This window comes from Lycorma delicatula, chromosome 7 (assembly GCF_047948215.1).
Source record: "Lycorma delicatula isolate Av1 chromosome 7, ASM4794821v1, whole genome shotgun sequence".
Classification (NCBI taxonomy): Eukaryota; Metazoa; Arthropoda; class Insecta; order Hemiptera; family Fulgoridae; genus Lycorma; species Lycorma delicatula.
In genome coordinates this window covers 85,784,596-85,990,729 of record NC_134461.1, presented here as the reverse complement: position 1 = coordinate 85,990,729, position 206,134 = coordinate 85,784,596, and the positions used below count along the sequence as shown (strand labels likewise).

General features: G+C 29.0%; 1 protein-coding gene across 1 annotated transcript; it reads left to right on the top strand.

Annotated features, from left to right (window-relative positions):
- Positions 1 to 75,775: 75,775 nt before the first annotated feature.
- Positions 75,776 to 205,160, top strand: LOC142327547 (uncharacterized). Its single transcript, XM_075370698.1, has 4 exons — positions 75,776 to 76,038; positions 194,970 to 195,527; positions 197,872 to 198,081; positions 203,732 to 205,160. Exons 1-4 carry the CDS (start codon positions 76,015 to 76,017, stop codon positions 204,071 to 204,073), a joined length of 1,134 nt encoding a protein of 377 aa, XP_075226813.1. The 5' UTR covers positions 75,776 to 76,014; the 3' UTR covers positions 204,074 to 205,160.
- Positions 205,161 to 206,134: the final 974 nt, after the last annotated feature.

The following is a 206,134-nucleotide window of genomic DNA, read 5'->3' as shown; positions in this document are numbered from 1 at the left end:
TATCACAGTTAGCAGGAGCTTGCTGACTCTCAAATATCCTGTTATCAAAGTGTATGTTGAAAACAATAATAATCATTAAACTGAGTAACCTAAGAAATAACATGATGCCATGTAGGGCAGGCTGCTATTTCTGATCAGTGATCTGGGCAGTTTATTCAAAACATTTACAAGAAATAAATTTTATATTTTTCCTCCCTTGCTTTATCTTTAAACAAAATTAAAAGGATCATTCTCAACGATATTTTATTAAAAAATGGCCAGTACATAAGTGATATTAAGAGAAGTGTAGAATTAGTTGTTCACAGCACCTTGAAGTTCTATGGCTAAGTAATACAAAAAAATTAAAATTTTTTTATAATGAATGCCATTACAATAATGGAAGTTTATAAAAAGTGATTTAAGGTATGACTATCAAGATAAAAAAAAATGTTTTACTAACTTGTTTATTTATTTATTATTTTTGTTTTATAGCCTAATGGTGGTACTTAGTTGGCAAATCACCTTTCATAATGTATAAGTTATAATGATGAAGTGTAAAGATGGTGTAAGGATTAAAAGATGTCTGTCTCCCATTTGGTGAGTTCTGTTAAATTATTTTGTTTCAGTGATTTTTTATTATACTAATTTTAATAATCGTTAACATAAAATGTGTGCTATGCACAAATTATTTTTTTTAAATATATAACAAATAATTCAGTAATAAAAAATAATTGCATATTTTCAAAAAGTAAATATAACATTAATAACACTTCATTGTAATGGAACCTACATTTGGATACATGCAATAATGAAAAAAAATAACATAAAATTCAACAAACATTATTATCATCAGTACAATGTCTTAATCATTTCCATGACTGTATTTTATTGTCTTTTTTAGAAGTTCTATCCCTAATTCTGAACTTACTAAAAATATTAATTTATTTCTCTCTTTTAATCAGATCATTATTGGCTTTACATAATTGTTTTGAAATGGTTTACGCAATGGTTTTACACCAAGAAATATTGTAAAACTTGACTTTGTTAGTATTGAATATTACAAAAATAATTTGACTGGTTTTGTCGGGATGAATCTGTGAAAATTTTCAAGTTACAAGTCACTATAAAAAGTCAGTGAGAGAAAAAATCCATTTAAAAAATCTAATAATTTGGTTATTTTGACTAACAGAAATTGTTGTTCTTAAAGTTCATAAATCAAGTTGTATTTCTTGTATTAGGTGTGTTGTAACAGTGTTAAATCCAAATATTGGCTTTAAAATCACCCTTTTTTGTTTCAGTTTAAATATCTACTTTGCTCTAATTTTTAGTAATTTGTGTTTTTTTAATGGTGAATAATTTATCGTGAATTACATTAAAACCAATGAAAGCAATCAGTAAGAATGATTTTATTTGGTTATCTACAACTATTTTGTTAATATTGATAAATAATAATTATAACTGATGTAATAAAAAATTATTAACAAAACCTAAGTAATCAAGTAATAGATCAACTGACATTTTTATTTAAAAAATTAATATTTTTGCATTATCTTGATATCAAAAGTGTTTCTTTTTTTTAATGAGTATAAATCAACTAATTCATTTTAATTATGATTTTAAACTGTTACAATCAATTGTATAAAATTGTATTTTGATATAAAATACAATTATTTGCTTGTGTATATTTCTATATGCTTGAAAGCTGGTTGTTTTCTATTGTAAAAACTCAGTACATATAAGATTACAAAAGATAAATTTTGTTAGCTGGTAGCTATAAATCATTCAAAGAAAAACATTCATTTGGAATTATAAATTTGTTATTACAAGTTGTTTTATTTGTTGAAACAAATCTCATATATATATATATACAAATAAATATAATATACATATAATGTATATAAATAAATTTAAAGAGATTAATCATCAGTCTTATTAAAATAAAAGTTCTGTTAAAAAATTTGGTCTTATGGTAACTTTAATAAAAAGTAAGTCTCTACGTAATTTCATATAGAAGAATTAGATCATTGAATCAGGGATCCAGGGTAAAAAATTTTATAGTGGTAGGAAAATCAGGATGAAACATTTAGGCGAACAAAATTAGGTTGATATTTCAGATCGTAGGATATAACAAATAGTTCTTTTGTCCAATTAAAGTCCTTAGAGAAAATAGGCCTTCCCAATTAATACCTAATTTCTTCTTTTCTTCAAAGTTAAAAGTCTGTTCTGTCACTCCAAGCTTTCTTCTCATTCTCTAACAAACCTTTTTGCATCATCTCCATTTTCTTTCCTTTATCCCAGCTTCTTAAAAAAAATCTTGTTATTGTTTGGCTGTCAATCATTCTTTGAACATCAACTATTCATTAACCTCCTTGTTTGATGTCACTTCATACAATACATAGAAGCGTACTGATCAGAAGGAGTAAAAACATATATACAAAGAAGCAAAGAAATACATCTAATTTGCTAAATCAATAACATGGAAAATTGATTGAATAATGAATAAAATCTTCATACATTGTAAAGTGATTTACAATAAACTTCTTTTCTTAATGAAACCATTTTTCTAAGCAAATATTAATAAAAATAAAAATGAATGAAGTAAACAAATTTATTTTTATGTAGAAATTGGTAAACTCAACATTACTAAATAAAGTATATCAGATTGGATCAACATAATGCAAAAATAATAAAAAAACTATATTAATTTGATAAAACTACAAGTTATGGGCACACACTCTTTTAAATATTTTTTTATTGTCACATATTAATTTTTTAGATCTGCATTTGCTATTACAAAACAAGTAAGAGCTTATCCTAACAATATTTTATACTATTTCCAAAAAGTAAATATAAACATAAATAATATTCTGTAAAAAGAAATGAAAGCAAAAACATATAAGACTTACACTTTTGTCACATGAAGACATAAACATAAAAAATATAGTGTTAAAAATTAAATTAAATATAAAAAATGTTAGACCCTGCAGGCAGTGTCTAATATCAATATTTTATTTATTATAAAATTAATATTAACTTATTTGTAAATAATTTTAATTATTCAGTTAATAAATTTAATGATTTAAATTGGAAAAATTGAGTAAAAGGTAAATTTACTTTAAGATTTGAAAATAAAATGAATTTGTTATTAATTTTTGGTGTTACAGGCATCCTAAAAAATAATAATAATTAAAATCTATATTCATTCATTAAATAAAAGTGGAAGAAAAACTAAGCTTATTTTAAAAATTATTTTTATATTTGTATAATAAGAAATTTTAAATGTTTTACTTTATCCGATCTTATTTTTTATAATTTATTTTTCTGTGAAACGAGTCATTGTCAGAGTTGGTATATATGTTTTTCTAGTAGCTTAAATTTACACTTTGTTAAACAGTAACCTAATCAGTTAATGTAACCTTAAACAGTATCCTGATACTGTTACAGTAATAATTAGTCTATGTCAATATTAATTAACAATTTATTATTCCTGAAAAAAAAAACTGTTATATAATTTATTAATATTATTGTACATTATATCATGATCAATCAACAAAAAAAAATTAATAATGGACTTGAACTATTTTAATTTGCTTAAAAATGAATTTTCTAAACAATTATAATTTTACATACAATTTTTTTTTTCAAAGTGGCTTTCACTGTTTGATGGCAGAATTGTAAACAAAAAAATCAAATTTAAATCTTACCATTAATCTCTTGAATGTATCTTGTAACAAAAGTTACTGGGATTAGTGGATTAACTTTACCAAATAAATTTTATTCCTGATTTTACTATAAGTGTTGTGAATATAAACCGTAAAGTTTATGACATTAAATGACAAAAAAATCTCAACAAAGGTTACAGAGGTTACTGTTATCAAAAATTTCCCAGATGAATTTTATTCTTGGTTTAGCTTTAAGTGTCATGGACATAGACCACAAAATTTCTGTTTCATAATTAATATAAAAATTTGTTAGTTTACCATTTATATATTTTTTTAAATCTTTTTCTGCATTAATTATTATGTTATTGTAATTTGATATTTCTTTCAAACAATTAATTGTGTATGTTATTTAAAACATGCATAAATCTGTACATATAAATCTAAGGATGCCTGTATTTTAATTTTTTTAACTAACATTTTTCATATTTATAAAAGAAAAAAACTATTTGTATACAAATTTTATAATATAAAAATAACAAAAATAAAAACATATACAATATATAACATGAATATTATTATATAGAATAATGTAAATCTATAAACAAATGATAATTATCTACATATAATATAATTATAAATAATAATAAAATATGAATAACTCATTAAATAATTATAAGACAATACTAATAAATATTGTTTGCTAATTACTGTACAGTAATTAAGTAATTATTTAATTTGTAACAAAAGAAATAGGGCCTAGTTTGTATAATTTTATACAGTGTAATATAAAATTAATAATAATAAATATAATAAATTTGTTAAATACTAAATACTAACATACTGAGTGTATGTATTAGAAAAATAATACAATGTAACATCTCATTACAGGGTTCATATTAAGATAACACAATTTCTTTTGTTGCAGCAAAATAATGTCTATTCTAATTTATTAAACCCTTTAATATACTGGCTTCTATAATACAAGGGTGTGTAAACACTAGATGTTTATTTATTTATTTTATTTTTTAAAATTGAATCCTTGATACTTCAAATAAATTTATGAAAGCCACAAAAATCTAAAAACATTATGAAGTGATATTAAAATAATATAAAATTGTATGATTTAAAATTTTTTTTTAGATTAAAAAAACATTTAGAAGTAAAAATTTGTATAATCTATTAAACATGTTATGGAAATAATTGATGTAATTTAGTTATAATGAACAGTTATGCTATTGTTTTATTTTTTTTTTTTTTTTAGATCAGTTAAATTATCTTTTTCTAATTGTTTTATTCGTGTACCATTTATTATACCAGTTATATGACCTGCAAACAAAAGAAAATACTCCAGCAGCCAAATATCAGAGAAGTGTTTTATATATATATATATATATTGTATTATATATAAACCACCAAAACACAGTAATGAGATAAGTTAAACTAACTAACTTCCAATAACCGGTTTTCACAGTATCTCTCATCTTCAGTTGGTATTAAATTCTATATTTATTACATTAAAACTTATCTTTTTAATGATTATCTTCTTTTTTTTTCAAAATTATGATTTTTTTTGTCAAATTTAAAATAATATTGTATTGTAAGTGTACATGTAATTTTCTGTATACACACACACACACACACACACACACATATATATATATATATATATACTATTATGTATATCCTTATACATAAATAAGGATACATAAGTAATTAATATTTAAAATTTAAAAAAAATTAAGTGACGTGAATAGAAATGTTCACAAATACTGCAGAGTAATAAATACCTAAACTTCAGTGATGTATGAGAGGTTCATAAATGTGGTTTTGTACATTGACATTTATCCTTACTTTACATCCTTCGATTTCCAGGATATTAATCCTTGTATGGTCTAATTGTTGCATAAGCATCAATTTACCATTGGACACAGGATCTGTTGAAGTATTTATTAAACAAGAAAAAAGTGAATACCCTAACTTACATGTTTTGGAGTAGGTTTGGGATAGAAAAAAAATTGTTGAAATTATATAGATTAAAATAATTTAAACATTGTCATCCTCAACTATAATTCAAATTAGTGTCACCTTATCAATTATTACTTTGTAAGCATTTCTTAATAATTGACATTTTAAATTTTATTTGATTTTTGCTTTTGTTTGATTGTAAAACTAGAACTTCCAGTGATGTATTAATAACACTAATGGTGTTGATAAGTTATTTTGTCTCTGATTACAGTATTGATACCAAAGTAAATTAAATTTGCAGGTTTTGTATAAATAAAGTATTCAAATTAAAAAGGTATTTTATTTATAAATTTTATTATTATGTGTGTATGTTGCTATCTGTTCAACATGTCAACATTAAGCATCCCCTACATGGCCCATTGAGATGAGGGTAATATATATGAAATGTAAATGAGGTGTTGTCTTGTACAGACTTGGGTAACCATTCCTGAAATGTGTGATTAATTGAACCCCAACCACCAAAGTATATCAGTATCCAATGTTTAGTATTCACATTCATATAAAAGTAACTAACATTTAAACATTTATTAGGATTTAAATCTCAGAACCTTCAACTTCGAAAATCAGCTGTTAAACAAGTGATTTGTAAATGAGTTTATCACTAGACCAGCTTGGTGGACTATTAATAAATTTTGAAATAGAAAATTTAATTTAGCAATATTTCATTAAAAAAAAAAACTGGGACAAATTATTTTCTGAATTAATGGCATTTTGAATTAACAAGATTGTTTATGTTTGATATTTAATGGATGTATATAAATTTTTAATATTATTTCATTTTTTACACTGTTTAATTTTCATTTAATATAATTATTTATAATCATTTTTTTACTTAGTAATATTACTAAAGATTTTCATAACCGAAGTGAAGATTAAAAAGACGTACATCTTTAATTATATAATTAAAGAAAAAATAATTATACACAGTTACATAATATTAATAAAAAATTTAGTCTGTTATTGAGAAGTTACATTGCATTAATAAATATTTGTAAAACATAAGAATTAAATTAAAATTAATAAATTACCACAAAGCACAAATCTATGTTGTTATTTATGCTATTACATATTTATATAATTATATGTACTATATGTAATTATTAGAACGTTATAATAATAACGGTATGTAAATGCATTAACTCTTCCAGATTTTTTCATAAGTGTTGTGACCTGTGCTCAAAATAATTAAAAAACTAAATGAATACATTAAAAAAATATTGTATAATATATTATATAAAAACAATTTTATAAAATAAGATTGACAATATAAATTAAATAAATATGAAAATAAATAAAAAAATTATTACATTACATTTATGTGTATTAAATGTAATTTATACAAACATTTTTAAAAAAATAAAATAAATATAAAAAAAAATAATACGTGGTTTAGTGTAATAATGTGTAATTATATTATGTGTTGTCAAATAATTGTACGTTGTGTAATTGGTGTCTTTAAATATATATTTATTACATAAATGTTATAATTGTTATAATATAAAAAATAAATTGTCTGAAAAAATGTGTTTTTTAATATATATGTAGATAAAACTTTACTATATGATTGTAACATAATGTAGATAGATTTTTGTACTCGTATTATGTTGTATATTAATTATTGTTAGTGGATATTTGATATAAAGCTTAATCAGTTATGGTGTAAAATGTTAGAAACATTGTTAATATTTAAAATCATTTAGAAATTTATAATTAATGATAAAAAAAATTAATTGCCAATATTCATGGAGTGTAGCATCTCTTTCTTTCATCTGAAAGGTGTACTAGGTTCTAATGCATATCTTATTTGGCATTTTTTATATATACAAATTACATACTTAATACTTGGTTACACAACTCCTTAGACTTTTGACAGTGAATACTCTTTAAAAACAAGATAAAAAATCATAACAAATAAGTCTTTCTGGTTTCTAATCTCAATGGATTATTTAAAAAGAAAATGATAATATTAATACAGAAGGTGTTGGATCTTCTTTATTTTTTCCAATTTAAAAGAAATGAAAGTTTTTCCCTCTTATTTCCCTCAAATCATTTAATTATTTTATAAATTACTGAAGCATTCTACCATCACAAAATGGTGTTCTGTCTGGCAGAACACCAAATGCCTCTTATTCTACTGCTTAAGCTTTCTCCTTCACCCCCTTGTAGTTTTTAATCTCCACCTCCATCTATAAACTTCATCCTTATTCTTCCTTGATTCCTTTCTCCTTCTACCAACCCTTCCAATGCACTTTTCAAGATTTTATTTCCTCTAACATGTCCTAACCAATTTTTTTTTTCTTTTGTGGACTTGAATCTACAAAACAAACAAAAACAACATTTAAATAAACAAGCATACTTATAATGTACTATTTGACTTACTAAACAGGTTTTGTACTATTCTAAGATGTGAAGCCATTATCCACATCACAGCTGAAGAAGACGTATCATAGTAAAAAAAATGATATGTTGATCGCATGTTTGAAATACGTAGTAAATGTGTATTAATTTTTTTTTAATAAACTTAAATTAACTTTTTCATGCTGATGCACAAATAAGTTTAAAGATTTCAGTGAAAAAATATGCAAATATTACAGCTTATGAAATCACTTTTTTATGAAATCATTTTTCCGTTTAACGCTGGTATAGGGACTTGTTTTCCTTAAGAATGGCTGTCACTTTTGGGCATGACTTTTGGTTTTTGTTGGGTCCCCTTCAGTGATTATGGTTATGCCTAGAAGTAATATTAGTTGATTTAACCAAGGAATCTATCTATCTGTTAAATAAATTTCATTATCATTTTGCAAAAAGCAAAAATATAAATTTTTATTATATAATTAAAAAGCATTCCTTGAATGATGGAAGTTTTCACCAGCTGAAACAATGAAAGGAATTGATTATTACCTTAGGATTAGGCTGAAGTATTCAATTAGTTTATTTTTTCTCATAAACAAAATGCATAAATAACTAATAATTTTTTTTTTGTTACTGTTCATACTTTTACCAAGTTAGGTGGAACGATTCTTCTACTGGTCAATATACATTTGGTATATTTCCAGGTGTTAGGGAGTTGCATGCTGTTAGGTGGGTCTCCCCCAATCAGTTACAACACAATTTCTTTCAGGATATGGTACCTTTAGGGTGAGTTTGGCTGACTCGGGCTTATGCCCAGACTGTAGAGTCAATGACACTATGGACCATGTCCTTAATGTTTGTCCCCGGTATGAGGTTGAATGTACCAGAGTTGTTAGGGAGCTCGAGAGAGTAAATTCCTTTCTTGATCTGCAGGTCAAGTGGAAGACTCGCAGAAAATGGGCTATAGTGGCTAGCTTCCTCCAATTCCTTGCACTGAGCAGAACGGCTGAGGGGCTATAAGTAGAGTAGTACCCCAGGTGGCTAGGGACCACCTGGATAGTTGATTGGCCGGAGGTAGGAATGTTGGCATCGAGCTACGGTTAGTAGAAAAAGTATGGTTATTATTATTATGTTTGTTATCAGCGGAACGACGACTGAACTGCTGAGGGTATGGTTATCCATGCAGCCGTGAGCTGTAGTGTCGTTTTGACAAAGGCAGTTAATGAATGAACAAGCTTCACTGAGCAGGATATGACTGCACTGCCAAGGGCATGGATTCCCATGCACCCATGGGGTGTAGCACCATCTCGACGATAGTAGTTTATGTGATAAGTAAATGTCATGCGGGACTCTGCAATGGAGCTGAGTGGGAGTAGAGGTGTGTCCTCTGCTCCCTGGTAGACCAGACCAAAGTCCATAGTTGTAATCAAATCAGGGGTTTGAACTAAAATTGAATTCATTAAGGAAACTAGGAATAAATTCTGTTGTTGCGAACAACATTTCTTGTGATGTGTTATTTACGAATTGCCTCGTATATTATAGACATTCACTCACAATAGCTCAATTAAATGTAGAACTAGGCGTGGGGTTTGTGCTTCCGTGAACTTGGTTAGTTAGTTCAAAGGGCAACAAAGTAGGACAGTCAAGATGTTCAAAAGAAGCCTATAGCATAGGTAAAGGCTGAGTCATAAATTCACTGATGTAAATGTCTACTGAGGCATTTATATCGCTGGCATTCCTACGAGGCCTGGCTTATTACTTTGAGATGTAAAAAGTAAAAAAAACCAAAAGACGACCACCATTAAAGCCCATCAGGGCTAGGAATGAGGAGGGTGGCCAGAATCATCACAAGGCGGGTGTCTTCTCCTATGGGGGTTAGGATGTCACTGTTCTTGACATAAAGTCAGGAAATCAGATTCTTGTAGTATTATTTCATTTTTACATGCTTCCTTAAAAAACAGTATACAATAGACCTTAAATCTAAAATATAAAAAAACTACCATTTTTGTCATTTTAATGAAAAAAATTATAATCCCTTTTTTATTTTTTTATTATTTATGATGTAAGTAAATTCACAAGTCACCATTCATAAGAAAATATAAAATAAATTATAATCTTTAAAAGTTTCTACAAATTAAAAAAAATTACTTTCTGAAAGACCCATAAGTTTATCAATCCTGGACCCATAAGGATCCTGGATAAATCAGTAAACTACATACATCTTGTTTTGTAACATCTGAAAAGAGAAGAAAAATGCCAACATTACATTTTAATAAACCGTTTCCAGTAGGTTCAAAATCAAACAATTTTGGATGCAGTTTCAATAATTACTGTGGCCATTATGAATGACCATACCAATCGATGAATAAAATTATGAAAAAATTATTATTATTTTTTTGTAAAATCTCAAAACGGATTTTTTCATAAAAGGTGCACTTTTTTTGTAAAGAAATCTATTTATATGAAAGTAATATTAAAGATTTTTAAATAAATTTAAAATAATAAAACTTATTATTTCTACAAACATATTAAACAGTAATACTGTTTTAGTACTGTGTCAATTACTTAATTTTGATTTTTTGAATTTAAGAAGTTCATATCTGCATGAATTCAATTTGATACCAACTTCAAAAAAAATTTTAATTTAAAGAACTGAATTTTGTCATATTTTAATGCTGTTCTTTTTTATTTACATTTTTTATTTTATTATATTCTCTTTCATTATTTTTTTAAATATTTTTATTAGTAATTTCATAAATGCCTCGGACCTGTTCAGATTAATCTAAAGTCTGGGTGGACAAATTTTTGGTATATTTCCAAATAAAAGTACTGTTTTGGTGTTATGAAAGAGCTGGTATCAACAGCTATGGTCATTAGCCCTGTGATAATTGATAGCATTTGAAAAGATGCCATGTCTGAATGGGATTTGAACCAGAACCTTCGCATGAAATGCCAAAGTAAAAAAATTATTTTTTGTCGAGCTAACACTTTATTACTTGTTTTATTAAAACTATTGTTGTCACTTAGTTATGACATTAAATAACATCATTGAAATTTTTATTTTGGTATTTTTACGTAATTTAAATTATAATTATTTTTTTAAAAAAATTATTCTATACTGTTTAATTTATTGTGTGATCTGTAACATTTTAACATAACCTGGAATAAAGAAATTACCTTGTTGAACATATTACAGAGAGATGTGTCACTCCATTTATAGTAAAGAAAAGAAACAAAATTGATGATAATTAAGGTTAAAGGTACTCGTACTTATATAATTTATATATATTAAATACAACAATCTGGTCGTCTGAATAGAAATGTTCTCAAATAATACACAGCAGTCAATGTGTTAAACAGACCAGATTGTTTGAAAATAAACAAATATTACAGTCAAAATAAGCAGTGAGAATATTGTGTTTAAAATTAATCTCTAACTGATCATGTGTATGAGAGAAACAATTGATCTAAAGCCCAACGGCAAGTGTAATTAACTACTACAATTTGTACGTAATCATTTTAAATGGAGTAAATCTGAACAGTTGGATCAAGTAAAATGGAACATGAAGTTATACATTGTTGTAACCAACATTATTGATCTATCTGCTTTTGCCATAGTTTTATCCTAAACCCATGACTTATTTTTTTAAGAAACTATAATGATGGTATTTTAGTGGTTTTGACTACATGACAGGCAAATACCTATTATTAAAAAATATTAACAAAAATTCATTTTACAATAAACTGATAAACATTTTAAATAGATAAGGTTATTATTATATTGTGTGTTTATATTATAAGATATGTATAAAAAATAATTAATTAAAAACAAAAAAAATTCATAAAAAAATTTAAATGAGAAATAAAATGATTTTTAAAAAATACATTAGATGTCCATGGGACCAAACTTTCTCCAACATTTGTACTATAATAATGAGTTGTTTATTTGTTAATGTGTAAATTGATGTTAATAATGTATGATAACTCATATTTATAAAATTTCTGGTGATATGATTTTTTAATATCACCTGATTTAAATTGATATATTTATATCAGAAGATGTATTTTACTATTTTAATACTATTGAAATTACATCGATATTTAATAAATTTATTTCTTAGAGTTAATTGTTGTTTATAATAAATTATACTTATTTATTATTTATACTTTTATTTCTAAACATTGGCTCAAAGAATACAGAATTATTTTTAATCTTCTGGTTTGATGAAATTCTTCTTTTTTTTGTTTTAAATCCATTGATTAAATCTTAGTTCATTTTTCTAGTTGTAGAAGCAACGATATGATAATTGTAAAATTATAATATAGTAGAGGATCCTCTTACTAGGTGTTAGTTTTACCTATTTGATTTAATCATTAAGATGTTTAGGAACATTAATTAATATTAGAATTTCAAGAAATCATCTGTGTAAGAATTACTTGTAATGAATTTTTTTAATGAGGGAGTAAATCATTCATTCCAAATATTGATATTTCATATCCACTATTAAAATATTTTATAATTCAGTTGATCATTTGTTAAATAATTTATTTTCATACAAAGATGTAAACTGTGTGACAAATAAGGGTTTTAATCACTGAACCTCTTTACGAAATCAAAATTTTGTTTATTATTAGTGTAAAATAGAAATTCTATAATTGACTCATCTATCATAAAGTATTTAACATGTTTGAAATATATTTTCAAACAATCTTAATTTGTTCTTTTTCTTAGCAATTTCTCTGTTCTTTTCTTAGCATTTTTTCCTTTATTATAGGTATATTGTGTTAATTATTGTTTTATTAAGGAATAGATTATTTTACATTTCTTTGATACCAATGTTACCTTCAAATTAAAAATAGTTTGTTAAGAAAAGGTGACAAATCATTCAAATCTCTTTTAATTCATTATCAGGTAAAGTCCTCAATTATGACAATGAATGTGTAAACCTTATCAGAATTAACAATCATTTAATTGAAATTATATCATTACGTATTGTATATTTGATGTCATGATATAATAATAAAAACTGATTTTGTTGTACAAACAGTTCCATTTATCTGTTATTACATGATTGGTATGTAGATATCAAAGTAACAGATCTACATGCAATCCATGAAGAAATTGTTCTTTCTGTGATAAAATTATGCACAGATATGTAATGAACTAATTTTATTAATTTTTAAAATGCTTAATAATATTAGATTACTTCCAATTTCATTTTCTACCTTCTGGTTTAAATTACCCAAAAGTTGGCCCCATTTTTGACCGATTAAAAAATAGTCTACTCCTGACATGATTATCTTAAACTAGCCAGTACAGTCTTACTCATTTTGAAGTACTTTTAATACTATAAGTATAGCCATTCCTTAAAGTACTGAACATATAGCCAAACATTTTTTACAAGATATTTAAATAGAAATGATGAGAATTGTTTGACTGTCCAGATTTGAGATTAAATTATTTATAGTAAGTTTTAATAACATCTCTTTGTTTAAATGCAATAACTTATTAAATTATTATTAATAAATAGAAACTATTAATAATAATAATAATAGTTTATTAATTATTATTAATAAATAGATTATTATTTATTACACAAATAAAAACATGTTTTTCCTTCAGTGAAACCTTTGAATTCAATTGCTACTGACTGTATTAGGTTATGTTATTTTTCTGTCACAAAAATATGACATTTTAACTTATAGAATGATTTTTAAATTAAAAAATATAATAAATAAAGAATACATAAATTTAAAAATGAGTGATATTAATTATAACAAAAAATGAAAACCAATAACCCATTCTTTAAAATAAAAATATTACAAAAAATACATATTTCTAAATTTAAAATTTTGTCTGTATGTTGTTCAGAATACAGTTATTTCCAGTTTAATCATGTATCTATTTGTTATGTACAGATTATGAATATTTTTAGGAAGCTTGGTTTCTTCAACAACTCCAACACTTCAGAGTTGGACTTTTTATACTCTATGTTATTTCTGTTCTTAGCATAGATTCAATGAGCATCCAGTTTAAAACCACTAAACATCACTAGGGAGGAAGAAATCAAAGTTAAGAGAAAATATTAGGTAATAAAAAGAATGATATCACTAGGTAGGCAGTATAAAACAAGGCAAATAAACTCTAATCAAAGAGGTATTTTAAGGCCCTCTGCAGGTCTTCATCATGTGGTCAGCATATATCAGTTAAGGTAGCAGTTAAGAATTGATACCAGGATAACAATTTGGTAGTTTTTTATCTAAATTATATAAAGCCTATAATTAGACGAGGCTTTGGTCCAACCTTACCTGTTCCTTTAATGATGTTTTAAAGAAGCAAAAAATAAGACTTCTTTGGAATTAAGTTTAAAGCAAGCTAGAGCAAAATAATATGTAGTAAAATTCTAACATTTTAATACTTTATTTAAGAATATCTAAGTTAGATTCTGAGTTTGAATTCCGGTCAGGCCTACCATTTTATTTTTACTCTATACACAAGTTACAAAGTCATGAGGCATATTCCTACATATAAGTTACAAAGTTTCTCGTGTGGATTAATTCATTAAGCAACAAAAATTCTAGCAAATTTTAGATACTTTGAAGTGTCATAGGTAGAATAAAAAACAAATTTCCCATGCAGTCATGAGAGATTCTGTATAAAGTTTTTGTATGAAGTGGGCTTCTGAAAAAAAACATTTTTTAAGTAAATTATGTTTGTTAATCAGTATGATTAAGTGTTATTCTTTTAAAAACTGTAAAAAAATAAACATTCAGAAGATTTTTTTTATGAACCACTAAATTGTTCCAGTTCAGTGGATCATAAAAGATTAGCTGTGAAACAATTTTCTGTAAAAACAATTTTTTTTAAGTTGAACATAATTTATTTTTATGTTGCTTTCAATATTTTTATTAAGCATCCCTCATAACTTTTACTTTGTCTAAAGAAATAAGATCGATTAACAATTTCATTAAAAGAAAACAAGTATTGTATTTAATAATGAACTATATTATAATGCATTAACTACCCAGTCTGACACTTTGTTGCTGTTTTCAGTTTATTATTCTTGCTTCTGCAACTGACATGCTGTCAGAGGTAACTGATTTATGCACCTAGATACATGTAAATTTCTTATTTATTAAATTAAAAATGTTGTTGTTTTTTCTTTAGTAGTTTTCAACAATTATTTAGACACTCTAAGATCTCTTGGTAATGAATTTTTAATTTATATTACTTATTGTAATCTGAATGTTATTACAGATAATTTTTCGATATTTTGATAAGTAAAAACTGTGTTTAAAAAATAGAATTAAATTATATTTTATAATACTAATTTGCTATTTTCTCATTAATGGTTTTTTTTTATTCTTCAGACATGAAGAATTTAAATAAATTTAAACAGTAAACTAATTGTACAATTAAAAAAAAAACTTCAGTTTTTAAATATAATCACATATTTATGTTTCTATTGTAAAATAAAACGTAAAAACAAAAATTGCATAGTTTAATATTGTTGAAAGAATTTACGGATTAAATGTTAATCTGACTAAAGAAAATAAAAAAATATTGAATATTATGTATAAAAATATTTCTATAAAAATATATTAATCTACATGTTTGTTAAGTGTGTTTATGTACTTTTAATATGAAATAATTGATTATTCGCATATTTTAATAAAAAGTAAAAAATGATTTGTAAAACAGACAAACACAAGTGTGTTCAGAAAATAAATAATGGGATTTTTTTTATTAATTCAGTACATAAACATAAAAAGAGCCACAACTTTATCAAAAAATTTATGTTATAAATATTATTTTACTAATACAAGTAAAGGGATAAAAAATTAAATATTAAAGGGATAAAGTAAGTAAAAAAAAGTAAATATATAATATTAAAAAAAATTGAATTGTGTATTTTATATTAAATTTTTTGTCATTATGTTTTCTTTTATGATTTTTATCGCATTTTTTCTCATTTTTTTTCTCATTACAAGGATTGCTACTTTACAACTTAACAGCTGATGTGTAGTTTAAATAAAGTCTTTACTATTGGAAAGAGTAAAAATCAAAAGGAAATGCAGTTACATGAAACTTCAAAAATATACTTGGGGCAGTACTGTACTTTTAGTCAAACACAGGTTTCTATCATTTTTATTCTCCTACTATAGTAATGTGAATATTATTTATTTATTCTTTCTCTAATGACGTTCCCAATTGCAATTTCAATATCTATTACTTTATAAAAAGGGAATGTTAAAATTGGTCAAAATTTTGTATACCTTATATTTTTATATTTTCCCCTCAGTGAAAAAAAAAAAACAGGATGAAGTTCTGTATGCATGGATGTGTCGCATGTTTTGGTACATATTTTACTTATCTCTGAAATAGGTGAAAAAATGAAATTTGTTATAGTGATTAATATAAAAGAGACATTGAAGCTATTTTAAAGTAAAGTAAACAAGCCCCACATTGATGGTAAAAATAATTAAAATTATTAAAAGATATTTGAGTTAATTTCATTCTTAATAAAGTTGTGGCTTTGTTTATAAATTGTAAGGCACACATTATATTCAGTAGAGTTTTTATAGTTCAATAAAGAACAAATATGACTGAATCTACTTTGAACAACTTTAAACTATGAGAATAAAAATTATTAATATGTTAGAGATTATGAAATATTAAAACATTGCCTCTGTATACAATATTAAGTGAAACAATTATTATTTTAGTTTCCAGTGGAAAATCACTATAACTGATGGAAGTTTCTACCAAAAAGGGGGCATCTGAATCTTTATTATTTAGCTTTCTCTTTATATTCTTTTTTTCCTAAGATTTTTCCTATATTATACTATCTATTTTTTTTACCATGTTAATTTTTTTATTTATATTAAGTAGTTATACACTTGAAAAATTTCATTTCTTATTTCACATTGTTTTACAACAAGTTATAACCACAATTAGTTCAGTACATGATCTTTTCTAACTTCATATCAAACATTCCTGGCACAATATCATCTCAACTGAACCCATTGATTAAGGCTGTTTGAAATGATAAGACAGAGAAAAAAAGATGTACTTTGGTACACTTGAGAATTCAAGTTGAATAAAATCTGTGTTTGAATCTGGGTCGTCAGTCAGTCAAAAATATCTATAATAATAACTGATCATTGATAATGATAACTATTCCAAGTTCACATACTTGCATGGTTAACACTCAAGGTTAAAACATGTGTGTGGGAGTATGATACAATAATCTTGTACTATGTGAATCATACTATGCCTGATTCTAAAATTCAAACCTAGAAACTTTCAGATGAACGTATGTTTTATGAGGTCTAGATTAATCTATTAAGCAGTATTCTATTTATTAAGTTATTATACTATTTATTTAAGTTTTACACTATTAAGTTATCCTTCTTGTTCCTACCACAGAACAGGAACTGTTCTGTGGTAGGAACAAGAGGAGTCTTGCAATTGGTCTAGACGCAGAGCCGACCTCACCAAATTGCACAAATACTGAGGACACATTATCTTGAGGTTCCTTTGTTTTTAGTACAAATTCATAACCCATAAAATACCACTAGAGCGGAAGGGATCAGGGAAAAGGGTGGATAATGAAAAACGGACATGTACCCATAAAGGAACAACAAAACAAACTATGCCAGCCAAAAGCTACTTCAATACCTATTCCAAGTAGTGGTCACCCATCTTACTCACCATTCTTTGAGTAATCTGGGTGTTTCTACCCAGGATGGGTGTAACAAATTACTGGTGAACTATTTTGAATTGATCAATTAAAATGTATTATGTATCAAATAGTTTTCCTTCAGATATTAAAGAACCGTTCGGGAACACTTTCACCCTTCGCTAAGGAAAACCCTCATTTGTTTGCAGAATTGTGTGGCATGTGGAACTGAACTATAAACTGTTCATCCAGACTGTGTCTGTAGATTTTACCAGGTGACAGGTGATGATATTATTTCTCTGCCATAAAGGTCAATGGAGTATATAGTTGTGATTTTAAATAAAATTAGATATATTTATTAACTATATCTTCTTAAAACAAGTATCATATTAGATTTATTAATTGCTGTTTAACAGATTCTTGATTTTATCAATATTAGAAGAAGGGATTTATAAATCTTGGTAGTATAACAGTTAAAATGAATAAAACAGTTATCACATATTTTAACTCAAAAATATTTAGTTTCAAATTCTTAGATTATTAATAAGAAGGAAAGAGAATAGTTACATAATACTATATTTCTTACTTTATTACAGAGTAGGCAAGGAACCTTTGACAATCCTTTTTTTCCTTTTTCCACATGAAATGATAAACAACAGCTGCAATGTTGTCCTAGTTATTCTACTATACATTATCTGTTTACACATGTCATTTTAAAACTGAAGCAACAGTTGCAAGTATGAGAAGAAAATTTCATATCACTAATGAAAAATAATTTATAATGAAACAAGCTATATTGCTATTAAGGCTCTACTGTTTGTTCACACACATGCACACACACACACACACACACACACACACACACACACACACACACACACACACACACACACACACACACACATACATACACTCACACTCACACACATACTTACACATACATATACACACATATATGTACACATACACACATACGAATACTAAACCCAGTCTGTACATAAAAGAAAGTGTTTGAGTAATATTAAAATATATTTATTTTGTATTGTAGCACTCGATGTGTCTTATTAAAAATTAAGCATATATTATTATAATAATGATGATGATGATAATTAAAAAAAAAAAATATTGTAAAAATTCCGAAACAATATTTGACACTTATCTTTGAATAGTAACCACAGCAATTAGCTATATTGGATACGTGAACTTTATCCAATGACCAGTTACTTCTTTTTCCACTTGCTTCTTCTAGTATCCATAATTAATTTACTTGATGGAGAAGTTAGTCAGTCAATGAATGACAAAAAAATTTTTCCCACCATGTAAATTATTTATTTGTTATAGTTACTTGCCCAGAGTTAAGATGTCACATAATATCATTTTCAATTACGTTCAATTACTAAATTTATTATCATCATTACAGTAATAATGTAATACTTTTTTATTTAAATTAAATGAATGGAATGTTTATATAAAAATAATAGTGACTGTGTAATTAGATGAAGTACTATATAATAATAACTTAAATATTAAAAATAAATTTGTTGTATTTGTATCCTAAATAAATAAAATAATTAATTAATGTGGTTTATTAAAGTAAAAAAGAAACAAGCTCAAAGCTGGATTTCTTAATTAATTATTCATAAATGTTTTAGAATATTATATTTATATTTATAATTATTGTTAGCTTTTATTACTTACTAATGTTATTATAATTATTTAATGTAATTTACAATCCTCCCCTCACAGTTAAATAAAATAAATATGTAATAATAATAGTAATAATTTATAATTTTTATTTTTTTTCAATATAGTTCTTAAAAAATAACATTGAGATAAGTTTTTTTTTAATTTTTGTACATTAACTCTTATAATTGTTTAACTGATTTTAAGTTTTTTATTTTAGACCAGTATTATATATTTTTTCATTCTAAATCATGAAAATAAATCAGAATAGTTTAATTTATTTTTATTTACTTTAAAAAAATCTTTTACCCCAAATTACAAATAGACAGTTATTCTTGTTAAACTCAAACTGACAAATCATGAGAATGTATTGTTGATTGAATCCCAAATAGCAAACAGCACCAGTCATCTGGACATTCATATATTATACTTTAGATTAGTTTACTGGTATGTAAAGGCTGGGAATAAGGATAGAATATCTGGTACAAACCTTTAAAAAACCTATAGTCTGATTAACCTCAGGATCCTAACACAAGAGAAAAGTCGCTTCAATGATTTTTACTTAAAATCATTGAAGCGACTTTTCTCAAAGTATCTATGAACAAAGTATCTATGAATTACTTATTCATAGATACTTTGTTCAGCAGTACAATATGAATTGAAATCAAAAAAAAAAACTTTTGCTCCTCTACTAACTGCTTTATAATAAAATAGTATAATATTGCACAGTTTTCACTTACAATTTTGTTTATTTTCCTCTTTGTATACCATAAACTAGTCGGCATTTGAAACAAAGTCAATTCATTACCTCATTCTTCAGCTAACTCCATCTTCTCATTGACTCCCGGTATTTGGTAGAATCCTCTTTCCTAATGTATCCTCTTTGTACATTCCTAAGTTTAGTTCTTCCTAATGTTCATTCATCTTTCCTCTGATTTCACAATGTAAAATTTTTACAATACATGCCCCAATCATTGAAAGTTTTTTTGCTTATTATCTTTTTGCTTTTATTTACATCTCGCTTCTTTGAAAATTCATTCATTTCCTCTTTTTGTTCTGTCCATTTTTTAACAGTGCACCTAGAACTATTCTCAAAACTTTATTTTTAAAATCAATCAACTTTTTTCTGCCCAATAAAAAGGCATTTGTCTCACAATTATTTTATTCATTCTTAATTTGATCTTTCCTGAATGAATTCTGGAACTGAATTTTTTTATTTGAAGTGTAAAGCAATTCTCAGCAGACCTTTTCAATCAAATATTTCATATTTTTATTTTGTTATTCCTTTCTTACATAATTATATCGTTAAACACAATACTCTGTTACGATTTATTTTTTCTCTACTACATGAAAGTTGTGTAACTATATTAATATTTTCATTGAATTTTAAAATCCGAGCTCCTGTATTATCATTGAAAACAGTAACATGCGATAAGAGATTATGGTTATCAATAAAATTAAGTCTTTTATTTGATGCAATTAATGTATATTGTTCAAGTAATCAGCTTGAAGTTGGTTTAATATTTACATAACAGCTGTTATGCAAAAATTAACCAGCAATTGTGTAGTGTATTCAGTCCACCGTGCTGGTCTAATGGGTTAACTCATCACTGCAAATCAGCTGATTTTGAAGTTGAGAATTCTAAGGTTCAAATCCTAGTAAAAGCAGTTAATTTTATACAGATTTTGAATACTAGATTGTGGATACAGTGTTTGGTGATTGGGTTTCAATTAACCACACATCTCAGGAATGGACGATCTGAGACTGTACAAGACTACACTTCATTTACATTCATACATATCATCCTCATTCATCCTCTGAAGTAATACCTTACGGTGGTTCCAAAGGCTAAACAGAAAAAAGAAAAAGAGAGTGTATTAATTCAATGGTTGAGATAGGTGGCTAGTTCCTTTTAAACATTATATTACTATATTTTATTATGGACAAGATTATTTATAACTAATGTATTATAATGATAATATTCTTTTATTTAAATCATTATTAAAGTATTAAATATTTTTTATTTTTATAAAATTACTACTTATTACTATTATTGTTACTATTATTAGTAATTATTATTATATAACTGTTATTAAAATTATTTGTTATATTTATGTATTTATTTAATATTATTATTCAATTAATTATTATTTTATTATGATGTTTAAAAAGTATATAAAAAAAAACAAAAAATAATTTTTATTAAATGAGTGTATATTGGCAATACAATACAACAAAATAATATTTGTAATTTACTGATATGTATATTATTTACTAATAAAGTATTGTAATGTACATAATAATTATACACAGCATATACTTATATATATTATATGTGTTTCAAAAAACGATCCAGACAATCTACAATATTGTGTACTGTAATAATATTTAAAATATGTGTTATTACTAACTTAACTACTTATACATGTATTGTTCACAATTTATATTACAAATCTAATATTATTAAAATATAAACTGAAAAGTTTTTTGTGTTTTTTTTTTTTTTTAGTTTTATCTAAATACATGGATGTTTTTAATTAGTAAAATTAATAATAATAATTACTATTATTAAATAAAAATTTTTATTTTAAATTTTATATAAAGAATAAAATGTGTTTGATAATAATAAAAAGCAAAATATAAAAAAAAAAATACTAATAAAATAATAAAACTTGAATTAAAACAAAAATTATTTTGCTTAAAAATAAAAATAAATTGTCGAAAATGAAATTAAATTAACAGTATAATATAAAGAATTTTTCTTTTTTTTTAAGAAATAATGAATTATGTTATTACATAATCATATTAGTGGATTTACATGATTATATAACATTTTTATTTAGCTTGTCTTTCATTATTTATTTAATTCTCATTTGTTAATTAATAATTTCTGTTGTGAAATAAAATTATAATCTTTTACTTTCATTGACCAACTATTTACGTTTAGTTATGTCTTATTTATTTACTTATCAAAAATTGATGTATGTATATTGTTTTATATACATTAGTTATATATACTATATTTCATTTATGTGTGGGTGTATATGTGTCTAATATTTGACAAAAACTTTTTTTAATTAAAAATTTATTTTAATATATAAATATTTTATGTTTTTAACAGACTTAGTTAAACACATACATAAGACATAGTTGTATTAGTACATTGTTTTCAGTTGAACACCAAAGTTATGTAATTTTAAACTTGTAACCAATCATATACATTATATGGGATCAGTATACTCTCATAATTTGGTGTTAGAATGAGTATCCAAGTATAATACTACGTCCATATACCTTCTTCGTATGTACAAAAAACTGGGAAATATTGATAAATTATTCCTTTTTTTAATGCAGTTTGAACAAGACATGACTTTTCCGTATAAAATACTTTTTTATTAATTTTTTCCATTATGTTTTAATTCAAATTTTGTAATTTAGGTGAATGATATATTTTATATTCTTGAAATGGTGTTACATCATTCTGTTTGTTCATTGTGCTACATCCATCCCTCTCTTCACATTTTTTAATTCTATCACTTATCACAGCATTCCTCATTTGGCCCACTTACTTCACCTTGAACACATCACATGGAAATTCATATCCACTACCTAATTCTGTAACTTAATATTTTACAACTATGAAGATTTTATAGATACACACTCTTTTATTAATTTTTTTCATTTTCCATTTTGATAATAAAGGATATATTTCTAAATTATGTTGACTTTGTTTTCTACCTTACATTATATCATTACTGTTACTTGATAACTTATACAACTCCTAGGTAATTTTTTCACCATTAACAATAAATTCAAGATTTATAAAAATGAAAATATTAGATTTAATCTTCTTGTAATTTGTATTACTGGTTTTATCAGCTATGCTCAAAGTCTAGTTACAAATTATCTTTACCAATCTTCATTCATATTGGTTCTTGAGTCAATACTGGATTCTGTTAACTGAATTTGTTTATCCATCTGTCTGTGTGTGCATCTATAATGTTTATAAGAATAGTATTATATATAAATAAATAAAAAAATGTTTAATGAGTAATCCATTTATTACAAGTTCGTCATACTATCAGTATAATTCTTCAGGTACGGAAAGAAGATTTATTGTTAAATAATGAATTATTCAAAAACTTATTTTTGAAAATATGTTTTTCCTTTAACAACAAATAAAAAACTTCAAATACTAAAGAATTTTATCACTTGTTGTTCCCCAGATACTCTAGCTTCCATATCTCTCTTCAGTTGATAAAAATTTACATATTGTGATATTCAAACTGTTCTTTTTTTTCAGAAAGTGTTCTGTTCTGGGAATCAGTGAAAATCTTAATGATATTAAAAAGATTTAGGCTTTCTTGAGCTTCCAGGTCATCGTATTCCTCTTTAATTGATTAAAACTGAAATATTTTAGTACTCAACAATTTTTAGGGTTAAAAACTGTGGTAGTATCAAAGAACTTCAAACATCTTCCATTTAAATGTCATAATATTGTAATATTTATCTAAACGTTTGTTGGTTTAGAAAGCAAAGCAAAACATTTTTAGACATTTCAAATAATCTTCCATCTCTTTCTGTAGTAAAACTTTTATTTCTTTTTTTTTTAATTCGCTTACTGTCTATGCATTTTAGCAAAACTTTCAAAATAAAAAATTAAACGACAAAATTTGAAACAACTGGGAAGAATTTTTTAACTTTGATCTTCAGTTTTTCTCCATATGAGTAATCTAGGTTTTTTCTAGTGATACAGAAACTGTATCATTTTTATAAGAAGTATTTAAAGATTGTGATCATCAGGATTTAACCAGATAATAAGATTCCATGTTGTCACTATTAAACATACATTTTTTACAATAGATTTTATTAATACATATTTCAAAAATCTAATTTATATTTATTCTGCAATGCTTAACAACAGAGTTCATTTAAAAAGTCAGCTGTAAAAATTTTAATTGTGAAATTTAATTCTGTTTCAGGCTGAGCTTTATTTGTTTTGTTTCTCATATAAAGAGGAAAATGAAGTACCGTCAGCTTAATAAGTGCATTATTGTACTGATTATTTAGATCATGGACTGTAAATTTCACTTTCTGTAGTTTATCATTAAAAACATCTGCTATGAACATCTAACATACTTCTCTGTAAGGTACCATAATAAAGTGGAGTAAATTCTGTCATAAGAAAAAATTAAAGAAAACTTTTTTTAAATAAAAAGAGCATAAACATAAGAGAAGATTCTATTTCTTATTTTTTTCAAAATGGCCAATATTTTTAATTATTATTCTAATCTGACAAAAATGTTTGTCGATAATAATTGCTCTAACAAAGAATGATTGAGCAACGAATGCTTTCAAACACCAATTGTCAGTTTAAAATATGAAAAGAAACTAAGAAATTTGAACAGAAGTTGTAGTATTATCTCTTTGAGGATTTCATTTCATTTGGAAAATTAAAATAGTACTATCAAGGATTTTAAATAATTATGAAATAAGAATATTCTGTACACTTAGTTTTTAGGAATTTTGATATTTGATTTTATAATTTCATAATTGCCTTTCTTTTTCTCCAAATGTGATTTCTTATTTAACTTGAAAAGTATATTACTGTATTCTGTATTTAAATAATTTAATAAATCTTAGTGGAGTGTATATTTAAGAATAAGCTGAATTTTAAAGAAGATAGATATTTTCATTCATCTTTCCGGTTCATCTTATCTCTTTTTTTGGATATGATTCCTTACTTGAATATTAGACATTTAGTATTTACTGTGAGAATTTAAATCATTGAAAAGTGAAATTAGATTTTATTTTGAAGATTACTGTTTTGATCATCTATCAGAAATTTCCACATTTTTCTTGATGGTCTGTAGAAATAACGTAAGTATATAAAAAAGAAAATAAGTTTCAAAATTTTCTGTCCAAACTAAATTATTGTCAAGTTCAAAATGAAAATACATACATTGCTTTTATTTTATTAATAGAACAAATATTACAGAAAATGGATGCGTGATTTTTGTTAAATATAAAAATGAAAATGCTTCTATTGCTATAAGAACGATTAAAATTAGTGGTTCTTATAATAATGGAAATCTTTAAAAAAATTGCTGTGGTATAATTCAGAAATGCATCTTATGAAAAATTCACAGTTTGATTGATGAATATAGATAACCATGAGAGAACTTTAGATTGACACAGATTCAACCACACATAGAATTAAATTCATACTGAAAACATGAAAAAAGGTATTTATTTTATGTCTAATTAAAATGTTGCAGCCACTAAAAGTAATTTTTTTTAAACATAATGTTGTAAAAATACTTATAATATAAATAATAATGAATAAATATAATATTGTAAATAATATATATGTATAAAAACTTTATAACAATGTTTAGTTTTATCTGTATACAGTTTTGTGTAATTGTAAAAGAATTTGTTGTTGAATTTTATACGATAAAAAAACAATTTTAAAAGCAGGTATAAATAAATGATGTATGATTTTATTATAATAATTATTATTATTACTATTATTATTAAATAGTTGGCATAATGTGATTTTAGATTAACCATGTTCATACGGGTAAAAATAAAGAAAAAATGTTTATGACTGAAATAAATTAAAAAAAAAAAGATTGTGCTTTAGTATTATTAAAAAGAATATGTAGTGATTATCATCCATTACCCATGCAATTTTAGCAAACATATTTTTATATAAAAATGCCACTTTTTTTTAAAGAAAAACCAAACAGCATATTATAGATTTAAAAAAGTACAGCTTTAAGTATAAAACTGCTTTGATATAGTATTCATTAACATGGACACAGATATCAATTATGCCTTATTGGCTAGAGGGCTCAGTGAGTGAAATTTTATTACAAGTTTTCAAAGATTTTGTACCAGTGTTAAGATTGCCACTTGTGACTTCATACACATATTATTATGGTTGTAAACAAATTATATTATATTTATTATTCTTCATCTTTTTTTAGCCTAAAATTTTCCTTTCATTTACTGGAACTAAGAAACAAGCAATTCAGGTAGCTGAGTACCGGCAGTTTGTAGAAGTTTATTTACTTGTTGTGGCATTTGGATTTTTGATTAACTTTGTTCTCATGCTTATATAGTGTATATAGTCTTATTTTCATTATAACGTATAATGAAATTAAACTAATTAATTATCTAATAACATAGAAGTGGATTTTTTGTTGAGTGAGGGATAATATGTAATCAAGACTTGTTCTGCTAAAAACGTATGAAAATTAAAGTACGTGGATGTGATTAATGTAACACTTTGTACATTTTTATATACTTTAATAAATATCCCTTAATATTGTTACTTGTCATCGCAGTGCAATGTAATACAGTGTTATTAACTTCCCCATTATGATTTGCTTTCCATATCTGGAAATACCCTTCTTCAAGACAAGAAGTATATTTTGGATATGCTTCTATTTCTTAGATATGCTCCTTCAAGACAGATCAAGTTTCTTCAACAGTGTTCCACAGAGGAATTATGTTATTTTATAAAATTACAACAAACACCATTTCATCATGTTGATCTACAAATTACCAGACTGGTTATATCTTTCATTGTTTTTAAATCGATTGTATCAAGTACAAAAATTGAAATTTTTGTGCTGAAAATATTATTGTTCTATAGCCTACCATTATAAAAAAATAATCGCACTGGCCTACAGTTTTTGTTGACCATATATTATTGTAATATTGTACATTACTACAGTTAATGATGTACCAAGCGATGCTATCATATGGTTTCAAAATGAAATACTAATGCGGGGTTCAAGTTCAGCAGGTGTTGCACATTACAATATTTTAATTTTACAACAGTCGTAATAGTTATGAAAGAACTCCGAGGCATATTTTTAAAGTAAGTACCGTTTTGAAATTCCGCCGCTGCTACGCTGCGGTCGGCATTCCATACATGCGCACTGTGTTCCTGCTCTGTTGGCAAGCAACAGACGGCATTATATTATATTCGATTGTGTTTACGATTGTTTGTGATTATTTAAAATGCCTCCGCTGATCGAGAATCCCGCCGACTGTGAAGTATCGTGGTGCGATTCGTTTTCTTATTGCTAAAAGCGCGTGAAATTTATCGTCAGATTAGTGAAGTGTATGTTGAAATTTAGGAGCAATGGAAAGGTTCGAAAATGGGTTAGAGCTTTTAAAGATGGCCGCCAGAGTGTTAATAAGGAACGGAATGGACAATCTTCTATCATTACTGAAGATTTGTGGAGAAAGTTGACGAAATAGTGAGAGAGAACTGACGCCTTACGATTTCTTCGCTATCTGAAGAGTTTCCTTAAATTTCAAGAAGTGTTGTCTATGAAATTGTGACCGAACGCTTAAATTATCGATGATGATGCCAAAGCGACCGTGTTGCAGTGGTTATTAAATCAGGCGGCAGACTTCTATGAACGATGGTGTTCAAAAGCTGATTACACGATACTACAAGTGGCTTAATATAGGTGGCAATTATGTAGAAAAGAGATTAAAGTACAGGCTATCACGTAAAAATTAAATTAAGAATAGTGTGGTTATTTTTTTTTTTTCAAAACTGTACTTACTTTAAAAACATGCCTCGTATTTTCAAAAATGTAGAAAATTTATAAGAATTATGTTCTAAAGGTAAGTAAACAAAGATATTTACATAAGTATATTATGGCTAGATTGTCCCTTTGCCACACTCCCCCTCGTTTGATAATTCATGGTTCCTTCTTTCCTTTGACTTCTGGTTTTGTGTGTAGTAGGTGGATGCTAAAGATGTAGGACTGTAGAATTTCTGCATCCTTTTTATTTTTGTGGTGGGAGTAGTTTTGTATGGAGACTTGTCCTGGACTCGTGATGTCCTACTAAGGGTCTATTCCAAAAAAAACGTACAAATTACATGTTACTGGTTGTACAATTTCCAGGCTGCAGGTATGTCTTAAATGGTTAGAATACTTTAGAGTACAATTTTACGAATTGTACTCTCGCTGTAATTGTAATTGAAATACAAGTTACAGTTAATTAAACTATTTTAACTCCTAATAGTCTCTTTAACATGTTAATCTTAATTCACCTGTGTTAATTAATTAAATCCTGATAATTACCTGATTCAATCTGTTCACCTACAATATCGAGAAGGTACCATTATTTCACATTATTAACCATTATTTCATTATCATGAACATTTTCTTATAAGCTGATTTCAAAGTTATTGTCCTTTTCACTTCTAGTAACATTACCCAAAATAAAAGTCTGCCATGCAAATGCGAGCTTTACCTGCAAATAATTTAAATGTGGGAAATTTTCTTTCAGAATTCCTACAATATTTTCCATTAGTCTTCTTAATAGACTTATTGGCTTATGATTTAAATCATTTGTCGTCTAGATCATTTGTTGTAAGAGGAAGCAGCCACTCTTATGGAATAACCTGATTCCACAAATATTACAGAAACTGGGTTAGTTTTCCACCCTGCTTCCATTCACTCATACAGTGTGTTATTTCTTAATACTCTTGCATCATGCATACTTCCAGATTGTTTTAACATGATAAAATGAATAACCCAAACTACCATAAATTTATTGAATATCTTTCTGTGATATACTTAATAAGTTCCATCAGTAACAAGTGGTATGTGGGAAATACCTCACTATGACGACTACATTCTCTGGCCGATCTACTACTTGAGAACATTTTATATCATTAACTTGTATTGACAATCTATAATACTGTATGGCACTAATTAGACATTACTATGCTGTGCATATCACATACAGAATGATACTGTCCACACCACTTTCAAACTAGTCTTACAGATAAAGGTTTGTTCTGTTAATAGGATGATGCAGTCTATATTCTACATCACTGAGTTCTAATTCCATTTTAATAAAACTCATTCTAAACCTTTCATTAAACTCAAAGAAACTTATAAAATTATAATTTACTCTCCCTATTTTCTTATAAGGAAAAAATTGTGTAGGCAGGCCACGTTTGGAATATGTAAAACAAATTGTTAGGGATGTAGGATGTAGAGGGTATACTGAAATGAAACGACTAGCACTAGATTGGGAATCTTGGAGAGCTGCATCAAACCAGTCAAATGAATGAAGACAAAAAAAAAATATATTTTCTTGGGCTTGGACCGTACTGTCTTCATCTTTTAATGAACCAATAATTTTTTATTTGACAAATCAAAACACTAAACCACATAATAAAATTTAATAATAAAACCTTTGATGACCTGTAAATTTGTACAATTATCTTACAGGGATTAATTTCAAAGTTGAACTTTTAAAATGTTTTGGTTATATTAACAATTAACTTGTATAATTGTACTAGGATGTAAAAATTTCTGCGTATACTTTTCTAGAAAACAATTTCATTTTACTTACTGGAACACTACCGCTAACTTGTATTTTACCCCCTTTGTGTTATACACTCTTGGACATGCTTTTGGGGACATATTTTTTAAAAAAACAAAAAAAAAACGAGATAATGAATAATGATACGTGAAGAAATGGGTCCTTGCCAGGAATTCAAGTGGAAAAATGCCAGATCCTTACCAGGAATTTCAAGCCCAAGACCAAATGATGTAGAAACCAGCACACTATTCAGCCGATGGAAATGGTTGAGAAAGCCACAGATGGTTATACAAAAACTCAGTTGGGGTCTAGTGGTAATTGAATATTGCCTAATACATTCATACTTTTATAAAAATACATATAGTGTAGAATGAAATATAAAGCTTGTTTTGAGAAGGTCGAGACTGCATTGCTACCACACCTGCAAATATTTACACCAATCTAATAGGACAACAATAATAATTGTGCATGTTTAATTTATTACCATTTTCATGTTTTATTATTTATAATTCATTATTATGTAATTAGTATTAATAATTCAAAAAATAATGATTGAAAAAACAAGAATTTTAATGCAGGTGTATTTTTAAAGAAAAAAAATCTTAACTAGTGCTTGAATGTATATTATATCCATAATTACACCAAATTAGAAGTACAATTATTATTGTACAATATTAAGAATTTTTTATTATTTAGAATTTGAAATTTTTTTTTGAATGATTGTTTTCATTGTTGATTATACTATTATAATTATTAACACTTGAAATTTGTATTACATGTCCAGTTCCTGTACAAGTTCACCATTTTCTCTGTCTTCATTGGAACAGTCACTTTTGCTACCACTGTCAAAATATTTAATTTATTCATCATTTCATCGATTAGCAGTTGAATTTCTATGCGATTTAATTATGTCATACAATTGCGGTTTTAACATTTTTTTATTAAACAGAATATCATTCTTTTCTAAACAGTTAATTATGCCACTTTTCCTATCATGTGAATTCAGTGGCTTCTCTAGAAATTAATTGTGATATGGCCAATTATCAATAACAACCACTGATTCAGGGGGAAGACCAGGAATTAATTTTTCAAATGCCCCCGATTTTGTCATCGAATGGGATGTTAAAATTTACGATTCATCCAAATAAACAATCGAAGTTTTTTTTTCTCCAATTGACTATTTTTCTTAAATATTCTATCCTCTTCCACCGAATGTCTTCTCAATCAAAAGTTTCCTATTATTATAAATTTTACACCACTTAAAACCTAATTCTTTTAAGATAAACTACTAGTTTTAAGATAACTACTCAGTTTAAAAGTTCTAGAACTTTTAAACTGAATACTTATTTGAAGTTCTTCGCGTAACTTTTTTTAAATGTAGGCTCGCTATAAAAATTGTCATTCATCTCATCCTTTGAAGCAGTACCAACGTTGATCCCGGAGGTTAGAAAAAATAAATAAAAAAAGACAGTATGTTTTGCATGAAATTCATTAACTGTTCGTCTTACAACGCCTTAATCAAAATCATCTAATCCATTAATGTTGTATATACTTTTTTGGTGTGTAGAATGAGGACGACTGCGATTTAGATTTAAGAAGGTCTTTTTTGAGAAGAAGGTCTTAAGAAGATTTCTTGATTTTCTTTCTGGAGTTTTTGAACTAGTGATCATGAAATCCCACAAGCTACAGCTGCAGTGGTTCTTTAGAATTCGTATTAAATGTTTGCCATCTTCTAAATTTTGTAACATTAAAGGTTTTTTATAAAATGGTATACATTGTTAACTTTTTCACGAGCTATGGAGCTTTTTCATTTTATCCATAAACAACGCATGCGATAAATCTTAAATTTGTTCAGAGCTTCCACCCACCCTCTACCGAAAACTACACTCAACGTCCACCTACCCTACTCTCCTTATCCAACCAATATCCACCCAACCTCCGCCCATCATCCACACCCACTAACTGCCCATCACCCACGCATCCTTATTTATTTAAAATTAACATTTTATTGGATATGTTAACGTATCAAAATCAACAGGTAATTGGATTCACTTTAAAAAAATTAAATTAACTTAAACAATCTCATTGCAGATTAAATTGGATTTTTTATTCTTACATCATTCTTATTCTTTAAGAGTAAGATAAGAATATATATAAAAATAAACACAGATTAATTACAGATCTGTTTTTTCTTCATACAGATGTAAGAGGTATCCATTCATGTGAAAGAATACTTTACGAATGTATGTAATAAGAAAATAATTAGTATAGATTACTTAGACCAGTTTAGTATATTTCCAGTTTAGTATATTTATCATTAAAATGTGTAAATACAGAGTTTAACTTCATTTTTGCATTATAGTTCTCAGTACTTTGGAACAACATGCTTAAATTAGTAAAAAAAAAGGTACTTGTTTGTGATCGCCCGCCACTTTTAAAAAATTTTTTTATGCAACTTCATTGTCAAAACACAACGTATTAAACGTATTATTACTATGTATTAAACAAAAATATGTGTTAGTGAGCGTACGTTGTTTGTTTATATTATGTTGACTCCATGTACTGACAAATCATACGTATATCAACATAACCTTTCTTTCTTTTTCCTGTTTAGCCTCCGGTAACTACCGTTTAGATAATACTTCAGAGGATGATATGTATGAGTGTGAATGAAGTGTAGTCTTGTACATTCTCAGTTCGACCATACCTGAGATGTGTGGTTAATTGAAACCCAACCACCAAAGAACGCCGGTATCCACGATCTAGTATTCAAGTCCGTGTAAAAATAGCTGGCTTTACTAGGACTTGAACGCTGGAACTCTCCACTTCCAAATCAGCTGATTTGGGAAGATTCGTTCACCACTAGACCAACCCGGTGGGTAAATCAACATAATTCTAACCAAATGTAACCTACTATCGCTAACCTCGTCTAAGTAACATTAGGTATGCATATTATACGCTATTTAACGTTAATTAGGAGAGGTTAGCGAGCAAAACGAGCTTAGGTTATGTTGATATACGTACGATTCGCCAGTACACAGAGTCAACATAGTCTAAAGTATTTTGTAATTTTTATTTTCCACCTTAAATAAACGTTATTATTCAATTTCTCATAAAATATGAAGAAGTTGCATAAAAAAAATGGCGATGCGATAACAAGTACAAAAAAAACTTGAATTAGATCAAAATGTAAAAGCAGAAGCTATATTTAATAAACTTGTTTTGTAAATATTTAAGTTAGTATGTATTGCATAATTTATAGGCTGATTGCAGTTAACCTTTTATGGATGACTTCATGCTGTTAAGATTGGCACATAATGTTTAATGGCAATATCAGTTATCCAACTTTAAAAAAAATTAATATTAATATATAATAGCACCAAAATATTTACTTATACCTCATTCGATTATATTTATCCTACAACGGTTTTAAAATGTTTCTTTAATTTAAAAAGTATGCGTAAAAAAATGTTAGAGTAGAGTAAAACCAACTGACACAATTTATTTATTCAAGGTGATTAACTCATGGCCAGTGGGTTAAATTTCACCTGAATTTCAGTGGGCTTGACATGCTCTGATGTGCAACAGTACATTCAGACCGCTGAATAAGGCAACAGGAAGCCATTTTATATATTTCTTAGCCAATTTTTAGTTTATACTTATAACATACTCATAAAAAGAGATCAATGTACTGTATTAAGGAATTAATTCAAAACGACTGTATTAACCACATAATTAATTCTAAACCAGAATAAATATAATATGAAATGTTAATTTCCTTTAAATATAAATTAAAGAGAAATAAACCTTTGTTGTAACCAGTTAATTATTTAAGCAGTTGTGGCTATTGAAAGTCAAAATATCTTTAGCGACTTTGTTAGGATTATCTTATAAATAAATGTTTTATTCTGATTAGTACACAATAATAAACGAGTAGTATGTAGATCATGGATAGATATGGTACTTCATGGATAAAAAAAAATAACTGCTTCACAATTTTCCTGGATGAATCAAGAGAAATCATGATAAAACCTTAACAAAACATCACAGATTACACAGTTAATTATAACATAAAAATTGATGTGATATATAAAACATAACTGTTTATAAATTTTCTATATCTTTGCATTATCTTTGCTTGTAAAAGACCAAAACTGCGTTACATTTTTTGGCATCAACCTGGTCAACTCTGACTTACCAAATAAAAATTTATTACCATATGCAAAATAAATAAAACAACAACATTTCTACGAGAACTATCTCTAAAGTAAAGATGGCTGGGAAATTTGTCTCCTTAAGGTTGGTGAACCTATGTCCAGCTAGTAATGTACACACTGCATTGTTATCTGTAAGTTGTCGCGTTGTAGTATCTTTGATTACGTGTAAGTTATTACGTTATAAAATGAATAGAAAAATCGATGTTGCCGCCCACTGTGAAATACGCAGAGTCATACGTTTTTTAAACCATCAAAACGTTAAGCCGGCTGAAATTCATAGGCCGTCGGTTGCTGTGTTCGGTTACAATGTAATGAATGAAAGAAACGTTCGGAAATGGTGCGAAAGGTTTAGAAGTAACAAAATTAATGTGCACGATGAAGAACGTTCGGGGAGGTCCTCGATAATAACAGTAAACTTGTTGAAACGAACGCGTCGATGATGAAATCAGAAAAGATCGTCGCTCAACGATATACGATCTGGCCCTTCTTTTTCCTGATGTTTCAAGAGCTGTTATTAGTCGCATTGTCTACGACCATTTAGGCTTCAAATAGGTTTGTGCACGTCTTAAGGGAACGTCTCAAAAAAATCCGAATGGTATCTGCTTTGAAATTTTTGATGCGCTACACAGAAAAAGGTGATGAGTTCCTTAATTCAATTGTTACCGGCGATGAAACATGGATTTGTATTACGCGCTAGAGAGAAAACGGCAGTCAAGTGAATAGCGTCATCCTCAGTTACCAACTATACTAACAAAGGTTAAGCAAGTCTTTTGGGATCGGTTTGGCATACTGCTGATTGATTTCATGCTACGTGGAACGACTATAAATGCAGAAGCCTACTGCGTAACGCTACGTAAGTTACGGCGCGCCATTCAAATTCGGCAACGTAGGCGGCTGACCGATGGCGTCGTCCTGCTGCACGATAATGCACGTTCACATGTTGCGGGTCCGATACGTAATTTATTGAGAAAATTTGGATGGGAGAGTTACGATCACCCAACATATAGTCCGGACTTAGTTCCTTCTGATTACCATTTGTTTGGGAAATTGACAGAAGTTTTGAGAGGTAAGCAATTTGTGAGTGACGATGAACTTAAAAATGCTGTTAATCAGTGGGTAACTGGCGGCAGAAGAATACGACGCGGGTATATTGAAGCTGGTGTATCGCTACGATAAATGACTTAATTCATGTGGCGATTATATGAAGTAGTATAAGGTGGATTATATAAGAAGTAGTTAACAGAAATAAAAAAATATTTATGAAGTTTTCAGAATAATTTTTTTTTACATTGAAACGATCTTTACTTTAGAGATAACCTCTCGTATTTTCTTACTATTAATTGTACACGTTCCTGAGGTTAATTTTATTTTTGTAATGATTCAAAGTTTTTTCTTTGTTTTTATAGAATCTTTTCATCAAATTTTCTCGTACAAAAAAAAAATATTTGGTTCCACTACAAAGAATAATATGTAATAGGATGCCATTATATTGTTGAGTATAAAACATTTAACAGTATTTCGTTGTTTCAAAAATGCTATTTAATTTACATAACAACTCTTTAAATAAAATTGCGTATTTTACCTTTCTTACTCACCACCTCTCATCATTCTTATTGATCAAGTCAGGTCATTCTATCTCGGTCGCTCGGCGTAATATTTCCAGTCAAGTTGAATTGATCAAACGATCGATTCAAAGTGATCGATTCATGGTGAATAATTCCTTTCCAATTCCAACTCACTTGTAGCAACAAATTTTTTTTGGCATTAGTGCTGGCTTTTCCATCCTTTGTAGAGATTTTCTTTGCTTTGACTACGATCTTTTCTGTATGCGATACATTTTTCATGAGCAGTTTTATTGGTTCGATTACGTTCCGATTTACAAACGATTTGCAGAGGGAAGGTCATATCGGGCAATACTTGTGTATTTTTAAAAGGTGACATATCCCTGAGTATTTTTAGAAAAATTATTTTTTTTTTAAATTTATTTTCTTGAAAGGGAATGAAAATAAAGTAGAAATTTAGTACATTTTGAAATTTTATTACAAAAAAGTGATGAATGCGACTCTGCTACTAAAACCTTTTTGCATTTGATGCAGTATCAGGACATATGGTTCAAGCGTTTTCAATATGGAAATTTTGAGCCAATGATGCATCTACTCTGGTCGGCCAATGACTGAAAAGTCGATGAAATCGTTGAAAAAATTGAGAAATACCAGTACATTAGCAGTCGTATAACGAACTAAACATCAATCAAGCTGGTCACAAAAATCTTCGATGTTTGGGTGTTACGTGATTTATCGATAAAAAATTTAATGGATTTTGTGACCAGCCTTGTTTCCATTCATTTGCCGAACATGCTTTTATCTATATGATAATTTATGACAACAGATTCAAACGAAGTAGATAGTTTTCATTGTTGACCAGCTGTTAGTATTGCCAGCCTTTCTTTCTTTTTCCTGTTTAGCCTCCGGTAATTACCGTTCAGATAATACTTCAGAGGATGAATGAGCATGATAGTATATGAGTGTAAATGAGATGTAGTCTTGTACAGTCTCAGTTCGACCATTCCTGAGATGTGTGGTTAATTGAAACCCAACCACTAAAGAACACCGGTATCCACGATCTAGTATTCAAATCCGTGTAAAAATAACTGACTTTACTAGGACTTGAACGCTGGAACTCTCGACTTCCAAGCAGCTGATTTAGGAAGACGCGTTCACCACTACACCAACCCGGTGGGTTAAGTATTGCCAACCTATATAATAAAATTTTTTTACGTACTTTTAAAGTAATTTACACTTCAATTTAGTTTTTTACGTAACCATTTTGTTTTTATCTGCGTAAATTATTGAATATACACAGCTTAAATATTGTTTTATAAATTTTGCATTCTTTTAGAATTATTTTCATTAATTAGCTTTTTTTTTAAAAATAATTTTTATCAGCTACAGAAAGAATAATACTATTTTTTGGCTGTTTTACTTCAATAAAAAACCCGATTTTTAAAGGTTTTTATTTACTTTTTATTGGCTGAATTTACATTAATTTTCTCAGAAGTAAATTCTCTCCAAGTTTTGTTACTAAACCTTCCTAATTTATTAGTCATTTAACAAAGCTATTTTACTATAAACCTAAAAACAAATTGTTTTTCGACACCGAATTTTGTGTTACGTCGGATACATTAAAAACTATTGTAGTTATATTTCTGGGACCTGTTTCATCCTATTTCCCAGCTCTTTCCCGTTATTACTGCTTTGTATTTGATTGCTAAAAAGTATTTATAGATAGATTGATTTAATTCTTCTGTAAAGTATATTCGCTCGAAAATTAAAAAAAATGTAGCAATACATATTTCCGCATTCTAAAGATTCTTAGCTCACGTTCGGTAGTAGTTTCCTTACTACTTTTTCTGCAGGCTTTTCAGTCTAGTCGCAATTTTGTCCTCAGCTTTGTGTTTTTCTAGAAACTCTTTTTTATGGATATCGGTTTTTTAGGTTATCCATATTAAAAATTTAAAAAGTAAAATAAAAATCGCTCCAAAATAAAAAAATAAAAATAAAAAAACGGTAAAAACAATACTTTTCAATTATTCTTTAAATTTTAACTTTTGAAATACATGCCAAATGAGTGTTAATCAGTTATTTGCATTTTGTTTTAAATTTTTCGTCAATCTCGAATAGTCCATTTTTAAAAATTAATTAAAAACTTTTATTTTTTTTTAATTGTGATGACATACTTCAGATTATATGACATTCCTCTTTTTTACCTTTTATTTCGTTTATTTTTTAATTTATCTTTTTTTATTTTAATTTTTTTATTAATGTAATAAGTCAACCGGGCTAGTGTAATGGTTAATTTGTCGTCGCAAATCAGTTGTTTAATAGTTGATTTTTAAAGTCGAAACTACTGAGGTTCAAATCCTAGTAAAGGTTAGTTTCTTTTATGCGGATATGAATACTAGACAATACTGGTGTACTTTGGTGGTTGGGGTTCAATTAACCATACGTCTCAGGAACGGTCGAGTCTGTACAAGACTACACCTTATTTATATGTCGTACATATCATTCTTGTCATATAGGACTGTTTCTTATTGTTCTTCAGTTTAATAGATTGCAACGTACACGTTAGGAAAAAATTAATATACGGTATTAGGTGATCATAAAATAGATTTTAATTTGTGTTTATTAATATGTTCCTATTTATTTAAATTATTTTTTTTTACCGGCTTCAATGGCGCGAGTGGTAGCGTTTCGTTCTTTTATACGGAGGTCCCGGGTTCGAATCCCGGTCAGATATTTTCACACACTACGAAAATTACCATTCATTTCATGCTCTGAAGCAATACCTAACGGTGCTCCTGGAGGCTAAAAAAATTAAAGAATTAAAATATTTAAATGAATAGATTAACAATTAATACAATCCACTTGAAAAATTAATACAATCCATTTTGAGAAATTAATTAAAATATTATTTTTTAATGGTTCAACAGTTGTTATTTGGTTACATATCTTATAGTATGCATATTTTTAAAAAATCTTTCTAAAACAGTTTTATCTTTAAGCTTTTTTTATGCGTTTTAAATAAATTTTGGTGTATCGGGTAATATCGTATTGATCTTAAACTTTGAATTACTTTGATGAATTGTTGTTTCTTTTAAGGATCTGAACAAAGCCGAGTTCAACCCGACAGATCTTCTTAACGCCGGCTTTATCTTCAAAAGTTACTCTTAGAAAATACGGAGTACAGCTTTATGCCGGAGTAATCGGGTACCGTAGTGTACGTAGTGGTGCGTGCGTTCTCACATACCAATACACACAAAATCTGTACTCTAGCACGGATGTATGTTGTATAATAATAATAATAAATTATGTAATTTATATATACATATATAATATTATATATATATATATTTCTATATATATATTATTTCTATATATATATATAGAAAATCTCTTATATAAAATAGAATGTCCTGACTGATTCACTGACTTATAAAAAACGTACAACCAAAACTGTTATTGGTAGACACTTGAAATTTTCCGGGCTACCTTCGTATCTTTATGTAGGCGTGCACTAAGAAAGGATTTTGTAAAATTTTGAATTTAAGGAGTTCAAATCGATAAAAAACTAAATTTCGTGTTAACAGCGCTATCTGTTGGACGTAAAAGCAACATACGCTACACTAAATATTTTACGATTCCATTGCAATGTTTCCGATATGTATGTTCGCTATAGGCTAGAAAACTACTGTACCGATTTATGTGTGCGGAAGAGGGGAAAAAGGGAAATAGGGAAAAATCGAAAAAGGTAAAAGGGAGAGTGTAAAAAGGGAAGAAGAGGAAAATGAAAAAAAGATAAAAGAGATAACGGGGAAAAGGAAATGAAATGGGAAAAGAAAAAAGAGGAAAGAGGAGGGGAAAGGGAAATGGGGAAATAGGAATGGGAAAGGGAAAGAGAAACAGGAAAAGGAAAGGGAAACGGGAAGGGAGAGCCAAGCGAGACATGACCTTCTGATCGTGACGGGAAGCGCAAGTAACCATAGATCACTGGCGAAGCCGCGATGGGGATGCTAGATTTGGGATTGTTATAAATTTTTTGTTTATCTTTATTGGACTTTTATATTGAACTATTTTAATTCATTCATAAAATGGATTGGTCTAACAATATTGTTCAATTTTCTTATCTTTTTTTGTTTTCCTTTATTTAAGTTTTGGGTAAAAATTCATTGTTTATCGTATATTTCTTCTGTATTTTTCATAAAAATTTGTATTCACCGTTTTATCAGGTTTTAATGAAAATCTAATTATAATATTGTTGATTAAATATTTTTTTACTTATAAAAAAATAAGTTTGCTGTTAAAAAAGCATTGCGAGTGAAGCTAGATCTATATTGTTGGCGAAGTCGCGAAGGGGTACGCTAGTAACAGTATAAAATATGCATGCATTAATTTAAATTTAGCCATTATTATTATTATAATACTCGTAATTTCAATGTAACTAAACCATGAGCATTTGGTAATCCGAAGAAAATCTCGCAATATACTGACACATTGTGACTTTATAATATTGTAATTTAACACATCATGTTTAAAAAAGATAAAAACAAAAATAATTGTTGTTCTTGCGGTATTACAATTACAGAGAATAATTTTAAACTTGCGTGGTGCTCGCTCGTTCGAGTATGTAAAGGTAGAAAAAATAAATAGGCACTTAATACTATAAGACGTAGTTTTATTCATTAAATTCGAACCAAATATATATATATATATATATGACTTAAATAAATATATATTTATATAGTACACTTACCTTTTCTAACGCCGATTTTAAAATGTATAGATTTTAATTTAATATTTTTGAATTAATAATAATATATCATTTTGATTTTTCTATAATGAAGAGGAAAACTAAGGAAAAAAGAGAAGTTTTGATACAATGTAACAAATCGAGAGAGGAAATTTAAAGGTTAGTCTTTATGAAATTTTTCTTTGCACGTGAATTAAATTTTAGTTAGAAATCATTGTTTGAAATCATTATTAAAAGATAATGTTTTGAAAAAACAATGAAACAATAAGACTTAAAAGTTAATCATCTACCAGATTTTGAGGAATTTTTATTTAATTTAGGCTGGTAAATTTTCAAGGTGCAGAGAGGGACATTTTTAAAAGAGGATTATCTCAAAGAACATTACTTTTCTTTCAAGAAAAGAAATTTGCTAGAATTAAGATTAAAAATAATTTTTTTTAAAAAATGTATGTAGATCATAATGCTTTAATTAGAGCTAGAATAAATAATAAGTAGATGCTAATTTGAAATTTAAACATTTCAACTATACAACGAACCAAAGAATAATATAATAAAACTTTTTTTAAAACATATTTCAAAACGTTTTTTAGTCATTGCGACTGTCATCAATGCCTGATACAACAATTTTCACTCTGGCGGCAACGGTTTTTTAACTTCCTTGTAAAGGAAGTATTGTGATCGCGAAAAATTTCGGTTTCCAGATTTGAACAGAAGTATCCATTTTGACTATCCCTAAATTCATTTTGTATAGTTTCGGCCTGACGTCTGTACGTACGTATGTATCTCCCATAACTCAAAAACGATTAGCTGTAGAATGTTGAAATTTTGGATTTAGGACTGTTGTAACATTTAGTTAGGCACTGCCCTTTTTTATTGCAATTGACTGAACCAAAAGTGCCAAAAAAAGCCCAAAATTAAAAAAAAATTTGGATTTTGGACTTTTTCTTAACTGTAGTAACAAGCTCTCATCGAGAGATTTTCAGCTATATTCATATGTAGTATTTTTTCATTGTTTCTAGAGTTTAGCCAAATTAAATTTTAATTAATGAAATATTAGGATCTTAGAAGAAGTCACATCGGTTCGAATCAAACTTCGTCTCTTTTTTTTTAACTTTTTTTTCAATTTAAATAATTGATTTATTAATAATTATTAACCAGTGATTGTAAAAAAATGTTCGATAAATAATATTTATTTTTATTGAATAAAAAAAATACATGAAAACTATCAGAAGTCATTAATGAAATAAAATTTGATGTACTTTTCATTTAAAAAAAAAAAGTGTGTATGTAATTTAATAGGCGTATAAGGATTTTAATATTTTGCATATTAAATCCATATTTAGGATGAAGTTCGTTAAATATGGTTAAATTGCTTTCCATAAAAAAATAATTTATAATCTGTCGCAACCATAAGGCTTCGTCGATAAAAAAAAGGGAAACCATCAACAATAAACTTCGTCCAGTTAAGAATACTGTCACTGTGGAGATCGTCATGCAGGAATAATCGTCGAAAGGAGGTTATTATTTGTCTGTGAATAAGGCACCCTAGAATTATTCATGGATATCTCATGATTCAGACCGATGCACTCTGTTTTCGCTGCGACTGCCAACTAACCTACACCGCATTCATATGGACTGTATCTGTTATGCGGCATTGCGTCGAAAATTTAAATTGGGACTAACATTGGGAGTAATGTAGAATACAATATAATGATTTTATCGAATATCTTGCTATTTGTTAAGACCGTGCATCTTTATTCAGATATTTGATTATTATTATGTATTTCATCTATTTATGCCGTTTGGCGTTTTCCAGATGCTAATTTTGTTGTTTTAATATAGATTTTACTGTTGTTATTTTATTGATGTTTTATTTCTTTTTTAGTATTGCGCGTTTTAATAGTTAAATTTACGTCTTTTATTTTAGTGTTATTTAATCTTTAAGTTAAGTATTGTCAAATTAAATTGTATTATAATAATATTGTATCCGGGCGCTGATACGGTACTTCGTTGTGCGCCCAAGAAAAGAAAAAAAGGAATTTTTTAATTTAAAGATATATCTAATCGATTTTTCTTTTTTGGTTATTAAACAATATATTCAGTTGATACCTTAAATTACTTTCCCGAAAAATCAAGCTGTATCTTATCACAATTGAGAAAAAGCACGAGTTTCATCGACTCAGGAACATACGAAGCAACATTAATTTCTCTTTCATCAAGCGTATTCTTTCCTAATATTCCATCAATTCATTTTTTCACTTTGTTTTTGCCTTCTCTCTTCTAACCAAACGTTATTAGTTAATTTTTTCTCCTTCTCTTGGAAATCCTTGAAATCTTGTAGCAATTTTCTGAACAACATTGTTGTTTAATCATGTACTATTTCTTCAGATATTTTAATTTCTTTTAGCTCTTTTTGAACCGCTGAGGTCCATTGATTTCCGTTCTTTTTGTTGTAAATACGGTTAAAGATTTTTTTAATAAACCTAGCCGGTTCGCTTCGTTCGTCCTTTCGTCTAGCCAGTTCGGTATTAATATCCACTGGGACAATATCTAATTGAGTGATTATTCCTTTATTTCCCTTGTACAAAATGTGTCATAAAAAATTACAATATATAGTTAGGAAACAGAATACCTGTAAAGAATAACTTTTGCGCAGGTATGCAGGTATGAGCACTTTATATAATATTTCTAAAAAGGAATATAAAAATTAAAACTATTTTTTAATGAGGTTTTTTGAAAATCTCATTCATTCTCATAATGTTGATGTCGGATTTCGCTCTTCTTTTTCTGATGGAATCTAATATTTTCTCAGTTTCATTTATTTAATAAAAAAATCTTTATTATTTCTGAAATATATTCGTTTTCATATATTTTTATTGGTCCTAGGATTTTTCTCAAGATCTTCCTTTGTTTTTCTTCTCTTATATTTAGTTCACCTTAGTTCATACTTTTTTTTGTTACAAATATCTTTTTTTAGTTGGAAGTCAATATAATTTTTCTTGTTTTTGTTTGAATGGATTCTTTATCTAAACTATTTATTTAGATTATTTATCCAGATGTTAAAATTTATTTACTTTATTGATTTTTTTTAATATTTCGTATTTAGGGATTAGCTACTACATTTAATGTGTTTTTTTAATTATTCTGCTTATTATTATTAGGTATTTTTTACCAAAATATTCGACATGCATGTTTCATGATAAGTTGTTCTTTACAAATAATCCTAAGAATCTAACAGTGTCGGAAGCGGAACAGGTCTCTCTAACTGGAAGAGAATGGAATGGAAGTTCTATTGTTCACATGCTTAATCTACAGTGTATAGAAATTCAGGATACTAGCCCTTGCACAATTTAGTTGCAGGCCATTAACTTATCATTATGTACTATTCTACATTAACGTGATACAGTAATAACGACATTCAGATTTTTATTTTTCATAAAGGTAGTAGTCATCATCCCATATATTTATTACTTCTTAACAGAGGATTTAATTTATGCAAACTTTATTTTATTTACTTATTTTTTATTGATTTAAATACGTAGAAATGTATTTTATTTATTTTTCTTTTTAAAGAAAAAAATAAATTCATGTATTCATATTTTTAACTTTATAATTATTTAGGAAAATGTTAAAACTTAAGGTCTAACGAAATACCGGTATTGGATTTACAAGATCGTTAATCATTTTTGAAATTTTGATTAATTCATTTATTTAATCTTTTGATTAATTAATCTATTAATTAAATACCCGGCGATAGTTGGGGTCATAATGTCTTAATAGGCTCTTCTATTTCTTTTTTACAAAAATTGTCACTAACTTTCCACAACAAACGTAAATTTCCTTTACAATTTCTTCTTTTTGAATTTAACGTTTCAAACCTAACCTGTTTATTACCCTCAGTACTACGGTTTAAATAAAAACGTGGGGAGTCTGAAGAAAGAATATGTCTTTTAAACTATATCCAGTACAATAAGTAATGCAGCTACATAAATATATACAAACTTTTGCCCGTCATAGCTTCGTTCGCTCTTCCCATCTAGCCAATTCAGGAAGAAAACCGGACGTAATCTCAAGAACAAATCTTAACAATTCTTTAACAATTCAAAGACATTACTTCCCGAACGGCATACGGTACATAATAATTACGTCATCTCCTCCTCTACTTTTGTATTTTCGACAGCCTGTGAAAATATAAGCAGTTTTAAGCAACAATGAAATTTGTTTGTTAGGTATAGGTTTCGTAAAAATTTCAATTAGTAAATCCGATTCTTGTTTTTTCATATTCAGTTCATCGCAATATGAACAATTGTACTAATATTTTTTAATACAAGGATTTTTATTGTAAATTTGTAATTATTTGATATAGTTGATCAAGAAGAGAATATAAAACAAAAAATTCATTTAATAAAAATAGACGATGTATGATAGTAGTAGGTATATAGTAGTAGGTGTATAGTAGTAGTAGACGAGATAGGTAGCTGTAGTATAGGGTTTTATCCAATAAAAATGGAGTATCCCTAGCCGGACAGCGCTCGCTTCGCTCGTCCTTCCCGTCTAGTCAGGGGCATCTGCCCCATGGACCCCTCACTGTGTTTTTTATTCTCATGGTTGTAAGAATAATACTGATAAATAATAAAACCTGAAAAGCTCGTTTTCGTCGATAGTTTCCCTTGTTCTTGATGTAAAAGCTCTCATACACTCTTTCTGTAGACGAATCTCCCGTTGTTAAGGTGTTTCCAACGTACGGATGGTTTTTTTTTATTATAAGTCACCGGGTTGGTCTAGTGGTGAACGCGTCTTCCCAAATCAGCTGATTTGGAAGTCGAGAGTTCCAGCGTTCAAGTCCTAGTAAAGTCAGTTATTTTTACACGAATTTGAATACTAGATCGTGGATACTGGTGTTCTTTGGTTTCAATTAACCACACATCTCAGGAATTGTCGAACTGAGACTGTACAAGACACTTCATTTACACTCGTATACATATCATCCTCTGAAGTATTATCTGAACGTCAAGTCATTTGAAAGGTGCTGTTGTAGGCTCTCATATTGTTTGAAAATCTTTGTTTTAGGATAGTCTTCATTCAACAGTGCTTCATGTACGATCGGCCGTTCTTGAATTGGAGTAAATTCCTCACGCACAACATATCCCTTTTGGTTCTCCTTTCCATTTCCGAGCATAGCAATACGAACGCAGTTCTGTCACGGCGCCAATATCGGCGTACTTAATTTATACATTATAGGTAAAGTCATTTCTATCCTTATGTGACCCATGGTAGCTCTGCAATGATATCGGTATGAACTTGTGATGAATTTAACTGCAACTCGCGTTGCAAATTTATTACGGTTTGAGTCTGGGCGTATCGCTGTCGGTCAGCAGCTAACCGCGAATCACGCTATTCAACTGTTTCAAAGGATCGAGATACTCTCATTCTTTTAGCAGACTTTGAATAATGAGAAAGGTTACTTCTCTTTCTTGAAGGAATATTTTTTAACTTTCGACAAATCAATATCGACAGATATATAAACAATCAAAATCCATTTAAGTTCACTAAATGTGCTGATTTAAACTAATTACAATAATAATACTAATAATAAATATTTTACAGTTTAGACCTTTTTTGTTAGCCTGGTATCAGGAATATAATGAAGGCAAAAGAATTAATTCTTTAATGACTGTTTAATATCTTAATCTCTATTAAGAATATCGAGAAAATAATTCTAATCGGATATAGTGACAAAGCCTCTAAAGGATAAATTTGCAAAGTTTTATTAAGATCTGGTCTAGTTTTTTTTGCGTGATACGCGCACAGCGACGACCCTAGTTATTTTGTAACGATTTTAATTATAATATAGTTTGTTGTGTAATACAGTAATTATAATTTATTGATCAATATTGCCGATCAATAAACTATATTATGCGAATACTTCTGTTAATGGGTATTTGTCTTTTTTTGAAAAGAAATACAATAAATATTATTAACATAGACAGAAATACAATAGCAAATACTACGTATAATTTGACAGAAAATTGTAGTATTTTATGTAACTTGTTGAACGTAAAAAAGAAGTGTCTATAATAATAATAATAGTAACAGTATTGTATGTATGTTTTGGAATTTAAATTATTTCAGTAGTTTAGTTAACCATATTATATTACATTATAAAGAATTATTATGAAATTAGATAGAGCACGGCTAGGCTTGTGGTTTCTTGTGTTGCGGCCTCGCGCGCGGTCTCTGTTGTTAACGCGGTTACAAAACTATTTTAGTTGCGGTAATTCCGTAACATCTCAACTTAACTTACTTTATAGTATGCTTATTTACACACGCATGCGCGCGCGCACGATATTGTAATAACTAAACTTGATATAATTTATGATTAATAAATCATAACATTGTATTTGTGTATTCGCTCCATTATGCAGCATCTCCGACCACTGGTATTTCTCTTTTGCTACATATTATTAATTTCTAAAATGGTGTTCTTATTTCACAAATAACTTACCTACTATTTAACGTTCATTCGGTTATTTTAAACATAAATATAGTGTTATCTAGTTGCCGTAAGACTTGCATTGTTATTCCCTTTCGTCAGGAAAGTTCTGATTTACAAAACTGTTGGAACAGTTCGTTACTATCCATATCTTATATTATAACAAACACACTATCGGCGAGGTTGTGGCTAAAAGGATAATATTACAGCTATTTTTAATTCTTAAATTTTATTTAAATTAAATATATAAAAAAAAATTTCTTTTTGTAAATGCTTTTGCTGTTTTAGGTTTTGATTTAGTTCCGCACTTTTAGCCCGTAGACACTTAAATGTGTTATCAAAGGTACTGACAATACTGGGTGATTCACAAAGAATGTAAAAAACTTTTTGAATATGTTTTACTGGTTAAAATCTTTAAAAAATGTATAAAGATTGGTAGTGAGCGTCGTTTGGTATCCTGATTTCTGCGCCTTCGGTAAAATTTAAGCCAGACTATAATTCTTGAAACATAAACTAAGGGATAAATTTAATGGTTTTATATGAAATCTGACCTGAATTGAAAAAATAGATCTCAGAACTGCAGATTTGAATTTTTTTTTAAATCTGGGGTAATATATAAAAAATCGGGGTCAAAAAAACACTATTTTATGTTTGCCGTAAATTAACTTTGTTAAATGGGTAATAAACCCATATTAGCTTTTAAAAAAACTTGTAGAAAATTTTAATCTGAGTAAAATGATATTAATAAGAGTTAATGGAAGCTAAATACAAACGAAAGAATTTCGAAGTTTATTAAAAACAAAACTTATCAAAATTTGGCAGATTTAACTAGGTATTTTAACGAAACAAAATTCATGAATCATTTTGAATACCATAACGTATTTATCCCTAGGGAGCTCAAGGGAGGATAAAAAAATTAAACCTTGGTTTTTTGTATAAAAGAAATTCTACTGGTCCATAAAAATAGTTTTATCCTCCTCCACCAACACTCTTTATAAAATCTGACCGGCGTAGTAGCGATTTCTACAGATTCTTTGGAAATTCGCTAAAAAAAATAATATTTATTGTATTATTGTTTAAATATTTAAGTTTTTCGGTTAGGATATCAAAATTTAATCAAAAAATTATTTCTAGTGGCATATAATTAAACATTGAATTTAATACATATTATCATTTATCACCTATGATAGTATAAATAAGATTATATTGTGCGCTTCCCCAGTGCTACATAGGCTTTGTTTAGAACAGTTAATAAGTATCAAACCAGTTATATCTCTTAAAATAATTCATTCCTAAGAAAATAAAAGGTAATGTAAAAAAGATTGCGCCCAGTAGAACGAAAAAATGTTGAAAATGTATCCACAAACCCCGCATTTTGGTCCTAATTCAGGTTTCTCTGAACCGATTCCTTTGAAAATCAATAGGATTTTATTCCTAATAAGTTTACATCACCCCATCAAGTTTTTTCAAAATTGGTTAAGATTTGTGTTCAGTAGAGCGGAGAAAAATCTTATACATACATACAAATGTATATAAACATGACCGGGCGCAAGAGCCATTTACAAATTTTTGGAAATCCGCTAAAATAATTACAGCAGAGAAAAGTGCGAAAAGTAAATTTACACACAGTTGAATACTACATAAATTATGTAGTAATTTTATATAGTATTTTCACATTCTCAACCTGGAAGATCATTTTCCGTTTAAATTTATTACTAATAAGTTATTTATAATTTTATTATTAATAAGTTTAATATAAACTGGCAATTTATTAAAATTTATAAATCTTTTATAAAATTATTTTATTACCTCCAGAAGAAATTTGGTCGTATCTACGAGTACTTGTGTTAAAAAAGACCAACAAATCTTTGTAAATATATAAATTATTTGAGGGGAAGTAACTGCTGAATAAAGGGAAACTTGATGTCCTCTGAGATCTAAACGAATTTCTTTTTAATAATGTGTTGAAGTGAGCAAAGATTTAATCATAGAAAGATGAATCCGTCTCCTCAGCAAATATCATATACAGAACAAGATTCAGCAAATGGCAAATATAAATTTTTCAAGATGTTATCAAAAAAGAGTTTTTTATTACATAAAATTTCCTAAGTGTAATAAAACCATACGAGTAATTTTAATATAATTAATATGTTGTCGCCAGTTAAGAAAAGATCCAAGCTCTGAATGTATGTATTTAAGGAATAAAGTTGCTCTGTATGAATACATTGTTTAATTATTGTCTATAGCGTATAAAAAATACGGTAAGTTAAAGCACAACTACAAACACGTTTTACGAAATTTTAAAAAAGTTATTTATTTTTTTAAATTAATAATTATAATTTGTTTGGAAACCACCTTCTTAGTTTCTGGTTAACGAGTTGTTGACCGTAAATCATGATGAATATTATACAATAAATCTGTGATCTCTAACGGGCCTTACATAATTATTTACATATATAAAGAACAGAATTGGACCTAAAATTGGTGTTGAGGGACACAACATTTAACAAAAAGAAAATCACTTGCTTTTCCATCTAAAACAATCTCTCTACGTTTAGGATTTATGATATCCCTTTAGCCCTTGCTGATTTAGAGAATCCAATCTTCAAAAATCGCTCTACTTCCTTCTATTGTAAGTAGAATATTAGTTTTAGAAAATAATTTAAATTAGTCGAAAAATATTTGTCAAAAATTGTCCCAAGTCGTTTACTTAAAATTTAATTAATTTGTTTGATTAATTTAATTAATTTGAAGAAGCAGCATCCGTTAGGATATTCTTTAAATACTGTTCATCCCAGATACAAGTCATGGCCAAAATCAAATCAATTTGCGACGTTCATATAAGAAAATAATTTCATATTCATCGTTAAAAAATGATTATGGAATATACTAAATGATTATCTGTAAATATAAATAAAGATGTCCTGACCGACTGATTCATTTACTTATCAATACCCAGCCTAAACTATTCAAATTAGTGACACGAAATTTTGAGGGTAAGTTTGTTTTACATAGTAGAGATATGATAAGAAAGGATTTTGCGAAATTAATGGGGTGAAGTGATTCTTTGCTTTTTTCAATTTTCTCACCTTATAAAAGAGATATCGATTTTGTTTTAAGATATTTCTTATAAAAATATCTAAAAACCAATTTCTGTGTTTTTCGAAACCTTTCGTCTGGGTGGGTGAAATGTGATCCAGCCGAAATTTTAAAAAGTGCCTGAGGAGAGTCAGTTTTCGTTCCTTGTATACTACTAATACCTTCTAACTACCCATTCGAGTTCAAAACGATGCAATTTCCAATTAAAATCTGTTTTGAAACGGTTAATAAGTTACAAGAGCAGTCATTGAAAGTTGCAGGAATCGATTTAAGAGAAAATTGTTTTTCCCACGGCCAATTCTATGTGGCCTGTTGCAGAGTAAATTCTACATCAAATTTAGTGATTTTAATGTACCATACAAAGAGGTACTGACATAATTTTCTGTAATATAATTGTGTGACATTGTATCATTTGTATTTTTTAAAAGTATTTCTTCATAATTCAAATGTATTTTTTAGTGAATAACAATAAAATTGTGCAATATGTGAATATCGAATTGCCTTTTTTATACAAACGCGATAAATAATGGTTAGTGTTGATGAATCAATTAGTTGTTCAATTCAATCAGTCTATGCAATTTCTTTATTTAAATTCTCGAAGCTGAAATCGCGACGGGTAAATATTAGTCATTTATATGCATATAATCTTTTTAAACTCTTTCAGTAATTTTTGGTGATCAGAATTATGTTATTTAACTAGGAACATGTATTTCTTACTTTTTTTGTACAAAGTAAAGGAAGTACTTGATCGCGAAAAATGTCTGTTTCCGAGATTTCAACGGAAATATCCATTTTGACTAGTTTCAGCGTGACATCTGTAGGTACGTATGTACGTACATACGTATGTATCTCGTATAACTCAAAAACGATCAGCTGTAAGATGTTGATGTTTGGTTTTAGGACTATTGTAACATCTGGTTGTGCATCTCTCCTTTTGATTGCAATCAACTGAACCAAAAAAGCCCAAAATCCAAAAAAATTTGATTTTAGAATTTTACTTAACTGCAGTAATAAGCCCTAATTGAGAGCTTTTCAATGATATAAGTAGTACTTATTTTCATTGATTCCAGAGTTATAGATAAATAAAATTTTAATTGATGAAATATTTAGATCTTAGGGGAAGGCACATTTAATTTTAATTTATTGATTTAAATGAACCTCTCATTGTAAAAATAGTTTTACGATGAATTTTTTTTTTGTCTTCAGTCACTTGACTGGTTTGATGTAGCTCTCCAAGATCCAATCTAGTGCCAGTCATTTCATTTCGATATACCCTCTACATCCTACATCCTTAACAACTTGTTTTACGTATTTCAGATGTTGCCTACCTGCACAATTTTTTCCATCTACGTATCCCTCCAACATTAAAGTGACTATTCCAGGATGCCTTAATATGTGGCCTATAAGTCTATCTCTTCTTTTAATTATAGTTTTCCAATTGCTTCTCTCTTCTTCAATTTGCCGCAACACCTCTTCATTTATCACTTTATTTACCTATCTGATTTGTAACATTCTCCTATAACACCACATTTCAAAAGCTTCCAATCTTTTCTTCTCAGGTACCCCAATCGTCAGAGTTTCATTTTCATATAAAGCTGCACTCCAAACATATACTTTCAAAAATATTTTCCTGTTGTTTAAATTAATTTTTTATGTAAACAAATTAGGGGTTTTAGTAGCAATCCAGCCACTTAAACGATCCTAGAAGCTTCCTTATCTGAGTGAGTGGATTGGTAGTCGCTGTATTCCTTTCGCAAAGCCTTATTCTTGGCATTCTAATATGTTATTTTATGCTTTTTCAGAACGGTAGGCAAAGCAGCTAAGTTATTACATAGTCTTTCGAAACTGCAAAGACAAATTTAGAAAAGCAATATTTTAAGAGTACCTTCAAAGGATATAAATACATATGACTAAGTTATTACTCTCAACTATCGTATGTTTACATAATAGAGAGAGTAAAATAATACGTCAAATAGTTATTGTAATAAAGGGCTACAGCAAGAAACGTAAAACAAAATATCGTACGTTATTCTGTTTTATGTTTCATTTTTATTATTTTTCTTCTGTATAAAGTTTACGTCTCTTTTTTCAGCATTTCTAAAAAAATAAACCTGTTTCATACTAGTAGTGTACCGTTATCGCTCTTATTTGGGTAACAATAATCATACTGGTAGTTAACCCACATAAACAAAAAATAAGAAATAAATAAATAAATTGCAACTCCTGGAAAAGGGATTTTTCCAGGACAATGAAAGAGTATTGGAAGATCAGAAATACTAAACATAAATGACTAATTGGTTCTTCCGGGCCGTAAAAAAAAAAAAATTGCAACTCAGCCTTATTTCACATAAGTAATTTTTTTTTTATTTACTGTTTATTTTTAAAATTTGAGAATTTTTTATCGATCATCTGTTGTTCATATTTCATTTTTTTTAATTTAAAAAAGTTATAAACCTTTACTAAAATTAATCGTTTAACAGACCGGGCTTAATCTATATATATAAAAATGTTAAGTTCATTTGTGTACGGCTTCAAAAACTCAAAATGTTCTGCACCGATTGAGCTCAAATTTTAGCACGATATATAACCCGCATACCCGCATCAAAGATTGTTTTCATCTATTTTTAATAAATCTATCTATCTATTTTTAATTTGTACATTTTTAATTTGGAAATGTAAACAAAGGAAAACCAATCAGATCAATGCAAGATGGCCGCTGTCAAACACAACGACCAATCACAAAGAGCCCGTATGGCCGTTGCCAATGCAAACAAAATCACAACTGATTAAGTAACAAATTTCTTTGAATTATATTTAACAGCTAAAACATCTGTATTTTATTAAAAAAAAAAAAAAAAAAACACCAAAACTAAAAAAGAAAAGCCACCAAGAAGGATGACTTACAGTAAATAAATTAAAACACCCAACTTTCTTATAGCCCAGATAGACTTAAGACTATGCAAACAAAAAAAGTCGAAATAACCAAATACACAGAAAATAATATCCCTACATAATGACCAAAAAATCCTTTGTTAATTATTTTTTTACATATATATGACCAAACAATCGTTTTTTGGTCATTTAGCGTTCTTTGCTATGTAAAAGCAAAGAACAAAATTCACAAATAGTAACACTGAAACCACACAACTAAGTATTCGTTTATTTTTGTTTTTTCTAACTTCCGAAACTACCGTTATGCATTGCTTCAGATGATGATATGAATGATTTATAGCGTATGAAAATGCCATGGGCCTGACCGGGATTCCAACTCGGAACCACCGGATTAAAGTCCGAGACGTTACCACTCACGCTACGGAGGCCGGCAAACATATTCGTTAAGAGCCGAATAAAAACACGACTTACCAATATGGCGTTGTGTGTCAAACCAATTTTATACGGACTATAATTACTTTTAATACGCGAAACCCTTTGCAATGATTGAACATTAACTTAAACCTCTTCAAAAATTATTCCTTTTGAACTAAGCCACATTTTGATAGCATTGTTTTTCTATAACACGGCTGGAATTCTTTTCGTTTAATGATAAGAAGCGTTGTGGAAGACAATAACCGAATTCTCATCCAAAGGACATAATACACCGCTAATCTATTTCTAAATAATTCAATTTTTTTACGAATCGCGTTTTTATCAAAATCTCACCTTTTTCTTAATTGACCTGCGGGGTTTTGTTTTCTTTGGAGACCGTAATTCATTAGTAGATTCATACTCGAGAATCACGTTGTACTCTGAAGTAGCACAACTTCTACTTACGTTAGCAGTTTATTCACATCTGAAATCAACGCAGTTTGATTATTCTGTAATTTGTAAGCATTACTCTGCTTTTGTAAGCATTTAAAATGATGTCCTTTTTCGCACGACTTAAGGGCTTTTTTCGCAGCCCACAAATCTTTATATATAAAAATATTAAGTTCGTTTGTCTACGCTTCAAAAACTCAAAATGTTCTGCACCGATTGAGCTCAAATTTTAGCACGATATATAACCCGCATCAAAGATTGTTTTTATCTATTTTTCGCATCAGTCACATACCCACGACCGCGAGAAAACAGTTTTTTTAACGGTCAGCTGTGTACCAATGATCGCGCCATCTGCCGGAAGCGAGGGGAATACTCGCCGTACTAGCTAACGACAACCGCAGTCACATGTGAAACAATACCTGTTCCCAATTACATTGTTTATTAACCACCAAAAAAACGTATCCACTTGCATCTGATTCAGATTATTATACAATCTGAATTAAATATTCACTTTAATCGAGGTACTTTTGTGTGATCGTGTCGTGATTGAGTTGCGTCTTTACCAAGCTCTGAATTTATTAGAAAACGACCAACAGTGGGATATATGTATTAATGACGCGTGCAACACTGCACATCCAAACCAAATTCGCGCATTATTCGCAATTATATTGACCGCTGAGAGATGACCGTGGGAGATGAAGGGAACTTCATCTCCCACAGAGTTATGGGAAAGATATCGATCGCATATAGCTGAGGATATTTTGCATAGAGTACGCTAGAAAATATCAATATGACCATGGAATTTACAGAAGGCATTTACAACGAAGCATTGATAAATATTGAAGACAAGTGGTTAGCTAATGCAAATAAAGTTCTTAGTCAATTGGGAATGTCAGCACCCACTCGAGCTGCGATTGCTTCATTTGATGTGGATTTACGCCGCGAACAGAGTTACAACATTGCTGATCTTCAGTCATATGTCCAATCAAACATTCCCAAATTAACGCGTGAACAGAAAGGCATTTATGATCGCATAATGCAAATGATAAATGACGGAGTTGGGGGGGACCTTCTTCTTGGATGCGCCAGGAGGAAGGTCAATCTTTAGAATTGTGTGGTTTAGATTTAGATGCGGATTGCTTCTCACATGGGCAACTGTATGTTGCGTGTTCCCGAGTCGGCAAACCAGATAGCCTTTATATCTACGCAGACAGTGGAAAAACAAAAAAATATTGTATATCCACAAGTATTGCAAAATTAAAATTCTATGAAACGTATGCTTTGTTTTATTTCTCATTTCTCATCCATCCAACCACAATGTGCCACAGCGAAGCGTGGCAGGTAGAGCTAGTTTTTTATAATTTTGAATAATCACAGTTGTGTATAATTTTTAACCAGGATACAGAAGTGAAATTTTGAGAATCATTGACTTAACCTAATCAAGGGTTACACTCGTTTTAAATCTGAATCGTTCAGCAAATAATAAATTATCAGATTTTTTAACTTTACAATAAAATGAAAAAATTACATTAAAATTTTTTCGTCAAAATTTATTAATGTTTTTTACGGGCAATTTGATATTATTCTTCTTGTGTTTTTAGCCGATAATAATCTTTCTGATTTTTGCTAAAATATTTTAATTAAAAACATATTCTACTAAAATTTACATACTTCAAAAATTATTAATATCCAAATCCCAATTTATTTTTAAATTACAACGAAATACGTACAAACAAAATTAAATAATTTTTTTTTAAGTTAACAGTGGAGATATATAAAAACATATCAGTCTATCCAACAATAACTATATCAACCGTATACAGTATTCTCTTATAATAACACTACTTATTGGTTACAGTAGTAAACTACCATCTTTGTGTGCGAGCCTTAAACGGTTGACAGCTCTTTTACTCTCAAAATGATAATAAAATTCATGTAGATTTAATGTACTTAAAAGAATCTTGTATTCTCTTACGAATTTGACGGTTTTCTGGGATTGACATTTCCAGAAGAGGTCACGGCGCAGATTTTCCCCGATGATTGTCTCCTTTTAGTTCGTGGTAATTGAAAGGACATTCAAAATTTAAAGATTTCTGTGCTCAAGACGAAATTTTGCTTCTCAAGGGTGCAGACAATTATCGTTCAGTCGAAACCCCCACATTACGTATAAAAGCTGTAATCAGCCGAGTGAGAGTTCATAAGTACCTAGATGTTTTGTTTGATGAGAAGTTGCTGTTTAGCAGCAACCACAGTATAGGATGGATATCAATAGAGCACTTGTTTAAGGAGTGCCCATACGCACTGGTGTTTTTAAAGCAACCTCCTACGAGGCTACCACCATATTAGGAAAGGCTCTCGCAATCGATTTAGCGGTGAAAGTTCGGACAGCCATGTGACGATAGCGAAGAAACAGGGAGGCCCAGGTATTTGGGATGCGGTTTCGGGCCGGGCCAGTACCGGAACGGAACGGTGATCACAATGCACCGGATCTAAATTTTCGTTCAGTTGCCCATCTCCCGCCTGCGGAAGAGGCTACACAACCTCGCGATGGAAGCATCTCAGCTGTAATTGAACACCACACTAAGGGAAAATCCCTGTACAAGTTTATACGGCATCTGGAGGATAGTATGCCTCGAGCTCGTTTTTAAGGGCAACGGGTGACCAGGTACTCACCAACCATGTTAATTTGAACCAATATCTGTTTCGGTTCTGCCTATCAGCTTAATATGGTGGATAGGTACTTGCTGGCATTCAGCGACCTAGCATGGCAGCGAATTGCTGTCTAGACGAAGTAAATTTTAATTTATGGATATCATATATATTTTTAGTAGGTTGACGGGGTGGGTTGGTACACGTAAGCCGGTGGTGTATGGCACCGCGCTTAGTCCGCTCATGCTGTTAGGTAAGCTCTAGGAGCTATTTAGAACACTAGTCGCTAAACTGTTTCGAGGCTCAACACCAGTTTGCGGCACAGACATTCGGTCTTATGCTTTAGGGCGACCGAATGGGGTGGTGGCGGGAGAAATGCCAAGCAAACCAATCTCTTACATCTGCCCTTAAGTATTTAAACTTTATCTGCTTTATAAAATATATTACTGGGAGACCATCTTATTTGAAGTTACCAGGAGTCTTAAAAATCAAAGTCATTAATATAATTTTTATTTAATTTAAAACGGTTAATGATTAAAAATGAAAAATAAGTAAATCTTAAATAGTAATTTTTTTTATTAGTTTATATTTTTAAATACAAAAACTTATCTATATACAGATATTAAAAAGCATTTTAAATATGTATTGAGAACGTTATCCCTTCCCGACAAAAGTTTATTGAAAACTTACGGCGGTCAGAGACATGAGAGGGCAGAGAGTGGGTGATTATTGTTAGAAATGGTGTTTGATTCGATGACAGATGGATGGAATGGTCAATTTAGCGTTATTCTACAGAAAAAGAATGAGAAATGCAAAGAAGTGTGGTTTGAGAGAGTTAGTCGAGCAAGTATCACGACATATATCATAAATTAGTTTAAATTTAGATTTAATCATCTAAATATATATATGATTTTTAAACATCAGAAATTTTATTAATACTCTGTTCAGAGCATGAGGTAGGCGCTGCTCTTAATAGGGAGGCCGAAAGACACGTAGGCTTCCTTTGTAACGCTTAAAAGTACATTTTCTAGGTTCATGTTGGGTTCTCCAAATATTAGGATTTTCTGGTTGGAAATGAATTAGTAATTAGAGTTATAATTTGTGTATTAAATGGGGAAGACCGAAATTAAATCGGTTAATAATGTCCGAGATGCAGAAAATTTCAGCGGGCAGTGAGGTCGAGAAATTTATAATTTTTATTAGGAAAAGCCATTTTTTTTTTTATGAGTAGCCTGCCTTTGGTTATTATGTAAAATGAATCTGTATTACTTTTTCCTTGAAGTCAACTGGAGAAACGGATGCGCGGTCATGCCCAAACGTATAGTTAGTTTAATTGTATGTAAATCTTTTAGATTAATTTTGTTATAATTCTGTTTTAGGTCAATAAGAAAATAATTGTTATTATTTTTTTTTATTATGTAACATTATTTTTCTTTTACAGGAAAATAAAAAAATTAAATAAAATGAAAAAAAGAAAGGCGAGGTGCATCTAATAAAATTAGCATGACAAATGATAAATCATGATGATGAGAGAGAGAGACTATTAGAAAAATAATTCAAAAGAGACTTTTTATTTTTTATTAATTTTTTATACTTTTTTTTAATTTTATTTTTTATTATTTTATTTATTTATTTTTATCGTTTTATTTATTTATATATATTAAAGAAAAAAAAATCAACAATAAAATCGTACGTAACTCTTTAGAGTTACGTACATTTCAACAGCCAAGAGTCCTCCTACAAATATTTCAAAATATATAAATTCGTAAGTCTGAATTATAAAACATGGACAATTCAACAGCCAAGAGTCAACAGTCAAACCTCCTGCAGATATTTCAAAATTTATTAATTCGATTTAATCAAAAAGCAGCACCGAATGTGCATTTGGCATATGGAGTACTTACATTAGGTGGATTTAATTTTCATCATCTGTAACACGATCCTAGTCAACAGCCTTATACAGTGAAATATGAGTATTAGAAAATTTTGAGAAAATCGAAATATTTGAATTAAACTATGTGAATCATTAAATAATATTTAATTTTATATTGTTTTGCTTATTTTTTGAACTGTACTAATGTAGTTTTGTTATTGAATTTAATTTGGTGGAATATATGTAAGTACACTAACTTTGCGATCAAAATACTTCCTTTATTTCGTAAAAGGAACTAAAAAAGTACTTCAAAGTTATTTAATTATTGTCTTGACTGAATGTACTTCGTAAACTTGTAAGTTCTTAATACTTGTTCATCTTAAAAAAAATAATAATAATAAACATAACAAAAGTCGCACCTGACATAAAGTTATTCAGTTTAGTACTGATTTTGTAGTACATAAAGATATTAGGTTTTTTTCTCTATTTGTAGATTATATGGGATATACCTGAGTAGAACATTTCAGAGAATCCGTTTAAAGCTAGTATAAAATATATTAAATTGATGACAGGAAGAATAAAGGTCAATGAACTTGAAGTAGACATTAATGGCATGTTCAACCACTCATTCATTCGGTTAATAATAATAATAATAAAATTACTTGAGTGTCTTAATAGAATTATTATAATAAAAAATCGATTTCTATTCAGTATGCGTTGATAAAAAAATCGTGATTCAGATAAAAAAACGAAGTTTAATTAAAAGAATATTTTATTAACTGAACTCTAATGTCTATTATAGTGACTGGTGGACTGTGTCACATTGTACTGTATTCTAATATTACTGTTGTGTTGTGCCACTGTACTCTACTATTATTAATATTTTCAGCATACGACAGACTTTTATCCGTTATACAATATAAAAATACGCTAACAGAATTTCAATAGAGTTTCATTGTTTAAATAATTACTAAGAACGGCCAATATGTATGAAAAATTTTTGTAACGATTTCAACGTATAATAAAATCTAACTGTTTAAACGTTACTAGAAAACGTGTTTTTATCGAAGAAAAATATTATTAAAGTTTTTTTTTTATTTTGTAAAATAGTATGTTGTTTACTTTTTAAATAACATTGGGCGTAAATTTATCAAAGAAAATTCATAATTATGTAAACATAATATCACGAAATGTCACGAAAATGTCTTATATCACGAAATGTTTTTTATTACAGCGTTGTGTTTTTTTTTTTTTATATTAATCAAATCCGGGTTCTATTATGATAAACGGTTACACAGTTTCCAAGATTTATAAGTTAGTGAATATTTATAATATTCGTTTGATATTTTATTTATCAAAATCAAGGAATTTTTTGATAGTATCATATATTAATAAAAAATGATATATAAACATTTTTAGAAGTACATAAAATTTTATTTCACTAATAACTTCTGTTTTTGGTTTTTTTTGTCATATATTTTTATTATTGAATTATTATTTATTGTAAAAAAACTTCTCACAGGTTAATAATTATTAATAAAATCAATATATTTAAATTAAAAAAAAATAAAAAGGTAGCAAAAAGAGAAGGAAATGAAGCCGAATTCGAACCGATGTGCCTTCCCTTTGTAAGATACAAATATTTCATTATTTAAAATTTTATTTGGCTATAACTCTGGAACCAATGAAAAATAAGTACCACTTATGATATATCGTTGAAAAGCTCTCAATGAGGGCTTGTTACTGCAGTTAAGAAAAAGTTCAAAATCCAAATTGCTTGGATTTTGGGCTTTTATGGTTAAGTCGATTGGAATCAAAAGGGGAGGTGTAGATTTAGATGTTACAGAAATCCCAAATCTAAAATTTCAACACTCTACGGCTGATCGGGTTTTAGCCGTTTTAATAAAAAAAAATTATTAAAATTTTAATTAAAAAGTAGATGAATCATGGAATGGTTGATATTGCAAGATATTATTCAGTTGGAAAAGTTAATTCCATAAATCCTAATTGATTGTGTGTGTAAACACTAATGTAATTGTGTGTGTGTGTGTGTTCGCTCGCGCGCGCGCGCGCGCGTGTTGTGTGTGTGTGTGTGTGTGTGTGTGTGTGTGTGTGTGTGTGTATGATCAAAAGATCATAAGATTTTTTCTTAAATGTTTATAAACAATAAATAACAACAATAATAATTATAAAATAAATTAATAAATATTACTATCGTAATTCATTCATTCAATATCGTAGCAGATCTTAAAATACAACTATTTTCGATAAAAATAAATCGATACAGAAAATACTATTGACTATCCATGTGATAGTCGAAAGGAAGGTTAGTTTTACAAATAAAATATCATTCGGTTAGTTTCGATATCTGTATATCAAAGACCCATAAAAGTTCTACTGTGAATTCATTTATGGGCACTTTTTCTAAATTAATTTGTGTGTGTACTTACACACACAAAATTTTAGCACTATCACTCAAAAAAAAAAAAAAAATTTACACAAGATGTCTAATTTTGGACATCTAATAACAGCATTCCGAGACGCCGCCCTTCTGGGCCCTCCGCAGATAGGCCTATCTGCGGAGGCATGCCGTAGGCACGCCCTGAAGCTAGTGTGTGTATATATAAATAATATATTTCTGTAAATAAACTAACGGTACAAAGAGATTCGTTTTTTCTATAATAAAGCCCCATAATTCAAGGCAAATGAAACCCAAGAACTGTTGTGGTATTGATATATTTGAAATTTTGACTAGCCAGTTATATCTCCTCTCGATCTAAATAAAGGACGGGCTTAAAAAAGTCACTATAATGTCAAAACTTTAGGATTGTTGTTTAAAACGGCGTCGAGAATCTGAAAATTACGAAACATGACAATAACCGTTCGATAAACACGCCCTTATTTTCTATAATTATGTCTCGAGTGTACCGGTTGTATAAGGAATTATTTCAGAGATCAAATGATGCGGTAGGAATTCTTCGATAGGATTTCTTGCGATAGAAAGAAATACGATTTTTTTTTCAATTTGTATTAAATTATTACTTTTTCCATTTTACTGATAGTACTTTTAACAAAGGCTATGGACAATTCTATATTTTAAAAATAGTATAAATATTTGCATATTTTATGAAATAAATATTACGCCACTAATTGGACAAGCTCATAGCTAATGGAAATAAGAATTCTTGTATGTTTACGCCTTATTATTTCCAGCAAAAGTCAACAATTAAATAAATAAAGTAGTATATTGTTAAAAATCATTCTTAATAAAATGTGTGTTAGAAGGGGTTTTAATAAGGAAGAAAAGTTTATTTGTTATACATTGAAATTGAAAGTGAAGTGAAAGGGTAGGTTACGTATAAATGAGGACGAAGAAATTTGTAAAAGTGAGTAATAAAGAAAGATAAACACATGTTTAATGACAGAAAAGGAAAAGAATATTAAATAAAAAGAGAGAGAGTGTAACACGGTGGTTTTCATTCCTCCTTGGTAAATTATAACAACAGTATTTGTTATATAAAGACGAATATTGAAGGTCGAAAGAAAGAAAAATACCAACATACAAGTATTTATCTAGCGCAGTCTGTGTTACAATGTAACACAGTAACCGTGCTTGTATAGTTTAGTTAGGTATAGCCCTCGCTGCATAAAAACGAATATAATTACTCTTAGTATTTTCTTATTCGAATAATTACCTATCAGTCTGCCGGTTAGTTGTTCTCATAAAAAAACGAATGACCTTGAACTACAGTTATAATTTATATTAAAACTGCTAAATAATATTTAGTAGACCCACCTATAAATATTTTAAGTTAAAAGATAGCTTTCAGGCATTCAAATTAATTTCTTCTGTACATTTCTTTAAAATCAGTTACGCACTGTTGCTGTATAATATTCAAAGAGAATGGATCCAAATAGAAAATAATTAGTTTTTTAGTTGAAGCTTATAGATGTCATAAAAATAGTGTATTCTGGAAAAACAATGCGTTATTTTAGTATGTTTGAGATAGTTAAAAGGATTCTATTTATGTAATGACGTGTAGGTCCTTTAGTTTAAAATGTACTGAGTATTTCAATCATTAAAATTAATTTTTTATGAATTTTTTTTAGAAATCGGTTACGCGCTGTTGTTTTGTGAAATAAATAAAAAAAACTGTATCGAAATGCAGAATAAAATTGTTTGTTGCCTTCAATTTTTTGTATGAAACGTAAAGATGTCATAAAAAGAATCTACCCGTACGCGTAGGTCCCCGTAGCAGGTTTTTTTTAATTTCTTCTATTACTCGGCGGCCTGTCAATGTCTATTTTAGTTTTATGAACAAGTAAAGGAACCCAGAAGTGAAGTCGGAACAGTATAAAAGAACTAAAGAACAGCTGTTTTATCATGGTTTTGTTAGAAACAACGCGGGTGCACTGTAATAGTGTCCATCTATTTATTGTTATACATTTCTCTAGTCGTTTCTTTCTCAATGCCTCTTTCAAATGCTACTTTACCGCCAAATATAATTCTTTATCGTATTTTTTTTTATCGCGTGGTTAGAAGTTCTAGTAAACTGTATCTGTATCCTTCCAGTCATAAAACACAAAACAACATGGTCTTGATTTTTTTTTTACGGCCTTTCTTCCCCATTCATTGCGATATTTTTTGTCTTTTACGTCATAATTGTTACCCTTGTCTCATCAAACCAGTTATGATATTTTTATATTTATCATTGTCATTGGAGAAATCCATAATTTCTTGACTTTTTTCTCGATTAGAATAGTGCGTTACAAATTTTCCGCTACATGGTGTAGTTTTTTTTTTGGTTAAAATCATTTTTTTGTTTTTTTAAATTCCATTTTCTTCTAATATTTTTACAGATTAATAATATTCTTCTGATAATAATAACACATACTTTTCAAGTTTTATCATCGTCAGTTTAAGTCGGTTGGCAAAAGTCTATGATGTTAATTGTCCTTTGTTGTTACTGTACTTAATTTGAAATTATTAACATAACAAGACTTTATCTAACTTACATTATTCTCAAACTTTGTGACATAAAATACTCCGTGAAAGTTTTCCGTAATTAAAAAAAAAAATTAGCACACACATATACACTCATACGCATACACATGCATGCGATAGAGTGCGTAAAAAGTTTTTTAGTGTTGTTTATCATTGTTATTAAGAAAATTCCGAGAACAGCGAACGTAACTTTATGCTAACTTAAAACATAAAATAAGAACGAATCTTCACGCGAGTAATGTGAGAGTTGTAAAAGAATCGTAATTCATAATGCCATAAGGCGAGTAACATCACATTATTACATTATTACAAAAAAATCACATTATCAAGTAGAGGTGCTCTTTTTAATTTGGTTTGTTTTCTTTATCAACCGACTTGTCTGTGCGCATATATTGATCGACTCATTATATTGTTACTGGTAAAGTTGACACAGAGAGAGAGAGAGAGAGAGAGAGAGAGAGAGAGAGAGAGAGAGAGAGAGAGAGAGAGAGAGAGAGAGGGAAGTTGAAGTTTATTAATGCGATTATTAATTTTCACCATATTAGTTTGTTATTTCAGAGGCGTTTTATATTTAAATTGAATATTTATATTGACCTTCAATTTAAATTGGTGGCGGGCCAAGGAGGACCTATACCGATACGATACAGTTGAATTTTATTCGCAACCGGAAGTAAGACGGGTTTTTAAAGTTAACAGCTGTAATATCATAATATTTGATGGAATTTTGAGCTTTATTAGTTCCTTAAATTTATCGTGTAGGTATTATAATTGAGTTTATTTCCTAATCGTAAATTTTAAAATAAATTTTGATTTTTCATTTTCAAAATTTTTGTGTTATTCATTTATAACTGTATCGTTGTTTGCAATACAAAATTTACATATTTTAAAGATTTATTTTTTTATTTCAGATTTAGTATCTCAAGTAAAAATAAAGATGCTTTTTTTAAATTATATTATGTTGTATATTTTTTGATGTTTGAGGTATAATTCTCTTGCCCGTTTAACATTTAAAATAAATAAAAAATATATTTACTTGCTTCTTGTTTTTAAAAACATTATAAACGGTTTGAACGTCAGAATAGTCTAAATTTTTTTTGATATTATGGAAATCAGCATTCTCATTTCCGGACTCTTACAAAAAAAATCTCGAACTTTGGTTTGACTATGATAAAGATGATAAAAAACAAAAATGTTTTGTACTATAAGAGAATTTAAAAAATAATTAGGATGTTGTATTTTTACTTCCTTGTACGAAGAAAAGGAAGAATTGTGATCGGAAAAAATTTTGGTTTTCAGATTTCAATGGAAATATCCATTTTGACCATCCCTGAATCCATTTTGACTAGTTTCGGCGTGACGTCTGGACGTACGTACGTACGTACATACATCCTGATTAGCCGTAGGATGTTGAAATTTTGGATTTAGGACTTTTGTAAAATCTAGTTGTGCACCTCCCTTTTTGATTACAATCGACTGAACCAAAAGTGTCCAAAAAAACCCAAAATCCAAAAACATTTGGATTTTGGAATTTTTCTAAAAGCTCTCATTGAGAGCTTTTCAACGGTATATCATAAGTGGTACTTATTTTCATTGGTTCCAGAGTTATAGCTAAATAAAATTCTAATTAAGAAATATTTGGATCTTACAAAGGGAAGGCACATCGGTTCGAAACAGTCATCTCCTTTTTTTTATTTAGCTTTTTTTTAATTTAAATATATTGATTTATTAATTAACCTCTGATTGTAAAATAAATTTTACCATAATACATAATAATTCAATAATCATTAAAAAAAATACGAAAAAATATCAGAAGTTATTTATGAAATAAAATTGTTTTGTGCTTTTCACTTTAAAAAATGTTTATATGTAATTTAATAGGCGTACAAGGAAGTCATGTGGTGCCTACGTCAGATTTTTAATATTCATTTTTGTTAATCTATACATATAATAAAATGATAACTAGGGTCGTCCTTGCCCGCGCATCATGCAAAAATGCGTAACAGATTTTAATAAAAATTTTCAAACTTATACCTTGGAGGCTTGTCAATTATCTTAGAATTATCACGATATTTCTACTGGGAAATATGATATTAAAAATATTCATTAAAAAAAGTTAATCCTTTTACTTTATTATATTTCTGTTACCATGGAAAAAGAAAAAGATCTCTGAGTTCAGGTCTATATACTTTTAATATTTTATTAAATTATTATTATTATTTTTGAGAGAAACCGGAAGAGGTTCGTGCAGGTGCAACGCACCGCGGCCTTGCGTGTCGCTTCCGTGCATATCGAACGGTTTCCGAGCCTGCCGTTCTGGTGGTCGCCGGCGTTATATCCATTCCTCTTTTGGCAAGGAAATGCCAGGCGGCCTACAGGAGGCGACGGGCAGGCAAAGACCGGGAGACCATCACCGAGGAGGAACGGACTTGCATATTCCTCGCCTGGCCAGAGACCTGGGACTACCACAAGACCAGAGGACGATGGACCGCAAGACTTATCCCTTTGGTCAGACCATTGGCAGAGCGTAGACATGGAGAGGTGCAGTACTACGTAACCTAGTTTCTAGGTTACGTTACTCCACCTAGTCATTACGTAGTACTCAACAGGTCATGAGTACTTACGTGCTTACCTCCATGTCATAGGGAAAGAGCAGTCTCCCGACTACCTTTATTGCTCCGGTATAATGGACGGCACCGAGCACACCTTTTTTAATTGTGCTCGGTGGGGGGCAGGTCGAGGGGCACTAGAGATGGATCTCGGAGCACTGAGTCCATACAACGTGGTTGCAATGATGATCCGTCGCCTGAGAAGCTGGGAGAGTGTGGCCCGATTCGTCGGGAGCATTCTCTGGGCCTTGAAGGGTGACCTGGACAGTCCTGAGTCAGTTGAAAATTAGGTAGCGACCTACTAATGAGTAAAAAGGTTTTGAGTCGAGTCCTGGTAGAAAGGGGAATGGTTTTAGTCGGTAGTCTACTGATGTCAGTTGGATATTATCACCAATGGGAAACCGACAGTCCGTGCGTAAATGCATTTTCACCTCCCCTCAAAAAAAATTTATTTTATTATTATTATTAGTTATGGTTAGCTTAAATGAGCATATTTAGCGAACTTTTATGGTTTTACATTTTATTTTGCTATTGATATTGAATTGTCAAAAATTAAAAAAATATGCCGATAGAAAAGAGAACTAACCTTTCTTATTAATCTCAGTCTGCTAAAAGAATGATAGAATCTCAGGCCTCTGAAACAGCTGAAATGCATTATTTTTGTTTAGCTGCTGACAAAGAGCGCTTCGCCAGTACACGAGCTGCAATAAATTTGAACGCGAGTTGCAGTTAAATTCCTCATAAGTTCATAATGATACCATTGTACAGCTACCATGGCCACATAACACTAGAAGTGGTTTTAGCTATAATGTACAAATTAAGTACGCCGATAATGAACAAATTGGCGCCATGACAGAAGTCTGTCCGTATTGTCATTCTCAGAAATGGAAAAGAGAACCAAAAGGGTTATGTTCGTTTACAGCAGGAACGTATTGAAGCTTCTACGGCAAGATCCCGGGAAACGTTGAAGGAAAGAGACCTTTTGGAATGGAATGCAAAGTTGGCAGGAGTCTATTACTCCCTACTTTATCGCAGAACCTGGACAGAGTCCCTTGCTGCTGGATCATTCTAATCGGGCTTGTTTTTAAAAAGGTTATTTTTTCATCTCGGATCTAATTTTTCAAGTTTTGTCTATTATTATTTTAGTGAATTTAAGACGGATTTAATTGCATTCCAATCCGTTGTTAAACCAGCGTTATCAAACCCATTTCATGGGCCGACCGCGGAAGGCTAGGCTTATAAAGCCTGTCCTCCCGACGTAATTCCCCTTCAGACCGTCCACTGAAGTCCTTTCGGTGCTAACTCTTTAATAGGCTAGCAGGAATACGCCACAACGGGGCACTACCTGTAAGGAGGGAGCAATGCGTCTCCTTTTCCGGAGGAGTCGCAATTGCTAGGTTATTTTATCTTACTGTAAGTTGCTTACAATGGTGACACCTATTCGCGATCGCGGTTTTGGGGCGGCGAGACCTTTTGAGGTTGCAATTGTTATTTATCAATACTGTTTTCTCAACCATGAGATAACAAACAAAGCGGGAGTTCAGGGCGCCCCCTGAACTCCCGCTAAATAGAGTAGACACTATTTTTATTGAATAACAAAACTTTTTTTTAAATTCACTTACAATTTTTTAATCAACGATATCAAATAATTACAATAAAAGTCCTTGTATTTAAAAAAATATTGTAAATTTTCAAGTGTAAGGTGAAATTGAATACGAAAAAATACGAATCGGATTTATTATATTCAAATTTTTTACGAAACCTAAATCTAACAAACAGATTTCATTGTTATTCAAAATAAACTTGTTTATATTATTCCAGCGGGGTTATGAAAAATATGAAATGAGAGGAGGAGATAACGTAATTATTATGTAACGTAAGCGATCAGGGAAGTAATCTTTTTGAATTGTTAAAGAATTTTTAAGCTCAATTCAGTAGTTCCTGAGATTATCCCGAGACCGAAAATTTAGAAGTCTACAAAAAAAAATTATGAAAACTTTTTACCGTAAAAATTATAAACATTGATGCTCCTTTGATTTCCCTTCGAAGAAGTTCAAAGTCCCTTTTGGGCTGTAAGCTTTATAATTAAGGATAGATATTCTTTTTAAATAGCGTTCTAAATGGCAGAGCAACGTTTCCTTATTTGCTTGTTAATTTCGATTTTAACGTTGTCGTAGTATCTAGACGTTCAAACCTTAATCTCTTTTTGAAACATTCAAACACAACTGGTCGTTATTTTTCTTCATGGAGCAGGATTACCTGATTATTAATCAGGTATATTAAAAGTCTGGATCCCTTTTACTTGTCACGTAAACAGTTTAAAGCTAAATGATTGCTGATCATAATCAGAAAGCTGTATAATTTTTTAAGATCATACCTTTATTTTGATGATATTAAACTTGTTATTTTCTTATGTAATAACATTATATTTTACTATTTCCCTGTTTTATTTTAATAAAGATTATCTCTGTGTAATGCATCACAAATTTATTTTTTGTGTTAAGAAAACAAGTTTAGCTTTTGCTTGTATGTTTACACTTTATTGTAAACAAATAAAAATTGTAACTCTCTCTTTATTTAATAAAACTTTACAATATAAATATCTAAGTGACAGATGTTGCTAAGGAAAAGTGTACATTATTGCCCGATGAATAAACTGTACTCTCAACTACTTTTCTGCAGCGAATCAGGCGTACAGATAAATAAAAGGTCTATGTTGTATATTTACGCTTACGTAAAGCAACTGTACTCTTTTCACAGACGACCGAGATTGTCAGTAGTTTTAATTAAAATTATTCTTTCATTTACAAACCTTTATCTATTCAATTATTAACTGAAATTATGAAAATATGTATTTATTTTCCTAAATTTACTTAACAGACTAATTGATGTTAAAAAGAAATAATCACCACATTGAAATCGACTGTAAAATGCTTTTAAATTAAAAACCATACTGTGTATACGTTATACAATCTTTCTGAAGTAACTAGTATAGATCCCAAATTAATGTCCTGTTTACTGATTAGCATTCCATTTACCTTTGTAACAGTTTTCCATCATCAAAATTTCTTTAAGGATGACTGCTTCATTGTTTGAAAGGTAGAAATTCAGATCTAAGTACATCGATAATCATCACTAATATATCACTATAAATCTGAATACAAGAATTGGATTTTTACAGATTTAATGCATTCCACTATTTCTGTGTGTGAATTAATAAGTTTATCCACAATATTTTGCTAATTTTATGATTTATTGAAACCTAGAAATTCTTCGCATTTGTCTTGTCAATGCTGTTCTAGTAAGAAATTCTAAATCATTCTAAGCTGTATATCTTATCTTTATCAAATTTTCTTATTCGTTGAAAGAATGTTCCTATTTTTTGTTTTTTCTTCCCTAATATGTATTATTTTTTTTATATACAGAGAAATATATAATTGTCCTTCTTAATTGCTTTTACAAATTTTTTAATTAATTTTAGTTTTATGTGAAACGCAGCAAAAGTTTCGTTTTGGTTTAAGTAGGGGCTCGTAAGCAATGTTTTATTTATTGAATTATCTTATTCTTTTTCTACTGCTTTATGACCTTATAAAGCCTATTTTTAGTAAAGTTCAACTTTGCAATCATTATCCTAAAAATTCAATGTGATCTTTTGGTAAATTTAAGTCACTAAATCATTTATTTACTTAGCCTTTCGTTAAAGATGTGAGATTCATGTTACAGATTATGCATTATCGTTTTCTTCCATCATCCTCACTTTTCTCATTGCTATTCTCAAACGAAAATTTTTTTGATCTTAGGAACTCGCAGAGCTTTGTTTGAGGTACAGTTCTGGTTCCTGATGCAATGAGGATACAATAATATATATTTAGATTTCATAGAAATTTCAGAGAAATCTGTAATTTAATCTTTTTTTTTTGCGATAAATCATATGAAATCAAATAGTAATCAAATAGTGTCCTTCGTGACAGTAGTTGCAGGGATGACACTAGTTGCGTACGCCGGCGATTTGGCGATGCTTGTTGATGACTCCACAGAAGATGAAGTGGAGGAAAAGGCGAATAGAGCCATAAGATAGATAAGCATGTGGGTGGCGACAAGGGGGCTACGACTAGCTCGGCAAAAAAATGCGACTCGTAGTTGTGGCAGGCCGACGTAAGATTAGAAGAATTCGAGTTACGGTCGATGGGGTTAGACTGGAAACAACCACCCACTGGGTTGGTCTAGTGGTGAACACGTCTTCCCAAATCAGCTGATTTGGAAGTCGAGAGTTCCAGCGTTCAAGTCCTCGTAAAGACAGTTACTTTAATACGGATTTGAATACTAGATCGTGGATACCGGTGTTCTTTGGTGGTTAGGTTTCAATAAACCACACACCTCAGGAATTTCGAACTGAGATTGTACAAGACTATAATTCATTTACACTCATACATATCATTCTCATTCATCCTCTGAAGTAATACCTGACTGGTAATTCCCGGAGGTTAAACAGGAAAAAGAAAGAAAGACTAGAAACAACCGCCCTTTGTGAAATATCTCGGAGTATGGTTTGATGATCAAAATAGGCTATACAACCGACACCTCAGTGAAGTATTCAATAAACCGGAGCAGATCGTCAACGCTCTGAGTAGATTGATGGCCGCCAAGTGGGGATGCAGAGCAGCTAAAAGAAAGCTATTGATGATGGGAGCGACTTCTTAGTATTGTATGCAGTGCCTGCCTGGTTTTTCGGTACTAAACAGCAAGAGAAATGTGAAGATGATGACATCACTGCTGAGACGAATGAATTTAAGGATCGTGACGGCGTACCGAACGGTATTGGCGGATGCAGCGGAATCCTGGCTAGGGTACCGCCGATCTAGTTACGGGCTACTAAATGAAACGGATTTATGAGAGCATTGACAGGGAAAATACCACTAATCTCTTGCTACAAGAATGGCAAGAGAAGTGGAACGCTGCTACAATTGGGGCGTGGACAGAGAAGCTTATTCCTGAGATAGGACCGTGGCTGGGGAGGAAATACAGCGACGTGGGGTACTACCTGTCACAATTCCTCTCCGGTCACGGAGGATTTGGTGTATATTTACACAGATTTAAAAGAAGGGAGCTCCCAAATTGTGTGTACTGCGATCAAGAGGACACTCCCTGCTACACCTTTTTTGAATGTGCACGTTGGAAGGATCTAAAAGTAAGATATAATATACAAGAGATTACCTCGGAAACTACAACAAAGTATATTCTGAGAGGTAAAGAGGAATGGCTGACAAGAGAGAGATTTGTGGCTGAGGTTATACGCGCAAAGTGGATTACAAGAAATGGGAGGAGAGTTACTTTAAGAAATAAAAACAACGATCGAGACCAGGCTGCCGGGGCAGGGTCCGGGAACGACATAGCCGGGCCCGGTGTATCTGGCTTTAGCGGTTAGTGGCAGAAGCAATATGAAAATAATGAAAAGATCCGGAACCGGTGAGCCGAACTGCTATGCCGAACGTCCTACCGGTAAGCGAGGAGGCGCATTAGAGTCACAAGGACACTTCCAAGGGCTGAGTAATACTTGATCGTTGAGCCGGCCCACGGGAGTAGGAGAAAAAAAGTCCTTCGTGATGTATTTGTTAGAATCTTCTTAAATACATTGCACAATTAGTCGTATTATACGAGGAGTCCATGTTTATATTGATCAACTATCTTACAGCTAGTAATATGTATACAGCAGTATGTAACGTATACAACAGTAGTATGTAATACAGCTTATATATATGTATATATAATCTGTAATTACTGAAGTAATTACAAAGTTGTAATTAGTTGTAATTTTGTAGTTACTTCACCACAAACGTAACAAAACTCTCCATATCATATTAACATTTAAACAAAAACATGTTGCTTTTTTTCATTTTATGTAATTTTTTCTCTTCATACTTAATCTGAATTTCACTTTATTAGAATTGCCAATTTAAAAAAAAAAAGAAATTTTGCAAAAAGTAGTAACAGAGTAAAACTAGTTGTTTTATGTTTTAATTGTAAAAACATGTTAAAACTTCTTCATGAATGTTTCATTAAGGATATGATATCGTAATTTGTGATATTTATGTTATCTGTAGCAATAAACTTACATTATTTTCTAATTTATAATAGTTTAACAATGATATATTCTTATGTAAAGTAAAACATACCAGTAAATATCCTATTATGTTGTAATTTTTCAAAAATAAACTGTGTTGGCAAAATTTTGACTTCAGATACGCTTTTTATTTTAGATGTTAACCAGTTTGATGATTTTCTCCATACCTTTCTGTTGTGATAATGAAAATATATTAAGGATGAAAGATTAGTAAATCTTTTACCCTTAATATATTTACTACAATCTATATCTTCAATTACCTGTTTTATAAATTCCAATTTTTGTCCTCCTCTTCATTTTTTACATTCAATACATTTCTCCATCACCAATTAAATGAACCTTGCCCATCAGTCGCCCGCAACATTCAACCTGCAACATGTTGCAACAAGCCTGCAACATGAACCTTGCCCGCAACATTCGCCAACGCGAAATGTTTGATAAAAAATTGTAAGACACCCAACCATCCCATTTCCTAATTCAAGAAGTAGAAGAAAAAGATCGCTGGCGGACATCCCAACTCTGTAGGCGAAGACACCCGCCTTGTGACGCTTCCGGACGCCACACCGCCTCCGTTTCTAGCCCTGATGGGCTTTAACGGGAGTCGTCTTTCACCCTCTAACTTTTTAAATCTCATAGTAATAAGCCAGGGCTCGTTGGGATGCCACCGATGTAAATGCCTCGGTAAACGTTTATATCGGTGATTTTTAAACTCAGCTTTTGTCTTCGCTGTAGGTCTCGTCAGACATCTTGAATGTCCTACACTGTTTCTCTCTGAACTAGCTAACCTAGTTCGCGGAAGCACGAACTCAATCTTCGTTATCCGCGCATCGCTAGTAGATAGCGAAGATTGTGAAGCCCTTTCTGCCATTTCCCCCGTGCTGTTCTTTCCGAGCCGCGAGACTATTCAAGGTTTACGGTTTGTAAATTATTTACAGCCGGTGTACGGAAAGGCAGGCTACAAAAGAAAAGAAGAAAGAAGAATGAAAATCGAGCCGGCAATACGAAGTGGAATCCGTAACGACGGAGCTCAGCAGAGACGCAGTAGCGAAGACAGCCCGAGTGAAGGAAGAATACAAACTTCAACTTCACCTCACCAATCACCCACTAACCTCTTTATCTAAATATTACTATTATGTCCCCAGCCAGCACATGCAACTCCCTTCGGAAAGGGGAGCGCATTGCTTCCTCCGAACAGTAGGGCCCCGGAAGGCGTATTCCTGTTAGGCCGAAAGACGCTAGCACCGGTAGGACTTCAGGGGACGGTCTGAAGGGGAATCACGCCGGGAATAAAAAGCTCACATGCGCTTAGTCTCTCACGATCAGACCCAGTCAATTATTTCTCTGATCTAAAGGACGGGGACCCAAATAACAATTCCGTCGATAAATAAAGCATAAAAAATCTATAACCGCTATTAAATAAATAATGACTTGCTCGATAAACAAAAGACACAGTAGCAAGGGACATTCATCCATGTTCTGCAATTAGTAAAGAGATAAACTCCCGCTATCCTTGCGTTCCGTTCCGTCTTTTTTTATGCATTATCTATGAATTTTTGTATTTTTATAAATATTCGCTAAGTTTGGAACCTACGACTATCCGAACACAAGACTAGCATTTTTCCACTCGGACATTGGAAGCTTACAGTAAAGCAGAAGACATTTTAGCTCAACTGTTCGTGTCATCTATAACAACGCTTTTACACAGTACTCTTACACTACAGCTAACGAAACATCACCTTAACTTGAACAAAGAAATATACGGTAGTAGAATATTAACAGAATGTAGATTTTCATTTTCAATTTTGTAGTTAGGTCATCCGAAAGCAGATTTACTGTATGTAAAAAAGTAACTTATAAAATACTTTTGAAAACTATGTTACTTAGTAAATTTACACATTTAACAAATCGTACACACTTTTTTTTTTTAGTTATTTTTTTTTGTTCAACCTCCGGGGCCGCAGTTAATCATTACTGTACAGAGGATGAGATGAATGATTTGTAGCTTGTGTGAAAAATGCCATGCCTGACCGGGATTCGAACCCGGGACCTCCGGGTGAAAGGCCGAGACGCTACCACTCGCGCCACAGAGGCCGGCGAGACGCACACACTTAACTAACTTAAACAATACTTCAAATAGTTGAACATTATTATGCAGGCACATTCATTTTTGTGCACAGAACGAGGTTGCAGTACAAAGAAGACAATACCAGACAGATAATGTAACCTGTACAGGTCAACATAGGTAATCATTTTACAACATTATTTGAACATTTATGATGAATAATAATTTTTTTATAAATCCGCGAGAAATAAGAAAACAGTCAACTTATATGGCGGATAACAGAAAATATATCTTTTTAATTTTAAAGGTTTTATAAAATATAGTTAAAAGTAACTCAGATCTAAAATAATGGACTATTTGTATAAAAAAAATTAATTAGACCATTTCTCGAATATAAATCCAAATATACTTCTACCAAACGAGCGCGGACGGTTGTGCGTTGTGTGTGCGTGCATACGCAAAGACACACACATATATATGTGTCCGTCCGAAGTTCTCCCCAAATTTTCATAACCTATTCTACCCGCGAAAATAGTGGAAAAATTTCATATAAACAGACGTCCTAAAATTCTTCATTTGCGAGTTACTGCTAGTGAATGATTTCGCTCGGATTTCAGCTACCCCGATGAAAGGAGATCGTACTGAAATTTTTAGGATGTTAATTAAGGGACAAAATTAGAGAATTCTTACAGTTTTTGACCTGAAAAATTAAAGAAAATAGGTCCCACTACCGTATTTGCTGTATCTTTTTTTTTTGAGAAATCAGGGATGAAAACCAATAAATTGAGGTAAAAATCCTTTTTTTTTGTTTTACGTACAAAGTTAAATGGGTAATAAACCCATGTAACTTTTAAACAAAACTTGTAGAGAATTTAATTCTGTTTATATGTATAAATAACTTGATCCACCAAGTACAAAATGAAATTAAATTAGGTATAATGATACTTACCTATATCATTATATATACACAAGTGTACTTTCACGATTTTCTCGCACCTTCAGTTGTGACAATCTTTTTATTGTTCACGTAAAATTACATATTATAAATACACACCATTAACAAAATAAATTCTTGATAAATACTTTTGTTAATGATATGTATTTATAATATGTAATTTTACATGAACAATAAAAAGAGTGGATCAACTGAAGATGCGAGAAAATTGTGAAAGTAATCTTGTGTATATGTAATGATAGAAGGTAAGTGTCATCCTACCTAATTTAATTTTTTTCTGTACTTGGTGGATCAAGTTATTTATTTATATTTATATAATAGTACAGAGGAATATGAGTCTTAAAATTGACTTTAAAAAGATTATTATGTATATTATATACATACACATACAAAAATTTGTAATTAGGATTTAATTTTTTAGACCAATAAATCGAGAAATACAAACAGTAAAAGTCTAAAAAAGAAATAGTTCACCTTTTTTTTCTTGTTCGAAGCATTCCTGTTTTTTTTTTTAATTTTCAGTCCTTTTTTTTAATTAAAAACAGCTAGAAAAGTAAAAATGATTGTTAACATAGGTTAGAGTATTAAAAAGAGTTAGATAATGTGTATATTTATATAGTGGCGACAGTATTTACTGATCATTAAGCAAGTCAGAAAATACATATACGAGTATAGAAAACTGGTAGTAAAATATAACTTGGTTTGTTGTTACTGAATAATCTTAAAATACGACGCAACCATTTCACCACAGTTAGTTTTATATACAGAACAACTTTAAAACATAGTAGGCTATATATATATAATATTGAATAAATAATAAAATAAAATGAAATAATGGTGGTGGAAGTATAAAAAGAAACTTGTATGCGTTTGTCTCTGTTAGCCGAACTAACAGGACGTTTGTGTTCTTGTGTACCATATCTACCTCTCTAATACTCAACTGTATACAGTCAGTCTGCTTTACTGGTTTGCTACGGATAGTAGCACTACGTCACATCGTTGCCGGACAGTGTCACAACCACATTACTGCACACAGTAACAACAACATTTTACTGTAACCGTCGTCGTTGAAATTACCAACCACCTCTGCTACTGAATTTTATTCAGTGCAACAACATGGATCACCATATTTTGATATTTGTAAGTTATACTTCTACTGTTATTTTATACTAAGTCAATTTTTTACATTTTATTAATACTTGTAAACAAGATAGTTTATTATATAATATTTAAATTTAACTTTAAATATCTTTAGGTCTTTAGGAATATTTAAATTTAACTTTAAATATTCCTAAAGACCAATAGTTTAGAGATTTATGGCTTGTTGAAGAAGAGATAAATGGTACTGTTAGACCTGTATCTATTTTTTTATTCTAATTTAATACTGATTAATAATTTATTTTTTTATTATTATAATTAATACGATTGAGTGATATACATTCATCTGCCATAATGTATTTATAATATAATAACAATAAAACTTATTTAATTGAAATAACGTGCTAAAGTTAACAAAAAAAAACCTACATTAAAATAAATATTTATATTAAACTATGCCATTCATACAACGAAGTCGTAAGTAGTTTACTTTTATGAAATATCGATTTACAATACATTTTATTTTGAAAAATATATTTTAAATTGAGTAAATTTTTTAAACGATATCAAATAGAGTAGATTATTAGTGTGGTCACCAAGTAAATTTTTTAAATTTATGTTTTAAGATTAACAAAATGTTTTTATCTTAAAAAAATTGATTTTGATGGTGCTTTTTAGGTAGATTTCATAAGAAAGCTATAACCTTCGATAGAACTGCCGTAATTTTGTGCCAATCACTTTTAAATTTATACATAAAATATAACGACCCAAAATCTCGTTTAATTTCGTTATAGGGAAAAATCGAACAATGAGGGTAGAAATAGAGGGGCTTTTTCAAAAAAACAAAAAAATCACTATAACATTCCTATTAAGTAAAATATCGAATTTGTTTAAAGTTCCTACTGTTCTTTGGATAAAAGCCTAAAATTTATGTATGTCAAGTTTTTTAATATCACTAACCACTGGAGGGTGGAAAAAATGGGATTTCGAAGGCAAAAAAATCATACCCCCCTTAATAGGCACAGTATCGAATCGGTTTAAAATGGTCGTTTGTTCTCTAAACATTACCTAAAACTTTTGTCTGAAACAATTTTTGATATGACCAACCCTCACGCAAGGCATGACAAAAACTTTGCTGGAATTGTACGAAGATGGGGCATGTCATAACCTAAACATGTGAAACTTTTTTCACATGCAACCGTTGTACTGAATAAATTTAAAGTTTTTCTTACCTTTAAGGTGGAAATCTTTTTTATTCCCTACTAAGCACCGATGAAATCTACCTCATCCTTCCGGCGTGCAGAAAGGGATTTTATTATTTTGTAAAGAAAATTCTTCTAGTAGTGATGTATTGTTTTTACGGGTAATGAAGTTAAATATTTTTTTAATATAAAAAATAAACATCGTCTTCAAAGAAGATTTAAAAATAGTAAAATAAATTTTATTATTTATAATTTCTATGTTTGTTCAAAATTACACATTTACCGGTTCAGTTACATTGCAATGATAAGTCGCTAATGCCTTTAATTGTTGATGTAACTATTAATAAAAGTATTAAAACAAAAATGTTGTTCATATGAATGAAAGTTTATAATTAATACGTTTTATTTACTTTTATGTTCTTCCGCTGGATAGTGCCCTTATTTAATGTTATTAATTTATTTATTAATTATGCTTTTTAAATATTTATTATAATATCATGTTTCCGATTTATTAAAAAAAGAATTATAATAGTGAATTGTTAAAAGAAAACCGCATGATTTCTTTAATCTGTAAACGGCTGTAGGAGCTGTATAAAAAACAAATTTTATATATATATATATATATATATATATATATATATATATATGAAAATGTTCGTTTGTTCAAAATCTTAAATCTCCGAAAGTTCTTCACCGATTGCTTTGAAATTTTGAAACAACGTTGCATTCGAATACGCGCGTGTTTTTATATACCTGCTATTTATATACCTAAGATGTCACATCTGTGACAGGTAAAAAAGTGATTTTTTTTTAAAACAACACTATCTGTTGAACGTAAAAGCAACACACGCTAAACCAAATATTTTATGATTCCATTTCAGTGTTTCCGATATGTGTGTCCACCTGTAGATTAAAAAACTACTGGACCGATTTACGCACGGGGAAAAATCGGAGAATAAGAAAAATCATAAAAGGGAAAAATCGAAAAAGGTAAAAGGGAAGTTGGTAAAAAGGGAAGTAGGGGGAAAACGGGGGAAAGGAAATGGAAAGAGGAAAGGAGAAAAAAGAAAAATTTAAGAGGAAATGGGAAGCAATGGAAAAGAAATGGGAGAATGAAAGGAAAGGGGATAGAAGGGGAAATATCGGAGAAATGGAAAGGGGAAACTGGGGAAAGGGAATATGGTAAAAAATGAAAATGGGAAAAGGGAGAAGAAGGAAAAGGTTAAATTTCGTGAAGTTCCGTAATGTTCATTTTGTTTAATGTTTTATCAAACTTTCAATTGTGTTCATTTACTTCTCTAGAATAAAGAGTTACAAGTGTGGCAAATACGTATGCGTGAATTACTAGACTTGAGTATATATGTATATATATATATATATATATATATACTCAAATCTAGCAATAGCGCGAATTATTGCCGGGTCTGCTAGTATATATATATATATATATATATATATATAAAATGAGTTTATTTATAAAGAAACTCATTATAATATAATGATTGCGTAGAGTATAATCATTTAAAATGTTATATATATTTATATGTAACCTGCTATAAGCTGCAATTCACTTTCTTAGATTGCTTAATTAATTCAAGAATAAACAAGCTCCTCATGCCGAGGTTACTAAGATATGTGATGAGAAATGTAATTTACCTTTTTCGTCGTCAAGCCGAATAATATAATATTGTACACAGCAAGGGCCAGCCAGACCCACTGAAAACGTAATTGTTATTTAACCATGTAACAATATCTTCACTTTCATTAAAAACAGGGTCTAATTATAATGAACATCAACACTTTCATTGAAAGCAGCCCTGTACTACAGGTGCTGCATTTATCTCTGATGCAGGTACTGCAAGGTTGTGGTGTTTTAAATACATTACAACCATTATAAATTTATGTTCCTTTTTCTGTTCTGAAACAATGCGTTATTTACATCGCCTAGACTTATGTAGGATGATTATAAATCATAATTCGAACTACATTAATAATCTAATTTATAATTTGTAATACTTTTTCTTTTGTGTATTTTTTTTCTATTATTAGTTTCAAACTAGCCCTATAAATAAAGGTTTTCAGCTATTCAGTATAAGTTTCTATTATTTTTTGTTTACTTTGATAAATAATTTTTAATACATAATTTTGTTACCCAAACCTAAAATATTTTTTGGCATTTATTTATGAGCATTTTTTTTTATGCTTCATCACTTGATAGATTATAGAAAAAAATTTTCTGTTTGGAGAAATAGCAACTATCATGCGATGATATGATTATTTCCTACATTAATTTTTTAATATAATTTGTTTCGATTTATTAGTTAGAATTTTTAGAAATATTGATCGGAGGAATTTACAGTTCTTAATTAAATTAATCATTAACCAAAAAAAAAATTATTAAAATAGGGCTTAAGGGATTTCTAAACGAGTTTGTATACAAGCGAATGCGCACGCACGTAAATATATTTTACCTAAATTGCATTATAAAAATTCCAGGTCATTAGAAAATCTTTTTTTTGAACTTCTACTTTTCTGAATAAATTTTTATAATTTAAAGAATACAAAGAAAATTTCCTTCGATCTTATCTAAAAAAAATTCATATAGAATTATATAATAAATTTTTAATGCCTGATGAATTAATTCACTGCAAATGCTTGTACCTGGGAATATGGAAATTGAATTATTGTAGCGTATAAAAAATGCCATTCCTGACTGGATTTAAACACGGGATCTCCGTATGAAAGTCCGAAAGGATTAATGTTTACGAAGATTTTTAATCTTTATTAAATAAATTTAAAAATTATTTTTTCTAAGCCCAGAAAAAAATATTTTAATTGAAAAACTATTGTGAAGTAATTTTCATTGTATTTTAACTTACAGTTTAGAGATAAACATAAGCCATTTGTAACAAAACAAAACAAAAATTGAAGGTTTCTTAAAAAATAATTGTTTACATTGATTTTTTAGGAAGATTTTATAAGAAAGCTACGTATTGTAATGGGTACCATGATTCGACTTCCGGAAAATATCGAATTATTTTCGCGTTTCACATCCCCAGATCCCAAAACCATCGTCAGTTCAAAAGTTTATATATACATTTTTATATATATATTTCACTTGTGGACACGATAACTGCCGTAATTTTGCGCCAATCACTTTCAAATTGATACATAAAATATAACGACCCAAAATCTCAGTCGAGTTTATTAATTTGTTTAAAGTTCCTACTATTCTTTGGATAGGGGCTAAAACTTATCTAAGTAAAGTTTTTTGGTATCACACACCATTGGCCCAGGGGGTGGAAAAATGGAGTTTTGAAGACAAAAAAAATCATACCTCCCTTATCAGGCACAGTATCGAATCAGTTTAAAGTGGTCGTAAGTCCTTTAAACATTACCTTTAAAAGCTTTGTCTGAAACAGGTTTTGATATGATCAGCCCTTACGGCAAGGGATGAACAAAATGTTGCTGGAATTGTTAGAAGATGGGGCTTGTCGTATGCTAAACATGTGAAACATTTTTTCACATGCAACCATTGTCGTATTGAGTAAATTTGAAGTTTTTCTTAACATTAAGGTAGAAATATTTATATCCCCTACTTAGCACCGGTGAAATCTACCTCCGCCTTTCGACGTGCTGAAAGGGATTTTTTTACATTGGTTTTCAACGTATTGTAGATATCAACTAATTTAATTACCTTAAGAAGTAGATCGTTCTATATCTTATCGATTTATATCACAATAGTCATTCTTTAAAATCAACATAACTAAATTACTTAACATTAATAATGGTTTACTATATTTGTTTCGTTAATATGTTATCTTTATGATATCTTAATTTATTTAAATCACGTATTTGATTATTTAAAAAAATAAACTGTTTTTATTATTATTATGATCATCATCAGTATCTTTTATAATTAGATTTATTCACGAATATCTACACACATACAGAATCTATATATTTATTAAAAACACGTGCAACATTCACATCGTGTTACCTTCACCTTGTAAAATCAAATCGTTTCTAAAAATAACTAAAAATATATTTATTTATTTATTTTGGATTTAATTTAACACGTATCCTGTTTTCATTTTTATTTTTGTTTTTTTTTTTTAAGTTGTGTCAGCTATTAAGGTCATCATTATCTCTACTGCGTTTAGGTTGACTAACTCGAAATTTATCAGATCTTGGCTTCATTAGTCCATTGCGGGAATTTCGGAGTAGGTGGCCAGCAAATTAAACCGAGACAATAAAAAATATATATTAGACATTAGTAATCAAAACTATTAACTGTCTTTATTATTTCTTTTGTTATTAGACAAAATTATTGAATAAATTTAAGTTAAATTAAACATTTTTATATTAACAAATATACTTTTTTCATGATATTACTGATGTATTTTTCCGAATAGTTGATCTTAGAATACGTTAGATAATTTATTTATTTGCGGTTTATTTTTCTGTTTTTCTATCTGCCCAGTACCTTTTCATTCCTTCTGATATCTCTTTCCTTCGTCATCGATAAAGTTCAGCTCTTTGTTGTTCTTGTGTTTTGGCGCTTCTTGGAACATTTAGGTAGATTTCATTAGAAAGCTACCTATTGTTATGGGTACCATGACTTGACCTCCGGAAAATTTCGAATTATCTTCGCGTTTCATATCCCCCAGATCCCAAAACCATCGTCAGTTTAAAAGTTTATATATATACACACACACTATTTCAGTTTCTTGTGGACATGATAACTGTCGGAATTTTGCTCCAATCATTTTCAAATTGATACATAAAATATAACGACCTAAAATTTCGTTCGAGTTTGTTAATGGGTAAAATCGGACCATGCAGGTGGAAATGGGGCTTTTTGGAAAAAAAAAACAAAATACTACTATAACTTACTTATTAAGTAAAATATCGAATTCGTTTAAAGTTCCTACAATTCTTTCGATAAGGGCCTAAAACTTATCTAAATAAGGTTTTTTGATCACCAACCCTTGGCCAGGGGGTGAAAAAAATTGGGTTTCGAAGGCAAAAAATTCTTACCTTCCTTAATAAGCACAGTATCGAATCTGTCTAAAGAGTTCGTTAGTCCTCTAAACATTACGTAAAACTTTTGTCTGAAACAATTTTTGATATGAACAACCCTTTCGGTAAGGGATGACCAAAGTATTGCTGGAATTGCATTTATTTTAATCTCTCTTTTTCTGTTTACCCTCCGGAACCACTGTTAAGATATTATTACTTCAGAGAATGAATGAGGATGATACATATGAATGAGAATTAGTTGTAGTCTTTTGTCTCAGGTAGACATTCCTGAGATGTGTGGTTAATTGAAATCCAACCATCAAAGAACACAGGTATCCACGATCTAGCATTCAAATCCGTACAAAAGTAACTGAAGTTCTATCTATCCAAGTAGATTTATAATTTTTAATAATTTATTTATGATATTTATTTAATCATTATTTAAACCGTAAATTGCTTTGCAACAGAAATTCATATTAAAAAGTATTTGCTTCATATTTATAATTAGCTTAATTAATTGTTATCGCTCGTGTTTTCACTTCAAATTAATTACTAGTATTTATTAGAAATCCGATTAAGAAAATCAGTTTTATCCGTTAATCATATCACCGCTCGTTTGAACTTTTTCTAACTCCACCAGATAAGAAAACAAAGAGTCCCTCTGAACAACGCCGCCCTCCCACCACTAAGATACATATACCAAGGACGCTGTAACCCCACAATTCCTCTCATCCTTAACACGGATACAATTGGCGTCTAGCCAAAACCCCGCTGAAGAATTGATGAAGGATCAAGTGGGGTCTGTGGATTGTGAAAAAGAGACGATTTAACTGCAGAGATCGCAAAACAAGATAAACTAATGCAATTATAGAATTAAACTGTTTAATTTTTGTTTTTATATATGACACAAATATCACTAATTCTATAACAGTTTAGTCAGTTATTCATTTAAATTTAATTTTTCTGCAGTAAATAAATAAAAATTGGGAAAAACCCACTTATGTTATATTTAATAACAAAAAAAGGGTTTTTTCTTTCCCTTTCTATTCATTCGATCCCTTGCTCTAATAAAATTGATATTTTAATTTTTTTCTTTTTATTTAATCTTTTTTTATTACGGAGTTTATTTACGTGTAAAAATCAACTTTATTCTTAATTTTAAGTTTTATTCCATGAGTGGATCAGACTTAATATTGGGCAAGTGTTTTCCTCAATAAAAGTTTGTTATCTGGAATTATTTAATCTCTAATCTTTTCTTATTTTTTATTTTTTTTTGTGGAAAAAACAATTTTTTCGATCATTTGATGATTGATATTTAACATTTTTAATAAATATACAATTTTATTTATTAATAATTTAGCTATCGATTTAGATTAGAAAAAATAATGTATAAATATAAACATCGAAATAATTATTTCAAATTTTACCAACTAAAAGTTTGCGCACCAATTATCATTTAGTTTTATTTTTTTTCTCACTTCCTACTCTTTTTTCATTCTTTCTGAGTATTTATCTCTTTATTTTCCATTTTACTCTGCCTTTTTTTAAAGAAAATTTGTTCTGGAATCCTTTCATGTTTTTCATTGCCTCTCTATTTTTAATATCTTCTACGGTTATTTGTTTTTCTTTTAAATATTTAGAGGTTTCTACAAACCAATTTAGTAACTTTTTTTATTTGTTAAGCGATCGAATATTTTCTTTATTTATCTATTATTATCCATTCTATAAAGGTAGCCTCAAAATTTGAGTCTGTTCCTTTTAACTGTTTTGAAGAATTTTTCAATTTGTTCATCGGGTTGTTTTTCCAGCCTTTTTTAGGTTTTTTAGATGAGAAGAATTTCCGCAGGATTCTTCTATGGGTTCTTTTTTACTTTTTCTACTAAACCTTTACTATAGAGACATAAGCATTCAGAAGTATATGTACCTCCTGAATTTAACATAGAGTCAAAAAACAATATTTATTTAGAAGGGAAGAATAAATTTTAAGAAATCTTTTCTAAAAATATTCATATTTAGGTTAAGCATAAAAAATTTGTTTAAGTAAAGTTTTTTTTTTTCTAAATCTAATACCTCTTTCAGTAAAGGCTAAATTAAGAAAAATAAAAAATCTCAAAAAAACATTTTCAGCATTTTCACACGATACAAAATTGTAGCGTGTGAATAATTGTTACTTCATCTCATCCTCTGAAGCAATACATAACGGTGGTCCCGGAGGCCATTTAAAAAAAAAAGAAAAACACTTCTTTATGGTTATATAAATATAAAGATAATATAAGTATAATAATATGTGGATAATATAAGTAAAAATGTATAAGTATAAATTTTCAAAAAATGTTTGAAAAGTATTTAACCGAAGGATGGTAGAACAATATATTTCAATTTTAAGTTGTGGAGGTTGATATTTCGAAATAAAGTTTTTGGATTATTTATATTCGCATTCCACGTAAAATATTTGCTTTAATGAGATTTTCTCTAAAATGCGTCTGAAGAAATTGGAAATTTGATTTTTCGCGATATCCCCTCCAAGCTCTTAACGAATTTTTAAAAAAGATTAATATGATCAGCGCTCAGTATATAGAAATATTTGAGCCTAATTTGAAGAAAATCGGTTTGGTAAATCCTGAGATATAAGGCCAAAAGCAGTCTGATCCACAAGTACATACATATGGTTTTTCGGTCTAGTTGAACTACTGCAGTTTGATCCTAAAACGTAGATTTGCAAAAAACCGGATATCTATTTTAACATGATAACTACACTTTCCCTTCTAACATAGCTATTTTAGTTATATTCGCCGAAAAAGTAACTATCTTTTGTCTTATTTAGTTATGTATGTTTATTTTATTACGAGCCTGGTCAAGGCTCGCTTCGCTCTCCCGACAGTCTAGCCGGAGGGCTCCGCTAACTGGACATCCGACGTGTTCGTTATTCTCTTGGTTGTGAGAACATGAAATATTTTACAACATTAAAGAAATAAAGATTAGCCATTTTACTTCATTGTATTTCTATTTCCATGGTAAGAGAAATAAAACGAATAAAAAGGATTAATTTTTTTTTTCTACGATGAATATATGTAATATCTTAACTCTTAAGGGGGAAAAGCATCGATCTATGGCTTAAAATCTTCCTTAGGACAACAAACGGTCAGTTGGTTCTCGCGTTGCAAACAGAAAAACAAACCCGCTTCAAATTTTTGCATTTATATATATATAACATTATTATCAAATTGATATTTAGTTGTTTATTAATGTCCTTTATAATATAACTATTTTCAGTTGCTATGCATTTGATTAAATCTTTCATTTTACTTAAAATTGTATTTTTTGTAATTTTAGACATTAATTAATCATACTATTGTTATATGTAGCTAATTTTTGATGGTGAGTACCAATAATATGACGTCAATGATATTGTTTTATTAATGGTAGTTGTTTGTTAGTGGTAAGATTTTTACATACACCCAGTCAGTCTACACTCTAGCTATATGTTATAACATATATATTAGAAAAGAAAATATTAGAGAAGATATAATGAAAATAGTTATTCCATTTTCGAAAACTGCATTACATATTTTCTATCTGTTTTTAAAATGAGTTAAATATTCTTATGAAATCTATTTAGTTTTTTAATTATTAATTTATGTCGTATTCTCAATTAATTTGTTTATTGAATATTACAAAAATATCAAGCCCATGTTTATTTTATTAGTATTTATAATATTGTAACTATTATGTTTTCATGTGTTGTAAAAATATTTGATTATTCTTTTTAAAAGCGAGTCTAATTAATAAAATCTTTTTCTTGTTAATAAATAAAATTCTGATGCTAGGTTACAATCTACTAATTGTTATATATTATTTGCAAATATCAACTACTGAGCATGAATCAACAAATCCGCAAATACCAAAGGATTTTTCTTAGTATTTTTCCTTTTATTTTGCGCTTAGTTTCAAGTTTGATTTTTTTATTGTATGATAAATAACCTGTAACTGGTGTTCTCCTATTACACTAATCTATTTAAAAATAAAATAACCTAATTATTACTTCTTTACTATAATTTTAAACTCAAATACCTATTATTTATGTTAGTTTCCTTCTAATTATTTTACTATCGACCTAGATAATATCATCCTTATTCCTTGATTGATCCTTTCTAGTTATTATATTAACCTTTCTACTGCCCTCAATAATTCATTTCCGAATCGTTTTTAGTAATTGTTATTAATAATTATTTTTACAACAGAACTAGGTTTACTTCATAAGAAAGCTACCTATTTGTAATCCGTACTATAATTCGAGTTCCGGAAAATTTCTACATATCTTCGCATTTCACATCCTCCGGACCCCAAAAACACCGTTAGCTCAAAATTGTATATATATATATATATATATATATGTGGACACGATAACTGCCGTAATTTTGCGCCAATCACTTTAAAATTGTTTCTTAAAAATAATTCGTCCCAGAATATTAAACGAGTTTGTTAACGGCTAAAATCGGACCATAGTGGTGGGAGGACTTTTTCGAAAAAATAAAATATCACTATAACTTTCTGGTTAAGTAAAATATCGAATTAGTTTAAAGTTCCTACTATTCTTCGGATAAGAGCCCAAATCTTATCTAAGTAAAGATTTTGGTATCGCCCACCATTGGCCTAGGGGGTGGAAAAAATTGGGTTTCGAAGACAAAAAAGAATTATACCTTCCTTAATAGGCTCACTATCTAATCGATTTAAAGTGGTTGTTAGTCCTCTAAAAATTACGTTAAACTTTTGTCTAAAACAATTTTTGATATGACCAACCCTTACGGCATGGGATGACCAAAGTTTTGTTGTAATTGTAAGATGGGACTGTATGCTAAACATGTGAAACTTTTTTCACATGTAACCATAGTCGTATTGAATAAATTGGAAGTTTTTCTTAACTTTAAGGTGGAAATCTTTTTTACCCTCTACTTAGCACTGGTGAAATCTACTTCCGCCTACCGGCGTGCCGAAAGGAATTTTTTTTTTATATATAAACTTTCTCATACTTGTAAAATCAGTTTTTACTTTTCATAATGTTCCTCAATTATGGAACACTCACCACTCTGTTATATACAGTAATCTAAATTTAACATTTAAAAAAAAAATCCGGTATAATGTCAGTTTCCAGTTAGCCCATTTTATAAACTTCTATGATTAATTTTATGGAAATCTACTTATTCCAATTTGAAGGGAAAAATATAAATAAAATTTAAATAAATTGAAATCTGATTATAATATTATCTTAATAAAAAAATTGTTGAAAGAATTCATCCCCGTCAGACTTATAAGAAATTTTCTGTAGCATTTACATATTTAAAATATGCTTAACCACAAATAAAAATAGTAGGTCATTAAAGCCAGTAAAACTTGTTAATAGATTAAAACAATTCGATTACTTGCTATATACTTATACATATTATATTAATATTCTATGTATGTTAAGTTATATAACCACAAAAGTTGTAAGTAACTTGATTTGAGTGACAACCTACTCTCCTAAGTTACATAGTTATTTTTAAGAAATACAAGCTTTCATGCCCAGGTTTACTGGGGAATGAAGTATAAAGTAGTTTCCTGTTGCTTTTTTTTCCAAAATGTACGGGGTTTCATATAAGTATTCCTAGCCTATTATAATTGTGTAGTTAAATTTTTTAGTGTATGAAAAATGCCATTCCTGGTTGGAACTATCTCGAAAGAAATTCTCGAAAGAAGGGAAAATACTCAACCATATGTATTATAATAATATTGTATAATAATAATCATATCTGTTTTTTCAAAGCCACCTTTGAACCTCTTTCTTAGCCGAAACATTTATGTATTGTTTACTTCACCTCGGTAGAATTTGAATTTAGTGTTTTAATTAACAAAATTAAAGAAGATTAATAAATAGATTTAACAAGTTTTTTGAGGCTAGGCTTCCTTCTAAATCTATTTATTTTTTGCGACCTATATTAAATGACGTAACCGGTTGCAGATGACCAGATATATATTATTAGTCACTTCCGAAAATTACGTACTCTCCGTTAAAAATAACAGGCATTTCATGTCATGGTTATTTGGGAAACCGAGGAGTGAAATGTACAACTTGAGCTCTCCAAGTTGTACATTTTTAGTGTTCATCAAAGGAATTATTTGTATATTGAACATGATTACTCTGAGAGAAAGCAACTCTAACTAGTACGTCATATACCTTAGTTGCTTTACATGATCACAGACGTAAGAAAGACTAGGAAAAAAAGTGTAAAGAAATAAATTTATGGGGCCTTTTCTATTTTAAAACAGTGCCTTATATAAAAACTATCTCAGCTCAGCAGCGAAGGATTTAATTACTTAGGAAATTTTTCAACAATAAAAATCATTATATAAAGTAGTATCTGACAAAACAGTAGATAATTCATAATTTCGGTTTATTACATTTTTCCTCATTTTAATCAATTAAATTTCTATCTCTTTATGAAATATTGAACAGAAATTCAAAAAGTTATAATTAAATAATAAAAAATACTTTAATAGATTGGAATTAATATTTTTAAATCATAAAAATTATTCTAAAAAAGCTGGAAAAATTGTTGCTGAATAATATTTGTAACTATTATGTTTTCATGTGTTGTAAAAATATTTGATTATTCTTTTTAAAAGCCAGTCTAATTAATAAACCTTTTTTCTTGTTAATAAATAAAATTCTGATGCTAGGTTACAATCTACTAATTGTTATATATTATTTGTAAATATCAACTACTGAGCAAGAACGAACAAATCCGAAAATACCAAAGGATTTTTCTTAGTATTTTTCCTTTTATTTTGCGCTTAGTTTCAGAGTTGATTTTTTTATTGTATGACAAACAACCTGTAACTGGTGTTCTCCTATTACACTAATCTATTTAAAAATAAAATAACCTAATTAGAGCCTAAAATCTTACCTTAACCCCCTCCCGTGATACATCCTTTTAAACTTAACATATTTGTAATTATTTATATTCGTACTGCTTTTATTTACTATAAGAAAATTAATCAAAAGTAACTTTTTATCATTTTTAAAATAGTAAAAAGTTGTAAAAATTGGCTATAAAAAATTATTATCAAAATCTTACGTTTGAGTCGTCATTTATAAAATTATATTATGGTATACATGAAAATTATAAAGGGATAGTCAACCCAAATGTTAAATAAAAAAGAATAATTTTTTTTTTCATTTATTTATTCTTTGAAATCTGCTTTTTAAGGTGATATAATTATTTTTTCTATATTGTAACTCTAAATATTAAAAAAAATATATATATATTTTTTAGGTTGTTGCTAGATGAAATCTCTTGTTTTTAAACAAAAAATTTGTCTATTTTTGTAAATTATTTTTCGTGTTTCAATAGTGATAAGCAGTTAGGATTAAATCGTATTTTTTTATTTTAGTACAATTTTTTCCCACCTGATAGTAGCACTATTCTTTGAGCAGTACTGTTATTTGTTTGTGTCTTCCACTTTTGTTTACAGCTTAATATATCGACAAATACTTTTGTATTTGTGACGTAAATTATTTACATAGTATCATTAATTACAGTTTTTTATTTCACCTTGTGTAGTTATTTTGGATAAATAAGGTTCAGTTTTTAAAATATTCTTCACACGTGATTGTAGTATTTAGGTTATTTATTTGGTCGTAGGTTATGTATACATTCGTTTGCTTTTCTTTTTTTTGTTACAATTTTTATTTGATTAGCTTATTAGTGTATAAAGTAAATTTATAATATGGTACCGACAAAACGAGTACTTCACAAAAACAAAATGTAAAAATCAAAAATTCAAATTACGAACGAAAAACGTTTGGCAAAAAATATAGTTGAGCTGGTAGATCCTGAGATTCAAGACAATGAACCAAAGGCTGGCCCTTCTCATGTAAGTACAGGTGATATTAGCATAGAAATTGTTAGTATACGGTTATCTGATTTTCAAAAATCAGAAATTCATAATGTTGACCTGAATTCCTCAATTAATTGTATACGAAAAATCTTTTTTACATTTTCCGTAAACTTTTTTCCAAGATTTTAAAACGCTAGGAACGTTATAACTAAACTTGTATGCATGATATTTTGATGAATTTTTTTTAAATTGAACATAAATTCTGGGTCTGCAATGTGTAGAGAGGTTATCTTAAAATAATTCACATGAAATTAAATAAAATATTACGGAAACGTTATCATTTTTGATCACTTTAGTAAAAAAGTATTTTTTTTTTTTGATTTAGTGAAAACAGGCAAACAAAAACTATCTCTACACATCAGAGCAGAACTTCCTGTTTATTTTGGTTAAAAGAATTAGGTTTCTAAGATAAATCATATCTGAGATACAGCATTTATCGTAAATGCCAATTATTTATCCCCACTCACAAGTTTAGGAGGATAAAAATCCTCCTAAACTAATATATATGACTAATAACTAATATTAAATGAAGAATTTAAAAAAATTCTTCATTTAAAATCCATCATTTATAAACATTCCATATATTTGTAAATCAAATACGGATGTGAATTTTTGTAGCATAATTTCCATTTAGATACTAGTTCATTTTCAGACCAGAACATCAAAAGAATCCCAAAAAATAAATTGGGTTTACTAACCCCTCAAGTAAAGAATATTTCAAAAAAACAATTTAGTTGTGTTCAATGCAGCCACTTGTTTTTAACTAAAATTTCGTATTTAGTAATTAATTTTTGGATTTAAAGATGTATCTCCTATGCTTTTGAATATAAGTAAATATTACTTAATAATTCATATTATTAAAGAAAAATATTAAAATAACGTTTTGTTTAATTAATTAACTGAAACGTTAAAAAAAAATATTTATGTGTTAACATTTTTACAGGTATTCAGTACTTTTTACGAGTTTAAAAAAAAAGGTTTTCAATTAGACCAGTATTTCCGATGATATTATTCTTTGTTATGCTAAAAAATATGTATAAATACAAATTTCATAGTTGTCTACTTATTTCAAGATGAATAAATAAGCCGGCCTCCGTGGCGCGAGTGTTAGCATCTTGGCCTTTCATCCGAGGTCCCGGGTTCGAATCCTGGTCAGGCATGGCATATTCACAGGCTAGAAAAATTGTCATCATCTGAAGCAATATCTAACGGTGGTCCTGGAGGTTAAAAAAAATTACGATGAATAAATTCTCTATCTACCAAAACCATTATTTCCTTAGAAAATTAATAAAACTCAGTCCAGCAAATGGACAAGCCTGTCTTTTTCTCTACTGCATCCATATATTTCTTGTACAAATATTCAAGTTTAAATTTAATTTTTTTTCAAATAGGTTTATAATATAATGGAAAATAAAAAGTTATTCAACTTTTTATGGAGATCAACATTTTATACTTTCCAAAAGAAAATAACCGTTCAATATTATGTACGTATAATCTTAAATATTTTACGAAATATATAATCAACCCTAAAATTCTATAGCTATTTTATATCTACATAAAACCCAATAAAACATTAGTTATTGATGAAACAACAAAAGTTAATTTAATATCGCAATAAATAACAATTATTAAAAAAACTTTTTAAAAATTTATGTTATTAAATGAAAGATAGTAATTACTCATAACCATGGCCTATTCTTCATAATTTAGCTTCTTATTTAATATAAACATTAAAAAAAAATCATTACATACATAATATTAGGTTGATAGAGGTTAAATTTCAGCTTCAGTTTTAACTTCACCACATCTTGTCATTTCTCCTTTATAATCTTATTGCACATAACGGAATGTAGGTTAATAATCAAACTAGAGACAAGGCAAACTGGTTCAGTATACTTTTATATGTTTATACCTTTAAAGTAAAAAAAGGTGTGTGTATGTGTATTTTGTTTTTAGTCTATAGTCACTATATGTGTATTAAGATCTCGTCCAGTGACTTGTTTAATAACGTAGAATAAATGTAGCTGAGTAAAAGGGTGTGGTACATTTTACATTCCATAAAGCAAGAATAATCAGCTAAAACTGAAATTTTATGTATATATATATATATATATATATATATATATATATATAAAATTATATAACCCTAAAAAAAGACAAACAATTAACTTTTATTGTATATGGCAAGTATTAGTATAATAATTAAAATTAAAACAATTCATTAACAGTTTTAATTTTAGTAGAACAACAATAATTATAAGTAAAAGTAAAAGTTAATCTTTTTGTTGTTTTTAATAAGATTTAGTTAGTCTGTATGAAAGTTATTTTTATCGTATTTAAGTTAATATGCATTCTACTGTTATTATTTAATAACGGGATTGTATTTGTCTATGTTACATGATCCAAATCATTACTTCCGTCTAAGACTTCTTTTATGCACGGCGTTCGTGACGCCGTACACCCTACCGGTGACATGAAAAATGTTGTATTCTACTTGTACACATGTTAAATTTATGTTCTTTTTTATGGAAAAGCGGCAGTGATATTTACCGTTGCATTCTAAAAACAAGGTGTAGTTTTCTAGAGAACATCGAACGCTTGAAGTCTTCTAAGTACATTATGGTGAACACGTCTTCACAAATCAGCTGATTTGGAAGTCGGGAGTTACAGCGTTCACGTCCTAGTAAAGGCAGTTACGTATATACGGATTTGAATACTAGATCGTGGACACTGGTGTTCTTTGGTGGTTGGGTTTCAATTAAACCGCACATCTCAGGAATGATCAAACTGAAACTGTAGAAGACTACACTTCAATTACACTATTACATATTATCCTCTGAAGTAATACTTGAACGGTAGTTCCCGGAGACTAAACAGGAAAAAAGAAAGTACATTATACTACATGCAAAATATACCGTACCATTTATCCATATGCGGCGTTTTTGTACCGGCGATAAAAAAAAAAAACGGCGGGGCAGTTAATTTTCTAGATTTCTAATCTTCTGGATCACAAAATTGTTTGACTGATTGCTTATCCCCACGTGAATCATTCTTATGGGTTTTGAGTGTTTGATATCTTTTTTCTGTGTGATATTTTAATTGGTCCTTTTATTGTTTGTTTGTTTTTACTACTAGTTCAATTAATTATTGAGTCCAAAATAAAAAATATACGTGTAAAATATTTTACGTATATATGGAAAGACAGCAAAGTAGATAAATCTTGGCTGCACATGAATGAAAGAATGTCTCCAACAAATGCAATTTTCAGCCTAGTAAAAAAACAGCAGGCAGTATTTTTTTTTCTTTAAGATAAATTATAGTAATGAAAAGAAATTGCATACGTTATCAGAAAAATTTAATGGGGAATAGAAAAGTTATGTAATTATTTTATCATCATTATGAAGCGAATTATAAGTTCAAATTTTTCGGAATAGATATATAGTGTTAATAAAATAAATTATGTTAACAACTATTAAAAAGGTTTTTACAAACCATTTTTTTTAACCTCCGGGTCCACCGTTCAGGTATTGCTTCAGAGGATGAGATGGATAACAATTTTTTTAGCGTGTGAAAAATGTCATACCTGACCAGGTTTCGAACCCGGGACCTCCGGATGAAAGACCGAGACGCTACCACTCGCGCCACTGAGGCCGGCTTTTACAAACCATTACATTTGAAAGTCGGTTCGGTGAATAGGAAACAGCAATAATGGAATGTTTATGTACGAATAAATAATTTCTTTTTATATTTCAAAGTTTCTATTTTAAATTATCATTTATTCCCTCTCCTTTAGATAAAGTATAATTCATTTATTAATATTTTTTCCATTTTAATTTTGTGAATCTGTGATCAAAGCTAAATTAAATTATATTAAATTGAATACATAATATGTTTTTTCCTATCAGTCAGTTTTACATATTATTGAAAAATTATAGATCCACATTAAACTTTGTATACGGCTAGCACCTTTGCATAAAAGGATATATAAAATTGTAAAATAATAGGCATCTTGATCAATTTTGGACCTTATACCGTATTTAAGGTATGCAATGATAATTAATCTACTTCCTGGTTTCGTTCATTTTATATATTTATTAAAAAGAAAATTGTACGTGCAAAATAATACGTTACAGTTAATTATTATAATTATTTACACTTCGTAAACTATTGTTTCTGAAAGTAGTGAGGGTTATATATACAATGTACTGATACCGATTAATAATTATCTCAAGTGGGTTTACTTGTGTACTTATAAAATTATCTTTGTATTTTTAACATTGAACTAAATACATATTATAACACGTAATTAATAAATCATTTTAAAAATAATAAACCAATTAATAATAACAAAATGTAATGTATTATATGTAATTAAACGTTCCAGAATATTCAATGCCACTGCATATAATCATCCGACAGTAATAAAGAGTATACGATATTTTGGCCAAGGACTTGTTAGTTGCATTTAATAAATGAACCTTAAACAAGGTCGACTATTAAATGAGTATTGGGTCGGTAGTAATTATTATTATTTTCATGTTCCAGGTTAACGGGAAACTGTTTTTTTTTTTTTACGTGACAAAACTACTTCCTTTTTGTAAACAATCTGTTCATATATGAAGCCGGATACAAAACATAAATGATTATCTATATAAATGCTGAGTGTAAGCAATTATTATTTTTTTAAAGTCATCGGTCATTATTTGATTCGATATTATTTTCTATTCCTTTACGTTGTGCTTTAATCTTATAACCTCAAAGTATGTACGACGTCCTACATCCTCAATTGTGTATTTATTATTTTCTAATCTTTATCTGAGCTATTATAAAATTTAATTTTGGTTATTTATCTAATTTGTAAACTCTGTTATTTCAGATTATATAAATTTCAGTGGTGTAAAGCAGCCGTACTTGAACGTTATCCACTCATGTGAATTACAAATCAGTAGCGTACCACTGAATTAATTGATATGTAATATATCATTAAGACAGTTATAAAGTTATATCGCAGAATGGAATAGAAAAAAAAAATTATAATCTTTTCTAAAAGTTTCTATTTATTAAAAAATATCATTTATTACAGTTTTTTTTTTAATTATTACAAACTAGCGATTCCTGTCGCGGCTTCGCTCGCAAAATACATAATCAGAATTTTAACGCGAGTACAAAAATTAATTTCTCAACGCCAAGCTTATTTTATTTTTTTAATTACAAAAATTGAGTAATTATTCAAAAATACGAAGTGTCGTAAAGAGAAATGAAATGTGCATGAATTGAGCAAAAAATAAATATTAAAAATTAAAATCACGACTGCCAGAAAAAACATTGCTGACAAACATTGCTCTTTAATAGAGGATAATTAAAGAACATGCGGGCGACAATTTTGTGTATAGTATTTGTAGACAGTATAATTTGTTTTTAAATATTTTAAATTTAAAAAAAAAAAATATATATATATATATATATATATTATATATATATTTATTTATATAGCTTATGACACTCCCAGTAACGTGAGGATTCCAACACGGGGTCATACATCTTTCTTTCTTTTTCCTGTTTAGCCTCCGGTAACTACCGTTTAGATAATTCTTCAGACGATGAATAAAGATGATATATGTATGAGTGTAAATGAAGTGTAGTCTTGTACAGTCTCAGGTCGATCATTCCTGAGATGTGTGGTTAATTGAAGAAATCCAACCACCAAAGAACACCGGTATCCACGATCTCGTATTCAAATCCGTGTAAAAATAACTGGCTTTACTAGGACTTGAATTCTGGAACTCTCGACTTCCAAATCAGCTGATTTGGGAAGACGCGTTCACCACTAGACCAACCCGATGGGTTGGGGTCATACATCTAAATCGGTTCAGCTGTTGAGGTGCTGCGGTGGAACAAATATACATACCGTACATACACGCTAAATATATTTCATTCCTTTTCGGGCAGTCGTATAAAAAAAAGATAGATAGCGGTCAGACTCGCTTCGCTCGCCCTTCCCGTCTAGCCAGGCGGCTTTGTCCCCAGACCCCTGTGTTCATTAAACTCATGCTTGTGAGAATTAAACCCTGTTGAATTTATAGAATCTATTAATATATTGTAATTTCTTCAAAGCAAGAATGTGGTCAGTACAGGACCTGAAACTTTGATCTGAAGAATGCTGGTTTCTAAATAGTCGGTCTTCATCCTATAAATAGTTGCTCTAGCTAGTTACCCGTCCTTCGCAAGGGCAAAACTGTATTTTTCCGATTCTTAGCGTTACTCGACAAACACCATTAGGAGATGTATTTTGTTTCTTTTTTAAAATTTATTTGTTTTTTAGTCAAGTTACCGGAAGCAGGTGCAGCCAGTCGCGTCACAAACAGTGGGACTGGCGGTGTGAAGCGTGAGCCACCGCGATGTACATCATCGCAACTCTTAAAAAATTGAATTCCAAAAAAACCCGAAAATGGTTTTTATATATTTAGCTGAAAGTATTTTTAAGCCCAAATTTAATGAATATCTCGTTTAGTAAAGTTGGGAATGGAAAAAATTTGCAATTATTGTTCAAATTTTTTTTACCTTTTTTCACTCTTTTCGAATTTCGAAACATCTAGAAATTGGTTTTTAGGTATTCTGTTGACGATTAGACACACCAAACATTAAGCCGATATCTTCATTTGTTACCAAGAAATTGAAAAAAAACATGTTACTTCGTTTTAACCATTTAAACCCGGAATTTCAACCTTTCTTAGTGTGCACTTACACTGTAAGAAAAATATTTACATAAATTTTCATCAATTTATCTTCAGCAGTTTTTGCGTGCGTTTATTATGAGATAATCAGGACAAGTTGTTTTATATATCCGGAGTTTTTAATCATTTTTATAAAAAAATTTACTTATTTTAAAAAAATATATTAAATTTTACTTTTACATACATTACTGATTACAATATTCTCGAAGACTAAAAACTCGATCGGAACATGATGTTGCATACTTGAAACAAGTGAAGAAATATCTGGTTTAGTTGTACTTAATTTTAAGCGCAATTTTGGACGAAGGCTCAATTTATTACAAAATTTATTTTTTACTATCACTATAACAGAATATCCATTCTTACAAAGGTACGTGGTAGAAAATGGAGTTAAAAATAATGATTTTATGGACAGCGATGGCTATTCATTTTTAACCTCTAGGCAAAATTCAGGTAACTATAATTTAGTAAATTATATTTTCAAATTTCTATCGCCAAATAGTTGTATGGAAGATTCTGTTTCGTTGTTAGTTTGGATTAGTATTAGTTTTGAAGTAGTATTACAATTTGACCGGGGATTCCCCTCGTCATTGTTGTGTTTTTTTACCTGTAAAACAGTAAATTTGTTTTTGTTGTATGTAACAATATTAAATAATAGGTTTACACAATATTTCTTTTATCAAGGTTAACGCTTCGATTTTTCCAGTCGATTGTATTTTTGTTGTTCTTTTTTTACTCATGTTACATTTACGCTTCATTGATATCAGCTAACGGTCAGATATAGCGATGGAATAAACTACATAACAAGGTTCATTTACTTTACCACCACTACTTGTATTACGATTTTATATTATAAAAAAAAAATTTATAAGCTAGAGCTTTAGTAATAAGTTTTTTTTGCTTGATAAAAGAATTTATTAATTAACCACAAAAGCTTTGAAAAGCTTGAACGTGGGAAAATGGAAGTTGAGTTTTGTACCGTATGAAAAATGCTCTGCTTGACCCGATTCCAATCTGGGAATTCTTGGATGAAAAGCCGTAATGCTACCATTTTGCCTCGGAGATCGGCTTTAATATACCACTTTAATAATATATTCTAGTTCTAATCTAATAATACAAACCAAATTTATTTTGTTACTAAAATGAATAATCATTATAATAATCAATCAATTTTTGAACAAATTCTTATAATTTATATTAAAACATCGGATTTTATAATTTTTGTATACAGGCACGTAGCTAGGATTTTTTTTCGGGGGCTAATGGGTTGATGATGATGATAAAATAATAATTATAATAATGAAAATCATTTTATTTAGAAACGGTTTTTTGTACTTTACTGCATATGAAAAATACAGAACAGATGCTTAGATTTAATAATTATTTACTACGCAATTAAGAATCAGCTTTATAACTTTTTTCATAATCCACATTTATACTTCTCACTCACACATTTACACTCCAATAAAAGTTATCAATTATTAGAAAGCTAGTCGTCGATTTCTCTTTCTTGCCATATCTAAAACTTCATCAGGATTAACATTAATATATCTATGCGTGATAAAGAAACTAACGAACTTAATCTTCAATCCTCCGACTTGTTACACGCAATCGTTTTAACTTTTCATTGTGGAGAACGAGGGTTCATTAGTACATGTTGATTCCGGAAAGAGTCGTTAAAACTTGCAAGAAATAATGGATATTCGGCAATACTCTTTATTACAGTGATCCAATACTTCAATCTCTTCTAGATCACATTTTAAATTTAATGACTTTATCTCCTCGCACCAAACAAAATTCTCTGCTTGGAGGACATATTCACAACATTAATTATCATAATACATCGTTACGAATTTTGGTTCATCCACTTTTCCAGGACCGACCAGCTGAACCTGGCAAAAAACTTGAAAATATTTTGAAGATTCTTGGAACGCCGTCTAGCTGCCTACGCATATATTTGGAATGCGATAAGCAAGTTTTGCATATCTGGCTTGCGGGAAATCCCCGGTAATCAATTATTTTTATTCGTATTGCGTCAGAGTGAGCGCGGTACTCACAAACGACGTTTCTCTTGTAGAGTCGAGTAACGGCGGGTTAAGGTATGTAGAAGGGGATTAATGACTAAGGAGATGAAAATGCAATTTTCATTTTATAAAAATGTGTATATGTAATTTAATAGGTGTACAAAGAAGTCATGTGGTGTCACATCAAATTTTTTCAATTTTATTTTATTGATCAACTGTCGTCTTAAAATTCATTCGTTATATTTTTTAAATAGGACATCATCTTAGTGAAAAATTTTCAATTTTTATTACAACAGGTAGAAAATAAACATTAATTTTTTTTATAAATGGTCCAGAGTATTTTAATAAAATAAAGTTTTATAATAATTTATTATATTACTTTAATATTGGATTGTATTTTTGTTTTTATTGATGTAATATCTCCTTTAGAATCTTATTTTATTATTTTTCTTTTAATAAAAAAAAAATAAGTAAGGTATTAACATAAGATTAAATTTTATATTTTATTTCTGTGTAAAATTAAATTTTAAATTATGTTTAAATACCAATAAAGTCTAACAACATTGTTGCTAGCATTTTTATTAAACTATATAAAAATTTCTTTGAGTATAGATAATTCGCAGTGTAATAATTTACATATTTGTAATGCAGATGTTAATTTAGTATAGTAAATCTAATAAAAAATATATATGTACTCTTATAAATGCATCAATATAGCTGAAAAACATTTCACGCCATAAATTGAAATTATTCTATAATACAACTAAAATATTTTTATTAATTTAACCAATTGTAAAAAAAAAAAAATTCATTTTTATTTGCGGTTATAAAAAATAATCGACACGGCGTTATAGTGACCTTTTCTGCCAAATGAATAACTAGGATTCGAAAGTACGTGATATGTAGCAGCGTAACGTATGTTAGTAGTGTATAAGTGTACTCTATATTAGGTTTAACCCATTCCAACTATTCTTCCTTTTGAGATTAAAAATGCCGCTCTATAAATAAACGTATATCAAAGTGAGATCAGTTTTATAACTTTTTTATCACACGGTTAAAGATAATAGCTAGCTAGATTCCTCCACGTCTAACATATGTATTTTTTAAATCTTTTAGCGTATGAATTTAAATCCTTTTTATTTTATTAAATAGTTTTTGTCTTTGCGAACGTTTTTTTTTTCATATGGGTAGTGTTTTTGTAGATATTGCAGTATTTAAAAAAAAATCTGATGTGGACAACACATGACTTCCTTGTACGCCTATTAAATTACAGTTATACATTTTTTTTTTTTTAATGAAAAGACAATAAAATTTAATTTCATTAACAACTTTTAATTGTTTTTTTTTTTTTTTTATTGAAATATTATTAATTGTAAAATTTTTTTTACAAGAATTTTTTACGCATTTTCCCCGTTCAAACCAAGCAACCTCATAAACTTTATGCAACCAAGCATAAACTCAGCTCCGGGTGAGCCATATCCTCAAGCTACCTCGGTAGAAACAAAGTCCCACCCAGGTAGCCAGGATGCGATGTTTATTTGCGTACCACGCCTCTAATGAGGGGACTCCAATGCGGACCCCTTACCGGGACTCCGGTCTTTACGCCCTGCCTCTAATGAGGAATCCCCAAAGGGATCTCCTACCGGGACTACGGTCTTACATTCCCTTCCAGAAGACGTTACGAAGGAGTCCGCGGCCAATCATTGATGGTGGGACGCCGAAGCCTCCTATCCCTCATACATACACCCAACAGCGCCAAGCAGACGCCGCATATTATGGTGCAGGTGAAGTCTTACATCCCCGCCTCCCGGGTGTATGCCCATGCAACCTGCAGGAAGAACACCGAGCCTCCCGCCGGCTGTCCTTCCGCAGGTGACTGGCCTCGCCACAGGTAAAGCAGTGGCCTCTACGGTCTGACCTAGTACAGGAATAGGCTCTATGGCCTGGCTTCCAGCAGCGGAAACAAAGGTCGTCAACTGAGCGCTTCATGACTCTGCAAGCTACTCATCCAATCCGGACACGTACGTTGGCCAGTAATTTGTCCGCCATGATGGGTGGCACGGCCACAGTAACCACGTGCGTCTCACCGTAAGCCGGTCGCATGGACAGAACGTAACCTTTCGAATTTCGGTCACGAACTCATCCTGAGTAGTTACAACATCCATGTCCTTGCAAGGATATGAACCCTCCCTGCCAATCCACCGGGTTGGTCTAGTGGTAGATTCGTCATCGCAGATCACCTGATTTTCAAGTCGAGAGTTTTAAGGTTCAAATCCTAGTAAAGACATCTATAATGAGAAATTAATAATTATTAATAAATCAATATATTTAAAGAGATAAAGTCTGATTCGAACCGATGTGCGTTCGTGTAAGATCTAAATATTTCATTAATTAAAATTTTATTCGGCTATAACTCTGGAACTAATCAAAATAAGCACCACTAATGATATATCGTTGAAAAGCACACAATGAGGGCTTATTACTGCGGTTAAAAAAAAGTCGAAAATTCTAATTTTGTTGGATTTCGGGCTTTTTTTGGATACTTTTGGTTCAGTCGATAGCAATCAAAATGTGGAAGGTGCACAACTAGATGTTACAACAGTTCTAAATCCAAAATTCCAACATCCTATGCTAATCGTTTTTGAATTATACGAGACGTATAATATAGTACGTATATACAGACGTCACGCCGAAGCTAGTCAAAATGGATTCAGGGATGGTCAAAACGGATATTTTCGTTGAAATTTGAAAACTGAAATTTTTCGCGATCACAATACTTCCTTTATTTCGTACCAGGAAGTAATAAAACAAAAAAAAAATTGAAATAAAATAAATATCTTAAAAACCAACCTTAAAAATCCACTGTAAGTAAATTTTTTTATTTTAAAAAAGCTCTTCTCTGAGGCGGGAAATACAAAAATCATTTTATAAGATTTATATGTTACAAGTTCCAGGTCTTTCTGATTAATTTCACTATTGCTTTACCGTCATATTTATTAACTGTTTAATTAATAATGCTATTTTTACATTTTTTTTAATTGAAGGTTAATATAAGGATGTTCTATTTTTCACGTATTTAAAAAAATTTCATGAATGGGAAATTTTATAATAATTTTTTTCAAAAAATCAATATTTTACTTGTTTACTTTTTTTAAATTTTCATTGCAGTAATTTCTATTTATATGTGCTTGGAAAAATGGAGCAAAATCTACTGAAAAAGTAAAATAAAATAAAAAATTCTATTTATTAAGGAACTTAAGTTATGATTTTTTTTCATGTCCAAGAACATGAAAAAAAACAAACTTGCAAAAAAAGGACATTCAATTCACATGCAGATAATTTTCTCACTTGATACTTTATCCAATTTAGAATTCCCCAGGTGTATATATGGTTTGCTTGGCATTTCCCTCGCTACCACCCCATTCTGTCACCCTAAAGCATACGACCAAATGTCTGTGCCACAAACGACTACTGAGCCTCGAAACAGTTTAGCGACCAGTATCCTAAAAAGCTCCTAGAGCTTACCTAACAGCATGAGTGGACTAACCGCGGTGCCATACACCATCGGCTTACGTGTCTCAACCGCTCACTTCATATATTTGCTAAAATGGGTAGGCGCACCCCGCCAACTACTAAAACATATATAATTATCAATAGTTAAATTTATCTCGTTACATACAAGCAATTCGCTGCCACGCCTAGGCCGCTGAATGCCAGCAAGTATCTGTTCACCAATAAAGCGCTTGGAGCCTTAATCTGGTTGGCAGCCAGCCATATCTCTCAGTTAGCTTCATACAGCAGCGCGGTAGGAGTCTTTTCCCTTAGGTAAACTACTGATATCGGTTGAACAAAGCAACCGTATCAAGGAAATCCCATACGGCCCGACAATTTGGCTCTCGCCACACTGACTCTCCGCTTGTGAGTGGCCAATCTTCTCCTTGACCTCTAAGTTCCAGGGTGGCCCGATCCCTGACCCTCTCCCAAGAGCAGGGCAGTTAAACATCAGGTATTCATTTGACTGCACCGACGCACAGCTCATCAGTTACCAGGCGGAACCGAAACAGATATTGGTTTAAATTAACATGGTTGGTGAGCACTCGTTTTCCTTAAAAACGAGCTCGAGGCATACCATCCCCCCAGATCTTGTGTAAACTTATACAAGAATCTTCCCTTAGTCGGGGTGTCCCACTCCAGCTGCCATACTTCCATCGCGAGGCTCTGCAGCCTCTTCTGCAGGCGCGAGATGGGCAACTGAACGAAATTTAAATCCGGTGCATTGTAATCACCTTACCGCTCCGGTACTGGCCCGGCTCGAAACCGCATCCCAAACACCTTGACCTCCCATCCTCGTCGCAATCTCTAAATGGCTGCCCTAACTTTCACTACTAAACCGATTGGGAGAGACTTTCCCAATACGGTGGTAGCCTCGTAGGAGATTATTTTAAAAACACTCTGTGCTGAGCACTCCTTAAATTTTGAACAAATGCTCTATTCATATCCAACCTATGCGCCCAAACAGACGCCGCGTGTGAGGTCATGCTTTCGAAGACACTTCGGAACACCATGTACATTTGACGGCTTGACAACCCATAGTCTTTCCGAGCAATCCTCCTATGTTTGTGCATCACTGAGACGGCGTCCGCCGCTACTTGCTTAATGTGGTTGCTAAACAGTAACTTTTCATCAAACAAAACACCTAGGTACTTATGAACTCGAACTCGACTGATTTCACAACCTTTATATTTAATATAGGGGTTACGACTATGATACAATACACGCTGTATATATGATGTCTTCTGCTTCTTTTCTTCTTTCTTTATCTGTTTAATTTGCAGGCTACTCCTTCTTTCCTTTAATTTTAATGATCGCATATGATAATTTTCTGTTTTCTTGTTGCTAAGATTCCACTGATTTTCCCTGGGGATACAGAAGCTCTTTCCATACTATCTATTACTGCTGTGTTACCAAAATTAAACTCACTTGTGCCTCTACTACCTATCGCGAAACACTTTTAGCTTTTTCGCCCTTCTTCTATAAAAGACGGAAACTTTCATTGGCGTTTTGACTTTTTCCTTTCAGTTACCGATTTAATAAACGTTCATCAGTAAGTTCTATCTTTACAATAAACACGACCGAACACACTCACAAAAGTAAATAGGCGAGTGTTGCTAATACGGCTAAATAAAAAACTAAAATTTACGAATCTACAAAATTCAGAGTTATCAAACGCAAAAAACTGTATAATTTTATCTTGTTTTTAAACGAAGTTGCAGATTATGAAATCTACGAGAACACAAGTTATATTCAGTGAAAAAATGCACTTGAAAAAATACCAATAACGTTATTTTTAAGCAACGTAGAATTAAAATAAATATATACTTTTATTCAGGAGATTTTAACCTACAAAATAGATTAAAAACTTCTTTTTTTTAATTAGTTTTAAATTTGTTTTGGCCGGGCTGAAAATTGAAAATTGAAAATTGAAAGTTGAAAATTGTTTTCAATTTAGGGCCGACTTCAGAACTTTCCATATTTCTTGAAGAATCGGAAAAAAAATCAGTTTTTACGTTTTCGTGCGATTTTATATCTTATACATATTATTTTTCTTATATATATTTTGTGATAGCTTGATTTAAAGCAACTAAGAATAAAAATAAGTTTATAATGGTTTAATAAATAATTTTAGGAATTTTTTTAAAATTTTTATTTCGATAAGAAAGTAAATAAATAAGAAAATAAGTAAGATCCCGAAAGAAGAAAAAAATTTTAATTTTAAATATCTCTGCAAATGCAGATGAAAATTTGGATAATCTCTGTCCACATTTATTATTTTTTTTGTGTTAATAAAGTTCCTTCCCTAAATACATTTAAAATAGTATTATATCATATGTTGATTTGATACTAAATACAGTATAGTGAAAGTACAGACTGAAATCATTCATATTATTGTTATTATTAAATATTTCAGTTATTACGTAATGTAATTTAAATGCTGTATTTCAGTTTGGTATATAGACTTAATATAAACCGGTCCACTGATTTTATACTTTTCATTATGAAACAAGTATATTAGACCAACATCTGTACATTTATAATGCATATAAATATGAATTTTTTTTTTAATATAAGAAAAGAAATAATAAATTACATTCAATTTTATTAATTGATGTTACGAGATCAAATTCTAGTAACTTTTTTTTTAATCGATTAAAGTCTAATTTATAAGTGTTATCCTTTCTTATCAACTAGTATGGTACACTAGCTCATCGGGTTGGTCTAGTGGTTAACTTTTCATCGCAAATCAGTTGGTTTCGAAGTCGAGAATTCTAAGGTTTAAATCCTAGTAAAGGCAGTTACTTTTATACGAATTTGAATACTAGACCATGGATACCGGTGTTCTTTGGTGGTTGGGTTTCAATTAACCACATATCTCGACCTGAGACTGTACAAGACTACACTTCCTTTACATTCATACATATCATCCTCTGAAGTAATATCTTACGGTGGTTCCGGAAGCTAAACATAAAAAAAAAGTATGGTACACTAATTTTAAAAATTAATAAATATTTGCATTGATTTTTTTTTAACGTCAATTAATGTTAGTTGAGTATTTTACTATTCGTACTGGTTAAACTAGTCATCGTAAAATCAGCTGATTTTCGAACTAAAGAGTTCTAAAGTTTGAGTCCTTGTAAAGGCAGTTGCTTTTATATTGATTTGAATGCTAAATTGTAGATTTCAGTGTTCTTTGATGTTTAGGTTTCAATTAATCTCACGTCTCAAGAGTGGTCGACCTGAGTCTGTTCCAGACTATATGTTTACCGGTGCATTTATACTTACATTGTGCTCCATCTCCTGCTATGTCAGGATTGGCAAACCGGTAGCGGTGATTGCGTTTGCCCATACGCACATACACACACACACACACACAGACACACACACCCAGACCCGGCAGCAGCTGGATTAAAGAAAACAAACTATGTAATAAAAATAATGAAATACCTTAATTGTTGTTAAAGTTATCGATAAGTCAAACTTTTTGTATCGATTGTGAAGCTTGACAAGAAAGAAAAGACTTTTGTTGTGTTGAAACTTTTATGTTTCACCGTAACGTACTACATGCTAAAAATCATAAAAGTCATGCTAAAAATCATAAAATCATGCTAAATATCACTAAATTTTTTAATATAAATGGTTTACATTATTACAAACTCTGTTATATGAATAATCTTGAAATTTACATTTGAAAAATTTTTATTATTTATCGCTCATGAAGAATTTCAAACCTTTTTCTGGCTTGAAAAAAATTACGCTTAACGTTCACCATTTTATTTCTTTAAAATCATTGTATCCGTACCGTAATTTGTGTGATTAAGCCAGATCGTTTGATACCAATTTCAAGAAAATTAGTCCAATCGTTCTGGAGTTAAATGGGCACAAAGAGACAAACTATCCAATCACGTTCTGTATTCTTGGTTTAATCGTATAAAAATACATTCTATGCATAAATAACACTAATGAAAAATAAACCATCATTAAAACAATTTACCTACAGCATTAATTCTAGGAGTGTTTTAAATTTGAAACACACCTAATATTATAATTACAATATACTGTAACATGAAATGAATGCCGCTTTGCAAGGTACGATTAGATGAGATGGTCAGTAAAACTTATTGACCTTGTAGTGTTTATTCTTATTATATCGTAGCATATTTTAGTAATATTATATTAAAACAGGATATACTATTATAATATTGTTATAAAAAAGCACGGTTGCTTGTAACAATTTAATGCATTATTAAAATACCAACATCTACCATAAGACTATTTACCATAACTCTACATAACTGAACAAGTTAACTGTTTGTATATTATTGCAGTTCAGTTATAATATTTTTTTACGAAAGAAAAAGCGCTTTCTTTAAAGAATATTATATTTTAAGAAACCATTTTAAAAAATTATTAAATTTTATACTAAAGTTATATTAAATTGTGTAGGCAGGCCACGCTTGGAATATGTAAAAAAAATTGTTAGGGATGTAGGATGTAGAGGGTATACTGAAATGAAACGACTAGCACTAGATAGGGAATCTTGGAGAGCTGCATCAAACCAGTCAAATGACTGAAGACAAAAAAAATACTAAAGTAAACCTTGTGTATTTTTAGTTATTGTTTTGAGTTATAATTTATTGGAAGAGAAATTGATAAATTATATTAAATTACATATAAATAAATTAATTCTTTTTCATCTTTTCGTGTAGTGTATTTTCAACGTACTACCTGTATAAGCCTCTTTTAAGAAGTTAAATAAAAAAATATTTTTTAAGTATATTTGTATAATATTTTTAAGTTTTTTTCAATGGTCCTTTTCAATACGGTATTCATAAAAAGAAAATTATTTCAATTGTCAGTAAAATTAAACAGATTTTTTTTGCTGAATTATGGTTTTTATCTGTAGTCTTACAATATAGTCATCGTTTTATTCATTACATTTATTAAAGGTTGTGTTAAAATGAAAATCTTTATTACAATAGCTGATAATCTTGGTCGTTTATCAGAAAATAGTATAATCGTTTTACGTAAGTGTAAAACATAGAATAAACTTTGCAGGCTATTTTTTTTTTTTATTTTTTTTTACTGACTTTTCAAAGAAAAGTACGATATTATTTTCGGTCGCACGTTGAGATTGAGTGGTGAAATAGAATTTTATTTACTTTTGAAATCTTTACGAAAATACCATTAACTTAAAATGTAATTTCTTACATATATATATATATATATATATATATATATATATATATATATATATATATATATGGAAAGCTGAAATATATTAGTATACATGGGTGTACAATATTAGTATATAAAGTTGTTCATGTGAAAATTTGATGGATTGGTTGAATCGTTTTCAGTTACGTTCAATTTAAGGTCGACAGCAGATAATATATAAAATAAAGAAAAGAAAAAAAGAATAAATGATGAAAGCGGATAACGTAACCTGAAATTGAGGTTATGTTGACTTTGTGTATTTTTCATACCCGCTTATGCAGTGAGTCACAGTGGTGAGTTAGTTTAAACTTGATGCTTGTGTGTGGTCAACTCGCTATTTTTTATTATTTTTATTTTTTGTATCGATTACTGTCAAGCTTGACAAGAAAGAAAAGGCTTTTGTTGTATTGATATCGCTTATGTTTTACCGTCATATACTACATGCTAAAAATTATAAACCGTTGGCTAACATTATTACGAACTCTGCTAAATGAACAATCTTGAAAAATCTGCATTTCAAGCACTTTTATTATTTATCACAAATGAAGAATTTCAAACTTTTTTTTTTATTTAAAAAAAATAATTCGTTTAACCTTCAACATTATGGTTAAAATAATTTATTTTTTTATAAAAACAGAAAGTATATTTTTTTATTAAAAAATATATATCCTCGTTTTCTCAATTAATTAATATACGAGTATATTAATATTTCTTGCACAAAAATATTATAAAAAATAAAATAACGAAAAGTCTGAGTTCTTGGGTAAATATATATATATATTTTTTAAATAGCACTGTGAAACTACTAAATTACGTTTCAATTTAAATTTAAAAGAAAGAAAAGTAAATTTTATAAATAAATTTGCATATTGATATCAACTGGATTGTTTTCAAACCCTTCTACAAAAAAAACCAAATAACCATCATTAAAATAGAAATAACTTTCATTAAAATAGAAAGCAGTTAAATTAATTTTTTCTGAATTTATATTGTCCCAACTCGGTCAAAACTTTCATGGTAATAGAGGATAATTTCTTCAAATAGTTATTTGTTTAAAATATTTAAATAATTTTAAAATAAATTTTGTGGTTTCCTTAAGCCAAAAATGACCTTAATTCGTGATTGAATTCGTATTAATTTTCATAAAATTTTACTAGCGTAAAAAATCATATGAAAACACGTTTCACTATTTTTTATACAAAAAAGAAAAGTAAATTATAAAACTAAAATATTTATTTTAATTTTAACATTGATGGAAGAATTAACATTTTAAACTTTCTGAAAATTTTGCGGCAGTTTAGCATTCTTGTTTCCAGCTTATTATTAAGGATTATACTGTTTTATTATTAAATAGGAAAAAGTCCTGTTGAACACTGTTAGTCTTGCTCAACCTCAGGGCGACCGCTCTGAAATCTGACTTCTTTTTTATGTATAGATTTTACATATATAAAAGCTGGAAAAGTATATCATGACTTTCCTGGCTGTTAATATATTCAATGAAGATAACAAATTTGCCAAAGTTTTTTCTAAAGTGTCTGAAGAAAATCGAAATTTATTTTTTGTTGATATTCCCCCACTCCCTGAACGAATTTTCAAAAAATAATACGATTAATGCCCCATTTATAAAAATATTTGAGTAAAATTTGAAGAAAATCAGTTTGGTAAATCCTGTGATATAAGCCTAAAAACAGTGCGACTTACATACGCACCTAAATGCATATTGTTTTTTTTTTTTTAGTCTAAATGAACTAGTTGAATCCTAAAATATAAAAACTTGCAAAATACTGTATACCTCATTTTTTATATGATCACCATATTTTCCCCTTTAGTAAAGATTCTAGCTATATTTACCGGGAAAGTAATAGATTTATTATTATTTTAAGTCAATTATTAAAATCGTCATCGACTATCTTGAGGTTGACTTGTTATGTACGAGTATTTATCAGATACTAAATTGATTCGAACCCAGGATCTTCGATGTAGCAAGACCCTACCACTTGCTATCAGTATCTTCAAAGAATATAACAATTTTTTTATTGATGATTTTTTTTTTGCCTGATAAAAATCGGTGGACTTCATACATTTACGAGAAATAATATACTGTTTGTAATTCACTAAGTAAGAATTAATTTAATTTTTATTTCCTCAATTATTTTTGTTTATTCCCCTGAGCGCAGAATTATTCATTTTATAATATCCGTTACTAAATAAAGAGAAATTAAATACAAATAAACAGAAATAATTATTATTACACAAATATTACCTGAAACAATCATCAGTCTTCGTTCGTTTACGAGTATATTGTAAATAATATTTGTATTGTTAGCTAGCCGGTGTACACAATAATGCAGTATAAGTAATGCAGTAATGCAGGACAATAATGTATGTACAATTTTGTACACAGCTGACATCATTTACCCGTGGAGTCACTCATGAATGGGAAAACACATTGTTCTCCAAACGCCTATGCAATTTGAAGGAATTTTATAGGGCGCTCTAAAACTCGCTGTTATGTGTAGTTAACGTTAATAATTAATTACTTTTAAATTAATTGTTTAGTGATTTATTCTAATAATAAAATAAGTAATTAAATTTATTATTAAAAATAATATTACAAACATTTTAAAGACTTGCTTTATACTTTTTAGTCTACTTTAATCAAATTATTAACATAAATTGCATTCTTAGTAGATTAATTTGGATTTTAAAAGATAACATCATATATTGAAATTTCTAATATATTTATAAAATATCAAATTTACTTTATTAAATATTACAATTTTCAACAAACTTTATTTATGAATTTTTATAAAAGATTTCTCATTCCATCCATCTCTAATAATGCATCATTGTTACAAGGTTTTCTTCCTGTTAATTTGGAGTTGTCCAATTCTTCGATCATAGTCCATCGAGAGATCTAACTCGGCTAAGGCTGACATAAGCTTGACCTTCAGCAAAAAGCTTGGACCCAGATAAACACCTGCGTAATCTACAGTACTGCCTTGCATTTTATGGACGGTTGATGCCCTTGATAAAATTAACGGCAGCATTCGGCGTTCAGCAGTTCCATAGCTTTACAGCGTAGGAAATTGAATGCTTTTGTCTGTATTACGTGAGAGCCGTCAGGAAATATGTTAAATTATTACACCTGCACCCTTAATTTATCCCCGTACTGGGGAGATGTTTGGAAAAGTAATGGTGCAATATTGTATTGTCACCCGACCTTAGTAACTGCAAGATTTCATCAATCGGCAGTGTCAGGAAATATATTAAATTAAGGATGCAAGATTTGAGGACAAACATGAAAGAAAAAACTTTGTAAGTTAAAGAAACGAAAGTAATAAATGTAATAATTTATTTGCCGGTCTCCGTGGCGCGAGTGGTAGCGTCTCGACCTTTCATCCGGAGGTCCCGTGTTCGAATCCTGGTCAGACATGGCGTTTTTACACACGCTACAAATCATTCATCTCATCCTCTGAAGCAATGCCTAACGGTAGACCCGGAGGTTAAAAAAAGTCATTAGATAAGTGTATTTGAAATGAAATTTTATATTCATTCATTGTTTAACAATATTTTAACCATAAAAATAATTACATCGATTTTTATATAATTATTTTTACAATTGGAAAACAATTGTATAATGGTGAAAGAGACATTAATAAATTTATACATCCAAATTAACCTATTATTTGTTCATAAAAAAAAATAAATAAATAGTAATAATGAAACCGTTATTAATTATTGATGAGTAAAGGTCACTTATAAAATACTTGAAATTTTTTTTTTTTTTTTTGTCTTCAGTCATTTGACTGGTTTGATGCAGCTCTCCAAGATTCCCTATCTAGTGCTAGTCGTTTCATTTCAGTATACCCTCTACATCCTACATCCCCAACAATTTGTTTTACATACTCCAAACGTGGCCTGCCTACACAATTTTTCCCTTCTACCTGTCCTTCCAATATTAAAGCGACTATTCCAGGATGCCTTAGTATGTGGCCTATAAGTCTGTTTCTTCTTTTAACTATATTTTTCCAAATGCTACTTTCTTCATCTATTTGCCGCAATACCTCTTCATTTGTCACTTTATCCACCCATCTGATTTTTAACATTCTCCTATAGCACCACATTTCAAAAGCTTCTAATCTTTTCTTCTCAGATACTCCGATTGTCCAAGTTTCACTTCCATATAAAGCGACACTCCAAACATACACTTTCAAAAATCTTTTCCTGACATTTAAATTCATTTTTGATGTAAACAAATTATATTTCTTACTGAAGGCTCGTTTAGCTTGTGCTATTCGGCATTTTATATCGCTCCTGCTTCGTCCATCTTTAGTAATTTTACTTCCCAAATAACAAAATTCTTCTACCTCCATAATCTTTTCTCCTCCTATTTTCACATTCAGTGGTCCATCTTTGTTATTTCTACTACATTTCATTACTTTTGTTTTGTTCTTGTTTATTTTCATGCGATAGTTTTTGCGTAGGACTTCATCTATGCCGTTCATTGTTTCTTCTAAATCCTTTTTACTCTCGGCTAGAATTACTATATCATCAGCAAATCGTAGCATCTTTATCTTTTCACCTTGTACTGTTACTCCGAATCTAAATTGTTCTTTAACATCATTAACTGCTAGTTCCATGTAAAGATTAAAAAGTAACGGCGATAGGGAACATCCTTGTCGGACTCCCTTTCTTATTAGGGCTTCTTTCTTATGTTCTTCAATTGTTATTGTTGCTGTTTGGTTCCTGTACATGTTAGCAATTGTTCTTCTATCTCTGTATTTGAACCCTAATTTTTTTAAAATGCTGAACATTTTATTCCAGTCTACGTTATCGAAAGCCTTTTCTAGGTCTATAAACGCCAAGTATGTTGGTTTGTTTTTCTTTAATCTTCCTTCTACTATTAATCTGAGGCCTAAAATTGCTTCCCTTGTCCCTATACTTTTCCTGAAACCAAATTGGTCTTCTCCTAACACTTCTTCCACTCTCCTCTCAATTCTTCTGTATAAAATTCTAGTTAAGATTTTTGATGCATGACTAGTTAAACTAATTGTTCTGTATTCTTCACATTTATCTGCCCCTGCTTTCTTTGGTATCATAACTATAACACTTTTTTTGAAGTCTGATGGAAATTCCCCATTTTCATAAATATTACACACCAGTTTGTATAATCTATCAATCGCTTCCTCACCTGCACTGCGCAGTAATTCTACAGGTATTCCGTCTATTCCAGGAGCCTTTCTGCCATTTAAATCTTTTAATGCTCTCTTAAATTCAGATCTCAGTATTGTTTCTCCCATTTCATCCTCCTCAACTTCCTCTTCTTCCTCTATAACACCATTTTCTAATTCATTTCCTCCGTATAACTCTTCAATATATTCTACCCATCTATCGACTTTACCTTTCGTATTATATATTGGTGTACCATCTTTGTTTAACACATTATTACATTTTAATTTATGTACCCCAAAATTTTCCTTAACTTTCCTGTATGCTCCGTCTATTTTACCAATGTTCATTTCTCTTTCCACTTCTGAACACTTTTCTTTAATCCACTCTTCTTTCGCCAGTTTGCACTTCCTGTTTATAGCATTTCTTAATTGCCGATAGTTCCTTTTACTTTCTTCATCACTAGCATTCTTATATTTTCTACGTTCATCCATCAGCTGCAATATATCGTCTGAAACCCAAGGTTTTCTACCAGTTCTCTTTATTCCGCCTAAGTTTGCTTCTGCTGATTTAAGAATTTCCTTTTTAACATTCTCCCATTCTTCTTCTACATTTTCTACCTTATCTTTTTTACTCAGACCTCTTGCGATGTCCTCCTCAAAAATCTTCTTTACCTCCTCTTCCTCAAGCTTCTCTAAATTCCACCGATTCATCTGACACCTTTTCTTCAGGTTTTTAAACCCCAATCTACATTTCATTATCACCAAATTATGGTCGCTATCAATGTCTGCTCCAGGGTAAGTTTTGCAGTCAACGAGTTGATTTCTAAATCTTTGCTTAACCATGATATAATCTATCTGATACCTTGCAGTATCGCCTGGCTTTTTCCAAGTGTATATTCTTCTATTATAATTTTTAAATTGGGTGTTGGCAATTACTAAATTATACTTCGTGCAAAACTCTATAAGTCGGTCCCCTCTTTCATTCCTTTTGCCCAGCCCGTATTCACCCACTATATTTCCTTCCTTGCCTTTTCCAATGCTTGCATTCCAATCTCCAACTATTATTAAATTTTCATCTCCTTTTACGTGTTTAATTGCTTCATCAATCTCTTCGTATACACATTCTACCTCATCATCATCATGGGCGCTTGTAGGCATATAAACGTTAACAATCGTTGTCGGTTTAGGTTTTGAACTTGAAATTTAAACTATTTATTATAGAAATAAATTTTTTAACCGATTTATAATGGTTTTTTTATACTTAAAGTAGGGAAAAGATATTAGTATACAATACGAGTACAATTCTGTTTTCGTAAAAGAATGAAAAAAAATAATTTACGTTCCGGAACAGGACATCATAATTTATCTATAAGTTAAGTAATTATAATTAGGCCATAAAACCAATATCAGTAGGATAAAATTCAACAGTAATTAAAGTACTCCAGAGTATAATTTAACTGAAAAGCAGAAAAATTCACAGCCTCATTCAGTACTCTCAACCCGATGACTAACATTTATTTAAAACATTTTTTGAAATCTTAGGTAAAGAAATTTTTTTTCGCGTTTTCCTTTTTTTCGCTTCCTTTTTTGTAGTCTATCGTAAATTTTTTGGAACAGAAAAACCCTTACTACATTTCACTTCAATTGTCTAGCATTACTACTATTTAATAGTTTGAACATAAGCTTCCGTTCGTTTTTAATTTTAATAAAATTAATTAATTTTTTAATTTACATGTTTATATTGTGCTATACCAAAATTAATTCCTATGCAATCATAAATAACGCCATTTTTTCAAAATTTATTTTTTTTAGTGAAAATTAACTTATATATATTTTACTTAAAGAGTAATTTTTAAGTTAAGAAATTACATAAAAATCATACCCCATCTTAAAAATATTAGTTATAGTTGGTTACCCGACTTTCATACGGGTAAAAACGTATTTTGCATGGTTGTTAGCATTACCCGAGAAACTCTGCGAGGTGGTGATGCCACGTGGTCATACGTAGTCCATTTCTCTTTTTTTTTTTATTTTGTTCTAGAAATAAACACAAAAAAGCTAAATTTTTGTGTTTTTCTGGAACAGTTTACAAACAACATAATCTAAAGGACGGATTTGTAAACATATTTACAGATTTTTTCTCTGGAGTGTATACATACAGATTGTTCCCACAGAAGACTGTGGAGCAAGCTATGAGAGAAACATTGAATCTCCAAGTGGAGATCAGCTACCTACAGTGTTTGACTTTGTGACTTATTTATTATCATCGAAAAAACAGATTTAAGTGGAAACTGGAGGCGCTTGAAAGTGAAGTACAAGTCTAAAGGATTACGCAGTACAACGTCGCACATTTAAAGCTGCTTTTCTAGATAAACGAAATAGATATCGAATCATACAAAAAACTTGTTTTGTAGAAAATTTAATTTTAAATGCTTTTAATTTTAAATTTTACTATAATAAAGTTGAATATCGCAAGGAACATAATCCGATTGTTATCGAAAGTCATTAAAACCATCTTGAAACGGTGAAATATTTCGTAACGGCAATATTCCAGTGCTCTTTCCAGTTATAAAAATTATGTCCATTAAAAATTTCAGATCAATAGGTTGAGAAGTTTTTATGTAAATTAGTAACAGACTCATAGAAACTACTAGGTATTTTATATACTCGTATGTAATAGATGAGCAAAAATAAGGTCAAATTGAAATAATGGAGTTGTACTTCAGTTTGAATAAAAAATAAAGGTAACACGAAAATGAAAAGCATAGAATCGTACACGAATCTACGAAAATAATGAAAATTTAGAACAGTTTTCGAAGTACTTAAACATTTTTATGTAACGTAATACTTGAAAATTTACCTTGTTAAAAATTAACTTTTATAATAAATTATAGTCTATGTAATTTTATATTAGGTTGATTTTGTATTAACCGTTGAGAAATTACGGTTTCGTCTACCTATAAAAATTTTGAAACAATATAATTTTCTATTAATTCTCTGATATCACGAAAATGTTTTACCCAATTCTAATAATTATATTAGAATAAAATTCAATCTACTTTTTAAATTCATTTAATTTCTAGGAAACGTTTAGCTATTTATTACAGAACATAATCTAGTAGACTCAAAATCTTACTATTTTCTGTTTATATTTTACTATTCTATTAATAAATGGAGTTATTTATTTAAATGTATTCCTAAAAATCATCATTAAAATTCAGTTAAAATATTACATAATAAAAGAATAATTCAGATTGGTTTAGAGGTTCTTAAATTTTAAACGAATCCTTTACATATAACGTACAAACAAACATTCTGCCATCTAAATATCAATATTACATAATTTGTTTAGAACTATTTAATATAGTAATTATTATAGGTATATTAGTCACGGAGTTTTGATTCTAATAGGTTATTGTGTTGAACTCGTATATACACCTATATAATCAATTATGTATAAATTCTAATAACGATATTATCATAGAAAGTTAGATTGTTATATTTTCTATAACAGAAATCCGTAATGTTCATTCATCTAATTTACACGAAAACTATATACTCTTAGAGTTTAAACCCTCACTCTTTATTACAATAGAATATAAGGATTTTAATGAATGTTACAAGCTAAAAATATATATATGTTTTTTTGATAGTAGGCCTATTACATAATACCGGCTAGTAAAAATGTTAAGAAATATTCGTTAAATATTTATATATTATAGCATTACTCTACACTCAGATCATTATTATACTATTAATAAAATATAAAAATGTATACCATATCTTCTAGGAATAGCATTAAAATAAATTAGATTTCATATTGCACAAGTATATCGCACACACACATCTATAATGTTCTTACGAATTATATACAATCCCCTTCACCGTTTTAGGCTGTTATTATACAATAAATACCAATTATGTTTAACCGTAAACCTAATAAATATTATATTATTTTAATTATAAATTATTATTACATAAAGTATTAATTATTATTTTTTTAATGCCACATCAATAATAATTGTTGACCTCAAATTCTTCACAAATGTGATGTGAGATAGTCGACAAAGATTATAAATGTGAGATTAAATACCCTGTACGTTATAAATTTTTTTTACTATATAGAAATCTATAGTTTTTATAATGATGGATTATGATTTTTATTAAAAATATTAGTAAAATAAAAAGTTTTAAACGACTTCAGAAAAAAGGAAGAGTTGTTCAAATTAGATATAACTATTATTTTTACAGTGTTTAAGCTTTAGGCTTTACGAAATAGACTAATATAAAAGGTATTTTACAACAGACATTCTTCTGGTCATCTAGTAAGTTTTTTCATGTAACTTAAGTGATATATATATTTCTGGAGTCAGGCAGAAGAGCCCAGCAGAGTAACAGCGTGAAAAGGGCAGCCCCAAAAGAAGATGAAGATCTGCAATCCTTTTACCATCATCCTAAAAAACTTACAATTTAACTCAGTCAGCACATGCAACTCCCTCCGGAAAAGGGAGCGTATTGCTCCCTCTACATATCTAGGGCCCTGTTTTGGTGTATTCCTGCTAGCCCATAAGGTCCTAGTACCGAAATGACTTCAACGAACGGACTAAAGGGGAATCACGCCGGGAGTACAAGGCTCAAAAGCTTAATTTCCCACGGTCAGACCCGGTAAACAACTTACACGCTGGTCTACACGGATCGGAACGCAAATCACCAAATCCGTCCATAAATAAAATTTAAAACTTATAACCGCCACTAAATAAACCCATGAAACACGGCCGATTATTAAATGATACAGCAGCAAGGGACATTGTCCAGGCTTTGCGATGTGTAGGGAGAAATATTGAAACTCCCGCCATTCTTGCGTTCCGTTCCATATATATTTAATTTTATTAATCATGGACCGTTGGTATTGATATATAATTTATATAATAGTTTCCACTTACCAGCAATCTTTAATAGTAATGTTCGAGCGCTTTCGGATTAGTAATCCATCCTCAGGAACATTGATGTATTATAATTGTAATTATTTACTTTACATATCATTAATTATTCTTACTTCACATATGATATTCATATCATTAATTATTCTAATTGTTACCAATTTTCAATTGAGACCTTCATACTGACATGACGATGAGTTGTTATATTTATAATTTTTGTTATTCATAGATCATTTACTTATACACCATACAATAAACATGAGATTGCTTTGCGAATAAGTTGTAGATATTAAGTGTTTAAAGGCGTAGTGTTGCGAAAAAGACTGAAGAACCGGTAAGAATCATGACGAAGCAAATACGACTACTATCGATGAAACTTGAACCGGATTTTAATTCGTAACTTACGTAAACCAATCGGGTTTCTAGATAGAAAATTAATGAATATACATCATTGTTATTTGTTCATCATCACGTGACACTACCCTGTTATTATTCGATGAATATTCATTGACATCAACCAGAAGAAAAAACAGTTTCATTCTATCGATCCGATTAAATGTAAAGAAATTAATTTCCCGTATAAAATATTTAGTAACAAATGCAGTCTTCTACATTTGACTTAGTTCAAAAGTGTAGTGTACGTAGTCTTCTATTTAAGTACACAACGTATGGAACTCCATGGATCAGTTAAACGCTGCAATTTTAATCACATGTTCTCAGCCACGTGATATTGTCAGCAACAATAAATATAGTGTACATTAATTTCCATTTAAATATACAAGAATACTACCCCATGGATCAACTATACTTTGCTAATCTTGGTCACATGTTCTAGACCACGTAATAAAAAATAGTCCACGTGTTCTAGGCTGTATTAAAACATACGATTGGTCGCTTAAAATGGTTAATATTATGTAAAACTTTTTTGCCGGTTTTCCTTTTTCACCGAATTTTAAAAAAAATTTCTCAAAGCTATTTCTATCATATGATCATGATCATTTATATCACATGATTTCTGATCATATGATGAGTCCGGAATAATCAATACTTGCAATTATATTTCTTACATAAAAATCGTAGTATAATAATAAAAAAGTAACTCTAAAAATTTACGAAAAAGATGTATTTTTTTTCTTGCTAACATAAAAATCCGGCTTTAATTGTATTTAAATCACTATCAGTCAATATGTCTTATATTAACTTTATATAAAATCTTGTACAGCCGGATTGTAGCGTTAGTATCTTTTCATTTGACCATACTTATCATCGATTAAAAAAATATCTTTGTAATTAGGCATATTAAATTATGATATAACCTCTGTAGTGAAATATAAAAAAAATAAAATAAAAATCGGACATTAGCTGTAGAATAACATTGAAATTTACCATATGTTATTGTCAATATTCAGCTTTTATATCGCTTCTATTTGTACACTACTTGTACGAAAATATAATTTAACATAACAGTGAGCCCGGATAATATAAATTAGTCGATTGCCTTGTAATAAACTAGTGACATTTAATTTATAACGATATCATCACTATTTATGTGTGTAGTTGCTTGTGTATGTGTTTACGTAACAACAAATGACTGGTTGAAGAAGATCGAGGACAAATAAAAACAATGAATAGATTATGTTAATGATCAGCTACTTTTCAGTGTCTATTAAATACATAAGAGTATTTTTTGCTGCTCTATAACTATTCGTTTTAATTGTCTATTATTACAAAATGTTAATTACATTATTTATACCGGTAAAACATTCTATTGAACAAATTTATAGATGTACTACTTTATAGATCTAGGCTATAAATTGAAATTGCTAATTAATGTTTAGAGGAGAAATGTTAAAAAATCCAGTATAAATTATCTTAAATCCTTCTTAAGGTAAATTATTAATTGCTCTGAAATATTCCGTTGAAGGTTATTTTCTTTAATATTCTTGTCAGGTATATCCAATTAATTATATTGTAATTAGATTTTCTATCCTTGATAATTATTAGTAAATAATAATTGTTAACTGTCAACATAAGTAATGGTAAAAACAAACTAGGAATCGTCTGGCCTGACAATGTCCATTCATTCGGAAGCTTCCGTATACAAATCCGGGTCAAACTTTATTCTTTTTTTTTTGCGATATATTTCTATTTCCAATTCTACATAACTGATCGACATAAGGCTCTAACATTTTGTCTGTATTATTACTCATAAAAATGTGTTATTTTTTTATATATTCAATCGATCATTATAATGCTGCTAAAGTGAAAGGAGCTGGCCTTTAATTTTATTAATATAAATAAAATGTAGACAAGTCACATAATGAGAACGATATACTTAAGAAGTTAAAAAAAACTAAATTTTTTAAACGTCACAAAAAATTCCTAGAATACAAAAAAAGCTGTCAAAAAAGTTTTAATACTTTCCTTACATTTGTTATTTATTCTTGTATAGTGGAAAAAGTAATTGTATTTGTATAAAGTTACCTAAGATTCCTTTTTTGGGGTGAAGAGTAATTGATGAAGTTTTATTGTAAAATTATTATTATATATTTAAATAAATAAAAAAAAATTACAAATTCAAAAAATCGATATTTTTAAACATTTTATCTGCACCTATTTCCAAAATCACCTTCTAAGAAATTTTTTATACCTTTTCTATGTTAAATGGAAGAAACTAAAAAAAAGTTACTAAAAATGTACAACCAAATAAAATTTACTTAAGATTTCTCTTTTTGGAGGTGGGGGTGAATTATGATGAAATTTTATTTTAATATTATGAATAAAAGTTAATTATTTAAACTTTTAATAATGTTAAAAATTTTAATATTTTATAACAGTTATTAAAAATCCCCCAAAAATGTATGTTTTTAAACTTCGATCGGCCTAGATAGTAAAAATGAAAAAACCATACCCCATTTTTTTGGAGTATTTTTGATATAGAGTAATTTTTGGGGTAGTTTTGACGGATTACCATACTTTCCTTCGTGCAGCATGGCTCTAGATAGCTATGATTCCAGGGAAATAAAAACGGATTATTCAAATTATTCAAATCTACTTAGTGGAAGTGTCTTTTAAAATAGGATAAGAAGACTTCCTAATTTTAATTATTAAGCATCACCTTAGTTTATACCTCTAATTACAAATTATTTCTTGGTCCTAGTAATTAGATTGCAGATTAAAAGTGATTAACAAGTAAATATTTGAACTGAAATTCACAGTACCCCGGGATAACTGCCTACTTAACACACCATATAAGTAAGTTTATTTGTGTAGTATTTTAAAGATTTAATGTAACCAGAAAATTTTAATTAGTATTTTAATTATTCTTGATATTTTCGATTCACTCTTCATTCTAAAACTAACAATAGAAAATATGGAACGTCGATATTTATAGCCAAATTATATGATCGGCCAACTAAGAGAAACTCTGAATGCAGAATTGTCGTATCGAAGGAGAATTAAAAGATAAATGGGAATAAGAATTAACCGATATCTGTTCATCAGTCTCTCTCTCTTATGTGACTCAAGGTCATAGACACAATACACAGACATATATACAAACAAGACATCAGTAGTAGGAGATAGTCATGTACGTTTTATTACACACCTTCCCTTTACGCATGCGCGTTTGGTGCCTCACTCTCACTTGGCTGACCAATAATTAAAAAATGCGGAACTGAAAATTCCTATTTTATGATCAAAACAAAGGATAATAAAAAGTAATAAATAAAAATAGCTAGCAGCGATTTCGCTGAACTTTCTAGGCATTAAAAAAAGTTTGAAGTTTAATTTTTTCAGAGCGATAAAATGTAAACATTATTTTTACCGTGACAAGCTTACTTATTTACTCATTTTGCATCTGTTATTTTCTAATTTATAAAATAATTGGAGTTGGTTAAACCAATAAAAATTTATTAATATTCAAAAAAATTTCCCTTGTGTAATCTGTATTAGGCTAAAATATAATATTTATGTTTAATGAAAAATTAATTTAGAAAAAAAGAATATAATTTATTAATTTATATGCTAATAATAGGTTGATACCTGATTATAGTTACTATGATGGTAGATAATAATGAACTTTATAGCATGTGAAAAATACCTGACCGGGACTCGAACCCAAAACCGTCCTGGTTGAGAGACCATATATAATAATGAAATTAATATAATAATAATTAATAATTATTATATAAATTAAATTCAAATCGATTAGTCAAAATCATAAAAACTTTTAAACAGTTTAAAACTATTTTCAGGAATCCAACCTCACGACTGTTCAATTGAAAGGATTAAAAACTGCTTTTATTTTTTTAAAGAAATAATGGAAGTTCATTTGTAGTTTTACAAAAGAGATTTTTTCAATAAAATTTAGTGGAAGAAGATGGAGATTTATAAATAATTCCAAAGAAAAGAGGAAATGTAGAGAGTGATTACTTATATATATATATATATATATATATATTTTTTTTTTACCAACAATCAACGAAAATACATAATTCATAAATGATATGAAATCATTTCTAGATTGTAATTATTTTTTTATGTCTGTTATCTCTGTACAGTTCTAATAAATATATGATGGATGACCTTTACAAACACGGAATGAAATTAAACAAAAAACTATAAATATAAAAAAGATGGATATTCAGGTATTAAAATATTTAGGCTACCTGCTGACCTTTATAAGATTGTCTGCAATATGTCACAGAAAACAAGAAGGTAACACAGTTCTTGATTCGTTGTATGTAATTTTTGGAATAATAATAGCAATTATATAAAAACAAATGAGCTTAGGTCGCTGTTAAATTTATTATATTTACAATGTCACCCTGATTATCTGAAATTTCCCGTTATCATCAGTTAGTATGATTTTAATTTTTTTTAAATATCTTTATGTAACCTACATCTGATTAAAAGAACTAAATAATTATAAACTTGTCCTCGGAACAGTGAACAAATATGATGAATGTTTATAATTGAATAAGAGAAAACTCAACAGCAAATAAATATTCTATATTCCATTTTATTCTGATTAGCTCTCAACAGCAGCTTGAATGATTATGAAAATGTTTTTTTATAGTTTGAGACTTGAACCCAGAACCTCTGGATGAAATGTAGAGACGCTACCAGTCCGCCACAAAGATCAGGATTGATGTTATGTTAAGTTATTTATGAAGTTTTCCTGTTATTGTTTAGTTTTTAATTGTAGCTTTAACTTGTGTTTGTGACTTACAAAAATTTACCAAAAAATAAAAGAAATCAGAGATAAACCAGATAAAGAATCATGCTTGTTTAGAGATGTTTAATAACATCGAACTGATTTACTTCCGATTAAGTTTCTTTTTCAGATATAATTTTCAAAAATATAAATATTTAGTATTTTAAAAATACTAAATTTTGGATTAAAATTTCTTATCGCAGCTGAAATTATATTCTACTCTATTTTTAGTTTAATTCACTTCAGTTATGTAACGTTAGATTTGTATCACTTTAGGTTACAAATATTTATTTAGCGTATGGCACCAAGACAAAACACTAATTAAAGTCAAAAATTACAAACAAACATCAACAAATTAATATAAGCTACTGATTCTGGTGTCGCCATCAGGAAATATTCAGGAGTCCCTTCATAAGCTGTCTGTGATGTGTTTAACAGTTTGACTTTCACCACACTCGCAAAGGGGCGTCTGTGTTTTACTCCATTTATACAGGAAATAGGCGCACCTACCATGCTGAGTTCGTATTCTGTTTAGCGATGCCCATGTCTTACGTGGCAAATGAAAAACCCGGCGGCTTTTGAGTAATACATGGGATTTGGTTATTCTGCTTTGTGGTTCATTCTTGACGCCAGACGTCAGTTAGGTTAAATCCTTTGTGGCAGCAATTGCTGTTTTGATAGGTGGCTTTCTAGATCGAAGGCGACCATGATCCTCAACGCATCCTCAATGTCCTCATGTGTTGGTAGGTTCGATTGTCCATAATCTTCTTATACAAATATAAGAAGTAACAAAAATCGAGTTGTTTGTTATTTCAATATCTTTACAATTGCTCTTTCTAATATTTAAAATGTATTATCTATATCAGATTTAGATTATAGATTAAGCTTATAAAGAATACCGATATCATTAAATGAAATTAAATATTAAATGAAATTTTATATTTTAAGTATCAATATGTAAATCAAACATCTCTTATTATTTTTTTATTTTTTAAATAGGCATCAACACAACTAAACGAATGTTTTTTTCAGTTTGAAAAATGATTTTAATACTGTATTTTTTTAGCAGTAAATCGAGATTCAATTTAACGATCAAAGATTTTGATTTCAGGGTTCAACCGAGCAAACCGGTATTATGGAAAAGTCAATTTATTTTTTTCGGAAACATTTTTTTAAATAAAATTTTGTCACAGTTAGAGCCCCCTTAAAGTTAAAAAACGGGTGGGACTGTGTCATGGCCGTTGGTTTAACGTGAAACGTTACAGACCTTGGATGAAGTTCCTCCGAGCTACAGATCGACCAACTTATCTGTAGAGTTAAATGGGAGAGACACCATTATTATTATTTTTTTGAACAAAACTGAAAGTCTTCAATGGAAGATTTTAGTTCCTTCATTTGGCCAACTCTACAGATAAATTTGCCAATCTGTATGTCAACGAGTCACTTTTAGTGTATTGGATTGAATAAAAACGAGACATTGACTGCGTATTAAATTTAATTTTAACATAAAACAGACACTGAATGGTACATGATATTTATTTCTCTAATATTCGGCGACAATTTTGTTCAACATTGGTCTGTGATATGAAAAGTAAGAGACATAAGGCATAATAAACATGGGTAGAGGTGCTCGCGCCGTTGGCGTCGTTCACTGAGCGCGCCGTGCCAGCTTTGCGACGCGTCCGAAACAGTTTCGCTCGCTCGGACCAGCCATCGGTGTCACTGTGCGTAGCCCATAACCTCCCCTTTCCAACGATATGCGTAATTTATATTTCCGGCTGGCTTTTGCACGAGGTAAAGCTGACATATTGAATTTTTATACTTTTTTACATGTTTACTTTAATTTTTTACACTTAAATATTCTCTAAGATATACTTATTAATACTTAAATCGATCTATCTCGACAAACTCTAAACATAAATACACGAATCACCACGCTATCACGTCTAAGTCGTGATTTACACTGAATAAAAATGAACGAGAGCGCCAGGTTTGGCCGATCTGCGCTGTGGCCCCGCCTCACCAATCCTCACGTCAGTGATGCAAACTCAAAGTCGACTATCGGCGAGCTGACCATGTAAGTTATAAAATGACACCGCATTTACGTCTCTGAGATTAATAGCTAGGGAATTATTAAGGCAGGACGATATAGACATTTTCGTTACGCTACAAATTTCTGTTCTGGTACCCGTAAGTTTCGGTGTGATCTTAAAGACGTTTCACGTCAAAAGGTGGTGGAGGTGATGAATTTAATAACTAGTTAATACCTTTGATCTCTATACATTCTTATATACACATATGTACACACGCAATCGTGAAAAGAAGTTAACGTTTTCTTTTATTATTTTTTTCTAATTATTTATGGATTGGAGAAATTTACTAATGTGTAACAAAATTAATTAAATACAAAATATAAAAACGACCGGATATAACGTAATACTTAAACAGTTAATACTTTACCAAAGTTGGCAGTTAACCGTATTTGGTATTGTAATGTAGCAAATAGACGCCAGACTTACGGTTTCCGTTTCATTGTACAGTTCATTAGCCTGAGCGTGAAATGGCTATAGCCAACGCTGAAATTTTAAAATATCTGGATATTGTTCAACGCTCTTTTAGTTTGCTGTTATTTAAAATTTACACTTCTAATTGGCAAAGTTCAGAAAAATGTTTCCTACGAAAGTTACAAATAAGTTTTATTCACTTTCATTTTTAGACTGTGATATATTTGCTAAAATTAATCCTCAGTGAATAAAAACATTTGTTGTTTGAACAACAGGTATGAGAATATTTTACACGAAATTATTGGCCCTCAGATTTCATTTTTTAATCATCCCATATTATTTTTGATAAATTCATTTAAACTATAAACAATTCATTTAAATTTATATACAGAGTATTTTTAAAATGGTGGGTTGACTATACTTTTTCGGATTCTACTTGTAAAACTAAACAAAAAATTACCTTAGGAAAAATGGCAATTTCTCCTTTGTTCTCCCCCCGACCATATTTTGTTATTTTTATATAAAAGTTTATATATCAAGTTCGGATTGAGGAATCGCATTAATATTTGGTAAGCGGCTTGGTAATAAAGTTTTAAAATTAGCAAAAAATCCGGACTTAAATACCTTCGCAAATTACAAAATGTCGGCCATGTTTATATTTCAATCCGTTATATCTCCATAAATAATAGTTTTATCAAAATCTGTGTTATTTGCTAAAATATTAAGCCTTTTATTTTGAACAAAATGATATTTTATTTTTTTTAAATCGGTTAACAAATATTCGAATTATGAGAGAAAATTGATGTAATTTTGTGCCACAATTATTAGGTCTTTTCTTGTGAGAAAATTGTTACTTAATTTGATACTAATTTACAATACTAGAATTAACAATAAATAAAAACAATCAATATTTAATCGAATTGAACGTAAAGTGGGAACATGATAACAGACACAAAATTATAACATTAATCTTCTACCATAACTCGGCTATTTGTTATAAAAAAAAAAAAAAAAAAAAAAAATGTTAATAATAAAAAAAATAAAAGGCTTAATATTGTAGCAAATAAATAAATTTTGATAAAACTAATATTTATGGAGATATAACGGATTGAAAAATAAACATGGTCGCCATTTTGTAACTTGCGTATGTATATAACTCCAATTTTTTGCTAATTTTAATATATTTTATTATCAAGACGCTTACCAAACATTAATGTTATTACTTTATCCGAACTTGATATAAAAATTTATCCGAACTTTTATATAAAAATAACAAAATGGCGGACAGGGAAGAACGAAAGAGAAATTGCTATTTTTCCTAAGGCTTTTTTTTTATCTAGTTTTACAAGTAGAATCCGAAAAAGTATAGCCAGCCCACCATTTTAGAAACATTCTGTATATTATTGTCGGTAAGCCAACAGTTGAAAAATTTTATAAAATCTCTCCTTAAAAGTTATTACAAATGTATATTGTATTTGCTTTTAATTAAATCGTGGGTAATAAAATTTCTAGCGTGTATATATAAAAAAATATATATTTTTAATATCACTGTTCTGTTATGTACGACTATTAATATAAATTTAATCATAAATTAGATTTAAATAATGTTGATATAATTTTGATAGCGTGGTATACAATAAAACAGATACAGATAGATTAAACGAGCTATTTATTTTCTTTACCATTATATTAAAACATGAAGAAAAAAAATATATATATATATATATTTATCCGTGTGTCCCACGAAGAAGGTTTATGCTTTTGATTAGGTATAACTTGCCCATTCCTTCACCGATTCTATTGAAACATTACAGATATTTTAACAAAGGTTCTAAAAATATTCTTTGAAAATTTCAACCTTCTAGGACTTTCAGAAACAAAATGGCGGCTTTCAAATAAAAATATCAATTTCAGATAAACTACATTTTTTATTAATTACAAAATAGCTAGTAAAAATTATTAAAAACAGATAATGTATTGTTAAACAGCTCTTCAAATTGAATTAAACAGGCTAATAGTTAGACATAAACATGAACAATTATCTAACTGTGTTTAATTATTCTAGTTCTAATTATAATCAGTTTGTATGTGTAAGACGTATAATTCTGTTGTCAGCTTTTATATATATACGTATCTACTGATATTTCATCCATTTGTTAAGCTTTCCAGCCGTAAATGATTAACTGAAATCGAACTACTGCTTCTACGCTATAGAATAGTAAAATGAAGTAGACACAAAAATTCCAACAAAATTATCGAAGTTTTTTTACCAAGTTAATATTATAAAAGAATGACTCAAACATTACAACGTAAACGCAACGTGCAAACACTTTAAATTTATTAATATAAACTATTTCACGATAATACGCAGACAATTGTACAAAGTATAGAACGTTAAGTTAGCTGTGTAGAATTCCAGCTACACTAGTCACGACCAATAATACTTACTGGTAGTAGTTAATAATTATGTGAACTGGATTATTTTCTACGAGTTCGCTTGATATGAGTTAGTAGTTGTTTCCAAGCCCCGTTAAGCTTGTTCTTACAATTATTATATACGCGGTTACCTTAACGTTTTGTTAACTCTTTCTTAATGTCACAACGCGCTCCTTTCTATTCGACATTCAGCTTCGCCTACTATAATTCTATACTAACCTCTGTGACGTCATAAGCTTAATGTTTTAATACTTCCTGTAAAATATTTTATCAGCCTTTTTTTTAAAGCCTATTTCTTTGTAATAACTTACATTTCTTCTGTGTATTATTTTACATTGTTAAATTATCTTTTATGAGCTGCAGTTTTTTATTATCTCTGGTTTTTACTTTTTTATTTATTTATTTTTTTTTTTTTGAGATAATACTATTTGTATTTTTATGACTGAAAGTTTTTATGGTAAAAATCTTATCTGTTCATTTTTTAAAAATTATAACGTTTATTTATTTTTTTTAAATATTAATTTATTTAGTTTTACCGACTTTTCGAATAAAAGTACGGTAATACGTTTGATAGTTCGGTGGGGTAGGGGAATGAAATTGAATTTTCTTTATGTTTTGAGGCATGAGGATTACGAAAATTCCATTCATGTATAATCTTTTGTGGTTTGAAAATCTCCAAAACTACTACTTAATCAATTTCATTGAAATTTATTTATACTATAGTAGCGTATTGTATAGTAGCGTTGTACATGTGAAAATTTGATGAAGATTAGTTTAGTCGTTCTTCAGTTACGCTTAATTTAAGGTCAACAACAGGTAACATAACCTCAATTTTAGGTTATGTTGTGTATTTTTCATACGCGCTTATGCAGTAATTCACAATAATGAGTGAGTTGAAACTTGATGCTTATGTGTAGGGTCTACTCTTAATTGAACGTATCTAGTACGTTATACTCTGAAAATCAGTGCGTTTCTGACTGCGAAATAGTTAGAGCATCGGATACGAAAGTAGTGTTCCTGCAGAGCTTGTCCTAAGAGTTTTTTTTTTATTATTATTAAAAAATTTTATTATTATTCATTCTAGTGAGAATAAATTTTAATTAACGTAATAAGATTTATTGAGTGTGAAAAATGTCACTTCATGATAATGATTAATTAATTTTTCCTTAGTTTTAAATTATTTGGTTAATTATATTTTTCTTATGTAAAATATCATCCCGCGGTTATAAATCTATTAAAAAATTAGCAGACGAATAAAATTTGTAATTTATATCTTCAGAATCTGATTGTAGATTAAGTGTTTCTGATATAATTCGGTTCAACATAACTTAATTGTTTGAAATTATATTTAAAGTAATTAGGTTTCATTTTCAAAATCTATTTATAACTGTGAGGGGAGAGACAATTATTGTAGGGAAATATGGAAAGCTCCCTCCAGACTCTAACCATTCCTACCATATCTTTCCTATTAGCCATAATGATTTTTTTTCCTGGAACATATTCTTTTACTTAAAATGTTAAGCCATTTATTCTGGTTATAGATAAAAGCCTCGGCTCGTAATAAAATATAAACCTAAAATTCAATACCCCAAGACAGGAAGAACAGAAATGATTGTTCAAAAAGGACGTCAGCAGAATTTATAATAGTTATCTGTAACAATTGAGAAAAAAAACCATAAATCCATTACTTCCTGACAGTAATATTACATCAAACTTCGTTTCTAATTACGATTAGATACTTACTTGTCAGCGGTAATCGTACATATAAAAAATGTTGATATACTTCAGCAAATAACATCTGTTAAACTAATTATTCCATATACTTAGCCGTTTTAACCGTTTTAACATTTAATTTATGGAAATCATACTTAATTTTGAGTATTTCTCTAATACTGAATTAAGTCGTATGATATTCCCGTGGGAATATTCAAAAACAATCTCATCGTAAATTCTTACCAGTTGGAAAACCGAAATAAAGTAGCAAAATTATTCTTACGATTCTCACATCATCTACCAGAAATATCATGAACTATTCTCATCTTCCCTTACCAATAATTGAGTTTAATATGGCCTACCAACGAACAAGTAACTATCTTTTATACAATCCTTGAGAAATGGATTGAAAGAAGTTATTAGGGAGATTAAACTCTAATGAGTTCCACGCTCCATACTTTCCTGTAATGGTTCCATCATTCCATATTTTACAGTCCTGTTTTCTAGAGCTATAGAAGGAATAAATATAATAATGACTGTATTATTACAATTTCATAGTAATTTTTTGGATATCACTGCGTTTTGTTAGATTGTTTATTTATTTTTTTATGAATTTCTGATCGTTATCTTATGGCTTTATTGTCAAAATTTATTGCCTTTCTAGAACAAACAAATATCCTTTTTTTTAATTTCTCGGCTACTTTCTTTTGTTGGTAGTCATATCATTCACTTCTCGCCATATTTCAAGTACATTATAAAGTTGTGGTACGCTTCTTATTACTATCAAGTACTGCTACCTAGCGGTGCGATTCGTAAATCTACCTTTTTGAGGAAAAATGACATATTCGAGTCCCGCGGTTCATCAAATGGAAAAAAGACGATGTCGAACAAAATTCGAGGTATTTTTTAAAAATATTCGTTATTATAAATCTAATTGAACTGAAATGTAATAATTTTATGCTTATTTTTTTTTATTTTTCATTTCACTTTTAGGTTAGGTCATGTTTAGAATTATAAACATAGTTCGTTTACTTCGCCGTACCGTCCAGTTCTGCGGACTCTTACCGGCGAAGTTCCAACGAACTTCTTGATCATATCTGCCTGCTGATTTTCTATTATAAATACACTTACAGATGAGAGCATTTAGATCAGTTTGTTTTTCATCCTGATATGACACATAACGCATCACCAGATTGTAAAATATAGGTTCTATATACCAAAATTAATTGTTATAAGTGAAATAGAAACTATTCCTAATAATGATTAGTTTTCCAACCAGTTTCGATGCACTACACAACCGTACCGCTTTGTAAATCTCATGATGCAGTACCTCTCTTTACTGCTAAAGAAATGCAATTTCCATTTCCTTCGTTCCACCTACCCTAACAATTTTTCCCAATGACTTCTTATGAAAACGAGCTGAAAGTAAAGTTTAAATGTTTATTTTTCCTCCAAAATTATTCACAAATATTTTCCTTTTTTCTGTTAAACATATCTGCTGTTCTTAGTGCACAATATAACAAATTGATGTATTGTGTAAGCGAAAATAAACACAATTCTTTTATAAACTAACAAGTCTCTTTTATACGAAACTCCACTTTTATCATTTAATCACAACCTATTAACAACGAAGGTAAAGCTATAAAGGTAAACACCGGAGGAGTGCATATCGTAAACCACATATCAAATAGAAGAATCGAAGACAAAGGACCAATCATGCTTCCAAGGAGAAGCATGATTGCTTCCCCATAATTGCATTGTAATAAACATCCTTAATAAGGATGTTTATTACCTGCAATATTACAGCGAAGCCTATTTTTTATAATTATATTATCCTTAATATCCATAAATAACTCTATTCAATTCCTTATCTTCTTCAATATGCAATCTAACTTTAAAATTACAAAATTGTTATCTACAAGACAATATTTAATGAATGAGAGATGTTTTAAAAATATCCAATATATACAAATGATGATTTATCCTTAGTGAAGCATACGGAAATGTTTTAAATAATTGTCGACTGAAGGACAGGAACATCAGTGATGGGAGGGATTACATAGTAAAGGAAATATTATTTCCCTTCTCCTATGTAAACATCACATGGTGATGATTAAGATAATCGATTTTCAATACACATAAATTTCTATTTAAAAAAGCTGAGAAGTTGTAATATTTTCCTGGCATTGGTTGTTTATACTTATACAGTGGAATAATAATGATTTATGAAAATAAACCAAAAAATAGCTATTTTCACATTTTTATCGGCTCTCCTATATCCATTATTGACTCTAAAGTTTTATTTTTTGAAGTCATTTTCACTACTACTACTATGCTTAGGAAGTCAAAAAAAAAAACCGGTTAAAAAATATGAAATAAATAAAAAGATAAACTTTTTCGATTTTTTGATGAATGGGAAATTTTGGGGCAAAATTAAAATAAAAGATAAGCATGAGGATACGTAAAAAGCTTAATATAAAATGAGGTTTTGTTTGAAACTTTTTGAGAAAATTGATCCAAAAAACTATCTGCTCCACCTCCTGAGAGTATTGACCCTAAAATTTTACCAAAACATTTTCCCATATACATGAGTCTTAGTACAAAATTTCATCAAAATTGTTTTATCTAGTCAGAAGTTATTAAGCTTGAAACACGCCAACACACGTGCATACGTACATATTTACGAATATTACCCTCACTTTCTTTTTTCCTTTTTGAGGGTCCCTGGGTCATGAAACGTCGAGAAATGCGAAAAAATCCATATCCCATTTTTAAACAGATTGCCATACTTTCCTACTTGCAACATAGCTCTGCCAGGAAAGTAAAATATATGAAACGGTAATTGCATTTGTTTTTTTTTTCTATTTAGATTGTTAAATATAATAAAATTGTGTATTATTAAAACACTTTTTACATTAAGTTTTGCACATTAACTGGGGTTTTCCTTTCTGATAACATCAGGTAATTTAGTTAATAATAATAATAAAAATATTTTTAGCTCTTTAATAATTAAACATGACGTTCAGTATAAATTTAATTTCTGGGATTTACCATTGTTCGCATAATTTAAAACATAATGGCTCTAACAAATGGTTCAGATGCTCTTATTATATAAAATAACAATACAAAAGGATCTGAAAAAAATTGAATTAATAATTATAAAGTTAGAAATTCCTGAATTTCCTGAATAATTATTTTAATAATGAAATCTTATTTTTATTATTATTATTTACTATTTATAAAGAAAAAAAATTATATCATCTTTAAAAATATAATTAGAAAGGAAATGATCTCAATAAAAGATGGCTCTGAAAATTTTTCACATTTTAAGATGTAATTTCTTCGAATACAAAGACATATTACACTTATTCACATAGTATAAACAACTTACGGATTCCATATTTTATATTCTTATAAGTAAATAATTGTTTTATTTTGATCGTTAAATAATAATACCATATACAAATCATTGTTAGGAATGGGTAGATATGCTACATCACGAATTAAAAAAATTCTTTTCGACACGCCGGAAAGTGGAGATAGATTTCACCGGGGCAAAATAGGAGTAGGCGAACTCGGATTGTACCAACTCGTATCAAAAATTACTTTCCATGTTTTACGGGCACTATGTTTTCTCATTAGACTACAAGCTATTGCTAAATTTATCAAGACTTCCTTATGATTTTTCTTGAACTGCTTGATGACACACCTTTTTGAGGATTAGTGGGAGATTCTAGGTTTTCCTCTTTGTGTTGATAAAAAAGACAATGTTTTCGAAAAGTTTTATTTAAACACGTATAAATATAACAACAGTGATGTTGACAAGATGATTTGAAAGTACAATAGGCCTGCATTGCCCACGTAAAATATTGTCAATTACAAAAATTAAAATATACTCTATACCAAGTTACAGGAATTTAAATTCGTTCACTTCAAATTCACTCAATAAGACAATGGTTTCATATATAAACAAGTTTCACATGTTTAGCATATGGGAAGCCTCTTCTCCTTACAATTCCCACAATATTTTGGTCATCCCTTGTGTAAGGAATGGTCATATAAAAAATCGTTTTAGACAAAGTGTTTAGGTAATGTTTAGAGGACTAACGACCACTTTAAACGGATTAGTACACGGAATTTATATATATATATATATATATATAATCTAGCAATAGCGAAGCATTGCCGGGTCTACTAGTGAATAATAATTCAATAATAACAATAAAAATAAATAAAAAAATCAGAAGTTATTAATGAAATAAAATTTGATGTACTTTTCATTTAAAATATATGTGTATATATAATTTAATAGGCGTACAAGGAAGTCATGTGGGGTCCACATCAGACTTTTTTCAATAAAGATAGAATTTCATAAAAGCAAGGATAATTTAACAGTTTTTATTTTTAAATATTGGTCTACAAAATTCATACTTACTAAAGGATGATCTGACAACCCACTTTTGTATTTCAAGAACTCCTTCCATTGTTTATAAAACCTAATTGGAGTATCTTCCTTAGCTTGGTGTAATCTCAAAGTCCTTCGTGAATTACACAAATCATAAATTATGTTTTCGTGAAAATTTGCCATTTTTATTTTTATTTTTTTATTTATTTTTTATTTTTAATTTATACACTGAACTATTTATATTTTAGAGGGAATTGCTTAGTTCCTTTTAAATTCATCACCTTTGACTCTCTCCTTGAAATGGCAATCTTTACTAAGGGCATGATTATGTATAATCTTTAAATCTTAATTTTTTGTAATGAAATCTATGTAATCTGTATATAATATAAGGGATGCTTTTCTTTAACCGAATATGCCTAGATCAACGTTTTCCTTTTTTCGAGAAAGTACCGATATTAACCTACTAGAAAATGTAGGTTTTTCATCAATGAAAAGTCTTGTAAGACTTTCACGAACGAAAATTATTATTACTATTCTCTCAATTATTAATTCATTTCTAACAAATTTATTTTCTCTAACATCTGCTTAGGTCAAGATTATGTATTACATATTAGTACAATATATCTGAGTATTATTGTTTAATTTAATGCAATTGTTATTTATAGATTTTACGAGTATATGTATGAATTTTCAAAAATTTGTTAAAAAATTTACAGATGGCGCAAATGAGTTTGTTATGGTTTTAATAAATTTCTACTAGGATCCTTCATACGCTAAGTCAATATGATCTATTTCGTGTTCTGGTGGTATTATGGCATATTTTTATTTTTTTCGTTTATGAAAAAGTTAGTTTTTCCGTCATTCTAGAGTTTTACACTTGATTTAAAAAATTAATATTTATACGAGGTCTGTAAATAAAGTAATTAAACAGATTTTTTTGGCAGCCAAAGTAACAACACTGTAAAGTTACTAGTAAACATATATGGTTATATGAAGAGCTGGTTTATATTAGGTATTAATATTTTTGGTCTGTTGTTGCCACGTGAGACGTAAACAAACTTTTCGTGAAACGAGTTTTTGTTGTGCTTTAAAAAATGAGTGATACTAATTATGAGCAACATTGTGCAATCAATTTTTGTGTTAAACTTTGTGAGAATTCTACTGAAACCTTTTCAAAATTGAAAAGGGCGTATAGAGATGACGCTCTGTCACGAACCCAAGTTTTTAGGTGGTTTAAAGCATTTTCAGATGGTCGGGAATCAGTTTCAGACGATCGTTAATGTCAAAAAATGATGACAATGTTGTGCGAATCAGAGACTTGATACGGTATGATAGGCGATTAATTGTCAGAATGATTGCAGAACAATTGAATTTGAACCACAGTCCATCAAATTTTGACAAACAAATTGGACATGAAAAACGTTTGTGCAAAATTGTTTTCAAATAACCACACTGTTGAAGAAACAAACAACAGGGTGGAAGTGTGCCGCAATTGTTTACGGCGAAATGAAACTGACCCTGATTTTCTAAAAAAATGTTATTACTGGTAATAAATCTTGGATGTTTGAGTACGATCCAGAAAAAAACGCCAGGGTAAGGAATGGTACACTTCAAACTCATCACGTCTCAAAAAAGCAAACGTTAGCAAATCAAAATCATGCTAAATTGTTTCATCGATAGTAATGGCATTGTCCATAAGGATTTTTTGCCTACAGAATAGACTGTAAATCAATATGTTTACCGAGAAATTCTTGAAACACAGCGGAAAAGAGTTGCTCGCGTGAGACCAGCCATCAAAGACTACTGGCTGCTGCATCGTGACAATGAATTAACGATTATACTTTTTCATCTACGATAGACAACCTTAAACGTTATTCAAGCTTTAGAAATTCATCCGGATGTACCGCGTTCAAATCCCATTCAGGCATGGCATTTTCACAAGCTACAAAAATTGTCATTCATCTCATCCTCTGAAGTAAACACCTAATGGTAGACCCGGAGGTTTAAAAAAGAAAACAGCCTTAGAAATGCCATATGAAATAGACTATTTATAAAATTTATTTTCTGAACTGTGGAAAAATAATAATGATAAAATATAATCTTTATATTAAAATGGACTATTAAGAAGGGTGAAGGGAGGAGAAGGGAAAAGATTGGAGGCCTTTGAAATGTGAGTTTGGAGGATAATGGAAAAAATCAGCTGGACGGAGAGAGTTCAGAATGAGTAGGTGCTTCGTAGAGTGGGAGAAGAGAGGTCGATTATTGAAATAATAAAAGAAGCAGTTGATTGGGACATTGACTGAGACGCGACTGCCTGTTGTTGACGGCATTGGAAAGATTTGTAACGGGGAGGAAAGCAAGAGGTCGGAGACGAATGAAAATGGTAGACAATATAAAAATGGTAGGAAGTTACTATAAAATGAAACTGATGGCACAGAATCGAGCAGGATGGAGGACGGCCATGTGAAAACCTGCCTTTTGGCAGAACACATTATTATTATTAGTATATTAAAATAAAATTCTGTAAAAAAACTAAAGAAAAAATAAGTTTTCTGCAGTTACTCAGTAAATAATTTAGTTACAGACGTCGATGAGATCTTAACAAACTCATCACATCTAGCCAAAGGTAACCAGCAGACGCTGAATACGCACACTCAATTATGAGAGGAGTTTTAACGGAACAAAGCTTTTCTCATACGCAAAGCCTTACCTCGATAGTATTCAAATCGAGATATCTCAGCAAATAATCAAGACACAAAATTCATTTTGCTCTTAAAACACTTACCATGTTAACCGCCATAAAATGAGTTTACATCAATTTTTATTACTTCAAACGTTTTGAGGAAATATAAACATTTCCTCACTCTTAAAAATACACTCAAACCGTCGTATCTCAGCAAATAATTAAGGTATAAGCTTGCATCTTAAAACACTCACCACGCCGAGCCTTCTCTCTCAGATTAGCTCACATCGACTTCTAAGCTCACATCATTTAATTCTAAAAAAAAGGTTTTGAGGGAATGTTATTTAAATTAACCAATCAGAAAGCATGTATTTAAGCTCTCTGATAGATTTAACGGAGGAGATTGATTTAAGGGTCAATGCACAGCTAATGTTGTCTGAAAGGAAGTATTATAAACCACAAAGTAAATTATCTATTATAAATTAAGCTATTTTATTTACTGATACTGCGGATCAGCATGGTTTCCCTAGCGTAATATAAATATAATAGTAATAATTCAGTTCATTTTTTAAGGAAGAATAAAAGTCAGTTGTAAATTTAATTCAGATCCCTTTATTAGCTAAACTACTAATAAAACAAGTTGATACATCGGTAATGTAACATTAAATTTTCGGATCGGGCAGACCATTTTTCATCAATTATATATTTAACTTGTAAACCAGTTGTTGGATAAACTAAATCTATTTGTATAAAACTGTTGACAATACATTCTCGTGACAATTGAACATTATAAAATTTATTGCAAGCGAAATGGCTTTCAATAATATTTCGTAATTTCTAATTTAATTATTTATTACGTAATATTTATTATTATTCTCATAAACGCTGTTTTAAAAATAATTTATTATATATAATTGTATGTATTACTTTTCTAAAGACAAGAAGCTATTTTATTGCTATATTTGTTTCAAAATCTTTATTACGAATAAATTGTAGTCTTAGTATTACGAAATTATAAAAATTACAATTTTTTAATGATCAATTCAATTAAATTAAACAGCCTTTTGTTATAACATATAAACGATCTTACATGACAAAGATATCATACATTACAATAATTTTTGTAATCTGTTTTTTATCGTAACGAACAAAATGTAGTCTAATTTTATCTTTATATTAAAAGTAACTTATCTTAAAAAAATTATCTCCCTCTAGTAGTACTCCGTAAATAGAACAAGTGATAGGTATTATCTTGTCTGGATAAACGATACGCCTTGTCGTATTAGAATTATACTGATAAATGATTACATACAAATTATTCATTTGATAATAACAATAATAATAATAATAGTTTTTGTAGTATAAAAGAAATAAACAGAATGCTTAATGTGAGTAGTACTTTCCGTAATCATTTTAAAGTAAAATTCTAGATTCTGAGTTCGATTTATTTATCCTCCATAAATAATTCTTTTACATGTATTGTGCAATATAAGATAAATTATTACCCGTTATGATACACAAAACAATATAAATTAATCGTTAGATATTTACAAATATACAACGGTATCTACTTGTTGGTCCTTAGAATAATTAATCGACCTCAACAGGAACGTTAAGTTAAGAAGTCGCCCTTGAAATAGCTGTTATTCAATGTTACTTTCATCAGAATACAAAGTGTAAGAATTTACGCTTATATCAAACAGATTGTGTGTTTATTCTAGTGTAAATTCTAGCTATTAAGCTTATAATTTTATAATGTTTAATAATTGAAAGTATTATCAGATAAAAAATGACCACAGATTTTTTAATTTCTCAACATTTTCAGGTTACTTGGTTTTAAAAATACGGTACTAAAATTTATTTTACAAATCTATACATCCCTAATGATCTCTATTTTAACTATTCTTAAAAAGAGTTTAATTCGATACGGTAGCTTGTAAATTTTTTTATTATATACAATCTATTATATATGTTGTGGTTTTTATGAGTCTATTAATTACGACAGTATACGGCGCACATTCCTTTAGATTTGCCTTTCACTTTCAAGCGCCTTCAGTTTCCACTTAAAGATGCATTTTAAATTAAAAAGAAAATAAGTCACAAAGGCAAACGCTTCTCCTGTGGGAACAATCTGAATATATACACTCCAGATGGAAAAGCTGTAAATACTGTATACAAGTCCATTCCTTAGATTATATTGTTCGCAAATTGTTCCACAAAAAAGTTAAAAGTAAAAAATAAATAATATATAAAATTGAGAAACGAAATACGGTCACCTCCTCGTAATGTTTGTCAGGTACCACTAAAAACCATGCAAAATACCTTTTTATCCGTTCTTCGTACGGGTAACCAGATAACTACTATTTTTGACATGGGAGTCGATTATTCTGAAACCCCCGTACTTCAGATCATTCAAAGTTTGGAATCCTGTTCTGATCAAACTGTGGCTCTGATACCTATACAAATTGTAAGTCACCCCAACATTTTTATGCTATTTTGAGAAGATGATGAAGATCGTCGGAAGATAGGACGACGAGTAGAAGAGACCCGGCAGTTACCCGACGGAAGAGCGAAGAGGCTGATGCAAGACGGTGTGAAGAAAAATCTACAAAACTTTAATTTACCAACTGTCCTTCAATTTTCACCTCTACTTTACAAGCTAGCGCCTTTCGGTCTAGCAGGAATCCACCTGATGGGACCCTAGTTATTGGAGGATCCCTGCGCTAGCACCAATAGCCCATCAATGGACTGACCAAAGGGGATACGTGCTGGGAGAAAGACGCAAATATATTGCTAGTCTCCAAAGATCAGCCCAAGTAACGATTTTAAATTAATCTGTAAGGATCGGAACGAAATCCACAATTCCGTCCGTAAAAAACCATTATAACCGAAATTAAGCAAATAAATACCCTCCCGATATTAAGAAAGATACAACAGCAAGGGACTGTTGTCCAGGTTCTGCGATTAATAGGGAAGATACATATCCAGCTTTCCTTATTCCGTTCTTGCTCTCATTAAATTACAATACATTGATAGTTTTTATAAATCGAACAGGCTTTATTGTTGTTTATCAGTATTACTCTCACAAGCGTGAGGATGATGAACACATTGGGGTCCAGAGGACGGAGCCCCCTTGCTAGACGGGAAGGGCAAGCGAAGCGAGTCAGAGTGGCTAGCTAGAGAAATTAATTGGAATATATAAAATCTTTGGAAAATTTTTTATAAACATTGAAGGGGCTCTGTACCTCTAAAAATATTTTCCTTTAATTGAGGAGTTATCAGGGAGGGCATTACTTTATACTATTATTATTAGTTTACGTAATTACAGAGCCTTCTTACCTTTAAAAATAGAAGTTTTAGTAATGTTTTACTTTTCCGTTTTACGTTATCGAAACCAAATTTAAACAATGTTACATGTAGATTTTTAGTTAATTGTACTATTATCTTTAAATGAATCAGTTTGATATAATTCAAAATTGGTGTGACATCTATGCCAACTAAATTTGAATCTATTTAAAGTAATATAGTTAAATATTTTATGCAAAAATATTACGTAATAAATAAAATAATATTTGAAGTAAAAAAAAAATCATAAATCAATATAGCACCATGAAAAATGTTGAGCTCCAGGAAATCCACGAACGTACATATAATCTTATATGAACATAGTTCACAGCTGAATTAGTTATTACGTACGTACAATAGTTTGACTAACAATGCAATAAACTGGAACGTGTTTCCTAATTCGGGAGCATATGATTTAGTTGTGATATGATGCGGATAAATCTAACTTGCAATACAAGATTATCATTTTAGTTTACTGTACCACCAAGTTTACTAATGGGATCACTACCGACAGACTCGTTTTGACCATCTATGCGGTGTCAGAAACCAGTAAAGCCAGAAGTCTGTAACAGTGAAAGTTGCGTTGATCTGCACGAGTTAAGAATATACTGTTTCATATTTTCAATTCATATTATATTATGCACATAGAAAATAAGTATAATATGTAAATAAAAAAATACTAGCATAATAATGTTAATAAATAAATTATAATAAATTTTCAAAATAATTTATTTTACTAAACTGTTGCTCGCGGCTTCGCTCGCGTGGTTTTTTGAATTTCTACCTGGAAAACGTTTTCAATAGAAACTAACATTTCTTTTAAAATACTACTATAATTTAAAGGTAGATATCTTAGTTGTTATATTGGTAAATTTGTCTATACTATTTACTTTTACAAGGATTTTGCTCTTGCCAAACTTGTTTTTTGTCGCCATATTTTTTTTTTCGTTTTCCTTGTCCAAGGGCGTTATAACTAATAATAATCAATTGATCATGAATAATAATTTCTATGTTAGATGTAGAAATTAAATTTAATAAATTAATCGAATCATGCCATATTATTATAGATTTAATTTTTTAAATAAACCAGTGCGCAGTTCTACGCAAGAAAATCGACTTTTCGTAAATTTAATTTAGTTTTAATATATTTTAAATTTGGTTTAATATTTCTAACAATAGATATCGCTGATAAAAAAGTCAACGTTCCAACTTCCAGCATCATAACGTACCACACCTCTAACTGGCTCCGCTCAAATCTAAAATTCAGTGAAATTGATTTTGTAGTTTTAAGATTTTTGAGCCACAAAGTTTTATTCATATATATATATATGTATAAAGAAACTAATTTAAGTGACAGTTTCGTACTTCTCATACCTCAAAAGATAAAGAAGATACATTTCCATCCTCCTCCCACCATGCGAACCAAAGTAATACTGTAATTTTCTTCAAAAAGTCGGTAAAAACAAATTTAATAATATATATTCTGAGTTGTAAACAAATTAACATATATACAAATAATCTTTTATCATACGATTTTCAAGTTTTTGAATTTGTCAATAAATGGCACAACATTTTCCGTATCGAATATAATTTTTTTTAGTTCAGATGTACAAACATTCAAAAATTTGAATTGCACTTAGAGTTCGTGGGATTATATAGACATTAAAAACATTACCAAACGAAAAAGTAAGCCCACTGAGCTATTCTAGTGGTTAAATCATAAGTCAGTTGCTTAACAGCTGATTTTCGAAGTCGAAGGTTCTGAGGTTCAAAACCTAGTAAAGGTTAGTTGTTTTTATACGGATTTGAATATTGACAGTGGATACCAGCGTACTTTGGTAGTTGGGGTTCAATTAACCACACATCTGAGGAATGGTCGGTCTGAGTCTGTACAAGACTACATGTCATACTTATCATCCTCATTTCATTGGGCCATGGGGGTTTGCTTATCGTTCACTAGTTGTACAGATTGCAATGTACATATTAAGAAAATAAAAATTAAACTTAATAACTAAAAATCAAATGATAATAACGTGCGGCAAAAATAAGTTGAGCGATAAAATAAAAATATTTCCCAACGAATTTGAACGATAAAACGGCGAGGAAAGTGAACCGGAATCGTTTCCTAGTATACAATCCATTGTTCATTACATATTGTAGAGATTTAGAATTTTCTTACAAAATTTTGGTCCACCCTTAATCCCTAAACTTAAATTTTTGATAAATTATGAATAACTCTATTTTTAAGGGGGTGTGTAAACATCAGTTTTTATAACTGTAACTTCTTGGGCAGTTGATATATAGAATTTTCATTAAAAGATTTGCCATCCCTTTATAAACAGAATTTAAAAATCTTTCCTTAGTGGATGCCTACGTTATAAAAAAAATGTACCCTCCAAAATTCATCTACCTTGGTTAAGGGGTTTGAGGTGTACATTGATGAGTCATACAGTGAGGACACCTTGTTTTACGTATATAAATATTCTATAAATGTTTAAATCTAGTCAGACCTGCACATTTCCGCATATAAATTATGATGAAGGTAAAAGATATTAGTTAAAATTTAGAAAAATATTTCTTACCGTAGTTGTTTTATTTCATTTTGATAGAATTTAATTAATAATTTCTGAAACAAGGTACATTGACGTAACATTACGTACCTCTTACACCGTCCTTTTCATATTCGGCAATTCTCAAGTAAAATACTCATATTCATAAAAGCAGTAAAAATGAAAACTTTCTTCAAAAATTTATTTATACATATTTAAAGTTTTTAGAGAGTTTTTTTAGCCGAAATAAAAATAAAAAGTAAATATTACGTATATAATGATAAGATATTCTATGAGGAGGGTTGAATTTGTACCAGCAATTAATAAACAACTGTTTAGAAAATCATTTGCATACATTGGACTAAAGTTGTATTGTATGAGCAACTAGGAATTCAGTTAATATTTCCACTTTTAGTATGTTAATAAAAACATTGCAACTAGAAATCTCAGAAATAGAATATTTATTAATAATTTTAATAAAATTGTTTATAACTGCATCTTAATTAATATATTGCAATAATAATTATATTTTTAAATAATTAATTAATTGTAACAAGTGTTAATGAATAATATCTTTAAAAATGAATATCTCTTTATTAATTATAAAATTTCGGTTGAATTGTTTGATGTAATAATAAGCTAGCAGTTTCTTATTTATAATAAATACTTGTTTACATGCATAATTATAGGCGTACGGCATCCTATTATTACCAATATAACAGTTAATAAAAATACTACATGCATTACTGACCATAAGCGTAAATGCAAAATATCCGCATTCTATAGAGATGTTATAATGATTAGACGGTATTAATAATAATTATTTTTATTATTATAAGTTCTGTTATTATTATTATTATTGTGCTGAAGAATTTTATGTGTCTCAGGTATTTATAATATTGTTATATTATCAACTAAGATATTATAAGTATGATATAACTTCTGCAAAAAAAAAACTGTTTCAATACTCTACATTGTGAAAATTTGGATTTTTGACATTTTTTAGCTTTTTTATATTTTGATAAAAAAATATCTTATTAAAAGTAACTTTTTCTTTTTTTCCCTCGACAGATTTTTATTTCAAATACGACATATGGTTTTTAGTTTCCCATCTTGCCCTATAGCAGAGTTATTGCTCTAGAAGTAAAGTATTGTAATCGATCTAATTTGGCTATATGCAATTTTCACCGGATCTTGACGTTTTGACACCTAAGGAACCCAAAAAACCGGATGGAAATTTTTTCTGGATGTTAATATTAGTATGTACGTGTGTGTATGTATGTATGTATGTATGTGTGTGTGTGTGTGTGTGTGTGTGTGTGTGTGTGTGTGTGTGTGTGTGTGTGTGTGTGTGTGTGTGTGTGTGTGTGTGTGTGTGTGTGTGTGTGTGTGTGTGTGTGTGTGTGTGTGTGTGTGTGTGTTCGGTGTTGGTCTCTACATCACCTTATATCTACAGAACTACACGACCGATTTTGACAAACGTGGTCAAACTACGTCTATATATGAAGCATTGATGCCATTAAATTTTTAACTTAAAAGGTCAAGGGGGAAGGCTATAGAGGAAGGTCACCCTCAATATCTCGAGATTTCGTCTAATTAAGGTCTTATTTTTCTTAGACACATTTTTCAACAATCAAAAAATAACAATATTTTCAAAACCAATTTTGCAAAATCACACCTCCATCCGAAAAGACGTTCTGAATTACTGCCATGTTGTGACATCACAGGGGAGCGATAGAGTTAAATAAATTAATAATAATTAAAATGTAAAATATAACTATATTTATATAGTTTATATATATATATATTTATATATTAAAATATATAAATATTTTAAATTAAGTTGTCTATATAAGCCATGCATCAGAAACAACTCACAGTTGTAGAACTTTCCCGGAACGTAGCTATTATTAATGACTTCATTGTGCAATATTTTTGTGTACAATGTTGAAAAAGGATTAAAATGTTCAGTAAAAAAACTGGGTCCTATTCTCTCTCTTGATCAAATGATATTTTTACCTTTAGTATTAAACAATGTTAAAAGTATAATTGAGAAAAAATTCTATATGTTTACCAAAAACGTTTGACCCATTAAACAATAATGTTTTGACATTTTTATCATCAAAATTATACCGTATTTGAAGAATAATTGCTAAAATAATAAACATTTTTGATTAAAAAAATGGACCCCATTTATAATAATACCATTTAATAATAGGTAGAACTTGAAAAACAGATAAAATATCAGAAATTGTAAAAAAAAATTTTAATCTTAGTCGTGTTCCACGGAACCCTTTTTTAAAATGGTTCCTATGTCATATAATAGTACTAGATACGGCTAGATTTTCAATTTTGAAAATTGAAGTTAAAAAATAAATAATATTTTAAGTACAGTACCATTTAGCAAAAATAGAAAAAGTATTGTAATTCACCTTGTCCGATGACGTTGAAAATTAACTCGGGATTTATGTAATCAAATATTTCATCTTTTGGTTATCGGGTTTTCGAAATATAAGCAAAAACTATCAAAATATAAAATCAATACACGTATTTTCGTACGTATATATTCTGGAAATTTCTCTAATTTTATTTATTATTTTTTTTCAACTAAGAGGTTCTTGAAACGTTGATATTTTAAAAAACCACTGTACCAAAATTTTGGTCGATCATTATACCTTTCCATACTGTTTATGTTGCTGTAAAGAGGCACATGACGTAAGAAGTTATGTGCCCGACTAGTCGTAATAAAAAAATACATTAATCTAACTGCCCACAATACTTTTCCTTTTAAATCTACCTATCTAGCAGTGTAGCCTTTAAATTATTATATCATTTACCTGACACTTCTGGTCACTAATAGTGAAAGTTTAAATATTATTCTATCGTTCTCTACAGATATTGTAAAAATGATTTCCATTCTATAGTTTGAAATATTAGTTTATTTTGTTCGTGCGTACACTTTTTCGTGTGTGTTTTTAGGTGCTCGTGTTTTCACGACATGCTCCTGATTAACATAGTGTCGGTTGTTAAATAAACTAGAGAGGCCATTGTAAGTAAACTAACCGACAAACTTTCTCATGAAGGAAGATTAAAAATTATTTTACAGTAATGTTAAGTAAAAAAAATAATAAATAATAAGACAAGTTAGTGATCATACCTGTTTATTAAGGTTCGATTCCCAATAATGATTTATAAATTTTATTACATCTAAAACTTATAATCATAGGAATTTAACTGTGATTGGTCCGTAGTATATCGTTTTATAAATAAATTTATATTAAAATACTTGAAAAACTTTTCAGTATTTTTTTGGGCACATCACTTGCGTTGACACATAACTTTATTGTTGATTTAAAATTTTTGTGCCTACACCAGGAAATGGTTTATATGCATCTAGCGAGAGAAGAGAGAAGAATTTTGATATTTTTGAATAAAAAATAAATATCTACTAATTAAATGAATTAATATGATTTGAATATCCTACAGATCTATATTTCTTGTATAAAACTTTAATTTCCATTAATCAGATATCAAATTTTACTCTACTTTTCTACAGGAAAAATGTGTTCTACCGATAAAAAAAAGTTCAAAACTTTTAGGCGTTTAAAACATTAAAATCGTCTACCGGGCTAGAGACTTGCAATCAGAAAAAATATGATTTTACATTCTTCCTTTTCTTTCATGATAAAATACAATGACATATACACGAACGAGTATGTCATATATATATATATATATATATATATATATATATATATATATGACGCCCTCGATTAAGGTCTATCCACAAATTTTTCACGTATAAAGATCACTGGTTAAAATATAATTTCCCTGAATTATAAGGCGCCCCAAAAATCTCCTTCATTAACCTTAATTGATTCATGACTTATCTAATTGTTACATTCTGGAAACGTTTGCATAAATTAAATTTATAAGTAGAATATGATATAATTTACAGAAAATGTATTAATAAGTAATCATGCCGCTTATTTTCAACATTATATCAAATGTATTTCAAATTATTGTTATAAATTAACGATTTTGTAATTTAATTTGAATTTTAATAATAAATAAGTACATAAAAAAAAACCGTGAATAGCTAACTAATAAAAATATTATGTGTATGTAACGATTTCTCACTGATGATATTCTTGTAAATACATAAAAATGAACAACTGTAAAATTAACAAAATTAGATATACTTACATAAAAAAATGCATCCCTACTTTAAATCATATTTTATTATTAATAATATATATATATATTATTCTATATTTATTATTATATATATATATATATATTATTTTTGCTTTTTAGTAAAGTTGCAACGCTGTATAAAAACATGGGGGAAAATATTATTCTGAATGAAAAGAAACATAAGATAAATATTAAAAATTAAAAAACACGACTGCCAAAAAAAAAATGCTCTTTAATATACGATAATTAAAGAGCGTGCGGCTGACAATTTTGTATATAGTATTTTCGTATGGTATAATTTTTTAACAAATTTTGAAATTTATTTAAACGTATATATATATATATATATATCCTATGACACTCCCAGTAACATAATGATTCCAACGCGGGGTGATACATCTAAATCGGTTCAGCCTTTAAGCTGCTACAGTGGAACAAGCATACATACATGCATACATCCATCCAAAATACAACACACTCCTTTTTCGGTAAAAATTATGCAAGTTTTCGGTAAACAAATGCAGTTTTATTAATGTCATTAGCATAAATCAAAATATACAGATCTCATTAATAAATGACACCTTTTCATAAATAAAGATGCCTTTTATACGGATTTGAATACTAGATAGTGGATATCGATGTTCTTTGGTGTTTGAAATTCAATTAATCATACATCTCAGGATTGGTCAACCTGAAACTGTACAAAACTGCATACATTCCATTTTCATTCACACGTATCATCCTCATTCATTCTCTGAAGTAATATTTTACGGTGGTTCCGTAGGCTAAACAGAAAAAGAAAAAAAAGATGCCTCGCACGAGGTGCTTGCATCACCTTATCGCTCTAGCCTCACACGCAGTCCTTACGGGAACCCCGTTATTATAAAACGGATATGTTTTAATTTATTTAGTATTATTTTATTTTATTTAACGTAACTTTAATTGTATTATTTTTTTAATATTATTTATTCAATTGAGTCGAATCATTCAGTTCAATCTCAGCTAATACAGTGATAGAGATTCACAGTTCACAGTTCATTACTTCAGTGCATTAAAATTCGTGCTTTAACCGGCAAATCTCCACTACTTATTCTCGTGTGTGTGCGATAGTGCGCGCGTGTGTGTATAAATACATATACATATTTCTATAGCCTATGACACTCCCGGTAACGTAAGCATTCCAACGTGGGGATTTTTTTTTGGGTAGTCGTGTAAAATGATGCTTCTCTTATGAGTCTTGGAATGTATTAATCTTGCTATCTTTGATTTTGTTGTTTTTTTTTTGTGTTTTTTATAATTTTCTTTATTCAAGATGCCAGATTTCACATCAAAAAATATTAAATTGCACAGAAAGATTGTTTAACAGGAATAACAGAGATGTCTGTTTTTTGTTTTAGTCGACCTGAGTAAAAATAATAATAGACTTTTTTAAACTCAAACAGTTGTGCCCTTTGTCAAATATGTAACAAAAATTCTGCCGCAATTATTTATCAGAAGCAAAAATACTTCTTTTTTTGTATCATTTTCACTTATTTTATTTATTTTTCCAATCTTGTTTGCGTTAATAAAGATGTATAGTATAACTGATTTGTAAAGAGTGTTAGTTTGAACGCGGGCATTTGTTACTAAACGTCCATATCCTTCTTCGGATTCATAGTAGTAGAAATATATTGTAAAATTCAATATATGAATTATTACATACTGTACAAATATTGCTAGTCTATAAGACAACAATTAAAGCTTATTTTTTTTATTATGTGGTTATTAAAATACAATAACATTCACTTGTAAAATTTTTTAATAAAAATTATAAAGTATGTTTTAATAGAAAAAAGTTCAATTATTTTTAAATGGCTTCTTGATGATTTATTTTATATGTAGCAACACTATTTTTTTTCACAATTATTTACATCGTAATGCATAAACAAAGATGTAAAATAATAATCAAAAACCGTTACAAGAAATTATATATTTCTTGTAATAATTATATATTTCTTGATTATGTCTCAGAGTAGATACTCATAACATATCTACTCTGACACATATAATTTATACGTTTGGAATAACATAGTTTTAAAATGTATAAACTATCTAGTTTTATAATTGACGAAATGAAAATAACGAAATTTTATGTCGATAGATAATCGTTGAGTATGTACTCAAGGTTGTCAATACAAAAAATAAATAAATAAAAAATATAGAATATTAAACGTGGTATTCTTTGCATCGCTGCAAGAATGTACCAGTTTAGCATATTTAGTATATCAGCTTTCTCTGTTCATTAATTGAAATATAATAACAGCTGTTTTTGATTACAAGATAAATCTAAATTTTTAAAAGTATAATTTTCCTCAGCTTCTTGGTGAACTGGTGACGTCGTCGTCTTTTTCTGAATTCGAATCCCAGTAAACCATGGGATATTTTTCATCCCCTAGAAGTACTACAAATATTAAATATTGATCTTACGTGATGAAGTAATGATGTTTTTTTTTAAAAATTACGGGGATTTTATTTGCTCTTTTAATAAATATTTTTTTACATAATTTATTAAAATTGACATAAATATGTGTTTTATAATGTAACGGACATTTTTTTTTAATTTCATCATCCTAGTTGTTAATTTTTAGAATTAATTTCAGTTAAATAAAAAAATTCACTTAGGAAATTTCTGAACAATTTTTTTAGAATAAAGTTCATTTCGTTTCTTATGGCCTACTAATTTTTTATTTTACTAAAAAGCAGAAAATCTAGTTTATTAGTTAATTTTCTTCAGTGTTTTTTCTTTATGCAGTTTAAAGCTTTAAAAAAAAGTTACTTTGAATAATGCACAGTTTAATTTCAATTTTATAAAAATTAATTATTCTCAGTTAAAAAAAGAAAGTTTTTTTTTTCTGTAAAAGACGTGGTTTCCATAACAACTCATTATTTTAGAATTTTACACATACAAAATTAATATACAGAGATTAATTTGTGCTGCCAAATTTAATAATGTAATCTAAATTTCACTACGACTGTACAATACAGAATTACACTAGAAACAACTGGAAACCTTCCAGAATCAATTAACATTATGCATTCACAAATAGTATTCAACTGAATATAAATATATGTATAATATAACAATAAACTAGTTCGGGCTATTCGTAGAAGAAACATAGCAACTATAAAAAATCAAGGTTAAAGTTTCACTAGCACAGATATTATGCATATAAATATGTTGAGAACAATATCAGCTCTCACGATAAAATAATTATTACGTTCCTCATTACTTTCTAGAATTTATAAATCTTTATAAAGCTCAGAATAACTTCTGCTACTAATAAATAAGCCTATAGAACTATTTTAAGGGGTGGTACAAAAATAACAGGGTTGTTAATTTATCACTATTCCGACCAAAAAAGAACAGATGGAACTAGGAGAATTAGGTTGCTTTGTATTGCTCTCTGATCTGCATGAAAGTTGCAATTTTATCAGCTCCGGTAACATAACATACTAATATGAAATGCAAAAAATTTAAGCTATACAACAGCGTCTGCTCGCGTATTAAAACCTCTTTTCCTAAGTCACTATGCATAGCATTAATACAACACACCACTTTTATTGATGCATTACAAATTAATATTAATCATGCACCAGCGACCATTATTATTTAATAATTAAAAAACCCATTTACCAACAATTTTTTTTATGCGTTCAAGCGCTTTCGGAATAGAATTGCATCATCAGGAACTTAAAAATGTATATTATATTCTTAATAAAACTAAAATTTCGTTGTCATATGTAAATTTGTTTATGTAAAGTACGTATATAAAATATAACAGTGGTCGTCACGTGTTTAAAATTGTGCCAACTTAACGTCCTGTCATTATGAATGTCTCCATCGTTATCCGGTTATCGTTATCAACATAGTTGTTGATATCAAAAAACATTACTTAGATAAATTTTAGGCCCTACCCAAAGAATAGTAAGAATTTTAAACGAATTCGATATTTTACTTAATAAGAAAGTTATAGCAATATTTTGTTTTTTTCGAAAAAGCTTCCATTTCCATCCCCATGGTCCAATTTTGGCTGTTAACGAACTCGATCGAGATTTTGGGACGATTTATTTTTAAGGAACAATTTGAAAAGTGATTGGGGCAGAATTACGGGAGTTATAGTGTCCACAAGAAATATATGTATATATTGACGTGGTTTTAGGGTCTGAGAGATGTGAAATGCGGAAGATATGTCGAAATTTGAGTTGAATATGTCGGAAATTGATTAGCCATAGAATGTTGAAATATTGGATTTAGGACTGCTGTAACATCTAGTTTTGCCCTCCCCTTTTTGAATGTAATCGACTGTATCAAAAGTGTCCAAAAAAGCCGAAAATCCAAAAAACATTTGGATTTTGGACTTTTCTTAACTGCAATAATAAGTCCTAATGGAGAGCTTTTTAACGATATATCATAAATGGTACTTATTTCATTGGCTCCAGAGTTATAGCCAAATAAAATTTTAATTAATGAGATATTTTGATCTTAGGGGAAGGCATATCGGTTCAAATTAACTTCATCATCTTTTTTTTCACCTTTTTTTTTTAATTTAAAAAAAAAACACTTTTTTTTATTTATTAATTTATTAACCTCTCATTGTTAAAAAGTTTTACGATGAATAATAATTCAATAACAACAAAAAAAAGAAAAAATATTTGAATTTTTTAATGAAATAAAATTTTATGTACTTTCCATTCAAAAAAAAAAATGTGTAAATGTAATTTAATAGGCGTAGAAGGAAGTCATGTGTTATCCATATCAGATTTTTTTCTCATAGGATTACGCATAAGGTTGCAATTACGATTTTTTATTTTATGTTTGTTTTTCCTTTCTTCTCATTACACTCATTCTAAGTGCATGTACTTTCCTTCTTTCCTTCTTCATTCCATTTTAAATTCGGATTTGGTGTCTTCCCTTCAATCTGTAGATACTTTATTTTGTTTATCACCTCTCTACATTCACTTTTATTCTCGAAATCTTCATTTATGATATTTTCCTTTTCCATGTCACCCTTAATTTCTTTAAACGAGTTTGTTGTCGTTTTCTCTTTTTAAAAATAATCCATTACCTTTTTCGCTAATATTATGTTTATTCATTCTTATAATATGACCGTAGAACATTAACCTTCTCTTCTTGAATGTTGTTAATATTTTTTTCAATTTTCTTGTACAGATCTTTTTTGCTTCTTAATTTATATTTTCTCTCTACTTTAATAGATAAAATACTGAAAATTGTCTTTTCTTTCTTTTCAATAATTTCTACGTGCCAATTTCTTCCTTTGTGTGTAAACATTCTATACCATATAATGAATCTAGTTTAACCATAGTTTCATAATGTGTTATCGTAGTACTGATGGATAGTATATGTTTCAATAAATAAATTTCTATTTTAAATTTGGAAATATTCTCTAGATAGACAATTTATTTTTTCTACATTTACAATACCGGTTTTTATTGTGCATTATTTAAATTTAACATATGAATCCGTAAAAGTTAAAACAATGATTTATACAATATTAAAAACTACTCACAATAAATTAATGTTCACAAATTACAAAATAATGAATAATGTATTATTCATTTATGTATTTAGCTCTAAAACGTATAATTATACAATTTTTTTAAAGCAATACGGTAAATTTAACCTCGTTTTTTCTAGATAGGCATTCAATACGCTTGTATATGCTCGGTTGTCAATACAAAAGCTTTATCTGAGAAAAAATTAGTTTGTATTTAAAAATAGTGTTCTAGTTATATCGTTACAAGACTATATCTGTTTAGTAGACTACTATTCTTCATTTGGCAATCGAGCTGTAATTCTTTATTTTGAAGTCAACATTACTGTTTATTATTAACGTATTTAATATATAACGTTAATTATTAACGTACATAAAATAAATTTATTTATTTTATTAAATTATATATTTTATCACTTTACCATTGATCATTATTATGAAATATTCCCAATAATGACTGTGAAATGATCGTAAATCATAATTGTAAAATAGAGATTGTTAGTTAATATATATAATTGTCTTATGTTTTAAAAAATTCAAAATAATTGCCATAAAATTTTAACCTTCAATATACTGTATAAGTTTTTGCCAAATTGTTTTTATTAAATTTATTTTTTTATTTAAATTACATCACAGTTGTTTAAGTAGGATTTCAGATAACCAAGTTATAATAGGAATCCAAAGAATTTTATGGTGAAAAATAAATTATTAGAAAATTACGTATCAAATAGAGAATGGGGGGATGCGATAATTCAAATTGAGGTTACTTTGTCTGTTATCGATCTTAAATTGATCATAACTGAAGAACGACTCAATCAATATTCATCAAATTTTCACATGTAAAAAACTTTTGATACACTACTATAGCATATCTAAATTTCAATGAAATTGATCCAGTGTTTATTTTCGAGCCCCAAAATTTGATACATGAATGGTATTTTCGTACTTCTCATACTTCAAAACGTAAAGAAAAGCCACTTTCATCCCCCCCCCCCCCCGAATCACACCATACAACCGATAGTAATATCTCAAATTTAGGCTATGTAGTCTGTTCGATCTTAAATTGAGCGAAACTCAGGAACTACTTAACCAATCTTCATAAAAATTTCACACGTACGACTTCACGAACACGACTATTTGAATTTAAATTTCAAGCATATTTAGATTTCAATGAATTTAATTTAATAGTTCTGGAGATATTGACGAAAATTTGTATACATGTTTTTCTTACGGTTTCAGTGGATATTAAGAAAGGATTTTTTGAAATTACGAGAATAAAGGGTTAGAATAAAGTAACAATGAAATTGACTATTTTTTTTTTTTTTAATTTCTCGGTAACAAATGAAGATATCACCTTAACTTTTGGTTTGTAATTTTCATGTAAATATCTAAAAACCAATTAAATTTTTCGAAATAAATTCGACCTTGAAAGGAATGAAGAAAGGTAAAAAAAATTTCAACAATGATAACAAATTTTCCACATTTCCGACTATGCTAAATGAGATATTCATTAGATTGGGGCTTGCAAAAATATTCTTCAGATAAATATCTAAAAACTAGGGTTTTCGAGTGTTTTCAATTTTGATTTTTAGGGGGTGCAACGGTGTACGACGCTGCGGCTCAACCAACACAGCCACTGTTACTGCGATTGGCTGCATTTGCTTCCGGTTTCTTGACTAAAATACATAAAGTAATTAAAAAATGAAAAAGGAAATACGGTCATCTCCTAATAATAGGTAATTAGTGTTTGTCGGTTAACGCTAAGAACCGGGCAAAATACATTTTTACCCTTTGAAGTAATGATAACCAGTTCTGACTAATATTTTTAAGATGGAAGCTGACTGTTTTGAAACCCACATTCTTAGATCACTCAAAGTTTCAGGTCTAATACTGATCAAAGTGTTCTTCTGAAGAAATTACAATAAAATGATATTTTTTATAAACATCCCTTAATTTATCATTATTATTCTTACAAGTTTGATTTTATTGAACACAACGGGTCCAAAGGACAGAGCCCTCTGGCTAGATGGGAAGGGCGAACGAAGCGAGCCATGACCGGCTAATGACCCTTACCGCGATGGGAAACGCAAGTAACCATATAGCGCGCGCGAAGCTGCGACGGGATGCTAGATTGGAGATTGTAATACATTTTTTATTTATCTTTATTGGGTTTTTGCTTATCAGTATATCTTGGATTATTTCAGTTCATTAAGAAGATGGATTTGGTCTGACAATGATTGTTCAATTTTCTTATCTCCCATGTTTTGTTTTTCTTTATTTAAGTGTTGGGCAACAATTCGTTTTATAATCGTATATTCCTTCTACATTTTTAACAAAAATCTTTATTTATCTTTTATCAGAATTTAAGAAAAATCTAAAAACAATATTCTCGATTAAATAATTTTTATTTATAAATAAATAAGTTTGTTATTAAAAATTATTAAGGAAAATTATTTCCTTATATATATATATATATATATATATATATAAGGAAAACGTAAAGAAGATTCATTTTAGTCCCACATGCGAAAGTAATATTGTACTTTTCTTCGAAAATTTGGTAAAAAATCTTTTTATGTTACGTGAAAAAAAAAGATTAATTCAAAATAGTATTTGTCAGTGGCCAAAATACAGCATTAAGTAATAATTATATTAACATAGCCCGTTTATAAACGGGTTACGTATTGTAAGTTTATAAATCAAATACAAAACACATATTGATTTAATTACATAAAATGAAAATTTGTTCTTTGGATTAAGTTTTATATTTATTTTATGCGTAGTATAATTTTTTTTAACGGTTATATGGAATGACTGTTATTCGAATATTTAAAAAGCATGAATTATTAAGTTGTAGATATATTTTTATGAAGTTAAAAAATGATTGTATTAAAGTAAATGATAAAATAAAAAAAAAGAGCTGATGATATTTTCTCACAAAAATATCAGTTCATGATATATAAAATTTCATGTTTCATTTACTTGTTTGAAGGACAACGAAAAAGAATAAAAAATAACGATAATAAAGCGTCTACAATACAATAACAATATCAATTTGTCATGGGGAAGATTATTTGCATCATTTAATATCATTTTTCTTTAAACAATACCGCCTATTCTTTTGTTCTTTTGTGGTAGAAATGATATTTTATAATATTGTTTATTGATGTCATCAAGATAAATAATAAAGTTTTTTTATATGTAAATTAAGAGAAATATACACACACATATATATATATATATATATATATATATATATACATAAAGGAATACTCCATTTGTCGTTTTAACATTTTTAACTTTTCGTTGACATTTTATTTCATCTTTAATTATATCGTTTAGTAAAGCTTTATAAATTTGCTGTAGTTCTTGAAACAAAAGGAGTTAAGTTTTAATTTTAATTACACTGCTGTTTGTTTGGGGAAAAAATCTCTTAACTGTTAAGAGACTAAAACATCCAAAATTTAAATAAGTGAACTTGAAACTTAAATAAATCTTAGTCTATTAAAAATGGACTTAATAAATAAATAAGGGAAATATTATAATTAACAAAAATTTCGATTACCGAAAAATCATACATTGCAGGGTACACGAAAAAAAAAGGGTAAATTAACTGTTTTAACACTAATTGAATTGTACTAAATTACTTCATGTATATACGTTAATCTCTATTTCCTTTATGGTTGCAAGAAAGTTGATATGAGTTGAAAAACACTTAACGAAAATGACAGAACCAATCTCAAAGAGTAAGTAGCATTCCAACCCAGACTTCTGAACAATGAAATGATTTCCCTTTGTTTTCTTCATGAATCAAATATACGGTTGTTTAATAGCATACACAGCCAACCGATCTCCATGTGATATTTAACTCTACAATTGATATTTTTTTTATATTTGATATTATATTTACGATTGATATTTAACTCTCACTCTGTTAACGATTAGAACTTTATATATATTTACTGAGAATCATTACTCTAGAGAAAGTAATTCTGACTAGTATTAATGTTTGTTTTACCGCATCATTAATGTTGAAATTGCAAAAAAATGTTTTCTTCAAATAACACTTCTTTCCTTCGTAATATAGATTTCTTTTTACAGAGTTTTTCATTCAACTTTAAGAAATGAATATAAAATTTAAAAAAAACACCATTCTTGACTATGATTGTAATTTTTTTTTATTTCGAAGCGGCCTATTAGGGACCACAGCAATATCATTTTTCTTTTGCTTCTTTTTCTTCTCATTTTCGGAATTCAACCGTTTTCAGGAACTTTTGCGTTATATTTCTCTAAACGTCATTTTTCCAGAGGCAGGCACGAAGGAAAGATCCAACCGGCGGACCGACCTGTCGAGTCGGATGTAGCTGGTAGGCACGGAGGCCTGTTTGAGTATATGGACACTCTCCTGTGCTGTGTTATACCTCTTTCTTTTTCCGGTCTAGCTTCTGGTAATTACCTTTTAGCTAATACTTCAGAGGATGATATGTATGAGTGTAAATGAAGTGTAGTCTTGTACAGTCTCAGTTCGAACATTCCTGAGATGTGTGGTTAATTGACCACAACCACCAAAGAACACCGGTATCCATGATCTAGTATTCAAATCCGTGTAAAAATAATTCACTTTACTAGGTAGGACTTGAATGCTGGAACTCTCGACTTCCAAATCAGCTGCTTTGAGAAGATGCGTTCACCACTAGACCAACCCAGTGTGTTATACCTAATTTCAAAGATCCGGCCCAACAGTGAGGGGGGAAACTTCATTTATCCAAACCTTCCTCTCCTGCTCTTTTATCTTTAGGTTTTGAAAATCCCCTCTCATCTGGTTTATACATCCTCTTCCTGTTTGGCTTATAAAGTTTTTCGAAGATTAGTTTGTTTAATCTTTTTGCATTAATTCGGATCACGTATCTTCGTTTTCTAATTACGATTTCCAAATTTTCTTGAGTTTTATGAATTTCCGTATTTGATTTTAGTCTGTACCCTTCTTCCGTTTTTCTGGGATCGTAAGATTCTCCCTAGAATTTTCTTTTCGATTTTGAGAAAATTTTCTAGGCTAGTCAGATTTGCTGTTTAAATTTTGTAAAAAATCATTGGTGTGATTACAGAATTTTAATGTCTCAATTTTGCATTCAAAGAAGTATTCTTTTTGTTATAAATCTCTTTCTTTAGGAAATTTAGTTTTTATAATTTGAATCTCTGAACTTCCAAGGCTGCCTTATCTCTCATGTTTTTACGGATTATGTTTCCTAAATATTTTTTAATTGAACTATGACTTGTAATTTTTTAACTGTGAATTTAGATTTTTTTTTTTAATACCCATTGATTTATTAAATAAATTTCAAGTTTGTTTTCGTTATTAATGACGCATAACATCTTATGTTACACATCGCAGATTGTATTTCTAACAATGTATAATATAATAAATAAGCTGTAGCCTTTCTACCTTTGAATAAGTAATAAGTGTTCATTTTAAGTCAAGGTCATTATTAAGTATGGCTATACTACATCCTGCACTGATTCTCCTAAAGATGCCGAGGTCGACTATCCGTATGTTGAAAACACCAACGTGTGATAATGATTAAAAATTTTATTTAAGCTAAGCAATTATTATTAATCTATGAATTAGGCTTTTCAGTCTTTTGTTACACTACATTAAACAAACATATGTACATTTATTTATTTATTATTTATTTATTTACAATTTAAAACTTACATGATCATCTGTCAGACCTAAGTCTGTCGACAGATATACTAAAGAATTATTATTACATTATTAAGTGGTTAATGTAATAACCAATTTTTATGTAACAACTAAAGATATTATTAGTTTTTTTTTCTAATAGTTATAATAGTTACAATAGTAGTACAATTATAAAAATTTAATGTAACAAAATTAAACTATATATTTAAAAACTAATGAACAAATTATTTCTTAAATATTTGTTATGTATTAGGTTTAGTAACTAAAACTATATTTAAGAAACAAAACTATACTTAATTACAACAACTAATAACACAATTAATATCTTGTTGCAACAATTACATAAAGAAAATAAATAACTAAGCTTTAACCATTCAACAATACATTATTTATTGATTTATAATAATTATTAACATTAAAATAATAACTATAATCATGTTATAATTGTCTGAACTGCCAGTAAAAATCCAACATGAATCCTGTTAGTATCTATTGCGTTATAGTTAATCCCCACTCAATGAGAAGTTTTTTTAAATCATTTTTTTTTTCGGTAACATAAGCTGAATGAATTTAGTAGTTAAGCCAATAAAACAACCCATTTTTTAAAATAATTTTTTTTATTTACACATAAAAAAGTACTTTTACCATTTATTGATAGTCTATTTAATAGAATTTAATTTCACCGTAAAAAATTATGATTTCTGAAATTGTCCATTATTACGATTTTAGTCGGAGATTTTACGTTTTCCATAACACAACGGTATAATCACAGGATTTGCGGTAAATTCATGACAAAATTTTCATTTAGTTCAACATATCGTGTGAGTGAATCACTAAATATCGTACTCTTTAAAATAGATCCTTAGGAAAAAATTCTTTGATGTGAGATTCGGTGATATTAAAGATCAAGGAATAATACCATTGTCTGCAGATAATGTGGTGCGGAAACAATCGTTTAATTGGCTCACTGAACAACTAGCTGTGTCATCGGTCGTTCCGGCCTGTTGAAAGCACGTGTCTGGATGATTTCAAATTTCTTTCGTATTTTAAATTACTCAAATTGATTTTTTTAAACGTAAAGACATATAGCTCTTAAATGACAACACCATCATTCTCATCATTGTCGTTAAATAAATACGGACCGATTATTCCAGATAATATTATTGTATACTTCATTTGAATCCTGACCCTTTTAATCAATATTTAACAAAAATAAGGATTGTAATAAACGTTTGATGTAATAATAATGTCTTTCAATTAAAATTATCTGCATTGAAATGTTCAAGAATAATTGTTAAAAGACTGAGGATTTTACTTCCTCGTTTTTTTTAGAAGGGAAAGTATTGTAATCGGTCTAATTTCGGCATATGCAGTTTCCACAGGATCTTGATGTTTTGACACCTCCTTAGGTGACACTCCTTAGGTTTTGACACCTCCTTTGTTTTTGGAACCCAAAAAACAAAAAAACCGGATGGAAATTTTCCGGATGTTAATGTTTGTATGTACCTGTGTTCGGTGTTGGCCTATAAATCATATCTTACATTTCCAGAACTACTGGATCGATTTTGACCAAACTTGTTCAGATTACTTTTATGTATGAAGCACTGATATCATTAAATTTTCGACTTGTAAAAACGACGTGTAAAAAAAAAGTAATTCGGTCTGGCTGGGTCTCAAACTCGGTTACCGGCTAACTCGGTACCTGGAACGTTAAGCTTCGCGGCTACACCAGTCTGCGGACTGTACAAACGAAGTTTGTTCCATGTAAGTTGTGAAATCACATTAGTTAAGTTAGTGCCTACCGTCGCCCCTAGTACCGCCACATCCGCTCGAATTAAATACGGTATGCGCGCGCGCTTTAGTTAAAATCATTGAATTAAATAAACGAAAAAATATTATATTTTAATAAAATGATAAATATTTTAAATTTAGTTGTGTGTGTAAGCCGTGCGTCAGAAACAACGCATGGTTTTTTTTATTATAATTTTTAATCTTAATAGAGATTGAGCAATTTCTTATTTTATCGACTTTTGAAAAGACGTATTTTCTTATGAAATTTATTTTTTTAACTGTTTCAAAATTACCTATCTATTCGTGACTAAAATTACTATCATAGGTTTATGTTAACTTTCTATTATTTCATTAGATATTAAGTTGGTAGAATTGATAAAATTATCTCCTTAACTCGTTAGAATTTGCAATTATTTGAGTTTTTATCTTCATATTTATTTTCTAAAATTACCATCAGCGATATCTTATATTTTATGATAAATTATTATTTATATATATATTTAGTACTCTGAAAAAACACAATATTAACCGTTTTCACTGTAAATAAGTAACTTTCTTTTGAGCAAACAAACGGTTGGCTCTCAGCCGAAAATTTCTACTTTTATAATTTAAATTCAGTTGTAGAGAATATAAAGTGTTAATGCGTGATTAGTTTATGATGATTGATTCTTTTTTAATAAAATCGTTTTGATCGTACAAATTTCTAATTTTAAATGAAATAAAAATAGATTAATAAATTACTTAAAAGAAGGATCGAGTCTAATGAAAAATTGATCACCAAATTCACTTGGAAAAGCAGAAAATGGCGTTTCTAAAGACTTTTTATAAAAATAATTATGATACTAGTTAATAATGGTGTACAGAAAGTGATACAATAAATTTCCTTTTTTTTAATTTCAACGCGAATATCAGTGATTAATCAGGAGGCAAGACTAAGTAAAAAAAATTATAAGAGAAAGGGAACAAAGTTAAAGCACAGGAAAAAGTACAAATCTTTTCTCTTTTCCCACAAAATCATATTACGTAAGAATCTTACTTATAACGTCTTGTTTTTTTTTGTTTATGAATAGTCATTTCTATGCTATTTTGTGTGAAATTTTATGAAGGCCGTCGTCTCTCGCTTCATATTTTCAGGAAAGTAAAGATTATGAATCTCTCACCTGAATTACATACTATTATAATCCTTTGTTGCCAGCAATTCTGCGTCCATAACTGATAGAGAATATACTACTTTTAAACTAAGATGTTACATTAGGTGACAAATTCTTTAACTCTGTTTCTGGTACGAATAGATCTCTACTCCATTTTTAAATAGATCTTACCAATATGTCTTCATATAAATTTGAATAGATTATTAACTAATGAATCAAAAAATATGCAATCAGAACTGAAATTTTACTCCCACGAATAATCTCGATATAAAAGATCATTCTAACAGATTGCATCCTAACCTAAACTTTTTTTCTTTCTTTTTCCTGTTTATCCTCCAGTAATTACCTGTTCAGATAATATTTCAAAGGATGAATGAGGATAATATGTATGAGTGTAAATGAAGTGTAGTTTTGTACAGTCTCAGTTCGACCATTCCTGAGATGTGTGTGGTTAATTGAAACCCAACCACCAAAGAACACCGGTACCCACGATCTAATATTCAAATCCGTGTAAAAATAACTGACTTCACTAGGACTTGAACGCTGGAAGTCACGACTTCAAAATCAGCTGATTTGGGAAGACGCGTTCACCGCTAGACCAACCCGATGGGTATCCTAACCTAACCTAAACCTACCATACAACTGAATTTGTTCATAATAGATTCTTGAAAAGTGACTGTGAAGAGCTATCCATACCTCAGCAGCATAGTTCACATTTTGGCTTACAGTTGTGGTTTAAAACATATCAAAACGGCAGTGATTTAATAAATGTAAATCGTAAAAAAAAGTAACTCGGCCTGGCTGGTCTCGAACTCGATCGCCCGTGCATCTCGATACCTGGTGCGTTAAGCCTTGCGACTATCTGCCGACCTTACAAGCAAAATTTGTTCTATGTAAGTTGGAAATTACATTAGTTTAGTTAGTGTTGACCGTCGCTACTAGTACCGCCACACCCGCGCGAATTAATGTATGCGCGCGCGCGCTTTATTTCGAATCATTGAATTAAAAAAATCAAAAAATATTTATTTAAATAAATTGATAAATATTTTCAATTAAGTTGTGTATGTAGGCCGTTCATGAGAAACAACCCATAGTTGTTTTTTTAGAATTTTTAATCTTAATACAGTTTGAGTAATTTCTTGTTACTCGTTTCATTTAAAAAGAAAAGTCTATAAAACAATTTGTGTCTGATTTAAAAAAATTATCTGATATTGCATTGTAAAACTCTTTATTCATATTATAAATAATTATTATATAATAAAATAAAATTATTATTTAGAATTTACCTGGAAGAATAAGGGAAAAAGTGAGAAAAAGTTTTTAATCCAAGTATTACTACAATGTATAAAATTTTTAAAGAGAAAATTTCGTATTAATTTATTTTGGCTATTACAAGGTGTTACAAGGTAATACCCAATTGTAGCTGCTTAGATTGGTAGAGTGGTAGCACCACAGTCTTTTATCCAGAGGTCCCGGGTTCGAATCTCGGTCAGGTATGGCATTTTTCATACACTACAAAAGTCTACTTCTACATTTCCACGTATAAGCTTCAAAAGTTTTTGTGATGAATTAACGAATTAATCATCATTACAAAAAAAAAACATGAATGGGATTTAAGCACAGGTTTTACTGAATAAAAGGCACGACGATACCACTCCGTCACGGAGATCGGCGGATTATTTTTAATATGTATATAAATATGTGTAATAGTAGTAATGCAAAGTTTTAAAACTAATAAATAAAATCAATTCAAAATAAAATAATAATTCAACTAGCGTAAATTTAAAAGAATCTAAATACATAAAAATAAATGTAAACTGTGAATGAGGATGGGGAAAATTGATGTGTTTGTTTACAGTACTGTTTTTACAATTTTTTTAATATTTCCTTAATTGAACTTTAAATAGATAAATTTGTAAATATTTTGTGTCGTTGTAATTGCAGTCTGGATATAAAAATCCAGCTAACTTGGCTCACCTAGTTCTGTACTCCCTTTATTCTGAAAAATTTAAAAGCCCTGAAGGCAAAGGGCAAAATCATTTTAGATGCAAGTGTTGAGTAATTCAACATCTTCTGACTGCTTTATATAACTCTTGTTGTTGCTTTTTTTCATTGTTTATAAATCAGATTACTGTGATTCAAATTTTGATTAAATGTATTTTATTAATAACTAAATTATTCTTCAACATTTGATTTAAATTTTAAGTGATAATACTTTCCTAGTAATAAATATACGGAAATGTGATTAATGTGATTTATCACGAATAATTTCGTATTAAAGCAACAAATAACGAAAATAAGTATAAATATTATTTATAAATAAAGTATTTAAAGCTATTATCCGAAGTCATCTATTCTTATTTATTTGCACTAAGAGAAACCCCAATTAAAAAGAAAATTCCTGCAGTTGTTTAAAATCGTATCCACTTTTTTATTGAAATATTTACAAAATTATACAGATCCATGTTACTCTAAAATAGAGTAATTTCCTCAATAATGGGATCGCTTTCTTCAATAATGAGATCGGTTTCGTTATCAATAATTAAAAAAAAAAAAAATGAGAGCACACCAGATGACTTCTTTGTACACCTATTAAATTACATATACGCATTTTTAAAAGTACATAAAATCTTATTTCACTAATAACTTCTATTTTTTTTTAATATTTTTTTTTATTGTTATTATTGAATTATTATTTACTATATTTTTTTTTATAATCACAGGCTAATAATTATTAATAAATCAATATATTTAAATTAAAAAAAGTTAAAAAAAAAAGAATGAATTCGCATTCGAACCGATGTGCCTTCCCCTTCTAAGATAAAAAACATTTCATTAATTAAAATTTTAATTTTAGTTAGCTATAACTAAACTATTCCAGATACTCTGGAATCAATGAAAATATCGTTGAAAAGCTCTCAATGAGGGTTTATTACAGCAGTTAAGAAAAAGTTCAAAATTAAAAAAAATTGAATTTCGGTTTTTTTTTACATTTTTGGTCAAGTTGATTGCAATAAAAATGGGAGATACACAACTATGTTACAACAGTGCCTAATCCAAAATTTCAATATCCTACGGCTAATCATTTTTGAGTTATGCGAAATACATACATACATATGTACGTTCAGACGTCACGCCGAAACTAATCAAAATGGATATTTCTGTGGAAATCTGAAAACCGAAATTTTTTGCGATCACAATACTTTCTTTACTTCGTACCAGGAAGTAAAACTATAATGGTTTTATGGTAAAGGATAATTTTATGAGCTTTAGTTTTTACTCTATTAATTTGTTTTTTTATTTTTTCAATTTTATCGAACAAATAAATATTAATAATAGAAAATATTTATTTTTCATCAAAAATGGTAGGACCAAGCAGTGGAAATATAATAATGTATGATATACATTAGATTTAAATTTTCTTTATATTTATATGAAACGTAGATATAAAAATGTGATATTTTGTGTTGTGCAAAATAAAAACATTTCACTTATGATTTATAATTATAAATAGTATATTGAAAATCGAAAAAAAAATTGTAAATCTAATTACTAGTATATAATTAAATTTATCAGGTTTTTTTTTTTAGAAAAAAGTATAGTTAAAAATTGCGATGACGGAATACACTTTTTAATGAATGAATTAATAGACAAAAAAGTGAAAGGATTATTATTATTGAAACATACATCCATCCACACGTGCTCGTTGGCGTACGACATACACTTCTATTTAAAAGATGATATTATGTAACTTCACGGACTATTTATTTTTATTTAACGCATAATAATAATCATAACACTTTTTTTTTTAATAATTTCATTATTCAAATTATATGATTATTTTTTTTCGTAATTGTGTTATAATACATACAGTAATATCTATTAATAAAATGTATATTTATGAACATAGAATTAAAAGATTTCTAACAGTATAAAACATTTTAAAAGAGCTGAAAAATAATACTACTGAACTTTCCTTATATTTGTAAAAAAATTATATTTAAACTTTCTTCTTTAATAATAAATTAATATTTTCTATTATCCTTAATTTATCTACTGATATGATGCATTGTTTAACAACAAAAAGATGTACTTAAGTTTTTTGCTTTACATTGTCTACCCAAGTTATTCTTATAGCTTTGATTTATATAAATCATCCAAGATACAAACAGCACTAGTCATAGTTTTTTTCTATAATATTAATGATAATGTCAGTCCTTTGATTCTTTATTTAGGTTATCCCGTACAATACTAAATATCCATTAAATTTTGATGAACTTAGTATGCTAATTTATAATTTCAATACTGAGTTGTTTGAAAATTCAAAGGGATATTATTTTTTGGTACTTGTTTCTTATCGCATCTCCACTTCTTTTTCACTTTTTTTATGCAGCTTTTTTGTCAAAAAACAACGTATTATTACTATGTATTAAACAAAAAATTTTGTTAGCGAGCGAAGCGAACGTAAGTTATGTTTATTTAGATTATGTTTTACTCCATGTACTGACGAATCGTACGTATATCAACATAGCCAACCAAACATAACCAATATCCATTTTTGGGCAAAATGGATATTTCCGGTGAAATATGAAATCCGAAATTTTTTGTGATCACAATATTTCCTTTACTTCGTCCAAGGAAATAAAAATGAGAGAATATTTTCTATTCTGATTATGACTTATTTAGTAAAAAGTAATTTGGTAAAACTATCACATCATTAGTGTTAAAATAGTAAAAATGTTAGAAAAAATCTTATGAAATTAAATTTTTTGATGGTTTTTTTCCTATTTTTGATTTCCCCCCCCAAAAAAAAATCAAATTTTATTCTCAAAAGGTGTTTAAAATACTTCTTTAAAAATTAAATTATACTAACGGTTAACATTTTTATAAACTTTCGAAATGTAGCATCCCTTTAATATTTCCTGTCTTTTTCAATCGATTTTTTAAAAAATTTAAATGAATGATTTCCCTTTATACAAGACGCTACTATAACAAATCTTACGATTATTTATTTATCCGTTTATGTTATGTAACATAAAATGAAATAAAATCCAATTAAGATGCATGCATATAGAATTTTTTAATCATGATTTTAATATTTTCGCGATGTCAGAGTGAATATTTTGAACGGTAGTAATTCTTTCCTTCCCTTTGTTTTTTACTTAATACACGACAATCATAATATTCTTCATATATTCTAGTCAATCTTTAAATGTGGCTACAACAGAATTGATGCTTGGTTATTTTAAAATATGGTAATAAATTTTATAATTAATAGATCCTTTGGAAAGTTTGCATGTCGTATATATATATATATATATATATATGTATGTATGTGTGTGTGTACACAATTAGATTTTAACTCTAACATTTCTGTCTTTCAGTCACTCTTTGTTGTAGCATTCTAATTAAAAACATATCCTAGCCTTGTAAATCTGAGTTCTGAGAGGGTTTTATGAACCCTTGTAATTTAGTGAAAAGGAATGCAAATATATACCCCCACAAAGCATGCAGTTAATCAAGGAAAAGAAGCTTACTAGTTGTGTTTGCATTGTGCTAAAGAGAAATAGGCTTGTGAAAGAGTGGTACAGTCGCTTTTTGCTAAATGTACATGATTTGATTATTTTTCTTAATCGTAATTGTACACCATACACTGCCAATTTTTTTTTTTTTTTAATTAAAAACTTTATCTTCCATCTAAAATCAATTCATATATTAAACTGATATCTATTATTAGTATTATATTATACGAGTAGTATTATTTTATAATAATAATTATGCAAATTTCTCAATTAAAATTTTAAAAAATATTATAAAACAAATACGGTAATGAAAAATCAGAAATAGATTAAATCAAATTCCACGTAGTGAAAAGCGTTTTTCATCCGGGAAAAATCCATATAATGAAGTAATTCTGTATTGTTAGTGAAAAGTATGTTATCTGATTTTTTTTTAATAAATTCACTTAACTATTTTTCTTTCAGCAAAAGCATTAAAACTAGGGTCAGTTTTTAAAAATTATTATACTCAAAAAAGTCGGAAAATCATCATAAGATTTTATGTAAAACCAGATTTACTGTAAAATTTTAAAACTTTAAACGCGTTTATCCCAAAAACCGTATTTGTCAGTTAACACACTTTTAATTAAACATACAGAATTAATGATAGATGTTTCTGGGAATAACAATAACTATTATTTTATGAATAATTAAATAATAGATGATTATAATCTGACAAATGAAAGAATGCACCTGAGCGTAGACTCCAGTAATTTCTCAAAACATCGTAAAAAAATGTAATATATACTAAATCAAAGCATGTTCTTTTCTACAGTTTATTTTATAAAAAAATTATTCAAACAGTGATAATCGTGACGCATACATTCTCAGGGAAACCCGGGAAACACGATTTTTATGTATTTTCAAATGCGTTATTTCGCTTTCCAAAATATAAAAAGTGGTGAAAACATCTTACAATAACTAAATCTAGAATTTTATTTATCAAAAGGAGATATTGTACTAGTATCGTCAGATTTATATAAAAAAGTTTATAGTTCATCAAATAGCCGGTTGGTAGTCTTAGTACTTGCAGGTCCTGATTAAAATAAGGTTATACTGTAAATTTTCACATTATTGTGCAATTCAATTAGTAACATTAAATTTAAAACTTCATTGTTTTGTAATTTCATTAAAATGTTACCATTAATTTTTTTAAATATTTTATTTTTACACATTCATTGTTAAAAAGTTTTACAGGAAATCGAAAAAAATAAAAGTTTATAAAAAATATAATCGTTTTTAATGATCTATTAGTAAATTTTTAATTCATTCTTAAATTGTTTATATTAGAAAAATTTCATTTAAATGTAACTGAAGAAGAGTGTTTTTCAAATTTAAAAAATTGTTTGATATAAAATTTATCAAAATTTTTATTTAATAAAATTATCCTTGATAACATAAGAAATTGGAATGAAAAAATATTAATTGACAGTTAATAAATCATATTTTTAATTAAAATTTGTTTTGTAAATATCACACGGATTTTTGGCTTGGTCTGTTATCTCTCTTTTAGATCTTATGCGATGTCCTGTATCTGTGTGTTGGCATGGTTTGCTCTTGAGTGTGTAAGTGCGTGTGGTACGTGAGTACGAGGTATCTGTATGCTTGTCCAGTATGTTTGTGCTTGGAATGATATCGTGTTGATATTCTGATACGTTTTTCTGTGTTTTGTGTGATACGCGCGTGATGGTTGGATTTTGATGTTTTCTTGTGGTGACCGATTGTGTGTGTAGGTAATAACGTCCCGCGAAACCTGTTACCGAGCTTGACATTGCTTCAGCGCCCGTGAATGGGGTTCCTCCACCTCTTCAAACAAAAAAAAAAAAGAAAAAGGATATCACACGGGCTTTAAGTTAGATTGTAAAGTAGCAATCCGGTCTCCGTGGTGCGAGTGATAGCGTCTCTGCCTTTCATCCGGAGATCCCGGATGAAAGGCCCGATCACATATCACTCACACACGCTACATATCACTCATCTCTTTCTCTGAAACACTACCGAACGGTAGGCCCGGAGGTTAAAAAAGAAAGTCAAAAGGTCAGATTATAAAGTAGTAAAGAAGAGACACCTTTCTGGTAAAATATTATTAAAATAAATCTCCTTAACGAAACGAATTAATAGAAAGTGATTGGGGAATAATTAAGGCCACTCTTTGTTTTTTTACTTTCCTAGCACCATATCTCTAAAGCTATGCTACAAGGAAAGTATGGTATTTGTCAAAAAATGGGGTCTGATTTTTTTCCATTTCTCGATGTTTTATAACCCAGGGATCCCAAAAAACAAGAAAGAAGTGAAGGGTTCGTATGCACGTGTATTTGAAGTTTAATCAATTTTGGCTAGATAAATCGAATTTGATTAAATTTGTCATAGATACTCGTGCACATAGAACAGTTTGTTAGTAATATTTTGGAGTCATTATCTCCATCAGGTGGGGTGGATATTTTTTTGGGGTCAAGTTTCTCAATATTTTGCAAACATAACACCAATTTATATTAAACTAAATACATGCGTATATAAGTATATAAAGTATATACGCATCTTACTATTTAAAATAGACTTGCTCCAAATTCCCCCTTCCCCAAAAATTGAAAAAAATTTATTCTTTTATTTATTGCAATATTTTTAACCGATTTTTTTTAATGTCTTCCTAGATATAGTAGTAATATTGCAAGTAACCCCAAACAGAATACTTTGGAGGTAATATTGGTGGTAGGGAAGCCGATCATAGATTAAAAATATACATATTTGAATTTTTTTAAACTATTTTTGTTTATTTAAACTTTCAATAATAATATTTCAGTAAAATTTCATCGTAATTCACCTTCTATCCCCAAAGAATAAATTTTAGGCAATTTTTTTTATGTATCATTATTTTTCCATTATATAAAAATAAATAACCAATGCAAGGCAAGTTGTAATGCATATTACAACTTTGTTGTAAGTTTTTATTCATTTATTTTAAATAAATTTTATTAGGTTTTAATTCTATTAGGCTTTTGGCGTTAATCAGAAATATAACGCGGTTACTGTAATATGTGCTTTTTTTAAAGTTTTCATAAATCAAAACAGTAATCGTATATTCAATCATTCACCTTATACGGTTTGCTAAAAAAAAAAATACTGTGTAATCGACCTTCATTAAAATAATTCCTCTGTGACTTATCGGTTGCTTACATACACCAGTGGGTTGATTGTTGCAATAGCTTAGCATGATTACAAATGTTTAATTTGGAACGTTTTATTTAAGGTTAACTGATTAAAAAAAATATACAAATATTTCTTTCAAATATAATACCAGTTATTGGGAGTTTTTTTAAAAAAAAAGAATATGTTCAAATTAAAGCGTTTAAATTATATTTAATTAAACAAGATATTTTTTTTATAATCTTTCACAGACTGGTTTGATGCTGTTCTCCAATTTTCTGAACTAATTTTTCATCAAATTATTTACTATTGCCTACATCCTCAATTATCTATTTTATTTAGCTCAATTTTCCTTCATAGTTTATACCCTTTACTTTTCCTTTAATTAACTCACTAATCTGGTTCATTTTTTAACTAGATTCTACCACAAATTTCTCTCTGCTAGTATTCGTTGTAAAACCATTTCGTTTTGAATTTTATCGACACATCTAATTTTCTATATTTTCCTATAAAAAAATATTTCAAAGCCCAAAATTATTTTCCTTTTTGCTTTAGTCCTTCTTTCATGTTTCATTACCAAAAAGCGTTATGTATCACACAAATATTTTCTAGAATTTTTTTCTAATTCTTAGATCTCTACTTGATATTATAGATTTCGTATCTCCTTGAAAGATCTGTTTTCGTATTTCAATCTACTTTTGATATCTTAGAACTAATTATTAGAACAATAAAATTTTCTCTTTTATTTAGAAATAAAAACTAAAGGCGAATATTATGTTAAAGTACGACTTAAACAAAATAGGAATAAAACTTCTGGACTTATAAAAACGGGAATTAATCAAGAAAAAATTAAAAGAAATCTCGGAAATACGTGTTTTATACAAAGAAGGACCTACAAAGTAAAACAAAAAATAGTAATAACGAACGAATAATTCAGAGAAAAGGCTAGTGAGAAATTTTGAGAAGGAGTCTCTTCTGTTTTGTGCCCCGCACACTTTTTTAATGTATTATTTATGAATCCTTGTTATTTTTTTTTCATATATTTTCTAAGTTTGGAACCTACGACCATCCGAATACAAAACAAGAACTTTTCCACTCGGATACTACGAATTTACTGTGAAGCAGGATAACTTCTAACTTACATAGTTATGTCACCCATTACAACATTTTTCAACAACAGGTTTACAGCTTACTAATACATGTTAACTAACGAAACATCCCTTAACTTTACAAAGATATATACATACAATAATAGAATATTAAGAAAATTCAAACTTTCACTTATCATTTTGTAATTTAATCATCCAAATTCAGATTTGCTCTACAAAGAAAAGTAAATTATGAAGTATTTTTAAAAACTATGCTATACTTAATTAATACTTTGACTAAAACTTACTAACACATATATTTATTCAACACACTTAACCGACAAAAACTAACCTAAACAATACTTCAAATTACGAAACATTAATTTGCAGGTACATTAATTTTTGTGCACAGAAACAACGAATTGCGTACAATAGACAATACCAAATCCCTGTCTTATCTATAAGTTTTATAGGCCAACGAAGGAAACTGTTTTTACAAAATTATTTATTTACGACATTATTTAATCAATTTGATGAGTTAAACGATATTACACCATATATTTTTTTTTTTTAATAATCTGCGAAAAATAATATAAAACTGGGTGCGTAGGGCATAACGAAAAGGTACTGGATGGGAAGAAAGGAGAGAGAAAAGTGTTAAACATGGTTTATAGTTAGTCGACGTAAAAAAAAAAGTTTAATTTGAAAATCTTAAATTGTTTAGTATACATTGATTAAATAAGAAAATAAAAATACATTGAACGTAGATAAAATTGTTGTTTGATATAACAATACGTTACGTGATGCAATAGATTAAGATGACCAAAGGGTAGATAAAAGTATTTCAAATACACACACACTAGCACGCGTGCACACACACATATCATCATCAAATCATTGTACATAAATTTCACGCTATTATTAACCAGATAAATAAGGTATAATAGCGTACACCAACTAGAAAAATTGAAATTAAAAATACATAATCTGTTACGTGTACGTTTAATTTGTATACAAATTGTTACAAATGCAATCATTTTAACAAATATTCAGTTACATAAAATTGTAAACTGCTATTAATAAAAAAATTATGTAACTTAATAAAATGGTTTATAACTATACTGAATCACGTTTATTCAAATTTAATTTTACTGAATCTCTGACTTGCATTATGTTTATATAAAGTTGAACACAAAAAAAAAGCACAAACACACTCACAAATAGATAGGATTATAGGTAGCTTTTTCCATCATTTTCTTCAATACTACTGTTATATGGTTATACAATTTTTAATAAAGCTGTAAAAGCAGCCGTATATGACTTGTCACTTTTAATATTTACTCATTATACTCGTATTACGCTATAACGTGGATATACCGTTGTATATAAATATTGTTTATATACAAAGGATGTTTAAGATGTAATAAAATAGGCTATTTTATGAGGATTCTATTCCCGGAAATCCTCCAAGTGTACCATTCTATTCCATCTAAATAAGAAAATAAACAATTTTTTTCAAGTATATATATTTTTTTCTTTTGTTAATATTTCAAAATATATTTTATTAAAAAAAAAAAAACTTTCACAAAAGTTTCTCAATTTTGTAAGTTTTATCTTTATCAACTTTCGTTGGACTACAAATTGTAATATAAATCTAGTTTTTCTAACATGGCACCGTTGGTAAAATACATTTGTAATATATACACGTAACATAAACTATATACTATTAAAAGTTGCAATAATTTCCTGGTATAGGTTATTTATTCTTATATAGCGGAAAAATAATTATATATGAAAAAAAGTTACCTAAAATTCCTTTTTTGGGGTAAAGATAATTTATGATGAAGTTTTATTGTAAAATTTTCATTATATATAAACAAAAAAAAATGTTTAAATTGGTATTATTTTATTCATTCACCTCCCCACCTCCAAAATCATCTTCCAAAAAACTGTTTTGATTTTTTTTACTTTAACTATGTTAAATTGAAGAAACTAAAATACATTCCACTAAAAAATCTGATGTGGACACCACATGACTTCCTTGTACACTTACTAAATTATATATACACATTTTTTTTTTTTTTTTACAATCAAATGATAATTATTAATAAATCAATATATTTAAATTTAAAAAAAAAGGAAATGAAGTAGGATGCGAACCGATGTGCCTTCACCTTGTACGACCAAATATTTCATTAATTCAAATTTTATGTGGCTATAAATCTGGAACCAATGAAAATAAGTACTACTTATGATATATCGTTGAAATGCACTCAATGAGGTCTGATTATTGCAGTTAATAAAAAGTCTAAATTCCAAATTGTTTTGAATTTTGGGCTTCTTTGGACACTTTTTGTTCACTTGATTGGAATCAAAAGAGGAGTTGTACAACTAGATGTTACAACAGTCCTAAAACCAAAATTTCAACATTCGACAGCTAATCGTTTTTTAATTATACGAGATATATACGTACGTACGTACAGACGTCACACCGAAGCTAGTCAAAATGGATTCAGGGATGGTCAAAATGGATATTTCCGTTGAAATCTGAAAACCGAAATTTTTTGCGATCCCAAATACTTCCTTTATTTCGTACTAGGAAGTAAAAATGTATAAACATTATCTATGATTTATTTTTTTTATGGTGGGGGATGAATTATGATGAAATTTTATAGTAATATTATTACTAAAAATTTATTATTTAATCTTTTAATAATAGTAAATTTTAAACAAACATAAAAAAATTTTGAAAGACTCAAAAGATCTATATCTTTAAAATTTTGTCGGCTCCCCTATCCACAATATTGCCGTTATCGTATTGTTTTTGGATCGCTTACACCACTATTATTACGTAGGAAGACATTAATAATAAAAACATGTAATAAAAAGCTTTTTCAATTTTTGGGATAGCGGGAATTTTGAAGTAATTTTTTATTAAGCACGTATATACTGAGCTTAATATAAAGTGTGATTATGTTTGCAAAATTTTGAGTAAATTGACTGTTATAAGCGTTGATTGATAGAGGTCGATTGTACGATTCGTATAACTATGATGACATAAATAGAAATAATAGATAAATAGATTTATTTTTATATCGATGTATGATGATTTTTATATCGATGTATAACCATTGATATTGTCAGTACAATTTAATCAACATAACATTCAATTATATATTGCGATATATTAATTAACAATGTATTTTTAAAAACATCATGTTATAATAATATTATACGCAGTTGCTTTATTAAATTGTTTAATGTGGAATCTTTTAATTATGGTATTTTTTAAAAAATAATTTTATAATATACAACATGTCTGCAATTATGCAATCATTATGAAATTAATATTTATTTATGTTTAATGATTTTGCGCAAGTTACAGTTTATCAGTCGTAAATTTAATAAAATATAAAGTAATAATTTACCATATGCACAACCATTTAAAATTTTATCCGCAATGATGATTGTAAAAATAACCTGCGCGTCGAACATGGATTTTAAGGTTTCATATTAATGACGATGTATTATTGATAATGATGGTTTCATATTAATGATGATGTATTCTCTAGTTCAAATCGAGAATGACCTCTACCGGGTTGGTCTAGTGTTGAACTGAGTCATCGCAAATCAGCTGATTTCGAAGTCGAGAATTCTAAAGTTCAAGTCTTAGTAAAGGCAGTTACTTTTATACGGATTTGAATACTATATCGTTGATACCGGTGTTCTTTGGTGGTTGGGTTTTCAATTAACCACACATCTCAGGAACGGTCGACGTGAGACCTGTACAAGATCATTTAATACTTCATTTGCATTCATACATATCATCCTCATTCATCCTCGAAGTAATACCTTACCATGGTTCCGGAGGTTAAAGAGAAACACAAAAGATCAAATCAAGAATGCGGACTAGACACCGGTGTCTTTAGAAGTTCCATCAACAACAACAATTGAAAATGTAGTTGCAAAGACTGTTCAGATTCGAACTGCCGTTTACGACATTGCTCGGTGATTTTAACAATACTTTCACACTGGAAAAAAATTATACCTCCGTATATAATTAGTAGATTTCATAAGAAAGCTACCTATTTTAATGGGTACCATGATTCGACTTCCCGAAAATTTCGACATATCTTCGCGTTTCACATCCCCCAGGCCCTAAAACCACCGTCAATTCAAAAGTTTATATATACATTTTTATATATATATATATATATATTATTTTCTTGTGGACACGATAACTGCCGTAATTTTGCACCAATCACTTTCAAATTGATACGTAAGATATAACGACCCAAAATCTCGGTCGAGTTCGTTAATAGCAAAAATCGGACCATGGGGGTGGAAATAGGAGCTTTTTCGAAAAAAACAAATTTCGCTATAACTTTCTTATTAAGTAAAATATCGAATTCGTTTAAAGTTCCTACTATTCTTTGGATAAGGGCTTAAACTTATCTAAGTAAAGTTTTTTGATATCGCCAACCATGGCCCAGGGATGGAAAAAATCGGGTTTCAAAGACAAAAAAATCATACCTCTCTTAATTGGCACAGTATCGAATCGGTTTAAAGTGGTCGTTAATCCTCTAAACACTATCTAAAACGTTTGTCTGAAAGAACTTTTGATATGACCAACCGTTACGGCAAGGGATGACCAAAGTTTTGCTGGAATTGTAAGAAGATGGGACTTTTTATATGCTAAACATGTGAAATTTTATTTCACATGCAACCATAGTCATATTGATTAAATTTGAAGTTTTTCTTAACTTTAAGGTAGAAATTTTTTTTAAAAGAAATCATCTCCTTAAAGGTGGAAAACATCCACTCGATAATGCCAATCGAGCACAAGATAAGGGGTGAATGAATAATGAATCAGCGTTGAACTGGATTGAATGAGTCTGGGAACGCCGACCAGTTGCTTTTTTACGAAAACCTTCCATATTTTAATGGACATTTTACGATCATAAGACCGATGATTTAAAGACAGGACTGATTGCTAAAAAATTTGATCAAATTTTATTCCTGATGGAGTGACATTTATTTTTCTGTCTCTAGATATCTGTGTAAACTGACCATTGGTTGGTTGGCCAACACGAAACAAGAAACTACAACACCTGATGAGATTAAGAAACTGTCTTTGATGTAGATAACGGATGACGAAAACTAGAGTACTATAAGTTTTATACTTTAAATTAAATATTTACAATACAGAACTATTTACTGGTATTACGTAGACAATAAATTTTGTTATATGTTCAATTTAAAATTAATAAAATGCAAAAAGTAACAATATTTTTCTATTTTGTTATGATTTAAATTTTTCAAACCTTGGTGCGCGTGGTATATAGATATATATGGTATTTACATAAAAATTAGGATTTTAATTTTTCTTATAATAATTGTAGTTAATTGTTGGACTAGTTTATAAATCCAATAAGTCATAACTAATCATGTTCAAGCAGTAAATAGTGACTGTCTATTCTTATACAAATTGCTCTCTCACTGTTACTCCTTTACCAGGATTAACGATTACGTTATAAATAAATAAATATAAGGGTATCTTTTTTTCTGATCGGTACGTAATAATTCATTATAAAATAAATTTTAAATTTACAAACAAATTATGAAGTAAGAAAATAATGTGATTAAAGTTCATATTAATTATATAAATAAAATCAGACAATGTTAAGATAAGTGTATAAATATTAAAAATAATTCAAAATTTAGTTAAAGCTATTGAAAATTATTTTGAGCAAATATTTTTGAACACGTTTTACGGCTTGCAGAAAAATCAGAGTTTTTATTGATATTTTTTTTTAAATTAGTATTATCTAAAAATTCATTGACAAAGTAATATTGCTTCTGTAAAAAAAACTTTTTTTAATTTTATTTTAAACTAGTGAACCCGGCAATATTTCGTGAATGCCAGAATGTTTACTACAGTTCATACCTCAACAGTCTCACTACTAAATAAATCGTAAAAAAGAAACGTATAGATAAATAACCTCTTTCTTTTTACTTCTTTGTACAAAGTAAAGGGAAGTACTGTGAACGCGAAAAATTTTGGTTTTCAAATTTCAACGAAAATATCCATTTTGACAATCCCTGAATCCATTTGACTAGTTTCGGCGTGACCTCCGTACATACGTACGTATGTATCTCGCACAACTCAAAAACGATTAGCCGTAGGATGTTGAAATTTTGGTTTTAGAACTGTCGTAACATTTAGTTGTGCACCTCCCTTTTTGATTACAATTGACTGGACCAAAAGTATCCATTTTCCTTTTCCCCATTTTCATTTTTACCATATTCCCTTTCCCCTTTCCCCTCCATTTCCCTCTTGTATTTCTCATTCACTTCCCTTCCCCCGTTTATATATCCCTTATTTCCCCCCTTTCCCCCTTCCTCTTTTTATTTTTCTCTTTTCCTTTCCCAGATTTTCATTTTCCCCGTTTTCCCTTTTTTCTTTTTTCCCTCCTTCTTCCTTTTATATATCGGAAACACTGAAATGGAATCGTAAAATATTTAGTATAGCGTGTGTTGTTCTTAAGTCCAACAGATAGTGCTGTTTTTCAAAAAAATCATGTTTTTATCTGTCACAAGTGTGACATATTAGATATATAAATAGAAGGTATATAAGAACACGCGCGTATTCGAATGCAACGTTGTGTCAAAATTTCTAAGCAATCTGTGAAGAACTTTCGGAGATTTAAGATTTTGAACAAACGAACATTTACATTTTTATTTATGTAGAAGATTAATTGGTAGGAAGATTTTTCAATTGTTCGTTAATTTGTTAAAAATACCCACGAAAGCATAATAATGCCCGTTATTACAATTGATTGTAAATTTTTTTATCATTAACATATAATTTCTTCTTTTATTATTATTTTCTTTTTTCAGTAAACAACTTCTAGGATATTGTACATAAAAAGTAAAAAAAATGTAAATATACGAGTATGTTTGTGTAATTTTTAATTTTGTTGTAAAAATCTTTAGTATAGTTTTTATATAAATGAGATATTTTTATTTTAGGATTTTCCAGTAATAATCCGTTATATTCTAGGTAATAAATTGCATTCATTGAAATACATATGGAGTATATACGAAGAATAAAAGTAAGTTATGAAAAAACGTTACTCTATGAAATAATGCCCGTTCGCGTTTGTGTGTACGTGTTTAAGAATTCAATTTAGGCCTATTTTTTTTGTCACGTATTCTTATTTTACACCAGTTGTTTTCGACAGAATATAATTTCATAGTTATTAAAATATTTTTTGCAACATTAATATACGCTGGTGTAACTTTACCAGATATATAGGTTATTGCCAGGGTAAGATTAGCATTTTCCTTCTCTTTTCATATCAATAAAAAGTGGAGTACCATGTGAGAAAGATAAGATCTAGAGAATAAGGGAAGGGAGAAAGTATAATGAATATTGGATAAATTGTTTCATGGTTAATCAAGAATGCTAATATGCCTTAACGTAATGTGCAATAACCGACAATCTATCTACGCGTATATCGTGTTTATAATATTCACTTCTTGCAGTTGCATTGTATCTCAAATAATACACGCGGTGATAAAATCTATCGTCAGAATTATATTATTTATTCTGAAAATTTTTCATCACTACCGTTATAATTTAAACTATATATTATTTTTCTTTTAATATGAATTATATGGAAAAAATATAATAAAATGTTTCAGTTTTAAGGAAATTCAATTTGAATCCGTTGACACGGTGTACACTCGGTTTGTTTAAAAAACAAGGGACTCATCTTCGTTAATTTGTTTTTTAATTATACTTGTTCAAAAATTAAATCAGTACAGATTGTTCAATACAAATTTGCGCATGGCTTTCAATAGCCGTACATACAAGTTAAGATTAAAATGTATACTATATCTTCTGTAAAGTAAACATCATTATCGCAACACTTCAGCGTACAAAATGAACAACACTGTCCGATTAAAATAATATAAACAAAATCAATATTCAGACCGTGCATATGTGGTTAAGATTTCGTAACCGACTGCATCGATCATGAGATCTCTGAATGAATAATTATTGTTCGGTATATTTTTATAAAATCTTACCGGAAATATTAGCAGAATAGTTTGGAAAAACGTTCTGATTCTGATCATTAACAAAAACAAAGAGATCAGTAGCTGTACAGAAAAACTGTCTATATATATATATATATATATATATATATATATATATATATATGATATTCCTGCAAGATATGTAATAAATTTTCTAATATCAAATATACCGGGTGATTCAAAAAGCATTTCTGAACGTTAAAAGCATATAAAAATTATTTAAATAACTTGTAGATTAGGTTGAAGTCTCCTTTCATAGCAACGCACATCAAGTTTTGACTTATGTAGTTCATTAGTACCGAATTCGGCTACCATCGCTATCACCAGTGTTGTTAAAAATAAATACATCTACTGATGCGGAACGTGCTCGTCCTGTGTTTTGGTTTCACGATTTTTAGTCAGCACCTGCAGTTCAACGTAATTTTCGTAGAGAATACGGTAGGGAGCCTCCTAGTAGGCATACAATTTACTCTTGGCACCAAACCCTTGTTGAGATAGGTTGTTCTGTTAAACATACAAAATCACCAGAACGCCCAGAGGTGCCTGAAACTGCTATTGGCAGCTTCAATAACTCAAAGAAATTTTTGCAAATCAATTCGTTGTGCGTCACGTGAGACTAGCATTCCACAAACGACTGTTTGGCCTGTATTACGTAAACTATTGCGCTTGAAGCCATACAAACTAACTGTGGTTCAACACATTCCAGATGACAACAAAGTTATTCGGCTGCAGTTTTTAATGGAAATGACGGATAGAATTGCAGACAACAATACATTTTTAGACAATGTAATTTTTTGTGATGAGTCAGCGTTTCACATATGCGGCAAGGTGACATAATCATAACTGCCAAATATAGATTAGTGAAAACCCTCAAGAAACTTTGCAGCACATTTGTGATAGCCCTAAGGTCAATTTTTTTTTGCGCCCTAAACAAACCTGTACGACCCTTTCTTCTTTCAGGAGGCAACCGTAAGTAGTATCATTTATCTGGACATGCTTCGAACTTTTCTAATTCCTCAGTTAGACGATTATGACCAAGATTGACGCCATTATTATCAGCAAGACGGGTCAGTACCTCACTACCACCTGAAAGTCCGAAATTTTCGTAATACTTGATTTCCAGGTCGGTGGATTGGTCGTCAAAGTCCAGTTGTACGGCCACCTTGCTTCCCAGATTTGACCGCGCCAAATTTTTTCTTGAGGGGTTTTATTAAAGTTTGGGTTTACGTACAACCTTTGCCTGCTGATCTTGTTGAGCTAAAACTTCGAATTAACGCACCAGCTACAGAGATAACGCCGGAAGTGCTGGCTACAGTTTGGAATGAAATCGACTTCAAGTGGGAGAGTTTGTCGCGTTACAAATGGAAGCTATATCGAACCAAACTGATTGTTGGGTGAAAAAATTGATGTGTGAAATGAGACCTCAACCAAATCTGTAAGTTATCTCAATAAATTTTTATATACTTTTAAAATTGTGCAGTCCTTTATTGAATAAGCCGTATATTTCGGAATCAGGAAGAAATTTGTTTTTAAATAGGTTAAAATTATTATTTTTTAAATATTTTAATTATAAATAGAACCCTAATGACTTCTAAAAAATTATTAATTGGTTCAAAGGTTAGTAGTATTAATGGTGATAAGTACAATATTACTATGGTATTGATTGTGGTTTGATACGAATGGAATTAACATCGATTGTTAGGTCAGTAGCACGTGGCAACACTGATCTCATGCTCATTGAGGAATGTTCCATGTACATTTGAACATAAAGATGTTTTTGCTAAAGATTAGAGACCCATATCCCAAATAATATGCTTAAAGAATAAAATTAAAAAAAAAAACATGTGATTGGCAGAACATTTTAGAATAAGGATGACGTTAGTCAGCCTTATCTGGTTTTTGTATGTTGATCAGTTCCAATAATAATATGGTTTTATAAATGGAATAGCTACTGCAAAACGATTAAAGATACATTTGAAATTTCAAAGATAATGTGGTAATAGAATGGGTTAAATTTTGTAAAACTTTGAAAGCTTTTGGTCCACTCTTTTTTTAACCGTAATAATATATCATAAATAATCATCTAACACAGAATAAAATAATTTAGAATATGATGCAATTTTTTTGAAATCGGCTGGAGGGTTCTACTTTTATGTACCCTCAAACTCTAGTACTGGTACCTTCTGTAGAATGTTGTAGAATTAAACAAATGCATTGAGATTAAAATATTTAAATAGAATAGATTGGTGCATTAAACCAGTCTTGTGACTGTGAACATATATATGTATATATTTATATAAAATACCAGATACCTACTTTTTTCTTAAGATATCCAACCATATATTATATTATGCAATTATTATATTACGCAATACAGTACAACACAATGCGTAACGTTTCAATTACAATTTTAAACCTTTTTGAGTGCGTAACATTAAAATCCACAACATTCACTTATTTCCCTTATTTTATTAATTACAATTTTTTTAGGAAAATATCTCATTTATTTTTAAATTTTATTGAAAAGCAGACATAAATACTTGTATTTCAAACAATTCAAAGCACATTTCGCTTAATTTTTTTTTCATGTACATCCATTCGAATGACATTTACACCACATACACGCGCGCGCATATATATATATATATATGCGCGCGCGCGCGCGCGCGCGCGTGTGTGTGTGTGTGTGTGTGTGTGTGTGTTAAATGAAGCATTAGGTTAGAAATTAAATTATTTGATTTTTTTTTTAATATTTTGAAATTTTCTTCTCATTAAATTATATATTACATTTTAAATTTTAAATATACTATTACTTTTTATAATAATTTATTATTTTAACTCTGATATTTAATAATTTACATCATAATTATTACTGTATTTGTTTTGTTTTTTTTACGCTTGACTTAATAAAAATGTTATAAGTAAGATACGTAATCTTAATGCTCTACTTTTTTAAATTATTAATTTAGTAATTGATAGTGATGAATAAGGTAAGGTGAGGAATAAGGTAATTATAGGTTCTTTTATAATATCCATTTTTAGGTAGATTTCATAATAAAGCTACTTATTACAATGGGTACCAAGATTCGACTACCAGAAAATTTCGAATATCTTTGCGTTTCACATCCCCCACATCCCAAAACCACCGTCAGTTCAAAAGTTAATATATATATATAATTCACTTTCTTGTGGACACGATAACTGCCGTAATTTTTCGCCAATCACTTTCAAATTTATACATAAAATATAACGACCCAAAATCTCGGTCGATTTCGTTAATGGGCAAAATCGGACAATAGGGGTAGAAAAGGGGGGGCTTTTTCAAAAAAACAAAATATCGCAATAACTTTCTTATTAAGGAAAATATCAAATTCGTTTAAAGTCCTACTATTCTTTGAATAAGGGTCTAAAACTTATCTAAGTAAAGTTTTTTGATATCACAAACCATTGGCCCAGGGAGTGGAAAAAATTGGCTTTTGGAGACAAAAAAAATCATACATCCCTTAATAGGCTCAGAATCGAATCGGTTTAAATTGGTCGTTAGTCCTCTAAACATTACCTAAATCTTTTATCTGTAACAATTTTTTATATAATCAACCCTTACGGCAAAGAATGACAAAAATATTGCTGGAATTGTAAGAAGATGGAGCTTGTCATATGCTAAACATGTGAAACATTTTTCACGTGCAACCGTTGTCGTATTGAGTAAATGTGAAGTTTTTTTTAACTTTAAGGTGGAAATCTTTTTTATCCCCTACTTAGCAGTGGTGAAATCTACCTCCCTCTTCCTGCGTGTCGAAAGGGATTTCTTTTTACAGAAAGAATAATACGATTTTCTGTTTATTTTTTGTTTGTTTTGCTTCAATAAAACCCGATTTTTTAAAGTTTTTATTTACTTTTTATTGGCTGTATTTACATTAATTTTATCTGAATTAAATTCTCAACAAGTTTTATTAGTAAATCTTTCGAATTTATTAATCATTTAACAAAGCTACTGTACAACAAACCTAAAAAAAAAACTTGTTTTTCGATACCGGACGTCGGATATCGTAAAAACTACTGGAGTTACAGTTCTGGGACGTGTTTTATCCTGTTTTCCAGCTCAAATTACATAAGAAACCACCAATTTTACTCCTTTATTTGGGTTCCAAAAATCACACTACGACTTCGGTTTATTAGAAAAGTTGAAATCCGGGCGAAATCTTTCGCTAGCCGTGACTAAAAACAAAGCGTTTCTACTTAAACCTATAAATACGGAATAAACTTACGTTTATATGAACTTTTATCATTATTTTCACCAGTAGAACATGTCCTGTAAGTTTCTGCGTTTCTTTGTAGGATACTTTGTATAAAACTAAAATAAATTACTCTGTAACTCTACATGTGTCTGATATTTTATTCGTGTGTGCCTTACAAAAACAATAAAACAAATTTTAATGAAATTTTTTGGATAAATTTCTATTAATGTTTAAAATAGGTTACGAGAAGAAATAATCTTTCAGCTAAGGTTTTATGTGAGAAAACAAAATACGTTTGAAATTCACAAAGTATATGTAGGCTCACACTCGTGCGCGCGCGTGCTCGTGGTTACGTGTGTGTAATTTTTTACGATTGTATGTTAACAAAGAATTGAAAAAATTACATAAAACTTTACCCTAAAATGATAAAGCCTACATAGAAATGTATTACATCCAATAAAAATCTATGAAAAATTCTTTACTTGTATGTATTAGAAAAATAATAATATATATATATATATATGTATGTATATATATAATATTTTTATTTTTATTTATTTATATTTATAAAATAATCATATATTTATAAAGTGCATTATTCTCGTTAGTAAAAATATTTGTCGTTTAAAGTAATATTGGCAACACTGTTTGATAAATTATTGTAATATGCTCAAATTTAAATATATATGTTTGTTTGTTAGTTAACGTTTACTCTTATAATATTGTTTTTTTTTTTTTTAAATCTTGCATTTTTATTTTCCCCATTTGCCAACTTTGACTATTACCTATATTAAGTAAGTAATAACCTATTTATATCATGTTGACAATAATTTTTGTAAAAAAATAAAAAATATCATCGTAAGGGCTATTGTTTGGAGATTTTAGAGTGGAAGTAAAAAAAAAATTGGTTATAGAAGGATGTATTCAGTTATTTCTTATCCTGTTGATCACCAGTAAGTTAAGTTCAAAACAAATGGATTAAGGAAATGTAAATAGGGATGGGACTATAAATCACTGCTTTATTATTCACATAGCCATTACTAAAAGAGAACATAGAAAAGGGACACTTTTAAAACCGTAATACTGTAATATTAATTATATTATTATTGAAATAATAAAGTTCTTTAGAAATAAAAAAACATAAATTATACATAAATATTTATTTATTTTATACAATTTTACTGAAAATTTACAAATTTAATAATTTTATTACAATATAGTTTGTCAAAGTTTATGAAATATATTATTTAATATAAATTTTTAAAAACTGATTTCAAAGTATAAAAAAAAATGTTTTTTAATTATCTTTTATGTTTCCACTTTCAGAATCAAGATAAAAATTTAATAATCCGTAACTAAATTTAATTTTAAAATAAAATTAATCATTTAAACCAAGTCAAATTTTCATATGCACAACTACAGCTACACTACATCTAGATCTCAATGAAATTAATAGTTATGGAGATTTTAGAGCCACAAAATTTTATATAGGCCTAAAAATATATAAGGAACCCCAATTTAACTGAATGGTATTTCGTATTCCTCATATCTCAAAACGTAAAGAAGATTCATTTTCAACCTACCGCTCCAACCATACCGCAAGTAATACTATAATTTTCTACAAAAAAGGTTTGGTTAAAAAGTAAATTACATTTAAAATTTATATGATTCTAGTTAAAAAAAATATAACCAACAGCCATGTTCTACATTATTAAATTGATTTGATATTTTTAAGTGTTAATAAATTTTAATTCACCCTCTTTACCATCTACATTGATTTTCCAGGCTCATATTTTTTTTTCAAGTTCAAATTTTAGATATACTTCATTCATATTGAACATTTAAAATATCTGGAACTTGAAATACGTTTCATGATTCAAGTTTTTTTTTTTAAACCCTTTGTTACCTAAAATTTACCAATAAAAGTAATTTTTTAATTACTGTTTAACTACACGTATGACAAACAGTTATTCAGTAATAGATTGATCTGTTGTAAGGTTGTGCCGTTAAATGAATTCTAACGATTAAAGTAAACTCAGCCTTCAAATTCAAAATTTAGAATAAATTATGAATTTTTTTCATTGAATTAAATTTGGGATGATATTGCATTAAAAAAAATCATCTGGGTATCAACTAATCAGGAAATGCTAACTAAATACTAGTAATAAATAAATAATAATAAACAATTTTGAACAAAATAAATAATATAATGAATAATAGATAAATTTTTTAAGAGTAGTTTCTCTTTTTTTATTACTGTCACAGCAAACAATTATATAATCATTATTTTAATGTTTTTTTTTTTCAATAATTTGCGGTAAAACATAAAATATTAATTAATTGGCTGAATGTTATCGTACTTATTTTTTTGAAGAATTATTAAAGTGTTACTTGCAGTTGTTTCTATATTTTATTGTAACCTATATTTATTTTTATTTTTTTTTTAAATACAAAATTAGATGATTTAAATAACTTTAGTTTTTGTTATATTCATAAGTAATAGTAAATTTACTTAGGTGGGTTAATTAGATACATTAGAGTAAAGATTAAAAAGGAAATAATTTTCATTACATGCATCTTAAATTAAGTGAAAACGAGACAAAGTAAAACCTTCATGCTAGTTAACACCATATTTCAATAACGTTGTCCAACTCTTGAAGTACTTTTACCAAATGCATGTTTATCTTTTTTGTTGCACCATTACATACTTTCTGAATTCTGTGTATGTGTGTGTGTGTGTTTGTGTATGATATATTCTTTTTTTACGTGTTCTATGTTCATTGAAATAAATGAAGGATTTAAAAGGAAAAAGAAAAGAGACAACCTTTACTGTTTATAAACTGTAATTCATTAACAGATTTTTATTTACATAAATAAATAACTAAATTCACTTGCTTTGTAAAAAATATGTATTTCATAATAGTCTATTTAAATTTTTTTTTTATATTTGTTCAACATACATAATAGAAGTTAACTGTTTTAGATTTTAATAAAGATGTTACAATTATATTCTCATATCTTGAGATACAAATTTATTCTACAGAAACTAATTAAAATTAATGTTATTTATTCAGTAACAACAAGCTGACCCCAATAATAGTCAATATGATGGATTATCATGCATTTTTTAACATAAGAAAAATGCCATCCTTAACAGGATTCAAACCCAGAACCTTCATATGGAACCAGATTATATATATATATATATATATATGACATTTTACATATGACTTTTTTTGCTGTTTCTGCTATAATATCCATTTTAACAACTTTTTCCCCAATATAAACTTAATTTTTTTTTTAAATCTAATTGTTAAGCTCTCTCTCTGCATATATATCTGAAGTTACTTATTTCTACATACCAACCTATTGAACATGACAGATACGGAATGTCTACAAACCACAATATTTTTGATGCAATTTTTCAGTTATTATTGAGTTATCACATTTTAATTATAACATTGATTTTTTTTTTAAAACTAACAAATTAAAAAAGATTTTTAAACAAATTTTTAAGATTTTTTTTTAAACTAATTTTAATTTGTTTAAAATATGATTTTAATTTTTTTTGAGATTTTTAATATTTTTTTTAAACAAATTTCATTAACGAACATAGTAACTTTAATGAACATAGTTGACCGATTGGTTCACATTAACATAGGAACAATTAAATTGGTTGTACAGTATACCTACAAATAATATAATTTGATTGGATAGAAGGTCCAACCAAACTGATTGATTTATTGAAGCCTTTACATGAAATCAGGCTAATAAAACAGAAAATCCTCCAGTTTGTTAACAATTTATAGTTCAATTTAATACTTCTCTTCTTCATGCAATTTTATGGATGAGCTAGGGTGTTCTGTAAAGAAGCTTGATTGTTTTTGCACAATTTTCTAATATTTGGAAAAACGTACTTTTAGCATATATTTGAGGTATGTGTATTCTGTGTGTATGTTATATATTATGGAAAGTCGTTTATCACTTATTGTCTGCTCCCTTTTTCGATTTGAAATCTCTTGAGGGATTAAATGTAAAATCCCTGAAGAGAGCTTCTTGAAGCATAATGTTGGTTTTAGGGTTTTTTTTGTTTCGAGTTCCACTGTGAAGAGATTTTTTCATTATCCACCCTTCTCATACAGTTTGGTGCTCCATTATTACTCCTAGATAGCTGTCATGTAACCGTTCATTATGTTTTTATTGATTGTGTACTAAAAACAGTTTTCAGCAACAATGTAAAGTAGCATGCAGTATTGCTGGTATTCTGACAGAAATTAGATTAGTTGTATAATTTGTTGAAGTCTGTAAGTTAAATGTCTATCTGTTTGATTGCTTTTAGTATAGATTTGCTTTTAATTTTATGTTTATCTAAGATTTACCACTAGAAATTTTCCAAATGTTGGAATTGTTACATTCATATTTTTATTTCTTAGACGTTCTTTTTATAAAAGAATTTATGTAATTTTTTTGGCTTCCTCTGTATTTCATGGCTGTAGAAGCATAACATTCTCAGAAATATTATATTGACCTATTAGTTTATAGAAAAAAAAACAAACCAATATTGTAGCGACAAAAATTGTATTTTTGTTCACAAATTTCACCTCTTATAATAAATTCATTTTCAATTAAATCATGTTATAATAGAAAAATTGATAAAGTTTTGCAATGGACTGACAGCTATTAAATTATAATTTTAGCATCAGATTTATATTTATGTGCTTATGAAACCTTAGGCCACAGCTAAATGTGCCTTAATTATTGAATTTTTTTTTTTAATCAATTTATTCCATTACAAACCGGCAAGAGTTAATTGATGCATCATTTTTTTGTATTATATATATATATATATGTATTATATAATTTTCATTATTATATATATATATATCTCAAGTCAGTTTTCTATCTACTGCCAGGTCTGAGAGAGTGTGTATAGACAAATGCAATTACTGCTATTGGTTTTCCAGGCCTTACATAGCTGCAGATATAGTGCAATGTTAGTTTAAATACACTGGTAAACATGTAATCTGGAATAGATTCAGTTCAACTAACCAACTACGTAATGTATTTTTAATTTCTTTTTTCATTTCAGTTTAAGTACAGTCTCAGGCTATTATAATTTTTATTCCTTTCAAGAACAAGGTGTACAATATAATATGTAAAGAAATTATTTTATTTTTGATAATTAGTCGACATCATTACCTGTAAGAACAAAATTATTACAGTTAGATAGATCTCATAAAAGAAAGTTTAGAAATATACAGGTCATCTGAATTGCTAAGAGTGTTAGTCTAAGCATGTGGTGATGTTACTAAACACTCCCATGTCCCTACAAACACACTATCTGAAGTACATTCCACGTATTATTAAAACAGACGATCAAAATGCATTAATATACCTTAATGAGTAATATACCTTTAAAATATACAAACAATTAATTTTTATAAACAACACCATAAAGTTAATGTTCTGTACAAACATTTGTTGTCCTCCACAGGTTGTTAATTCCAAAGCCTTCCAAAAAATAATTCCAAAAAAGAAATAGTTTTAGTTAATTAGAACTCTAAATGCTTCACTACAAGACTGTATCTGTTTACTCTGTCCCGTACACTTGTATTCTTCATTTGGTAACTGATATGTAAATAAGCTTTTTTTTTATACATATGTCAATAATTTCACTTACATATATTATACGAGTATACTACACTCAATCATGATTTCTCCTACAGTATTCAGACGTATTGATTTGTGCAAGAAAATTTTATATTTCCAACTTTAAAAACATCATTTCCAAGATTGTATATGCAAGTGAACTGCTGAATGAAACCATTCCTCATTGTGTCAATTTTTTTTTTTTTTTTAGTGAATTTGAATTGAAATATGACTGTTCATAAAGTACTCTGTATTAAATAACCACACATATACGTAGTAGAAGTAGAAATAGAAAGATTAGACATTGGTCTTGTAGGAACAACTGGTAGTAACTTTTTTTTATATTATAAAGGTTTTATATTGATAAGTTTTTGTACTGACAACCAAAGCTATAAACACTGAATGACAGTCAAGACAAAACTACGTTAACTTAACTACATTGGTTATAAAAATTATATGTTTATACAAATTAGAGCTAAATATATAAATATTGCATAGACAAGTAATTTATATGATTCATTATCATTATACTGTAATTTGTAAATTTTTTATCAATTTTTAATATTGTTATCAATCATTAAATCACTTTTATGTCTGTTTCTTTTTTTTACAATACACCGAGTACCTCCCCTATTAATGCAGTGCATAATAAAAACTTGTTAGTGAATACATGACAAAAAGTAAATAAATAATCATGATGTAATTCTCAAACTTAAAATAAAAATTAAAACTTAATCTTATTATTTATGTTAAGAACATTCAAACGATGCTATTACTACTACTACTACTACTACTCTATTACTACTATTATTATTATAATGACCACAATGAAAATATATTACATTTTTATTCCATTATATGTGCCAGTGAAGAATTTACTACTTTATGTTTCTATAGTCCCATGTAATATTTTTAATGCATGTATTTTGCTGAATGTACTGAAGATTATGGGACCTGTAGGATACACAGTTGTTTAGTAGCAAAGAAGTCTGCATGCTCAGTTCAGCACTCTTAATAATTTAATTATCCTGTGTGCCATTTATTCATTCTCCTGCGTTGTGACCTTGATGACTTTGCTCTTGTTCAATAATTTTGTTAATCTCATATGTGCATCTACTAAAATGCACGTACTTATTATCTTACTTAAAGTAGATAATTTGTGTTAAAAATACTCATCTGGCTGTAACCTTCCATTGACCTTACTGTATAGAAAAATTAGATTCTTCTATTAATTTAACAGCTATTATTGACAGATTTCAATGTTTGTATTTTAATTCAGACACCTCAATCACCTTCAGCAACCTAAAAAAACATTTTGTAATACTTTCTTTTATAAAATTTGTGATGAATAAAAGTATTTCCCCTGTAAAGTAACCATAGTTTTCTTTCATAAAAATATAATCTTCACCATTTGTTTACCTGTAATTTGATCAGTTTTTGTTGATAACATATAAAAATCTCTAAATACATGAATTGGAAGAGAATAACTTTTAAGTATTTTTCATGGAAAATCTTGTTTCAAAGGAAAATCAAGGGGGAAAAGCAGTTAATCATAATGTTAAAGCATTACTTACATTAAATAAATTCTATATTAGTCAATTTTTACATTAACAAAAATTATACAAACTCAAAAATTATATGTAATTTTTTTTTGTTGATATTTTCAAATAGTTACTTTGACTCACTTTTACCCACTCTAACATAATATATAGAGAGAAAAATTTACAGCACTTTCTTTTCTCCATGTTTCCCATACCATTAAATCAAGTTTGGAACAAACCATTAGCAGACAGTTGAATTTCTAAGTCTTGAACTGGCATCTGTCACTAAAAAGTATGTTAAGAATATGCAATCACGAAAAAACTGACAGACAGACAATACATTCTTATTACAGTATAGATAATTAAAATTAATGAATTAATCTAAAGCAGTCTCTGCTTTTATTCATTCGTTATCTGTTGTATGGCAGTTCAATTACAAACCATTTTAGGTTTATTCACAGTTAGACTACACCGTAACAACTACAGTTTACTATTAATTTTTTACTTTCACTCTCTGATTCTTTTTATTAATGGATCATTAAGTTATAATTTAAGAGTTTTTTTGTTTTTTTTTATGAAAAAGATAGTAATTTTTTATAATTAATATTTAATTGTTATTACCAATAACCTGTTACTATTATTAAAATAAATTATCAAGAATAAAAAGTTATTTTCTGTGACAAGAATTTGATAAATTATAGTAGTTGCATTTAATGCAAAAACCATTATAATTTTATTTATTACTCTACTATTTTCTCCATAAATTTTCATTATGTAATTAAACTAAATATAAATTAAAAAATAAACTTTGTATTTTTTTGTTTATTTATCATAAATTTGTATTATTGAAGAATTCTAAAACCATTTATGAACACTTTAAAGAAAAGCATTGGAAAAGATAAGTTTTTATTGTAACTATGCAATTAAGAAATTTTTTTAATTTTAAAAGAAATTGAACTGAAATGTATAAAAGCAATGACTTAAAATCTGTATAAGTTGCAGTGACAAAAAAAAGATGACCGATGATTTAAAAAAGAGTAAGGCAAGAATGCAATCTATTTTCATTGCTTGTTACCAGATTTATAGAAGAAGTAACACAGAAATTAAAGGATAAATTCAAAATTGAAGTATTCGCAGAGAAATAATTAAAATGTTGAGATTTTTTAATGATATCGTTCTTTTGGCAGAAAAAAATAAGTTTGCATGAATTTCTAATGGCATGGACTCTTTATTATTTGAGAGATTCAACTGGAAAGTAATTAAGATTAAAAAATATAATAATAAAATATGATAGAGGATAAAATATTAAAATAGAATGCAACAGAAGTAGACTAGCAGAAGTAAAGAGAGCTTTCATGCAAAAACTAAGTCCTACTAGTGTAATATATAGATTTCAGAATTAGAAAAATATTCTTAAACATTTTTTTATGAAGTATAGTCCTCTGTTGTAGTAAAATATGGACAAGAGGAAGAAGAGAAACAATAAGAATAGAATGGAATTAATGGAGAGGTTAATTGGCAAAACCTATTTTATTGAAGTAATGGAGCCTCACTGGATGAGTCCATTAAGGAGTCAAGATGCTGGTAAAGTGATGGTGTGGGCCAGGATATGGGGTGACAGAATTATTGGGCCATTTTTCATTGGAAGAAATCTTAATGCTGATAAATAATGTTTATTTTTCTATGTATGGAAAATTATAGGATACTCTGTATGAAAAGATATTCATTGAAATATAAAAAACAAATAATGAGGATATAGGATAAAATAATTATATTATGTTTAAAAGATTTCCACTGAATAAAAAGGAATATAAAAAACATTAAATAAATGATGATATTAGAAAATGAAAGCAATTAACAAATGTTTTACCTTACACAATGGAATTTAATTTTTATATAAATATTTATGTTCACATGTGCACACACACACATCATTCATGCTGCATTTTCAAACTCACCACAGATTTGTGATGTTCACAATACAGAAAATCCATTTTCTGAATTATGAAAATCTTATACTGCCTTTTGATTTTATCAGCTGTAATATTATTAGTCACCCAAAGCAAGAAATCTAATTGACATCAAACAGGCTTATTAGTCTTCTACTATGAATTAAATTTAACAACAGTTTCTCGTAATCTATTAATTTTCTTCTTATCATTTAGGCACCATGAATGAGCAATTATGGATGATTTTAAATGAGACAAGTCATTTTCAAAAATGGTACATTAGTGTTCAAGAATAACAACATTCTACACAAGCATTACTAGCGGGATGAATAGTAAAACGATTTTTTGCTCACTTTTTCATACAGCAGAATGTACCATTGCCTATTTGTATATTAAGCCCTAGGATATTCAAATGATTTTTATGCCTGCAAATGACACCTCTCAATTTTTCACCAGAGAAACTGACTAAATATTGAACAACATTATTCTAAGAGAAATTAACATCATGTTTTACATTTATTGCAGTCTTACTTATACTTAATACTTGGATGTTTAGAATAGAGTAACAGATTTAAACATCCCTTTCTGTTGACATAGTGCATTTCAATACATTATAGCCATTCATTAATGCAGCTTTGTTACTTGTAACATACCTATGCATACAAATATATAAATATCGTCAGAATAATGTAGTACTAAGCTGTTATTTTGTATAGATGTCAATAGATAGTACTTGCTAAATCTATTGAATACAAGTCAAAGTTTGTTAAGAATGGTACTATTCTGTATTTCAATGCTATTGATTCTTCAGATTTAGTACCTAAACAACTTTCACTGTTATACAATAATTATTTACATATTTATATTGAATTCCTTCCAACAGGCCTTGTTTTGTTCAATTTCACGAAATATTATTACATCCAATCAAAGTAAAAAAAAACATATGTAAACAATATATGAAAATAAAAATTTATAAAACCAAAGTAGAAAGAAATTCTAATAAATTATTGTAATAAAAATGTATACAATAAAATAAAAATAAAATAAATATTACTGCACATAAGAAGAAAAAATGAGAGGGAAACAAAAAGAAATTTCTATGCTATCAGACAAAAAATATGTTTGACTTTGTATGTTTACTGCATATAAGCATTAAATTTCACAAGATTACAATGAGAAAACCTTTTTTTTCTTTCTACAGATGCAAAAGGCAAAAAAAAAGGTTTTAAGTAACCCTTAAGTCAGATTTAAGGAAACTAGTTCAATAATTAAATCTTTTTAGTTAGATTAAGTGGAGAAAACTACATTATAAATAAAACAAATTTTTTGAACAATTATGAAAAGTGAAAACATAAAGAGTTTTTACTAACATTTATTGTGTCACTGAAAGCAAATTGTTTTGAAAAATTATTGCAGCCAGTCGACATTGGCTTGAAATTATTTTAAATTGAAAAGCATATTGTATTATTTCATAATTATTATGAATAAATATAAATGAAACTTATAGAAATACAAATTACAGATAAATTTGATTTTTACTGGTTCCATGACCTGATTGTGAATTGTACAATATGGCTTTCACACCATCATAGAAAAACTCCAAAAGTGATCTCCCTATGAAAAAATAAAGTTTCTAGAAGATCTCATTTACCCAAATTTCTGCAGCTCCTTCTAATGAGATGCATACATCAGCACACATTCTTAAATGTATTCATTATATGGCTAGTAAAAATGGAATCAAAAATTATCCCCAGTTCATTTAGTTCTGAAGTGAAACATTAACATCAGGTTTTTGTACTGTAATCAAACTCAGCAGAAGCCTTTTTTCTAGAGCATGAAGTGACTGCATATTAAAAATATTAAATGTAATTTGTCTTTAACAAACCATTCTACAAGATCATTAAAATCAGATTGAAGTAGTAATGTGTCAACATTATTTATTAAATAATTTTAAACCATTTCCTTGCATAGTGTGTTATTAGAATTATAGTCTGAATTTATTATATAATCTATGAATAAAATGAAAGGAAAAAGGGCGCAAATTTTATCTTTTTACTGCGCTTTGTCCATGGGAGAGCAAAAACACAGATACAAACTGTTCCCTGTTTACTAAGTAGAAATGAAAACAAACCATTTGACCATTACAAAAATTGAAAGATTGTAATTTGTCTAGGGATTTTTGAAGATTGATCTGTGTAAATTAGATTAGTTTGAACTTGTGTTTTTAAAAATTATCCAAAATGAACAATTAATTCATTTGGTTAGATTGAATTTAATTGTTTAAAAGAGTTTTGTTGAAGTACAATAATCCTACACTTAGCTTATAGCCAACATAGTTAAAATTAGTATCAAGTTAGAACCTAGCGTACAACAGAGCAAATATTTTCATCAGGTATCTAGAAACATTCAGGTGATGGTAAGACTACTTAATATTTTAGATTATGACATATCCTAATGGATAAATCATTACTTTTTACCATTCATCCTATTTCCTCTTTCTTGACACCTTGTTCCTTGTTATTACTTATTGTTAGACCACCTATAAGTATTAGTTTTGGCACTTAATATTCATAAATAATTAGTTGTTGAATACTGTCATTTGAATGTTTATTTAATTACATTAATATTAATCATGCAATATTCATTCTGTTACAGATATCACTAACTGCATTGAGTGTAATTGTATCAGCGCAGTTTCCTGTGGATGATTTTGGTGGTGCACCAGTTCCTCGTCGACCAGTTATTCCTGGTGCTGTACCTGTTGGGGGAGGGCCCCAATTTAGAGCACAACCAAGAAGATTCCCACCGAGCCAATTAGTATCTGATCCAGTACCACCACCAATTAAAATCAGGCGACCATCTGGACGAATCGGTAGACTGAACGGTCCACCTCAAGCACGGCCATTACCGGTAGCACCACAGCCACAACCACAACCAGTTAATGATATACAGATTCCACCTAGACCTGTCATCGAAGATCCAGAAGAACAACAATCGATCGAACAGCAATTGAATTCATTTCAAGATGTGTCACCTAGTCCTGCACCACATTCCGAACCAATCGGCCAGTCACCTCAACCACAACCAGCTCAAATACGTCCTGGACCACGTCCTCCTCTGCCATCATCTCCAGCTGCTTTCAGACCTGAACGACCAGCATTTATACCAACACCATCACCAGATATAGATTTTCCAACGCCAACCAGACAACAGGTATAATTACCAAATTAGAATATGATCATAACATTGTAGTGGTGATTAACAGCTGACCAAAATAATATATAAAATTTAGTTAACTAATTGGCAGTAAGTCATTCATTATAGTCCAATATTCCCTTTATACATAAGTTAATAACTTACATAGTTTAATAGTTGGCAAAATTCTAGTAGACAGTTTCAGAAAATAATCTCTAGGTAGCCCACGATAAATGTAATTGAACATCCCCTCAATATCACTACAGCATTCTAAATACATTATTACAGTATTAGTGTAATTTGAGGCTTCTTCTAGAGAAATATTTTGCTACTCTTATTTATTTTTTGGTTCCGATGGGGAGTAAAGAGATTTTTTTTAAGAGAATTTCAGAAAATCTTCCCAATTACAATTCTAAATTTGAAATCCAAGTATCTAGACTAGGGGTGTTCTAAATATTTGAACCATGACTGGATGACTGTGCAAAGCTTATTTGTATTTGTGACAGCTCAGGTATTTATTCCCATACACTTACCTACAAAATAAGGTTTATACTTCAATTTTCTTGTAAAAATTTATTAAGTACAAGTGAATATTTTTAAAAACATTATTTTATTTGTTCTATAGTACATTATAAACATGTACGAAGATCTTTAGCCTACTTGTATTATTCAGATTTACAAATCTGTAAAAGTTTAATGAAATAAACTAAAACAGTTAGATACATAATACAGGAATTTATTTAATGCTGACTTGTGGAATTTATTTAATTGATTGTAAATAATTAATTTTTTTTTTCAATAGACAATTTATTTGTTTAGTATGAATTCATTATTTATAGAAAATTATTCTAATTAAAGTGCATCAACACAAAAATCATTTGCCAAGCTAACATCAGTACAACCTTCCCTATTAGTGTTATCACAAGTAATTTGTGTTTAGTGATTATCACAAGTAATTTATAGGCTTTTTCAATAGACATCCTTTAACATTTTTACATGATCACATTTTCTAATCCATACTTCAAATCCTGTTTGATAAAGACATCTTTTAATATATTTTAAAACACATCACTAGTCTATAATTAAAATATATGCTATCAACCACCATATATTTCATACATTTCTTTATTTCTGTTCAAAATAATTCTATTGATTTAAATCAGGTTATATGTTAATAGACCTAATTATAGTGAAACATGTTAATATTTTTTAACTATAGGAATTATGAAATGTATTTTCTACTTCTTTCTGCCCAAGTTTTTTTTTAAATAAATGGTTTCATGAGCTTGTTCATTTTCCTATTTTAGTAATGTTTATTTTCCTTAAATCTACCCTTGATTTAACCATACCAATGAACTAAAGATAACAAACAATCTAATTACATGAACTAGGAAATGCTAAACTTTTTAAGAATATTAACCTAACCAAACAAACAGGCAAACAGTAGTAGCCAAGCAAGTAAATTAAATACATATATTTTAGTAAAGAAAATTTAGAATGTAAAAAAATTTTAGTAGTTACACAATAACTCTAATAATAAATTTTAAACATGGAAAAGAAACTTTTTAATGATACTATATATCTAATAGGAAAATTAATAACATTATATATTTTTTCTGAGATAAAGAGACTGAATATTAATTATACAAACTCTTTTATTACATAGTTTATGCATTCATGATTTATTATATTTGTTTTTTTATGTTTTTTTTTTTTTTTTTTTTTTGTTAAATAAAATGTACTGTATTTTGAAATCTCTTAATAAAAATTGTAAACAAATGTACTGGTAGGTTGTGAATAAATTATATGATATTAGAAAGATATGCTTAATTAGAATATTTACAACACATAACAATTACTCTCTCTCACTTTCTCTGTCACTCCCTCCTTCTTTAGAGCTCATTTGTATTGAGTAGAGGTTTTTATGTGTACTGATTTTTACACATGTTGTTACTACTAACAAAATTTGTTTTAAACAATAGAATAATCTTACAAAAGAATATTCATTGAGAAAAATTTTTAATAATTTTATAAGTGTTTTCCAGTTTTCTTTTTCATTAAGATGCATATAACTAGTTAGTCTTCTTGCATTACAACATTTTCAACTTTTTTTACAACCTTTAATCTTTAAACTGTAAAACAAAGAAAACTAGCATTTTGTATTTATACAAAACATTTCATAGATGTATCAAATTAGATTAATAAAATAAATAAACAAAACATTATGTTGGGAAGTGTGTTGTAGTGTTTTGTAAGACTAAACACTACTCTTGGATCCTACTAAATAGTAAATATAAATAATTTTGCAATAACAAATGGTAACATTAATAATAAACAGCAATATTTATTTTTATTTTTACAGTTTAGAACAACTGCCGCTCCAGTACAATCTGCACCAACTCCAATACAACAATTCTCAAGGCAACAGCCCAGCAGGCAACAGATAGTACAACAACAACAAGTTGTAAGAAATCAACCACAGAAACAACAACCGCAACAATTTGTTAAACAGTTTCAGGAAAGAGAGCGAGATAGAGAGGCTCCAATTAGAGTAAAGAAACCAGTTGCACAGGTATATATCCATTACTGATTTACAGTTAAATAAAATCATTATTCTTAAAATAAAATAACTAAAATTTAAGTACAAGGGCCAATAAATGATTTTAAAGATGCAGAATGGCTGATAGATTTAAAAAAAAAAAAAAAAAAACATTTTTTATTAGAAAGCACTGCTTTTTTATTTTCTTCATAGAATTTAACCATTACTATTATTGCTAAGGGTGTGGGTCAGAAGGACTTAAACGGCCAAATCAGCATCACTCAATCGTCTGAGTACTGCGCAACTGAAAACAATGAAAAACTACAGCTGCTTTTTTTCCAAGAAAATGTAACTCTCTGCATTTTCATAAAAAAGAAGGAGGCACCTTCCTTGGTAAAATATTCCAGAAGTAAACTAGTTCTCTGTTCAGATCTCCGGGTGGGGACTACTAAGGAAGGGATCACCACAAAATTAAAAAATAGCATTCTACAAATCGGAGTGTGGAATGTTAGAAGTCTACAAAAGGTTGGTAGATTAGAAAATAAAAGAGGGAAATGGATAGATTAAATGTAGATGTAATAGGAATTAGTGAGGTTTGATGGGGAGAGGAAAATGACTTTTGGTCAGGTGATTTTAGAATAATTAACACAACTTCAAATAAAGAGCAGGAAGGAGTAGGTTTCATAATGAACAAGAAGATAGGGAAGAGAGTAGAGTATTTCAAAATGCATAGCGACAGAATCACTGTAATAAGGATAAAATCAAAACCTAACCCAACAACGATTGTTAACATCGATATGCCTACAAAGGCCCATGCTGATGATGAGGTAGAGCGTGTATACGAAAAAATTGACAAAGCAATTAATCACATAAAAGGGGATAAAAATTTAATAATACTTGGAGAGTGGAATACAGACATTAGAAAAGACAAGAAAGGAAATATTGTGGGTGAATATGGGCTGGGCAAAAGAAAATGAAAGAGAGGAACAACTTATTGAGTTTTGCCCAAAGTATAATTTAGTAATTGCCAACACCCAGTTTAAAAATCATAATAGAAGAATGTACACATGAAATAAGCCAGCTGATATTGCAAGGTATCAGATAGATTATATCATGGTTAAACAAAGATTTAGAAAGCAACTCGTCGACTGCAAAGCTTATCCTGGAGCAGACATTGATAGCGACCATAATTTAGTGATAATGAAATGTAGATTGGGGTTTAAAAAGCTGAAGAAAATGTATCAGATGAATTGGTGGAATTTAGAGAAGCTTGAGGAAGAGAGGTAAAGAAGATTTTTAAGGAGGACATCGCAAGAGGTCTGAGTAAAAAAGATAAAGTAGAAAATGTAGAAAAAGAATGGAAGAATGTTAAAAAGGAAATTCTTAAATCAGCAGAAACAAACTTATGCGAAACAAAGAGAACTGGTAGAAAACCTTGGATTTCAGACGATATATTGCAGCTGATGGATGAACGTAGAAAGTATAAAAATGCTAGAGATGAAGAAGGTAAAAGGAACTATCGACAATTAAGAAATGCTATAAACAGGAAGTGCAGATTAGTGAAAGAAGAGTGGATTAAAGAAAAGTGTTCAGGAATGGAAAGAAAAATGATCATTGGTAAAATAGACGGAGCATACAGGAAAGTTAAGGAGAATTTTGTGGTACATAAATTAAAATCTAATAATGTGTTAAACAAAGATGAAACACTGATTTGGAACAAAGATGGAACACCAAACAAAAGAAAAGGTCGATAGGTGGGTGGAATACATTGATGAGTTATACAGAGGAAATAATTAGAAACTGGTGTTATAAAGGAAGAAGAGGAAGTCAAAGAGGATGAAAAGGGAGATACAGTACTGAAATCTGAATTTAAGAGAGCATTAGAAGATTTGAATAGCCAAAAAGCTCTTGGGATAGACAGGATACCTGCAGAATTACTGTGCAGTGCAGGTGAGGAAGTGATAGATAGATTATACAAACTGGTGTGTAACATTACGAAAAGGGGGAAGTTCCATCAGACTTCAAAAAGAGTGTTATTGTCATGACACCAAAGAAAGCAGAAGCAGATAAATGTGAAGAATTCAGAACAATAAGCTTAACTACTTATGCATAAAAAATCTTAACTAGAATCCTGTACAGAAGAATTGAACGGGGAGTGGTAGAAGTATTAGTAGGAGAAGACCAGTTTGGTTTCAGGAAAAGTATAGGGACAAGGGAAGCAATTTTAGCACTCAGATTAATAGTAGAAGGAAGATTAAAGAAAAACAAACCAACATATATGGCATTTATAGACCTAGAAAAGGCATTTAATAACGTAGACTGGAATAAAATGTTCAGCATTTTTAATAAATTAGGATTTAAGTACAGAGATAGAAGAACAATTGCTAACATCTACAGGAACCAAACAACAACAGTAATAATTGAAGACTCTAAGAAGGAAGCCATAGTAAAAAAGAGAGTCTGACAGGGATGTTCTCTACCCCTGTTACTTTTTAATCTTTACATAGAACTAGCAGTTAATGATGTTAAAGAACAATTTAGATCCGGAGTAACAGTGCAAAGTGAAAAGATAAAGATGGTACGATATGCTGATGATATAGTAATTCTAACTGAGAGTAAAAAAGATTTAGAAGAAACAGTGAATGGCATGGATGAGGTCCTACGCAAAAACTACCGCGTGAAAATAAACAAGAACAAAATGAGAGAAATCAAATGTAGTAGAAATAATGTAGATGAACCACTGAATACAAAAATTGGAAGAGAAAAGATTACGGAGGTAGAAGAATTTTGTTATTTGGGAAGTGGAATTACTAAAAATGGAACTAAGCAGGAGCAATATAAAATGCCAAATAGCACAGGCGAAATGAACCCTCAGTCAGAAATATAATTTGTTTACATCAAAAATTAATTTAAACGTCAGCAAAATATTTTTGAAAGTTTATGTTTGGAGTGTAGATTTATATGGAAGTGAAACTTGGACGATTGGATTATCTGAGAAGAAAGATTAGAAGCTTTTGAAATGTGGTGCTACAGGAGAATGTTAAAAATCAGATGGATGGATAAAGTGGCAAATGAAGAGATGTTGCGGTAAATCAATGAAGAAAGAAACATTTAAAAAAAAAATAGTTTAAAGAAGAGACAGACTTATAGGCTACATATTAAGGCATCTTGGAATAGTCGCTTTAATATTGGAGGGAAAGGTAGAAGGAAAAAATTATGCTCGCAGGCAACGTTTGGAATATGTAAAACAAATTCTTAGGGATGTAGGATACAGGGGTATACTGAAATGAAACGACTGGCAGTTGATAGGGATCCTTGGAGAGCTGTATCAAACCAGCCAAACAACTGAAGACAAAAAAAGAAAGTGTTTTTTGTCTTTAGAGAATAGAGGGGTTGTTTTTTCACCATTAATTGAATCATAATGTTTATTTCCAGTTAGTTGTCTTTAAACCTAAGAAATGCTTATTACAAAGTAGTACATTTCAGAGATGGCCAGTTCATGGATGAAAATGAATCCTGATGTGAAAATACAATTGAAGGTGGACCTTTTTAAGATTACAGTTGTAATAGATGGAATAATAAATTATTATTACATGCAAACTGTGAATAATTAGCAAATATCCAATGTGTGTGAATGTAAAAATTTTGATTATACAGTAGAAAAACATGCCCAAGAATATACTAATATGTTAATTTTCTATCATAGACCAGAAACAATCTGAATCTGTTAAATTCTAAAAAATTATTGCCAAGCAGGGGAGTGGCAAACTTAATAACTTGTGTACTTAATTTTGATCTTAAATCAAAAAGGCAAAGTTTGTAATGGAAATACCCAGAATACTGATAAGGAAAAAAACAAGTTAAAACTATAACCCTAAAATACCACTGCATCTGGGCATATGAAAGGTGTGCATTTTAAAACCATCACTCTGTAGTATTACTGAGTATAGGGATATGAAAGGTGTGTATTTTTTTAACTTGCTGCAGAATCAAAAACAGTTAATAGATTTAAGATACTGAAACACTTGATATTACTCCAATTCATTACTGATTTCCTCTTAAATCTACTTTGATTTGTAAGGATCAAACTAGATGAAATAAAGATATGATTCTGTTGCGTGAGAATGCAACAGTATTGAGTGTAACTCATACACAGTCTATGATCATAACTTATATTCTAATGAGTTCCAATTTTCTGATCTGTTCAAGAAACTCTGTTAGGAAAGCCTTTCCAAAGAAATGAATAATAAACGTCTAGCTTAAGATTAACTTTGATATCAAAACATTTTTTTTTTTATCAAAACTTAATGAAAAGGAAATAAATATTTTTCCAGTCATTTTTTGTTTATCTTGATGTAGAATCCGAAAATGTATAGCCAGCCCACCATTTTGGATACACTTTGTACATTAGGTAGTATTAAATGTTTGCCACTGAAAGTCATGGTTTAGTAAAATTTAATATGTTGAAGCCTAAAATATACAAATAAAAACAGATATTTCATTTTTTTTACGCTAAAACCAAAATTGTAATATTTGCTTTAAAATCACATATTAAAGAATACCTGAGATTATAATAAATAAATTATTATTTACTAACATTTTATAAAGTCCATGTCCAGTATAACCGAAGAAACAAGTGATCATTTTCTTGGAAGTGCTTCACAAACGAACCACTTTTGTTGGATTCAGTATATATATATATGTTGGATTCAGAACACCAGTCAGTTGATTGTTGCTTAGTTTCTGGTGCATATGAATATATCAAAGTTTCACCTCCTGTTACACTGTTTTATACGGATTTTGCAATTCCTCAGTCAAATTTTTTGAGCATTTCCTTACACCAATTGACACGAGGCTGTTTTTGAGCTTCGGTCAAATTATGAGGATCCATTGGAAACAGATCTTTTCACAGCCAAAATGTTCATGCATAATTGAATGTACTGTAGTCTTTGATATGCCTAAGGATGCTTCTATCTCATGGTAAGCTTCTTCAATCATGTTGTGCACAGCACTGATGTTTTTTGGGTCAAAAACTGATTTGGTCAATCTTCACAAAATTCATCACTGATGGAAGCACGGCTACCAAACCAATTGTAAATAGTCTTTTCTGATGGTGATTCATTATCAAAAATTGAACAACATGATTCGAGGCATTTTTGTTGAGTTAGGCCTTTATGAAAATTGTAAAAAATCATCCAATGAAAACCTTCACATGAAATTTCCATTTTTTCACAAAACTGTTTTTTTTTTAATGCTCACTATAAACAACTATTCGTCTGATTTCTGAGCTACCTATATTGTAGCAATAAAAGGTCAAATTTTATAACAATAGTAATCTCACATCTCAATAGTGTCATCTAGTGGTCGTTTGTAAAACCTTAGAAGGCGACTTCTATTGACCTATCTTTTATCAACTGGTAAATTCTTGATTCAAACCTGGATCAGTAATGATATATTTTATACTCTATACTGAAATATACTCTAGACTGACATTGAACAACATCCTAAGGCTACATTGTTGTACTTTCAGAGAGATGTTTATGAGATATTAGAGAATTATGCTATGTCCTTCCATCTGATGTGAAATATTTTATTAGTCAAAGAAAGCAAAGTTAGTGATGGTCTTAATAAATTGTGTTTTTTTATAACTGCAACTTAAATAACTTCATTTTTTTATTTTCAGGTTCTAAGAAGATATAGAGAAGATAATGAAGACGGTAGCATTACATGGGGCTTTGAAAATGATGATGGTTCATTTAAGGAAGAAACAATCGGTGTAGACTGTATTACCAGAGGTAAATATGGATATGTTGACCCTGATGGAGTAAGACGAGAATATACATACAGCAGCGGTATACCTTGTGATAAAACAAAGGATGATAAAGATAACCAAGGAGCTGCCACAAATGATGGATATATCGATTATCAAAATAACAGATATGTATTACCAAATGGTGATGAAGTTGATTTGGACAAAATGGTTAAAAATAGAGCTAGAAAACCAGCACCATATTATAGAAATTAATAATTAAACAGACTTAATGTTGTATATTATAGTATCATCACCATCATCATCATCATCATCAACATAGTCATTGTTATCATAAATTATCATTGTCATTGGTCATCATCACCACCCATTACTATCTTAAGTGTCATTCATATCACATAATTTTTAAGAGTTAAAAATATGTTCAATTTTTCTTTGTAATTTTATAACAATATTTGACTTCACTTATGAAATTTGTTTACATTTATCCATCATTTTGTTATTACAAAAAAAAACATTAACAATTAAATGGAAGGTAAAAAATCTGTACAAATTTATACTTTTATTATTGATTATTTGTATAATAGCAAACTTAATATGTTTACTTTGATGATATGAATCATTACATTTTGGTGATATCTTTTGTTACAATCCTTTTCTAAAAAACAGAATGTTTTGTTTTATAAAAAACAGAATGTTAGTAACAAGAATAATTATTTGTAATCTTCCTTTCAAAGAGAATGGAAGATTTGATGAGTTTCAAAAGTATTTTTATTTTTTTTTTACTTTCTTCTTATAAAATCTACTAAAAAGAATTATTAAATAGTGCATCTCAGAACAGTTGATCAACAGATGGGTTTTGTTATTTTTTTATCATTCTCCTTAAAGTCACAGTATAATATATACTAACCACTCATAAGATTACTGCTTAAGGAAGCTTATCTAATCTATGCACAATTTTTTTTTTGGTACAAGTTTAGGATTTAGTAACACATTTTTGCATAGATTAAATATTTGATCTTTTCTTTCTTAATGTTAACGTTAAGTTCTGATTAGCAGTATAGCTATTGAGGTTCTTGTTTAACTACTGCAACCAAAATTACCAAAAGTTTTTTGTGTTGTAGAATTATTTATTACACATCATTGTAAACATGTTAAAAAACATTCATGTAATACAAAATATAATTTTAAGATTCTGTTTTTAATATTATAATTTTTTTTTAAAGAATTTATTTTGTTTGTTTAGTTTTTTTAAATGAAAATTTAAATATTAAATGTTAAGTAAAGTGAATTTCAATAGTTTGTATTACATTTTTTAATCAATAAAAAATTTATTCTACTTTTTAGTCATTTTATTATCTATAACTAATTCTATTTCTAACTGAACATATGATTTAATAGATGATAAAATAAAATAATAGTTTTGAAAATGTTTAAATATATGTTAACAGTAATATTGAAAATTTAGGTATATTTATTAAAAATAATAATTACTTAAAAATTCATCCTCAGAAGTTTAATTATAGATAAATTTGTTGAAAGATGTTTTAGATGAATGAGAACTTAAAAATGACAATGTTTCAGTGAGTGCCAGGCAACCAACTTTGAGCCCTTTTTTTCGAATTTTTGAAGGAATCCCAAAATATATAATATTTAGATTAAGATATACATAAGAATTATAAATACAATTAATAGTATGATAACCTTCAAATTTTATGGTGACATTTCAATTGAAAATGATATGGTTTGAACTTTGAGCAGTTGAAGTCAATATGATCATGTCAAGGGACTTACTAAGGAATTATTCCATAAAATTATATTAATTCTACAGAAATCATTGCGCCAAATTTCATCAAGTCAGCCCATCCAGACCAATGAGTGTATACACACATCTTTCTGGAATTTTTCAATGTTAAATTTTTTTATGGTTAGAGAAGGGTCATGAAATATCAGATTTGTAAAAACCCTGACAAGCAAAATTTGATCCAATTAGAATACTTTTTTTTATAGTATAACTGTGTAGCTAAACAGTAAAATTATACCAGGAAGATAGAAATGAAAGTGATAAAATTATAATGTTTAATTTATAGAAGAATAAAACAATAGTTAAGGATCACTGCAAAATGAGTATTCCTGATTGGGTTTATAAAATAAAAATAACAGTTATGAAATACTGTTTTAGGCAATCCCAAATGAAGATGGAGCATAAGCTTAAACATTATTTAAACCTTTCAAACTCTAAACTTAGGTTGCTCATATTTTCATAGCTCCTTTTTATTTTGTATTTTTCTACATTCAATATACGAGGTGTGTGAG

Coding starts and splice junctions, on each gene's coding strand:
- LOC142327547 (XM_075370698.1), top strand. CDS start 76,015: ATGGATCACCATATTTTGATATTT. Junction 76,039..194,969: donor ATCACCATATTTTGATATTT/GTAAGTTATACT, acceptor ATTCTGTTACAG/ATATCACTAACTGCATTGAG. Junction 198,082..203,731: donor TAAAGAAACCAGTTGCACAG/GTATATATCCAT, acceptor TTTTATTTTCAG/GTTCTAAGAAGATATAGAGA.